Below are 288358 nucleotides of genomic sequence, written 5' to 3' on the forward strand. Positions count from 1 at the left end.
ATCTGATAAGGGAGGCAGAGGGTGAATTCGATTTAGTTCTTCATGGCAGGGTTGGTGGCTGAGAAAAAAAAAAAAAAAAAAGCGCACAGTAACACATACGCGCGCGGGCACACACATACACACAGAAAAGCCAACCCAAAACTCTGCTATCTGTCCAGTGTGCTCCTGCTGCTGAGTGCTTTTGTCCTTGCAGTCTTTTCTGCTGCTGTCGGTTGGTGCTTATGAAGGACATGACAACAGACTTCAAACGTCGAGGATCCAAATGTCACAGGCATCAAAGCTGGTTGGTTGAGTTGGTTGGCCAGTTGACTGATAGCCAAAGCGTCCGATTGGCTGTGCCTCAGCTAGCCAGGGCCATGGTGTCGATCACCTGCTCCAGCTTTCCACGTAGCCGTTGTCTGCGTGACTGTTCATCCTTCTGTAGCGCTGAGAGAATCTGAAAATGAACATCAAGAAATTATTAGACTGTATTATCGATATTACCCAGTGCATGCAACCTTTTATCAAAAAGAGCACTAGAATGCTAATTTCAGTTTCCACGTTGGTCATTACAGTTAAAACTGTGACAGTAACAAACACGTGTTAAAGGAAGTGATATCTCCACAATGACATGTAGTGTGTGTGTGGATGTGTGAGTTTGGTGTGTATGGGTATGAATGGAGGTAAAAAGTGGCATGTATGTTCAAAAATACTGTATTCATGTGCTTATTTCTCAAAAATTGTGCATCAGAAATTGTATGCGAGTTAGTGTGTACATGTGTAAATGCACAAGTTTTTCCAGCACATGAGGTAAGGACACGCGTAAGAGGACGCCAGGATTGTGCAGCTGCCTACATCTGGATAATAGGCTGTCATCAAGGGAAGCGTTTGGTTTAAATGGAGCCACCTGCAACCAGCCAGCGTAACTACTGTAATACTGCTGCTATAGGAGGGATGGAGAGGAAGAAAGAGGGAGGGGAAGAGGATGAGACAACTTATCTTTCATTGCAATAAAGCAGGAAAAAGTTGAGAAAAGCAGAGGTTGAAAAGAACATGTGGCTGTCCAGCAGAAGACAGGCAAGGATGTTACGAGTTGAGAGGCGGGGTATATGACGGGCAGCACGGCGCCTGGGTCCTTTCTGTGCGGAGTTTGCATGTTCTACCCATGTCTGTGTGGGTTTCCTCCGGGTATTCTGGCTTGACTTGCATGTATAGGTCAACTGGCGATTCTAAATTGACCATAGGTGTGAATGCGAGTGTGAGTGGTTGTTTGTCTCTGTATGTCCTTGAGTGTTGGCCCTGCGATGGACTGGCGACCTGTCAGGGGTGTACCCCGCCCCTTGCCCGATGTGAGCTGGGATTGGCTCCAGCAGCCCTGCGACCCGGGTACGGATGAAGCGGAAGAAGATAAGTGAGTGAGTGAGGGGGGATATGATCTGCAGTGACTCATGGAAGGAGAGTGGTGTGGGGGTGTGATTGGCAAAGATTTAAATGTATATTATCGGCCCACTTCAAATAAACATTTAGGACATGCTCACATAAAATAAATTTTGTGTTGCATTCACAAAACACTATTCCTCACACTCCACATGAGCATCGCAATGAAGAGTTTGGCCACATGGAGTAATAGAAAAAGGTAACATATTAACATTTTCTTGTCTTGTCCAAAGATGGATAGTAAGATTGAAATCACTTTGTCCTGAGCTCAGCTGATTACTATTACTAGTACTATTACAAAAAATTTCTAACACAGACTGGAAACAGGTAGTTTGATATCAGCTTTAGGAAAAGGTTTCATCCTCGCCTTGCTGCAAGTTAGCTTAACTGTTCGCTGAATATCATAGCAATTCCTGTTTTATTACCCTGCTGATCTTTGCTAAGACAGTACATTTATTTTCTTGAATTCATAATTTAAAGGTTCTGCCTGGTAAAGCTGCCTTCCGCCTTCCTTGTTAGCTCAGTATAACATAATTGGTCATCAGTAGTCTTCACTGTTTTGGATCGAGTGGCATTTTTAGCATTGCTGAATGAAGAATCAAGGAGAAGATCTCTGAGTAGTGGAGTTCAAATATCATCAGTCTTTCTCCAGCATTTCTTACTCTTTTTAAATCTCAGGGAGATGGTGTATTAACATTATTTCTAAAATGCCAAACTATTCTTTTAACAGATTAACCACAGAAATCCATAAATGCCACATTTTTAATCAAGTTGCTGTGGAACACTACATGCAGGCCTTTGAGAAAAAAAGAAAAATCACATAAATTCAATGAATACCCATAATGTGTTGAGCTCTTGCCTTAATGTTCATCCTAATGGTCATAGTAGCTTCCAGCCTATACTGATGTAGACTGATCATCAATGTATTTGAATTAAAATGACTTTGTAGTATTAGTCAAGGTAAGTGAAGGGGGATGGAGGGGTGCAGGTTGGAAATGACAAACAGCACACTCTGCATTCATACAATATCAGCACTGTATTATGCTTGATTGAGTTCACCTCATCTTTGTACTTGATGATGTAGGAGTAGATCTCGTGAAGAGCAGACATGCTGTTGAACTGGCTGAGGTGTAGGCGGGACTGCTCTGCTAGATAGGCACTCATGTCCTGATCACTGATGGCTGGCATGCGGGAGATATCAGAGTAATACCTGGAGGAGAGAAATCAAGCAGCAATTTGAGAGTCATTTGTATTCCATTCAAAAGTCTCAACTTCCTCTCTGCACTTAATTAATTAGGTAATTAGATATTCTGAACGGGACAGGATGGCAGCATAGTGGTTAGCACTGTTGCAGGTTCAGATCCCAGGCCGGTGGAGTTCTGTGCAGAGTTTGCATGTTCTCCATGTGTCTGCGTGGGTTTCCTCCTACCATTCAAAGACATGCATGTCTAGGTTAACTGGTGACTCTAAATTGTCCGTAGGTCTGATTATGAGTGTGAGCTGTTGTTCGTCTCTGCCTGTCTCTACGTCTTGGTCCTTTGATTGACTAGTGACCTGTCCTGGTTGAACCCCACCCTCGCCCAATGTGAGCTGGGACTGGCTCAAGCACCCTGCGTGACCTGTAAATGGAAACATGGTGGAAGATGAGTGAACCAATGAAAATTCTGAACACAAACCAGAGCAGCTGCTTTTTAGACTGTTTGGCGGATACATTTCTATGCTCAGAATTTAGCTGGTTTCTAAGCCTCTGTGTGGTGGTCTCAGCCTTAAATATTAAGGTACATTTGCATAAAAAAAAAAAAAAAATCAGGAAACGCACTCAAAGTCTCTTCTACTTGAGTCACAGCAATGAATACCAGCCAGAAGTGTTTTTTGCAAATCATTAAGATGTCCCAGTAATTTAACCATTGACTGATCTGATATAAAATCTAATCACTTCATCATTGTAAATTGTGATATAAATCGAGTAAGAATTCTTGAGTTGTAGACAGAAATGTGTTTATTGAAATCAAAGTGACCTGACCACTGACCTTTCTCAAAGTAGACATTTGGGCCACATGTGATGCAAGTCCTTGTAGGCTTTCCTGAGATTTACCGTTCTCATATTATTGTCATTTATGATAATATTAACAGTATTTTATTGTATTTCTTTGTTAACAAATGTTAACAAAGCACTGCACCTGAACCTGTAGAATTCATATCTCAACTATCTAAGTTTACAGTAGCAGGTCAGGCAGGGGTTGAGTGTGAGTTAGGAGGCATAATAAAAATGAGGTTTATCTGCACCCTATTAAACCTCACCAATAAATCCTTATCTCATATTGCTTCCAAATGCACTTTGCAAGCCTGAGGACTTACTGTAGCAGTCAAGTATGTTCTCCTTTAATTGCATGAGTTTGGTTTAACATTCTAGTGCTGAATAAAATATGTTGGATGAAGCAGAAGATGCTTTTCAGTGAGAACTGCATTCACAAAGTTAGTCAACCTTTTCAGCCGTTTGTTGCTGAAGTCACAGATTTCTGCTGAAGTGAAGAAGAAAATGTGAAAGATGGTAGAGAGTTTTAGGATGGCCTCTGGACAGTATAGGACAATTTGAAGCATGTTGGTCTATAATTTTAGGACTTGCCAGCACTCCATGTCAAACTTCGTTTCTGCTGGCTGAGAACTTACCTCTCTACCCAGTTCTTGTAGTTGGGGATGTCTTTAGCGTAGAGTAGCTTATTTGAAGGTGAGTCTTTTCCCAATTTGTGTTCTGACGTTGAACAGGAGTCCATGAAGGTCTGAGCTACCACGGATAGACAGGCGTCCGTGATGCTGTTCTTATGGATATCAAATACAAACTGGGGATTCTTGATCACGTTCACCCAGAACCGAAGAGGAAGGCTGGAGAGAAAATACATGATTTTTACTATTAGATTTTTTTTCCCCGTAATTTATTCAAATATTTGGTATTTAAATGTAACCTGGTAATAGTAGTAAAATAGTAATATTTTATATGTATTTCTTAGCAGAGCTACATCTATTTATTTAATTACTTTGCTATTTTCTCTCCAAACATAAGTAGATTGGCTATAAAAAACAAGCAATATCTGCACATCCTCTTCCATCAATTCCATAATTAATTTCATTTTATCAATTTTCAAGTCCCTAAAAAGACACTGTGATGAGTCACTCCAACCTCCATCAATGATTAGCAATGTTCCAGACACACTGTGACAGTTATCTTCAGGTCAGAGGGTAAAATCAATTGGTTGATAATGTCAATCTTTGAATCATCATACCCATAAATAAATCAGAAAATAGAAGATAATGCCCAATGAAACCTCTTTAAATTGGGTACTTATTTTGTCTAATTTACAGGTTTATATCGAACAAGACAAAGAAAAGCACTGAATCTAAGCACAGTAAAATCATGAACACATTGAAGTCTAAAAAAAAAATCACCAAATGTCTATCCACTAGTTATCCTACATTAAACTGCATCCAATTTGTGTATTAGTATACAGGCTTTGTGGTGGTTAACCCTCCTACTTACCAGTTGCTCTTCCAGGTGTGCCGTACATCATAGTCTGAGATGGAGTGTTTGTCGGCCTGCTCATCCAAAAAATCGAACATGTACTTGATTGCCAGGGGCAGTACGCTGCCTCTGTGGGCTGTGCTGAAAATGGTTTCAAACAGGTCGTCTACAAACTTCTGTAATGTACCCTGGATGGCAGAATGAGGAAAGAAAGAAGACTTGAACTTTATCGTTAAAATTTAAGTTTGATTTTGAACAATTTTGTCATGTAGCATGTTGTAGTAGTTCGGAAATGTCTTTGTTTTTGTGGATGAATAAATAAGCTAATTAACAAACAAGCAAACTCTTAGACCTTAAGGTTTTTAAGGTGTATACAGCAGCATTTTGATGGCAGTTTGGTGTCATTTGACATTTTAATGCCAAAAATATTGACAGCTCACTTTAACCTTTGTTTTTATTGTTTATTGTGTGTGTTTTTACGACTTTCATTGATTTTGGTCATTTATATGTGAAGCATTTTATGCCACTTAATCAATTGATTATTTTCTCTCAGTCACTCACTCATTTGCTACAGCCTATATTTAAGGATCACAGTGGGTGCCAGAGACAATCCCAGCCAATGTTTCAGGAGAGGACAGGGTGCACCCTGGACAGGTCACTGGTCTATCACAGGGTCTATCACAGTGCCAACACGTAGAGACAAACAACCATTCATACTCACATCTACAAGCAATTTTAAAGTCATCAATTAACCTAAACATTCATGTCTTTGGATTCTGGTAGGAAACTGGAGTGCCTGTAGGACCATGTAGGCACAGGGAGAACATCTACATACCCCACAGGGGGGCCCCAGGCCAAGTAGTTGAACCCGTGATCTTCTTGGTGTGAGGCAACAGTGCTAACAGTTATGCTACCGTGCTACCCCAATAATTATTTGGACATGAATTCAGACGATAATTAAGGAACATGCCCTGAAACATGAGAGAGAAGTTGGGTAACAACAATGAACATAATTTCACAGCGATGTGTGACTGTATGAAGTGGTACTTGTGTCCATAGCACCTGAGTGGACCATGCATGTGTACATTTTAGTATGAATAGCCCCACTGGGAATCAGAGAGCTAAATCGGGTTCTGTCTCTGCCTCTCTTAGCCCACTGAGCTCTGCAGAATCACAAATAGCAACACCAGCACTTGAATACAGGATGCTATTTTGATCCAATGACAGCGCTTCAACTTAATTACATCAAATATAACATAAGTGAATTTCCCTAACATGGTTGCTTCCCTGACTTCTCTATCTGTCACAATCTATTACTTGGGAAATATTTGGGGATCATATTTATTCGGCCTTGGTGAAATGGAACAGGAATGCATTCGGTCCAGATCAAAGTACTGAGGTCTGCATAGATGAGATGCCGAGGCAAGCCATCCCGCACAGACAGCCACAGCGAGACGGTGACAAGATGAGCTCCTCAGTTCCATTTGCCTTTCTGCTTTTTCATCATGCATGGCCAAATCTTCAATCCCTCAACAAATTACCTGTCTCCTGTCATCTCCTGTATCAGACTTTCTGTACTCTGCACCAGAAGTGTACATCTTATTAATCATTTTTTTCTTATTACAAGTGGAAATTGAAAACCCAGCTTGCTGCCCATTTTTGTGTTTCCCTCGCCCTTGTACAATTAGGGAAAAGAGACAGTAAGCTGAGAGAAGCTGATGGAGTAAAAGGAAAACAGTTGGATTGGCTTATGTTGCATGTTTTTAAGATGGAGAGATTGTTGATGAGCCTGGTGGTGTGTGTAAATGCATTTGTGTGTGCACATTTATGTCACTCAGGTATTACTAATGTTGAGGGGACGTGTTTACACTGTCAAATTAAGGGGACATGGGTTTGTCTTGGGTACATAAAGCACTCCTCATAATTTACATTATTAGATGTTAAGATTGTCTGACCTTAGTTCCATCTTAACTTCAGAACTGCCTTACCTTGAAATTTGATGGTATTTATCAGTGAAAAAAATGACCTTGCCCCTCTGGATCTCACCTTTGTAGCTAGTAGCCTGGTGAGGTAGATTTCAGAGACCATTTTGCTGCCTCTGTCACCCTCACGCTGGTCTGAGTGGTCGTGGTTCTTCACTAGATGCCACAGTTTGGTGCCACTTTCCAGATCAGGGGTGATCATTGGTGTTCGGGATCGTAGGCTGTCTGGACTACTGGCTGTCCTCAGCATGCTCTCTAAAGTCAGACACATATAAGACATAATTATGTCAGCATCCTGCAGAAACTTTGTGACCCACGTGTTGGAGTGGGTTCTAACCCACTCCAAACAGGTCAAACAATCAACCACGACACTGTATTTCTTTAAAACCTCCCTATCCATTTTTTGTCCATTGTCTATTGCAGCTTTGTTTTCATGATGTGAGCACCAATGTGGATTACCGTGATCTAAATCAGCTATGACATATCCTATGCATATCTTATATTTAGGAAATAGAACCAGGGTGGTAAGGCACAAGATGACTATTTGCTGAGTAGCTATTGCTCATTGGGATGATGCAACAAAAGCTAATGGTCATAAGAGGTGGAGAGATAAAAGAAAGGGACACTGAAGCATGTTGCAATCACTTTATGTTTGAAGAGAGGAAACACAGAGGAGGACAAAGAGTGAATGGTGACAGGAAAAAGGGAGGAGACAAAAGGCTCAGGGGTGAGAGGGGTGAAATGGAGAGTAATGGGAAAATACAGGACAGACAAGCTTTGCAGGGGGAAGCTGACAGTCCCCAAACCTGTCATGGCCAAAACACACACACTTACAATTACAGTGACCCCAAAAACTGAAAATGAACCTGCAATTATTTTTATTGCATTCAGTGTGAAGCTGAGCTGATTTCAGTTACAAGCTTTGGCATCATAAGAATTAATTTACAAGGTGCCACCATATAGATGCCGCATAAATTGATATATTTACTGTTTGCGTCTGTCTTGTTGCATGGAGGTATTAATGATCTGCATTCTACTGTGATGTATTCATCTTATGCACCCTTATGACCATAAGTCAGAGTTGTGTTCTATATAGGTTAAGCATAACCTCTCCGTCTGTCATGAAAACAGACCATGAGCTCTCTATTTGATGAGCAAAAAATCATCGCAATGATTCAAATTTGCCATATAATTTTTTATTTTGTTCACAGGAAAATCCAGTAGCTTTGACAGCAGACAAAGGACAGCTGTGTAAATGTGACGCTTATTACCACTTAGTGTAAGACAAGGGCCTTGCTTTCTACTACACAGTAATTTGTCCTTCACATCGGTTAATTTTCTAATGAAGTATACCACATTGATGCTGGCCCTATCGCTTCATCTGACAGCCAAGTGCCTCTCTTGCTTTTGTACATCCAGCCAGGGATCAAGATGTCAACTTTAATGCCCATCGTTTACGGACTGCTTGTAAATAGCCTTGGCCTTGGAAATGGATTAAAAATGCTGCCACTCACTTGGAGAGAGGTGGAAAAAATAAAACAAACAAATAAAAACAGATCCCCATCCCAATCATGTCAGCAATAAACACAGCAAGAAAGAGAAAGCGCAAAAAAAAAAAAAAAAAAAGGAAGGCAAGTACTAAGAGGAATGGGAATCACTGACAAAATAATTTAAATAAGATCAAGGGAGGAAGAGAACAGACGTCATACCATATCTGCTGAGGCTCTTGGTAAAGGTGGAGGAGTTGGAGATGTTATAAGCAGAGTTCTGCTTTGGCACTAGGGAGATCACTGAGCCATCTGTTACCTGCACAGGAAAACACACCAAAATACTCACAGCATGAAAACAACTAAGCTGTTAGCTGCAGGTCACACCTGTACTGACTCTCAGTGTACCTGATAATGTGCCAGTGTGTTGAGCCTTTTCCAGTCATTGTCAATCTTGGTTGTGACGTCTTCATCTTGCAGAATAACTCTGGCCATCCGACCCTGACGCCATTCTTCAAAAACACACACATTGAAATTTTTTTTTATAATGGTCGTCTAATGATGAATTGAGCTGCATTATTAGCTGAGGTTATGAGCGTCAAAGAATACGTATAGGGGAGTGACAGGGCCCAGGGGTATTGTCCATGTTAAGGCATCAGTTAAGACAGCCAGGTCACCATGACCCATTCTGACATCGAACAGGTCAGAATAACAAGTAAGGAAACACCTGGTGGTTTGGGTAAGAGAAAAGTGCAGCAATACACACACACATAGTGTTGTGTAACTAATATGGCCCAAGTTCAAGATAAGCGAATTTGAGAAATGTATCCCCCATTTCCGTTGAAGATTGCCAAATAGCTCTGGTCAAACAGGATGAAGCCTATCCAACCAATACACACACAGAGCCTGACTTTAGTATAAAAAAGCATGCTACGTTCTGTAAGGAGGGATTTTGTCTCTGACTACATTGTTAGTCGGGCCACTGTAAATGAAGAGATTCCCCATCTGATTCCTCTTTGAGCCACCTTCTTCTGCCACAACATATGCAATGCGCACCATTCATGATTGTATTGTCCATACATTTCTTTATACATTGAATTGTGTATATGTGATGCTGCCTGAAACAGTATTTTTAAATCAACAATGGTTCCTCTGACTAGGCAGTTCTAACCGACAATTGAGTGCTATTATAGTGTAATTCATTTTTTCAGACAAAGAATTTTGCCACTTAAAGCAAATGTCCAAACATTCCCAAGGCTACTGCTTCAGCCATGTTGTGGTGAGCATTTTGTATTTTGATGTTTTTGTTTTAGAGCAGCAAAGAGTCCAGCTGACTGGGAATTTAAAATGATGACAATTGTGTCTTCAACGTTCGCTTCATCATTGCAGAATTTGTACATTAGAAAGCGGAAAACAGCAAGCAGCGCTGTGCAGATGTCATTGAACACACAACACAACACACAAACCACAAGTGTCATTTCTTCCTGTTGTGCCTGTTAATTGACCTTCAGCCTCCATTCAGAGTTGATAAATAAGAAAATCTGCAGTTACAAACTGATGTGAGGATTAACTGATTCTACCTAAAGACACTTTAATTCCTTTAGACCCTTTATTATTTATATAATTCAATAAAAGCAAAAACGAATTAGTATAAAAGGAGAATCACTCCTATTTGCTGTGTCATGAACATGGATGTATGTCTTACCCAGGTCCATATCAGAGGCCTTAGGCCTCTGCGAGTAGGGGCTGCCTTTATACACAGCATCCAGCAGCTTCTCTTTGACCTGAGTGATGGTGTCGCAGTTCAGAGACTTGACTGTCACCTCCGGGGAATTCTCATTGTCTGGGTTGACGCAGTGCAGCGACTGCTCGGAAACCAGGTAGAAACAAAGGCAAACGGAAAAAGATATGAAGGAGAAGGTTTAAGTGGGGACGCATCGAGACCCTTACCATAACCCTAACTGCCAACAACTGATATTTTAGAGGATATTTTAAGTACAAGCACCTGAGAGCATTTTCACACCTAGTTTGTTTTGCAGCTATTTTATTGCCTGGACATTTGCCTAGTCCCAACAGACTGTTTGGGAAAATAATAACTCTGGTTTTATACTTGAGTGCAGACCAAATGACTATAGAAGACCGTGTTGAAACCTAAGTTTGTCTGTGTGTTTCCAATCCAAATCTGAAGTGCTTTGTTTGAAAAGACAGTGTGAATGACGCTAAGCAGGAGTCAACATCCAGGTCAAATTCTCGCTCCAAATACAACTAATGCTGAAGCTTGTGGTCCTTCCCCTCAGCAGATTCCAGATTCATTTAGGAATGGGAGGGCCCAACATCTTTCCCGTTGATTACTCAGTTTGCTTTAAAGTTTCTATCATGATCAAAACTTAACAACTATGCCATGACTCTGACACAAACCCCAAGATACAGATAGCTTACTGACCAGTGTTTTGTAGTCAATCTGTTGCCTGATGAGCTTGTCCTCACTGAGGGAGTAACGGGCTTCTCCTGTAATGGCGTCTATGGGTCCTTTCTCCATCTGCTGCTTGATGGCACAGTAAAGCATGAACAAAGGCTCCCCAGCACACTCCTAATGTGGGAGACAACAGAGGGAGACCAGTTGCCAACAGCACTTCAAACATGAAACGATTTTCCCTTCACAAATTCTTTAATTTCAATAATAGTTGGAGAGGGAAATTCAACAGAAAACATCCTGAAATATGATATATCATCATGATAGTCATTCTGTTGCAGTAATGGCTGTAGAAAATACAGTATTTAGATAATTACAAGGTGACTCCATTTATTAATACAAGGAAACGACAATTCAAAAACATGCCAGCGCAGTTTATTATTATTATTATTATTTTTTTATTCTAGTCATTATTCATTCACAAAAAATGGAGCTTGATTTTGTGTTGGGGTGGGCTGCCTTTTTCCTTAGTCATCTGTTTTCTCCTGTGCTTGTTTGTTAGGGAGGTTACCCTTTGCTGTTTAATTCTTTTTTTCCTTATAGGTCAGTTTCCTCCCCCTCAGATTTCTTTTTGTTTGTTGTTTTGGCCTGGGTCCACCCTGAAGCCTACCTTAGTTTACTTTTGCTTTGTACAAATAAAACATATTTTCTTTAACTTTGCATCCTGGTCGCTTTTTTGATCTTGGGGAAGATGGGGCTCCTTCATGTTAGGTCTCAGTCAGCCCTAGATGAGGTGTAACCATTGTGCGTGTGGATAGAAATGAACCACAAAAGGCAATGTTTTCTGCTACTTAACATGTTTTAGTGTAAAATACTGAATGCGAGAATTAATAATAAAGCCTAATGTCATCTTCAGCATCTGTGTAGCTGCTACATGTAAGGAAAAACAAGCAGAAAGCAGACTGTGGTAAAATCCAGTGGAACAGTTTGTGGCATGCCTGCTGTTCTTTCTCAAATAAACTAACTTCATGCATCTTTACTTTTGAATTTTTCTTTCTGACTTCTGAATTCTGCCTGTCTGCTTCAATGCTTTTTACACCTGCTCCTTCCAGGTGTACAATTTTTAAATCAAATCTTTAAGTCAACATTCAGACCCCATTTTCTCCACTTATCTGTTTTCATTCTACCCTGCTGCATATTTTTTGCATTTGAAAAGTAATATATGTTGCACAAGACCAAGCGTTCAAATTATATCAGCACTGCTTCTTCCATTTTGCTGCCACAAAACATCAGTGTCATCCTGAAAAAAACAAGAAATATTACTGTTGACCAAAGAATTGCCAGAGTAGATTTCAGAGCCCACTGGTAGAATTTTCCTGACTAATGACTAATGACTAATGAAATCATCACTAGTAATGATTTGCATGATTTTGTTTTCAAATAGTCACAAGAAACATACAAGATATAAATATCTATCAAAATGTCTGGCTTGATCTTGATCAGTGTGCTAATTATTTTCTATACCTGATATGCATTTTTGGTGATGTAAACAAAGAAAAAGTAGCCAAAAAAATGTATGACTCTCAAATTTTTAATATTTTTACGACTTTGACATACCTTCAGCTACAGTCTCCATTCAAATTTTAAAACGTTGACAAAAGTCTTTCTTCAAAGGTTTTAATCTATTTCATATCTTTTATACTTTGTCAAAATTGCGTATAATACATGATACAGTTGCTTCTGAAAAATTGTCAATTTATAATGGGTGTGCATGGCACGGAATATTCAGTTATAGTGGTAATTCGTTTTGCTATAGTGGAGAGCTGATCAGAAAATCATCCTTGCGGGCACATAGTTCGAGCTAGATAATTTTTTTTTTTCCAAAGCAGTGGAGATTCTTGTCTTATTTCAGACAATGGGTCTACTTAAACAGTGAGTTGAACTGAATTTGATCTGTGAGCCTCTGAAGGACATATCCACCATTAATTTCTTCCATTCTCTCAATTACTTTAGAAACACCAAAAAACACACACTACTAACTTAGCAATCACCGGCTGGTTTGCATGTTGACATAAGTAGTCCTTCTCTGCTTCTCTGAGCCAAAAATCTGCTTGTTTTTTGGCTCTCGGGGCTTACTCCTCTGACGTGAGAGTAGTTTATCAAATGATATGGACATACACAAATGCACACAAACATAGAAATGTACACATATACAGACATAGACACACAGAAGCAGGTATATACCCAATGACAGATACATATACATGCACGCATTGAGTGGCATACACTAACAGAAACACACAGACACTGATGCACACACAAACACACACACAGTTAAAGTCATACATTACTCTGACATCCCACAAAAGACAGACACATATACACAGATATTCGCAAACACACATTGACTGTCATACACAAAAAACACACTGACAGACACTAAAAACAGAGTTAAAGTCAATGTTGCTCACGTTGCCCCAGAGTCATTTATGAACAGAGGTGACACACACAGACACATACAAACATACAGAGAGAATCACAGAAACATTGAAGTCCATGTTGTTCACTTTGTTAATGCATGACTGTGGGACGGACACATACACCCCCAGGAACAGGTTGATACTGCGAGTCAGATGTAGCCGCTAAGATACAGAATTGGTGCAATACAGCAGAGGAATTTCAGAAATCAGAAAAATCTTATTGATGTTATGTTTGGAGATGGAGGAAGGACACTGTGCACTATGTAAACCTTTCTCCCCTCTCTTTTTGTCTGCAGGGCTGACTGAGTAAAAACAGCGTTACATAAATCTTTTCAGGTTTATCTAATAATTTACATCTAAGCGTTTATGTGACTAGGCACAGCTGTTATAAACATGTCTCCCACTCTCTCTCTATCAGATACACTTGCCAATCAATACTGTCATTAGTCATTGCTTGGGCTCCAAGAAAACACTCCTGACTGAAGTAGCAAATGTTTAGAGGGGTGAGACGACACATCACAGCCAATACTCATCCTGATGAGAGTGACATGCTCAGGGATATACTTCATACTGTGCTTTTGTGTGTTGGAGATGCATGAGGTTCAGAAGAGAAAAGAAAAGAGTACTAATTTCTCTGTCTGACCTTCAAGCACACAACAACTCGCTTTTTCTTTCTAACACGTTCCTTGTTTTATGCTGTTCTCTCTCTGTGAACTCAATGTTCAATGTTTTACTTAGATTTTCCTCCTCTGTTTTTCTTTATCTCCTTCCTTACCCCCTTACATTCACACTGTCATTCCTGCAGCTTCTTTTGATGCTTAGGTTGATGCACATTATTTATAAATCACATAATAACACAACTTTATAACAGTATTGTCAATGTAAAGTTGGTTTCAGTAAATTCATAAAGATCACCTGAACAATGAATTTATAGAGAATGATCATCCTTCACGTTTCCTCTTATTGAGATTATTTTAGCAGCAGTCAGTAGATGAGTTATCATTATCTTTTTTTTTTTGCGCCAGCCTTCCTCCTGACCAGGATATCTTGTGCATCATCACAAATACACTACCCCAATTTTGAGCCTTACACATTCAGTATCTTTGGAAAGTTTTAGAGTTCAGTTGGCAAAATTTTTATTCACTTCTAGTGAACCAGAATATTTCCCTGACATTAACCAAATATTGTCAGTCAACACAGATGTAATGCCTTTACTGACACCTTCAGTATCAGTTATATTCGTGTTGTTCAGCCTTACTTGAATACCTATCTAGTACTTCCTCCCTGCCTCTCTCCCTCTCTTCTTTCCCCTTTTATACTTCCCTACCACTCCCTTCTCTCTCTGTCTTCCCTTCATCATCCTGCTGTTGAATTCCTTAGGACCTTGTTAGCTTCTGGGCCAATTACGTGGGTAGCCACTAACAAGGCGGAGAGAAAATGCATTATACTGTCGTGCTCTGGCTCCAGCTTTCCGCCTTCCCAATGCACACTCTATGAAATTTGTCTTTCCTTCCATCTTCATTATTGAGGCTCCCTAATTGTATGCTTATATTTACATTTTGATGATATAATGATGGCTCCTGCAGCACAGGGAAATGAAGTCTCAGATTCCTACATAGCTAATAAACAGTGGAAATTATATGTATCAGCAATGCTATCTTCAGGTACATGCTTTTATTATTTTGTACGGGTAAAGTAAGAAGTACTTAAATAAAAGTTTAACCCTTTTTTTTCATCTATTGTGTGTACTGCTATAATGACACCCATTGTCATATTTCTACACCCTTCTCTGTACATAATTTCGATAAATATGTGACTATCATTTTAATCAATTTATTAAAATTAAATTAAACACAAAATGTGATTAGGATTATATTCCCATATGAGGACAAATTGATGTCTTAGCGTCATCTGCATGGGCTGTCTTTGTTTAAGAGGTGAGGCCACAGAGGAGAGGGTGAGGATGAAAGGAGCAAAGGATCATGGGAAGACGGCAGTGGTGACACCACACACCCCCAGTGAGAGGAATGACATTACAGCACGGGGAGACCGGCTGTGCAATAACAGAAATGACACAGATGAAAGAGATCAGGAGAAGAGAAGATGTGAGGTAAAAGAATAACAGGAAGATCAGGGGAAGAGGATGCATCAGTCACAGAAGGTGAATTATGAAGATCTGTGGACAGAAGGGAAGGACTGCTGGGAGGCTACAACTAATAAAAACATACAGGCAGCATAAATGTACTGAGAAGAAGACAATTGTTTAGCATTTAAAAGATGGGGTGGAGCATTAAATGGAGATATTGTGATATGTGATTATGGACTGTTGACCTTACCTTCAGGAACTTGTACAGCAGAAATGTAAACCAGTTGGTCAGCATTTTCTCAGCAACTGACTCGGTTCTGATGCATACAAGAGGGAAAGAAGACACAGCAATGCCATATGTGTATTATTGCCAATGTTACTCTCCACTATACACTATATGTTGAATTGCATGCTTTGTTTTTTTATCTGATCTGCTCTGCTTTCAACATTATTTTGAATTTATTTATTATAAATACAACAAAACAGTCTCCAGCATTTCTTATAATGCAGAGCCTAAAAATAAAGGAGCATACTCCTGACATAGAGCCCTTGAATTTGAGCTCCCAAATATTATAAACAATACTTTTTTTTTTTTTATTCAGACAGTATTTGAGAATTCCACATTATGTTTTGCTCGCACATGAGTAAAACTATGGTAGATTTGTCTCATTTGTTTTATGCTAGTTGGACTGTAAATATGATGTGAGATGGAAATGTTTCATTACCAGATTCTTGGGTTTGGTTTGTGGTTCACTTGTTCTTCTAATTGTGATTGTATGTTACAACATATAAATAAACTGTGCTGTTTGTTTTCATCCCCCTTAATTCTTTTTGATTATTCCCATTCATCAATTCTCTACCTGATTATCGTTGTGCTCATCTTGTTGTTCACTTATTTCAGTGGATTCTTATTCTGCATCTTTCATTTCAACAAAATGAAATTTTGAGAAGCTTCAACCTAAAATCTAACTTCCAAATGATGAAATGTTTCACTTAAGAAGGAAACTTTAAATTCAAATTGTCTTAAAAATATGGTCAAATTGAAGATAACAGATAATCCCTGTAGGATGTTTTCTCAGTAAGTTTTCTCAGTCTCTCCATTCTTTTTCACCTGCGCAGCAGCAGTTTAGGATGGTTTTTGCTCTCCAAGTTTCTGTCTATCAGGTCGGACAGCAGTTGTTTGAGGACTCCGGTGGCGTACTCCATCTCCCCCTGCAGTGCTGTCATGATCAGAGACGCCACATTGCCTCTGTCTCGCATCGAAAATGACCTGGAGATGGAACCTCTTCAATAAATGTAAAATCAATATTTCACAGATTCTGTTTCCTTTGGATGAGTCACGTTAAAAGCTGTTTGTCAAATGCATCCCCAACATCCACCTCAGCTCATTCATCATTATTTCACATTTAATCTGTCATCTATTTGTTGCAGTTGGTAGATTTGTTTTGTTGTAAATGATTACATTCCTTTGATAAATGCGTTTGCAGTCACTAACAAGTCACAATATGGATTTGTTTCAGATCATCCCTGCTCTGCAAATATAAAACACCTACGATAAATGATTTTATTTGGTTATGTGAATGCACAAAAACAACAAATAAGATTAAATTCATACATATATATATATATATATATATATATGAATTTGCCAAAAAAGTTAAAACACATTTTTGAGTAGTTTTAGAAGAAAATTCATGTCAGGTATTGGTGTGCTATATGAACCATTTTTAGGAATGAAAAGGGATAGTGTCTGGATTCAGGTTTTTGATCATGTGGCTGTGGATGTTTTTGTTTAGAGATGTCAAATTCCCATTTTCTGCTCAGATAATAGCTGGTACATTTTTGTTTTGCATTTGTGGAAGATGTTTTATATTTATAGATTACTGGTCTGTTCACACAACTAATATTTGAACAAATCTATATATCACAGACTTTTATTTTTAATAAATAAAAATGAGTAGGTGCAAAAAATAGACTTTGTGTTTCTCTTCATTGGGAGTTTTCTCAATTTAAACATATGACTGCTGAGTCATTCATTCATTCATCTGATACTGCTCATTTGTTTCTGGGTCGGAATGCTACAGCAAATCCCAGCTCACATTAGGCGGGGGTGAGGTACACCCTGCACAAGTTGCCAATCCATCACAGGGCCAAAACACAGAGACAGACAGAAACGAATAACCACTCACACTCAGACCTACAATTTAGAGTCACCAATTGACCCAAACATGATGTCTTTGGATGGTAGGAGGAAACTCGTGCAAGCACAGGAAGAACATGCACCCCAGCTGGGAAAGCAAACCCACGACCTTCTCATTGTGTGGCATCAGCGCTAACCACTATGCCACCATGTTGCCCTGCTGAGTTATATTTTTAGTTATTAATTAACTTTATATATTTTTTTTTTTTGAAAGACATTTTTTGGAATTTATTTGTATTAACCTATTTAGAGGTATAATGAAGGCAGAAATATAAACACCTCTGTGCTTCCAGGGTTCGTATGAACGTCAACAGGAAGTGCTTCTTTGTCAGTAGTTGGCCAAACAACGTCAGCGCCTTCTCAACATTTGCCTGGACCTGAAGAAAAACACAAACAGTGGAATTAGAACAGAGGCTGATAAATACAATACAACTTTCTACTTGAACACTTCAGGTTTTTATTGAGGGATCTTATGATTACTTTTTAAAAGCCCTAAATTGTAGTTTAAGATGTGTTTGTACAAGAATGATCCAATTTGAAACTTACACAAATTCAAAATCAAGCCTCCAGTGCACAAACACAATTTACAGATCTAGATTTTCAATTGGGGGAGGGTATGTGATTTCAAAAATTTATAGGTAATTAAACTGATCAACTGATCTGTCAAAAACGACATCACATATTCTTTTTTACTCAAACACTTAAAGCCTTAAAACAGCTTTGGAGGGCATCTTTAAGGTTTTCCTTATTAGCAGGCATTCATGAACTTGAGGGACTTGTAGGAAGTCAGTGTTGTCCATGTGAAACTGGTCTGCATGGAATCAAATACCAAGCCTAAAGCAAAAAAAAAAAAAATTATTGTAATAATAAATCTCCGAGTAAAGATGGATTCTGAGCACTATTATGTGCACTCTTAATCTTGCAGTATAATATTTTATTATTTCAGAGAGTGTGTGTGACCATCACCAGCCCTCCCTGGAAGCTAATTTGTTGAATTTGTAGAGTGAAGGATGCTGTGCTTTTCCTGCCAACTCGCTCTGGATTCTGAGAGTCTAAAGGGTGACTGTGTATATCTTTGGAGAGAAGGGAATCCGGATATGTGAAGGTGTCCCAACAGAGGAGCCGAGTCAAAGATAGAACGAAACCCATTTTTGGCAGGATTCATAAATTCTTCACAATGTGAACCAGCACAAGCTGGCAAATGAAACCGCATATGCATAGACATTCCCTAAATATGAGTAGGACTATTACCATTGCCCAGAGTCAGGTCAGGGGCCAAGGCTCCCATGTTACTCTTCGAGGAGGAGGACAAGTGGGCTCCAAACCCATAGAGCCACTGTAACCACATGGAACGTTGGAGCCCCCAGAGAACCAGGGGAGCAATGGCCAGCACCACGGGCCATTTGTCCGATTTGTCCGTGTGTTGTTTCCACTGGTCTTCAATTTGACATTAAAGCTGAAGTCAAATAAAGTTAGGGTGTGTGAACACTTCCCTATAACTAATAAACATCTCCCTTTGGCAACAAACTACAGAAATCTGTTGACCATAAGTATGAATTTGTTTTCTTCCAAATACCTTAAATATTTGGATTAAATATCTCATGGAAAAGTAACAATTCATTCACACTTCAGCCAGTTTCTGTCATTCCAAACTTTACAATTGTTTAAATTTGTGATAATTGGCATTAAAAACACTTTGATATACGTTTATAGAAGAAGAATAAGGTTAATTTCTTTGGTTTTAAGTAAACACTGCTGTTCCTTCCTTAGCCATAGCCAGATTAAATAACTAGGAATTAACAGAAAAAATGCCATCTCTGTTTCTAGAAAGTATAAATCCCCTCAGGTCAGACAAATTTTTCCTTGACTCCAAAAGTGCTCCAATCAAATCAAAGGAGCAGCACCAAATTCTACATCTTAATAATACAGCTGATTAAAGACTTGGCTTCTGGAGCTAAGATTTGGATGTACGTACTTTCTGTTGAGTCTACTTCCATCAGCAGTAAAATCTCTTTATAAATTCAGCACACTATCTCCATTTAGCTGTGCTGAGAGGTAGTTGCATGCAGTGGTTTAATTAATAAATTAACAGTGATGTATAATGCAAGTAACAATCCCAGTAACCCTGAATCTTTTTCCTCCCTCTCTGCTCTGATCATCTCACCATCTTTGTTTTGCGTTCCCATCTTTTGCCTCATCTTTAGTATCTTTCCTCTTCTCTTTCTTCATCTACCTTTGCTGCTTCTATTAAAATTTCTTTTCAATCAATCTCGCTTTAAAGCTCCACTTCCCCACGTAATGAGAGCATGATGAATAACTGTCCCATGAGTTCGGAGTAATGACTCCTGCTCTTGATAAGTCATTCAAATTCGTTGAGACAGCTGAATAAATTAAGATAAAGTAGGTAAAACAAGGGATACAAGATAGCTTTAAGGTGAAGCCTGTGTCGACTTGCCTTGCATCTTGGAAGCTTGTTCTTGATGAAACCGGTCATGGATTAATGACTACAAAAATGGTAAAGCCAGGACATTTCTGTCATTGCATCTAACTTCTAAAGTACTTCGCAGAAAGTAAACTGCATGCATGTGCACTATGTTCTCATATTCAAGTATAAGGAGCTATTACTGTATGTGTTTATCTTGGTTAGTCAAACAACTGCAATAGATCCAAGTAGGCAGCTGCTAATCTATGGTTAGTTGGTTTCAGTTTCAAGGTTGTTTGGTGGCGTACTGACCCGTACCTCCATCTCCTTAAGCACAGGATGGTCCTCGATCCCAGGGAACAGGACCCTCATTGCATAAGTCCGATAGTCCAAGAAGGGAATCCCAGCTCCGTCCAGCTCCTGAGTCAGCTCATGGATGTCCGTCTGAAGCTCTGCAAAAGCTGTAAGGAAAGGAGGAAGATGGGAAGACAGGGATTGATCAAATAGTCCAACAGATTCACATGCATTCAGTACCTTCCCCAATTCTGGTTTGAATGTGTGGTGGGAGAATCATCATCTGCAGGGGTGAAAGTTATCTGAGCATTTTGAGTGAGACATTGGTTTCATGGGAGAAATTTGCACGATCCCTTTACAAACTTGTACCATAAAAATGCTGCTCTTTTCAGTTGTTCAAGAGTCAATCCAGGATAACTGCATTCTGAATACATCAGAAAATAACTACATAGTAATAATTCAACTCTTTTTGTCTGTTTTTTTTTTGTCTGTCTTTTTTGTCATTCAAACCATAGTAAGCATAAGAATTAGAGTACATTTGTGTACCACGCCTTTGTTTTTGGTACCCCCTCCTATTTTATGCATTACGGTCTGCAGACCACCTAAGCATTATACCCCTTTATAAAAATTATAAAAAAAAATTGCAGGCATGCAGAGAGGAAATGGGGGTTCTCCATGCTAACAATTCATTATGAAATAATTTGTGAACAACTCAAAATTTATAATAATGCAGTCAAACAGGCAGGGATTTCCCATTGCTCAAAACTAATCACAGACCACAACAATAACCCTAAAATCCTTTTATCCACTCTTGATAGATTTATTAACCCCAATTTTAATGAGTCCTCCAGAGTGCCAACAGGATTTTCCAGACCAATTCAGAAGCAAAATAGGTGATATTAGATCCAGTCTTTTACAACAATGAAATATAGCAACAAGCACATCTGAATCACTGTTTTTACCTCAGTTTCATCAGCTAAGAACAATTGTAAAATTTTGGAGAAATATCAGTATGCCTTTAGGACAAACCACAGTACTGAGGCTGCCCTGGTAAGGATCCTTAACAGCATTAGGCGTAACATGGACTGGAAACTTTCAGTCCTGGTTCTGCCAGATGTAAAGGCTGCCTGATACAATACATCACAACATTTTGTTAAATAGATTCAGAAACCCCGTGGGGTTCCTGGCACCGTTTCAAATTGTTTCAGCTCCTATCTCGAATACTGCAATTATGGATACTTGCTCCTCTGCATCCTTAAGTGAAATTAAGTGAAATTAAGTGTGGGGTGCCTCAAGGTTTAAATTTGATCAACTTGATTGAATCTGTCTTATTAAAAATACGGCAAAAATGTGGTTTTGTCATCTTAAAAGCATAGCCAGAGTCCACACGTTTCTCTCTCAGGCAAATACAGAGTTGCTGATGCTATTATGTCCAGTCACATTGATTATTGCAATAATCTTTTGCTTTCTTTCTGGACATTTAAAATGTTCAACTTCTTCAGAATTCAGTGTGCTGACAAAGACCAGAAGGGATGTTCACATCATACTGGTCTTGAAGTCATTGCACTGGCTCTCTGTGTGCTTCAGTATTGATTTTAAGGTTCTTTTATAACTTTTAAATGTCTTAACAGTCTTGGGTCTTCTTATCTAGCTCTACTTCTTTTACCTAAGGAACACTCACAGACCCTCGGATTCTTCAGCACTGGCCTTTTAATCATTCCAAAAACCCACATTGAGACGTTGTTCTATTACTATGGCCCACATCTTTAGAATAGCCTGCCAGAGGGCCTCAGGGCTGCAGAGACTGTCAGCGACAGTGATTTTAGATGCAGGCTGAAAACTCATCTTTTTAGTTTGGCTTTTAACTGAGTTCTTTTCTGTTTTTATCTTTTTTATTTCTTGAGGTTATTAATGGTGTCTTAATTTCAGATTTTATATATATATATATATATATATATATATATATATATAGTACAGATTCCACTGTTTTTAGCTTTAGCTTTCAACTACAGTATTTTCCTCCACCGAGAGTTGAGTCTGGACTGCCTGCAGGGGTGTCATCCTGAGGGTCATTCTGGCCTGGATGGTGGGGAGACATGGCTTCATGGCTGTTGTGTGGGCTCCTTCTTCTTCTCCTTCTCCTGGTGGGGGGGGTCTCTTTGGTGTCACCCCCAGTGGTAGCAGGCTGTGGAACAAGTTGTTGTTTCCTCACATGGATCTTCAGTGCCCAGCCCAAAAACAATGTTTATGAGTGTGTGTGTGTGTGTATGTATGTATGTATGTATGTATGTATGTATGTGTGTCACCAGAATGGATGAATTATAGTGTGACTTAATGTTATCAGTCAATGACACTGCTGATTGCAATTTCATTATGTCATGAAAAGCAAAGTTCAGATGGTAGTTGAGAAATGGCATGATGCTCCAACATTCTGCTCAACTAGAGGATTATAACATTGATTATGTTTAAAATGCATGACCAATGACGTCGATAGCACAGAGAATTAGGACAGACTCAGAGAGGGGAAGACAATGCTAAAAGCCAACACATTGTTTCATCTGTCTGACTGCTTTGATAGGAAAAGCTGAAAAATAAAGACCTGATGAGGAAAGACAAGGCATCATCAGTAACTGATCCAGAAGTGAAGTTAAAGACGCAAAGTTTAAAGACAATATGAATAAAAATAGAATTTTACTAAAAAACACAAAAAAGAAGAAAATATTTAATTTTTGCGGCTCAACCCTGAGATATTCAAAATATATTAGTTCAAAAAGAAAAAGAATAGAATGAAGAAAATGGTAGGGGTATTCAGGGAGAGAAAAAAAAAACAAAAAACAAAATCCAGAAACAGAAAAACAAAGATCCTGGGGAGGAATGAAAAAGAGTTCCATGAGTGGATAATTTTTAAGAAAGCATTGTTTGAGTTTTCATACATAATTTCTCCCAGCTGTTATTGGAGTGCTTGAGCCACAAGAGAAATTGACAGTTAGGGAAAGAAGAAAGTTAAAGGAAAAGTGCAAAGAATGAAAGATCAGGAGGTAGAAAAGAGGATGCGGAAACCTAGAAGAAAGGAAATCCAGGGGGCAGAAGACAGAAGTGATGAGATCTGAGAGTAAGGTGAAGGTCAGACCTGAAAAGAAGTGGGAAGTAGAGAGGAAACATGGAGATAATAGAAAATAAAAGAGGCAGAACAGAAGAGTCAGAATGACATATCAAAATACAGAGGAGCAAGATCAGAATACAGTAGAAAGGGAGAGTTTGAGAATGAAGGAGACACATCAGAAACTGTTATGATTTACTTTTTTTCTATTATCTACTTCACTTCCTATGTCTGCTTATCTCTTCTGTTCAGTCATCAGTCTTACTTCTTTTAGTACTCCAATGGTCATGATTATGCTGTTCTTACGTTTTTTTCCCTGTTTCGGGTCGCTACAGAATGTCAGCATAATGACTTGCATTGTTGCTTGGCTACATTCTTTACGTGGAATGTCCTTCCTGTTGCAATTTCTCTGGCCTTCGTACTGACACAAGCCTATTACTAGTTTGCCTTGTGGCTGTGGTTGAACTCAGGGCTTCTGCATGCAAAGCAGGCAGCTCTCCTACTGAGCTCTGTCCCTGGGCCTAAATGATTCTGCAGTGGAAAGGACAAATGAGTTACACAAAGATAGAAAAATACTGCAATGCATCAGGAGACCTAGAACCTACTAACTTGAAACCACTGTGGTCAGATATATGACATATCCATTGAATTGATATGTACTCATCTTTTTTGGCTCTAACTAACTTTTAATTACAGGTTAAACTCAAAAAAGAAGATTAGCCAGAATTTAATATGGCTCATAGGATGGCATTATGTTGTCTGGTGCAGATGGCTCCTAATTTTATTTAACATGTCTAAAATTACTATCTCTTGTAACAAAAAGAAGGACCAGATACACTGGCTGCTGTATAAATTTGTATCTTGTCCTTCATGGGGAACTCCTCAAGTGTTTCTGATGCAGGCCAAGTATCTAAAAAAAAAAACAACAAAAAAAAAAAATAAAAAAACTCCATCCAGTCTGGTTGGGATGTGATAAACATATTGCTACACGGAGTGCACTTATATTGGCTTTAAATCAAAGCTCCCCCCCCTGAATTTATCTGAAAGGCCTGTATGTATTTTGTTTGCTCATCTTGTTTTTGTTTGACATCTTAAAAACATCTCTGGAACTAAAGAGTCACACTTGTAAGTCAGGCGTTTTCATTCATAATAAATAATTATTTGTGGTTGATGATAATCTGGTGAAGATGGGCTGGTGATGTCTCCTCCTTCCAGATGACTGAACCAAACCTCTGAACACGAAGAGAATGAAGCCAAAATCCCCAACTCATACCCTTCCTCTTGTCATGGTTGTAGTTTTGTTGTGGGTTTCTTTTTCTGTTCTCTCTCCCTGTCCCTCCTCTTTCTGTTTTTCAGGCAGTGTGAGTGTGCTGCGGAGGGCGTGGCTGGTTGTCTGGCTCTGCAGTAAGGCTCACCTGTTGGTTGTGCAGCTCTATGACGAGACTCACCTGTTTCACATCCTGCAATAAAAGCCTGGTCAAGTCTCCACTCCTGTGCCGGATTATTCCCGTTGGTAACACAGAGCTTGGCTCCCAAACTATCTTCTGTGAATCCTGAGGCAGATCTCCTTTTTACTGTACTCCCCTGATTCTCTGTTTTTATGCAGTTCTCCTGTGGGCCTCCAGTACCTCCGTGTCCTCCAGTGCAGCCTCTGTTTGTCAGCCAACTACAGCCTCTACTCCAGCCAGCCGTCTACAGCCACCACCTGCCATGTTTTTCCTTTTTTTGGCTTACAATAAACCAACTTGGACTAAACTCCCTGTCTCTGCACCTTCTTGGAGTCCAATCTAAAACTCACACCTAAGACCTCTTTGCTGCGCCATACGCAGACACTTGGACTGCCATCTGGTGTGACATCTCATCTGTCCATTGTTGAGTTTGTTGTTTTTTTTTTTTTTCTTTTTTTGGGAGGGAGGTGGGAGTGGGTGGCTAATGACCCTATGCTTCATTTCGTGGAAAACGGAATGTTTTATGTTTTTATTGACTGGAATAGTGTTTGGTTTCACTGACGAAAGAGAGGGATGAGTCACTAATAGACCTAGATGTGAATGTTTTTGGACTCTGGGAGGAAATCAACACAGGCATAGAACATGCAGAACAGAAGACATGCAATCTCCACACAGAGAGGCCCTAGGCTGAGGAATCAAACCCCTGACCTTCTGTGAGGCAACAGTGCTACCACTATGCCGTAGCACTACCTGGTTTATATTTTCATTTATACAAAAAGTCAAAGGACAAAACTGTGTATCCAGTGGCTACTTCCTACCTTCTTTACACTCCAGGGCCACTCTGGACTCCAGGTTGTCCATTTGCAGCTGAAGACGTTTCAGGGTGCGGTCGGCGTCCCTAGACTTCCTCTTGTAGGCTATGAGCACGGCAATGATGACCAAAAGCAGCAGCCCGCCGCCTCCTCCAATGCCAATGATGGCTGGAAGTGTCAGCAGGCTGTCAGAGTAGATGTGAAGAGTCCCAGGGGAGTACTCAAACCCCCCAGCATGGATCTGAAAACACAAACATTTTTTTTAAATGATCGAGAGGGAAAACTCACAAGTTCCTGAAGCTCCTGATTTTTTCAAATGGCTACACAATCACGTCAGGCTGGCAGCAACTGAGCAGCTGATTTTGAGGTGCATTGCTCAAAAGCAGCTCCACCACAGTTGTTAAAGGAGCGGAACAACATATTGACAACGTATTTATTTTCCCATTAAGACTTTATTTAGCCGGGCTGAGAACTTGAACTGCCAAAAGATATAAACCCAAGCAGTGGTGACTTTTGGAGCAGATGGTTTGGGAATGGATGAGGTGGTCTGACAAGATCAAAAGTTGGTGGTCTGTTGAAAGAGAAGTTGGTTGACCCAATTTTTCACACACGAATCATTAAAGTTTAATCTGCTCTCAGGGTCCGTGCTGGGTAGAACTTAAATATCTTTGGCTGTGAACATTACTTGTCGGAAAGGTTTCCCTTTGTGCTTGTAGGGATGCAGCTTCAGGGGGCTTTGGTAATGAAGACCTCACAAGTTCACTTGCTCAGTCCTTTTAATGATTTATGCTTCTTTGGAATATCTCTGGCTCAGCATTCAGGTTTATAAGATGGATATTTTGTTTTTAATTTTATTTAATTTTATTCCCATCAACTTTAGTTCAGGAAGTGAATGCCGCTGTGTGTTTAACAAAGGTAACAAAGGTAAAGCAGTGCAGTGGAGTGGAAGAGATACAGACAGCATTCATATACATATATTGACACATGGATCACTCAACACACATAAACACTATACACCCACTCAGACAAACTATAAGTAATCAAACAAAGTAATCACTTCACATTTAATCTCTCCCCAAAAGAGATGCTAATTATGGGAAGTTAAGCATGTGTAATTATACTTTTTTGGGGGGGTTGGGTTTCTTTTTTTTTTTGGTATTTTCCTTTTTTAGACTAACAAAATTCCATTAGTGTCTCAAGAGAAAAAAAAAAAAAAAAACACACACACACAAACATAGCAAAGGAATCCATCGAATCAATCGATCCACCTGGAGGGTTGATAACTGATTTTAATGAGGTGTGATCATGCACACTGAAGTTTGTGTAAGTGCACTTTCATGTTAACATTTGGTAAGGTCTCATTGAAAAAATAAAACAAAGCTGCTATTATAGTATCACTGAAGTCAATACCTACAAATTAAATTTGAAGAGACAATTAAAATGGGTTGAGCAGGTTGGTGGTTTGTGTTGGAGCTCGAGCTGAGTTGTAGTGTGTGAGACCTGCTTCAGACTAGTTTGGAACACTGTGGTCAAAGACATTAAGTTTCTATCTTAGTTGTATTCTCCTAAGTCTGAGTCAACACAAACTAATGCAGCTTTCAGCTTCTTCTTAGCTCAAAATTTATCCTGCATCAGGGCTGTCAACCTACAGAGAACCATTAAGCAGCTTTATACAAGCAGCATGACATGATTGAGGTAACATACAGTGATGAAAGAACAGATAATTAGCTATTTGGGATCACTGCCTTGGCTCTCATCTCTAACTGTGACAACAATCATTCTGAAAAAAAAGGTCCACTAATGGAGCAAAGAAAACAGTGTTGTCAAGTGATGTGAGTCAAGTCAGTGGTGCTGTTTTTCCTTTTTGTTTATTGTGGCCAACTGATCAATTGACTAATTTGATTTGACTTCAAAGCAAATTTGATTTTTACCAGGTGCCTCAGAATTAAGGACAGAAAGAAGGCAGAAGACCTTGGGATCAGTATTAAAATCTACATCTATATTTTTTCCTGGTCCTGATGCTGGTACTGACAGGTGGCTCTTCAACATGTTTCCACAAGAAAATACATTCAAATATAAATGAAAGTCTTGGGAAGAACATGGGAGTGGGGAAAATACAGTATGGAGGTTGTTTTAAGCAATAGGGCAGTTTTTGTGAGGCATAGAGGTAGAGGAGACCTTCAATTCAAGGTCTCAGGAGAAAAAAAGGTTGTTAGCTTTGTGAAGTGGCTCTGTTTGCCCTCATATTTCAAATGAAAACTAAGAATTGCAGCAGAGGTCACTGGGATATCTGGTACAAATAACCAGGGGGAAACAAACCCTTCAATGACATGAGTCCAGCATAAGCATGAAGAATTTTAAGATGGCGGCAAATTTTCTGGGCATTTTTCTATTTTTAATCTTGTGACAAACTGAAGGACTGATGGAGGAACTTATAAAGCTGAAGGCCAAAACAACAAACAAGATTCTTCGAAAAACGCAAGGGAGGCACAGAGCTGCCAACTCACAGCTGAGCATTTGAAAGGACACACAGTGGAACACTAGCATGCACGTTAAACTTTTCTCCTTTCAGTTCACCCACACACACACACACACACACACACACACACACACACACACACACACACACACACACACACATACACATACACATACGTACATGAGCCCTACATGTCTAGACCCTCATTGAGGTCCCCTGTATGTAGGTCATGCTACATGGGGAATATTATGGGACCACAGTTGTGCCCCTCTCTGCAATTCTGCAGACAAAGATGTGCACATAAAAACGGGAATACCCTCAAGACCAAGTTCATGTAATCACACGTGCACATGCACACACACACACAGACACACATAGCAGAAGAGATAAGAACAGACAGCTCTATTTTTTCTTAGGCAATTGTCAGGCGAGGGACTTACTCCACCACCTCCACCAACACATCACATCTCTCCAATATTCAACATGACATTTCATTTAAAAAAAGAGAAAAGTGAGGGTTTTAAAAAAAGAAAAAAAAAAAAAATCAAGAGAGTTGCATCTTGGAGCTGACTGTATCCATTGAGGACTATCATACTGAATTACATGGATGCACCGTCAGTGGCTTTCAAGGTATATTGGCTGTAACTCATGAGGAGTAAATGTCATAATGATATAGTGAAATGACTGTGAAAGGACATTGGTTATGAGTGTAAAGGGGGCAGAAGCAGGGGGAGGGTTGGTGGGATTATGTGGTGTATTGGCAGGAAATTTAGACAAACTGAGGTCTGACCTTCCTTGTTACAGATGCTCCGAGAGTTGTGTGGTATTTTTGAAAGTCTGCTTGAGTCAGAGCTGATTAGAGCTTTCAGTCTGCAAACAGTTGACAGCTCCTCACTCTGGACAAATAAAAGCTGAATGAGCTGCTGCAGGAAGCATCTCTGACTTTTCTTTTGACCCCTGCACCATTCCCTGCTGTGTGTCTTTTAGGAAACGAAACATGAGGACCAAATGCAACACAAACAACTGTTCACGCCAGGACTGGTGCTAATGGTCTTAGAAAAAGGAAATGTGACTCTGTGATGATACAATGGTGTTTGATTTGTTGTAAGTTTGACAAAATTTGCACATCAGAGGGGTTTATTAGGTAAACAAGGTTCCTGGATTAGAGCTTAATGTTTGCATATCAGTGTAATACTGAGAGTCAACTGTACCAACTCTTCATACCTTTAATTTGTATTTCTAATTGTAGGACAGAGCTCATTGACATAAACCAAGCCAAAGTGTACCCTCAAACACTTGAATTGTCTTTTAGCAAATACATAATCCATTCTATTTTAAGCCATTAACAAGAAGTAGATATTTGAACCTCACATTGCAGAAACATAAACATGCTCTCTAAAAGGAAATTTTGGAAAGAATTAAAGTGTGTTCAACTGCGGGTATTTTTAAACTGTTAATGAAACATAAATTGATGGCAGCACAGTCCACTGGATTGACAAACCACAGCATTAAATTCAAGTGCATAACTTTTATCATTAGAAAAAAAAAATATATGATTCACTTTAATCAAAAATTTCATGAGCACTACAGCGGCATAGTAGTGCTGTTGCCTCACAACAAAAAGGTCACGGATTTGGTTCTGGTGTCCGGGCCCAATGGAAATGAATGTATTTTTGATTAAAGCTGAGTTGGGGTTGAAGATTGGCTGGTGCAATTACAAAGGGTTTGACATGTTATAGTTCTAGTAGTTAGTTATTGTACTAGTAAATGTCTGCACCTTATAAGTAGATATATCCGTGAAGGTTCTCAGTCATCCAAGTCATCTTAGTCGTGGAGTGTTTAGTGGGGAGTAACTGAACTTCCTGTTTGAAGACATTGTGCCTCTCATCCAAAAGACTTGTTCAGTTCTGAGCATCAGTGTAGGAACCCGGGTATTTAACCAAGAGTTGCTGGGGGCAATCACCAAAAATTAGGACATGGCATCATGTGAGTCGTTACGGTCACATGAGTCCAGGTGTGAATCACCTGAGAGTATTTTCCCCTCCCTGGTTCTATGTGACACCTTGGGGTTATATGGTGCCAGGTGTGTGTGAGGGTTACACCACCTAGGGAGGGTTCCCAAGACAGGTTGCAGACAAATGGTGTCTTAGAGAAACCTTCTCAGAACAGTCTAAACTGTCTTTTATGTCCAGAACGTGGACATTGGAGTCCTAAAAGAGTGACCTTTCTCCTTTAGATGTAGATGTACAGCTGAGTCCTGTCCAGATGAGGTGGCTCTCCTGTGTTGTGCCATGTGTCGGTGGAGGGGTTGTTTGGTCAGAATACTCCTCTGTGCATTGAACTACATTGTGCCTCTTCTGGGCCCGGTCTTGTAGTGTTCAGATTACCCCCAGTTTGTGCTTCAGTGGGTGGTGGGAGTCAAATGAGAGGTACTCGTCTGTGTGTGTGGGCTTCCAGCAGACCTGATGCTGATCCAGGAAAGGGAAATTGCTATCCACTTTATCCTCCCTGGTGAACTTGATGTTCTTCTCCACTGCATTTATGTGTCGAGTGAAAGCCTCCACTTCTTGAGTTTTAATTTTGACCCATGTGTCATCCACATATCTGAACCAGTGACTGGCAGTTATTCCTGTGAAGGAGTTCAGTGCTCACTCCTCCACCGCCTCTATTTAGAGATTGGCCACAATAGGAGACACTGGAGAACCCATGGGACACTGCAGTTTCTGTCTGTAAAAAACTTCATCGTATTTGAAGTAGGCCGTGGAAAAGCAAAGGTGCAGGAGGGTGCAGATTTGGTCAGGGTTGAAGTTAGTTCTGGTGTGTAGAGAGCTGCCTTGTTTTAGCTGTTTTCTAACAGTCTACTGCCTCACTGATGGGTATGCACATGAAAAGAGACGTGACATCAAAGGAGAGCATAGATTAATCTGATAGTAAGGTGTAAAGAGGTGTAAGTAAATAAAGTTCTCTACCTTTCATGTGTAATCTTTGATGTATTTGATGTGGTGTGGTTGCATTTGGGACAGGGTGTTTGGAGATGTTGATGGTCACTGAGTTGATTGCTGATAATGGGTCAGCAGTCTCCATACAAGATAAGAAGTCCAGTTGCTTCCCATTAAACACTCCAAGACTAAGATGACCTGGATGACTGAGAAACTTCACAGGCATATTGTCCTACACTTTCGGAGGAATACTCTTATATTGGTGTGGGAATGCGAGAAGAGTCAGCAGTTGGTCAGCAGACAAACAAGCTGACCCCCTCTGAAGCCGAACAGATCCGACTTAAGGTGTCAGCCACCCTCGCCAGTGCAAAAATGGCTCCCTCCAACATCACCATAAAAGAAAGGGGAAGCAGTTTCCGCACTACGCAAGGATCCAAGCAACACCATCCTTCCAGCTGACAAAGGGAGATGTGCCATCATCCTCAACACATCAGATTACCATACCAAGATAACCTCACTGCTCAGCGACTGTGAGACTTATGAGGTCTTAAAAAGGGAACCTACCAACAGCTACACGTCTTCATGAACGCCATACAGCATCACTTCGATGACCTCCATGAAGCCTATACCTGCTTTGAATATCCCCTCCTCCTGCTCTCATTCTCTCCCTACCCTGCCCAGCTTTACCCCCCCTCGAGGTTTCTGCCTCTTAAATTAAGTTTTTCCTTGTCACTGTCGCCAAGTGCTTGCTCATGGGGCGATCTGTTGGGTCTCATTATTTAGAGTAAACACGAAATGGACTCAGTGATTAACTCCCTAAAACAACAAACTTCAAACTATCACTGCTCCCTAACAACAAACTTTTGCCCTGCCCTATGTGCCCTACAGATAATATCTAACTAGGCCAGTGAGCAGTGATAGCTAACATGTCTTTGGGGTCATCAGGTGGGAACCTCCTTTCTCCTGTGTTTTGTCTAGTTAGGCCCACGACACCTCCAGGAGGCTAGACAGTGAACGCTGGCATCCCAGAGTCACCCCCCTAATGCCAGCCATCGCCACTCCTCACACAAAGACAACTCTCTCAAACAACTACTACCAACTACTCTGACCTCTCACCAATTGCAGCAGTGAACGTGGGGTGGGGATACAGACTCTGGTTCAGGTAGGGGGGAGAAATAGAAGAGGTGGAGATAAAAGTAGGGATGGGATGCAGACCCTGGTTCGGGTAGGGGGCATGAAAGTGTAGAGGGTGCAGGAGGTGGAGGACAAGCTACACTAGCAGATTCAGCAACCAAACTCACCTGAACAGTCCTATAATCAAACCAAATCAAACCCATACAGGCCATATCACCTGGTCTAACTGCATGGTCTCAAAAAGGCTCAAACAGGCTACACCCTCCACTTAAATACTCTTCCTCTTGCTGGATTTCTTCCTCTGGTCCTCCCTAGAGTCTGTATATTTTAAGAGCTCCCCCTGCCGGGGCTCCAGCTATTGTTAGTTCTTCTAATCCAAATCCACTGACTGGATCTTACTGCCTCATCTGGCATTTCCTTGACTATTTTCCTCACGTTCTGTCCCCTTCCTCCTAACTCCCTCAACAAAGCAACACCAGATCTGGCTACAAACCCTCTACATCCTACTTCCACTGGACAAATCCTAGCCTTCCATCCTCGCTGCTCAGCATCTTTACCTAGCGCTGCATACCTGAGCTTTTTCCTTCCATATGCTTCTTCAACTGAATCCTCCCCCAGCACAGTCAGCTCTATGAAATATACTCTCATTCTACTCCTAGACCACCTCCTTTCAATCATTTTTTAAAGAGTTTGGCATTTTTGGCAAGTGCCTGGATGTAACTTTGTTATGATTTGGTGCTATACAAATAAATCTGATTTGATTTGAACAAAAAGAAAGTGACTGCCTACAGAAACTGGAAAAAAAAAAAACAGCATTGACCATCTGCTCCTTGGAGAGGCCATTCCATGCATCTATGGTCTCCCCAAGATCCAGAAGGGAGGAGCACCACTCCGACCCATTGTCAGCAGCAACAACTCAGTGATCTACAACATTGCCAAACACCTCTCCAGTACCCTGTCCCCTCTGGTGGGGAACACACCACACCACACCCAAAAATTACAAAAGAAAGGTACAGAACCTCACTCTGCCGAGGTGATTGTTTCTCATAAGAAGGCATCAGGTGGTCTATATTTGTCCCTGATCCAGGGATTTTATTTAGAATAAATTAAACAATGAAGTGACCAAATAATCAGTCTGGTCACAAAACTGAAAAGGGAAGTGTGAAATTTGAGCATAGTTAAAGTCACGACAGGTCAAAGAGGGACAGAGATGAAGATGCAGGGGATAGGCGCACTGATCTGACCGTGACTTTGTGCTGTCCGGTGAGGTTGGGCCATTCACACAGGAGCTGGCTCTCCGACAGGGTAAGGACACAGGAAGTTTCTCCAATCAGCACTGTGTAGTTCAGGCGACTGTTTCCTGGAGCGGTTGGGATCAAGTTACGACCCTAAACACAGTGAGAGAGAGACGTGTGAAAGAAGTGAAGCTTTCAGTTCATTTCAAAGAAAGATTTATGCAACTGAGAAGAGGAGTGTGAGTCAGTACAATTCAAAATGGCACAAAGCCATTCCCTGTAATAACAATTTGTTTTCCAGAGGGGGAATACAGAGAAATGAGACATGCACAATAAAACAATTTAGTAAAAAGAAAGAAAAAGAAAAAAAAAAAAAAACAACAACACAACACATCTGTAAAACATGATGGCAGGATTCACTGTTATCTTCTTATCTTAAAAGTCATTTAAAGGGTAATGTAGATTTGAGCAAACAACCCTCAGACAGCAGGGCATATTCTATTCGCTGGGGACTATTTCCAGCTATTGATGAATGCATATTTGGTGTTTTATATATGCAGTACAACAGCGCAACAGCAGGACAAAGTGCATGAGAACTAGTTGATTCACTGATTGTTTCAATAGCTTTTTTCAACTCTGATAGAGCTCAGTGGCACAGAGGGAGAAGATACATCAGGGTTAAGAGGCAAACGCAACACTTGTAACAACATCAATCCACCACTCTTTTTCTGGCAGCTGTGTTGACAACAAGTTGCAGCTTGTTCCTAATCTTTGTGTATCTTATTGCGGTTTCATTTACTCTATTTTGAAGTTTAATTAAATCGAAAAACAGGATGAAAAAAAGGGGCATTAAAGCCTCACCCTAGCAGACCAGAGCTGCTTTACTCTGTCCACAAAAAATGAGCACCATAAATAACGTCTGCACAGTTATGTAAATGCTAAAATTTTTCAACATCAGTTCCAGTTTTTCATTTCAATATGAAGCCCAATTTGACACATACTTTACCTGTAATGAAATGGGAAAGATAGTTTCATGACAAAAAGGAAAAAGTAATATCAAGAAAATAAAAAAAGAAAGAAAGAAAAGAAAAAGCAACAGAGGAAAGGATTAATAAAAAGAAAAAAAAAAATAAATGTGAGGAGCGGAACAGCAGAGAGGTTGTGAAGAGAGTGGAGAAAAGGTAAGATAAGGTGTAAGGCAAACAGAGACGAATGAGAAAGAAACAGAGGAAAGAGCAGGAAACAGAACCACTAAGAGATAGGAGATATAGCTGCAGTGCTTCCCGCTGGCTTAGCAGTAGGACGCAGAGACCAACTTCATTTTCCAATCCCATTGTCTCTGAAGGCTGCCACACAGCCTCAATCTGCAACCCTGCAAACATGCATCCTATTCTATCTCGTAGATGCATGCAAACACACTTGGAAAGTTTAAGGCACACGTATAATTGAGTCACAGCCACACATAGAGATGTTGCTAGACATAAACATAACAGGTGAGAAAGCATCTTGAGGGGATGTGCTCGCAGGAACACACAAAGGAAAGCATTCAAGAAACACAGAGACAAGATAAATATTTCTTCCTTTCTGTAACACACCTGGATAAAAACATGCCAGACATTTCAGAAGGTAAATTAATTGCATGGTGAGTACAGTGCATGCGTCTGAGAGAAACACTACCCCAAAATCCCAACTCGCCAAATTGCATTTTTGTCCATCTCATCAGTGCATCAACCAGGTAGGCAAATCCACCAACAAGCCAAGCAGGAGATTCGGCAATTAACAAGAGACTCTTGACTAATAAATTATCATCTGAGAAATAAATTGTGATGGTTAAACTGCTTTATTTATTTTATTTATTTATTTTTATTTTTTTTTCACAAAAATAAAGGTCAGGTAGTGTATTATATTGTCTCCTTATTGTGTCAATTGCTGTGATGGTCAGGAGAGTCAAGCAAGAAGTATTGAACATAGGAACCAATGTGAAAAGTAACCGATAAATGTGTTATTCATCTGAAAGAAATAAACACACTCCTTGCCCAAAAAGTCACACAATATTTCATTGGACTGCCTTTAGCTTTTATTGCTGCACGCATTTACTGTGACATTGTTTCAATAAGCTTATGCAATGTCAGAACATTTATTTCTGTCCGAAGTTGCATTGATTTTTTGCCAAGATCTTGTAGTGATGATGGTAGGGTCGGACCACTGCGCAAAGTATTCTCCAGCACATCCCAAAGATTCTCAATGGGGTTAAAGTCTGAACTCTGTGGTGGTCAATCCATGTGTGAAAATGATGTCTCATGCTCCCTGAACCACTCTGTTACAATTATAGCCTGCTGAATCCTTGAATTGTCATTTTGGAATTTGCCCATGCCATCAGGGAAGAAAAAAATCCTTTGATGGAATAATCTAGTCATTCAGTATAATCAAGTAGTCAGCTAACCTTATTCTTTGAGCTCATAACATGACTGAACCTAGACTTGACCAACTACAGTAACCCCAGATTATTGCATTTCCCCCTCAGGCTTATACAGTGGGGGATCCCGAGGCGTTCCCAGGCCAGAACAAAGATATAATTTCTCCACCTGGTCCTCGGTCTGCCGTGGGGCCTCCTCCCAGCTGAACGTGTCTGGAACACCTCCCAAGGGAGGCGCCCAGGTGGCATCCTCAACAGATGCCAAAACCACCCAAACTGGCTCCTCTCAATGCAAAGGAGCAGGGGCTCTACTCCAAGCTCCTCTTGGATGACTGAGCTCCTCACACTATCTCTAAGGGGACGCCAGCCACCCTTCAGAGGAAGCTCATTTTGCTCACTTGTACCCATGATCTCGTTCTTCTGGTCATGATACAGTTCTCATGACCATAGGTGAGGGTAGGAATGAAGATTGACCTGAAGATCGAGAGCTTTGCTTTCCGACTCAGCAATCTTTTCGTTATAGTGGTGTGATACATGGTGCCGACAACATTGATGCAATCCTGAGCCCCTTGACCTGGAACCCCTCTCCTCGTTGACTGCACCTAAAAATCCTGTCCACGAAAATCACAACCAGGATCGGTAACATGGCGGAGCCCTAGTGGAAGCCAATCCTCACTTGGAACAAGTCTGACAAGTCTGACACAGCTGTCACTTTGGGAATACAGAGATTGGATGGCACTTAGAAGTGATCTCGTCAGCCCATATTCCCGCAGCACCCCGACAGAAACCCGGTCGTATGCCTTCTCCAGGTCCACAAAGCACATGTAGACCAGATATAATTACTCACAGGCTCCCTCCAGAATCCTCGCAAGGCAGAAGAGCTGGTCTGTTGTTCCATGACCAGGACGGAAACTGCCTTGTTCCTCTTCAATGAAAGGTTTGATCAGCCTGACCCTTTCCAGGGAGGCTGAGTAGTGTGATGCCTCTAGTTGGCACACGCCCTCTGGTCCTCTTTTTGAAAAAGTGGGACAACCACTCCAATCTGCCACTCCTTTGGCACTGCCCCAACCCCCACTCATTGTTGAAGAGACGTGTCATCCATGACAGCCCCTCAACACCCAGAGCCTTCAACATTTCAGGACAATTTCATCTATCTATAGAGCTTTGCCAATGTGGAGTTGTTTGACTACCACAGTGACTTCCCTCAGGGAAATTGCAGATGACCCCTTCATCCTCCAGCTCTGTCTCTGCCCCAGAGGGTGGGTACATCAGGTTCAGGAGTTCCTCAAAGTGTTCCTTTCACCATCCGACTATCTTCTCATTTGAGGTCCCAACCTTGCTGTACACAGCTTGGATGGTTCCCTTCTTTTCCCTCCTGAGGTGCAGGACAGTCATCCCGAACAATTTTTGTGCCAACTGAAAATCCTTCTCCATGTCCTCTCTGAGCATCTCCCACGCCCTCTGCTTTGCCTCCATGACCGCCAAGACCACAGTCCTTTGGGTCCACTGGTAACCTGCAACTGCCTCCGGAGTCCCCTGAGATAACATACCCCGAGTGGCCTCCTTCTTCAGTCAGACGGCTTACCTGACCACTGGTGTCCACCACGGTGTCTGAGGGTTGCCGCACCCAGGACCTTGAGGCCACATCTCTCCACCGCAGCACTGGTGGTGGAAGATTTAAACGTGGACCACTCAAGCTCGATGCCCTAAGCCTCCACAGGGATGTTGGAAAAGCTCTGCCAGAGGTGGGAGTTTAAGGGCTCCCGGACAGGGGGCTCCTCCAAACATTCCCAGTGCACCCGCACTTCACGTTTGATCTCACCAAGTCTGTCCAGATGTTTCCCCACAGCAAGGTGGCCTTCCACATTCCCAGGGCCAGTCTATGCCACCCAGGTCCCGTCCACCGGGTCTCCCTGCTTCCACTGCCATCCATTTGGCACTGCACTCAACCCCATCGGTCTTCCCTACGAATGGAGGGTCCACGGATGGGGGAACATTATCCACGTGCCATGGGAATCTCAGTTTCAGCAGTCTCCTTAATTATTTTCTGTTTGCTAGATGCATGATATTATACAGTAATTATCCAATGAGAGGCGCTTACCTATTTGTTAAATTAAATCCAAATGGTAGGTTTTTTTTTTTGACAGGTAGTGTATTATATTGTCTCCTTATTGTGTCAAGTGTACTCTCGGATGAAGTCACTGTTTAACCATTTGATGTGCTGTGAAACACACATACTCAGCAATTAAATAATTGATGTAGCTGCGCATGTGATATATAGTTTTTATTTTTACTCATATGCCAATTCGCATTTGTAATAGCACAAATATTCCGTCTGTATAATTCCCATTAATGCCTCTCCAATCACAACGACCCTGTAAAACTGATAATTAACTACAGCGGTAGCAACTTGGTGTTTCTTTCATTAATTTGTAATTTTAATGATTTCTCAGTCAGCCATACTATCTGATCCATCCCTTGCTTTCTGGTCTAAATCCCTCTATATGGGCCACCAGATGATAACCTTGTATTGAAGACTTGAAACTTGGAACTGAGACCATAGACTCATTAGAAAACTGAGCTAATACCTTTTCAGACCAAGAGTGCAAGTCCATGTCCAGGTCCAGGTTTATGGAAAGTCTATAATTGCATTCTCCTTTAGCCACGATGCAACAGAAAAAAAAATCTCTCTCTCTATATATATATATATATATATATATATACACACCATATCTCAGGAGTAACTAGCACTTCATGCTACTTGCTGTTGCTTCCTCCTGTGAAATCTATGCATTGATTAGGTTTTTTTTTTGTTTTTTTTTAGCCATATCCTCTGAATTGGGAGCTTGACAGGAACAGCAAGAGTAACTTAAGAGAGGCAGGGCTTGCTGAAAGATCAATTTAGACAATTTCATGTGAAATATGAGTTTTAGATAGTCGGTCAAATGATTGACTGTGATTCCATTACAGTGTAAAAATTGTTAATTATCAAGGTTATATTTACATTCTTACTAGAGCATGTACTCTCATCATGCGAGAATTTGTTAAAGGCAAGTAATTGTGAACATTCTAATTCATGAGTACATGTCAATATTTTCATTCTCACTAAATAAGATTTTGTGTCAGGGCACTTAATCTCACTTCATTACCACATGTCCATTACAGAACAAGTCTCTATATAATACTATATATATAATATATAAAATAAACTGATTTGTAAATATTTTCTTCCAAAACACGATTTGCTTTCTGACCTTCAGAATGAGTGGGGATGTGGGCTTGAGCTCCAGTATTCCAGAGGGACTCAGTGGCTCAAACACGGGGTCGGGGTAGTAGCTGAATGACTCATTGAGCACAACCAGAGCTTTCACGTTATCCATGTAGAACCCAATCTCATCTGGGCTGGTGCCAGTCTCTGAAAAACTCAGGTCTGAATCAGCCACTGAAGGAGCCAGGCACACCATTACTGAGTTGTTATATACTGTGCAGTTCTGAAAATAGAGAGAAACAAGCAGAGGGTGAATGTGGTTTTGTGTTCCAAATCAGTTCTAGGTTCTATATTAATACAGACAAAGTGACAAAGGTCTCAGTCTACAGAAAAATGTTCACAGCCTGTAAAACAAGATGTCAGGAATCTTGTGGCATCACAACAAAACAGTCATTGCTGCTCTGCCATGTCCCTTAACCCTGCCCACCTGGACCAACCATCCAACCTTACAAGATATGGATTCTTTACTTGAAATTGGACACGTTCTAATAGGATCAAGCAGAAAACTGAAGATAAAAGAAACTCCTCTGATTGGCTGGCTCACCTGTTATGTGAGAAGCCTGAGAGAAGAGATGTCAAATGACGCTGAGAACATTTTTGGCTCTTAAAATAACAAATATATCTTATGATGGACATCATCTCTTAAAAAATAAAAGACCGGAGAGGTTAAAATATGGACCTTAAATTGTTTACATCTGCAGCTACCAGGGTAAATATGCCATATTTAAATCAAAAATTAAATTTAAAGTGCTAATAATCTTAATAAGGCTCTAGTTACATAGGGCTAGTGTATTAAACAGGCAGCACAACCTATTGTTCAGATAATGAGAATAAGCAGCTAGTTATAATTTTCTTTTAAATTTGGTTATACCCAAAATCTGTTGGGTATAATATAGTATTGTTTTTGTAAATCAATGCCCTATGAAACAGAAATGCTTCTATACCTAATGAAATTATAAATTGGTTGGAAATTTATGATTAGCTATTAATAATGGGGAGTGTGCCCTCTGCATCTACTGTTGGCTGAGAACATGAATATTAGTTGTCAGGGCCATACAGTGGTGCAACAAGTTCATTAGAAGTAAAACAATATATATATATACATACAGTGAATTTCTTTAATCCAACCTAATGTTGTGTCAAAAAAACTACTGTATTTACTTATCTCTACTGTATTTCAAAAGCAGAAAATCTTTTATGGGCAGCAAGGCAGCATAGTGGTTAGTGCTGTTATTTCACAACAAGAACGTCACAGGTTGAATTCCTGGCCCTGGGGTGTTTCTGTATGGAGTTCGTCTCCCCATGCTTGCATTTGTTTCCTCCAGGTACTCAGGTTTACGTACATATCCACAACCTGCCTGTAGGTATGAATGTGAGTGCCAGTGGTTGTCCAGCTTTGTCTGTCTGTGTGTGTTGGCCCTGCGATGGACTGGTGAGCATGTCCATCACAAGATGTAGTTCAATAGCTATGCCCTTCCATGAAAAAGCAAAAGTCACAATCTTAAACAGAGCTCCCAGAGTTCCAGCAGAGACAAATGCATTGATTTTTAAATTCTGCAGCCTTTTATGGAAAATGGCTGGAAGTTACTTATTGGTAATTTGTAGGAAACTGGCAACGGCATTCAAAAAGACCAGCATGATTCTTTAAGTGCAAAGCAGCCCTGTGATAGAGGGCTGTGTTAGATGCGTTGTGAGGCCTGTTTGCCTCAATAAACAACACCTTTATCTGCAGGCTGTCGAGCTTTGGTGTTGTTTTGAGGTTTTGTTCTCTTACCCTCACAGCTCAAGAGCTTTAACTAACAGTAACAATCATCCAAATACTTTAAATATTTTTCTCTCAAAAAGTGGCTTTAGGTTTATTTTTTAATCACAAGAAGATTCTCTCTTCTGTCTCTCTCACTCATACGTGCAAACAGTCTATCTCATCTTGTCTTTTTGTGACACAAGCGCTCATGTGGTGCAGTGACATTTGAAAAGGTAGCCTGAGGTACCATTAGATGTCCGAAGAGACATGAGCGAAACACAGATACATAGACTGCCTGTAACCTTCTGCAGTATAACAGAGACAGTTGTCTACAGATGAACTTGTATGTTTGTGCAGGAATTTGTCTGAGCTTCTCTGTTTTTTAAATGCATGTAAAGATGAATAAATCTGAATTATGTATACAGTACATAATATGTGCCCTGGTATGCTGCTGGATTCCTATTTGTGTCTGTGAGCTTGCGCATGTGCACTGCCTTCTTGGCAAGGTTAACTATATATTAGCTTTTGTTCTTGTGCAGTTTGTAGGGGGGGTTGTGTCAGTTACAAGGATACTCACATGAAAGGATTCTGCCTGCCCATACTTTGCTCTGATCTTTGGTTCTCGGATGGTTGCTAGGTTGGTTCCGCTCACTGTCAGCAGTGTCCCACCACTGGGGGCAGAAAATAGAAAGGACTAAGTGATAAGTGTCTTCCCATGTCAGCCTAATTCAGAATATTTCTGATTAGTCGAGGTCAAAAACACACATTGAATAGGATAAAAACAGTATAAACCAGAAAAACCAAAGATCCTATAGGCTTTGAATATACAAGCAGGTGACAGGTAGCCCTCTGAATAAGATACTGTGATTGGCTGTGACATCACCCACTGGAGCCAATATGAGTGTCCAATGTAGAGACTTGACTCTAGACTACACTATCAAAGATGAAGGATGAGAATCGAGGGATTAACGCAGAAGTAAAGCAGCAAAGCTCCGTCAAAGACTCAGACTGACTGAAATCTGAACAAAATTTGTTCATCAGTTTATCCATTGAAGTCAATGTCACATACAACAAATCAGGGCTGTTCAAAAGAGCTGATTCACCCCATTTAAGGAGGAAAAACAGGAAGAACCATCAAGCAACTAAACTCCATGGCTTGAGAGAGTAAAGGGTCATTTAAAATAGATATTTTGTTTTATTTTGAATGAAACCAAAAACACAGCCTTTCTCCAACCTTAACCGAGCACTGCGGCTGCCCAAACATAACACTTCAACAATTTTCTCCTTGCTCTGAGCAGTAATGAAACTGAAAGCTGAAAAATTAAAACATTTTAGCAATACATTCAGATATGATAAGTAACAATTATTTAACTAATTCTGATGAAAGAAAACTTAATCCTTACAGCAATAATCATCACCCAAAGCATATTTGTCTTTGCAAATTAGTGTAAAAATGTAAATTCCAGGACTTGGAGAAAGTGAAAAATTATGATAAGGAGCAGAATTAACATGAGCATTTGCAGTGTCACCAGCGAAACAAACTGTGGTTCAGCACTTTGTGTCATTAAAAACCTTTGAAAATAACATCCTGACCACTTTGTAGGAAACAGAATATTTGGCTCCAAGTATGAAGAAGAGAGTTTGTTGCATCAGGTTGCTTTCAATGATGCACTATTTATTATAGAGCTAACAGAGAAAGAATGAGAACACAAGGGAACACATATAAATGAAAGTCAAAGGAGTAGAAGGAGACAAGTGAGCCAAAGGATTTTTTTTTTTTTTTCCACATTCTTCGATCACCACTTCATCCACAGCAAATTGTATGTTCATCCTTGAGCCAGTGAAGGTCACTACCATAAATACAGTAAGCAGTGATGTTAGAACTTGGCTGAAATCCCCAGCAACATTTTGTTGATGAGTGCTGTGTGATGGCTCTCACCCTCCCAATGTTGAAACATATATGTGCTCGGGTGAATTCTTCAACAGGTTGGTGTGTTTTTCTGGTCTTCAGTTGGTCTGACCTATTTTGATTTTTGGACTTTTTGGATTTTTGGTTTCCTTTGATGAGTTCCTCAGGAAGTTACTAGTGCTGAGGGGGTATCGTGAACTAAAATATGTATCATTGAGAACTTCTAACACTTGTAAAGACAATGGAGTCACTCTGTCCTTGTTACTGTTACACTTGAAACAGATGTATAAGGTACTTATGTTTTACCTTCTCTACACCTGCCATGTTTTGCTTTCTTATTTCTTTGTTTTTTCTCACAGATTTCAGTTTTCTGTATGAAGATCACTGCCTTTTACTGCTGTGCCTCTGAGAAATACAGTGTATAGGAATTCCCATTCAATGTCTTTTGGCATGTTCCCTACCACATGAAGGAGGATACTACACCCTCGCTCACCACTGCATGTACTAAAAGGTTGAAATATAATGTATTTTGTGAAAGGTGCAGCCGCCTCACTGGCCAAAGCATTTTTTAAAAACACAGAGTGACCATCCAATGGCTATTTCGGGCCTCAGTGCAGGGCACAGTTCAAATGGCCAACACCCATGGTTATGATATCTCAATAAAAAAGGGTTCTCAATATTCTGCAAACGTCTAGTTGGGGAAGAACATAATACACCTAATGCTCTGCTATGAAATCCCTGACTCTGTCTGCTGAGTCCACTATCTCCATTTGAAAGACAGTGGTTTTTAAGAGTTGCTTCAGAGTTGCAGGGGTGTGTAATTATGAGGATGACTTCTTACCTAAAGAAATATATATTTTCAGAGAGATTTACCCCGTTTCCCACTGTGTTGTTGTTTTGGCCCCTCTATCTTATTATGGAGATTTATGCTTAAGCAGAAGCTAGCCCATTTAAATAGATACATTTTACTCATCCTTCTCCACCAAGGTTCATAATGATTTCAGTAGTTTTGTATAATCCTGTGAGTGGCTTTTTATTCTTTCTATGTGAAGGTGATGGACTTTCTGCCATCGCACTCAAAAAGCATCAAGTAATTTTGCTGCTGTTTTGCAATATCACTCATCGTTTTAAGTTATATCCAAGCAGGTGCTACACACTGCATGTAATCCAGACAACATGAAGGCTGACAAAATGGACAAGGTCACTGAGATAATTTACATCATCATGTCTTTGACTGAGGTATTAAGTAAACATTTATCCCAGACTTGGCTTGCAGATCACAGACTGGACTCTTCGTGTCACCATGTATTATTGCTGATTTACACAGTGATAGGGTAGGACAAGGTGTATGTGATAAAGACACCTGTACCACTTCCTGCATTGTTGATACACCAAAGGATTCATGTTGAATTTTGACCCAGGGAGTTTTTTTCCTTGGACAGTCTGCCCATCACTGGAATGGGAGAATGAGTCTCATTGCTTCTGAGTTACATTGGTGTCTCTGTAATATGACTGTTAAGGGGAGCATCAAGTGGTGTTTTGACAGCTGACAAAGATATAGCAATATTTGCCTCCACTTTCACACATTGTGCTCTTGTGATTTTTGCTTGAGCACTGTACTCTTCAAAAGCCACATTTGGTTCAAGCCACAGAAATTGTGACACCTCAAGTCAGGATGGCTGACTGCTGTGATAATTTGCCACGATGTGGTGTAATTAATTTTGCAACAACCAACCTTGTTCCACAGAGCAGACTGCTGTTAATATTAAAATGTTTCAATATTGTAAAACTTCCATCCCAAATCTAATAATGATTTTTTCTCATTTCAAAATTTACACCCCACTTTGAATATAAATTAGTTTTCAGATCTGTGTCCGACAGTGAGCCTTCTCCTGAAGTGGATGGTTTCCATGCACTAATTAATTTATTTATCCTGGTTATATATTAATTTATTGATCATTAGTACTGCTTAATCAGAAGCTCAGGTTTGTACATGTTGCCAGATAGTAATATAATTTTAATTTGATGTTTATGTCATTGCCACAAATGCATCTTGGGAAAAAGACTGCAGACAGCACTCTGCCCCCCCCCCCCCAACCAACTTGATGTATATTTGTGCTGAGTCTCTCTGTCCCTGTTGCTCTTCTCTTTGTCTAAGAGAGTCAATTTATTTCAGCTACATGCTTCAGGGAACAGACAACAAGACAATCAGGATAAAGTCTAAGGTATAGCTGGGGTAACCCAACCTCGGCTCGGTTTTTGTTTCTTTGTGGATTTTCCCTCTACTAGCCATTTCTTTCCTCTCTTCTTGTTTTCTCTCCTTTGTTCCTCATCTCACCTTCCACTGGCCTAATCCTTCTCCATTTTCCCTCTGTCGCTTATATTTTCTATTTTCTTTTGTTATTTTTTTATTTTTTGTTCTTTGCTTCCTTGTATGATTTCTGCAACACTGTTAGCTCAATTAAAATTTCTTTGCAATTACAGTAGAAGTGGTAATTCCACATTGAGAAGAGCTTCATCATCAGAGCAAACTAGTCACTACCATAATGAGAAGTGGACCAGGCCTAGCTGGTTATCATGTGGAATGGAAGTGATATAAACTGAAGAAAGGTAGCTGTTGATGGGCAAATGAATGAAGTTTGATGTTTGATGTGAAGGGTTCAGTTTATACCAGAGGTATCCAACTCCAGCCCTCCAGGACTGTTGTTGGACACCCCTGGTTTATACTAACATTCGCTATGTAGTGATAGTATAGAAAAAAAAAAAAAAAAAAACAGCTCCTTTTAAGGTTTGAAGCAAAACTAATTCATGCTTTAGAATCACAGGGACCTGTGACTTAGTTCATGGTTTGTATTTGATGTCACTAGATGGGGTGCCTTGCTCAAGGACACCTTGCTGAAGTACCACGCCTTATACTCTGTTGCACCCAGTTAAGGAGAAAAGTTCAATATTTTCTTCCAAAATTGCTCTGCTGAAACCCAAATAGCTCTCCTTACTGTCCCTGGTGAGCACTCCTCATTGATTTATTTCCGAAGTGCCCTGTCCTCTTCCTAAATGGAAAATCATCAACCAACCACAATTATAATGCGCTCCTCTGTCTCCTCGCCCCCCTACACTCTTTCTCTTTTTCTGTTTTCTTTCAGCCACTCTTACTGTCATCACCCAAGCATAAGGATAGTACTTTGGAGGCGAGCATACGTACACACAAATGCAGACAATGTAGCATATACGAGCCAGTATATTATATCAGTTGTTTGTTACACATTATACCTGGGCCAACACATGACACAGAGGCTGAAATGTATCAGCTTAATTAAAGCTTCCTTTAGTTCAGGAGTGGGCAATCTTTTTCAATCAAACACACTCTGTATAATATGGTTAGCCTTGGAAAGCTCTCACCCGTCTGAACAGTTGGCTGATGTAGCCCTCCCCGTTGTAATGATACTGGATAATAAAGAGTTCAGATACACTGCAGGCTGTCTAATAAGAGAAAGAGGCAGTTGAAGTTCACTTGACAAACTTTATATAGAGGCTTCACCGCCATTCACAGTGTATCATCACACAGTCGTACACTACAATTTCCATTGTGCATGGTTCTGAAATGAAAATGATAAACAATTATCAAAACAATATAAACATTTGTAATCACTCATGAATGTACAAAAGAAATTCAACCATGTGCATATTGAAATCAGAGCAATATTAATTATATCACACATGAAGAAAGGGAACATTAGTCTCCATAATATTAAACATAAATGCATATGGATGATAGATAAAGTATTACAACTCTCACACAACCTCAAGAAAGCTAAGGGAAAGGCTCCTCAAACGTTACAAATGAACCAACAGACTCACCACAACAATTAGCATACAACAATTAGCAGTCCCATTCACACATAATGTAAGTAATAGCAGCTGCAATTAACAGACATACACATTACAATAGAGCTAACATCACAATTAAGCTAGCGAAAACGTGACCAGACTTAGTTACTCACAGTTTTCATTAACACACGACATGTTTGGAAACTGTCACTCCTGATGCCTGTCTGGCCGTCTCTATCTCGTTGAGTGAAAGGAGAAAAAACAGTAGCGGTAGTGGGTGGAGACAGGCTGTTAGAAGTGCGACATGATTGGTCAACTGTGGTAACCGACTGACAGTTGGACTGACAAATACAGAACTGCTAACCAGAAATAATAACTTGAATGAAGTAGATTGTTTCTTTTAACAGCCGCCCCCAGATTTCTTGTAAAAATCTGTTCATCATCATAAAGGCCCGGTAACTAGGAAGATCCTAATCAGGTAATGCAGGGAGGGGAGATGTATGATCCAGGCCACTGGACGTGCATAGGTGTGGTACCCAACCTGTACTCTCACAGTCCTGACTCAGTCATCTGATCCAGGGAGGACTTCTGAGACCCGTCCCACTGGCCAGAGTGCTTGGGGTAACTGTGAGTCTACAATCGTGACCGTGGCACCGACCTGGAGATCTAGCGCTTCAGTATGCCATTTCTGACGTGCTTGGAGACCAGGTAAGTAGAACTTTAGAACGTGTCTCCAGAAATGGTCCCCGTCAGCAATGGATTATGCCTCCATCTCCGCCGACTCAACATTTCTGACTCCGGATACATGACCTGTGGGAGTGACGAGTATGGCCTATCAGCCCTATCAGGAGAGAATTTGGGGTTACTGAGTCAGAGTCAGAGATGTCTGGGGAGGTATAACCAAGTGGTTTTGAATTGAGGATCCCCTCAATCTTGATGAGGACTGTCCTTAGCACCTCTTCTGTCACAGACTGAGCACCTAGGGTGAAAAGCAGAGCTTTCTTGAGGGAGCGGATCTCCCTTTCGCAGCAACCACCAAAGTGTGGCGCATTTGTAGGGTTGAAGGAAAAGTGTATTTGTTGGCTGGCAAGTTGAGCTTGGACCTCAGGCTGGAGAGCTGCAAAAGTTTCCTTTAGCTCTCATTCTCCTCCCCTGAAGTTTGTCCCCTGGTCAGACAATATCTGTCTGACATGGTTTCCCGTGCCGAACCACAAAGCGTCGTAGTGCCATCAGGTAAGAGTCAACATCTATGCTGCTGTGGAGATCAATGTGGACTGCACATGTTGTCAAGCATTTAAAGATGATTCCCAATCTCTAGTAAAGTAAAACGCAGGTTTGTGAAGACAAAGTCTCGCTGGGGGAAGATCAGTCATTCTAGGAATCTGGGGGGTTCTGTGCCATTTACTGATGACATCGGATAGCTCCTCTGCCACAGATGAGCCAATACTTCCGACGAACTTCGGTGAATACTTGCTTTGGTGCAGGGTGAAAAAGCTTCTCATCAAAGTCTTTGATGATCTACTTGATGATCCAGTGCTGGGGGTCAAGCACAATTGGGCGTATAGTATCCTGATAAAGCAGAGTTCTGTGCCGGAGGTGACTTCTGACCCTGATCAGTCGAGTGGTACCATCTAACTCAGAAGCAAGAGTGACCAGGCAGCTACTGGCGGGTACTGCCTCTCCTGCTTTCAGGTGTGAATCAATCAAACAATCCCTCTGAACTTGCTGGAGAAGAGCTTGAAGTCACTGGCAGAGGGACTTCCTTCAGCCACCCCATGAATTGAATGTGCCGTTGCCTCCAGAAATTTGTCCAAGGTGTTGAACTGACTAGCTTCTGGGGTGTCTGGGACTGACAGAAGGCACAGACAAGTATTTGTCGGAGCTCGTCTCCCTCTGCAGGTGAGGTGACTGGCTTCTTAGGCCACAGCTTGGGAGTCCCTTGTAGAAAGGATGGGCCCTGGTACCACTGACTCTGTTTGCCTAACTCTGTAAGAGTTTTCCCACAGGTAATTTCATCGGCAGGATTACTTAAGGTCCAACTGACAGCTGGATTGACAAATATAGAACTGCTAACCAGAAATAATAACTTTAATGAAGTAGATTGGCCTTTTTAACACACTCGCACCACACAAGCATTTCAAGATAAAATCAGATTTAGATTATTTTATTTGTATCTTTAGAGCAGTGTCACACCGTGGTGAGGTTGTCTTGTCTGGGCTCACTGTGTCTCGTCATTTCCTGTTTTATTTTGAAATGCCTAACTCTCCTCTCGTTTCAGAACACTTGCCCTTCCTCATGTCTCCAGTGTGTCCTCCTGATTACCGATTGTCTCCACCTGTTCCCCATTTTCCCCCACAGTTCAAATAGCCTGTCTTTCCCTTGTCTTGTGCCAGTGTGTCGTCATTTCATGTCTCACACCAGCGTACGTCCAAGCCACAGTCCTCGTCTCCTTGCGTAAGCCTTTGATCCTCTACGGAGTGAATTTTTGTTTGTAAACTTCTATATCTGAGTTAGCTCATTTCCAACAATAGCCTTTTGTTTTTCCTCTATATGAGCAATTTTTTTTTGTTTGTACAATCTGTTATTTAGATTGATGTTCATAGCTTTTGTGTTTTTCCTCCTTGAGAGTGATTTTGAGTTTTTATACATTTTTTTAGAGTTACCTTGATCCTCCGCTTAATAGCGCGAGTGAGTTTTCTTTTGTTTAGTCAGGTTTTCCTCCCTACGGAGAGTTTTGTGTTGTTCCCCTTTTTCCCTCGTGACTCCCCGCTACAGTTAAGGTTTCATAGCCTGGTTTCCTTTATTCACTCGGTTCTGAGGTCATTGCTACCGAGAATAAAGTCTGTGACTGACAAAACCTCTGCTCCTGAGTCCTGTGTGAGTCCCAGCCTGACAAGCAGACGAGGGCATTGTCTGGCCTGTGCACCAGATCTGACCCGCACAATTGTTCAAGGCTAAAGATTTGCCTTATGAGGCAAATCTTTAGTGTCATAAGTAAAAGGTATTGTTTTTCCTTCAACTCATGGACCAGAAGAAGCGGTCATGTGGGCAGGATCCGGGCCACAGGCCACACAATGCTGAGTCCTGCTCTAGCTTGAAACAACACACACCATTTGTACATGACAGTGTTGTTCTTGTTAGTGAGGGGTGTGTTGTTTAGTGGTTTTCTCAGCCAGATAGAGGAGGGATCTGGGGCGAAACATAAAGGACTCTGGGAATCAGTGGGGTGCGTGTGTGTATTCATGCATGTCTTATGTATGTGGGATCATCAGTCCTTTGTGAGTTTTCTGAGGTTGGTGAGCCCTCCTTTTGAGGGACACAGGCACATACATGTACCCTCACAGTAGGTGTGCTAAGCAGTGATTGGGCCTTGCTGCCTCTTGGCCAGACCTACTGAGCAAAGAGAACAGGGCAACATTCATCACCATCCTTCTCTAACAAGCTCTCCATCTATCTGCTACCGTCTACTGATGAGTCATGCAGAAAAGGAGGCAACACATATTACGTAACACACATTCGTAAGGAGCAAGAGGAAAGGAGTTAAAATGAATGGAAACAGGACTGCAGAGAGCCTTGTATGAAACTGTTGAGGTAAATAAGGAAGGTAGGTAATGAGGAAAAACAGAGAATGTACATAATATACAGTGAATAGTCACTGTCAGATTGAATTTGTTCAGGCAAGTGAGCAATGTTTGAATCCTGTAATCTAGAAAGCAAAGCTTTGCAGTAAAATTCAGACCTGGGAGGTAATAAACATTGATATATAAAAACTGGTTGTGGGTGAAAAATCAACCACATATGTGCCATAGGCAGGATTAAAATCAATGATTAGTCTGATATATATTAAAAATCATGCAATGTTCCGCAGAGAAAAGCTGAGTATTGCAGTGCCAATCCAAGCATCTGTCGTAAAGAGTGAAATGTGTGAGCTTGTGCCCTCCGCTGCCAATAAATTTACTTTAATGAGAAACCTTTGCTTGTGTGTGGTCGTACCCAGTGATGCTGAAGTCAAGTTAGATGCTGACTAGAAGAGGCTGTTAATTTATTTAGCTCGGTATACATTCACACACAGGACAGGGGATGGGAAGCTAAGTAAGAAACCAAGTGTAGGTTTAGTAGAAAGGATAACTCAAGTCTCAGATATTATCAGTTGATATGCATGAGCTGATGGCTGATTGATTTAGCCATCAATTCCATTCTAATACTTAATGGGCTATATAATCTGACAACCTCACATTCCTCATTTTTGGCCCCCCTGTTATGGTGCTGCTGCTGCTGTTGGTGGTCGTTTCCTTGACAAAAAAAGGATTTGCTTGAGCCAGATGAAATATGTCCATACACAGAGTGTCAGTTCATCACAATCTAAACCTGTGGTCAGAAGTCTGTAATTTAAACCACCTCAAAACTGCTTCCTTACATTTGTACCGGGGATGCTGCTCCATCCTGTTCCAGTAAAAGTTAATGTCTCAACCCTCACTTCTTCAAACAGCAAGCCATGACATGGCTGTAAAATATGTACTAACCATCAGGGGGCGACTCCACTGGTTGTAAAAAGAGGTTAAATATTGTCATCTATGGGAAAATATCCCTCTTTCTCCTTTGATTTACTAGCTCAGTACATGTCTTCCTCATGAGTTTATAGTCTAGTTTTAAGTCTTCAATACAACATGATGTGTATTTTACAAATGATGGCCCCATTTTGAGAAGAATAAACCGGAAAGCAGGGGCTTGATCAGTTTGCAGGACTTCTGTGTGATTAACAGATTGTGCCACCCAGTCAAGACAGAGTACAGAGCAGGTCATTCCTAAGCTCCCCCTTCTCCTCCACATGCGGTTTTGACCAAAACTCAATATATTTGGTGCCTTTATTGAATCCCCACAGGAACTCTCCACCACAAATTAATTTCTAGGAACAACAACCATATTTTGCTATAACTGATCAAATATTATCTGTCAACCTACTCGGTAGAGTGAGTTTGTCCTTAAGCCATGTCTTTGCTACTACAATTTCACTTTGAACATACACAGACAAAATACTTGAAATGTTTCCAATGAGTTTGTTGGCATAACAGTTAGTACTGTTGCCTCACCGCAAGAAGGTCATGGCTTCGATTCTCAGGGTGTACACTGACCTTACCTGTAACGTTGGCCAGGATTGGCTCAGCAACCCCCATGACACTGACAGATAAGGCAGAAAATTAGAGAGAAAAATGAGCAGCAATTACCTAGCAATGCTCCAGTTAGGTTCAATCCTCAGGACTGTGGGGTCTTCAGTGTAGTTAAACTTGACTTCAGCATTTCTCAGCTCAGCATCATCAATGTCCACCCAGACTGATAAACTGCCTGGGGCCAATCCTGCTGGGGTGACACACACTATTCCACGGGTGTTCCTCCTGGATGAACAGAGAAAAAGAGGGAAAAGTTGTAGGAGGGTGACTAATAAACATTTCACTGATTAAAGTAGGTGGACAAAAATCACTGTTTACTCAGACAAGTGCTAAATTTAATCAAAGTTAAATGCAGCAGAGTAAAGTTGAAATCTATACAGTAAAATTTGAAGTGAGATTTGAAGTCAAGATTCAATAAAGGTTATGCTTCTCGCAGGAATTTCAAGTCAAGAGAAACATATGAGATCATAATGGGAACAGGTTCAATTAAGAAGCTGAATTTGATATCTCAAATAAAAACTGTTAATATTAAAATAGTTAATTATTGCATTCTTCGGCCAAAACATAACCTCAAATAATAGGGTCCAAGCTGAGGAGGTGACACTTAATGGAACAGTCATTGTGCTTTTAATTACCAATGTCTAGCCTGAGAAGCCAATTCATCTCTTCCCTTAAACTGGAATGCTGCTAATTTGATTAAACATGTCCTTTTATAATAAGTGGACTTCAGGAATTTAAGACAGTTAAGTCCCTTAAACCAGTCTCCTGCCCGATGCTGTCAGAGCTTTGGATGGAAGCAGTCGAAGACATTAGCAACAATGCGTGAGCGCTGCACTCTCATTGGCATTGTTTACACCTGTGATATAAACATATGATTTATATTTGACACAGCATCTGAATATTGATCCTCAGGCCCTAGATTTACATCTGATGTAGATCCAGGGTGATTTGTTGTTGCTCCCTCCATTGAGTTCAGACCTAAATATGTAAAATCAGTAGGACGTTTTTTGACAAACATAGCCGAATCAAGGTCACAGTAAGCAAAGTCATAGAATGATGTTAATTTTAAAATCATTCTTTTTTATATATTGTGGTGAATTGTCAGCTTCAAATATCTTCAAATATAGCCTGGGTTGTGTACCCACCCTATCCACAGCTTGTTGTTCTTTTAGCTATCAGAAGAAATGTGGTGGGTTTACTGCAGGGAGGATTAGGACAACGTCGAGTGAAAATGAGGAAACTGACTTCATGTTTAATTAAGATCGAAGCTCTAAAAAGGATTAGTGCCACCAGCCACAAACACTTTGAGCGCAAAGTGTTTGTGTGTCTATATCTACGTGTCCCTGCTTGCTTGTCCCAGAGGCAGAGTAATATTTTCCACTGCAGTCTTGTGTGCAATCCCCAGTAGCTACGTTGTCCAATATGCATTTAGCACAGTTGAGTAGTGGCTGTGTTTCTGGGCCATGACTTCACAAGAGCATCATATGTTTTGTGTGTGTGTGTGTGTGTGTCTTTTTATCTGTATATGTATATGTTTAAGTACTATTGCACGTTCTAGTGTGCATGAAGGAAGGGAGCGTTAGATTGAGCAAGGGGATAAAAGGAGAGAGCCCGTAACACGGATGTCAAAACATGAGTCTGTGTTTTCTGCTTTTGAGGGTGACTTTGGCTGTACTAACCTCTTTTAAGTAGCATTCCTCTACTTATCAACACATGTCCCCTTCAGACTATGATGCAGTTAAAGCCCACATGCACCAGCTGCTGGAGGGCCAGGTTATTAGAGAGAGTAGTGACCCCTATGCCTCCCCCATTGTCATGGTAAGGAAGAAATATGGCAGCCATGTGTGAGGACTATCAGCATGACTGAGAAATTCAGAGAATGCAGACAATCTGTCAAGGCAACCAATAGCCACAACCTCCCAGATGATGGACCAAACCCTGTCAGACACTGCCATACCTGTGGTCCTACAGCATGCCATTAGAGGATGTAAGATTGAACCTGCTGTATAATCTGCTATGACAGTGTTGCCTTCTCGCAACTCTGCTGATCTGCAGGCACTGTAGCAGGCTGATCTGGCATTAGACACCTTGCCTCACTTATGGCAGGATCAGATGATGCCAAACCAGACTGAGCCCCCAAGTGAGGAGTGGTGCAACAGTGGGGTTGGATGGTCCAGAGCAATGGCCTTTTGTATCGTTGGTTGTTTTATCCAAATAGAGGAAAAGAAACCTCTTAGCTTCTGTTGCCTGAGAGCCTCAAAGAGGAGGTTTTGAACCAGCTCCATTAGCACTATGGCCATCAAGGCATTGAGTGGGCCACTGAGCTTGTGAGGCAGAAGTGCTAGTTGCCAGGGATGAATAAGGACATCCACGAGTGGTGTGAGAATGCGAGCAATGTAGCCTCGCCACCAAACCCCAGATTAGAGTGCTCATAGGTCACCTGCTGGCTGCAAGACCGAATCAAATTGGTATGGGGTGACAGGCCATCTACATACTGAACAGGGGAAAGAAGCCTGAACCAGGAACCCAACGGCTCCATCAGCGATTATTGTGTGCGACTGGATGGAGGAACACAAATGGTGGCTGCAGGTGGTGTTCGACTGCGCCAAGGGGCAAATTACCATTCCCTTCTCCTCTATGCCAACAGCATAAACCTCTGGACTTCCCAAGTGCTGGCATCAGTGAGGATGACTCAGGAGAGGACAGTGACAACTCTGAACTGTTGGTGGTCATGACTGCCCCTAGGCACAACCAAAGCCCCATAGCTCAACCAAGCCTCCCGCTACAGAGCCAGTAAGTCTCCCATTGGCAGAGAGGACTGCTCCTGTTTCCTCATCCCCAGCAGCATGTGCCTCGAGTAGCAGTGTTGCCTCCTTAAAAAGAATCACCAGGATGACAGCACCCTAACATCCACCATCTCTTGGAATCGCATCAGGGGAGTGGGCTACAGTATTTCAAGTAACAGTCTCCAACAGCAGGGCTCCAGCATTTCTTAGACCATGGGATTTATAAGTGTAATAGTTTATCGGTCAGTCACCGATAGAAAATGGGGGGCTAGAGTATAACCAGCAGGTTAGACCCATTCTGAAATTCCTGTTGAGTGCAGCGAGTTAGTAATTAGAGCTATAGCATCTCATCACTTGTGCGACATAAATACAGGTAGTAGCACACCATGAAGGGGTGCTTCATACCTTTGGGTTGAAGTCACTCTCTGTGACTGTAAAATACCATTGTCATTGTAGCAGGGACTGCCACCATCTATAGTGTCTTTCATGTGAGCCTGGTGTGCTAGTTTGATATTTTGTATTTTGCAGTGTTTGGAGTACAACACTTTGCCACCACTTCCTAGTGTTTCAACAGTGTACATTTACTTTTTGAGCAAGACAGGTTTTTATCTGACCAATTTGGAGTATTTTAGTATTTTGCCATTCTTCTTTTGTACCACTACATCTCTCCCTTCAGTTTTGACTTGGGCACTACCATTGTTATTTGTTTATCTGTGTGCATATGTATGGGTACCTCCTGATTTTTTTTAGCAGAGTACTTCTTATCTTGAGACTTAAGTGCATTCTTGGGGTGAAATTCCCAGAGTGTCTTGTTGGTTTTTAATTTTACACTAACTTTAGCCAGGGCCTCATCCAGTTACACATAGCAACCCCATTCACAAAGCGCCCCACCAACCCTCACATAGTGCCACAAAAATATTTACACAGCGAGGGAGCGATAGATGAAGGTCGAACTGAGGTGAGTGAACAGTCACGTTGATGCTGGATTATTGTAAAGGCAGCAGCACACAAATGACACTTGACGTCAAAGCTAGCATACAGTTGATTAGCTGTGAGAAGCTAATCCAAGCATGTGATAAGCAACTGTGGTGATAGTTTGGAGTTTTTACATGTGCTAGATTAAGGAAAGCTACCATGAGTGCAGACAGACATTGAAACACTGAAACAAAATCATTCATGATCCTCACAACAAACTCACTGTTTTTACACATAAACAGATCTTTACAAAGAACAAAAATTAATTCTCACTTTTTGAAGTGGCAAGGCTGCGTTCCGATACTGACAGACAAATAACTCCCTGCGTTGAGGTTGCTGCCCTCTATAGTGACCCGGGTACCACCTGAAATGGGCCCCTGAGACGGCTGGATACGAGTGAAATATGGGGTCTGGACAAAAGAGAAAACAAACACAAGTGTATCTTAATAGTCCAAGATGGATAATGTTGTGCCCTCATGACCGAAAGAATAAGATCACATGTACAAGCGACCGAAATGAGCTCCCTCAGAAGGGTGGCTGGCTTCTTCCTTAGGGATAGGGTGAGGAACTCGGTCGTCTGAGAGGAGCTCAGAGTAGAGCTGCTGTTCCTTTGCTTCGATAGGAGCCAGTTGAGGTCGTTTGGGCGTCTGGTGAGGAGGCCACCTGGGAACCTCCCTTGGGAAGTGTTCCAGGCACGTCCAGCTGGGAGGAGGCCCTGGGACAGACCGAGAACCATATATCTCCACTCTGGCCTGGGAATGCCTGGGATTACCCAGTAAGAGCTGGTTGGTGCGGCCAGGGAAAGGGAAGTCTGGGGCTCCCCGTGACCCGACCCCGCATAAGCAGAAGAAGATGGATGGATCAGCATAAATGAGCTGACATGAAAATTAGTTCATACACTCACAAATATATATGATAATTACTGAGTCATTAAGGCACCAAGAACATGAATTAAAAAATTAAGTTTAAGTTGTAAACAAAAATATTGGTTATCAACAAGAACCTATTCATTTGGGTTAATGGCACAATGATCCTTCTGAGAGTGGAAATAAAAACATGATAGAACAACCAATCAAACAAAAGAGGTATTGTTGTTTGGTCCTTACCACAAAGGTGAATGGCCTTGGTGACAGGGCTCTATAGTCACTGACACAGTCCCTCACACACACCTCCACCTGAGCCTCTTGGACCCTGTAGCCTGTAGCATCGTTCAGAAGACAAACTATTCTGTAGATGGAAAGATGGGGATGAAGTAATGGTTAAAAAAGACGTATTGTAGTTATTCTTTAGTCCTTTGATTTCCTTGCTTTTGTAATTTTGTTTGCAGTTTTGCACACTAGATCCCTTTCTAAAAGATCCAAAAACAAGCAAAAGATCAACATCCATCCATTTGTGTCCCCAATGATGCACATGTGATGTCTTTTCACCTGCTCTTCCTATACTGAGTGAAAGGTCAGTCACATGATCATATAAAGGCCAAAAGACGTGATACACTGGACTTGAATTTGTGTCTTGGATATGGTGAAAGACAGAACAAAGGAAATAAAGGAATGCGGTGAAGAAAGAGGAGGACAATATGAAAAATACAACACATTTGCCAGGAATAATGTGTAAATTAGCCAATGTGTGTCTAATATTTGAATAGGGATGCCCTCTATCTCAACATGCATCATTTCCCAACTAACTGCACAACGGAGAGATTGTGCAATCTGTGTGAACTCAATTCAATTCCCCAGCCAGGTAGGACCAGGTAGGAGGAGATGAGTAAATGTCAGGAAAGAAGGATGAGAAAAATAAAGGAAAGACAATACGTAGGGAGTAATGGAGGGAAACGACTAGAATTAGGACTGACACACAACCCATCACTATTTTGATGTAACTATCTATTCAGCTGCTGAATAATGCCACTCCTATGCAGGAGCTGACTTGTGTTGTGTTTTCAGAATTGGATGGAATGCTTGTGGGTCTGTCCTTATATCTATAGAGCAACAACCCCTGTCTGTGTGTGAGTTGCTGCACTTTGTGAGCCTCTATTCCATTTACAGTCCGTGCATGTACTTGCATCCACTTTCCACTTACCTTTCTGCACTCACATACTCCTCCTCAATAGGCACACAGGGCACCTTGCCCAACCTTACACCCATCTGGATATCTCTGAACTGCAGACCAAGGTTCTCCCCGAGGATGGTCACCCTGGTCCCTCCTTGGCGAGGCCCCGTTTCTGGGAACAACTGAGACAGCAAGAGGACAGAGTAAAAGTTTAACAATAAAGAATAGAGAAAAGGTAAAGGATTCAACATCTTAATTTTTCTACCACTTTGGTCATTGTGTTAACGTGTCCCATGTTAACATAGTATTAAACGCACACATTCTACATGTGTAGCACACAAATTGACACACACAGACACCACCCTCCACACATATTCAAAGAGCCTGCCAAAAGGCCATATAAGATAATTAAAATTTAAGTGAAGAAAAATCACCCTCTTGATTTAGAAACATACTGAAAATGAGATAACGAGTGTGAAAAAACAAGTTATGCTGCCACACAACCAAAGCCGCATCATCCAACGGGGTTTATTAGTGACTTGGGCTCCACATAAAGTCACTATTGTTATCCTGCGTGTTTATTATTCTTCTTTTTTAATATTAACGTTATCATTCCTCTTCTGTAAGAATTTTAATAGCAAACTCGTCTGAGGGCTTTGGATTCACCCCCACAGACCAAACCCCATCATCTGGGGCCTGTTTAGGATCGGTGTGCTATCGTTTTTCTGGGTAGAATACAATACTTTGGCACCATAAACGGCGAAAACACAGCCAAAAAACTCCATTCATTTCTAATGACAGATGGCAAAAATCCCAAAAAAAACCTCAGCTGATCGTAACGTCTGATACTTTGGCATACTTACAGCTACACAGTCCAAGGACTTAACCCTCCTATTATCCTTGGGGTCAATTTGACCCCAATCAATGTTTATCATTCAAAAAACAATAGTTGGCTTTTTTTTTTTTGCTCCATATTTCATGACTTTTCCTAATTTGATGGGGACAACTGATTAAGCGTAAAATTATCATGATAATATTTTTTCAATGTGCTGAACGCATATTCCACGCATCGGTGTTCCTCTGGGGTCAATTTGACCCCAAGCTGTTTTAGCTGTGTAAAACTTGTCTGTGTGTGTGACCTAACATCCCCACACCTGCAGGTGCAGAGTTGATACTTTTGAGTTGATACATAATGGGGGGAAACTTTCCTGCTCTGGGGGGGGGAGACTTTCCCGCTCTGTGGAGGGGGGGGGGGGGGGGGAACTTTCCCGCTCTGTGGAGGGCGGGGTATTCCTGCAAGGACATTGGTAGTTCATGCAAAATAAGGGAGGAGCAAACATATAAAAGCTTGCATTGCAGCCCTCTATCCACATCATTCTTCTTTGTGCTCTGTGTACACTGCAATCTGCACGCTCTCTCATTTGAAAATGTCTTCTGGGAAAAGGTTTACTGTCAATGACGTTTTGGAACAGCTCTTTGACAGTGAAAGTGACATAGAGGAGAATGTTTCTGAGACAGAGGATTATGTTGAGGAGGACCCTGATTTTGAGGCATTCTCATCTGATGAGAATGAGAGTGTTGACCCTCCTGTTGCTTCTCAACCACCAGCAGACACGATCCTTTCCAAAAATGGAAAGATAATATGGTCCCTTTCCCCACTTAGACAGCAAGGTAGACTTAGCGCTACTAATATTATCAAAATGGTTCCAGGCCCCACCAGATATGCAATCAGCCATGTTGAAGACATCAAGTCATCATTAGAGCTCTTCATAACACCATCGATTGAGAATATTGTACTTGGGATGACAAATTTAGAGGGGAAGCGTGTGTATGGGGACAGTTGGAAAGACTTGGATGTAGTCGACTTGGAAGCCTACATTGGCTTGCTCATTTTGGGGGGAGTTTATAAATCAAAAGGTGAAGCAACAGCAAGCCTTTGGAATGCTGAGACTGGAAGGGCAATATTTCCAGCCACCATGTCTCTGAAGACATTCCAAGTTTTGTCCCATGTCATACGCTTTGATGACAAACAAACAAGGCACGGCCGACGCGAACGTGACAAACTTGCGGCAATAAGGGATGTGTGGGACAAGTGGGTGCAGCGTTTACCCCTGCTTTACAATCCAGGCCCCCACGTGACTGTCGATGAGTGCTTGGTTGCGTTTCGTGGGCGCTGTCCATTCCGACAATATATGCCAAGCAAACCTGCCAAATATGGCATCAAAATATGGGCAGCATGTGATGCACAGTCCAGCTTTGCATGGAATATGCAGGTTTACACAGGCAAATCTCCTGGCGAAGCACCGGAAAAAAATCAGGGCACAAGGGTTGTGCTTGATATGGCTGAAGGACTGCATGGGCATAATATTACATGTGATCATTTTTTCACATCTTATGCACTGGGTGAGGAACTGCTGAAAAGGAAGGTAACGATGTTGGGGACAGTGAGAAAAAATAAACCAGAGCTTCCCTCTGAACTTCTTGCTGTCAAGAACAGGAAGGTAACATCTTCAGTGTTTGCCTTCACTGATAAAGCAACTGTGGTCTCCTATTGCCCCAAGAAAGGGAAAAATGTCCTGCTGCTTAGCACCATGCACAAAGATGATGCCCTGAGCAGCAGAGAAGACAAAAAACCACAAATGGTGCTGGACTACAATGAGACAAAGGGAGGGGTGGACAACCTTGTGGTCATTAATGTTGTCAGTAAATTTGAGAAGATTTGTATGAAAAGTTTTCAAGATAAATTAATTTTAATTTAAAAGTTTTGCCTGATGATGGCGCTAGAGGGCAGGTAAACTCACTGATAGGTTTCATTATCAAGGGGTTATTTATGTATTCAACAAATAAACAAAGTGCCTGACACAAAAACTTGGTCAACAATTTTCTGTAAATCATTTTCTGGAGGCAAATATACCTGGGGTCAATTTGACCCCAAGGGTAAAATGTGTTAGTAATATTTGAGGATAATACGAGGGTTAAAACAGAGGAAAATATTTTCTCTACCAAATCATGTTTTCTGATATCTGTTATACTTCGAACAGCAATTGTTCAAGTGTGATGCTTGTTTCACCTCATTTCTGCTGAAAACTTTAGTTTCTCGTGTGTGTATTGCACGGAGTGATGGTGGCTTAGAGTGGAGGACACTTAAGTTAGAGTGCGTCAGTGAGCTGAAGATTCTCTAAAAATTTATATTTAAATCGCCCTCACGGGCACATAGTTTAAGGTACGCACCTCATTTTCTCCAAAGTAGTAGAGATTCTTGTCCTCTCTTGAAAAATGTCTTTACTTTAACAGTCAGACAAACCAAATTTGAACTGTGCCCCTCTGAAGGACATGCTCACCCCTCCTCTCTCCTATTAATCCGCATGTATTTTTCTCTGGCGGGAAGGAGAGGATTTCACATTTTCATAAATTTTTAAATCGCTCCCGTGTCCACATTTTACATCCTAGAAACACCAAAATACACACATAGCTTCAGACACTTGTGGCGCTCAGCCTCAGTCAATGATGTCATCAGACTGCTCTGATATGAGAGCAGCTGATCAACTGTTACCTCTGACTAGACTGCAGGACACACACAGAGACTGAGATATAGACACACACAGAGACTGATATACAGACACACAATGAGACTGAGATACAGACACACACAGAGACTGATATACAGATGCATACACATACATTCAGACACGCATATGCAGACATACACAGGCACACATATAGACAGACAGGCCCACAAAAACACAGCCAGACTAATACGAAGAGAAACATACATACAGACAGACAGCCCAATACATAAGCACATACATACATACAGAAACACATATACAGACATACAAATACATGCGCTAGAATTTCTCATTGTCCGTCATTTTGACAATAAGGTAAAAAAAAAAAAATCTTGGAAAATATTTTTATCTGTCATTTTAATTTCTGTTTTTTAATGTTAGTAAAGATATAGTCAATAGCATTTAATTTTCATTTATTTGTTTTTAATGCAAATTCAATTAGAACAAACTAAGTGATGCACTTAAAACGGCATGAGAGAAAACATTCATCATGTCAACACCACATTTCCCCGGTGGCCACTGAAAACACAAACTGTGGCCATATGAGTAAATGCACAACGCAGTTTTACTAAATTAAATACTTGCAATTAAAATATGAACGAACTTCACAAGAAATCAGCTGAATTTAACTCTGTGGCCTGAACTCAGTCTCATTCACACCTTCCTTCTGCTGCGCATGGAGTGAAACAGGGTGCCAGCTATTGCGTAATCAAATGCGTCAGGTGAAGTTGCTGCAGAGGCGATTGTCATTACATTTTGTACCTTTGCCTCGGACAGACTGCCTCTCATGTCTGTTTTGATATTGTTCTGAAGTGATTGCAACCCGTCAAAATGACAGATGGCCTTTAGATTTGTCCGTCAAATCTTAAAAATAAATTCCTCGGTTAACTCAACTCCCGATACACACACACACACACACACACACACACACACACACACACACACACACACACACACACACACACACACACATAAACACATACAGACACAAAAAACAGATATACAAACACACAGCTCATGAACAGTGACTACGGCCATCAGTTTAACTGATTTCTTCTCCGACTCTGATAAGTCAATGGACTCATCCCTGACTCCTCTGATATGAGAGCAGCTGATCAACTGTTAATGACATTTGTGTTGGACTGCAGAACACGCACAGAGACCCAAATATAGAGACGCACTCACACATGTATACAGACACATACACAGACACAAATATGCAGACGCTGATCACACACATATACAGTCACACACAGACATGCACACAGGGTAAAATATACATACGCACTCACACAGTTTGTATATTTGCACATACGCAAATATACAAACGCACACAGGCGCACAAATTTACACACAGAAACACATGAAGAGACATAAACAGAAACACAGTTGACACACACACACACACACACACTCAACAGATAGATAGCACTTGTCAGTTTTTACAATGGTGTCCCAGGGTGTATGTGTGAAATGGATGTTTAAAATAAAAAGACACCATAGTAATATCCGGCCAACAATTGAATTGAAAGCAACTGAACTCAGGATTTAGGTTTGGTCAAAGACGTTTTGCCTCTTATCCAAAGGGCTTTGTCAATTCCTAACACCTTGGTCACACCAGTCTGGCAGATACACAGGTTTCTGGAATTGCGGCAAGTCAACATCCCCATCCCAGCAGCAGCCCCCTAGAGTCACTCTCAAAATTTTTGCCAAGAAATTTTCTAGTTTGAAACTTATTACATCTGCTTGACTTGGTTTCCTAAATTTTGGCATTGTAGCATACAGTGGTGCTGCAGACCTGTAATGTGATCTATTGAGCCAGATTATTGTACATAACAGGCACAGGTGCAGTGTGACTAATGGACGCTGACTGGTACAAACAAGCACACACATTACAGCACGGACATGCATACGCAAACCTAATCCCACGACAAGCATCATATTATGTATAATCTGTCCGATGTCCTGCTCTTTTGCACGCCTCCATACAACATGAGACATAATTCTTAACTGTCCTACTGACCGAGTCGTGTGAGATGATGTCAGTGTAAGAAATTGCCAGAAAAAAAGACAATACATTTGGCAGCATCATGCAAGTGCAGACACACAGAAAGAGAAAGACTTTGACTGTAATCTAGTCATCATGTCTGAACGTGTGATGTGTTACATGCTGCAATTGGTGCTTTGGACTCATGTGTCAGTGATTTGACACATCACTACTACATCCAGGGGCAAATCCACCCCTCACTTGGGAGACTAAAGTACTACAGCACAAGCTGAAAATAGGTATGGAAAGATTGTAATTTTATACAACAGAATAATGAGTCTTAGGATAAAACTGCAAATATAAAAGTTATAATTGTCCCACCAAACAAGTTGACCAAGGACTCAAATGACAACAAGGACCATCCACCTAACCCTGGAGCTAACTGCCGTGCCAGAGAAGATTTGGCAAATTTTTCATGGGCGCTACCCACATACTCAGCTCTGCTGCTGATCCCACAAATACATGTTCCTTACAAATGTGGCACCATTTAAAAGGGAAATAAACAGGCTTTATTAGATTTATTTCCAAGAAGCATTGTCACAACAAATATGGAAATTTATCACAAAAAGTAAGGAAATTTGTGGTTGGCAGATTATTCCTTTGTTCGACATGGTAATCTAGCTGTGTTTAAGTGGTAACTGCCATGAAAGTAGCCATTAAAAACTAGTGAAGTTTTTGTGGTCTGAATATAGTTTGGGAATGCTGCTGAGGCATTTAAAGAAACAGGGAATACAGGAAATTCAATCTGCTTTGGTTTGTTTTATGGGTTTGTTTACTTTCTTGGGAACACAAACAAATAATCCCTAACTATCATTAAACATTGCAGGGACATGGAGTATCAGGCTGTTCGATGCTTAGAGACTATAATGTAAGATTACAGTATTAATTATTGATTATTCATATTTTTTGATTTTGTATAGATCTGACCATGCCATTATGGAGGCCTCAGCTCATCCATACACATACACTGTTTCCACAGAGACTAATAAACCTGGTTTATTTAAAAAAAAAAAAAAAATGTTCAAAACCAAATCCCTGAACAAACTGACTTAGCCTTCAATGGCCTGGCATGCAGTTGCATTGCAAAAGGGAAGTGACAGCAGCACGTCAGACAACATGAGAAATGCTGGTGAGAAGTTTTGGTTGAATGACCAGAGGTGAAATAAATAATCTACTCCATGACATTATACATGATTTAGCAAAATCTTTTCTTCTTCTTGACTTGATCTGAACCAGGTTTAGGTCTTTCCCACGTGCCAAATTAACATCAGAATTTAAACGTCATCATAGCACAGAAAGAGCACTGGTTAATGTCTCCAATGATATTGGTGGTTAAAATCCTATTTATCAGATTGACATCAGTTTGTTCATTTGAACAATAGCTCCTCCTCATGCACTATAGCCAACTATGGCGTTCCACAGTGCTTGGTTCTTGGTCCTCTTCACCCTATATCTGCTTCCTTTAGGCAACATTATCAGGAAACACAGCATCAATTTCGACTGTTACGCTGATGACACTATTTATCAATGAAGCCAAATTAAGTTAGTCAGGTACTCAAACTGCAGACATGTCTTGAAGACATAAAAGTCTGGATGAGCCATAACTTTTTACTTCTAAATTCAGACAAAACTGAAGTTTTTCTAATCGGCCCTAAGCACCTCAGAGAAACCCTATCTAAACATCTAATCAGTCTGGACAGCATTACTTTGGCTTCCAGCTCCACTGGAAGAAACCTCAAAGTAACTTTTGACCAGGACATGTCCTTTGTCCTTCACATAAAACAAGTCAGTAAGGCAGCTTTCTTCCACCTGATAAACATTAGGAAAATCAGAAACATCCTGTCTCAAGAGGATGCAGAAAATCTAATCCATGCATTCGCATGCATTCTAGGCTGGACTACTGTAACTCGTTATTATCTGGATGTCCAAACAAATCTCTGAAAGGCCTTCAGTTGATTCCGAATGCTGCTGCAGGAATATTAACAGGAACTAGGAAAAGTGATCACATCTCTCCTGTGTTAGCTGCTCTTCATTGGCTGCCTGTAAAATTCAGAATAGAATTTAAAATCCTTCTTTTCACATATAAAGCTCTCAATGGCAGAGCTCCATCATATCTCAGAGAGCTCATAGTTCCTTACTGTCCTAGCAGGCCACTCCGCTCTCTAGATGGAGGTTTACTTGTGGTTCCGAGAGTCTCCAAGAGTAAATGGAGAGGCAGATCTTTCAGTTATCAGGCTCCTTTTCTATGGAACCAACTTCCAGTATCAGCCCGGGAAGGACTCTTTAACGATTTTCAAGACCAGGCTTAAAACATTTCTGTATGACATAGCTAACTGTTAAACAGTCAAAGCTCAGTTACTCCTTAGCTATGCTGCTATAGGCCTAGACTGCTGGGGGAAGCACTGAGCACTTCTCTCCCTCTCTCCCTCCCCCATGCATGGGCCGACATAACACTAACTATATCTCCCCAAAGTCCCTGTCTCTCCCAGTTTATCTCTTCTCTCTCCCTGTCCTCATCCTGCAGGTGCTGAATAATCAGTACCCCATGTTTCTGCAATGCCTGCTGTTCCCACATTTCTATGAACTTCATACAGTATCATATGTTCCTGCCTACACCTGTGTTGAAAATCCCCTCCTCCTGCTCTCATTCTCTTCCTACTCTACCCAACTTCGATGCCCCAATATTACTATGTATGCGTGTCTCTCTCGCTCTCAACCCGACCGGTCAAGGCAGATGGCTGCCTCTCCGACCCTGGTTCTGCCCGAGGTCTCTGCCTCTTAAAGGAAGTTTGTCCTTGCCACTGTCACCAAGTGCTTGCTCATTGGGGGATTTGTTGGGTCTCTTTAAATAATTTTATAAAGAGTTTGGCCCAGACCTGCTCTATATGCAAAGTGCCTTGATGTAACTTATAACTTAAAATATCTTTTTGATCACCCAAATGTTTCAAATCTGCCCTACTTTATGAGGTTATGGGGTAAAAACTTGATTCGTCACAGAAGCAGTGCTTGTGTGACGCGACGACTGCATGCATACCACATCGTGTTTCTCATTCTCACAGTTTCAGGAACATTAAAACAAGTTTTTTTTTTCGCGGGAGCGGAGCGGGAGCAGCTTCAGCATTGCTGACCATCATCTGATCAGACTGATCAGATGTGTCTTCCGGTTGATAGTTTTCATTGTCTTCCTCCTCAGAAATCTGCTGATCTGTATCACTATGGTGCTGTGCGTCCTCTGCCTCACTGTCACCAAAGATATGATCCAGAACTTGGCTTACAGTAAATCTTCTGAATTGGCCTTACATGCCTGGACATGTCCGTCTTTGTTTTGTCAAAAAGGCAAAGAGAGAAGCCCCTAACTTCTATTGTTTTATAACCGTATATACCTGGATCAAAACTGACCAGTTTGACACCACAAAGGTCATACTTTTCACCAGAGCATTTTATAATTTAGTGATGCTTAATTTTTTTTTTACTATATTTTGTTTAAATAGAGGTTCCTGACAAAGTCAAAAAGTCTTGATTAAATAAGCAAATTTATGTACTACTTACATGCATTTATGACCTAAAATGGGTTGGTGCCGACCCAAAACTAGAAGAAGGTTAAGTTCAGAAGAGGATTTGCTTTATTCTTCTTCAAAGTAAAATCAGCATTCAGAAAGTATGATTTTACAAAACATCATCTTGATTTTTAAAAACACTATCTGCTTCAGGGGTGGGAGCAGTACGTTTGTCTCTTGTCAAATGTTGGAGCAATTTTCAGCAAGTTTGGTACATTAGACTGAGATTTTGGATTTTCGTCACAAGGAGGCTTTTTCTATTTTCGTCTTACAAACATATTACTCATCTAATTGTAATGTTTTGTGGTATTTATACTAGTTTATATTTGCACCTGCCTAACAAGTATATAATAAATACAATAACTAGTAAAATCAATAAATAATTTCAATCCAACAGAATCTATGACTGAAACATCATAATTTACTGACCACCTTGACTTGTTTAGGTAATTTACACTTTGACTTGTGGTTTTGTTACTCGTATTATTGTTACATTATTATGGATTGTCCTTCACCATATTTTCTTTAGCTTTTTGAAAATATAACTGTCTTATGATAGAGTTATGATGGGATACATAAAAACACTTGACTTTCAGTTAAAGTCTATATATTTGCTGAGGTGATGATGAATATGCCTTGTGGCCAAGCTTTCAGTTGCTATGTTTTGTTTGACCGCAGCGCAAGAGTTCAAGGTTTCCAGAATCAGCCAAAGTCACAGTTTTTGAGCACTGGCTCATGAAAGATCTTGCCTACATCATGTCAGCTCATGTCAGTTGAACCTTTCTAAGATATTGAAAACACTCAGTTGAGAGTGAAAGGAAGGAAACCAGGTTCAGCACTCTCTTTTTGTGTGTCAGGATACCATTCAATTAACAGCAAAAAAAATAAATTGCAGTTGAGGTGAGTATGTATAGACTGTGAAAGCACATTGTAGTTCTCATATGCACATACAACAACAAAAAGAGTATTTCACATTCAGCCATGGAATGACAATTGTCAAATGTAACTTTCTACACACAGAAAAAATGCAGTGATGTCTGAAAATACTTAACTGTTTAATACACACATTATCTGCAAATCTTACACATAGTCCGCCGTAACAGGATGCACTCACTTACCTTTACAATTTTGGGGTGGGTGCAGCGGCTGTTTCCTGAGATGGCATGCATCCATCCTATTCCAGCCAGCTGCAACGGGAGGTGGGAAATTCCTCCACTGGTGCACTCCTGCCTGAGAGAGCATTTTTTGTCCTGGATGCACCAACCACATTCAAAGCGGGGGTCTGCCTTCAGGCACATTCCACAGCTGGCCCGCAGGGCTCTACACTTATACAGGTGAGCTGGGGGAGAGATGGACAGAGGGACAGAGACAGACAGAGGGAAACTGACACATAATACACCTGAAGGTGTAGCAATCCAAAAATTATTCAGAGTTAAATTCTCACACCGATTGAGGGGATGGATGGCAATTGTCAAAGTGAAAGGTGGTTACTGTCGTTTATGAATGTCATAGGCTTAGCATGTTAACTAACTAGCTGATTTAAAGAGTAATTGGTTTGAATTCTAATCTGTCAGCCTGTAGAAAATTAGCCAAGCTGGTTTAGTATGACTTATTTTAGATGGAGACAATGTTACAGATGAAGTCAGATGATGTCAACCAGAGGATCCTTAATATTTAATACTTAATCATGTTTCAGGAAAGAATCCCTTTTGAGAAAATGCATTAAATCCTTAAAGCTGATGAAAAAGACACTAAACAAGGTAGCTTTTTGCTGTCTCTTACCTCACAGTTTTATCTTATCTAGCTTCATAACAAAACCCAACAAAACAGGTTTATGGTTTTCAGTTTATGGATATGTTTTTCTTTTCCTCCATATTGCCAAGCTCATTGTTTCACCAATTCCATATTCATTTATAAGCCTAATGGCTAGCTTCATGTTAGCATGTTGCTGGATCTCCTAATGTAACAAGGGGTGCATCTGGCTGTTACATCCGTCCAGCCAGATACACCCCTAATTACCTGGGACTCTCCTTATGAGTTTGTGTGTGTGTGTGTGTGTGTGTGTAGGGAGCAGGACTAATTAGCGGAGTGGAGACAGGTGCAGAGCAGAACCTCCCCCAGCTGCAACCCATACAATCAACTCCCTACAAACACCCTGCTTACTCCCTCCTGCCCTGCTCAGCCTGGGCCTTAGATTCTCATCCCTACCTGTCCATATCACTGCCTCACTCCTGCTCTGCTCTGCTCTGCTCTGCTCTGCTCTGCCCTGGACACTGGCTGCTTACTCACTCCTGCCCTGCTCAGCCTTGGCCTCAGCTACTCATCCCTATCTGTCCGTATCACTGCCTCACTGTTAAATAAAACCTTTTCTTACCGTGCCCTGTGTTTGCCTGAGTCCCTCGGCTAGCCCATAGCAACAGCAGAAAGTGTGTCAAATGATTTTAAATGAATTTCACTGAGTGTAGTGTATTTATTTTTTAGTTATTTTTGGACTAAATGTCTGAGGAAAAAAGGCTGGACCAGTTAAATTAATAAACTATAGCAGCTTAATATATTTTTTATGTGGGTGGGGCATTTCTTTTTGATGAACATTCATCTCTTTAAGGTGTTCATTTGAGGATAATAACAATAAAAAGCTACAGTGGCAAGGAAAGGCAATCAGATATTTATGTTTCTGTGAGCTTCAGAGAGCAAAAGAGCAGTGTAAATGTATGTTAATCACTGGAATAACATAAAACCTTGAGCAGGTGATTATTACCACTCTAAGGCAGCAACAATGAATGAACTGTTTCCACAGATACATAGAGGGAGAAAAAATTTAAAAACATGAACAAGGAACCTTGAGGGATATTCCTAAATATTAATTTAACAGGGGTAATGTCTTATAAAAACCAACAAGGAATTGATAATTTGTTGCATATAAATGAATTCCCCCAACTCTGCATAGTGGAAAAAGTAATTAAAAATAAAAAAGTTATAAATAAATAAAAAGATAAACAAGTAATTAAAACCTCAAACACCTGAGAAGTTAGGAGATTAAAGAAAACAGGGACGAAGGGGGAGGATGAATTTTGTCTGTGCTTGTTAACAAATCCAACAACAAGAATTGTTTTGAATTTAAAGATATTGAGGCCTTGTGAGGCCAAGAAAATCCTTAAAGCATAGAAATAGTGAAAAACAAAGGGGAGGAGGGGAGGTCACATGCAAACAAGGCAGGGAAGTATCAGTGGATAAGATCTTTTGATAGTTTATTGTCACCTAATTTCTACCATAATTATCTGCTGATTCTCTCTTGCCAAAACTCTTAGGCAGATTTGTTTCATGATATGCCCATTAAAATGGCCCAAGGGAAAAAATACAGAAGGAACGAAAATAAGAAAAACAGCAATGCAAGACCCTCCATTCACCTCCTCGGCTGACACATGGCGGCCGGCCAGACTTGAATGCCAGCATCTTTTGGATTAATCTGCCTTCCTTGGCCCTTCACTTACTCTAATCTGATTATCCATGATTTATCTTAATAGTAGTGTGAGACTAATTAATCTGAACCAAATGAATGATTTAATTAACATTACAATCTCTACGTTACACCAGGGTAAAACTGGGTCAGTGAAAAGCAACCCTGCCACAGATGGGCAACACAGCTCCACTTCAGAAAAAAAGACAGGGGTGGAGCTGAAAAGGGATTAATAAAGGTTTGGAAGAAAAAGGGAGGATCAAAAGAAAAAGGTCTTTTTGAGAATTGTATGAGTAAGAAAGGTTTTTAAATATCTCTTTTTAACGAAGACCTTCAACACTAAGCACTAAGCAACAGTGCTAACCACTATGCCACCGTGCTGTCCTCCACACTATCCACCACACATGCAAAGTATGACTCCAGTCATGTGCACAAAATATATATATATATATATAAAATCGATAAAGTATTTCTGATTCCACTTCATGGTACGGAAGAGTGCCTTGCAAATCCTCACAGCTAATTGTTTTCACTAACACTTAATTTTCAGAATTATATTGTCAGCAAATTTTGGGATTGTAAGGGACTGTTGGGAGCGACAAGACAAGCATAAGTGTTGTGTTACAATAGAGGATTATCTCTATCCTGTTTCCTGGTTGAACTAAAACAACTTTAGACCTTTAAACTTTCCTTCTACCTAATGACCCCTAGGATATGACTCCACAACTTGTAAAAAAAGTTAATTGTCTTGAAGTCTATGGGAATATATCCCTCACCTTCATTCAATAGCCTAGTAAACATTTTCCTCATGAGTCTCAGTTTCTAGTTTCAAGTTTTCAATACAATAATTAAGTTAATTTTTAAAATGATGGCCCCATTTAGTGGAAAATACATCAGAAAGGGGATGGATTGCGGAGCATTACCTACTATGTGACTGACTGACTTTTAAATACCAACATTATGTTATATGGACAGACAAGTAACGTCATTGCAGAGTCTAGAGTTGTCAATATGTGCCAGATACAATTACTTTCCTCAGAGTTGGCTTGAAGAAACACAACGTAATTTCTTGTTCGACATTTGAGTCAACTGTCACACTGGTTTAAGTGAAACAGAACAAATGGGAAACATGTACATGTACTGAATAGTTAAGTCACTATATGTAGCTTGTGTGGCTTAGGTCAATACTTGTCTTACTAGGAACGATCATCAAATCTACAGTTGAACACTCCAGAATTCGATCCATCTACTGTATTGACTAGAAGGGATTATTTTTTTTTCTTGTGAGAGCTAAAACACTTTTCAGCACATATGGAGATAATCTCTCATCAGAAACACACAGAAGAACTTAAAGGAGTACATTTTAACCAAAATAACACTGGAAGAATAATTAGGTGATGACCGATAAGCAACTAATTTCCAAACAATCTGCAAAATGAACTGTGTGTGACATTTATCAAAATGAGGTCAGATACAACACAAATGATGTAAAATTAAAATGTGCAAGTGTGTCCTTTTAAGACTGAAATGAACAGTGAATGAAAGAGTAGGGAGAGTTAGTTAATCTGACTGTAGACATACAAATTCAGAGCAAAAGACTTGATGACATGCTCGAGATCAAGACAAGCATTATCTTGTGTAATGGGACATCTAAAATCATTAGTCTCCACCACCCAATATATTACAGTTGATAAAGAATGCAGAATTGGCAATTGTTTTCCACTTCATGCACAAATAACGATTAAAAATAATAAATGGCACTTTCTGTTTTTCTTTATCATTCCCTTCTACTCTCATCTACCCCTTGCCATTACATGGTGCAATTACCAACTTGTCATCCACCCATCTTTCTTGCTCTTCATACTTTCTTCTGCCTATCGCGTCCTCCCTTTGTTTTATCTTCCTCTTGAACATCCATCCCTATTCATTTGTGTTTTGGATGTTTTGTTTGTTAACATTGCCATCCATCAATCACTCCCTCTGCCCCTCTATTATCCCCCAGAGAAGAGCAGTGTTTTTCCAAACTAATCATACACTTTCACCTTTCTCCCTGGTGGCTGTCAAAAATTAAATCACAGATTACATATAAAGGGGATAACACTGCACATAGAATTGTTGCTTCCTAGAAAATCATTACCGAGAATTTAACAATCAGTGTCTCAAATATATGAGACAGGACTCTAAATTGTCAATGACATTAAAGGCCAAAACAAACAGACTAAGAAACATTTTCTATGCAAGAGCCATAATTGCACTAAACAGGGTTTGACTGGCGCTGTGTTTTTCCTGAGTGTTCTTTTACACTGGCTGTTGTTTGAATGTTATGTTGTACGTATGGTGTGTTTAGGTATTTATTTGTTATTTATTTGTTTATTTTTTTTTTTTCTTTTCCTCTTATTTTTTATGGCACCTAAGGAGGACCTGCACCTTACAATTTTGTTGTACCTGTTACAATGACAATGTTTTCTTTTGCTCGGCAACAAATAAACAATCTACCTTGAATGTTGAACGGGTTGTCAATGACAAATTTTCCATTCCACACCACAGAGAGGTCAACTGGCAGGTCACTGATATCACCGCCTTCATAGTCGTACTGGAAAAGACACAGAGACAGGAGAAATGTGCAGGAAAGTGTTCGATTTATAATGGATTCTATGCAATTTGGGAATTTTATGAGATATTGTTTCATTTGCATAGTGATTCATCCCAGGTTGTTCATTGCAGACAGTGATACAGCTCAAGCATGAACACATGCATAAATCCATATTCACCAAAACAGGCATATTTTATAAATACACACAGAGAAATCACGAATGGGTCACAGTTGAATAGACTTGACTGGATGGAGGCAGGGGCTGAAAAGAAGAGCAGTTGATGGGACAGCTGACGAGAGTAAAGTGGGGGAAAGGATGGAAAGGAAGAAGAAGAGGGGTGAGCAGACAGGAATTGGGCATCATCGGAGGTGTGAGAGGACCTTATTCATTTACGCATAAACTAAATTGTGGGATGAGGGTGAGGGAGAGATAAGATATGGAGCAGTGCAAAGTGAAATTGCATTTCCTATTTGCTCCCTGATGGAAAACACGGTATGACTAGCTCATATGGGCAGCTAGGCCAGACACACACACACACACACTGTTACATTCAAAACTTTCTCTTTACTTTCCTCTGATTCAGTCCCATGACTGAAATACACTGAAACACTTTGTTTTGTGGTAATATATATTTTTAATATTTTATGCGTCTTGTAATTTGAATTGCATTAACTAAGGGACTAAAGGGATCAGCATCACAGTTTGTATACCAGCGAAGTATATGAGTTCCTGAAATACATGTAAAAAGTGTATGTTATTTTCAGATTGTTAATGGTTTTGATTCAACCTGGGGGAAAAGCAACAATTCAAAATACAATAGAGGGAAGACCATGAACAAGAAAGAAAACAAGGGGGACTTTGTAAGCAGCCACATAAGGTGGAAAGTGGGAAGTCTGGATCTCAACAGACAGAAGGAAGCTGAAAAGAGCACAGGCCAGAGAAACCACAGGATTCTGGGACGTCAGCAGCTCCAAAGGAGGGGGAGTCTGATTAGTTTTATTCTCTACCCACTAGGTCAGTGCAATGCTAATCTATCAAGCACAAGATAGGCTGTTGGCTTTATTAGCCTCACTATTACATCCTGATGGATAAAGACCTGTGTATGGCCGTGTAGCCACAGGCTCCACGCACACAGTCATGCCAACAGCCAACTCTTCTCTGTGGCAAGGTCCCCATTAACCCTCCTATTATCCTTGGGGTCAATTTGACCCCAATCAATGTTTATCATTCAAAAAACAATAGTTGGCTTTTTTTTTTTTGCTCCATATTTCATGACTTTTCCTAATTTGATGGGGACAACTGATTAAGCGTAAAATTATCATGATAATATTTTTTCAATGTGCTGAACGCATATTCCACGCATCGGTGTTCCTCTGGGGTCAATTTGACCCCAAGCTGTTTTAGCTGTGTAAAACTTGTCTGTCTGTGTGTGTGACCTAACATCCCCACACCTGCAGGTGCAGAGTTGATACTTTTGAGTTGATACATAATGGGGGGAAACTTTCCCGCTCTGGGGGGGGGAGACTTTCCCGCTCTGTGGAGGGGGGGGGGGGGGGGACTTTCCCGCTCTGTGGAGGGCGGGGTATTCCTGCAAGGACATTGGTAGTTCATGCAAAATAAGGGAGCAGCAAACATATAAAAGCTTGCATTGCAGCCCTCTATCCACATCATTCTTCTTTGTGCTCTGTGTACACTGCAATCTGCACGCTCTCTCATTTGAAAATGTCTTCTGGGAAAAGGTTTACTGTCAATGACGTTTTGGAACAGCTCTTTGACAGTGAAAGTGACATAGAGGAGAATGTTTCTGAGACAGAGGATTGTGTTGAGGAGGACCCTGATTTTGAGGCATTCTCATCTGATGAGAATGAGAGTGTTGACCCTCCTGTTGCTTCTCAACCACCAGCAGACACGATCCTTTCCAAAAATGGAAAGATAATATGGTCCCTTTCCCCACTTAGACAGCAAGGTAGACTTAGCGCTACTAATATTATCAAAATGGTTCCAGGCCCCACCAGATATGCAATCAGCCATGTTGAAGGCATCAAGTCATCATTAGAGCTCTTCATAACACCATCGATTGAGAATATTGTACTTGGGATGACAAATTTAGAGGGGAAGCGTGTGTATGGGGACAGTTGGAAAGACTTGGATGTAGTCGACTTGGAAGCCTACATTGGCTTGCTCATTTTGGGGGGAGTTTATAAATCAAAAGGTGAAGCAACAGCAAGCCTTTGGAATGCTGAGACTGGAAGGGCAATATTTCCAGCCACCATGTCTCTGAAGACATTCCAAGTTTTGTCCCGTGTCATACGCTTTGATGACAAACAAACAAGGCACGGCCGACGCGAACGTGACAAACTTGCGGCAATAAGGGATGTGTGGGACAAGTGGGTGCAGCGTTTACCCCTGCTTTACAATCCAGGCCCCCACGTGACTGTCGATGAGTGCTTGGTTGCGTTTCGTGGGCGCTGTCCATTCCGACAATATATGCCAAGCAAACCTGCCAAATATGGCATCAAAATATGGGCAGCATGTGATGCACAGTCCAGCTTTGCATGTAATATGCAGGTTTACTCAGGCAAATCTCCTGGCGAAGCACCGGAAAAAAATCAGGGCACAAGGGTTGTGCTTGATATGGCTGAAGGACTGCATGGGCATAATATTACATGTGATAATTTTTTCACATCTTATGCCCTGGGTGAGGAACTGCTGAAAAGGAAGGTAACGATGTTGGGGACAGTGAGAAAAAATAAACCAGAGCTTCCCTCTGAACTTCTTGCTGTCAAGAACAGGAAGGTAACATCTTCAGTGTTTGCCTTCACTGATAAAGCAACTGTGGTCTCATATTGCCCCAAGAAAGGGAAAAATGTCCTGCTGCTTAGCACCATGCACAAAGATGATGCCCTGAGCAGCAGAGAAGACAAAAAACCACAAATGGTGCTGGACTACAATGAGACAAAGGGAGGGGTGGACAACCTGGACAAGGTCACAGCCACATACAGCTGTCGACGCATGACTGCCCGTTGGCCCCTTGTCATCTTATGCTTATCAACATCAGTCAATATGGTTCATTCTGTGAGAGTCATGAATGTGCACCCCAAATTAGAAAAGATTTGGATGAAAGATTTTCAAGATACACTAACTCTAAAACTGAAAGTTTGACCTGATGGTGGCGCTACAGGGAAGGTCATATCATCACCAAAACCAATAGGATTCATACTCTTGTGGTCATTAATGTTGTCAGTAAATTTGAGAAGATTTGTATGAAAAGTTTTCAAGATAAATTAATTCTAATTTAAAAGTTTTGCCTGATGGTGGCGCTAGAGGGCAGTAAACTCACTGATAGGTTTCATTATCAAGGGGTTATTTATGTATTCAACAAATAAACAAAGTGCCTGACACAAAAACTTGGTCAACAATTTTCTGTAAATCATTTTCTGGAGGCAAATATACCTGGGGTCAAATTGACCCCAAGGGTAAAATGTGTTAGTAATATTTGAGGATAATACGAGGGTTAAACTTTAAGGGGTATGACTTGTTTGCCATCACCAAAACACTATGTGAGCTTGTTCTCTTGTCTGTCTCTGCCCACCACAGCATGCTTTATTCATGCTGTCATGTGGCTTCAAATGCCAACACAAACCGCATGGTGCCACCATGACACTGTGCCACCAGTGACACCAAGTATCACGACCATCTAACCCTGCTTTCTGAGGATCACTTTGGGCTAATATATGACATTCAGGCAATGCCACTGCAATACTGTGTGGGAAAAAAAGAAAAATGGACAAAGAAGAGAAAGCCACATTAGCAGCTACAGTCTATGTGCTCATACCACCATGCACAATTGCTATATTAACATCCTGATGTTTATTATGTAATGTTCCCCACTCTCGTCATCTTAGTTTATTGTTTGGCAAAGAATATTTGCTAAATGAGCATTAAAGAAAACACCTTCAGTGACTTTAACCACATGAAGAAGTTCAAAGATAAATCAGTTCTGTGGTTTTTTTCAGGTGATTATTTCAATTTCAAAATTTCAAAAAAACAAAAAACAAAAAAAAACCTTTCACCCTCCATCCTAAATTTCTTGAGCTATTTCACTTAAAAGGTACAATGTGAACCCCCATTGTGGAATAATCAATGTCAAAACTGTAGGATTCAATTTCTCTGCAGTTAAACAAAAAAAATTATTAATGTTGCTTTAAAAATTTCCAGAGATCCTCTTTCATATATTGGCAAGACATGCTGGGGCAAATTTGAAAAAAGAAGTTTGATGGTGAACTCACAGATTCTTCTACACTGTTCATTTATCCATCCATCTTCTACCACTTTTCCATTTCCGGATCGCAAGGATGCTGGACTCAATCCCATTCACTCTGGGCGAGGGCGGTGTACACCCAGGTCAGGTCTCCAGCAGTTGTCTTTAGATACGCTGGTATATATTGTATACCCACTAGAAGATGTCAGTTATTTCCCCATATCCTAAAATATCATTTTGTGACTGCACTTTTACTCTTTGCCCCCTTCTGTTTTACTCACTTTTGGATGTCTGGGGCATCCGTCGCCTATGGCCGGTGGCCAAGCTACTAAGCAACAGCAACAAACTTTTTTTGGCTCTGACAAACGTCACAAAATTATTTGAATAATCATTCTATCAGTATTTGATTAGTCTACCATGCAAGTTAGCAAGCATTAAATACAAAGGAGACGTCAAACAAAAACAGACCACAATATTTCATTTTTTCGGAAGCTTTCCCCTACTACCATTACGACAGAAGAAGAGTCAGGTGAGGCGGCTGTCCAAAATAAGGTGACAGAGAACGAGCCCGAGCTACCGCAAAGTTACTGCAAAGTAAGTTAAATTAGGATTGTTATCTGTAGCAGGGGATAGTTGGTTAGAACTAGCTCACTTGTCCAACGTTTGTGTGGTTGATCAATGGAAGAGAAAGGGAGTGAGAAACTGTCTGTGTGCAGTTATAAACAGAGCACAATATTTATATTATGTCCTTGTTTCAGATGATGACACAGATGAGAAATGGCCCGCCTTGTGTACTGAAAGTCAGGCCAGGGAATTTAAGAACAGGCATACTTGATCAGAGTGGAGGGACAAGAAGTTATTTTATTTAAAGTTTATTGTTAATGTCACTGGCAGTTAAAAATTATGTCACATAAAAATGCTTGGAATACATTGACATGTTGATAACGCATAACCGGAGTCAAGATGCATTAATGAGTGTGATGGTGTCCATGAGATTTTGCTTCGAGACAGGTGTCACTCTGCGAGGCATTGCTCTAGGATGGATGAGTACAAGTGTAACAGTATACTACACACGACAACAATGTAGTAAACTACACCACTGGTCTCCAATCTATCGCAGGGCCAACACACAGAGATACACAACCACTCACACTCAGAACTACAGATAATTTAGCCAGTTAACGTAGACATGCATGTCTTTGGACGGTGAGAGGAAACCGGAGTACCCGGATGAGATACAGGCACGGGGAGAACATGCAAACTCCACACAGAGAAGCCCCAGGCTGGAAACTTATCTTGCAACCTTCTTAGTGTGTAGCGACAGCGCCGTACGCCGCTGTGCTGCCCCAACATAAAACAAATTTTAATAAAAACATTCAAAAGTTTCCTTTACTTCCTCTGCAATCTGAGGAAAGGGAAAGAGCCTTGGTTCCCTTTCTACAGAGGCACCATCGAGAGCATCCTGTAAAGCTCCATCACAGTGTGGTATGGCGCCTGCGTCCTAACGCAAGATCTTCCAGCGAGAGCAGCTGAAAAGATCGTCAATGCCTCTCTCCCCTCCCAGATTGACATTTACTGCACTTGCCTCACTCGTAAAGCCATCTGCATTGCTGGGGATCACACCCAATCATCACATAGCCTCTTTAGCCTTCTACCATTGGTGGAGGCTGCAGAGTCAGCACAATGAGTCAGCTTCTTCCTTCCATTGGGCTGTCAGGATGTTAAACTCTCTCCCTGCTCTGCCCCCCTTCTCCCTCTGGCTCCTGCCCAAATAATCTCTGGACTATGACCCCCCCCAAGACTGAACTCCAACCTGCAATGCACACAATAACTTTACCCAGTCTATAATTTTTTCAACTCAAATGCCTGGACTTCACATTGTGTTGCTGCTATTGTTGCTTTCTTGTTGTTTTCTCTTTATTTTTTTTTTAAGTTTTTGTTCTTTCTCTGTGCAAATGTTTAGACTTGTGCAAATTTTGGTGCCTCAGGAGAAGTGAAGTAGCACCATGGCTCTGTCCATACATCAACAAGAAGTTTTTTTCCAATAGAACTGCAGCAAATGATCCTGTATTTCCTCGGATAAAGTCAAAAGCTAGACCAATGAAAAAGTCATTTAAGAAATCAATTCCAGCTTCGATTCACTCTTTGCTTTGTCTCACAGACAGCAAGTTATTGAATGTTTTACCTAAAAAAAAAGTTTCCACTCTGGGTTACCTCTTCGGCCTTTCTTCAATACTAGACATTCCCTGGTCTGCTTGAAAATACATATTTGTCTGCAACTTCCTGGAATAACTGATTATTGCAGCACACATACCTATAGTTATTGTCTTCGTACTTAATAAACAGAGAACTTCAAACTGAAATGCTTCACTTATTGAATGAAACAGCTGTTGATTCTCATTGAGTAAATAATTCCTGGTGAAACTATGATCCTACAGTGGCTCATTTGAGACAGCTCTGAAGGTAGAATTTGCCCTCTTTCGCCATAGAGAGGACTCTGCTGGCTTGCTGGCCTGCTGTCCTGACTTTCCTCTCCTGGGTGTCCAGAGCTAATCAGACTCATTACTGAAGCCTTTGGCGAGCTCCTCCATGTCACTGCATGTAATTAATCTACCTGAGCCAATTCATAGCATCTCCTCCCCAGAGGAGAAGAGAGGAGGAGGAGGAGAGGAGAAAATGATGAGGGTGCAGCAGAAAAAAAGTTGGATGGATATAGATGGAGGACATAAGAGGGAAATAAAAGTAGTGGAATCCAGTCAGGAGGTGAGATTAGGACCGTAACTGAAGGCAAAGTGGGAAATGAAGAGAGGCAATGAGAGGCAGCTGGGGATGACAGAGATAAGAAGACGTAAAGGAGGGATGGAGAGAAGGAAAAACAAGTAGGAAATAAATGAGAAGAGGGCCATGAAGTGGGGACAAGGAACAGAGGGGAGGTGACAACAGGGGAAAAATAGAGGCAGGGGAGGAAGTGTAAAAAGTACAAGGTGAGCACAAAACAGCTCCTGGCCTCATTACAGTAACACAGAAACCTAGCTCGGGGTTCATTTGTTATCTGCTCCTACACCAGCTACAAGAGTCATCTGCATGGATTACATGTCTCCATGGAATGTATGAATAGATGTGGCTGGTGTGTTCATCTGTGCAGGTGTGATGTAATGGAGGATACAATGAAGGATAGCTTGTGTTAAAAATACACCACTAACACACACAACCCTTTTCCCCCTCCGTGATCCCTGCAATTCAGTCCAAATGAGCTTCTTTTTTTTGTGCACTTTGTCTAATCATTCTTCAAACTTCCCCTTATACTTTTATTACTGTGTGTTGTTTGGATGTAATGTATTCATTAGTGATTCCTGAAATAAGCTGACAGAGGAACGCGTGCAGCTAATGAGCACAATTACGTTCTGTAAGAAACATAAAGACCTTGCAATCTACTTTAACATGGTGAAAACCAAATTTTTATGTTCCACCCATTAACATGGCACCAAAGCACAATAGAGAGAAATATTCCCAAGTTAATGTCCTGAAATCTGTTCTTACCATCAGCCAAATAACACTTGGAATATCAAAAGTAATTTTACGCCACCTTCAAAAGGACACAGGACAAATCTGAGTCAAGAAAAATTCACAAAATCCAAAAATATATTTGTTTTCATTTATTTAAAATACTACTTTTCTATGTTTTCTCTTTGCAGTGATTGATGGCAAAATCTTACAGCTTCACACAATTAATTAAATGTAGTTTTGCACATCATTTAACTTGACCTCTCCTCCACAATGTACTGGGCAAAGCAAATTGCTTTGGTTTCAAATGAAATTTGTTGGAGATAGTAGGAGCAGACAAATGTAATAATAAAGGTGTGTATAATATTGGAAAAGTGTATATAATATCATAATATCTGACGCATAGCAACTGTGGTATGATACTGTTTTATAACTAGATAAAAAAAATACAGGGTAGGATTAAAAAAAGTTTTTTAGCTTCTTCCTACTCCTTTTCCAGCTATCCTAATTGTTTGTTATTCATTGTATGTTTATTCTGGATTTAGGTATGCATATGTTCTTTTTCACTGTCACTATCTGTTTTTAAGCTTGAAATAAAAGATTAAATCCAATCAAATCCAAAGTGTGTGTGTGTGTGTGTGTGTGTGTAGTGTTACTCTATAATCATACTATGTGTGTTATATGAAGCATGAGTGTGAGTGTAAGGAACTGTCTAAACTGCCATCCTACAAAAATCTACCGGGCTGCTCACAACCATGCCTGATGCATGGTCTTGCAATGGGAATACCACACACACACAGACACACACAGTGCCTGATAGTCTATGTGTGTCAGTGCAATAACTCATGTAAAGCAGGTTGCTGGTTGTTGCGGATGCTATAGTCTGTCTACTCCACATGATTAGGAAGAGGATCATGTGAAGAATATCCATATCTCTGGTACACATTGGGCTTTCAAATCCCTGGGGAGGGTGTGTGTGTGTGTGTGTGTGTGTGTTTGTCCATGAACAAAACCACTTGGTGTCATCTCAGCTAACACACATCCTATCTGTGTACTGCGAGTCTGCATGTTAGTGTGTGCGTACCAGCGTGTGTTTTCATCACAGCATCCCATGTCCAACCATACTTTCAGCCACTTTGAGTCTATTTCAGGATGGAAGTTCAATGTTTCAGTGTTTGGTGAAGGGCTAAATTATGCACAAAAAGACAGTATGATTAAATGGATGAGGGTACATCTACTGCAGGGTCATTTTCTCTGTGATTTATTACACCCTACTGTCCCAAAACAGCCAACCGGAGACACACACTTGCCTATAGAGAATACTGAACATAATGTTAGCTGGTGTGCAGGTTCTCAATCATGGAGGGATCTTTTTGCTGGTAGTTTGGAGCTTCTGAATGAACTATTTCACAGACACACTGATTCTTAGGTGTGAAAGAGGAAAAAAAAAGGGGGTTGGGGTTGTGGATGGGGGCGCAGAAAAAGTAGAATAACAAAAAAAAAAAAAAAAAACACCATCAATGTTTTAATATTAAAAAGTGTAATATCAGTTCTATGTGTTCTAAATGTTATTTTGGAAACCAGCTTGACATTTGTGGTGCACTTTTGTTTTGCTTTGTATACTTTGTATTATTTTCCAAATACAAGTGTTTTCAGCAGAAACATCATTCAATGCTATAGCGATCACATCGATAGCGATGTAGGAGCTGTATGTGTTGAAGCAGCATGATATGAGCATATGGATGAATGTGTGTGTGAATTCACAAACCAAAATTACTAATGCACCTTTAAAGAACGGCCTCACTCTCCAAACCTCACCTCCAGCTTGAATGGCCTGTTTGGGGTTTGGGGGGCTGTTTTCTGAGTGGATAGGGTGGCTAACATCCATCCATCTGTGCAAGGTAACCAGACTGCCCTTCCTTCAGCTGTTCCATTTCCTGTCTGTCTTCCATGTTTGAGGTAACCAAGGTAATTCAATCATTAAATCCAAATTTGTTTGGCAAAGGAATTGTGCTGCTCAATTCTGACTAATTTATTGAAAGACCCTACTGACAAATATCAATTATTATTTATGCAGCTCACTCAGTGTTTGGCTTTTAAGTTGTCAGGGCACTGAGAAAAGATCTGAGAAAAACCTTTAATAACAAATCCAACAGAACATCTGCTTGGATGTTGCAATTGCAGTCATAAGCAACTTGATATGCACAAATTAATTGAAAAACACAAAAGAGCCGAAGGGGCCATCATTGTGATCTGAAAAATCCACTTCAGTGATATGCCCCATTCCCGTTTTCAGTGTCACCCTCTGATGTCAGAGGTGGAAAGTACTTCCAGTATCTCAAAGCTGAAGGGCAATCCTTCCTTCGGTGGAGAGAAAATTTGTGACAGGTTAGGGTTCAGAAACAACAAGTAGCCAAAAATCAGGGTTCTTGGTCCCAGTGGCAATGTAGCAGACAGCTAAATTACCCTGAGGCCTGGACAGATGTGTGAAAGACTGGAGAAAAGGCAGAAGGCGAGGCTGCCAAAACCAAAGCCACAAGCCTCTTGCTCCTGCATTTCAACTGCGAGGACTCGCTGGTAGACCGATCAGTGTCACTATGCAGCTTGCAGGTTAATCATATTTCTCCTTCAGTAAGTCAAAATTGGTGTTTTTAAAAAGCGTCCCTTCCATCTCATGGCCTGATTGGAGATGGTGATATTCACTGCTTTTAGCGTCTAATAAGAAAACCGACAAAACAGCTGGGGCTGGTCAGTGTACTGAGATGGCAGATTAGGATTTTCTGAGATAGTAATCAGTCAAAAATGAGCTCCTTATCCTGCGTAAAACTCACATTTATCAGGTCAGCAGACATAGCAGGGAACGTCATCTGCAGTAATTGAACTGCAAAGCTTGTGTGCAAATGATGAGGATGCTTTGGGCTCACCATAGTTTTCTGGCACTGTATGGTACTGCTGTTGAACCTCAGAGCCGGGACACTTTGTGTGCTGCCCTGGATGTGGAAGATGCACTCATAGTTCCTTTGTCCGGACTGCGGCTGGGGCAGGTTCTGAGCCAGGAGGGTGATGGGCCTCGTAACTCCAGCAGGGATATAGATCTGGGTTGAGGGAAGGATCTGAGGACACTCCTGGAAATGAGAAAAAAAGTTTAGAATGAAGAGATTGCGACATGAAAAAGAGGAAGGCCTCAGATTGATGAACATGGGAGGGACAGTGTTCTTGACAGACAGGTCCTCCACTCAGAGGAAAATCCAAATCTATACATCCAAAGGTTGCTTCATTTTAATTGTGAATTTGTTTGATACTAGTTTGCTATTATGACTTTTTGGGTTTGATAATCATTCATTCATTACATTCATTAATCTTTATTCTTTCATTCTTTCAATTAGCATTAAACCTCCACTTAGAAATTATCATCATCCCAGAGGATTAATTTAATATTGAAAATATTGAATGTGGCAGTTACTTTTCAAAACAAGTGCATATACCTTTGGAGTCAAACACTCCAATATTAATTAGTCTGTTATGGATTTTATTTATTTTTTTATTTTTTTTTTTACAAAAAAATAGACAGAAGGATATACTAATTCTTTCAGCGTGGAAGGGAAAAAAAAAATGAGAGACAGAGCCACATCCATCCATCTTCTACTGTTTTTCCATTTCCGGATTGTGGGGGTGCTGGAGCCAATTCCAGCCAATGTTCTCGGTGAGGGCAGGGTGCACCCTGGACAGTTCCATTACAAGGCCAACTCAAACAGAAACTACTCACACTTGCATTCAGACCTATGGACAATTTCACACTACATATGTGGAAAAGAGAGGAAACACACACAAATAAACACACAGAAAAGCACAAAAACCGGAGTGAACAAAAGAACTGGGGGCAGAGGATTGTTGGAGCTGTTTCATGAGGACTGGTGAGAGGTGTCAGAGCCAAGTCTGCATCAGATAGTGGAGCAGCATTTGTCATTAGTCATGGCATGGCTCAAGGGCCAGGTCCTCCATAGTTGGGTGGTGCATGGGACCAGCGGCCTGCTTTGTCTCCTGGCGCAGTATGGTGTTGGATCCATGGCGGCTCCCTGGTTGGCCTCTGTCTGTTGCTGTGTTGCTGTGTGATGGCTTGCCGATTCCTCTTCCTTCTGTGGGAGGTCAAGCGCTGCTCCCTGTGGAAGGTTTGCTCATCCTACGGTCTTCTTGGTTCATGTGTGTCGGGGTGTGGGTCCAGCACCATGGCCCCCCCACGTTGTAGCCCTTCCCCCTTTGGGCGCTTCGCCAGTAGGGTTTTGGGTGTGAGATGTCGTTGGCAGATGTGGATGTCTGGATGGTGGATGGGGGATGCTACGAGACGTGGGGCTGTCCTGTCTGCGGCGTGCCATGTGGCTGAGTTGGCTCTCTGTACTCTGTACCTCACGTGCTCCCGCACACAGGTTGGTGGGCATGGGGAATCTGGGGCCCCTGACCTGACTCTCAGCCCTGGTGATGGTCTAAATCATATTTAGGGAATGCCCACGTGTGTGTGGTGTCGCTTGCTATTGATGAATCCTGCCGAAAAATGGGCTGAGCTGCTCTTTCACTCCATCACTATGTTCCCTATCTTTGACTCTGCTCCTCATTTGGGACACCTTCATCTACTTGGACTCCCATCTCTCCAGAGATCTACACAGAAACCCTCTGGACTCTCTTAATCCTGAGTGAGGTAACAGGAAAAGCATAGATCCTTCACTCCACCAGTTCCTACAAGCACCAGCTGCCTCCCTTTCCCGGTCCATCTTTCCACATCTCCCCTGTCCCTTAATCCCCTCTCTATTCAGAGGTTTAGCACTGCCCTCCTTACCACACAAAGGTCATTCCACTCAATAATGATCCACAAACTACCTTCCAGGGAGGGCTGGTGATGGTCACAAGCAAGCACTTAAATAATAAAATATTTAGCTGCAAGACTATGCTATACCACAACAATCGAATATGATGTTGACACCCTGTGGTGTTAAACTATGAGAAGAAATGCAGACAAAAAAAGGGTGGAGCAGTTCCATGTAATGTGTCACAACAGTCTCTTGACCCCTTCCTCTAATCTGTCACTTTCACTCCACTCTTTTCTTCCTTCAACTCATTTATACTACTTTTTGATGTTCTCCATCCGTTTCACCTCTTTTCTTCTACCATTACTTTTATTTTCTCAAGGCCCAAAAGTTGACAGAGAATGCTTCCTATTTTCCACATCACATGAGCACACCAGCATCCCTCCACCATTATAACCTTTCTGCTTCAAATTAGCTGCTGGGAAACATGCCACATACAAAGAGGAGCCTTCTCAGGACATAAATCTAATGCAACATGAGGATGAACAGTGATGCAGAGGATTAGCTGAGATAAACTGCCAGGTAAGAAAGGGGTAAAGAGAGGTAAAGCGAGAAAGAAGGAGAGGAGGTGACAAGGAGGCAAAGGAAGGTGTACAGAGAAATACACTCCTTTATTAAAGTCAGGTATGGACTAAAGTGGCATTGATCAAGTCAAGAGACTCAACAGAGCAAGGCAGGGGTAGAGCACTGTATCATGGTAGTCATTGACACCACTTTTATATCCAAATTACTGCCCATATAGGGTTGCCAAACTGTCCCTTGAAAATGTTAATTGTTGTGTATTTAGAAACAAAAACATGCGTCCTATATTCAACTTAAAAGGGATACACTTTTGCCGTATTTCCATGAGGATCAAAAATAGTTTGTAAAATTCAATGGAATCAATAAATGACAGGACACTTTATATGACAATTTATGATAATATTTTTGCCAGCCCTGCTCTGTGACATATGCACTGAGAGCACATGCAGAATCCAGCTCATGTCATTGGTTGGCTGCTTGTGAAGAAGATAGTGGAAGAGACAGCTGGGACAACAAAGCAGGAAGGGTGCGACCGGCTTGGATTTGCAGCTCCTTCCATGTGCAGTTAAAAAAAGGGGAAAAGGAAAAGAAAAGGCTGCAAAGATACTGAGTAGAATGGGAAAATTAGATCATGTGGTTGGAAAAAGTGCACAAAAATCTCTACAGGGCACACTGCAATGGCATGTTTGTAGTGCTGTACACATTAAAAACATGAAGGGCAAAACCTGGGGAACCTTTAGCCTGTTTGTTGTCCACCAGGCAATGCCAGAGGCAAATGTGGTATGTAAAAACAACGTGAACACAACGCAACATACGAACTGCGTTACCCAAAGCTAACAAAGTACATCGTCTTCTCTCGTGATCTTCCCCCTCCCGTCAAGGTACTAATCACACCAACTTTGTCTGAGGAGCAACACGGACCGCTCAACCGAGCCGAAGAACACGTTGCGGACACACGGAGCAGATCTCTCTCTCTCACTCCGGAGGAGCGGAGCAACCAAAGTAAGAGGCTTATGTCTGGGCAGAGACAATTAGAATAGCATGCATTTTGTTTTACAATGTCTTTTGTTTATTTGGGATTCAGTTTTGTTTGTTTGCTTTGCTTTGTTTCTCTTAGATCCCATAAGTTATAAAATTGATTGATGCTAAAGATCTCATGTTGGCCGTCACTGTGATTAGTGACTGAGCACTATCACTAGTTAAAGGACCAATACCCAATCTGGGAACTCCGTTTGCCGGCTAGGCTATTGTATAGTGATATTGTAATTATCAACTGTAGTGACATTGTCTGTGATCTCTTACTCCTTCTCTTTTCTTCCCCTCCCACACATTCACACGCGGCGATCAGTAGCCATATTGGCTCCTACAGGTGTGTAGTCGACGTCACTATGTTGCCATCTTGGCCATTGAAGACGTCACTCATGTGACTCTCTGGCCATCTTTACTGCTCACACAGACACACATTCACACTCCTCTCTCCTCCCCACACGTACATACACACACACTCAAGACCCATAGATAGACTGGTGCGATTGTGGTTGCTGTTGCTGAGCTATTGTGAGTGTCATTACTATCACTATTTTTGTTAGTGTTGCTGCGTATCATATTACTACGGTTACCGCTATAGCCATCACCATCGCTAAGACTATCGATGTTGCTAATCCATTCTTATTACATGTGTGTTACCTGTTGTAGATTAGTAGCTGTGTGTGTCATTGGATAGTCAAATGATAACACCCATTTATCTAGAGTGATGTTATTTTGAATAATTATCGCTGGAATAAATTCTGTTATAATTTATATAATTTTTTGTGATTATTGTGGCTAAAATTGTGACAATTGCTGGAATCATAAGAGTCAGTGTCTGAGTTCACTCCTTTTTTTTACCCTTCTGAGACTGCATATTGATTTCGCTAATTTAGACATTGGTCCCTGGTAACAGGGTGGTGCCCCGAAATTTACTACTTATAGTAAATATTCTCAGATATCAATAATCAGTTTCATAATCATTGACATTAATTGCCAACCTCCAAATTGCTCCTACTGGTGCACAACATACAATACAAAGCTCTCTTGAAAAGATGGCTCTGTCCTTGGATCATGTTTCTGCATTCAGTGCTGACAAAACAAATGTCAATTATGGCATCCACAATTGAATCTTCACAAAATTGAAAGGGTCCAACAGTAAGATCCTTCATAGCCACTGCCTTTCATATATTGTCCATAACACAGTGAAAAAAAGGAGTTGTGTGAATTTTGTGACATTAAATTCCATGAAGTCCTGTGCCACATGGTGACAAGATGGCTGTCACTCAAACTTGCAATCACCCTGCAGAAATGGGTTCCACTGAAGTCATATCTCATCAGCATTGGCGAGGAATGTCCAAGGCGCCTGAAAGTTTTGATGAGATTGACAGAACATGCTGCTGGATTTGAGGAAGACAGGTGGTGAGGAGGTGTATCTCCTCTCCTGTAATAATGTCATGGACCTTTTCGAAGAGGTGGGGGAAAAGGTGGAGAAGACTGTAACCACATCTGTTGATCTCTCTTCCATCATTAACTCCTTTCTTAGAAGATTAATTTAGAATTAATTCTCCTGCAGTCCCTCTCTCTAGCATCTGGGAAGATCTCCTTTGATTACATGGACAAGATCACAAAGTGGCTTCATGTTAAGAATTAAACATTTGCCAGTGCAGTGATGAACCATGTTTCATATTATTGATGCTTAGAGACAAATAAATATATAATCATAAACTTTATTTACAGTGTGATACACATGCACAACTTTTTACACAACAGCTACAAATTCAAACTGTTCATATACTTGATGGATGGATAAATAAATAATGTAATTGATACAGGTAGTTAAAATATGGTACAAAATTATAAATATATGGAATTATTTTTTCTCCATTTATTTAACACTCTAAATGACCTCTGTGCCATTTATGATTTAGGTCATTCAACTTTTCATCTATTGTCAGGCTTAACATCTGCAAACAGCTTTCTGGAGTGCCTCACCACAATACCTCAGGAGAAGGAAATTTGGCAGTCCAAAGGAACAGCAGAGAGGTAGATGCAAGTCCTCCAGGTAGCTGACCTCCCCATCATCCAGGCTGTTGCATCTTTTGTCCTCATGGTCCGCTCTCCCACTGAGTTTGTGGAGAGGATTTTCTTTTTCATGAGAAATAAATGGATAGATGTGCAGAACAAATCTTCTGCTGCATTAATTGAGTGAGTGAGCTGTCAGACTTAATTATGACGTCTCCTCAGAGTTTTACTATGTAGAACTGAAAAACAAACAACTCCTTATCGCAGCAAGAGCTAAAAAGAAACACAAATGGAAAAAATAGGCTGTGTCGACATGATTTAGCTTTCAGTTCATGATTTCTTTTTTTTTTTTTTTTACTACAACTGTAAAATGTAATTTGAGGTACAAAGTGTTTATGTTTAAAAATGTTCCACAGACTTCCTGTTTGTACTTTTCTTATTGCATTAAATTTGCACTATGATGTGAATTTTCAGTTTTCTACTATTTTATACTGTGAAGTTAGGTTGGACAGAGCTCTGTTAAAGAAATGTATTTAACCCTCCAGTCGTGTTCACCTCCCGCCCCTTACTTTAATGTTCCCGCTCAAAATTGACCGGTCTGTTTTAACAGCTTAAATGAGCACAAAAACCATTTTTCACCACCAAATTTTTATTTAACATTCTTTAGCTGTGAACAATGTCTCAAAGTAGTGTTTAACATGAATTCATAGAATTTGATATAAAATAACTGCCGTGAAAATACAAATAGGCTCTGAAAATGTATTACAAAATGAACATGTAATGTAAAAACTAAATGGAAAACCAAAAACCAAACTCAACATGAAGTTGTGTGTGTGTGTGTGTGTGTGAATTCATGCACATGAGTGGCATGTGACACTCAGGCATAGGCATCACACTTGCAGCATCTCAGGCTTGTTTTCTTGTCTCTAGGGGTACAGCGCTTCCTTTTCTGCCCATGTCCTTGTTGGGGGAGAGCAGCCAGGGCAGTGGCTGGGGCTGGGGCCCCATATTTCCCTGGTTTGCTTGGATTGTCCACCTTGAAGGAACAGCGACCTCTGAAAGGAACCAGGCGCTCATCAACTTATGGCAACCAGTTTGTCATTTCGCCAGCGGATGGGTCGTGTATCTCTGTTATCAAATTGAATAATTCTTGAAAGGACATGAAACTGTTGTAAGGACATAGTTGGACTGTTAGACTGGAATATTGGCCTCCCAGACTCTGCATCCCACAGACTTTTCGTAGCCTCATTGTTTGAGCGATATACTCCTGCTAAAATCAACAGACTTATGTAGGCTTGGAGGTCTACCAGGTCAATTTCTCTCCAGGTGTCCCCAAACACACAGTTCCCCTCCAGGTTTGTCATCTCGAGTATAATTCCCTCAATGGACTCTGGTAAAAAGAGTTGGAAGCTGGACTTGATGTCATCCACACAAGATGTCGCATACCGTGTTGGCCCTGGCGTCATCTTTATGATGTTTCCACTCTTGCTCTACTTCCTCTGTCCTGGGGGGATGAAGACCAGAGCAAGTGTCCACTCTTGAAGTGGAATGTCTCCTCAGGTGCCTGTTCTTCAGGTGCCTCTTACTCTGTTGACTGGTCAGTCTCCTCAAAGTCTGGATCAAAATCTAGGTTGTCTTCCACTTCCGAGACATCCTCCTCTATCTCTGGTTCAATTTCAGTGCCCTATTCATCATGTCCAAAAAGCTGGACCAGAACCTCTTTGACAGAGAACTGCTTGGCCAATTGCGTACTCATTGTGCTCAGAGTAAAAGGAGTGCAAGCCAAACATCATTCTATATATATGGGGTCTGTGTGAAGATGATGCATTGATTAGTCTGGAAAGTGTGGTTCACGTGGGGGATAGGCACAAAAGCGTGGGAAAGACATGGGCTCACACAACAGACACCTGTCTAGTCTGTGTGAAGATATGATACATTGTTTCATCGGGAAGTTGGTTCACATGGGAGGATTGGCACATAAGCGCGGGAAAGAGATGTGTACCCACAAAAGACATTGTTCAGTCTGAAATGTGTGTGTGAGTGAGTGAGTGAGTTGGGGTGGTGTGTATGGGGATGTTTTCTGTCTGATGGATGAATATAGTATAGTATAGTATGGCGGTCACTTTTGACTGGGAACACCACAGGTGTAACAAGGTTGATTAAAACACTCAAAATTCAATGAAAGAGGTGATCATCACTTTTATATGTTCAAGTGCATAGTGTGGAGGATATCATAAGGTCTTGAGGTAATCAGATGAGTGTTTTAAGTTGTAAATCAGTCAGATTTGACCTGAACACGACAGGAGGGTTAATTCTGTTAAGTTAAGCAGCACAGAGCACTGTTAAATAGATTTTTTTTTGCACAAAAAAATTAATTGTTCAATAATTTGTGTCCCATTTCTCGTATTACTCAGAAACATGCATCCAATTAAATTCAGGTTCTAGTCAAATAGTTGAAAAATTGTTTCACACACACCAAAAAGACAAACACTCTTTAACATACTGGGAGGGGTGAAGGGAATCGGGTCAGCCGTCCCTACCCCTTATTTATTTTTCAGTGAGTCGGCAACCCTATCCCCAAATACGCTTCATAGGCGCAACCCATCCTATATCCATATAACCAAACTGCACACTGGCTCTGTCCAGTTATGACTTAGGTATTATAGTCGCCTTGGGGGTAAATAAATAAAGAGATGAACAACCACTCACAGTCACACTCAGAATACAGGCAATTTAGATCCAGCCAATTAACCTATCTTTGGATGGTGGGAGGAAACCAGAGTACCCGGAGGAAGCCCACGCAGGCACGGGGAGAACATGTAAACTCCACACAGAAAGGCCCCAGGCCCAGGAACAAGACCGGCAACCTGCTTGCAGGGCACTTTGCTAACAACTATGCTTCCATGCTGCCCCTTCTTTTGATTTACTGCTGGCTTAAACAAACCCTTAAAGGTTTCAATTATTAAGCTTCATTTAATAATTGCACAAAACTTCTATTCAAGCCATTTCTTTTTCTTTTTTTTTTTCTTTTTTTTTTGATTGAAGGGCAGTGAGGAACTACTCAATGGAAGCGCTGAGCCCTCTGCCATTTCCCTGTCTAATCCTGACAATGGGACTGTTTTACAGTACAAGCGCAGTAGAATTAACACTGTCAAAGTATTAAAAAAGATTTTCAAAGAGATGCTACCTGTGGCTCTGTCTCTCTATTTTAAATTTTTAATCTTTTCATCCATGCCACCGTGCTGCCCAGGTAGCAAGGCAATAAGTTTCACTTCACTTTCCATTCTGCAATTACAGAATGGTCAGATGGTCTGTCAGTGACTGCTGGCCTGTTCACACTGTGGCCTTGTTGAGCTACACGTTGGCATGTGGGGCTCATTAAGGCATGGCCGCTGTGAAGGTCAAACCAAAATGAAACGGAGGCTTTTCACCAATTTTCAACCCTGACAGCATGTAATCTTTTCTATTCATTATTAGGGCCAGGTTGTACTATTAACTGAAGTCCAATGCTTGCATTTCAAAGTGTAATTCTCAGGCTCTCTATCTGTGTTAGCTGAAGCTGAGCTTTTCCTTTAACCTTTGTTGCAGTGTTCAGTTTGTGTAACATGGAGGATGCGATTGCAGCTCAGCCCTCTTTCAAAATGACAAGCCCCCAGAGTCTACACAGTTCAAGGATTTTTTTCAGAAAAACAAAAAAAATAAATAAATAAATAAAAAAAAATGAAGATTCGGCAGAGCTGAGATCAGTGACTGTCTGTAACTTGTTGTCTTCCCGCGTGTCACAATTCTCAGTGACAGCATCCTCACCAAGTGTGGAGGGTGCATACTCGAAAATACAATATGAAAATAGACACTCAACAAACTGTGCAGATAGATACAAATCCATGCAGTTATTGAATGTAATACCAGAAGGACCTTGGACTTTTTCCACTCTAAAGTCAGACTAACATTAAATTTTGATTGGAAATTAAAATCTTTGCTGACAAAACCTGAGAGCAAATGATCAGCCGATGATTTGCACATAACTCAAGCTGTATTTCATTTTTCAAGATGGTGTCAGTTTGTGGTTACACAGCATAACATGAAATCCAAAAAATATCATCATAACGTCAGCTACTGTCAGTGTTAGGGTTGAGCCGGATACTCGGCTGAAACGAGTATCTGGTACAGGTATAGAAATTTTGACGAGTACGAATACAATACGAGTAATATGTCAATATTTGTGCTTAGGCTGAAGGGGCATCCTGTGATAGAGACAAAATAATAGATGGAAATAACAGATTGGTGTGTTCAAGATACCCTAGGCTCTTTTTTGTATTCTGAGTATTGGATCTAATGAACTTTATTATGTGTTGCCCCACATCAGGTGAAACCAAGGAACAGTACCATGTGTGTACCATGTGTCACATCATTGATGTAAGTGATGAATAATTTAGGACCCAACACTAATCCCTGTGGAACTCCACACACTTCACAAATTGCTTCCTGTTTCTTAAATAACTACTCTCGCACTCTAGTGGTAGTCACATAATACCGTATTGTTCCAATTTATTGATGAATATTTGATGACTTATTGTATCAAATGCTTTGTTTGGGTGAATGAATACCCTAATACCATATTTCTTTTTATCTATAGAATTTGTGGTTCCTTCAAGCAATTCAATTAAAGCTTGTGCTGCTGATCAGTTATGTTTAAATCCGTACTGCTTATCAGTGAGTAATATATGCCTCTCTATGAAATTGTCTAACTTGTTAATAAAAACTGTTTCCAGAAATTTTGAGAACTACGGACGAAGAGAAATAGGTCTATAATTTGTGAAAAGGTGTTTGTCTCCAGTTTTGAATAATGGGATAACTTGCTATTTTCATATTATTGGGAAACTGATCGGTTTGTAGTGATAAATTAAAGATATATGTTCATGGTTTGGAAATCCCATGAATTACCTTGTTTACTATTTTGTATAATTTTTTTTTATAATCAGTGAGTGTCTTGGATCTGCACTCATTGACAATATCTATAATCTCCTTTTCTTAAACAGGCTGAAGAAACATTGTTATTGGCTTTCTATTTATTAGATTTTTTGTTCGGTTTTGTTGTATCTTGAGTGCCTTCCACTATTAACTATGTGTTAACTATGTGATCCATGTTCTATACTCCTATCATTTTCTATAAAAGACTGTGGATAAACAATCTGTGTAGACATATTTCCTGTCTATAATTATACTGTTCAATGTGTTCCATTTGCCCTTTATGTTAAGTTTGTTACTCTACAATAATTTACAATAATTATAACCTTTCTTACAGTTCCTCATGATATTAATTAACTTGTTTTATATATTTCTTATATTTATTTTCTCCTTTCATTCTATGTTTTGTAAATTCTCTGCATAATGCTGTATAATGACATTCACCACAGTATACATATTTTCCATCCCCTTATAACTAATTCAAATCCACATACATGGCTAAACCACCACCATTTTTGTTTCTCCTATTCATACATATCGGCTCATAACCTTCAAGCTCAAAATGCATGCCTCTTTCATTGCGAATCCACGTTTCTGATACTCGAAGTATATTAAAAGGTTGTGTGAATTGATTTAAATAGTCCTTGATATTATGAAAATTAGCATACAGTCTTCTACTGTTGAAGTGGATTATAAAACTTTTGTTGTGAGTTTTGAAAGTGCTGTAATACTGCTAATCTGAGTAGTAGTGGCAGTCATTGCTGATGTTCCTGTGAGGCTCAGAAAGTCAAACTGGGACCTACAGCGCAGACCAGAGACAGCAAGTAGCGGGAAGTAGTTTATTATCAGTCCAGGTTTGGTACACAGGCAAACAGTCAGAATAAGCAGCAGGTCAAAAACAGGGGATCAGAGACGCTAGACAAAAAGGCAGGAGAGAGACAAATAACTGGTGGAACACAAGTAAAAAAACTACTCACAAGTGATGCAGACAATCTGACAAGGACATGGGGGAAGACACCGGGTATATATACACAAGGGAAACAAGACACAGGTGAATGACATTAGGGTGGGGACACTAATCAGGGGACAACAAAAACAGGTAAAAAGTAAAACGAGTAAAACAAACAAAGACAGCACCCAAAACAATCCTAGGACCGGACAGTTGCAGTTCCAGAAGAAGTTGCTTTCTGGATCAGTATCATTTTTCTTGTCCTGTGGATTATGTGTAGTGTATTTAGTGAAATTTAATTTCTGATGATCACGTTCCACATTTCTTGTTAATTTATGATCTGTTTCATGGTGTGTAAGAGATGGGACAAGGGTCATATGCAGTGTTGTGGTTCACATGCCTGTTATTCAGTGGATGTTTTACTGATGTTTTAGTGTGCTGGTGGTACGTGGGTGCACAACCAATTTATTGTGACGTGAGTAGACAATGTCTCCTCTTGCTCTTGCAGCTCTCACTTCAGGCATCAGGTCCTTTTCTTTTCTGTCTGATGGCATTTGTCATGTCCTCGTTAAGGGAGATCTTTGATCCTTTGAGAGATTTTGCTCATTGTAGAATGCCTTCTCTGTCCTTGTACCTGTCCTTGTCCCTGTACCTGTGCAGAGCATCCTCCACCTCCACCTTGTGCTGCACTTGTAGTTTCTCCACCAGGGTTTTCTGGATTTTCTCCTACGTCTCGGTCCAGGTTTCTCCAGGTTGACTCAGCTCCTCCCTCAAATACTAGGTTGTTCCGTCTGGTCTGTACTTCCAGGTAGTCCATCATGGTCAGCAGGCTATTACAGAACTTCTAGATATCTGCCTGCATTGTATTGCAGTGCTCTGTTTGTTTGCTGCTGCCTGCATTCAAATCATCTTCTTCTTTTTGAGTGAATTGCAGACTCACTTTGATTTCTTGTATATCCTGTGTTATCGGGTCTGGTATTTGTGGAGTCACAAGGATTTGGATGAAGCTTTTGCTGTTTTCTTGTTTGTGATGTAAGGGAGTCATGAACGTGTCCTTCTATTGTTGCATTAAGTCAGTTACCTGACGGAGTGACATGTACTCTTCATCTGACCTTTTCTCCACTTTTGACACTTTTGGAATGTCTTTTGGCCTACTGCTGACTCAAATTTAAATTAAATTAGTCGTGTCTGTGCGGTTGTCAGGCATTATATCAAATTGCTGAGTTAACATTTACCGAGCACCGACAGATTCTTGGCTGGTCTTATTATCGCTGATATATCGTCTTGCTAACATTACCACTTAGCTAGCCAGGATCTGAGCAGCTTTGGAGGTACAAAGTTAGCTGCGTGTCTGCTTCCTCTGTTATGTTCTGGAAATAAAAATATATTGAGGCTTACAATAAATAATGCCATTGATAGTGCCTGCAGGGTATGCCCTGCAGGGTTGTATAACTCGCAGCCACAAACTCCATCAGTCTAAGAAGTGTTACATATCTGCCGTCAACAGCCTCCTTTTTCTCACGCCTTATCCCCTTGCCTCCTCACTAGCTGAAGGAATGTAAGATTTTCGATGTTGGAGACAACCTCGTGTCCATCAAAACAGAGATGGAAGCAGAAAAAGAATCATCCATTACAGGATGATGATGTTTATGAAGTTTAATTTTCCTGATGTGATGGAGGTATTATTTGTGACATGACATTTTCTTCATTTGTATCTTGCTCTGTGGGACATACAGACATACAGTCCCTATATAATCAGTTTACTTTCTTTCCCTTCCCTTGTAATTACTTTCTATTAGACAGTGATGTCACAGATTAGGTGCCAGTCCTGATTGGCTGCTGGCTGTTACTCATGAGTCCGTCTCACTGAGGTGCTGACACCCTCTGTGTATGATGAAAAAGGGAGTCTGTCTGTGTTTGTCTATGTGTGAGTGTCAAGGGCGTCAGCACAGTGTAGATAGCCCCAGGGATTAGTGTCACAGTCCAATGAACCAGAAAGGAGGGGGCAAGACCCCACTGACTACTTCTATTACACACACACAGACACACAAGGATGGAAAGAAACAAAAGGATCCGACATGATGACCACATTGCCCCGGAGACAGAGGAAGAGTCATCTGTTGAGCAGTGCCTCTGTTTTAGACATTAATATAGTAAAGTATAAATGTAAATGAAATTAAGAGTAATACACACATACGCATATCAGATAATAGCACAATAACGTGCAATGGTTTTTGCTAGTGATTAAAATAGATCTCTGCCTTCAAGCAATAGAGATACGTCATACGGCTGAATCTCTATTGGCCTTCTGACGTGTTTCCTCAGTGTTTTCCCTGTCTGTCTCTCGTGAAGCTGCGGTGAAAACAGAGAAATCTTCCTCAACCTATACATCACAGCATCCAGCTATTTCTGCCACATTCAGGGCACACTAATTCCTTGAAGGTCGCCTGTAGTAACAGCTGTAATTTTGGCTGTAAAAACCTGGGAGAAGTCAGACAAAGGCCAGACATAAACTGGCAAACATCAATGCAGCCGCTCAATGCACTGTGATTTTCCCAGAAATGGTTGGACTACTGGGTGCCCTGCAGTAGATTTGGATTTAAAAAAAACTTGTCTACTTCAATTCCCCAAAACACAGACTTAACACTCATCTGGTCACGTCTCATTATTATCACCACTTAACTACAGGTCAGGTGGAGGTGTCCAAACAAGAGGAAGTCAGATCTTGTAGTGACAGACTGAATGAACAGCTGAGATCATTTTTGGAAGGATTCATCAATTCTTCATGATGTGACCCAAGCTGAGCTGGCAAGTGAAACTGAACAAGCATGTGGGCATTCCCTAAATATGAGTGAGACTATCACCAGGGCCCAGGCTCCCAGAACAGATTGGGATAATTGGTTAAGGTAAGGTAACTTACCTTACCTTACTTCTCTTCTTTTATCTTCAGAAGCAAATATTAAAAGTTATAAAAGACATTTTAACAGTGAATTCAGCAAAAGCATGAAAACATCCACTCACATCCAGGGGCTGGAGCCAATCCCAGCTCACATCAGGCAAGGGGTGGGGTATACCCTAGACAGGTTGCAAGTCCATCACACAAAGACAAACAGAGACAAACAACCACTCATGCTCGCTTTCACACCTATGGTCAATTTAGAGCCTCCAGTTAACCTATACATGCATGCAAACCCTACGCAGACACAGTGAGAACATGCAAACTCCACACAGAAAGGACCCAGACCAGGATCCGAAACCTTAACCTCCTTATTGTGAGGCAACAGCGCTAACCACTACGCCGCTGTGCTGCCCTGAAAACCTTCCCATAAGGTAAAATTTCAGTAGAGTGCAGACCAGTAGCACAGTGCTGACTCTGCTAACTGGTAACCTTTGGCCAAGAAACAACAACCAACAGTGTCTTCACTGCTTTATATTTCTAAATGATGAGTGTGGTCTCAAACTCTCACTTCTCATTTAATTGTTGTGAGTTAACAAGTCATGTTTCTTTCTCCTTGGGCATCAGTCATCAGCAGGTGTCATTAATTGGTACCTAGAGGTAGTTTTCTCAGCTTGAAGCCTCATTTCTGTCATATTTAAGGAATGCAACAAATACAGATACAGCTCTACTGAGAGCAGCCCTCTGATGTGGGCACCCAATGAACTGCTGTTTGTTGGCGTCACTATTCCTGTTTAAGTTCTCTGGTGCTGCTGCTGCAGAGGAATAAATCTCAGCTGCTTCTGCCTCTTACCAAAGCTTATCTGGAGCTGTGCTTTTCAGATTAACCACACAAAATAGCCCCTTCATCAAATCAATTCAGATGTATTTGTATAGCGCCAAATCATAACAAAGTTGCAGTAAGGCACTACATATAGAGCAGGTCTAGACCAAACTCTTCATAAAATGATTTAAAGAGACCCAACAAATCCCCCGATGAGCAAGCACATGGCAACAGTGGCAAGGAAAAAACTTCCTCTAAGAGGCAGAAACCTCAGGCAGAACCAGGCTCAGGGGGGGCAGCCATCTGCCTCGACCGGTCTGGTGTATATAAATATATATATATATAGAGAGAGAGAGAGACGCCGGGGAGGGGGGTGGTTTGAGTCGAGAGGAGAGAATGAGAGCAGGAGGAGGGGATACTCAATGCAGATGCAAGCAGGAACATATGAGACTGTATGAAGTACATAGAAATATCGCAGCAGCAGGTGTTGCAGTGATGATTCACCACCTGCAAGATGAGGACAGGGAGAGAGAGGAGAGGAACTCTATCTAGAGAGCGGAGTGCCCTACTCAGACAGTAACGAACTATGAGCTCTCTGAGATGTGATGGAGCTTGATCATTAAGAGCTTTATATATTAACAGAAGGATTTTAAATTTTATTGTGAATTTTACCAGCAGCCAACGAAGAGTAGCTAACACAGGAGAGATGTGATTTATTTTCCTAGTTCCTGTTAATAGCAGCATTCTGAATCATCTGAAGGCCTTTCAGAGATTTGTTTGGACATCATAATAATGAGTTACAGTAGTCCAGTCTAGAAATCCACACATTAGTGAGGGCCGGAGGAGTCTTCTCAAGTCAAAGCTGACAGAAACCTGCAAAAACTGCCAAAACTTACATCACCAAATAATGGGTGTCCACATGTCCCGCTTCTATTGCCTTTTGAGTCATTATTTTTGTTCAATGAAGAAGCTATAGAAAAAAGATAGTATGATTACATGGGAAAGGCCTATGATTACATGGGAAAATTATGAAGATGACTTATGTCAGAACAAACCAAAGCAGAGTCACAACCCATTTTAGACCATGACCCAGTCAATAACAACAAATTTCTTTTACCAACCTAAGACTCAGCCAACCATTCAAAGACAGTATAAAAATCCATGATGAATGCACTGACCTCAATGCACCCCATCATCCGCCTTCATGTATCTGAGTTCATATCCACTTTTTGCATTTGGGATAAAAAAAAAAAAAATACCTTTCAGTCCCAAACTTTAGGCAACACACAACACAGTCAAATTTACACCAAACGATTGAGCATCTACCATGCAAATTCACAAGGCTCAAAAATTTTGACAGATATTGCGTCTCTTTCTTCTCTCTCAACAAGAAACCTTTTCATCTCTTTTGCTCAAATGAACCTTAGTCATAGTCTCAGGTGGAAAGAGGTTATGCATCCCATCGTGCCACACAAAGAATTCTTCTGTTAAATAAAAGACTCTTTGAACTGAGTAAGAACTCTTTTGGAGTGTCCACCCACACAGAGCCCTTTACTGTGGGGGATACAGAGTGAGGTAGGTGAAGTAGGAAAGATGAAACACATTAAGTGTGTGTGCTGCTGAGAAGCTGATACTTAAATGTAAGAACATAAGTAGCACTTACACTTCATCACAGCTTCATCAGAATTCAGGTTTTACACTGTCACCTGAAAAGATCAACTTTTGTGCTGAACTTTATTAACTCTAAGGATAATACAGACATTTAGCAGTCAGTGATTTGACTCAGGCCTTTGCAATGAATCAACCAATCATTTTGTGTAAAGGCAGATGAAGAGTCTCCATGTTCTGATGGCGAAGCAAGAAAATGGTCCACTGCGAGGATGAGAGTGATATATAGAATTTATAAATTACAAAAACCCGAAGATCCAACTCAGTTAGAAACAAGGGTCCAATCTCTGATTGAATGTATATCATCTTAAAAGTTTTAGCTATTTCCCTTGAAAAAACATAGAGAATATAAAGAATCATACAACAGAATAGAAAAATTTTAAATTAAAATGTGTAATTAAAATGTGTAAAACAAAAAGAAAAATGCAGCATCCAGGGTAACAGTTTTGTTAGTCTTTAGTGAAGAATGGCATAAAGAATAACCAAGTGCCTCAGCTTTGAGAGTTTGATCCTGTTTCATCTCTCTCTGAATATCTGCCCTATTTTGAAGAAGATTAGTTTTAACGGGGTGGATGTTGCTACAATGCACACATCTTGACCAATCACAAATGGCTTTAAAAAGAAGAAAGAGATGGGAAAATGAATTGAATTGGCTCCCAATCAAGATTCGGCTCCTGTTCACTTCAAAGAGCTGGATCATTAGCGAATAACACATCACTACAATCTGGTGCAGCATCTGCAGGATGTTCAGGATGTTCATCCTGCAGATGCTGCACCGGATTGCCGGAGATGCCCACTCAAACTTCCAACTTCCTTAAAAGATTTGCTTCTAGCATCTTGTTTACAGATCACACAGCTCAACTTAAAAGGTGTAGACCAACACATTATCAGGCAGGCGGTCACATTGTTATGGCTGATTGCTATTAAAAACAATTATAATTATATTTAACAATTGTTACAACAAATGCAAAACAAATATATTCATTTTTATATTAATTATCATTTATTTAATAAAAAACAAACAAATTTGTTTGCTTTTTTGCAGGTAGAAGCATCTGCTACCAGGAACAACAGGACTTTCCTAGCAACCAACCACTCTGGTCATTGTCTGATGGGAAACATAGGAATCCGTCACCACCAAAATATTGACAGATTCCCTCGCTTGATATTTTAGAAGTAATTGGGAAGTTCTTCTCATTGGCCTAGCATACGGGGAGGAAGAAACTAGGACAGATAGCATTAGCTAAATGAAATGGAATTATTGAGTAGATGTTAAGAGGACACAAGGCACCAGTGTTGTCACAACCCCCAAGTATCCTTTCATCTCCTGAATGGTTAAACATCCTCAGCATACACCTCCCACCCTCGCATCCTTCTCCACCTTTCATCAACTCCCTCTCTCCTTCCTCTCCGTCTGTTCAGGTGCCTGTTAATGTAGCGCCAACAAACACTTGTATCTTCCTATTTTATCAGCACCATTATGCCCCCATCCCCAGGCTATATTAATTGCCGGAAACATTACCAGAGTTAGACTCGGCGTATTTTATTTTATTTTTAGTTATATTTTACATGTATACATTTATACAGCATTTATGTGGGATGTGAGTAGGAGTTGCAGTCATAGTTTTTTAAATAATTTTTTACAGATGGCATTTCATTTGTTCTAATTTTTCATGTGAAGTTTGCATGTAGTTTCAGAATGAGGCCCATCGCTGCTTTAGTAAGCTTGTTTTTTTCTCGAATAAATAGGCTGCACCACATTCCTCCCCTTATGTTTATTGTGGATGCTCCACCTTTTGCTTCTCATCTCATCTGTCTCTCTCTATTAAACATGTCAACGATCATAGAAGCATCTAGAGATGCATCTTTAAGCTTTAATACACTTTGAATAATTAATACTCATACACATATGCTCGCAGAAAACGCACACACATACACACACACACACACACACACACACACGCACATAGCTGAGCTTATCTGTGGCACACAGCTTCCCCAGCCAAAGAGACGCTGAGGGAGAGGGGAAGCTTGGTCTGTGCCAGCCCCAGCCTGAAAGTGTATTGGCTGTGCAACTCAACTCCATGTATTATTTCGAGCTCCAGAGAAACAGCAACAAAGGAACAACAGCTGTAAGTCACTTGCAGCTAAAGGCACAAAGACAGGTCATCCTGCTACAGCTAATTGCCTTGTTGAGGGAATAAGGAGTGGGTCAACCAGAGGGAAGAGATCAAAAACTAAAAACCATGAGGAGAAAACTGTGGAGATGCAAGGTATCTTTTGAGCAGTGATACCAGAGGAGCATGCGTAGAAAAAGGGTGGCGTGTGGGTATGTCCAAGTACCTGCATGAAGTACATGCATGTCTGCACGTGGTTTTGGCTTTACAGAAATGTACAAGCACCTAACAAACTCACTCATCATGGTGGTTCATCTTCTAATTAGCAGCATGAAGACTAACCCTCATCCACATATCTATTGGAGCCCAACACAGCCTGCTAATGATTATCAATGAGGCCAGGCTACAAAGCCAGGGGTTCAATCCCCTCCGCTGCAACAATATCATGGACCCTTTTTATATTACTGAATGTAAGGAGGTCCGTTTATCAGTAGAAAAAAGGGGGGGGGGGGGGATTTGGGGTGATTGAGGTAAATAGAAGAATAGAAAAAGGAAAAGGAAAAGGAAGAAAGGTGAAAGGGAAGGAAGAGCCGGCAGATCTGCTGAGTTCTGGTATCACTCACTGAAAAGGTCACATCTTCGATTGGTTAACTGTTTCTGAGTGGCTGATGCAGAACAAGCACTGGTTCATAATGAGCATTTATTTCATTAATAAATCTGGCCTGAAAAAACACCAAATATAAGCTACACTTGTCTAAAATACAAACAAATAAATGGGAAAAGATATTTCTAAAAATCAACATCTCAACAGCAAAAGTGTTCTTGAGACACAGGGAATATTGTCACAGGAATATTGTCACAGGAAGTGATGTAAGGAAGTGTTTCTTGTCAAAGCTCCAAACTGAGCCTGGTACTTGACAGACATTTTAAAACTCCACTGTCAATCTTTGTGCTGCATTAATTTATTTGTGGGACGTGAAATATTCAGAGAAAAAGGTAGCTCTGTGCAAAATGAATGAACAGCTTAATTAACAAGCAGACAAATTGGAATCAATAAATGCCTAAAGAGACAGGAAACTAAGTTGTATTTTTTTTTTCTTGTGGCTTGTTTTGTTCTTTTTCTATTATCTTATTTTCCCATTCCCTTTGAATCTGAATGACATTATTTGAACCAGCCCCATGGACCAGCCTGACTCTGGGACTCGCTGGAGCAGACCAAATTTGTTTGTCTCTATGTTTGTTTCTCTCATTGTTTGTCTTTATACATATTTCTGTTGATGACCTTCTCAAGTGTTTCTCTGACTCTGGCAATTTTCTGCCTGGTCACCCCTCATGTGTCTCTCTGTTTATCTGCTGTCATAACACAACTGATTTACATACATTTACAGAGCCAGGAAGTGAAAGCAGAGGCTTCACTTTACTTTGAGGGGAAAATAGTTTGTGTTTCTGTTTACACACACAAAGAAAGTGTGTTTCTGTCTTTTCACCTGTGACAGATTCATAGATGCCTTGAATTTCAACAGATATTAAATGAAGTCAGGTTTCAGAAACATGACAAATGACTCTCAGAAGCTAACCAATGACACAAAGGCAACTTTTTCAGTCAGTGGAGATGCGCAGTATTCCTTTGAACAGGGCCTACTCATTCATTCATTCATTTTCTACCGCTCAAACTCAGGCCTACAGACAATTTAGAGTCAACATTTAAACTAATCATGATGTCTTTGGATATTGGGTGGAAACCCATGCATGGATGGAGAGAAAATGCAAATTCCTAAAGGCCTCAGGCCTGGGAATCAAGCCCGCAACCTTCTTATTGTAAAGACTGGCAAATTGAAACAAAGTCAAGGCAATAGGAGGTAAATGTTAGAAGACACAACTGCTGCTGTGTAAAAGTATATGTATGTGCACAACTCCAAAATGTTTTATATCCAATGACAGAGCAAGAGAGACATCTGAACATCCATCTTTCACAAAGCTCAAAGCTCCTGTCCTGTCCATGTCAGCGGGGTAATGCAAAATTTTGATACACATACAAAGTATCCAGGTAACTATGATAGCATGTGCAACAAAACGAGCATAGTGCATGAGAAGAAAATAATAGAGGAGAAAAGAAACATTTATAGCCAAATACCTCTCAAAACAGAATGGGGATTACGTTAACATGTTACCCCCATTTATACAATTACACACACATGCATGCGGAAACACACACAAAATGAAAAAAATGCTGGCATATATGTGCACTTGGATGTTCTTTGATAATTACATACAGTCTTCAACAGAGATGGTGGATTTGAAGGCACACACACAAAGCTGATGTGAGGTTGGTTGGGTGAAACAATAGTTAATTTGTGTTCAGTTGTTTGTTTTGTCTTTGGTTGTGTGAAAGCATGAGAAACACAGACTTTGATGTTTACTGGTGAAGTGTGAAAGCTTGTCATCTCATAGATGGATGTGGGTTCTCATGCAATACAACTTTTGGGACAGTAGCTGCTATTAGCATACTCATTCCTCTGGCGTCATTTAAGTGAATTGTCCCAGTCTTCATCTGTTCCTCAGCATGGACTCTTCACCTACCTCCTCATTCAGCCTGCCATGCCACACCCCTCACCAGCTTACTCCTCACATCTGTCTTCACCCACCTGCAGCCCATCTCCATTGATCAAGCCCTGTTTAAAGACTCCAAGCTCAAATTCCCCCTGTTGCCAGAATGTTCTTTGCCATGCAAGACTTTCCAGCACTCTTCTGTCTAACTTCCCGGTACCCACTCAGCCTGTCGCCAACTCTCCAGGTTTGTCTGCTTCCTGGTAAATCATCTCTGCCTTCTGTCCTTGACCACAAGTTCTGCCTGTGCCTCTTTGATCCCTGGTTGTCTGTTGTGACCAGTTGTGTAGTTTACTTTATTGTAGTGGGTATACTGTTACACTTGTACTCATCCCTCCTAGATCAACGCCTCGCAGAGTGGCACCTGTCTCCAAGCAACACCTCATGGACACCATCACACTCACTAATGCACAGAGCAAGGAACCTTGACTCTGGTTATGTTATCAACATGTCAATGTATTCTAAGCATTTTTATGTGACTTACCTTTTAACTGCCAGTGACATTAACAATACACTTTAAATGAACTATAAAATAACTTCTTGTCCCTCCACTCTAATCAAGGATGCCTATTCTTAAATTCCCTGGCCTAATTTTCAGTCCACAAGGCTGGCCAGCTCTCATCTGTGTTATCATCTGAAAGAAGGAGATAATATAAACATCGTGTTTTGTTTATGACTGCACGCACACACACGCACAGAAAATATCTTGCTCCCTTTCTCTTCCATTGATCCACCACACCAACGTTGGTCAAGTTAGCTAGTTCTAGAGACTGATCCAATATTGATAGAACAAATAATTTTGCTGGGTTTGTCAAAGCCGAACAATTTTGTTGCTGTTGCTTAGCAACAGATCACCGGCCACAGCGACGGATGCCCCAAAAGTGAGTAACACAGAAGGGACCAAAGAGTTAAAGTGCAGTCACAAAATGATACTGTTGCGTATCATTGCGCAATTTTAAGAGGGTATGCGGAAATAACACATTTAAATGGTATAATGGTGCGAGTCATTAGCATCGCTATGCGACAATATGCCTTACTCTGAGTGTGTATGCATTAATAATAGTACATCTAATCATGTGTTGTACTAGATTTTGTTGCTGCTGAAGATTCATTTCTTTGTGTGTCTGTGAAAACATGTTATGCCGCATTTTTTTCCAATGGGTCTTTTGTTGGTCTTGTGTGTGTGTGTGTGTGTGTGTGTGTGTGTGCACCCTTGCACACTCGCCTGTGAAGTGTTGACTCGTCTCTCCTGGAAGGAGCAGTCACTGGCATCCTGTGTGCAGACATGTTGATATTTGCACCAATAACAGGGGAAGTTTCCATTCACACATGTCAGGCACCTGCAGTGAGGAGAAGATGGAGTACATTCATGCATTATTCTGAGAGTAAACCATTTTGGTTTAGCTTGAAATTCTCTGAGCTCAGCACCATCAACAGTCATTTCTACTACTATGGCTAATAAAACACAAAATCCTATTTCAACCTTAAAATAACATCTCAATCATAATCTTGTATTTGTAGCTCCGATCTTTTTGGGCATCGAGAATAATGTTTATTTCAACAGCAGAAGAATTTAGTTGCAGAATTGACAATATTGAACATCAACCACATCCACTATGACAAAAGCAAAATGTGCAGAATTATTTGAAAGACAAACACAGCCATCTACAAGAACTTCTTGAATTTTAAGTTGCTCACTAAAATACATACACCTGAATTGATCATAGATTAGGAACAATATCGTTGGGAAGAAGGTTGATGATTGTTTTTATTATCGTATCATCGGATCTTAGGCTGCACGTTTTGGAAACTCAAGTGAAGAGAGGGGCTGAGCTATCAACTGGTCACCATTTGATGGTGAATTAAGTTAAGTGGTGGGGGAAACCTTTGGACAGACTTGGTGAGCTCAGACGTGCAGTGCGGGTGGACTGGGAATGTTTGGAGGAGCCCCCTGTCCGGAGGCATTAACCTCCCACCTCTGGCAGAGCTTTTCTGACATCCCTGTGGAGGCTTGGGACATTGAGCTCGAGTGGCCGATATTCAAATCCTCCATTGCCAAAGCTGCAGTAGAGAACTGTGGTCTGAAGGTCCTGGGGCGGGACCTCGGATCCTCAGACACCATGGTGGACACTGGTGGTCAGGGAAGCAGTCCAACTGAAGAAGAAGGCGCTCTGGGGTATGTTATCTCGGGGGACTCCGGAGGCAGGTGGAGGGTACCAGTGGGACATGAGAAGAATTTTTGTTTGGCACCTGGAGAAGGCATATGACCAGGTCCCTCAGGAGTTTATGTGCGGGGTGCTGCAGGAGCACAGGGTGAGGGGTCACTATAAGGGCCATCAAATCTCCGTATGCCCGAAGCAAGAAATGTGCGCGGGCATTCAGCGGTAAGTCAGACCTGTTTCAAGTCAGGGTTGGCCTCCACCAGGGCTGTGCCATGTCATCAATCCTGTTTGTGATTTTCCTGGACAGGATTGCTAGGGGCTGCCGAGGAGAAGAGGGGTTGCAGTTTTGGGGGCTCAGGATCACATTGCTGGTTTTTGCAGACAATGTGATCCTCTTTGGCACCATCAGTCTGTGACCTTCAGGTCAGTCTTCATTCCTATCCTTACCTATGGTCATGAGAACTGGATCATGACCGAAAGAACGCGATCACGGGTACAAGCAACTTTACATTGAGAGGATCCAGTGTTTTTTTTGCTCATCTTCAGAGTAAATATATGCACATTCAAACTGACACTTCCACACGAAATCAAGGTTCAAGGCAACCAGAAAAATGTAAAATTGCAAAGGTTAGTTTGAGTTACTTTTGGTGGGAACTTAATTTGAGTGTGAATAACCAAAGTATTATTGAGAAACAGTCATTCATCTCTCTCCATGTGTTCTCTACAAACCTTTTAAATGCATGGTTCAAAATTCCTGAAGTGTTTTGACATCAGTGTGTTGTATTAAGCTTTCATTGTCAAGGTCTTCACTTGAATCCATACTATTGATATTTTAATTTCTGAAATGCAGTTATTGTCTTTCGTGACAGTGTGAGCTCAGCAGACAAATATCATTTGGCTGTTTGTTTACTTTAGCATGTGTGGAAGCCGAGGACAAGCAGTTGATGAAAATACATTTATATACTGTATATGTATTTTAAACTGACAGATGATGTATTATATACATCGGATAAAATAAGCATTGAACACGTCACCATTTTGCTCAGTAAATATATTCCTACAGATGCTACCCACCCCTGTCACAGTCCGGGCAACAAAAAGTGAAAGTGATTCAATGCCGCTCAAAACCACCACTAGTGGAGGACTGACATGTCAGCTGTTTCAAAACAGAGGTAATTTTCCAAGTTGTTGAATGACGTGCTTCAAGTAAATCTCTGTTTTCTTACAACATTGCAGCACTTGAAACTATGATGAACCATGATCCTGCAGTTTTTCAAAACTGGTAGAAATCATGTGTAAAACTTTGGGAAAGATTAAAAAAAAAAAAAAATACTTGGAATTGTTTAAGTGATATTTATTTTCATGGCATTTCAATACAGCAGGGTCCTACTGATAGGAGAGAAAAAGTTAGACACAGAGCCTCAGGTGGAAACTACACAAAAGAATAGACAGACAAACTTGGAAAAAAACAAAAGCAAAAACTAAAAACTAAACATTATCTACAGCAGGTAAAATAAGTATTGAACATGTCACCATTTTTCTCAGTAAATATATTTCTCAAGGTGCCGCTGACATGAAATTTACACCAGTTGTTGGTAACAACCCATGCAACCCACACATGCAAGGAAATCAAACCCAGATGTCCATAAATTATGTGTAATAAAATGGAATAACAATTAAGATCTGGATCCAAGATGTTGAACAAAGACTCAGGTTGCGATAAAGAGAAAACAGGATTTACTGCAGGCACAGAGGTCAGGCAGAAGTGAATCCAGTGCAGGGGAAGCCAGGTAAAGGGGGGTGTGCAGAGAGTCCAAACCGGAGTCTAGAGCAAAGGTTTGGAGAGTACAAGGGGGCAGTTGAGAGCAGGGGACAGACACTTGAGAGCTGGGGCGGTGTGGAGTAGACAGGCAGGTGAGCTAAAAAAACGGAAGGCAAAAGACAAAAACTTTCTTCCAGCCTGCGTGAGCCACAGGTCTATATTGCATAGGTAAACTGACGATCTAGCAAGGAGTGGTGTGCAAGACCAGTCCTAAAATACTGTGAGTGCAGGCTCGAAGGTTGATTGCTGACAGGTGTGCAGATGGCTGATGATGGTGTGTAGACTGCTGAGGAGACACTCCGACTCCGCCTGGCTTGAAGCCAACCTCCAATGGGGATGAAGGAAACTAAAAGACAACACAAAAAATCTACTACCACAAAAGGGGAGTGACAAAAAGAGGGGGAAAAAAAACACAGGGACCATGACAGTAACCCTCCCCTAATGGGTCGCTCCTGGCAACCCCCAGGCTTATCTGGACGAGCTGCATGAAAATCCCTCAAAAAGGTCTGGTCCAAAATGAAGGAGTGAGGTACCCAGGCCCTGTTCGCAGGCCCATAACCCTCCCAGTCGACAAAATACTGAAGACCTGGTCCAATGCCTGGTTAGCTCTCTCTATCTGTACATTAGTCTGTGGTTGAAAACCAGATGTTGATGGCAGTTTTGGCAGGGCAATGAAGTGTGCAGCTTTATAGAAACGATCAATGATGGTGAGAGTGACAGTGTTCCCTTGGGAAGGGGGCAGGCCAGAGACAAAATCAAGAGCAATGTGAGACCAGGGTCTTCCAAGCATGGGCAGCAGACGAAGGAGGTCAGAGGGGACAGAGTTGGAGGCCTTTGCACGGCGCACACCTCACAGGCTTGAACAAAGGACTTTGTGTCTTTATCCATGTGGTCCACCAAAAATGGCGTTTGAGCAGGGATAAAGTGTGGTTTATTCCAGGGTGACAAGCAAGTTTATTAGCATGTACCCATTGCAAAACCTAGGACCGGGCAGTGTCTGGAACAAACTGACAATCTGGGGGTCCATCTCCACGGTTGGTTACGGAGACCTTCCTGGATATGAGACTCTCTCCCAGGAGATGGGGCCAACCACACAGGATGGAGGAAGACTGGACTCAGGGTTTGTGGGTATCTCATTTGTGGAAAACTGTTGAGAGAGGGCATCAGGTTTGATGTTCCAGAAGAAGTTTTTAAGGTCAGTCCAAACCAAAAAAAGGAACCTGCACCCCCTCCAACCAATGCTGCCATTCCCACAGAGCCAGCTTAACAGCCAACAATTCTCGGTTTCCAACATTATAGTTCCTTTCTGCAGGGGACAGGCACAGAGGTCAGGCAGAAGTGAATGCAGTGCAGGGGAAGCCAGGTAAAGGGGGGTGTGCTGAGAGTCAAAACCAGAGTGTAGAGCAGAGGTTCAGAGAGTCCAAAGTGACAGTTGAGAGCAGGGGGGAGACGCTGGAGAACTGGGACGGCGTGGAGTTGCTGAGGATGGTTGTTGGAGACTGGGATTCTGTGTGCAGACAGGCAGGTGAGCAAAAAAAAACGGAAGGCAAAAGACAAAAATGTTCTCATACTCTGCATGTGTCGCAGGTCTATAACACATAGGTAAACTGACAATTTGGCAAAGAGTGGAGTGCAAGACCAGTCCTAAAATACTGTGAGCGCAGGCTTGAAGGTTGATTGGTGGCAGCTGTGTAGACTGCTGAGGAGACTCTCCGACTCCACCTGGCTTGAGGCCAACCCCCAATGGGGAAGAGGGAAAATAAAAGACAACACATAATATCTACTCCCACAAAAGGGGAGTGAGACAAAGAGGAAAACCAAAAAAAAAAAAAGGAAAACAGGAACCCTGACAAAACTGGCCCAACCAGGTGATCCTTGCAAGATCTGTGACAGAGGAGTCAAAAGAATTATCAGAGGAGTTATCCAAGAGCCAAGGACCACTTGTGGAGAGCTCCAGGAAGAACTGAAATTAGCAGGTACAATTATTTCAAGGAACACAATAGTAATGCACCCAAAAGTCATGGCCTGTTTGTACACTCACCACGCAAGACTCAAGTACTGAAGAAAAAACACACTGAAACTCGTTTAAACTTTGCTGCGCAACATTCAGACTAACCTATCAAATACTGGGATATACTGGTCAGATGAGAGCAAAATTGATATCTTTGAATGCCATAATTCACACCATGTTTGGAGGTCAAATGGCACAGCACATCACCTCAAAAACACCATACCAACAGTGAAGTTTGGAAGTGGGAACATCATGGTGTAAAAGTGCCACAAAATGTCAGATGGATTCATAAAGAGGGCCAAATTAGGTTTGAATTCAGGATTTAAATTTAGGAATTTGTAAAATGATGTTTCGAAGCTGCTAAATGTATTTGTGTTTCTCATGGTAAATTTTCCTTCATTTGAAGGCAGCTTGTTACACAGCAGTGATTCAGTCTACTTTCAGTGCAGGGAAACTTTCCAGCTGTCAGGGAAAAGAAAAATTACTTGTTTGGCCGGAGAGGATTTTTTAAGAGTGATTTGAAAGGAAAAATAAATCACAATGGGAGTGTCACTGACAAATAAGCTCTGCCAAGTCTGGTCCAAAAACAGCCTACTAATGAACCACCATGGGGTTTGAGACAAGGTCCTGCAAACCAGATGGACAACTGCTTGGATTCCAGGGCATGATGCTGCTGGAGAAACTGGCTTTAAATTGGATTTCATTCTCACCCTTAAATTGTCTTTCTTCCTCTGTCCTTGGCTCATTCAAATTTTGGAGGGTCAGCTCCTAAATCTTCTGTACTGGAACAACATCTTACTGTTAGCATGGACTAAGCTTGTCAGGAAGGGCAAAATTTCAAACTCGGCAGAGACTTTAATTAAAATTTCTTTCATGAATGTTTGTGAAACAAAGGTATATGGAAGGTGTGAAGTAGCTCCATTGTCAACTTCAAATTGGACTGAGGTTGTTGTTATTATTGTTGTTAATCGAGCTGGTAAGCCAGTTTCTCCTCACTTTTGTGTTTATTGATTTCTTGTTGCATGGATCGGTTATTGGACATTCAGAGGGTGTTCCTACACATACTCATGTCTGCAATGCAATGATACACTGACTGTGAGCCCCTTTAACACAGCAGGGTTCATTTGGGTCACCTGGGCAGCAATGACTCAAGGTGACAATGCCTGGGACAACTGGCTTGGGTAAGTAACTGCTCAAATCAAATCAAATCATGAAATATATTTCTATAGCGCCAAATCACAAGTTACATTAAGGCACTTTACATCTAGAGCAGGTGTAGGGGAAGGACAGGGTCTAGCGGCCTTGTCTCTGTTCAATATGGGAGTCAGTTCATTTTGTCTATTACATTGTTAGTAGGGATTTGGATGATAGTGATCTAATATTCAATTGTTCACTTGAAACTTTTAGATCCGAATTGGTGGCAGTTTTAATTTCAATTAGATTTTCATTTTTGGCTAGTCTTCTGTGTACTTGTGGTTTAATCGGGGATCGGGGGACAGACTCAGTTTCTGTGGACATAGTTTTTATTCCATTCTGGGCAGGCAACCACTCTGACTGAGCTGCAGAGAAGAGTGTTAAACTGCATCTCTGCTTCCTGGTCTGGAATTTCATGGTTTCAACTAGTAACTAGTAACTCTCCACGGTGGGATGGATGCCCATCTCCCCTAATCAGACCAGGTCTCCCTGACAAAGTCTTCCAGTTATCTTTGTACAGTAGTGCACGTTGTGTTCTGGACACCATCTCAACAACCAGCAGTGAAATGACAACATGCATTTACTAGCAATTTCAGATAAGACTGGATGTCTCACGCTTTGGTCCCAGGGATGCACTGAACTATTCCCGCTATTGTTGCTATTTTCGAATCGACTCGACTCGAGTCTGTTTCTCAGCTGAGTGCTGAGTAGAGAGAACCTTTTGGAAACAGGAAATGGATGGTGGTGACCGTGGACCGCTGCCTCATGTCATCCTGCAGGTGGTGACTTATCGCCATCCCATGTACCTGCAACGCCTGCTGCTCCCTTATCCTCATGCATTCCATACTGCAGCTCATCTCCATGAACTTTGTGCAGCATCATGTTTCTGCCTACGCCTGTTTTGAATAACCTCCTCTCCCGCTCTCATTCTCACCCTACGCCACCCTCCCACCGTGCATCTCTCGCTCTCGTTCTTGCTCTCTCTCTTTTTCTCCTACTCTCAACCCAACCCGTCGAGGCAGCTGGCCGCACCCCCCGAGCCTGGTTCTGCCTGAGGTTTGTGCCTCTTAAAGAAAGTTTTTCCTTGCCACTGTCACCAAGTGCTTGTTCATTAGGGGATCTGTTGGATCTCCTTAAATCATTTGTTTGGTCTAGACCTGCTCTATATGTAAAGTGCCTTGATGTAACTTTGTTATGATTTGACACTAAATAAATCTGATTTGATTTGATGTCAGTCAGTTGACAGTCACTCGGTCACCCTGACTAGGGCCCAGCTGCTCACTAACTGCTGGGGGGTAAGTTAGCTGCTGCAGGAGCTCCAGGTTGGCCTGGACAGGGGTCCGACTAGCTACACTAGCATAAGTTGGACTTGCTAGGTGCAGAACCACACCACGCCTCCAACTCATTATGTCTTCATTTCTTTGAACAACTTTCATTGAAGACATTTTCCACTATGACTAAAATAGGTAGCAAAGTGACTAAACAGGAAACTCTCAGAGCAGTAGAAAGTGAGAGCAGAAGCAGAAACAGGAGAAGGAGAATGAAGAGAGAGAGATGGACAGCGAGAGGCCATTGCTATTTGTTAAGTTTGCAGAGATGATTCAGAAATCAATTAAAACTAATTGCTTTACTAACTGTGAGTTCAGTGAAAATTAACTGTCAGTAAGTTTGAGTGAATGGCCAATTTAAACCACAGAACCCACAGAGATAGGTGACATGAAGTCAAACAGCACCACCAGTGTTCGGAAAAGACATAACACACTTATCACCAAAGAATTTACTCTGCTGCAATGTGGTTAATCAATTCCCCTGCAATTTAACAAGACCCAGGTACTGAAACCAGTCAAATTTCTTTCATCTTTTCAAACCATGCGAGGCTGGATCAATGGAACAAAGCTGTTCATATGTTAACAACAGACCTCCCCAAACATAATTGAGAGAAATGAACGATCATATGCCTGTGTAATTCTTTCCATTGTGGAAAAAGTCACAGATAATGCTGCAATTATTTCCTAATTAAGAGATTTATCATTTATCTGTTGTTCACTAAAACATGTTGTTATGGTCTCCGGGGTGACAGTTCTTTTCATTTTCTTGTTTTATTGTGGTGCAATCACTTATTTGTGCAGCAATCAAGGCCGATTGGGTTAGGGTTAGGGTTATGTACCCATCCGGGGGGAGTCTCCTCCCTGGGCCACACCTCCACACCACCCATCCGTGTGGCGCCCAATCATTCCCGTTTGTGGCTGGCCTTCCACTTCTGCCATTACAGGTCCCACCCGCCAATCGCAAGCTTGCCCAAGCTTGCCGTTGTGTGGTGGGCCAATGACTGGTGGCCTTACTGGGCCTGGGTGAAGGGCCCGGTCCAGGCGTGGGGTGTGGGCAGGCGTCAGCCTCACCGGTGCATGGCGGGGCCCTTGCTGGGGGTCAGGCCGGGGATGCTCTTTGCCCCTTGGCTTAGCCTGTTCTATGTGGGATGTGTAGGATGTGCCCGACAGGCCTGGGGTCCTTTGGTTCCTTTGTCTCTGGACTGCCTGTGCTCTGGGGGTTGCTGGGGGCCCTGGTGGCTGGGTCCTGGCATGCCTGCTATCCCAGGCAGGGGATTGTGTTGTTATAGTCTCCTGCATCCACTAGTCATCTACTCACAGCATTCACTGACAAACTGTAGCATGCATTTTTACACACGTACACACATATATACAATACGAGATGCACATATTGTATGGAAAACCCTGCTCTCACGGTTTATGTTGATATTGTTCTTGCTGTTGTTGTCGTTTCTGTGTGCCCATCTTCCCCATGTTAGCAGTGTTGCTGCTGTTTTTGTACCCCCCCTCCTGTCCTGCCTCGGTGTGTGTCTCTCTGTGATTCATTACCATGTGTGATAGTTAACTGGAGGTTATCTTAGTTTTGGTGAGTAATCAGATTGATTTATGTTAACTTGTATGAGGCACTAGATCTGGGTAAACATTAGGTTTAGTTTATGGTTGATTTTCAAACTCCTGGCCCGCCACCACACACAGGTAACTTGAATGTCTGGATCACACTAGCATTTATGGGTGGCTGTTAGAATGTGTTTAAAGAAAGCAGGGTCTTGTTTTGTTGGTTTTATGATTTGGCACCACCTGCAGCCCTTCTCCTTTGTTCTCTGCCTCACATGATTTTTCTGTGTATTGTTTGTGTATTTGGTATTCCAGTTTCAGACCAGCTTCAGGCTGGTGAGGGACAATCTTACCATTCCATTTGGTTATACGGAAGATGTCCCTCGACATCTATGGGGTGGAACACATGTCCAGCCGTGTACCATTCAAAAGCATTAAGCTTATATACCTAATCTGCACTTGAAGCAGCTGTAATATATAATTCTGATTCAGACCTCTCCTCTATCTCCCACAAATCTTTCTTTGGTTAGATGACAGATAAGACCGACTGTCCTATGTAATCTATAACTCCCCACCCTTTGTGTTTTAATCAGCAAGGTAGCAACAAAAAGATACATATATCATTAAAGTCTGCTCCTGATAAGTCAGATAAGAATTTTAGACTCTCATCAAGGGACTGAGTCATGAGTGCATTTCAACACTGAGTTTAATCAGAGCAGATCACATAAACTGAAAATAGGGCCAACAACTATTGCTACAAAATCTACTAATGGATGCATCTCTAAGAAGAGGATGGCTGGTCTCTGAAACAGTAAAGGGGCAGCTTGAGCTGAGAGCTATTTGTAGGGTCTGGAACGTGGGCTGCTCCCCCCAATGAGTGCTTCTTTTCACTGTATAGATTTCCGTTCTTTCATATTGTAATGGTCATGGTGGCCTGCGGTTGGATGCAAACCATTTAGCTGTGTGGGACACATTATTCCTAACAGGCACAATCTCTCTCTTGTTCAGTAACACTCTGCTTTTCCCTCTTCATGCCTCCTTCACTGTTTCCTTTTCCATGTCTGACTCTCATGGAATGTAACTTTTCCCCTTGTTCCACTCTTCCCTCCAGTGCTCTTCCTCCTGTTTGTTTCTCTTCCTCTCTTTAAAGATGAATCATTCCTCCATCTGCATGCTCAATTAAACTATTCCAAACCTCTTTCTTAATGCAAATTTCTAATATTGTGACAGTGAATGTAAATAGCAACCAATAGCGATGGCAACTCTGTCTCAGTGATGCTCCTCTTCACTTTGTGTGCACCTGTTTGTGTTTGTTATGGCCGAATGCTGCACCCATGAGGCGTGTTACATGACACTGTCTGGGCACTCTTGCAGGCTGCTCTTCTCATTCATCTGTGCCGATGATGTATGTCTGTGCATCCACTGTTGGGGCCAAGCATGCCTATGAGAACGCCCTTATCTGATGCTGAACACTGAAACTCCTGTGCCTTGGCTTCCCGCATGTTGGTTCAAAGATTTGGTGGTGAAAGTCAACTGCAGAAGAGAGGGGAGGGAATAATATTTGAGTTTATGTTACCGCTGCTGCTATAATAACTGCACTTTAGTTGTACAGTCCTGCAGAGTCCCGAGGGTGCAAGCAAAGCCAACGTCAAAGGCTTAACAGCATTTGCCTCTTTATGCAACCACAGGAGGATGGCAAGATGGCTGGGGCGCAGAGCATAAACACACAAACACACATAGAATGAGAGACCACTTAGGTGTTCACACATATCCATGAAAATCCCGGTTCTAACGTGTGAACCAAAAAGTCCACAAGCATGTCCACATACACACATTCATAAAATTAATCAGAGCCATTGATCTAGGCCTGAAGGCCCTGAGAAGTGGCTCAGGTGAGCACTCTCTCTCCAAGCCTCTCCATTATGGTCTTCTCCACACAGGCAGATCGGCTTCAGCTAATTAACAGCCTATTACAATTTAGATATATGCAGGGTCAAGCACAGAGTACAGGCAAAATTAGCTTCTTTAAAAGCCAAGAAAGGGGAGGAAAAGTGGGGAAAGGCAAAGGAATTAAGGGGCTAAGAGTAGTCAAGTGGTGAGGGGAATAGGTAATGTGAGGAATAGGAGTAGAGAAAGGTAAGATGAGGTGGGAAGGTACAAAAGGAAACAAAGGCCAAGGGAGGGAGGATAGTTGCCTGAAAGACAGCAACAACAGGACAAGTGCACTTCACACTGCTAATTCCAAATTTCTTCTCACTCTGGTTTTTCACTCCTGTTAGTGTTACAGGAACTTTACCAGCCCTTGTCCATAAAAACTGATGGGTGCTTTCTGTTCGCAGAACAGAGGAAACCTTTGGTTCTTCAGATGTATTTCAATGCATTTATTTAAAAGAAAACACAAACAAAATGTCCAGTTAGCCTTCGGTGTGTGTGACAAAAAAGAAAAAGAAAAACATTCTGTAGATGTATTTATTAGTATTCAAGATACCCTTATTCTTATCTTAGGATGTTTGCAATGACATGAACATTACAGGAAGAAGAAACAATGTCATTCATCTAAACTTGACAAAAAGAAAAGAAATCCACTTTCACTGCGGCATGGACTTTTTTTTGTTTTTTGTTTTTTTTTTCTTTCCTTTTCCTTTCTTTTCTTTTTGGCCTGTATCAACTTGGTGGCCAAAACTGAGATGAGTCTGCGGCAGGTTGAACAGACCAGAGAGAGAGAGATTTCAGCTGAGCAGCCAAGAGTCATTTAGGGAATGACATTTTATTTTATTTGTTTTCATTTAACCTTCACTTAACAAGGCAGGTCACTTAAAGAATAACAGTCTTCCTCCATTGCAGCATGGCCTATCACTCGGCTTCCTCCCTGCTCTGTGTGGAAAAGTTCAGTCAATGGAATTACAAAACCAAACCGACATTTAGGCTGAACACATTGACGGAAATAGATAATTGCTGAGAGGAACCCAATTACAATTGCACTGTCTGTTAAAGTCCTGCCAGCAGCAATTTTTCTACTTGACAGTCTACTAAATATGTACTTTTGTCACTGTAATGTATGATTATGTCCTGGCTTTACATTGATGTCTGACTGACAGCCGCTATCAATGCAGTTGGCAACTTGGCGAGCAAGCACTAGAGTCAGTTTATCAAATTATCTTTCTGGATTTTGCCACTTTCAATGTACCTTAAGGAGACTTGCAAAGAAGCTTGTGCTGACACAAGCTTCTCTCCTCAAATTAAACTGAAACTTGTCGGTTTACCTCAACTCTCCCTCCAATCCCTCCCTCTTCCTGTCTTTGAAGTTGGATTATTGCTCTTCCTGCAGACTCTTTTAAACTGTTCAAAACCTCTTTTAAATGCAAAATTCTGATATTGTAGCTGAGCATGTAAATGGTTATGTAATTTGCGTTGCCATTCATTCTCGGTCATGAAAAAAGTCAGTAATGCTTTGATTTCATTTTCCAAAGATCCTTTAAATCTTTCACACATTTACTCTAAAATTGAACACAAATTACATGCACACCAAGAGCTTCCTGTGAGTGGGGGTCTGTAATTTTCTGCTAATGGGAAAAGATCCTGACAAAATTAACTTTTATGAGTTTCAGCTGAGAGTTGTTCGTACAGCCAGGAACATACCTTCCACATTCTTTAACATACAGTATCATACTGTAAGAATAACCTGCAGCACAGCAGATGTTTAAAAAATAGCTATGTCTATGATTAAGGACAATTTAAAGTAACCCCTCTTCCCAACAAACTTAAAAATGCATTCCTGTGTAAGTAAAAATAAACAACATTATGTGAAAACCAGCACCGAAAACTCCATCAGCCCTGCATTACTTATATTAGGAATAATTTGTTTCCAAGGAACATGACTGTAGTATTCCTCGAAAGCTCAGCTACCCCTCTCAGTCTTGCATGGTTGGAAGTCAGTTTATTGTTTCAGTCATCAATGATCTATTCTTTGCTTGAGGTTTAATCAAGTAATAGAAATAATAGAAATAATTGAAAGAGTTTGATTGTGTTGAATAATGAATTAGTACCGGTTGAACACTCTCAGAAGATATTTTCAGACCAATATTTTACCACTATTGGTTTGGGGAAAGAACTACAGTCACAACTTTCCACCTGCAACTTGCTGAGTGTGACTGAAAGAGCACTCAGGATGTTGTGGTATTGCACAATGTTTTCATTTGAAGATATTCTTTAAAACAGACAACTGGGTTCAAGACACAAGAATTAATCAGTCACTTAATCAGCCCAGTATAAAAAAAACTTTGATTTCTTCTCTCTATGTGTTATACTCCTGAGTGTGAGTGGTTGTGTGTCATTGTCTGTCTGTGTTGGCCTTGCGATGGACTGGTGACCTGTCCAGGGTGTACCCTGCCCTCACCTGGTGTGCGCTGGGATGGGATTCATAAGAAGTTGAAGATGAGTGAATGAATTAATTAATGTCTTACACTCTCTACACACTTAGATTTTCAATCACTGGTAGTGCTGTTTAACTTTGTGTCACCTATCACTGTGTGTTTATCATCTATGGGTATCTGTGGTTTAAATTGGCCATTCACTCAAGCTTAGTGACAGTTAACTTTCATTCAGCTCACAGTCGGTTAAACATTTAGTTTTCACTAATTACTAAATCACTCAGGTGATTTCTTAGCTCTGCTAACTTAGCTTAGCAATTAGCAATGACCTCACACTCTCCATCTCTCACCTATTTCTCATTATCTCACGTCTGCTCTCACTTTCCTCTGCTCTGCGTGCTTCATGTTCATTTACTCCTCTGCCTCCCTAATGCAGGTTGTTGATATGGAGGAGAGAGTTCATGAGTTGGAGGCGCTGCTCTGTACCATAGTCCAACTTATGCTAGTGTAGCTAGCCAGACCCTTGTAGTTGGTGCGGGCTGACTTGGAGCAGCTACTGCAGCAGCTCAGAGAATTACTTACCCCGCAGCAGTTCCTGAGCAGGGGTCTAGTCAGGGCAGCTGGGTGACTGTCCAAGACAAGATGTATAGCTGTAGGCAGCAGCCCCTGGTTCACCATCGACCAGTTCACGTTTCTAACAGGTTTTCTCTACTCAGCGACACACCTGCTGAGAAACCAACTCTAGTTATAGGCGATTCTACTCTGAGGAACGTGAAATCAGTGACATACAGCAGTTAAGTGGATCCCGGGGGCCAGAGCAGGTGACATTCAGTCTCTGGCTAAGAAAATGCGTAAATATGGTTAAGTGGTAATTCACGTCGGCAGTATGCCATTCGGAATTCACAAAGATAAAAGTGGAGTCGATGTGTAATTTCGCCTAAACGATTTGGACATCACAGTTTTCTCTGGACCCCTGCCCAATCTGATGGGCGGAGGTCTAGAGAAGATGGGGTGATGACATGTATGAACGCATGTCGTCATTTTATCGCTGGATGGAAAGACTGGAAGACTTTCTGGAGGGGCTGGTCTGATTAGGAGAGATGACATTCATCCCACCATGAAAGGGGCCCTTTGGCATAATCAAGAATCTGACTGAATTTACTAGTAAAATTAAAACCATGACATTCCCAAGTCCAGAAGGCACACTCTAACACTCTTTTCTCCGCCTTAGTCAGAGCAGTAGCCTCCCAAGAATAGAATAGAATCGATGTCTATAGAAACTGTGTCTGTCCCCCAAACTCCTAAATTTAGTAGATCTATTAAACCAAAAGTAAACAGAAGAGGAGTTAAAAATAAGAACTTAACTGAAATATAAACTAACACCAATTCGGATCTAAATATAATTTACATGTGGAGTATTGAATATTAGATCACCATCATTCAAAGCTGGTAATTAATGATTTGATCACTGTTCATATTATGGATTTATTCTGTATTACTGACCTGGCTTAAACATAAATATGTAAATGTAAATATATGTACTATAATAGTAGAGGCGGCTGCAATATTTCATTCTATCTTATAAATCAATCCTAGACCAAAATCTGGTTACAGATCTTTTGAAAGCTTTACCCTCTGTTTCTCACATTCAAACTGGAAAACTGAAAAACCAGTTCTGGTAGTTACAGTATATCTTCCACCTGGCCCTTACTCTGAGCTTCTATCAGAGTTAGTACTGATAAATGATAATTAACTGAAAATTTACACATAATTGCTAAACTGCCATGTCTACAGTCAAGTCAACAGAGGACTCCTCCCCTACAGAAATTGATTACTTTGTGAATAGCATTGTGGCCTCACTATGTTCGAATTTTGATTCTGTTACTCCTCTGAAAAAGAAAGTAATGAAACAGAGGAGGCTTGTACATTGGTATAGCCCGCAAATTCACGCATTAAAACAAACATGAACATTGGAACGGAAGTGGTTTAAACACATATAAAAAAGTTCTAGACAGTGCAAGACGCTCCTACTATTCAGCATTGATATAACAAAAACAAGAACAATCCCATGCTTCTCTTCAGTACTGTAGCCAGGCCGACAGAGAGTCATAGCTAAGTGGAACCACTGATTGCTTTAGCTCTCAGCAGCAGCTGATTTTATGGGCTTTTTTAGTAATGAAACTGTAACAATCAGAGCCAAAATTCAACAGCTTTTACCTTCAATTGGCAGTAGTCCACTATAAAATGCAACAGCTTCTCAATCAACTGTACAACCAGCTTTGTATTTGGAATCTTTTTCACATTTAAATCTCTTTGAGCTAGTTTCTACAGTCTCATTAGCTTTAAAATCAACTCTTCTTTTAGACCTGATACATACCAGGCTATTTAAAGATTTTTTTCCACTATTTACCATGTATATTCTCGATCTGATCAATGTCAGTTTATCTCTTGGTTATGTAACACAGCCTTTAAAAATTGCTGTTATTAAACCTTTCCTCAAAAGACTTACACTTAATCCAGATTTTTTGGCTAAAGGGAAAAAATTTAAATAAAATCAAACCTCAGAAAAAAAGCAGTTGCAAGCCAATTATTTGAACATCTGCATAGTAACGGTTTATTTGAAGACCTTCAGTCAGGTTTTCGAGTATATCATAGCACAAAAAAAGCAATGATATAAGTTACCAACAACATTCTAAAGCAGAGGTGTCCAACTCCGGTCCTGGAGGGCCACTGTCCTGCATGTTTTAAATGTTTCCTGTTTCCCTTAAACACATCATCAATACACCTTCAACAAACGTTCAAATGGTCAGCTCGTCTTCAAGCTCTGCTGAGGTCTAATAAGGAGCCACTTATTTCAATCAAATGTGCTGGAGCAGGAAACATCTAAAACATGCAGGACAGTAGCCCTCAAGGACCGGAGTAGGACGCCTAACTTGTTCTGAAGACTTCAGACAATGAATTGGCCTCCATACTTGTCCTGTTGGATATTAGTGCTGCTTTTGACACCATTGACCATAATTGTTACTGTCCACTCCTAATTTTCCCCTCAACCACCCCACTATACCTGTCTGTCTACCTCTCCTAATCAAGATCATCAGAGTCCTGGCAGACGAAAAGACAATGTCAACAAAATGGCTGAGGTGAGATGAGGCAAAACCTACCATTTTCACACTGAATGGGAGGAAGAGTATTTTTTTGGTTATTCTCATTCAAAGCCTTTTTGTCTGATATACAATGTAATGGTGGCATTGGCTAAGAAAGGGAATCTGGAGCACCATTCTTCTGTTTGGTTCATATTAAAGTCAGTAATGGCAATGGCTCCCAATGCAGATTGGCAACTCTGTGTGTGTGTGTGTGTGTGTGTGGGAGAGAGAGAGAAGCAGAGATAGTGGGTTTGTGCTACAGTGCCCAATGCAGACTGGCAACTGTGTGAGATGATTTCTGTGTGTGTGCGCTAGAGAGAGGAGGGAGGGTTGGCAGTGATAATGTCAAGTGGTTATGGGACAGTGTTGGGAAGTTAGTTACTGCAGGCTGTAAACGATGTGTGTGGGCTTGCGAAGTTGAAATTGGACTAGTAGATCTTGGGAGGCTGGGTACTTGAAAAGTAGATCTTGGATCAAAAAAGTTTGGCCACCCCTGCCTTAGGCAATATTATCTAGATGCATAGCATCCAGTTATACTTGTCAATGAAGCTGACTGAAACTAATCAGACTTCAGGCATACAGACATAAAGATCTGGATGACCTGCAACTTTTTACTTCTGAATTCAGACAAAACCGCAGTCACTATACTTGACCCTTAGCAACATAGAGAAGCATTATCTGATCATGGAACAACTCTCCATAACATTAGTTTGGCCTCCAGTTCCACTGTTAGGAATCTTGGAGTCATTCTTGATCATGACATGTACTTTCTCCATATAAAACCAGTCTTTAGACTACTGTAATTCATGACTATCAGGATCGCTGAGAGGCCTTCAGTTTATTCAGAATGCTGCTGCACGAATATTAACAGGAAATTCGAAAAAGAGATCACATCTCTCCTGTCTTCTTTGGCTCCCATTGAAATTCAGAATAGAATTTAAAATCCTTCTTATGTACAAAGCTCTTAATGATCAAACCCCATATCTCAGAGAGCTCATAGTTCCTTACTGTCCTAGTAGGCCACTCCGCTCTCTAGATGGAGGTTTACTTCTGGTTCCTAGAGTCTCCAAGAGTAAATTGGGAGGCAGAGCTTTCAGTTATCAGGCTGCTCTTCTATGGAACCAACTTCCAGTATCAGTCCAGCTTTCAAGATCAGGCTTAGAAACTTCCTTTATGACCAAAACTACAGTTAAAATTAACGGTTTAATTACTCTTTTTCCTTTAGCTGTGCTGCTATAGGCCTAGATCACTAGGGGTTCCACTGAAAACCTCCCTCCTCCTCCCTCTTCCTCTCTCCTTCTCTGTCTGTGACTTCCTCTCTGTCTTTCTCATTCCCCCATGTATGTATGTACATTACGTGTCTCTAATTTTCTTTTCCTGTCCCGGTCCTCCAGATACTGAATCATCTCTGCTCCATGTTCCTGCTCAGTACCTGCTGCTGCAAGAGATAACTTTTAGTTATCATTGCACTACAACTCACTTCCCATTTGAACCTCTACCTCTCCCTTACTGCTAATATTTACTAGTACACATTTAGAACTACCAGGTTACAACCAATGTATATTTTGTTTGTATTTTCCATGGCATCTTATCTCCTGATCTTGTTCTCTCTCCATCCCTCTACCCAGTCCCCCATCCTCTCCTTCATGCTTGCTTTCACTGCATCTGCTTCTCTATCTCTCTTTGTTCTGTTCAAGGTCTGTTCATGGTTTTTCCTTGCCACTGTCATCAAGTGCTTGCTCATCAGGGGATCTGTTAGGTCTCCTTAAATCATTTGTTTGGTCTAGACCTGCTCTATATGTAAAGTGCCTTGATGTAACTTTGTTATGATTTGGGGCTATACAAATAAATCAGATTTGATTTCATGTCAGTCAGTTGACAGTCACTCAGTCACACTGACTAAGACCCAGCTGTTCACTAACTGCTTGGGGGTAAGTTAGCTGCTGCAGGAGCTGCTCTAGGTCGGCCTGGACCAATTTGTTGTCCTTGCCACTGTTGTGAAGTGCTTGCTCTTGGAGGGATATGTTGGGTCTCTTTAACAACTCTTTACAAAAGACTTTTGGTCTAGATCTGCGCTGTCTAAAATGCTATATAAATAAATTTGATTAGATATTTAAATTTGACTTCATAGAAACACAAACAGCACAATGATGGCTTAAGGGATTTATGAACCACGTAACTATTTCTACTATTTACAAAAGTAATTTCCTTTGACTAGAAGATTAATGGCGATGAAGACATTCTGTCATGTATGTGTCAAAGTATGATTGCATGAAAGACTAGACTCACAAAGATCAAGTTACCCAATATTTAGTTTTTGTTTTTGTTTTTTTTTTTTTTTGTATTTTTAGTCCTGTGAAGAGAAGAGAGATGCTGGTAATAATTTAAAGTATCAACAGTTTGAGACTGATAACAGGCCAAGTACATCAACTACATTTCAATGAAAATGAAATGAAATGTTTTCTCAAGTTTTTTCATCTGAAATGGGAAGAAGAAAGACATCTTACGATTGATGAACGCTGCAGTTGTAGAATACAAAGTCCACGCTAGCAAACTTCTTTCCTGTCTCTTTAGACATCAGATACAGTTGTATGACACGTTGATCACCTGGAAGCAGACAAACACATCAACACTGAATTCATTTATATAAAAAAAATTTTAAATGAGCCCAGGATCAGATATTAAGAGGTGGATTAATTTGAAGTTTCAGCAGTTAGAAACTCATAAATGTACCTGTTTTAAGTGAAAACTGTAATTTTCACAAAGAACTGGGTGCAGTTAAAGTGAATAGTTTTGTGTTTTACACAGTTGAATGAGTTGGTTGAAAGAGAAAATACGAGAACAAATTAAACAGATACACTGAAACACTAAAGTCAGATATTTTTGTTCCGTTTTTTACATATAGTGCAAATTCCAGACCAAAATAATTATAAGGCTAGGCCATTCCCACATTAACTATAACAAGCACAGCACTTTTTTTTACCCTGGTAGCGTGTGATAGGGGCAACATCTTTGGTAGCTGGAGATAGGCAGAAGATGCGTCCACCATAGACGCGTCCTTCTGTTGTTACATAGTCCTCAAAGGAGCAGTTGACTCCAGCAGACAGACTAGGCACATTCTGAGTCTGGAGCACCAACTGCGAGGAGGAGAAGAAAGAAGAGGGCCAACATACACATTTAAATTTATACTCATTAGTAAATGGGATTTGTCATATCAGAGCATAAAATGCTACTCAGAAATTTGGCTCCAAACTCAGCTTTGAGCTCCCTCTCTAAATGATGTACACATAGCCAGCAATGACGAAAGCACACTTTATTTAATCTCATTTCACATCTTTCTTACGTCAACCATCCATCTTTCTTTTCCGCAATTCTTCTCATGGAAGAAACACACATACAATACGCACTTTCTGGCAATACAACACACTGTACCTGTACTTCTGACATGGTGACAGAGACAGCGTTGGGTTGGACAGATATTCTGACACATTGCTCCACTCTGGTGGTGAAGCGCTGAGGTTCCTCTGGCCTCTCACAGTGATCCTTCCTCAAACATCTGCAACAGGAGAAGGCACCACAGACCAACCAAACTTTTATATATTAAACTTGCATATTTCTGTGAATTAGTCACATCTTGCAACGGTAGTTGCATGTTATGTTATTTTAATGGTGGAATTCAGAATAACCAAACGCTGGGAACAGTTGTATCACAGAGCAAAGACAGTTCCAATGTCTTTATTTACCTTTAGCTTTCAGTCTCAATAAGCATGTAATAAAATTAACTAATCCAATAGGAAATGCAGCAGCAAGGTGAGGGGAGGGTCAGAATGAACATGTACAGTACAGAAGTTTTATAAATCAGGATTAATCTGTGGTTTATCGATTGTGGTAAATAATTCAAAATGTTATGGGGCTGTTAAGTGAATAGTTAATTGCACTAGTTCAGATGAAGCACATAAGAATACTATAGGCTGCCTATTTACACTTTACATTTATCAGCAGCTACTTGTAATGACACAATGATAATGTACAATCAACATTAACAGTTGTCACTGACAACTCTGCTAATCCCTAACTCCCCTTTCAAAAACAAGATGGCTCATCCCCTCAATGAATATATTTCTCTAATTTATAGGATTTCCTCTGAGGTTTCTGACAATAAGGTTCCAGTTAATTACTGTAAAGATTCCACGAGGTGATGAGTACATGCACTTACACATTATGCAGCACACACCAGCCACAGTGAGGGTCTCCTGATCCTAGGCAAGTTCCACATGAGGTGTACTGCTCACAGTTCTCTATTGGCAAGCGTGTAACCTGGCAACACACACACACACACACACCTGGTGAATGTTGCACACAAATCCAGGGAAGGAGCTGAATCATAGCTGATGAAAACGACTTCCAGAAAAATAAATATTTGACCTTTTTTTCCCATTGTCAAAAAAATCTGGTAATAGGCTAAATTCAATTTGTATTTTGATTTATTAATGGCTCAAGTGAGGCTTGCCTGTTGCACTGTGATTCTGAAACATTTTTTTTTTTCTAATTTGAAAGTTAGGGTAGTGGGCTCTGGGCATTGGCCATATAGGCGGTTACCTAGGGTGCCACCTGTGAAGGGGGCGCTGCTGCACGCCCTCATAAAAAGAAAAAAATAAAATAAAACAATAAATACATTAAAAGATTTAATTGCAATAATTTGCTCCCACTGACACCTTTCCTCATGCTTTGTCTTAAAAATAAAAAATGAACAAATACAGAAAACATAAAAGAACAACAACCTGCCCGCCCTGAACTTGTCCTGCATTGTGCACTGATGAGTTAGTGCACATCTCAGGTGGCAGTTCCTACTGACGGACGTTGTTTTTGTCTTTGTATGTCTCTGTATGTTCATCCTGCAATGGACTGGTGACCTGTCCAGGGTGTACCCCGCCCTTGCCCAATGACAGCTGGGGTTGATTCCAGCATCCAGCGTGACCCAGAAAGGGATAATCAGCAGAAGATGAATGAAGGATTGAACAATCACAGTTAGTAATATGCTGAACACATTAAATAGGAATCTGTCTGCTACAGCAACATGTTTTGCTTGTACTGTGCACTAATAGGTAAATCTCCTATATATGTGTGCTGTAGAGATGCAGAGAAGGAATTAAGCATTTAATTATTTATTTATTTTATTTATTTTATTGTCTTTTTTTTTTTTTTTTGTTAGTGTGTGTGATCAACAGCCTGTTGTCCATTGATTTGGGGTGGTGTTTGTGTGTGCGTGAGTTGGGGGCAGGGCATACCATAATCTCGGTAAGGCACCAAACTAGCTAGAGCCAGCGCTGTCTCTCTGTGTTCCTTAGACATTGTGTGAAGTAAGTCTTAAAACAACTTTAACACTACAAAAAATTTGCTTGGTTTATTCTTATCACTAAAGGTGATAAACTACACGTTGATTTGGGTTTTTATATAACAATGTTCTAGTTTAATATATGAAAAAATATAACAATTATCTGATAGCATGGAACCCAGTGCCTTAAGATGAATGCCCTCATTTTAGTGATGTGCCATGCGCGAACAATCTGGCTCTGAGAGCAAGTTTCTGTGAAGTGAACAAGTGAAGTGAGTGGGAGCAATTTTTTTTTTTTTTTTTTTTAACCTCTTTTAACTGTCAAAGCCATGCAAGATTTGTATTGGTATGTGTGTATCCATGCTGAGCAGAGGGGAGGGGTGACAGACACACACACAGCACATGAGAAGCACATGAACAGGAGGGAGGCATGAGAGGGAAAGAAAGTTTGTGCACTAAAGAAAGTGGCAACATGATGGAAAGGTGATGAGCCCCTTGCCAGAGAAATGCAGACCCACTGCACTGGTGGGAGATCAACAGTTCAGTCCTCATCCTACACGTGATGGTACAGACACTGTGTATTGTAGCAACATCCATCCCCTCAGAGAGAATCTTCTGTATCTTCCCTATAGATTAGCTAAATCTGTTGCCTGGATGCTGCATTTTTTATTTTTTTACACAATTAGATTTATAATCTGTTGTATGATTATTTATACTTGACTATGCTGTTTCAATGTAAATAGTTAAAAGTTCATATACATTAAATCAAAGTTTGGACATTCATTTGTACTTAATTTATTTGTGCTCCAAGTTCAGTTTGTGAAATATGTAAATAAAGCGAAGTAAATACTAAAGATTTAATGTAATGTATGTGTTTTTTTTTTTTTTTTACATTAGTAATTGATTTGACAAATACTTTTACATTATTTTGTCAGAAATCAATTTAAGCAACAAGAAATCTAAGGGGACAAAAGAGTCATCTCTTTTTTGTGAGTCAAGCCAAAAGAGCCAGCTTTCTAAAAAGAGCTGAAATTCCCATCTCTGCTTCCTTCAGCTACCTGTACATCAAGACAAGTGTTTTGTTATTATTTCAACAGCATCTTCCCCAGTTATACCCCGAATTGTTCTTATATAGCTTAAATTTCCATACATGGCCTGTTACAAGGAATTGTTTATGTAAACAAAAATGATGCATGCATGCATTCAAATGATCTGTATTTAACTCTCAGTTAGGATCATCATAGACCCAAGTGTTTATGTAAATGTGAAAAAACCAGTCCACAAGAAAGTATTCAATTCCAAATGTTATAATTTCCTTTTTTTATTACAGAAAAACCAGAATGTAATTTCCATACTAGTGGAATTTTTCTTTTGATTATTAGTCTTTCATGTGTCAGTTAATTGTTGCCAGAGGTGTAGTTTAAACACTTAGTAGAGGACATAGATTAAACTGCACAGTTTATAAATTGTGGTCTATTTTTGTATCTTTACAGTGGTGGGGGGGTACTTCTATGTTTGAGTGTGAAAAGATAAAAGACCAAGTTGCATAATGAGAACTGTAGGATCCAAGATTTTCAGAGCTCCTCTGGCCTACAGTAGCACCAACTTATGGATTTTCAATCTTTTTGAGGTCCTCTATGAAGCAAAACATACCTCTATTCTTCCATGTTGTTTTACTTTCACTTTACTAATATACTCTAAGATACACTATTTCCTAACAGATGTTAGCTTTAGTTTTAAATTTTCATCAATAAGAACATATGTTCTCATTATCACCTTACAGCTGTCGAGCACTTAATTCTAAATCTAACTCTAAAAAGTCTTTAGCATAATAGATTTGTAATGGTAACCATCGGCATCAGCCATCACAAGAACATGAAAGGAATGCCTGTGATTTTTTTGCAAATAATATGCTGTTCTACTTAACACCCTTCAAATAAACATCAAGGAATATTCCTTTTAGTTTGATAAATCTTTACTCACCGCCATCTGTGTGTCTGCATGACTAAGATAAGATTCATTCATCTTCTACCACTTATATGCTTCCAGTTTGCCGGGGGGGGGTGGTTGCTGAAGCCAATCCTAGCTCACATTAGGCTATGGCAGGGTACACCCTGGACAGGTCAGGGCCAACATAAGAGAGAGGCAAAAAACCACTCTCACTTACAGGAAATTTAGAGTCCCCAAAAAACCTAAGCATGCATGCCTTTGGATTGTGGGAGGAAACCGGAGTATCCACACAAGCATAGGGAGAATATGAAAACTGTACAGAAAGGCTCCGGTCCCAGAACCGAACCTGCGACAGCACTAACCAGTATGCTGTCATCCTGCCAAACTAAGATGAAGCTTTAATGGCTCTGTTAATGCCCAAATTCTGCAGATTCCCCAAAAATATTATCACAAACATTTATCTATTTGTTCAATTGCAACAAAGAAAATTGTGAATACAATTGGGATACAATGAAGCAGACAGCAGTCACCGCTTAAGGAGTCAATTTCCGGAGATAGTTGGCTTGCAGTTATCATTACACACACATGGTTTGTGCTGCTGTCTGCAGCTTCACTATCTGCCATCTGTCTGCCCAATTACCAGGAAGTACAAGTTTAAATTGTACATTACACTAAATTTACAGAGTCATCTTCAAAATCTCCAGTGTAAATTATATGCACCTGTATGTTTAGCTCAACTTTATTAACTTTATTGCTACAGGAATACTGGCAGACTGCCAGACAGGAAACTGCAGCATGTAGGGCATTGTTGGGCCTCCATCACTATGTCAGACAAAGAAAGGCCTACATGTAAACTAGGGCTGAACGATTAATTGCATTTGAAATATTATCCCAAATGCAATTCATCTTATGATAAAAAACGATTTTCTAATGACAATGTGCGTGATTACAATATGGCCACGTAAATTAAAATTAAAAAAAAAAAAAAAAAGTTGTAATGTGACGCGAGAGAGAGAGAGAGAGAGTGGACCCCTCGACTGCATCAACTTTTTATGCTGCACCTTAGCCTGTAACGCAATGGTCTCCGGTTCGATGGAACCATCAGAAACTGGCTAGACTGAGACTTTAATCTCGATAAGGAACAGCACATCAGCAGTGTGGAATTATAATTCAGCTTTAAAAAGGAAGATGCTGCGCGGTGTCAGGTGTTGCGCATAACATGCTGTGCTACAGTTGTTACTTCATGGGCAACACAACAAACCTCTTCCAGCACTTAAAAAAACACCACAAAGCTATTTACGACAGCCGAGCACCTGTGACCCAAAACGTTAAACCCAAGACAGGCAACATCGCCCAAAAGAGTCGTTGAAAGAGTCGCTCTGTATGACCGTAGTCCTAAATGGCACGGGGATGTCATTCAAGCAAAAACCGAGTTCATTGCTAAAGATATGGTGCCGCTCAGCACGGTGACCAGCTAACATGTTTAGCTGTCAACGAGAGCGCTAGCTGAAGGCTAACTACAAGCTAGCTGCCTATGTCTACCACAAAATAGCCTGAAAAACTTAAAGCCACCCCCAGGTTCTATTCTCACAGCCAACTAACAAGGCATTGCTTCGCTTCAGTTAATTGATTGACAGAGATGATTAGGAATTATAGCTGGTAACCAAACTTTTCTCAAACCCAACAATACACACCAGCCCACACATCAATCCAACATATTATTTGAGTCACATTAGGAGTTTGGGACAGGTTTTCTGTGGCAGTTGTTAAATACTTAAATAGGCCGCTAACAACCAAAAGATGGTTTGTGTACATGAGCACATGCCAGTGTACACACACAGCTATACTTGCCTTCGGTCAGCTGAAGTGCGACATCAATACCTCTACAGACAAAGGTGAATTCCTGATGGCAGCAAGAAATCTTCAAAGAGGAAACTCTACCTTTTTTTTTACTTTAATCTTCAAAAGGTAAATCACTCTGTTCATGGAACAGACCACTGCTGCATGATCAATTATAAGAAAAAAGAAAAAGAAAAGTGCCCACTTTGTTAAAGGTGCAACAAAGTGCACCGCCTTCCACTCGTGATCCTCCCCGCTGCCGCCGAGGAACTCTACCCTAACCCGGCAGAGGATCTAAAATTGGAAGCTAAATAAATAATCAATTAGAGGTGATGATAACCATTCAGGAAAGGAGAGCAGCCTCCTACCACTCTGGCGGTGAATTGCACCACAACGAAAATCAACACCGCTGTTTCCGTGTAGTTACAGTGTTGATTTAACCCAGGACCATAAACCATGCTTAACGCTCAAAGGCCTCGTACCTTTCCCTTTTGCTCCTAAAGGCACGTCACTCGCAGCTTCTTCACTCTTTCCCTCTAACTACCCCGTACACACAAACACACACACAACACTATTGTGACTGTTGTTGCTGTTGTATTTGCCTTTGCTATTGCTAGTGCTACTGCTGTAGCTACTGCTGATGCTATTTCTATTGCTATTGCTATTGTTACTGCTACTGCAAACACAAGTGCCATTACATGTATGTTGCCTGTCATAGTTAGTAACCGGTGTTTTGCTTTTGATGATTGAATTACAATGTAATCTTGTTTTAAATAATTATTGCTGTGAATAAATCCTGTTATAATTTAATTTGTCGCTGTTTGTCATTATTGTGGTTATGCAATTGTGATAGCTGCTGGATTCATAACAGTCAGTGCTCGAGTTCATCCTTTAGGAACCTTCTGAGAGTGTATTCCTGGTTGTCAATATTCTGGTTTAGTGAACATCATGGATAAAACTATCCCTTCCTCTTCTTACAGCTCCCTCCACTTTCTTCATCCAATCACTGTGACCGGTCAAGCTTCAAAGGGAAAGATCCAGGCAACCATTAAATATATTATCATAATGTTATGTACAAACATTCATGGTCCCCAAAGGATGAATTCTAATCCTAATTTGCCCCAGAGAATGAATCCCAATGACTGATGATGTTTGAGTTAGTGAACACGTCACTTCATCTTCAGGCAATCACACAGTCTAAAAATCTCCAGGAGACTCTCTACAATATTTAATCCATTCATGGCTGGCAGAAGATGCATCCTGAATGACTTTCTCTTTAGCCCCAATACAAGACTGACATTTGTGGTTTTCTGTGAAATTATCCTTATTTTTCATTCAGCACCGTCATCAGGTCAAAATGGGATCATTTATGAATGCTAGCATTGTCATTGTGTGCATGCTGACAATAGCAGCTAGCTCAAATCAGAGCTGTGGAACAACAAACAAGGAGCCTTCACATTCCTCCACTGTTATATTAAAGACATTCAAATTCGGGTAAAAATGAACAGTAACAGATGTGAATTATTTATATTGAATCATCAGTGAATGATACTGATGTTATGATATTGCAGTAAGTTTATTAACATTGGGCATTTTTCACAAAATATTCCAGCTCTTTTGTCCTTTTATGGTTCTAATATGATACTATTTTAAAATCCAACTTTCATGCAAACAACCAGCCCCCATTTCATCCGCTGACTGTACGTCTCATCTTATGGCAATTTCATAGCTTGATAATAGTAAGTTGTGTCTCATAACTTTTATAATGCTACAATTACCAGGCACAAGCCTCTTTTAGGACAACAAATAGCAGCAAATTGTAGTCATTACTTGCACCTGGGCAAATACAGCGCTAGTAATACAGCCTATCTGATAGAGGCAGAAGGAAAAACAATAAAACATGTTCCGCTCAAGCACAATGGCAGGGAGAAGGATTTTTTTCAATGGGATTTTCTAATAATGGGGTATATGATGTATTCCAATCGAAGAGTTCAATTATTGCGTTTTCAAAAACAGATAATAGGACGGAAAACAAGAAATGCTCAGCCCAAGATCTTTCGACTTACTGAGGTGAGGGATGGCGTGTCTGTGTTTGTTTGTGTTTGTTGATGTGTATGTGTGTGAGAAAGACAGTAAGTCATTGAGAATCACCTACTTATATTAAATATGGGATTTTCATTCCTGGTCTATTTGTTGCTATAGAGCAAAACACACTCATCTGCAGACAGTGGAAGGCAGAAGGGAGTAAAGGACAAGAGAAAAAGAGATGAGAGGCGGAGGAAGGAAAGAGATCAGAGTAGAAAAATGCTAATTTTGAGTCCTTGTTTTTATCATTGAGGCTAATGATGGACATTGTTTGTGGATAAGACAAATCCTTCTCAAATGCTTTTTCTGTCATGCTAACAGAGTGGCGTAGCAGAGAGCATGGTGGGTGGATGCGAGGAGGGGTTTACAATGAAATCAAATCAAATCAGATTTATTCATATAGTGCCAAATCATAACAAAATTACATCAAGGCACTTTACATACAGAGCAGGTATAGAACAAACTCTTTATAAAACAATAAATAACAACTATAAATGATCCTCTCTCTTTTGGGTCATGATAGAGCGGCTCTTAAATTGCAGAGTGGCAGATGACAGGAAAGACTGGGGATGTGGGAGGAAGGAAGGGTGTTAGAGTGATAGACCATAACATTTTACTACAGAGACTGGAACATGAAATTGGTATTAGCAACTGCACTGAGGTGGTCCCAATCCTAATGATAGACATCAGTGTGTTCATGTTAACAATAGCTCCTCCTCATGCACTGTCGTCAGTTATGGAGTCCCGCAGGTTTCGGTCCTTGGACCAATCCTCTTTATTCTTTATCTGCTTCCTCTAGGCAACATTATGAGGAAACACAGCATCAACTTTCACTGTTATGCAGACGACACTCAGCTGTACTTACCAATGAAGCCAAATTAAGTCAGATAGTCAAACTGCAGACATGTCTGGATGACCCAATATATATATATATATATATATATTTTTTTTTTTTTTTTCTCAACACTGACAAAACTGAAGTTATTGTAATCAGCTCTAAGCACCTCAGAGAAATGCTATCTAATCATCTAATCAGTCTGGACGGCATCAGTTTGGCTTCCAGCTCCACTGTACGAAACCTTGGAGTTGTGGGATTGAGCTTTCTGTTTGTGTTGTTCACATCCTGTTTTATTTTGAAAGTCGTGTCTTCCTCCCGTGTGATTGCCTTCCCTACCCTAATGTGGTTCACCTTTGTCTTGTTTAGTTCACTGTGTATTTAAGTCTTGTTTTCGTTCTAGTTTTTGTCAGATCCTCAAAGAAACCTTACACCACAAATACAGAATACATGTATTTTCATCAAAAACGTAAGAAAATATGACACTAGTTGTTTTGATTGTTTTGAAGACAGTTTTTCAAGTGACTACTACTGACCACAGTTGTGCATCAGGTCTCACACAATGCAGTCAATGGACTGTTAATGAGTGGAGAATCAACAATAGTTATTAACACTTCCCATTCTCTTATTGAAATTAAAAAACAGCTTCCCTGTCTCAGAAATGCAAAGAAAAAAAGACATAGCACCTTTTTTCCCAAAATAAGGGTTTACGTTTAATTTGTGGGGAACACCACTTATTTTGTTTTAGGCAAAGAAAGTCTTTTGTGGTAAGGGTTTAACATTATCTTCAGAGAAATTTCAGAAATTATATTCACCATTGCTTTCCGCTCTGTCACAATCATGTCTCATAAATGTTCAGCTTGCCCACACAAAACAATCTCTAAGGCACACCATTCCAAAACACAATTCTGCAACTGGCTGAGAAGGCCAGGGACATTTCTATTAGATTTCTGTTTCCTCTCCTGACTATTCTCCCTCTGGTGTCTTCACTAGAATTTTTTAGAAACTTAAAAAGTTGGAAAGACACCAAAGAAACAGTTTCAAAAAGGACCACATAGCATTCTTCTCCCTTACCTTCAAGGACAGTAAATGCTGAGTGAATTGAATATGAACCCTCTCTGATATGGTGCCAGGGATAGGGTTTCTCTTCCATGAAGCACGGTGCAGTTCAGTACACTTCTGTACTGTAGCTAAATCGATACTAAGAGATACATCATCAGACCATTATGCCACTGCCTTAGTGGCCTTGTGAAGGTGGGGGTAAAGTCTTTTGAGTGCCAGCAGGTCACCTTACGAAGCTATTTTACGAGCAGACAAGCTTGACCTTGCCCTGTATGTGCGGTCATTGAAATCTGGTGGTTACGCTAAGGCAAGGAAAAGATCAGAAGCTGGTCTTGACTTAAAATCTGAACAACAAAATCAGGTAGATGAAGAAAATTAGAAATAGAAAAAAGCCAAACATTATTCACAAAGCTAAATTAAGTTTAAGAGAAACTCATTATAATGGGAATTAGATAAATATAAAGTGCCAACTCACAGCTCCATTTTAGAAGCAGTGGAAGGTGATTAGATAAATAGATTATCCTAAAACGTACAGGAAGAATCTATATATTATGAGCTGTAATCTACCAAGTCATTTACTTTATAAGCAATTAGGTAATATCAACCACAGCAACAGAAAAGTAACATGACATATCTGTCTCTGTGACATCAACAATAGAGGGTGAAGATGAGAAATCTCTCCTCATCAACACTTTTTATTAAGTCAGCATAATTTGAACACAAAAGGAGGAAAAGTTGGCAGGGAGAGCCACAGAACAAAGAGCCGAAGGGAGAAAGACAGAGCTGCATTTAGCAAGACTATGCGTGTGCGTGTGTGTGTGTGTGTGTGTGAAAAGCAGAGACGCAAAGTGAGCAATGTATATATCCATTGCTTGCTAATCTAAAACTCTCGTCTCGTTGTGAAGGGAACAGTTTAAGTTGTGTAGATGCACAGTCTATGTGCCGCAGTCCAATCCAGCAATTTTAATTATGTGTGTGAGTGAATATGGGAAAAGGTAAATTGCTCTGTCAAGCTGGGAAATTGGCTTTTTGATGTTTGAGCTTCATCACTTGGCATTTCTATTATTCAACAAGGAGAGATCGGGGGGACAAACAGGGTGAAGGCAGTGCTCATCACACACTCTGTGTACATGATGAGATTTCAAGTGTGTCCTACTGCCCTAATCCCTCCAACTCAAACTTTCATAAATTAACTTTTAGAGAGTAGTCAATAATCACACATTATTACAGGTCTACATGTGCTCATTTAAATAATCAGATTTTCTCATTGCTTCGGCCAATCCAAAACATCAGTGCATGCTAACCCCTTTCCAGCACTAAACAGCAGAAACAACAACAAGAACAACACCAACAAAAAAAAAAAAAAAACAACATCTGAGAAGCTGATTAGGATAGAGGGGCAATTAGCATCTTAAGAACCAGATATTAGCTTGAGGATACTCATGAAGCAGAGGGAGCAAATATTCATTGGCCTGAAAATGATTTCAGATTAATGCTGGTATTACTCTTTGTCTGCATGTAGTATAAATAGGAAACAGTTTGCTAACATGTTAATAAAACTTAGCTGGTTCGGCATAACCATGTAAGATCGAGTGACATCACCTGATATTTGGTCTTGTATTTATTTAACTTATACGTCTAACAATGGGCAATTGTAAACTAGTCAAACTAATTTTGTTCTTGTTGTTATTTATCAACATTGAAGCACAGATTAAAGATCACCAGATTCAGATCCAGATTTTAAACACAATAACAATTGTTGCACATTATGTGCATAAGTCTGGGAACATTAGTAACATACTTTCTATTATGTACAGTAGCTGTGAAGTTTAATAACATGGAGACAAATTTCCTCTTTCTATTTAACTGCAAATTAAATCTTTTGGGCAAAAACTACTGAAACTGATATTTCAACATTGTATAATAAGTTTTATCTTGTATTATATCATTAGATCTCATTGAACCCTTAATATAAATAGACCTCTGTTCACAGGCTAGGAGAATCAGGTGCAGTTTTAATAGCCCCCACCCCAGGTTTGGCCAGCAACCTTAAACCACAATATGTTATCTGGAGTCCAGACAGCCTCTGGCTCCCCCATCTGCAGACTGGGGAAGGCTGTACGCACCCTCCAGTTCTGTATTGTGTGGAAAATAAGTTCATATTCAGCAGCAGTGCAAAGATCCTTCCTTTATACTACCCTACACTATCTGAGGCCATTGCTGGGACAGCACTTACTCCACAAATTGAACTGGAAGTGAGGACCCCAAGGAATATTGAAAAGACAAGGAAGGAAGTATCTGATAAAGTAACAAAGCACATCCTACAAACCAATTATATTCTCTCACTCTCTTATATTCTTATATTCTGTTTCATTTTCTGAGTGAACTGTGAATTTTGTTCAAGTTTAAGTAAAAGGCCATCATTTCTGTTGTCCAAATTTGCTTTTGTTATGTTTGCTATGTCTCATCTACTAATGATGTGCGATTCCTGAACCAACCAAGTCTTATAATTGACCTATGAATCATGATTCCTCATATCTGTAAACTCATTTACTGACTCATCCCTGCTACTGTTAGCCAACTGCAAAGATGACCCCAGACACATGTCACGATTGCGCGACTGTGACTGAAGTTAACCCTTATAAACCAGACATATCAGAAAGCCTTTTGGTAAGGAGCGGATCAATTTTGACCCGTCCCAGGAATTCCGTCATTTTAAGTGTCTAAAACAAATTTTTAACCACAGACGTATTTAGAATGATTAAATAGCCTATCTGACATTCATAAATGAAGCATTAATCTTCCAGAGAGCAAGAAGAGTGTATTTTTTTAGGTTTTGCTAAATATGTTTTTTTGTTTTTTTTTTTGGTTTTGTTTGGAGTAAACATCTATTACACAATATCATGTCTTGTTTTACATAAGAAATGAAAACATAACTGCCATAGCCATATCTCCCTCTCCTCTCCTCTCCTGTTCTGTGCACCTCATGTGTAGTTATTCTTCTGCCTCCTTTTATGATAGCATCTCTTGTCATAGATGCAGGATGATGGTAGAAATGGAGGCGAAAATATGCAAGTTAGAGTCGCAGCTCCTCACCTTAGGTAGCCCAGCTTATGCTAGTATAGCTAGCTGCCCTGTTTAGCCGGTGAGGGCTGACCTAGACCAGCTCCTACAGCAGCCGAGAGAGTTTCATCCAGTCTGAAACTGCTGGCTAAAGGTAAATGTAAATATGCTAATATTGATATTCATGTCATGTCGACAGTAACGACACCTGACTTCACCAGTCGGAAGTCATAAAAATTAATGTGGAAACACTGTGTACTTTTGCCAAAACGATGTTGGACACTATAGTTTTCTCCGGCCCCCTCCCCAATCGGACCAGTGATGACATGTACAGCCACTTGTCGTCATTTAACCACTGCCTGTTGAGGTGGTGTCCCGAAAACAATGTGGGCTACATAGATAACTGGGAGGCTTTCTGGGGGAGTCCTGGTCTTATTAGGAGAGATGGTGTCCATCCCACTGTGAACAGGGCCGCTCTCATTTCTAGCAATATGGCTGATTTTATCAGAAATCCAAAACCCTGACAATTCTGAGTCAAGACCAGGAGGCAGAGCTGGAGCTTAAGACGCTCCTCTGCACCTCAGTCAGAGCGGTCAACTGCAGAGAATAGAATAGAGTCTCTGTCTATGTTTAGGTCTATAAAAACTGTGTCAGTCCCCCGACCACCTAAATTAGAAAAGTTAATCAACCCAAATTAAACGGAATAAGAGCTAAAATCCAAAACTTAACTGAAACCAAAACAGCCACAAATTCGATTTCAAATAACACTGCAATTAAATGTGGACTGTTGAATATTCGATCACTTTGATCAAAGTTAGTTTAGTTAAGTTAGTACTAGTTAATGATCTCATAGCTGATCATCGTATTGATTTATTTTGTATAGCAGAAACCTGGCTGCTGCAGGATGATTATGATCTCTAAGCTCTCAGCAGCGGTGATTTTATGGACTTTTTTACAGATAAAATTAAATAATCATCTACTGAATAGAGCAACTTCTGAATCAACTGCAACGCCTCTATTACATCTGAAGTCATTCTCACCTCTGAATCTCTCAGAGCTAGTTTCTATAGTTTCATCATCCAGACCGTCAACCTGTCTATTAGACCCAGTACCAACTAGCCTCTTTAAAGATATTCTTTATTTAATTGAGCCGTCCATTCTAATTCTTTATCTTTGGGTTATGTACCTCAGGCTCTTGAGACCGCGGTCATCAAACCCCAGCTTAAAAAGCCAAATATTGATTCAGATGTGTTGGCAAACTATAGACCCATATCGAACCTTCCATTTATTTCTAAAATCATTGAGAAAGCAGAAGCAAGACAATTACATGACTACCTGTATGGGAACGTTTTGTTTGAAGAGTTTCAGTCAGGATTTAGTGCCAATCATAGCACAGAAACAGCACTGGTTAAAGTCTCCAATGATATTCTAATGGCTTCAGACAATGGATCAGCCTCCACACTTCTCCTCTAGATCTCAGTGCTGCAATCGACACCATAGATCATAATGTTTTACTACAGAGACTGGAACATTAAATTGGGATTAAAGGAACTGCACTAAGGTGGTTCAAATCCTATTTATCAGATAGACATCAGTTTGCTCATGTTAACAACAGCTCCTCACACACTGCATTCAGTTATGTCCCAAAGGGTTCGGTACTTGGAGCAATCCTCTTTATGTTTTATCTGCTTCCTATAGGCAACATTGTGAGGAAACAAAGCATCAGTTTCACTGTTACGCAGACGACACTCCGCTGTACTTATCAATGAAGCCAAATGAAGTCAGTGAGATAGTTAGACTGGAGACATGTCTTGAACACATAAAAGTTTGGATGACTGAATTTTTTTTACTTCTGACAAAACAGAAGTTATTGTACTCGGCCCTAAGCACCTCAGAGAAATGCTATCTAATTATCTAATAAGTCTGGACTGCATTACTTTGGTTCCAGCTCCACTGTAAGAAACCTTGGAGTAACCTTTGACCAGGACATGTCCTTTGTCTCTCACATAAAACAAGTCAGTAGGGCGGCTTTCTTCCACCTGGTTAGGAAGATTAGGAAAATCAGAAACATCCTCTCTCAGGATGATGCAGAAAAACTAGTCCATGCATTCGTAACTTCTAGGCTGGACTACTGTAACTCATTACTATCTGGATGTCCAAACAAATCTCTAAAAGGCCTTCAGTTAATTCAGAACGCTGCTGCACGAATATTAACAGGAACTAGGAAAAGAGATCACATCTCTCCCATGTTAGCTGCTCTTCATTGGCTGCCAGTAAAATATAGAGTAGAATTCAAAATCCTTCTGTTAACATATAAACTCCTAATGGCCAAGCTCCATCGTATCTCAGAGAGCTCATAGTTCCTTACTGTCCTAGTAGGCCACTCTGCTCTCTAGATGGAGGTTTACTTGTGGTCCCTAGAGTCTCCAACCCTAAATCTGGAGGCAGATGTTTCGGTTATCAGGCTCCTTTTCTATGGAACCAACTTCCAGTATCAGTCCGGGGGGCAGATGCTTTAAAAATTTTCAAGATCAGGCTTAAAACATTTTTGTATGACAGAGCTTATAGTTGACTCTTTAGATATGCTGCTATAGGCCTCGGCTACTGGGGGAAGGACTGAGCATCTCTCTCTCTCCCTCCCTCCCCCCTGCATGCGCTGATAAGTACCAAGCTTCTTAAAAATCACTGTTTCTCCCAGTTCTAAGCATTTGTACCGCAATTGCTAATCATGTTTTCCCGAAGTCTCTGTCTCTCCCAGCTCCTGCCCTCTCTCTCCCTGTCCTCATCCTGCTGCTGGTGACTCATCTTCATCCCATGTTCCTGCAACGCCTGCTGGTCCCATATCTTCGTGAATTCTGTACAACAGCTCATCTCCATGAACTTCATGTTCAAAGCAGTGTTAGGAAACTGTCCTTGTGTGAAACATGCACATGTGTTTCCCACAAATGCAGCAGGTTGTCCCTGTTTTGCAGTCCTTTTGTCATGGCTGTAGTTTTGTTCTGGGCTTCTTTTTCTCTTCTCTCTCCCTACCTTTCCCCTTTCTGTTTTTTTCAGTCAAAGTGAGTGTGCTGTGGGGGGTGTGGCTGGTTGTGTGGCTCTGCAATGAGCCTCACCTGTTTCACATCCACAAATCATTCCTGCCATAAAAGTCTGGTCAAGTCTTCACTCCTGTGCCGAATTATTTCCGTTGTTGTTGGGAGCACAGTACTTAGCTCTTAGACTAGTGTTTGTGAATCCTGAGGCAGACCTCCTTTTTCCTTTACCCCCCTGATTCTCTGTTTTATGCAGTTCTCCTGTGAGCCTCCAGTACCTCTGTGTCCTCCGGTGTTTGCCAGCCACCTATAGAATTTACTCCAGCCAGCCGTCTACAGCCACCACCAGCCCTGTTTTTGTTTTTTTTTGGTTTACAATAAACTAACTTTTCATTAATCTCCATGTCTCCGCACCTTTTGGGGTCCAATTTAAAACTCCAACTTAATACTTTTTTTGCCGGGCAGAAGTTGCATAACTTTATTATCTGTCCCCTGGAGTTGGCTTCTTGTGGGACATGTGGGAGAATATGCAAACTCCACCCAAAAAGACCTCCGGCCCAGGAATCGAACTCGCAATCCTATTGTTGTGGGGTAACAGTGCTAACCACTTACCACTATGCTGCCCTGCTAACCCACACATAGATGCTGAGATTAAAAAAGGACATTAGTGGTTTTAACAGTGTGGAATTGAGGGGACTGGAAATGGGTGGAGCTTGTGCGCCTTAATGACTCAATTGACTCAAATGTCTGATTCACTTTGGTGAGTGATTCATATCAACTCAAGTCAGTGAAACAATAGTGTGGCTCACATTTTCAACAAAACAAAATTGCACAAGTTCAAAAGACAAAATGTAAAAGGAAAAATTGGCATTATGCACACACAAAACAAGCATTTCACAGGAACTGTAAATGATTAAATTTATAGACCAGAATGCTATCAGAAAGAAGGAATAGGAATGGAAAAGATATTTTGGGAACAATGCTTTTTTGGTTTCTTAAAATGAGACTACTGATAGCACATTCATCTAACCATCCATCCTCAACCTCAACCAACAGGAAATTAGTTTAGTATAAAATCGTCTTGTCAGCAACTTTCAAAGGTGCATTACACTTTAGTGACCACAATGATTTAAACTTAAAATCACCATCACATGAACTCCCTGTGCAGTTTAACTTTGTGTCTGCATAGATTAAAGAAACAAAACACAATACAATATTTATTAATACTGAATTAATCTGCTAGTCAGATTCATTTCGGTCGGTTCATAGTTTATGCTAAACTAAACTAAAATAATCCAATTTCCAATTTCCAATTCAATTTTTTTTTTCAAACAAGAAAGTAAATAAGGTTTTTTCCACAAATGTGTAATTAAAAAGAGGGAAAATAAAATTAAATAAAAGTCTTGTGTTTTCTACCAGAGGCCTCACTGTTAACGGATTTCCTATTGTCACTGCATGAACATGTACAGACATGCAGCGAGTGTATCAGCGTTCATTAAAATAAATAAATAAATAATAATACTGGCTTCAATTGATAGAGACATTCTGGTTGTATTTGCATTCATTTTTAATGGAGATGACAGGAGTTAAAAAGGGAAATATGCAAACATGCCAATCATGGATTTTCTGTGCAGCTTTCTTCACCCTGCTGAGCAGCTGCTGAACACTGCCTAGTAAATCGGACATACTCGGGCGATGTAGGCCCAATGCTGGTATAGTATTATCATTACAAATGATAGTGTCTGTATTAGAATAAATGTACATAAAGTGATTATCAGTGCTGCTCCACTTTTACTGACCCTGCAAGAATGCAGAAACCTGTGTTTTTACTAGCAGGAGCAGAGGTCATACCTCCGAAGAAGAAGCAACGACCTTCGAAGAAGATTTATGAAGAAAGGGAGGATGTCGAAGCGAGATTACTTCGTTCATAAACTAACCCTCAATGTGTTTGTGTTTCTTGTGACTTATAACTTGAATATAAATCATATAACAAGCGTCTATTCATTCACTGATTGCAGCTGTGTATTCTCACCTTTAGAGCTGCAAGATTTTGTAACTAGGGACCACCCTAAGGAAATAAAAAGGGGGAGAGCAGAACGGGTAGAGAGTGTCACTGAGCACATCTCTGTCTGCTCTCCTTGCAAGTAAAATGAGCGCTGTTGTCCTTTGTCTTTCTTCCCTGTGTGTTTCATAATGTTTTAGGCGGTTTAAACCTGACAGTCTGTTAAGTCTTACAGTCTCACAATGTTTTTTTGTTGTGATTCTGATGGGTTTCCGAAGCTCTAGTTTCTCTTTAAGAAACTTTCACCTTCTCTAGCTTGGCTCAGAATTGACCATGAAATTGCTGATCTGGTATCACAATGCAATAATGTATCTTTATTTCACTATTTGCAGTGTAATTGCTTTCAGCACTCACATATATTCTACTGTGTCTAATAATGTTGGAAAGGTTGGTCTGATTCAAATCCAATTATTTATTTACATAGTCTTTGTTTCACTGTGTGTATTTCTTAAATCAGTGTGTTTGTGTTGTTGGAGTCCTATATTCATGTATTCTTCTTTGCAGCATCCAAGACTGCTTTCCATCAATGAAGGGCCTTATTTCCCTCATCCAATCAACACACACAATGTCCATTTTTATCAATTACACTCCACTTCATCTTTGGACTCATTCAGACACACTGAAGTCAATTATGCCAAAGCACTGGTAAATTGTACAGCACTCACATGGCAGTTACTGTATATGCAGCAGGGAGTCTCACTGAAGGTTATCACATGGTGTTCATTAGGAGATAAGAGGATTGCAGGACAAGGAAAAAGTTGAGTGTGGAGGAGCCCCTGAAGCCAAGCTCTGAGAACCGCAGCATCAAACTTTCACAGCATCAAAACTGATGAATGTATAAAGTTTAAGAAGACGACATGTGAAACGTTAGGGCTGCAGCATTTCTTTTAATGCACTTGCTATCAAATTGTTAAATGTATTTCAGTTGATGGTTCTTATTCTTAAGAAGGAAGTTGAGCACAGAAGAATACCGTGGAACAAAGTTGTTTTCATGAAAGAGAAATTATCTAAAATATACACATATAAAATATACATATATGTGTGACTAACAGCTGAAGTCCAGAAACTTTTGCGTTCCATGTAAATTATATGAAAACACCCACATTTACCCCATGACCTGCAAACTTATCTCTGCACAAAAGAAATACAAAATGTTTTGGAAAGATGTATTTGAATCATTAACTCACTAACCATGTGAAAAGTGAATTGGGTTTTCGTCAGTTACAGTCAACTGCAGTTGTGACGGCTATATATAGCTAATATATATATATATATATATATTAACTATACACTAATATATATATATATGCATACATCTTGTTTGTGTGTTAGTTGTAGACCATCTCTGGTAGAAGGAGAATGACAGGCTTCACCTACTTACAATACTTTTGATATTATGAATATTAATTAGAACTTGCACATGGAAATGCACATGTGATGTTGCTTGATTTGAAAAGGTATGCATGTACTGTGTGCTTGTAATTAGAGTGACCGCTTCTCTCCTCGTGTATGATTTAAAAACATCTTTCTTCCTTGGCTGTAGTCTTTTCTTGTTCCTTTGCCTCTCTCTTTCCAATCTTCTCTCCATCTGTATGCTCTGTCATGAGGATTTTTTTGTGCCACAAGCTACATGATAATTACAGATAATGACTATTATATAGTTTGTCATCATACCCTCACTGCTGCCAATGGCAACTGTAGGATACATTGTGTGGTGCTCTTCAGAGATTGTCGGTACTTTGTCTGTGTGTTTGCTGTACCTGCCGTTCAGTGAGGACGTATAAGTGCTGATGATCCGGGCTGAACAGAAGATCTCTTAGGATGGGGCTCCCATCATTCACCACCACATTTTCATACAGCAAGGCAGGCTGGGTAATGGAGTTCACTAGGATCTAGGGAGAGACACATGAGAATGTTTATTGGCTAACAACAGCTGAAATGACGAAAAAGAGCTATTTCCTATTTCACTTCTGCTGTGGGTGCTCTTCATTCATTCATCTTCTAGTGCTTATCTCTTTCCAGGTCATGGGAGTGATGAAGCCAATCCCAGCTCACATTGGGTGAGGGCGGGGTACACCTTGGACAATTCACCAGTCCATCACTGGGCCAAGACAGAGACGAACAACTACTCACTCTCACACTCAGACCTACGGACAACCTACCTGACTACCTGGCAATTACCTGGAGGAAACCAACAAAGGGAAAAGAATAAAATGCCAATTCTGCACAGAAAGGCCCCAGGCCTGGCAACAGAACCCCTGACCTTTATTGTATGTGAACTCATACCCTATCTGTGCACATGAAGAAAAGATGATGCACAAGGTCACTGAAGACTTTTATTTGTCTTCAAATATACAGCATATTCATCAGGTTCAGTAAAATGAGGTGTTAACTTTGGCCTCATGTAAAAAACAAAAACAAAACAAAAAAAAAAACATCCAGTTCCCATGTAATCTGCTCATGCACATCAAAAGTATAATCAAAGTGTGGCTGTCGGTTGGAAAACACTTATTTAAGGGGCAGATTACACTTTCAGCACTTTCACGTGGTTCTCAATTTGTGCCAAAAGCCAAAATCATAGCACCACATTGGAGGTGTAAATATAACACAACTCACTGGAAAGTGATGGTCCTTTGTTGTTGCTTACCAGTGTTCCGTCGACTCACAAAATGAGAGTCAAAAGGGTCACTCCTCTTCTACCAGGAAGTACATTTTTCATCTGGATCTTTTGCTTTCTAATTTCCCAGCCTCTATCTTCTCATCCCTCACATGACAGCAGCTTAGACTTCTAAAACTTTCTGGTGCCAAGACTCATGATAGTCTCAGCAGTTTATCTGGTTATTAATCACTTCCAGAATTCCCTTATTGTATTTATTTATTCATTTATTTATTTATTTATTTATTTTGTGTGTGTGTGAGCAGTAGGTTCACTAACAGACAAGATCTCATCACACAGTCCCATTTGTGATGAGTGAAGGACTGCAGTGGTACAAACAGGAGGTGGGGCTGTGCTCTGCCCAGAGCATAGAGAAATTGGAGTAGGATTCAGGTCAGCTGGCACAAAGAAGGGGCGATGGTGGGGGTTGGTCTTTGGACAGGCTGGGCGGGTAACCATTCACTCCATTTACTGTGCTAGCCTGCAGCTCTCTACTATCCCTCTGCGACCCTTGCCCTCTGGAAGTTACCAGGTGAATCACCTTTTTCATGTGTCTTTCTTTGAATTGATGAAATGATGCATGTAGTGCAATCCCTTGTATGGGAAAACTGTGTTACATTTTAATAGCGTCAAATCAAGCATTTCAAAGAATGTCATCTGTTTACCTGAGTGATATACCTGCAGGAACCAGCTTATTAAATACACATTTTCTCTCTGTGTAGTCTGTCCTCACTAACATCACTTTCTGGAACTTGTTAGCAAAGAGTCCAGAGTATAAGATGAAAAAGATGAGTCCAAAAGCAGCGTCAAACTGTTTAAAAAGTTGCTTAAGTGCTTCTCTAACTGTTTCCAGGATCATTATTATAGCAAAAAAAATCCTTGTAAAGGTTCTCATGGTTCTCTTTGATGTCACTGAAAGCTTGTGAGTTATATTGAAGCAGACTTTTTTAATGATTAGTTTATCTCTCTGGAGCTACTCCATCATATGTATTGTACTCTAATGACTACACTGAACAATAATCGGTCCTATTTGCTTTCAATTTATCCACCAATCAATTAGTTTGTTAGGAAATATATCTAGACTAAAATGAAGCTCAGTTACCTTGGAGGAGGGACACTGCTGTGTCTGATTATTGAACTTTCCATTAATATTACAAGTATTTAGCCCATGCTCTTCTCCAAGCTGGGCGGAAGTGGGAGAACATTGTTTCCTACAGTGAGATAAGAAACATATCATGGCCTCAACCTCAACCATTTAAAGGACAGTTTCTTTCTCTTGTCCACTTTAAGTAAAACATGGTATTAATTTCATTACCAAACCAACGCTGATATTACCAAGGACACTGTAATCCTTACACACACGCTTAGGTTCACAGGTGTGCAGAAAAATGCTTCCTGATGTACCCATAGTTACAATTACAGTCATAATGTATCAACAAACCTCCAGACACAATGCATCCTTCAATGCATCCTATCATTACATTGCATTCAACAAGAGCCCTTGTACCAGTTTTTCAGCTCCAAAGACAAGAGGAGTCAAAGTGCATCCTAAGACCATTGACTGATCTGTCTTCTCTACAGCTAATTAATGTTTGGGTGTGTGTCATGGTCATCAGCTTAACGAGGTTGAGATGCCTAACTTGCTCTCTACTCTGATGCTTTATTTATTTATTTACTTTACTATGTATTTTCTTCATTGTTGCTCAAATAAAAGGAATGCTAATCAACAGAAATTTCATTGTACAGGAATGTGTAATGGCAACAAAGAATAGAGAAATCTATCTACAAAGATGACAGTGACGACTGGTGGAGACAGATGAGAGTGGCGGTACTAGTACAACACAAAGGTGGACGTGTGTGTGAAGGCAAGTGTGTTGCGATTGTGTAGAGGAGGATGAGGTGATAATGGTGAAAGAAGCAGAGTTATGAGGTCTGGTGGTACAGTGATGAACATCATGTGGGATTCAAATATTTGTCACACCTTTGGGTCAGGTAGGAAAGCACAAATCCCTGGCTATCAATTTTTCCTTCTTCCCCCTTTGCTAAACCTTCTTTCATTTCATAAAACTCCCGGCAGCTTTTTTCATTTTATTCTTTTAACTGACTCACCTCCTTCCTGCCTTCTTCATTCACATCTTCACTGTGTTTCCTGAATTTACTACCTTCCTGTTCTTCGCTTCATTTTATCCCCAATTTCCCTTCTCTTCCCTTCTCTCTTTTCCTCATTTCTTGGCCTCAACCTTTCCTCCTGTCTTGCAAGACACATACCTCTTTCTCACTGTGTTTGTGTGTGTCCAGCACAGCGGTGCCCTGTCCAACATCAGCTGTTGAACATCTAATTAATTACATGGCTGGACAAAGGGTGGGGGGAGAACGAGGGAAGGATGCAGATAGGAAGATGAGGGGGCAACTGGAACCACTTTTTAATCTTGTTAGCATTTCTCACTGAAACTGATATTAAAAATGTCCAGTGAGGCTGGGTAATGAACTGATGTCCTCAATGTTGAAGCGGCTCTTTGATGATGAAGGGAACAGAGGTAGAGAAAAAGGCATTTCCTTAATGAAAGCTACAGACAAGTCTGTGTGTGTGTATATGTGTGTGGGAAGAAGTGTGTTAACAGCTCCTCATTGCATTCATGATCCCTAATACAATTGATTTTGGTCTCATTTGCTGAGAAAGCTTGCACATGCATTTGAATTCACAGGCACACACACACACACACACACACACACACACACACACACAAACTGCTAATAACTGACAGCAGGATTCTGTTTCAAAGACAATTTTCAATTTAATATTAAAAGTGAAAAAGTACATAATATTAGGTATGCAACCAATCATTTATTTGAGAAATGATATGTGTGTGTGTGTGTGTGTGTGTGTGTGTGTGTGTGTTTGTGAGAAAGAGCAAGTAGGTGACTGAATGGTGTCAAGATCGGTTAGTAGGGCAGGATTTATGATACTGAATGTGTGTGTGTGTGTGTGTGTGTTTATGTCTGACCCTGAGTGGAGGTCATCCAAAGTATCACAGCACACCTGCTGACTACATAGTCTATGACTCAGACTCTCTCTCACATAGAGGCACACACAGTATTGTAGAACCACTTTGGCAGGACAGGTTAGTTGGAGTGAAATTAATCATTGTTCTTTTGTCACATCGGTGCTTTCACAACAGGAAGCCAGCCCCAGGTGACGTGAACACCCACACACAGAATGACACACAAACACACGCTGACACAGGCACAGAGTTACAGGCAAACAGCTGCCCAGTGACAGCATGCTACTATGAAGCTGTTTTCAGCTAACAACAGCTAACAATACTTGGCTCTGGTGGACGGGAACAATCAGTGAGTTTACATGGTCTTTAGTATTATGGTTTTGACGCTTATCCCAGCTTTGAGCGTAACTCAGATACAATGTTTATATGGAACACAGAGAAACCTGATTATTCATATCCCTGTATACATAATGAATACCAATAACCAATTTTCTGATCACTGCAACCTATCTGCACAGGTGTGTACTACGTCTTATACGCCTTTTGTTTAGAACAGATTGAGTGCGAAGTGTAAAATGAAATAAAATAAAAATTAGACCTTTGTGGCATCTAGCGAGTTTACCCTTATTAAATACTCCCATTGCAGTACAGCTTTGGCTCATCCACTTCATCTACAGGAATGGGAGGAGAGAGCAACAACAAATATTGAAAACATAATTTACCTTTCTAGGTATCAAGCTGTCACTGCCACCACACAGCACAAGGCAACAGATGAAAGTACGTGGCCATGACTGGTGGGATTGGATTGTTCTCATGGAGTGAAAACTTCCAAATGAGTAGAGCATCCTTCAGCTGACTGTGTGACCTAGTTGACCCATTAATTAAACCAGAGGAAGCTGTATTACACACACCATTCCCACTACCTATGAAAGAAGCGACAGTTTTGTACAAACTGGGTAGTTGCAGGGAGTATTTCCTAGTAGCCAACCAGTTTGGAGTTCACAAGAGCACAGTGAAAAAGTTTGTCATTATGTTCTGTTGCGGGACGGTGGACAGAGTCATAGGCCAGTTCATTTAAGTCCACAGCCGAGAGGAAGCCTTCCAAACAGCTGAGCGCTTTCAAAGAGCCTACGGGCTTCCCCAGGTGATTGGCTGTGTTGATGGAAGGCACATCCCCATCCTGCACCCTAATGACGAAAAAATTAATTAAATAAAATCATGAAGCTAAGTCTGGAAAGGGTATCACTGGGTTTCAGAATCAGGATACAGTGTTTACATGCACAAACACAAAAACGGGATACTTCAAAAACCCAACCAAAACTGGAATACTAAAGACCATCAATCAATCAATCAATCAATCAATCGCTTTTATTGTCATTATATATATATATATATATATACAACGAGATTGGGGCCACCACTATCAATGCAGAGAAGATTAGAAAATAAAATAAATAAATAAATAAAACGAAACTTGAAAAATATCATCATCTGAAACATCTGAATATCAGAAATGTAAAATATCTGAAACTATACAAAATATCAGAATGTAGGATATTCTACAATATATACAGTGTACAGGGAAAACCCAGTGACTGCCTGAGTTGAGAAGAGTTACAACTTTTGGAAAAAAGCTGTTCTTGAGTCTCTTTGTCTTAGTCTTAATAGTTCTGTCGTGCCTCCCTGAGGGCAACAGGTTGAACAGAATGGAGCCAGGATGAGAGCTGTCTTTAGCTATGTCTCTAGCCCTGTTGAGGTAGCGGGTGGTGTATATGTCCATCAGGCAGCCGATGATCCTCTGTGCTGCCTTGACAACTCTCTGCAGCCTCTCCCTGTCGGCAGCGGCCGAGCTGCCGTACATACTGTGATGCAGTATGTCAGCAGGCTCTCGATGGATGAACGGTAGAAGGTCAGCAGCAGGTCGGAGTTGAGGTTGGGCTTCCTGAGGACTCTCAGGAAGTGTAGCTGCTGCTGAGCCTTCTTGGTGATGGAGGTGATGTTCTCTGACCAGGAGATGTTGTCAGAGATGAGAACGCCGAGATATCTGAAAGTGTGGGCCCTTTCCACCCACTCGCCGTTGATGAGAAGGGGGGCTGGGTCAGTGCTGTGCCTCCTGAAGTCAATGATGACCTCTCTGGTTTTTTTGGTGTTCAGAGCAAGGTTGTTCTCGGAGCACCAGACTGCCAGCTTCAGGACCTCGTCTCTGTAGGCAGCCTCATCGCCGGGTGGATGAGAGGTGGGGGTCGTGTCTGCGGACGGTTGGAGAGAAAGTCCTTAATCCAGGCGCATGTGAGAGGGTGGAGGCCGAGGATGTGTAGTTTTGTGGTGAGTCTGTCTGGGATTATTGTGTTGAAAGCAGAACTGTAATCCACAAAGTGCATCCGGACGTAACTCTGCCGCTGCTCCAGGTGGTGCAGGGCTGAGTGGAGTCTCTCAAAGCAGATCATGATTACCGGAGTGAGGGCAACTGGGCGGTAATCATTCAGGCTGGCAATGGAAGGTTTCTTTGGCACTTTGATTATTGTGCAGGTCTTCAGGCAGGATGGGATGACTGTCTGGGCCACGGAGAGGTTGAAGATCCTGGTGAAGGTGAGGGCGAGTTGGTCAGCACATGCCCTGAGTACTTTGCCAGGCACTCTGTCTGGGCCGGTGGCTTTCCTGGGGTTCACTGCAAGGAGCACCCGTCTGACGTTGGGCTCCTGTACAGTGAGTGGAGTGGTGCAGGAGCCCAGAGGGGATGGGGTGGGGGCAGGGTGGGAACAGATGAGTGCTACTGGGATGAACCAAACCGAGCAAAGAAGTTGTTAAGCTCCTCTGCCAGTGGCGCACTCGGGTCTGCTGTTGACGCATGACAACCTCTGAAGATGTCATGTATTCCCTGCCATACCTCCCGTGCGTTATTGCTGGACAGATGTGACTCCAACTGCATCCTGTGGTCTGCCTTAGCCCTTCTCACTCCCCTTCTCAGGTCCGCTCTGGCAGCGCTGTAAAGAGCTCTGTCTCCTGACCTGAAGGCAGCATCACGGGCCCTGAGGAGTGAGCAGCAGGATGTAACAGTCCTTGTGGTGGGCCTGGCTCTGCGTCTGAGGGGGGGGGTAGGCTGGGGGGAGCAGGAGGGAAAGATGGTCTGACTGTCCGAGGTGGGGGAGGGGTATGGCTCTGTATGCATGCTTGATGTTGGTGTAGACATGATCCAGAGTGTTCTCTCCTCTTTTTGCACATTTCACAATCTGGTGGAAGTTTGGTAGTACAGTCTTTAAGTTGGCCTTAAAATCCCCCACAATAATGTGAACACCATCGAGGTGGGCCCGCAGCTGTTCGTTCACGGTGTTCAGCAGGAGAGAGAGCGCTGTGTTTACACTGGCGTTGGGTGGAATGTACACAGCAGGGATGATCACAACAGTTAGCTCCCTCGGGAGGAAAAAAGGCTGGCACTTTACAGACATGTACTCGACATCAGGGGGACAGTGTCTCTGTGATTGTCGCGTTGTTGCACCGGTTATCATGCACATAGATACATAGCACCCCCGCCTTTGTTTTTCCCAGAGTCCTCGGTTCTGTCGCTCCGTAGCAGAGTGCGGCCTCCTAGCTGCCAGATCTCTCTCTGTAATAATGAGCACACAGCAGTCTCGAAAATAGCTGTTTCCAGCGAGTTGTAGATCCAGGGCTTCCGCTTTATGTACCAGGGATCTGGCGTTGGAAAGATACAGTCTCTGGAGGGGTGGCTTGTGCATTTGTTTACGTAGCCTTAGCATAACACCGGACCTGTGGCCTCGCTTTCTCTGCCTTCTCCGTCTGCGTCGCCCGCCAGATCCGACAACAATCCACGGAGAGCCTGGCGGTCTCGCTATGTCGTTCGGAATGTTGTGCCTGTGGTGATAGTCGCTCGAAACCGACAACTGATGCAAGTAACCGATTGGCGATTGGCGAGTGTACTGTAAGTTTGCAGTACAGAAACGGCAGAAAAATAAAAACAAGAACAGGAAAATAGAAAGAAAAGTGCACTGGAATGGAGAGCCGTAAGCCGCTGCAACAATGCGCGCCACCATCTTGAAACTGTAAAACATGTAAACTCAATTAATGATGCACAGGTGTGGTAAAGAGGATGAGGAGAACACTCACTCACTCATCGTCATCCGTTTCCGGGTCGCGGGGCTGCTGGAGCCAATCCTAGCTCACATTGTGCGAGGGGCATCAGTACATCAGTACATTTCGACAAGAAAACATGTAAAACAAATCTTTCTACAAAATTTATCATCTAATTAGTATTTACCATATCAGCACTGTTGACACTGGTTCCTGTGACATTTTACAACAGGTTATATGTATTTCTTTCCACATAGGATTCAGGGGTGAGAGTGACAAGGAGTAAGGGGGCCTGTCTACACACCAGAACAAGTAAGAGCAATCATAAACATGGTTCTGGCCAATAATGCAATAAGGCTCAGAGAAATTCAAGTCAACATCATTGCTGACAATGCCATTTTCAGAAACATTCATAGGGTCTCTCTATCAACACTGACATGCATCCTGAAAAAAAACAAAAACTTCAAATGAAACAACTGTATCGAGTGCCTTTTGAGTGGAATTCAGAGAGGGTTAAAGAGCTGCAGCACGACTATGTGAAGGTTTGTATAATCTATAATCAGTGTCCCAGGGCAGTGTGGGGGTAATATCACCCTTTGCCTTGCCATCACACAGAATGGTGTCCTCCTCTATCATGCCAATATGTGCCCTTACAACACACGTCACATTCTGACATTTCTGGACCACCTGCACAACATCATCACAGTGAACCAAATGTAACGGATGCAATACTTTGTCATCTGGGAAAATGTATCATTCTACCGCTCTGCACAGGTCCAGAACTGGTTTCAGCAGCATCCTTAATTTACTCTGCTATACCTTCCACTATGCTCTCTATTTCTGAATCCAATCGAGGAGTTCTTCTCAACATGTCAGTGGAAAGTTTATGATCTGCAGCCCCAGGTTCAGGTGTCCCTTATATAGGCCATGGAGGAGGCCTGAATAAGGGGCACCTGATGGATTCAACATTCACGGCGGTTCTTCCCTCGTTGTTGAAGATATCGCCTGTTATGTTGATGAAAGTCTCTGGACTGGTCCAGCTTGGGGAAGACATAATCTCTAATATTTCCCAATATTAATTTTATTTTTTAGTGTTGTGCACATTACTGTAGGAGCATAGATATGGAGATGTTTTGTTGAGATATTGACTGATTTGGGTATGTAGAGAGAAATAAATTATGTACGATAAGATGGCAAGAAAAGTCCATAGATCGGACTCCAGCCTGGGCACTATTGATTAGGCCAAGTCTTAATTTTAAGTGCTCAACCTGCTGAGTCACCAGAACGTTGCACTCCCCACCTCTTCCCCTCCACTGTTCTGTGTTCATCTTTGAATGTGCAAATATGTCCAGTTGGAACCACAGGCTGTATTCAGCCTGACCACGCTGGGAGGAGAAGGAAGTGAAGATGGCCCTTTATATTCATGAAGATTATGACATTGTTAAAATCGCCACAGACAAGCAGGAGCTTTTTAATTCACATCAGGGTACATATTATGAACAAATATTAGTATTAAAGATGTGATAGTGAGGTTTCATGACAGCATTGACCCACAAACAGAACAAAAGAGTGAGTTTTCTGACAAAGTAAAAAAAAAAGATGCACCTTATTAAGCAAAGTGCTTGCAACACTAATAAAACAGGCAGTCACGGGCATGTCCAGAGATATTTAATTGGATTATATTATAACCTGCAGTATCCAGCCCCAAAGACCTGAATAAGGACACTGAAGAAATTAATATACAACAAATAAAATAAATATTTAACTTGTCACAATTTTTCTCAGTAAGTATATTTCTGAAGGTCCAACTGACATGAAATTTGCCCCAGACGTCGGTAACACCCCATGCAGCCCACACATGCAAGGAAATCAAACCTTAGATGTCCATAAATTAAGTTATGTGTAATAAAATTGCATGACACAGGGAGCACTTAAACTTATTTAAATGTATTCAATACTTCATAAAAAGGGTTTGTTGGTAATAACAGCTTCAAGATGCCTCCTGGATGGAGAAACTAGTTGCATTCATTGCTCAGGTGTGATTTTGGCCCGTTCTTCTGCATAAACAGTCTTCAAATATTGAAGGTTCATTGGGCTTCTTCTATGAACTCCAATCTGAGAGTACATACAGGCCATGGCTGCATTACTATTGTTTTCTTTGAAGCAATTGCACGTGCTAATTCCAGGTCTTGCTGAAGCTCTTCACAAGTGGTCCTTGGCTCTTGGATAACTCTTCTGATAATTCTTTTGACTGCTCAGAAATCAGAAATCTTCCAAGGAGCACCTGGTCAGGCTGGTTTATGGTGAAATGATGTTTCCATTTCCAGATTATGGCCCAAACAGTGCTCACTGCAACATTCAGAAATCTTTCTGTAACCAATGCCACCAGTATGCTTTGCAACAATAAGGTTGTGAAGGTTCTGAGAGAGTTCTTTACTTTTACCCATCTTTTTTGTGTGGCACCTTGGCAATAAGACACCTTTTTATAGGTCATGAGTTGGGACTGAAACAGCTCATATTAATTTGCACTGACAAGGGGCAGGATTGCTTTACTTACTATGGATTACTATAGATTTCAAATGCTGTCTTGGCTTTTGGTGCCTTTTTTCACCTCCATTTTGTCATGTGCTTAATACCCTGTGTCATTCCATTTTAACACATTTTAAACAGGGGTGGCTAAAGCAATAAGAGCAATTAGACACACTTACAGTGAGAATTCTCAAAGCTATAACTTACAGTTTGAATAATACTGATGAAATTTTCATCAGGCTCCTGGCATGCGTTATTAGCATTGTTATTGCTGTTAGGGATATTGAGATTGCATGGCACAGAGTGTCCATAATCATTATATGCCTTTGACTTACATCTCCACTGGGAAAATAAAATGACACAACCAGAAGACAACAGCAGGAGTGTTTTTGGGAAAACTCCCTTCACTGGAGTGCCATCCACACACCCCCTTGTCACACAGCATGTTACGTAAGGAACAGAGTCTGGACCCAAGAGCAGACACAGAAAGCTCAGGAGATTGTGAAAAAAATGTATTGACAAAGTAACAAACAAATGAGGAAACAAACTATAATAAACAAAGTGGCAAACAAACCGGAGGACTGAGCCTTTAAGAAAGTAGACAACAGGAAAATAAGGCAAAACAAAAAGCGCTGGAAGCTCCAGGGGCAAAACAGTATGAGAAACTTTTAATGAAAAGTTACAAGCAATACTAGGAGAGATACAAAAAGTTATAAACAGAAAATCACTAACAACGTTAGGAGGAATGCTGAAAGTGATCAGCAGAAAATCTCTGGAAATACTAGGCAATCCAGGAACAAAGTAGCAATGGAAAATCCCTAGTTCAAAACTAGGAACATGAGTAGACACGGTAACTCTGGAGGTTATAGAATAAAATACAAGGAGCTGCCAAAGAGGTACAGGGTGTGGAATAAAACATTCTGGCAACAAGGAGAGTAAAGACTGGGACTTAAATACCAGGGTAATTAGGCTCAGCACACCTGCACCGCATCCAGCCTAGAACCAGAAATGACAAGATGAAAACACAACACTGCCAACAGAATGGAACAGAACTTCAAAATAAAAGCTAGAACCGGAGCCATGACACAGCCAGACAGGGCACTGGGCTTTTCCCTCTGTCAGCTGAGCAGTGCTGCCTGGTCATGTGTGTTTTAAATATTATATTTGCAAGAGAAAGGTCTTAATCTTTCTAAGGCCCCCCTGTGCCTGGTTCTGCCTGAGGTTTCTGCCTCTTAAAGCAAGTTTTTCCTTGCCACTGTCACCAACTGCTTGCTCATCGAGGGATCTGTTATGTCTCTTTAAATAATTTTATAAAGAGTTTGTTCTAGACCTGCGCTATATATAAAGTGCGTCAGAATAGCCCCTTTTAAAGCAGTTGCCCCTCCCACTGGGCTGAATATCCACAAATTTGGCCTATACTGTATATTACTTAAAGACTTCTAAACATCAAATAGATGTAAGAAAAAAAATCCACATTTTCATGGATGTTCCCCTTTAACCTACATAAGGCATTTACATCAAAGTTGATTTTAAAAATGAGAATCGGAATAACACAAGTCACATGGGCATGCGCAACAGACTATTTAACGGAGCACAAGATTACACCCCTGTTTTGCCAATCAAACCCAAACGATGGGTGACAGCGGGATGACAGTGCAACAAACTTTCACGTGGTGAGTGCTATAATGATGGTGTGAGCTTATGCTTAAATGGAGGTAGAACTACTAAGTGTGCACCCTTGGTTGCGCTACAAAAATGGGAAAGGGAAGAGGGATAACTGTACATCTTATATGAGTGCAACAGGAGGAGAGTGTGAATGTAGTGGGAGCTGGGAAGCGTGTGTGTGTGTCTGTGCGTGAACTGCCCACAATCATAGCCAGAGCCGCTTATTACATTCTATTTTCTCTTTGGAGTCTCCCCTGTCTTTCTTGGCCATCCTCCATCTTTATTCTTCCATCACTGTATTACAAAAATGTAATTTTAGTCATTTAGTCTAATATCAAGTCCTTTTTCTTTTAGTGAGGGCCTACCAGTGGGGGACCATTAAAGAGCGTCAAACAGTGTATTTACCCACAATGTTGAAGTCAGTTGATTGCATTGAAATCAAATTATCATTGGCATTTTTAATTAGCTCAATGGTTTTTCAAGGTAGTTTTTCTTAAGTCATCGTCCCTTCTTCCTCTTCCTCCTCCTCCTCCTTCAGTTCCAGTGTGCCATGCCGCCCCTGAGTATGCTGCAGCCATAACTAGGTCTGCCTTTGTGCTAAAACAGCAGGTCCACATTCTTCCCTGAGGAAGATCCTACAAGTTGAGGCCAATGTGAAGCTTATGGTGCTGTTTGGAAATCTAGGGACAAGGCCAAGGTAATGTGGGTTAAGGGGACTGCAACTGTGAGCAGCTTAAGCAGGTATGTGTGCATTTGAAATCATGAAGTGCTTGTAAGAGCATATCTGCCCTGAAGTTTTGTAAGATTATTACCGGCTAAAATACATCTTTAGTTGGAAAAATAATCAAAGATAGCAGCATCCACAGGCACCTCAGTTTGGTCACCAGCCTGCCTGAATAAATGGTTATGAGCAATAAAAGTGCAATCACAAGATATCAGAGCACACCGGACTTCTCCATGGAGGAGGACGATGGAAAAAGAGCATTTAAACGCTTGGAGTTCCCCTAGTAACAGGAGTGTGTGTTACTCAGTGTCCATTACACACAGTGAAATGTTTATGAGCAGTGAGAAGCTCCAGTGCCTCAGCCTGCTGCCTTTTGAATGTACCTGTTGCTGCTCCACAAATGTTCAAATCTGAGGCATGAGACATGTGGGTATGGAAACTGAAGGCTTGTTGGAAGCTTTTCTTCAGTAGAGCTAATGGAGTGAGAGGCAAAAACTGTCCAGTAAATAGTAAATTGTTTGATCTGGCGTTATTGTTCATGTCATGATTAAATCAGTTAAAGAGTTGCCTGAAAGCTGAAATGTACCTCAACTCTGTCCATATCTGGAATTATGTTTTTAGACCAGGGTCAACAATAGCCTAGCATGGCAGTTAGGAAACAGCTCAGGATAAAATCAGAATAACATCATCAGATCCATCTCCAGGACAGGGTGCAAAGCCGATCCTCCTTTGTAAAGAATAAACGGTTGAAAGTTCAGGAAGAGGCCAGTAAGTGAACCTTAATTTGTATGTTCCACCCACAGCAATAGACTACAGGTAAGGTGCAGTTTTGCAGTGATATTTCTGCTACTCACTTTTTTTTCTTTTTTTCTTTTTTTTTTTTCAAATGGGCTGTGCTCTGTAGATGCTATATTGGATGTAAACTGTAATATGTAGTACTTCTGTTCTGTGAGTGACTCCCCAGTTTCTCTACATCTTCATGGCTGAACTGAACAGCATGTTAAGCTAAGGATTTCAAGGTGAAACAGAAAGCTGAAGTCAATGGGGAGAGAGCAATCAGGACAGAAGATACATTCTGGTTCCCAAATTATAACTGCTGGCCCTGAGCTATTGTTTTCGCACTCCAACCATAATAGTTTTAACTTGAACGCTCTAAAATGAGATTAAGTGAGGACAAATCTTCATCTCTCCAGCACCGATATGTGTGCATTTGTGAGTCTGTATTTGCATCTACACAACTTCCCTCACATTATCTGATTAATTGCCATCATTCTCTCCCTCATTCCCCAGAGCCTTTTCTCTTTCCCTCTCTCCTTCCATCTGTCCCTCTCTCATCCAACTCTCTCTTCAACTTGTCACACTGTCTCTTTTTGTTCCCTTGATGTTGCAACTCAGCTGACACACAAAACAGAGCACACTCGTGTTATGTAAGTCCAACCATGTGTGTAGGTATGAGTGTATATGTGTATTTCGCCCTGAGGCTTATACACACTGAAACACAACCGAAATGAGACAAGGCTACGAGCCTCCTACCAATCACGCACACAGACACACAACCACACACTTTGTGTAAGTGAAGAGTTCATGTGATAGACCCCTGAGATTGTGAGTGTTGGTCTTTTAGTTTAATTCAGGTTGTTTGGGAGCTGATAATACATTAAGAAAATGCCATTAAAAGCAGATTGGGAGTTTTTCCATGAAGTACACTTGTGTAGTTCATACACTTAGATGGAAAAACTAACTACACTTTTGTAGTTCATGGAAGAATTGGTTTAATGAGAGTTCAAGGACTGGTCAGCATCAGTACTGATTCACTGATATTCTGTGGATTTTTCTTTTCGGCACAAACATTCCTCAGATGCTGAACTGCGGCCAACTGCAGCAATTTTTAAAAATTTCACCATGTCCCAACATATTCAGAATCAGCTCAACCTCAGCTAATTCTATCTGTGCCTCAATAAAGACTCTGCTCATTGTAACAGGGGAAAGCAGCTTCAAAAAAAACTTGAATATTTTCTTATTTTCAAAATAAAACTGTACATCAGAATAACCAAATAAAAGTATTCCCTATCCTGTCTCTGTTCTCTCTTTTTATCCACTCCTGAGCCTCAGCCCGGTAGTGTTAACAGCAAACCAATATCATTACCAATAAAGTTACGGAAATGGCAACAGGAGTGTGTCAGACTCAGGAACATTCATACCGCCTGCCCCAGCTGATTAACAGGACAAATTAAAAAAAAAAGTTGATTCCTTTATCTGATAAGGGGTTCAGTAATGATGTAAAATCTGCTCCAAAGACTCGAATGCACTAAATATGTTATTGTACAACATACAATAAACAACAATAAATGCAGACTGATATGGTTTATTGCACTTAATTTATGTGAAGTGATGACTTGCATGACAAAACAATGACAAAATGTCATTGTTGTCCCACAATGGGCATGTCTTAAAAGAGGCTGCTGCAGGATGTACAGTATTATTGGTCAGACCTTACTGGCTTTTAGCTCTCAGTATAACCAGCCCAAATGTGAAAACACACACATTTCCTACAATATCACTTGACTGCTGGAAAGAAACATTAATAAAGGTTTGGTCTCTCTTGGTTTGGACATAGACAGACATACCTGATGAGGGCATGAGAGATTTTTTTTTTTTTACAATTTCAGAACTACGAACTTCATAATGACAGTACGCTTTCATTCGCAACATTTTCACAAGCTGAGTAAAGTCATGTTGGGTAAACTGATCTCTACAGGTGAAAATGGTGGGATGAACTGTTAAACTGCAGCCCTCGTCCAGGCTAACATCAATAATGCTGATTCAACTAATCTAAACCAAGATTGCATTAAGCTGCTCAAATATTTATATATTTATGCATATATGTCCAACTTTTGTGCACATGAACTTAACAAGAATGCACCATTTCATTTATCAACAGATAGCAAATAGCTAACATTCTGTTGTGCTGTTATGTCAGAGGCAGCTAGTTTTCGTGACGGTTATAAAATGTCATTTTATTTTTATTTTTATTACTTTTATTATTTTTTATATCATTTTATTTCTGCATTTTTAGTTCTGCATATCGTCTCTCATTGCCTCTTTCATGATTTTGTCTCGGGAGCTGAGACAGCAGCATATCAATGACCTTGTTCTCTAAAACACTGTCTTCCTCAAGTCTATCTGCTGCTGTGTCGCACAATGCTTAGGTGACACACACACACACACACATACGGGGAGTGCTCATATGTTTGGACTGTCTGTTCTCCTGCTGCACTGTCATTCATTTCCACCTTGGCGTATTTTTCACAGCTGTTGACACAGTGACTTTTAGCAAGCAGGCAGCAAGACAGACTAATGGGGCGTCTTTGGCATGTGAGCAAGCGTGGTACTTTGGACGTGCATCTACATGCTGATGCATGCGCACCTCTCATGTCTGTGTGAGTATGTTGCCCCACTCAGATGTATAATTACAAAGGAGAGACGATAAGCCAGCTTTTTTACCCTCTCCTGTGGGAGCTTGCAGCTAATTATAGAGCCAACAGAGCTTCAAATTGCCATTTAAAACAGCCATAAGGTAGAGACAATAAAAAACTCCCACTGGTTGTGTCACTGCTGTGTAGTATGTGTATCTCCATGGAAGTATCACTGTAGAAGACATAGAAATAGAAGTGGCAGTGCTGGGAAGGAAAAGATTTGAGTATCCAACAGAGTACTTTTTGACCTTTTAGATAATAAGAAAAAAGAAAACAACTACAGAGAAAAAAAAGAGGATGATGCGAGTTGCGATGGGATGACAGAGATAGATGGAGTGAGAGATAACAGTGAATAAACAGAGAAAAAAGGGAGGAATGCTACAGAAAGGAAAGGACAAGAAGCATATTGTGGTCTGCAGTGGAATGTGCTTTCAGGGCACAATCACTGCCAACACACACACATAATGGAAAAATGGAAGTCTTTCGTTGCCTCTAGCCTTCATCTATACACACAGGAAACACATCACACTCTTTCTAATTCGCTAGTTCTCTTCTTCTTTTACGGAGACATCCAAGCCATACTGAAACAATAAAGTAAAAGAAACTCTACAAAGATGTCCACATTTCATCAGGATTGATACACACTCCTGCACATCAACCTAACTGCCTCCACACACATACGCATGCATAGCCACACACGTACTCACAGACACCCACACACACAGGCACATAGATGGAAAAACTAACAGCAGGATGAAATATGATGATGCAAGATATGATCAGAAACTCATAATAAGCCATCAATTTATTATAATCTGGAACAGCTTTGTGTTTGTGTGTGTGTTTGATATGCAAAGGTGAACATGCACCATTATAGACCAGTGTGTGCAATTTATGTGTGTGTGTGATGAGTGCAGTCCATCAAAGTGTAAAAGAAGGTGTAACCAGACACTGATCTTATCTGTATTACATCAGGTTAGATAGAACAGGATGAATGTCACCAAAGCTCCGAATATTTTGAATCAGCACAATTCCCAACTCATTGGAGAGACACTAATTAGATACATTATATTGGCTATGACACTGGAGCCAATGGCCAGTTTCTGATGTAGAGACAAGGGTTAGAGAGTGTGTTCTGTCAGACATGGGTCTAGATCCATGATTATCAACCATGGGGCTCATTCTTGGGGGCCCATTCTGCTGCTGCAAACCTTTGGCTGAAGTTATGGAGTTTTGAAAGTTTGAGTTTTTAAAACTTCCAGTAACTTCTAGTTCTGCCATGCAAAAAATTAAGACTTCTAAATTTTCAAATTCATCAGCAGGTTATAAGACAAAATTTTCATTTGCACTTTATTATAAACTGTTTAAATTTGCACTTTATTTAAACAGTTTATTTATTTCTTTACCACGGAATTTAATTTATCAGAATTTCTCACCTGCTTTTTGAGGGTCTTTCTAAATATTTTTGAATTTCTGATTTTGTGTTCAAGCTTGACTTGAGCTCTTATATTTGTTTTTGTAGCCACTTGATTTTTTATACTTGCTAGCCTCTTCAGTGTTGTATGTGCAGGTTTACATAAAGAATGTAAATAAATGTCTTTGGGATGATAACAGTGTATCATTTCTCATTTTCCACATGGTTTTAGCTTGTTAAACTGTAAGTGGACTTGATTTAGTTATTGAATACAAATCAAAGCAAGACTCAGATCAGTTAAACTGAAAGTTGTTGTCAAGGTTAAGCCAGCATTTTAAGCCACAGAGGTATGTCTCGACAGGAAACTTATTTGACACACCTGCTTTTCCTGATGCCATGTACCTAATAAATAACGTACACGTCATTGTTCTTTGTGATGCACAAGATCCATTCATTTGTGTTCACATTATCACACTTAAATCTCACAAAACACCAGCTTTGCATTCCATAGCATGCGGTCAAAACAGTTTCCTCCTTCCCCTCGGAAACACACCTGCTAAACCAACAAAGGTTCCTCGACTAAATAGGCTACAGCATCACTCAAGTGAAACCAAATAACACTTAACATCCATCACCCCACAATCTACTCCTACAAGCGTTAATATTTGGCCCCGGGCCACTTTGTAGTGGGAAAATTGGGCCCAAAGGTCAAAAAGGCTGAGAACCCCTGCCCGTCACTATCAAAGATGGAGGATGAGAATTGATGGATGAACACAGGTAAGTAAATCAGCAAAGCCCCATTCAAAGAGTTAGACCAATCCAAACTAACTTGGTTCATTGGTATCCATTGAAGTCAGCATCACGCATGACAAATCAGGGCTGTTAGAAGCTGATTCTCCAGTTTGAGTGGGAAAACAGGAAGTGATATCAGGAAGAAAAAATTATTAACCCACATGCTAGTTGTCATGGTAATGCCTGTGACCATAGACATATATACATAGACATCGCACTGAGCGCTGAGCTGTATGTCAACACTGTATCGCCATATTGGACGTGGCAAGCATTGGAGCAAAAAAGATGCCTCACATCTCCTGTGCTATGTGGAATTGTAGCAAATGCTGCACACCCCGAACCAATCTAGGGGAATTACCTTTCACATGTAAGACTTAATAATTACATTTGATAGTATTTGGCCCATAGACTGCATTATTTGGCCATTTTAACATAGTTTTGAGAGAGTTCTGTCAATGTTGTGGAAAACACGATGTACTCTTGTGCATTCATTCATTCTTTTCATTCATTTATTTTGATTTATTCTGCTCATGATAGCATATATTTACACCAAAATATATACAGTTAATAATTTAACAACTTAGTTGACACATCCATAGTAGGAAAGGAACAGGAGGAAAAACAATCTTGTATGTTAGCTCTTATTCAGAACATAAACAATGAGTCAAATCTGCCTTCAAATATTATTAAGTCTTTATTTTTGTTTTATTATTTTGCCCCAAACATTTTAGTGAGCTTGTTGTTAATGGCTTGGATAACGTTTATCATACTACACAGGTTTCCAAAAGATAGCAACATGAGGAAAGAGTGGGAAGTAGCTCTCACTATAATGTATAGTGTGTGTATAGTGTACATTACCTGTGTATTATGTGTGTGCATATAGTGTACATAGCCTGTGTATTGTGTGTGTTTGTAATTTGTTGTCTGAAAAATGGCAAAAGGTTTGTTGTCTGAAAATGGCAAAAATATGTGATTCTCTTGCTCGGAAAAATGACTAAAATGTGTTATTTTGGTGACCAAAAAGAAAATAAATAAAAGTCAGAAGATGTATTTCTTCTTTTTCTTTATTTTTTAAGACTCAACTCCAACTCTCTTCCAATATATACTCTATATATGTGTGTGTGATCAATAAAGTTTTTCTTATAGAAGATTAAATACATTGTTTCTGGTCCCTAACTGCTTGTCAAATATAGTAGTGCATGTGTGAATGAATAAATGAGAGACATTAACACAAGTTTCTTTGCAGAAAGGTGCTTTATGAAATTAAGCCCATTTAGTTGTATTAGTTTACGGCGTAGGTTTGCCACATCCAATATGATGCTGAGGTATCACAGCAGCTGCCAAATCATGCAGTGTCTATGTATATATGTCTATGCCTGTGACAGTCGACACGAGAGATACATGACAATGAAAACCATAGATCTCGGCCTCATGACAGTGTCAAAGGGGAAGCTTTGGCGTCAGCTGTGATGCTGGTGACCATCACTGGACAAAAATGTAAGCCAGTGGGCAATTGCTGTCTGCACAAAGACCTACACATAGCTGCTGATATGGTTTTCACTTAATATTCCACACACACACACAAGCACACAGTCATCACAGTTCACATGCAGAGCTTTTCTCATGACAGATAATCTTTTTTAATCTGCTCCCATAGCTGGGTTATTTAGCAGTTTTGAAGCTTAAGCCTTACATTCCATAAACAGCTGACCAGCCAGCCAGCACAGTACCATTATAGAATACTCCTCAAGGCACAGATTTGGATATGTTTCAATTCTCTTTTCCAGCAAATTCGTCTTAGCTTTCTTGTAATCACCTTTTCTCCTGCAGTGACTTTTCTTAATGGCAATTCTGCCAATTGTCTTTTACACACAGTGCTACTTGGTTATCGCTTTTCATTGTCCCCTCTAAGCTCCAAATTCATTTAAATGGAAGACAAACAACAGCTGAAAGGAGAGGGGACGAGGTGGAGGGAGATGTAGGTGAGACAGACAATTAGCATTAATGGAAAGACAGGCAGATGGAAATGACCTGGGTGTGAGGAGCGTGTAATTAAGATGTCATGTGGTCGCTTTTAATTACCGACTGGCAATCAGCCAATCTGTGAAATGGACCGTGAGCATGAAAGCATAATGACTATTACTCAGCAGAATGCTCTTCATGTTCACCTGGTTCAATGCAATGAAATTTAATCACAGCCCCATTCATGGGCTGCAATTCCATGAAAGCACAATGTGTAGCAACTGAGAAAGAATAGGAGCCCAGTAATGATCCTTGTGGACCCATCTGAGGGCATTGAAAGAGGGCCCAGTGACATAGGATTCAAACCAAAGGAGTACTTTTCCCTGAATGCCAAGATTGGTCCAGCAAGGTAAGAAGTGTTTGCAGTGGCACATGTACAGGATGCATGAGGAGAACTTCATCTGTAACAGTCAAGAGAAGATCAAAAGGAAATACTGGGGGTAAAAAAAGATAGTGAATGATTTTAAAAGTATGATAAGTGAGTCCAGGAAGTAGAATAAATACAGACAAGATTTTTCTGAATGCTTAAAATTTTCCAACACCTCCAACATGCTGGAGCTGGTCCTCGGGCAGACTCAAGTTTGATCTCCCATCAAACCCCCAAACCTCCAGTTCCTTTGCAGCTCTGGGGTTGTGAATAAAAAGGCTTCAACACAAATGCTGGCTGCTGTAGAAATGGCGGCGTCATCATTTCAATGTGACCTAAGGGACCCAACAGGCTGTACCAGAGAGCTCAGATGTGAGGGGTCACAAGGAAGAGAACTGTCAGCTTAAAGTGTAGAGTTTCCAATAGTCATTTATAGGGTTGAGCTGGATACTCGGCTGAAACGAGTATCACAGAGGCAGTGTTTGTGTGACGGACAGGGCTGCATGCAGCCCACATCCGGTTTCTCATTCTCAGTTTCTTCTTACCTTGGTATTATACAAATTAAGCTGTCAATAAAAATATATTGAGGCTTACAATAAATATAGCAACTTCTGATCAACTCATATCAATTTCAGGCTTAAAAATACAACTTTTGTACAACCCACCTCTGGTTTAAGTCCCACCCCTTCCAAGTAGGAAACATATAAAACATTTTGGACAGTGGCCCTCCACGACTGGATTTGGAGACCTCTGATGTAGATAGTTGAACAGATATGGATACAGACAGATGTGTACTCGCTCATCACTAGTCATTTGTGTGTTTGTGGGAATATGTTTGCATGTTCAGGGTGACAGTTTTCCTTATCTTTGTGTAAACTCTTGCCAGGGCTAATACAATAAAATAAAATAAAATAAGAATCTGACAGGTTTGACAGGTTTTCAATCAATCATGTCAAATCCATTTATCAGTCTCCTATTTCAAAACAACAGCATGTTAACTTGGTGGCAGATTGGAGGGATAATGCTGTGGCCAAAAAAGAAAAGAGACCCTGTTTCCAGGTTCACATAAATTCACATATCTTACATATTCATTGTAAATCCACTGCATCATTTTAATCATGGAGCCTGACAGGAAGGGACTGTGAGGAAGCACCTCCAGCTGGAAGTTATTGGCCTTATAAAACATACATCTGTCTTTATTTTGTAGTATTTCCCTTACAAGGAAGGAGGAGGAAGGAGGACAGAGAGATAAAACAGGATTAAAAACCCTCTGCAAACTACTTTGTGATTTTTCCAGTTAACAGATAAATTAGAGAGCATCAAGACATTTGCATCTTCAGCATTTGCCAGACACAGTGGGAACAAATCACAGCTCAGCATGGCACCTTGTTATTGGTGCTGCTGATGTTTGGAAGTATCCATCCTAAATCTTACGGTAATGGTTAGGGTTGGCTTGGTTTAACAGCTGTCAGAGACCTGGTTGTGAGGGAGCAAAGTTTGTGGTTTAAAATAAATTGAGCACTTGGTCAAGGGGAAGCATGAATTGTGGTCACAGTTAAAATAAAACAGATGTTGTGTGTCTGAAAGGGGAATTCAACTGATCCTTCAAGAATCAAAATCTGTTGTTGAGTTTACCCAGTTCAACTCTATAACAGCTTCCTTTACTCCAGATAGACAAATGTCAAAACTAGGTACTGAACATTCGCTGGACACTTTTTCCCCCTCTCCAGTTAAACATGAACATATGCTATTTATGATATAACTGTTCTTGCAGTTAAGACAATTTTCTGTTTTTCCAACGTGTGGAATGTGCACATTTGATGATAGAAGGTGTGTCTCCTGCTATTCCTCCATGTGTTCAAGTGTGGGTTGTAGCGACTTCAGGCTACACAGGGAATCTGCAGCAGCAGACCTGTTCCCAGGGAAGATGGGATATGCTGTCCCTCCAGCGAGTTCTGGTCTCCACCATAAGGTCAGTAAACAGGTCATGGATCAAACCAGCATGCTCATGAACAATGGCCAGTAGGAATTGAGACAGGGGGTTCAGTCTGGAGAAACACACTGAAGCAGAATGGCAATAAATAGTTCCATGCATAAGAAGAATAGCCGGTGGGTGATTCCCGCTGCGTACGTTAGCGCAAAAGGAAATGAGGGAAGAAGGTCATTTATTCATCTTCTACAGCTTATCCGTTTCCGGTTCGCAGAAAGTACTGTAGCCAGTCCCAGCTCTCATTGGGTGAGGGCAGGGTGCACCCTGGACAGGTAGCCAGTCCAACAACCACTCACACACACAGTCAGATCTACAGAAAATTTAGTCACCTGTCAACATAAACATGCATGTTTTTTGACGGTGCAAGGAATGCAGAGAACCAAGCGCAGGGAGAACATACATATTCCACACAGAAACGCCTCAAGTCCAGGAACCGAATCATGCTGCCCGATGAGAGGAGAAGTGACTGTATATAGATAGAAATAATATTGAGTTTTTGTATATTATGAATGCAAATTGTTTATTTGTCACATTCTGTGTCTGCATTGTCTGGAGACTCAGCATCACACAAATAAGGCAGCTAGTGAATTAATGTGAACTGTGTGATGGAGGGGAAAGACAATCTTTGTATTTTCTATTATTGTGAAGATCAAAAAACTGCAGTGGAGAGCCAGCTGTCCAGCTCCATTGGCACACCTCACAGGAACACGCTCATTAAAACAGAATTTTGGAAAAGCTGAAACCTCTTGCTACTTCCTGCTAACAAACAGGAGAATCAGTCCAACACCTGCCTCATATTCTTCAGTAATAAGAAGCGCTCACACCCACACACTTTGAACACTGTATCCCGGGTTGATTTGATTCAATCAGTGTGCTGAGAGAGACAGATGAGATCAGAGCTTTGACCGCTACTCATGAGCAGTCACCTCACAAACCAAACACGCACACACGAACACCTCAAGACAAGGCCCAAGTTTAGGAAATGACATCATCACCAGCCATGGTGTCACCCCGAGGCCACAGCTGGTTGGAACCTGTCTCATTACAGTCGAGGTTACCCCAGCAAATGGTTATTACACATTTTATGAAGGATTTCTATGATGGGTGTGACTACACACACAACACACGCGCACATTCACACTCTTCTCTTCTCTTCCCCTAACACACACACTCCATCTGATCTAGATTGATTTATAGAGCAGCCCATTACTGATAGATGGATGGAGCAGATTATAGAATGCTCCATTAGTGCCACTCCATATAGCTACCTGAAGTGTGTGCATGTGTGTGTGAGTCTGCATGGGAGACAGTTGAACCAGAGAAGGAGAAAGGTGTATGGAACAACCTGGCACTTGATTACATTGATGATTTAGCTATACTGGAATGACAGTAATCGAAACAGGAAGTTGAAGTGAGATTGTTCTTAGGGAAAAGAAAGGCTAAACTTCTTTAAATGTAAATTTCAGCTAATCTGCAAAACACCAAGTGTCAAACTGCACTACCTCTTGCTGCAACATATGGCTGCACTTGTAATTACAAACTTACAGAGAAAATCTTTGACCGTATTTGACCACAGACAGGACCACATGCGTGAACACAGACAACATCACATGGACAAGCTGAAATGTTGCATTCATGAATGCACAGCGCTCCCGGGAGAGGGTGACCGTGAACCCAGTGTGTCGGCATTCTTCATTACAAGCTGCCACCACTCTCACACACCTTGACATTAGACTCTGCACTGCCGAAGGTCGCACTCTTTTCATTCTCTCCCTTCTCAACACCCCATTCCCAAGATGAAAGCATGATTAACCCCTATGGGGCCAGTGGGAGGAAATTCACCTCCATTAAGATTATGTCTCCTGTCCTCACTTCATCTCTTGGCTAATGGAGCCTGGAGGGCTGGCTGATGTAGGGTTTTTAAACTTGGGACAAAAATTGCTCCATATTCTCAGATGGATAAAAGCTGATTTTGAAAAGGCTCCAGAAAGACTTGGGATGTGATGGTGTTTAGGAAAGAAAACTCCTTTCTCATTGTTCTGCTAATGTTTCTCTTGATTAAATAAGTTTGAGGAAAATAATTTCAAACATTTGAGCACAGACATGTAATTTATACATTATCTGTACTTAAATATAATCTTTAAGTTTGTTAAGCAACTTGGGGCTTCTGTCATTGGGTGAGGCATTAAATGGATTGTGGGAATTGAAGTTTGTTTGCATGGTGAGCTGTCATTCCTCTAAACCTATGGTAAATTTACTGCAATTCAACTTCGCTATTGCTCTCTCTCTTTTCTACTCCCTCAATAATTTTCCTCTCCTTTTTTCCCCTCTTGCCTTCCCTTTGCCACAATTCTCTCCCTCCCCTACCTTGACCAAAATCTGTTTCGTTCTTGGTCTTCCCTCCCTAGCCTTCGGTTTCTCACTCCGTATCATCCATCTCTCGCATTTAATCTCTCACTCTATCCCTGTCTCTTTCGCTCTGCTACCTTTTCACCTTTATCCTTTGCTCTTGTTCAGTACAGCTGAGTTACAATACAATTAAACTGTTATTGGCTTCTGCAGAGGTAAACAAAGCAGCAGCACCTTCACTTCACGCAAACTGAAGAATGTGTGTGTCTGTGAGCAGTGACGGACTGGCTCCAAAAAGAGGCCCTGGGAATTTTAACAGAGAAATTACACATTTAATTCTCTGGTCATCTGCAACCAACAGAAACAAACATTACGCAGCCACAGAACATAATATAATAGCTTAACCAGAACATGAAAAATAAGTATGTTTTACCTTTATGTAGTTACAGTAGCAGGTTGCGCCGACAGGCCCATCGGCAGGCACAAGCTTTATGGAGAATAACTCCACTATATTTGCGCTTTTCCCACTTTCAGCCAGTAAAGCCTTATGCTTCTTCTCCCTTTTCTACTCGCTCACTCCTCGATCCATTTTATTTCATTCCGTGTTGTTGACCTGCTCTTACTACCCATGATTCAATTGCCATTTGACCTCATCTCATCAGATCAACAATCGTGAGACAACTCACTGATGACCAAAAAACATTGAAAAAAAACCTTATAGGAGATTAGAGAGTCAATATGTTTAGGCTATTTGTCCTTTATAGGAAACAAACTTCTCGTCCTTTTTATGATTTAGTTTAGTATTATTGAACAGGTCGTTTTGTTTGTTTTGTTTGTTTGCTTTTTCACCTCTTTTTGTGGCCACCTGATGATGCTCTGCTTTATTTTTTATTAGTTTTATTTATTCATTTATTTATGTGAGGCCGTTGGCTGGGGCTGGCTATTGACGGCCGGTCCGCTGTAAACAGCTTTTAACAGCTGCTGCGGCAACACCTGATGATGCAACCGCATCAGCCTGTCTGTGAGTGTGTGTCTCTGTGTGTGTACAGTCAAATACAAAAGCATATGATTCGAGTTGAGTATTTCAATAGGTTTGGTGTTGGTATTGGGGAAGGGGGGGTGAAATGTAACATGACAGTTACATGGTAAACATGTATCAATGATATTTCAAGCCAATCCAGTGATAATACACTTCTCACAAATACACTTCCTGATTTTCGTTGCTATCCAGAAAGATTAAGTTACCAAACCTGGGTCGTAGAGTGAGTCTTTCATGGCTTTTACACTCAGTTTTCCCCTCCTTCATAATACAATGGAACTGGGTGGATTTGGTGCCAAGAAGTGATATGCTCTTTGAGCACGTTTGCTTGTAAAGTATGTGCTAACCTGTGGGTGAGGGTTTAATCCAATCAGGTTTTGTGAGATGTTGCTTTGACTGCTATACGTTACATATTGAATGTCTGTCAAACCCGAAATATTTCATTTGTCCTTTTTATTAATAACTGTTAAACATGGTAACTATAACTTTCTCTCATTTTGTCTCCTTACTTTCAGAAGACTGTTTCTGTTCTCTTTGGCTGTCATGATGATCACAAAGAATCGTCAAAGATTTGACTTCCCAGCAATATCATCACAGTCAGGCAGCTGGAAAAATTACCAATGAGAAGATAGCATTACAGTTGTCACTGCTGATCTATCTGTCTGTGAAGTCACAGCTCCTGTAGCTGTTCCTGAATCAATAAAGTTGATGAGAAAAAGCTGCTGCTCAAACCTGGAAATCAGCTTCCTTGGTGAGCATGCACAAATCTCATTCATCAACAGAATGATGCTCCAAAAACCCCTTGTTTAAATGTGTTAGCTTTGTTAGCTTCTTGCATGCTAGCATGGGTGTCTTTTGTTTCTCAATTTCTTCTCCATATTTTTTATGAAAAAAAAAAAATATATATATATATATATATTTCACCAGGACTGTTCATGGTCGTTGAGCTGCAAGACAGTTATTTGGCACTCACATGCCAAGTAATTTTTACTTTGTCTCTTTCTGGAGTAACCAACCAGAACCTCTGAACCTCTGACTGAAAAATAAAGCGTCAAACTGGCCACTTGAGGCCGGACTAGGCATCGGTTCTGTCCCACCGCCACTTATTATTAAAAATTCCAACTTTACAGCAGAAATTAAAGCAACATTTGCCTCTCTCTTCGCTTCCAATTACATTTCTGGAAGGACAACTCCAGCATGAGAACAGAGGGAAACATAAAAAAGTTTTGTGAATTAAGAAAATTCATATTTTCAAGCCACAGTTTTTCTGATTATTTCATATTTCTTTCCAAAATTGCAAGATAATCACTGATTTCTGGTAATGCTGTGACAGAGTATGGTTTTTGTTGTCATAGTTTCTGCTGCAGCAGTACAGTAGTAAATTACTGTCTCATGCTGTTGGAGGACCTTCTCAATCTGCTCCAGTAAACTCAGAAGTGGTGGATTGGGATTGGATTGGATTGGATTGCTGGGTCCATAATGGCCAGATTGCACTGTCAAGAATTTAGACAGGATCCAAAAGCAGCACAACAGCAGCAGCGTAGATATAAAAAGCTTTTACTCAAATCCTTGCAGAAACTGAGTAACAACCCAAAAGAATTTTCTTAAAGTTCTTAGAGTTCAGTTAGTGTCCATGCCAGGATGTAAACCCAGTTGCCTGGAGTGACAGCAAACAATAATACTGCTCAGCCAGAGAGCAGGCTAGCTAAGGTGGTAGTAGGTGCAGAGTTTTGAAAAAGGTAGCTGGCTGAAGAGTAGTGCACAAGGTGACAATAATCTATCGGTGTCTGTGAGGATCTGGGGTCTGTATCAACTTAGCCTGGTAACGCCCGGGTTAACCCTGGATTTTTGGTATCACAAAGCTGGTCTACTTTAAGAGACAGCTCTGGGGGGAGAGATTGGACCTATTATTTCACTGTTTCCATTTATTTTGTCCAGTTCCTGTAAAATTTTATTTTAGCTTCATTGTTTGCAATGCCTGAGAAAGCAAATGACTGAATTAACTTTTCTTTTGCTTTAGTTTTTCCACCTCAAGTTTAATTTTCAATTTTTCATACTCTCTATCAAAGTCAATTTTTTTTCATGTGCTCTCCCACCTGAAACAAATTAAATGCATAATACAGTGGCTTTAGTGGCATAAGTATTTAGTCTTTTGTATGGTACACATTAAAAGAATGCCAATGTTACACTGATTATCGTCAAACAATAAATTTACATCTTATGACTGTCTCTCTCTTTTTTTTTATTCCAAATTACAATTAGCAGATTGTGTGTAAATGTATATGAACGGTTGAATTTACTGTTAATTTTCTGGAGAACAGTATTTTAGTGAATGGGGGTAGCAGGCTCACTGTGAGGGTCTTTCTATCTACTGTGCAAAAAATACATCTTAGTTTCACAGTCAATGGATAATTGTGTTTCTGCAGCCCAGTGTTTTAACACTGACTCATTGAAACATACCATGTACAGATGTGGTGCTTTGTGAGCTGTCACCTCTGCCAGACTGTGCTGTGACCGTCTCTATAGCCTTAAAGTACAAGCTCCTCTACTGAGTTCAAATTGTTAAATACGTGACAAAAAAAAATCAGAGACATGTAAAGAAAATGGTAAAATCACTGGCAGCAAAGTTTTTAAAGGAATACCATAAAATTACAGTAAATAACTGTATTTCAGAACTATATACTATATACAATAACCGTAAAAATGCAGAGGAGATTTTTGTATATATACAGTATATTACAGTTGATAAATTCCTATTACACTGTAAAATGACACATATTATGTCAAAACGCATTAAAATCAGATACCTTTCAGATTAATCTCTGTAATTTCATGGTATCAATTTATTTTAGGAAACAACCAAGTCTGTTATAATTGGCTTTGTTTTAAGACATCATGTATCCTTACTCTGCACTTTTCCACTGAACTCATGATACACAGCGTATGTCCTTGAAGGTCCGAAATTATCAGATAACAATTATAGAACTGGTCCTCATATTAGGAGGTAGATGAGACTTTTCTATCTATTCAGCCAGGTCTGCTGCAGTAGATACACGCCCACAACAACACTCGCACACATTTTTTTAACATATCTTAAGAATAACGCATGGACTGTGGTTGTCCTGTCCATGACCCTGGCAACTGGCTTATATTCGGTTGCATGAAAGGCCAACCTCTGTATTGGGCAGGCCCAGCCCAAGAAGATAAATGTGAAACTAGGTATCAGATATCGGGGCTCTTACTGGCTGAGATCCTAGGGGAACTCTGTCACTTCAAGTTCAGCACCGCCTTACTTTACCTGTGACCATAATAAATGTTTCAGCTGTGAACTGAAGATTTCTCCAACTCTTTCTTGGCCTTCCAATAAAAGAATTGAGCCAACAAATCTATCTACAGTAATTTCATGTTAAAATACTATTTTTCCCATGCATAATAATAACGTTATAGCATATAAAAACAAACTAGGTTAATAAAATTAAAGATAAATGTCTGCAAATTTACAGTATGTATCTATCATTTTAGAGAATTAGTAGGTTAAAAAGCAACCAATGGACAGTGGAAAAACAAGCCAAATATATTGTGAATACATAAAAAATAGCTACATTTAAGGACCATCCCTGTTAATTAAGGGTATTTAGTAGTCATTGCTTGTCCATCTACGCTGATTTGCATAATTGTGGTTTCCCCAAGTAAAAAAAAAAACAAAACAAAACAAAACAAACAAACAAACAATGACATAATGTATAAACAAAATATGTACCTTTAATCACCTAGGAATTTCTGCAAATATTACAGTATTACAGTATTACAGTAGTCATTTTAGAGAATTGGAAAATATAAAATTAAACACTATACATCAAAATACATTAATAGGTATATTTAAAGATACTATCTGTAAATTTAGGGTATTTAACAATCATTTTACTAAACTGAGCAAATATTCACTAAGAGAAACACACAGAAATTATAAGTTGTGTGTGAGCCATATGAAATGTTAGTGTAATAAAATAATACATTTTGCAAAGTAAAATTAAATTACAAAAAAATAATACACATTGGTCCTTTAAACAGGTTAGTTTCTGCTTCAACAGGAAAGCCGAAAATAAATTATATCAGCAATTCTGCTTTTTTAATGCTAGAATGAAACTAATTTAAGAACTTAAATAAACAATCTAGTCCCTGCAGGAATCATGCAGGACGAGAGGGACATTACACTGAGCAGCATACAGCAGTTTGACCCATTCAAACCATGAACATTCAGCAGCAGAGAGCAACACAATTACACTAACCTCTGGCCATGTTATGAAAGGCTCTGACCGAAAGCATAAGTCCATGAGGGCACATCTGTCCCTGGCATGACTGACAGGACGGACACTAACTGTCATTCTTCAGACTCAGCCGGTTGGTCATTATGGGCAGGCCCAAACTGGAAACTACTTTGAAATTTGAATCTTTTCTGTAATTTTGTATGTCTTTGTTATCATGGACAGCAATCGCTATATTAATCACTCACATTTAATGTAAAATTGCATTTGAATATGAAAAAATATGTTAAATTACTTAGTTTTGAATTGAATTAGTTACTTGTAATTCTAAAGGTAAATCTTGAAATTACTGCTATTATCTGTAAATTTACAGTTACTATATTGTCTTCTGGAAAATGGTAATTAACCTGTAAAAAAACTTGCATATAAAATTAGAGTTAAAGATGCACAAATACAATAAATTATCATTAGAAAGCATAATTTTAATTGAATCTTAAATTATGGTTTATTGACTGTAATTTTAAACACAAAACACAATACACAATACACTGGCATTTAATTTAACATTTCCTGTAATTTGACTTAGTTTTTTTTAAATGTACATTAATCTTGCCAATGTGGTGGAGAATTAATATTATAATCCCGGTAATTTATATATTGACAGAGTTGCCAATTTTTTTCAAGCTAATTTTTTGTTGAATATTGGATTTGTGCTCCTGATATTTTCTGCATATCACACCTCCATCGTGAAATACGCTGCTCTTTACATCTGTTTCATGGTGATTGGTTGAATACAGCAAACCCTGTGCCTTTATGACAACACGCACTGATCTGGATAGGAATATGTCTTGGTTCGCTTAACAAGTTCATAAACGACTTCATGATACCAATTATCGGGACTGCGGATGTCTGGGTAAATGAAACCAGGTAACGAAAAGAGATTCAGGATATGTTAACCCAGCTTTGTCATACAGGCTCCCAGGGCTGTAAAATACTGGCTGGCTGATGAGTGGAGATGCGCTTCACCAGGGAGACCTGATGCAGGAGACTGTGATTGATGAGGTGGCAAGGCAGGAGTGAGTGTGGGCTGAGTATGACAGTGTTTGTTAAGAAGCTGAGGGCTATAGGAGGCCCGTGTGAAAGCCTGTGTGGAACAGCTTATGTGGCTGATCTGCATGTGAAAAACAGGAGGGCTGCATGCATGCATTATACAAGACCTTGACCCTCTCAAATAAATGGACATACACAAAAGAAGAGGGGGAGAGCGACGGCACTAAAAAAGACTGACAGAAGTTTGAGGACTTGGCAACAGTGCATTCCCAATTCCAGATAGTTTTAATTTCACATAAATACCAAACCAAAACAATAAATCACAAACCAGATAAATCAGATTAATGTGCTCAGAATCCCAACTTCTTTCTTTATAGGAGGTTTAAAAAAAAAAAAAAAAAAAAAGGAAAAACAACAACCCTTGTCAACAAGGCCACAACAGGCATAGAGGGAGACTTGTGTGACTGTGGAATCAAGATTTGTCCCCAGTTGTTGCACCAGTCAGAGCACCATTTACTGGGACTAACTTTGCTGATACTGTTTTTTTTTTTGTTTCTTTGTTTGTTTTTTACAGAATGTTGATGGTCCTTTCTGTCATTTTTACATCTTTGAATTCTAACTCATCAATATTTGCTGAGCATCATTCACCAATAAATCCTGCCTCTCTCGCGCTCGCTCCCTCCCTCCCTCTTTCTCTCTCTCCCACTCTCAGCCCAGTCGGTCGAGGCAGATGACCGCCCCCCTGAGCCTGGTTCTGCTCGAGGTTTCTGCCTCTTAAAGAAAGTTTTTCTTTGCCACTGTCACCAAGTGCTTGCTCATTGGGGGATTTGTTGGGTCTCTTTAAATTATTTTATAAAGAGTTTGGTCTAGACCTGCTCTATATGTAATTGATGTAATTTTGTTATAATTTGGCGCGATACAAATAAATCTGATTTGATTTGATTTTATTGGATTTTCTTATGGCGTTCCTCATGACACCCGCTTGCTCTCCCCCCCACCCCCCCACCCCCTAAAAAAAAAAAAAACACCTCCCTTTTTACTACTTTTGTGGGTTTAAGTATAACACAAAGCAACTTTGCATGTATTTTTGTAGCAACATGAGCATCTGAATCTTCGTGCCTTTTGTGTGTGCGTTTCATAAAGTTAAAGGCAGACATAAATGACACACCTCATCTTCCTTCCCATAGGCCTCTGTTTTAATCAGCGAAATAGTCTGTGCGTGTAATGACCTTTGGAAAGGGTGAGATAAGTAGATAAGGGTGACTGTGACAAGTGTTGAGTTTCTGTACATTGGCGCTGGTGGTGAAATAAGGGGGTGAATGACAGAGGGAGGAAGATTAACAGAGAGGGAATGTGATAAAGAGGAGTATTTAAGGAGATATATGCAGACAGAGGGCTGAAAGACATATAGAATGACATTGAAATTTAAACTAAAGAAAAGCACATTTTCAGGTGGTCATCCTCATGTTTTCCTGGGAGGAAATATGTTTTTCGTGATCTGTTTATTTCCCCTGAGGAACTGACTGATGGAGCACTTAAGCCCAAAAGTCAATACTTTTCAAAGGAATAAGTCACAATGTGGGGACGTCAGACAGACAGTCCATGCCATTTGTTTGTTCCTCAGGCTCTGGGCTTCAGCAGATTTGCAATAAAACAATGAATACAACATCTGCTTTCATTTTCGAGAATTAATTTTAGAAAGACTTGATCACATTGACAGTTGTGAAATGTAGAAATATAGTTTTTTTTTAATGCATAACACCTGATTTGCAAGCAATACAAGCAGAATGAGCATCTGTGTCATCCTACCATCACACATCTTACTGCTTATGTATCGTCTTTAGCACACTGGTAGTTACTGATGATTTCACTGCTGACAGAAGAACATACAGATTAATATACAGATGGATACAGAAGTTTTTAAACGGGAACACGGTGTGTGTTAAGACCAAAAGTCAATGGAGAGGTCATCAAGACCTAAACACATGACCAGGCACTTGACTCTCATGTTCTTTGGATTTTACAAAATAGTTTGGATGTCTAAACTTCAATGTCTCAGAGCTGCTGTAATTCCAAGCTGCTGAACCAAATGCAAGCAATTCAGAATGTGATGATAAGGATGAGTGTAAGAGGAAGATGATGAATGGGTGAGAACAGGGACCTGAGGGAAGGATAGAGGGATGAGGGGAGGGAGGGAGAGTCAGAGGTTGAATGGATAAGGAGGTGGATGGGGGGCCTGGCAGCAGAGGGATGATTGGATAAGGGGGCTGGGGCAAGGTCCTCACAAGCTGATTATACAAATCCTGGTCTTCATAGAAGATTAGCTCCTGTACACATGCACGCACACACACACACGCACACGCGCGCGCGCGCACACACACACACACACACACACACACACACATACACAAAAAAAACACAGAAGCTTGCTGCAACCTTCTGTTGCCCAAGCGAATGTTGATTTGCTCTACCTCTTCCTACTCTCTGGCAAACCTGTCGCTGCATCCAAATCCCTCCCAGGCTGGGTTTAAAAGCAACCAAGACCCTGAAACTTACATTCATTTAAACTCAGTTTCCCATCAACCCAACATTTTTTTTAAGACTTCATTAAGCTAATTCTTTTCCATCTAATATGGCAGAGACATTATTAGTGTCCATGGTGAATTTCTATAGCATATACATTAATATGAAGTTCTTACAACTGCAGTAATTCAGCTTGGGATTTTTCATTGCTGAGCCATGAACGAATGCCTGAAACAAAGAGTTATTTGACCACCTGCATCAAAGCAGATTCACAAATCTCACATTAAAGTTTATTTTTAATCAATGGAAAATTAATTCACTCTCTAAAACATGAAAGTGTTAACATTGACACTGCAATCATCCATAACATTATGACTGCGGCAGGTGAAGTGTATGGTTCAATGTGAGGATGAGAGGAGTATTGATGTGATAGAGAGCAGCTCAGTAGAATCTTTCATTTTTATTAAGGGATTGGCTGCTTAACAGCTGGAGAATTTCTTTAACTAAAAACGTGGCCTTCAGCCAGCCGTTGAGGCCTCACTGCTGCTCAGTGGCCTTCTGAATAAACTATGGTGATGGCAAGTGCAAAAGTACAAAGAGGAGAATTTGAGAGATGTTCTAACGCAGTATCTGTGCTCAGCATTTCCTCCATGACTAGCTTTGAAACAAGAAGGAATGAGACAGATTGTGTCACAGTAAGATACTTATCATGGAGGTAAAGAAGGGGACTGAATGGCAGGATATGCTTAAAGTCAGCCAGATTTCACAGTGCAGCACTTCTCACTGCAAATGACAGTAAATTATGAGAAGGGATTAGAGTACACAGCGTACATTTGCAGCGAATGGAGCCTTTAAACACCACCATCCACAAATCATGCTCTTTGTCAGGCATGCTTTCCCTGAAAATGTCATAGTGGATGAATAACAGTTGAACCAGTTTCCCTTTGTGTGAATATATCTGTGAGCATTTTGCACTCATCCCACATCTGCAGGTGTGGCAAAGCTACAGAGACAAATACCATCATGCAGTGTTGTCAGTCTGAGTATCACAGATTACCACCTGTGTTTCTCTTCCACAGGTCATCCAACACTCCCTTTGCAAATATAAGCTTTGCTTTACATTCCACTGGTGTTATTCACTGCTTTGACAATTGCAGATTCACCTTTTAGCGGAGTGCAAGAAAAATGTGCATATTTGTCATTGTATTTTGTCTTCACAAGGTGCCAACAGCTTATTCACCACATATTAACCAGCCTGCTTTTTTATTTATTCAGGAACCAAGCATCACTTCAGGCACACAGACTTAAAAAGCCTCCAAAAGCCTCACTGAGATGAAATAGAACATCCCTTGCCAGGTAAGTTTTGGTTGTGGAAAGGATAAACCACTGCACACAGTCAGCTACCGAATGCTGAGACTGATGTGCATTAATAGTTTAATGTATTGTCCATTCATCCATCTTCTACTGCTTTTTTGTTTCTAAGTCACGGGGGGTGCTGGAGCCAATCCCAGCCAACGTTCCAGGTGAGGGGCAGGGTATACTGGACAGGTCGTCAGTCCATCACAGGGCCAACACACAAAGTCAAACAGAGACAAACAACCACCCACACTCACACTCAGACCTATGGACAATTTAGAATCACCACTTTACCTAGACATGCATCTCTTTGGATGGTGGGAAGAAATCGGAATGTGAGCTGGGATTGGCTCCAGCACAGCTGGGAAGCAACCTGGACCCATTCAACCATGACCAAAGGAGCTATCCAAATTCATATAAATAAAAATTAAATAATAACAGTTAGTGAGAGACTGACTACACACTTTGTCTGAGATCTGTTTGTTCTTCTGCTGTTGTCATTTCTGTTGGATCAGACAGAGAAACAAACAAACTGAAATGGGATTTTCAGAAATCGTAAGACCTGCTGAATAAAAAAAGGAGAATAAATAATAATGACAAAAAGTCTTTCTCACATTTTGTGTAAGTTTTACCAATGGGAATCATCTTTTACAAAGTCAATATCTTCTTTCTTGGTTGGCAAAGTAGATCTTAAAGTCTCTGATGAAAAGATATGAACAGTCCCCTTTCACAACCAATCAACCAATGGAAATTTACCAAAATCAGCATATTTTTATCATGCTCTGAAAAGATCACCCCAGTTATTTACGCTTACTCTATGATTTACTTCCTTCTCTCACCTAATTCCTCTCTCTATATTACTGACCAATCCTGTTAACAGCTATTGTGAAGACAACAGGTACCGAAGCCTGTTTCAACAAAGTAAACCGTTGCAGTTGAGGGGAAAGTACAGACTTGACGTGCATGTGTACAAGAGCTGTATGGACAAAAAGCCAACCAGCATTGATTAGCTGTGATTAGCTCATGCTGCTAACAGACTCCCTGTGGTCCTCACTGAATGACAATGAAGTTCACTGCAAGGTCAGAAGTTCAGAATGTGGCTGCAGAAGCACAGAAGCATATACACCCAACACATTGATAATACTTATATGCGAGCGAACACACACACACACACACACACACACACTAAAGGCATCTGGTTTGTGTCACTGTGGCACAAACACTGACAGCTTTGTGAGCTGCTTGGCTCGCTTCAGCCTCAAGCACAACAGACATAATACCAGCACACAAACACACACACTGGACACACACAGCATGCAGACAATAAGAATAATTTCACTGCACAAGATTTGGACAACATGCATTTGCTAAAATTAAAAAAAACAAAAATATAATTTATATTTCTCCATGAATTTGTCATGTTCAAATTCAGCCTTGACACTGAAAAATTTATGAAAAATATTAATTTTGGGTAATGTTGCTGGTAGAATGTCTATATGACCATCTGCAGGTGTCCTCTTGGTATATTTGCTGCTGGGAAGTGAGTGCTACACTTGCGAAAAATAGGCAAGATGCCGCACAACAAGGTGTTTTGTGGGCTGAAATTTCAAATTAAATTAAAATTCAAACTTATTTATATAGTGCCAAATGATGGTACAAAGGTACATCAACACACTTAAAACATAGAGTAGGTCTAGACCCAAGATTCTTCCAAAAAGGTCTAGACTCTTTATGGAGTTTCTAAAGACACCCAACATATCCCTCCAAGAGCAAGCAATTACTGCAAACAGTGGCGAGGAAAAACTTCCTTCAAGAAGCAGAACTAGGTTCAGGGAAGGCAGCCATCTGCATCGACTGGTTGGGTTGAGAGAGGGTGAGATGGGGGTGGAAAGGATCCAAAAAACAGAGGAAAGGATCCATCCCCTCTGCGGCCATCACTTCTTACCATCTCTTTAAACATTATGCAATTGCTTGTGCTTCCGTGTAGTGTGCCATAATGAGATTTCGGTGGTAACAGGAAGCAGTCATCACGTTTAAGGAGTATGGGTGGAGAAATCAAAGGGTATTAATTATCCAGTGATCCTTAATCTGATAAACTGTCACTTCACTCTGCACCAAAGGCTTTAAAAAAGGAAACCTCCCCACTGCAAAGGAATTACAGAAAGGAAAGACCAGCTTCTCCGTCTCTCTATCTGCAGCAAAGACAAATCTGGATTTAGCATTATTATTGTGTCTGTCTCTTTGTGGGTAATTAAATGGAGCTGAATAATTTTATCTTTATCTTATGTCTTTTTGTTCTTTTCTCACAGCCTCTCACAGATAGACTAAACTGTGTGTGCGCGCATGTGTGTGTGTGTGTGTGTATGTGCGTGTGTATGATCAGAGTTGTGATACCATAAAAGACTGTGTGGTCCTGCGAGATGTCTTCCAAATAGGAGGTTAAACAAAGGAATGTGCTGAATAGATGTTTCACCTTGGGGGAAACAATAGGTGAAAATGAAGAGGATGACTTTGGTTGACCCAAAAAACAGCGCACACACACACGCACGCAGATGCAATCCAATTTGTTCCCCTGTGTTTAGAATGAGTTTAGTCTCTGTTTTCTGACTTTTATCAACATAATAGATATTTGCAGTGATAAATTCCCATGCAAACAAAGTTTTAGAAAGCTGGAGCAGTGTGACTGTTACAGACAGTGATACATTGAACAACAGCAGCCTACCTCCCGAACCACTGAAGACACCGTAGTCAGCCGATTGTTCAGGGTGGGAAGCAGCATGAATAGACTTGGCACAGATAGGAAACAATCAATCAAACGTCCTCCTCGTCTTGCCCTGAGTGATGCTTTAGCAATGTTGCAAACTGCTCCTTGTTTTCCCCTTTTTGCAGAAGAAATCAACTCAACAATGTCCAACCTGGGAGCAACACAGCAAACTGTTGTTCACATCAAGTAAACAATAAAGTCAGGAGAACAAAACACACACACACACACACTAACACACACACACAAAATGCTGTTCCAAAAGGGGCTCCAATCCTGCCTGATGCCAAAGTACAAGCTAGAGTGGGATTTAGAGCCCATCATAGCACAGAAACAGCGCTGGTTAAAGTCTCCAATGACATTCTAATGGCCTCAGACAATGGATCAGCCTCCATACTTCTCCTTCTAGATCTTAGTGCTGCATTCGACACCATAGATCATAATATTTTACTACAGAGACTGGAACATGAAATTGGAATGAAAGGAACTGCACTAAAGTGGTTCAAATCCTACTTATCAGATAGACATCAGTTTGTTCATGTAAACAAAAGCTCCTCCTCATGTACTGTAGTCAGTCATGGAGTCCCGCAGGGTTCGGTACTTGGACCAATCCTCTTTACGCTTTATCTGCTTCCTCTAGGCAACATTATCAGGAAACACAGCATCAATTTCCACTGCTACGCAGACGATACTCAGCTGTACCTATCAATGAAGCCAAATGAAGTCAGTCAGATAGTCAGACTGCAGGCATGTCTTGAAGACATAAAAGTCTGGATGACTGGAAATGTTTTAATTCTCAACTCTGACAAAACAGAAGTTATTGTACTCGGTCCTAAGCACCTCAGAAAAATAATATCTAATCATCTCATCAGTTTGGACGGCATTACTTTGGCCTCCAGCTCCACTGTAAGAAACCTTGGAGTAATTTTTGACCAGGACATGTCCTTTGTCCCTCACATAAAACAAGTTAGTCGGGCAGCTTTCTTCCACCTGATTAGGAAAATCAGAAACATCCTTTCTCAGGATGATGCAGAAAAACTAGTCCATGCATTTGTAACTTCTAGGCTGGACTACTGTAACTCATTACTATCTGGATGTCCAAACAAATCTCTAAAAGGCCTTCAGTTAATTCAGAACGCTGCTGCACGAATATTAACAGGAACTAGGAAAAGAGATCACATCTCTCCCGTGCTCTTCATTGGCTGCCAGTAAAATATAGAGTAGAATTCAAAATCCTTCTTTTAACGTATAAAGCTCTTAATGGCCAAGCTCCATCGTATCTCAGAGAGCTCATAGTTCCTTACTGTCCTAGCAGGCCACTCCGCTCTCTAGATGGAGGTTTACTTGTGGTTCCTAGAGTCTCCAAGAGTAAATCTGGAGGCAGATCGTTCAGTTATCAGGCTCCTCTTCTATGGAACCAACTCCCAGCATCGGTCCGGGGGGCGGACTCTTTAGTAACTTTCAAGACCAGGCTTTCCTGGTCTTTCCTGTATGACAGAGCGTACAGTTAAAAAGTCCTCTACTCTTTAGGTATGCTGCTATAGGCCTAGGCTGCTGGGGGAAGGACTGAGCTTCTCTCTTCTCTCTCTCTCTGCCAAAGTCTCTGTCTCTCCCAGTTCCTCTCCTCTCTCTCCCTGTCCTCATCCTGCAGGTGGTGACTCATCTCCATCCCATGTTCCTGCAACACCTGCTGGTCCCATATAGCATGAATTCTGTATTACAGCTCAACTCCATGAACTTCATGCAACAACATGTTCCTGCCTACACCCCCCCCCCCCCCCCCCCCCTCCAATGCCTGCCTGCCTGTCTCTCTCTCTCTCTCTCTCTCTCTCTCCCCCACTCTCAACCCAACCGGTCGAGGCAGATGGCCGCCCCCCCTGAGCCTGGTTCTGCTCGAGGTTTCTGCCTCTTAAAGGAAGTTTTTCCTTGCCACTGTTGCCAAGTGCTTGCTCATCGGGGGATCTGTTGGGTCTCTTTAAATAAATTTATAAAGAGTTTGGTCTAGACCTGCTCTATATGTAAAGTGCCTTGATGTAACTTTGTTATGATTTGGCGCTATACAAATAAATCTGATTTGATTTGATTTGAGGTCAGCAATGTGAGACACCAGAGCAAAATCTTAACAGCTTGCTCTCGTCAGGGAGGTCTGGGAGAGATTGGTGCAGCTCCTTCCACTGACGTTCAAGCCAGGGCCAGAGGTGGTAGCAGATGTACATTTTGTCCATTTCCATGAAAAATGCCTCTTCCGGCAATACATGCCCAGTAAGCCAGGCAAATATGTCACAAAAATCAGCCATAGATGGAATCTACAGATTTACACAGGCAAATCTGCAAGAAGCATCCCTTTAAAAAAAAATTAATAAATAAATAAAATACAAAAAAAATACACAAGGAAATGCGCAGTCCTTGACATGACTACTGGACTGCAAGGTCACAGCATCACTTGTGAAAATTTCATTACCAGCTGTGATTTTGGACAAGAACTTGAAAGTTGCAAAAACCTGAGCTGCCCGCTGAAATGTTGCAGGTGAAGGACAGGACTCCACTTTCCTCAAAGTTTGTTTTTACAAACACCACTGTTTCATACTGCCCAAAAAAATGCCAGAATGTGACATCGATGTCCACACTTAAGTAAGTGACAAGAAGCCCATAATCATCCTTGAGTATGACAAAAATGCCACCTAAAGTTTTCCAACGAATGGAGATGGCCAATGGTTGTGTTTTACAACATCCCAGATGTGTCTGCATACATACACAGTATTTGTGTTATGGACCCACATTCACCAATGGTGGAACTCAACCAAACAAACAAAAAAAACTAAAACATAGAGAATATTTCTTGACTAGCTAGGAAGTTCCCTTGTCAAGGTTCACACATTGCGCAAAGGGAAGGTGCTCTGAGACACTCATTTTATTTCTGGTTCTGGCTATTTATGGAGCCAATCCCAGCTTACATTGAGCGATAGCTGAGTACACCCTGACAGGCTGCCAGTCCATTGCAGGGCCAACACAGAGACAAATAACCACTCACACTCAGATAATTTACAGTCACCAATTAATCCAAACATGATGTCTTTGGATGGTGGGAGGAAACTGGAGTACCTGGAGAAAACCCATGCAGGGAGAACAAACTAATGCCGCACAGAAAGGCCCTAGGCTGGGAACCGAACTAACGACTTTCTTATTGTGGGGCAACAGCGCTAACCACTATGCCACCGTGCTGCCCATAGTTACTAAGACTAAAAATTATATATTTTTCTTTACATTTAAGAAATGAGACAATATATTAAAACCAATCTTTTCATGGATAAGCAAGCCTAACAAGGTACAAAACAAATTGGATGATCATGTGTTTTAGGGTACTTTAGGGCTGATTTAAGACATAAGAGATAGTAAAAGAAAGCTAACACAAGAGGAAGGTTAAGTTTGTTAGAGATGTATTTGCAGTCTAAGCTCAGGGATATGGGAGTGTTTGAGTAGTACCCACTTTAACCTACAGGAACAGTGTTTTACATTTCAGCAGTGTAACAGGCATCTCTGAATCTGTTTCGTTAAGATTTTGGCCAGGTCTTTTCTCATCATACAACTGACTTGTAAGTTTGTTTATTTCCAAGGCATAAACATTTTTGTCTTATGCAGGGACCCTTTTTTTTTCCCTCTTTAGTTTTTGTATTTGTTTCAGTACAGCACCTCCTATATTTAGCAGAATTTCAGGGGGTTGTGTGTAACAGGTTGAAAATAAATAGTTTGTTCCGAAATTCCTGCCAAAATGTGAAAGTATCATACATTGGTAATTTGTAGTACAAGTACTAAAAGAATGTGTTCAAACAGCAACGCCTACTGGTGGTCTATATAGTAAGCTGCAACTGGAAGTTTGCCACAGGCTATGGAGATCTTTGCAGCGATATCCGAGTACCCAGTGGATGACGCCAACTATTTGAACGTGTATGCTTAACATATACTCAGCAAAGCCTCACCATCCACAAACCTCTTGTACACTGTAATAAGTGATTTTGGAGAGTGGTAAATATAATCTATGCAAACGATATAAAATTTACTAGATTATTGCAGTTAGCCAAGAAATTATAAAGAAATGGGTAAATTATACATCTGCTACCTATCCATTAACAGTAACAACCGTTACATAGGTAAACGCGGTAAGATATACCCCAAAGCCATAAGTCCTGTGCTCCAAAGTGCTCATGCGTCAGGCCGCGTATTTGAGTGAGCGGGACAAGGAACTCTGTCATCTTCCTCTCTCCTCCGGCTGCCATCCGCAGAAGCAAAGGTAAGCTATTTACATATGGCCTCTGTGTAATAGCGCAAATGCAAATGGTAATTTATGAAATAATGAGTTATTACACTTCACTTGTATTCGGCGTGCGTCTGTGTAACGTGCCATTACTTGAAACGAAAGTTTGAATCTGTCGCTGGCGCCACCATGGCTATTAACCGTCCGGACAAATCGCTGCAATGAAAAACAAACATAACTGACCCGTATAAACGTATACGCTTAACTGAGTGTCTGTCCGTTTATTACACTCTGCATGTGGCTTGTCTCTCCCGCTCCGCTCGAGTGCGACTGAATCCGGCCTGGGCCCGCTTCACGGGCGCGAGGTAACACATAGCATTAGCACATTATAGCATTATACTGTAACTTAAACGGGATACTTCAGCTATAGAAGTGTGGTTGTATTGGTACTAGTGGTGGGCCGTTATCAGCGTTAACGTGCTGCTTTAACGTGAGACTCTTATGGGGCGATAAAAAAATATCGCCGTTAATCTAAACGTTAATCTGGGTTGTCCCATATATATTTGTCTTCCCCAGTACATGATCGTTTCTTTTGTGTAATTTTTTGTTTTGTTCTTATTTCTGTTGCAGGCAGTTGCAGGCAGAAAAGTTCTGGGGCTGACACACCCATCCACGCCCAGTGTATCCTGTACAGGTATCTAAGTTTTCTAAATAAAATAAATCACATTGACCTTAAAGATGTAGTTACCTTAACCAAAGTCCTCAGTTTAGGGAAAATGAACTGGAAGTGCAAGTTGTGCAACTTCACAACATCAAAAAGATTAGACCTGCTGAAACACAGCAGGCTAATACATTGGCATTTTGGTCGTGTCCACTACATACCCTGCCTCTATGAAGATTGTCCTTGCACCTTAAAGACATGGGGTGCATTAAGGCACCATTCTCAGTCTACCCAGCCAGGCAACATCCTTTCGTTCACATGCATTGTCTGTAATTCATGCTCTTTTGACAATGAGAGGAAATTCTTTGAACATCTTGGTAGCCATCTAAAAAAGTTTGAAACTGTGCCATGTGTTTTTGAGGGCTGTGGTTACAAGACCAACAAATACACAACATTCCACAGCCACAAGAGGAGAAAACACAACCCACATTCATTGGAAGATTTCAAGACCAATGTTCTCCATCAACACCAAAACAACCCGGACGAAGAAAGTGATTTTGTTGAGGATGAAAACGACTGTGGCTCTGTCCTTGAGGAGGATGAAGACTTGCACAAAATTATTACTAAAAGAGTGGGGTTGCTCATCCTGAAAATGGAGAGCATTTTCAATGTATCCAATTCATGCATTGACGAACTGGTAGAGGAACTTCATTTCCTTACAGCTACTGCAAGATTTGAAGTCATTTGAAGATGATGGTATTTTTATTCCAAGTCTGGGCAAAGTGGTCAAGGGCACTGTATTTACTGTAGTCGCTGACAATCTTGGCGCTAACTCAATAGGTGGGTTTGTTGAAAGCTTTTAAGCTTCACATTTCTGTCGCTTTTGCATTGGAAAACGGTCACAGATCCAGGAGCATGAAGTTGGAAAAGGACTGTTTCCTCTACGGACTAAGTCCAACTATGCCAAGCATGTCAAAGCAGCACTGTCTGATCTTGCAGAAGCTCACCACTGTGGAGTTAAAAGACAGTGTCCCATCTCAGACAAACTCAGTCACTTTCATGCTACATCAGGTTATCCCCCTGATGCTTTGCATGATTTGCTTGAAGGGATTGTACCTGTGGAAATATCACTCATCTCTCTTCAGGAGCTCAACCATACCATCTGTTGCTTTCCTTACAAATGGAGTGACAAAACAAATTGTCCACAACCTATTGCCCCAAATTTCAAGTCACGAAAAGGAGGTAATGCACATGAAAACTGGTGTTTGTTGAGAATGATACCACTCATGATTGGTGACAAAGTCCCAGAACATGAGCCTGCTTGGGAGGTTTTGATGACCCTAAAAGATATTGTTGAACTTGTCATGGCTCCTCTCCACACAGATGACACAATAGGGTACTTGCAAAGTCAGATCTCAGAACACCGTTACAGATATTGTGAAGTATTCCCAGAGGAGAAAGTGAGACCAAAACATCACTTTCTCGAGCATTACCCTTTGCTTACAACTGTTTACGGGCCACTTGTACATTTCTGGACTATGCGGTTTGAAGCCAAACATCGATTCTTTAAAAGGATTGTGAGGCAGACTGGGTATTTTAGAAACATACTTATGACAATGGCAAGAAAACACCAGTCGATGATTGCGTATCATACCCACATTTGCAACAACCAAAGGCCAGCACTGTCAGTGTCCCAGAAGACTCAAGTGGCAGTCGATGTACTAAAGGACAGCATTAAGGAGTCCTGAGGAGTTTCAAAGTAGAGCCAAGAGGAGAGACAGAAATCCTTAAACATTCTGAATTGAAAGAAACATACCCCTTAGCTGCTTACAATACAGCAGAAGGCCGTATGGTGTCCCTGAAACACTTAATTTGCACATCAGAGTAAGTGTAATGGGTTGATTATTTCTGTTATCATATCAAATGTGTGTGCACTTTTCAAGTACAGTTATTGAAAAAAGAATTACTTCACCAAAAACTATTTGACCAGACATCCTGTCTTATTTATTTATTGTAATGTTTATGTTTATTATCAAAGATTATTAATTCAAACTTCCACTGAACTAAATCTCCAACTATTTCTTTGGCAGAAAAATATTGAAGCAAACCTATGAAAGTAAGCTCATCAACTATTAACAACATGTCTCAATTTATTTTCTTTGTCTCTCTCTCTCTCTACAGCTGAGGAAACACACAACAAACAACAATGGCAGTCCAGTTAAGAGTCATTTTAGAAGAACACAGCATTCAAAAGTTGACACTTCCAACAGGAATTCCCAATACGGTGGAAGTTTCCATAGTTACTGAAACTTTCCAATTGCATGGGGAAGTTGGACTACTCTACCAAGACAAAGACTTTGACAATCAGTTTTTTAGTCTCACCTCAACCGCTGACTTGTACAACAAGTGATCACTGTTAAAGTGATCCTAAAAGAGTCGATCATCACCCTTGACCTACACCCAGTATATGAATCATCTACATTGAGCTCTCCGAGTTCAGTGAGCACCTATCCTGCAAGTACTACTGAAACGGACATCCGCCCTGCAGATGATGATGCATCCTCACAGGTGTCCGACTGCGCATCATCAAGTTCCAGGGACACCATTATTTACCCTGATTCATGTCGCACTGCTACATGGCCAGTGACATTTCAAGTACCGGAGTTTTCCCAAGACATCGAACTAATCCTTGCAGAGGCAAACAAATCGTACCAAGCCACTGGAAGACACTTCATGGATGCCAGTGTTAAATCTGCAATAATGCAAGACCTTGCTAAAGTAATTTTTTCTTACACTGCCTACCCAACCAGTCAGCAGGTCCTATCAGTGGCTGAAGCCTTAGTTTCCAAGTTTCCGTGTCTTAAGAAGCAGGGATCATTTGCGGGTTTATATGGCTGGCAGCAGCGAATAAAAAACAAGATGCACAATCACCGTGCCAAGCTACGATCTCGAAAATATTCATTCCCAGAAATTGAAATCAACACCTTAAAAAGGAAGCATCCAGCTGACACAGTGCCATCAAAAAATTTAAAAAAGCCCAAAAAAGCAGAAGTCAATTTCCTCCCTCCGCACCCTGCTGGCCAAAGCCAAGAGGCCCTGGAAAAAGAGAGGCTTGAATTATTGAGTGAAATAACAAAGAAAAACAATGCCAAGATAATTGCAGATAAAATGAATAAAACCTTCTCAAGCAGAAGAGCTGAAGTGGTCAACCTCAGTCCCTCTGTGGGAATGCTTACAGAAAGATGGCCTGCATTATTCACTGAGGCTCAGGTGACAATATCTGATAATTTTTCCTTCCCACTGGGAAACATTCATGTGATTACTTTTAGATGTAGTCTGATCTAAAATTTAATTTTTTGTCCTTTTACTGACTAGATCAAGGAAGAGTTCAGACGTATCACAACAGTTTCCTTGGAGGAGACATTCCAGCTGAAGCTTGACGAGTATACACCACGTCTTTTACATCTTATGCGGGCCAGAGGAGGAGCTGTTGGCTCTAAAATACGCCCTCTGCTGGACACTGTAAATGACGTATGTTATTTTACTTTTTTCAAAAATATGTAATTATTGATATAAGTTAATTTAAAGTGAGATAATTTGTAAACAATTGCTTTGCACAAAGTTAAGCTCCTCGTCAACTTAACAAACTACAGTTTAACATCAATCTGTGAAATGTTAAAAAATTTTTATGTTTTTAAAGAATTTGATAGAATTTGATTAGTGTATGTAAATCACTCACCACTCCACTAAAAAAAAATGTTTTCACTAAATTGTATCTCCCTACAGACACAGAGCATTGAGAAAAAAAGAGATGCAGTTGTCTGCTGCCTCATTGACTACCTCGGTGAAAAAAAGGAAGATCTTTTCCAAGACTGCCAGGTATGTCATATTGATAAGAGATGATTGATTAACTCAAGGGATCCGCATGTCTTCCTCTCCTCGCCTCTCCTCTCCTCTCTCTCCTCTCTTCTCCTCTCTCCCCTCTCTACTCTCTTCTCTTTTTCTCCTCTCTCCCGTCTCTTCTCTTCTCCTCTCCTATCCCCTCTTCTCCCCTTCTCCTTTCATCTTCTGTCAACTTCCCTCTGCTCTCCTTTACTCTGCAAGATAAACTGAAATGTTTTGAAATAGAATCTTAAATAAAATAAAAAACGTGTATGCTCTTTGATTTTGTTTTTTTATCATGTAGGAATGTGAGGACTACACTAACAAAACAATGAAGGTGATCGTCTCGCACAACATCATGGCTGAGGAGGACCCATCAGAAGTATCCATTGTAATTGATGGACACCAAGTGATAAAAGGATGTGGAAGCCGGACAAAGGTATGTGTACTGCTGATGGGACTGATATATGCCCTCAACCTGGAATATCCAAAGCAGCTGAAGTACACATTTGAGGCTTTTCAAAAACTTTTTCTGGAACTGGATGGGGCAAAACTGCAAAAGAAGGTCCACAGCCTCAAAAATAAGCTCATGCAATACACCTAGATCTCTCCTTTTATCTTCCCCTCTCTTCTCCAGGTGCACGCGCACACACACACACACACACACACACACACACACACACACACACACACACACACACAGTCACACTAAAGACAGTTGGATTCAGTTATAATAGTTCTGGTCTGTTTGCCGAATTTGTTGAGACAGGAACCACAGAGTTTGTTTCCTTGTTTATCTTTCAACACTCTGTTAGAGGCATTCATTACAGATACTGTTAAGAAAAAAAAGAAATGACAAAAAGGTGGCGAGTTTGCTCAGCACCATTCTGAATGATTTTGCACGCGCACACTTTTTTTCAGGTTTTCTTTTTCTTTTTTGTGCTAACAGCAACTGACACAGGACAGACACTGCTGGATCATTTTAAGAATCACTTATAGTTTCCTATTGTTTACCATAGATGTGTCTTACTGAGCTGTGTGTTATATTTTTAGATTGTATCTCCATACAAGCATTTCTAAAGTGCAGATCCCAGCTTCTCCTCTCTGCTCTGCTCTTCTCTCTTCTCTCTGCTCTTCTCTCCTCTCTGCTCTTCTCTTCACTTCTCCTCTCTGTTCTTCTCTTCTCTCCTCACTTCTCCTCTCTGTTCTTCTCTTCTCTCCTCACTTCTCCTCTCTGTTCTTCTCTTCTCTCTTCTCCTCACTTCTCCTCTCTTCTCCTCTCTGCTGGATGTCCTAAAACATTGATATGTTTTAAGAAAGAGTTCTAAAACAGGTTCACTTTTAATTACTAAAATGTTGTTGCACTTTGCACTTTTTTGTTGATTTTATGCATTAAAAACGCTGAAATGACGAACCATCTGAAAGTCTTTTTTTGGGGGGGTACATCTTACTTTCTCTGAATAAGTAATGGTTACTGATATTAATTAACTTTGATTAGTAATTATCAGGTATTACATACTAGCAAGCAAGAGATAATTTTACCCAATTTCAATGAGTAAGTGACTGCTGAATAGATCCATAAATGTGAGGTAAATTTCACCCAATTTTAATGAGTAAGTGACTGTTGAATAGATACGTAAATGTGAGGTACATTTTACCCAATTTATTTAAGCATTTCATAGCTTTTTATTTAAGTTATTTTATACTCAATATATGGAATTGAATCTACCCCAGCAAAGTCGATGCAAATTGTTACCTCCGATATATTGGGTAAATTCTATAGATTGCTTTTTACAGTGTATGTGTGCATCTTTGGCGGAATGGGTTGAAAACCTGAGTTACATGTGTCATACGATCTGGTTTCAGTTTCATGCATCGACCTACAAAAAAATAATCTGAAAATTTGAATGCATTTCAGAATTAACCAATTCTGGATTCCATTAGGAATGCAACAGAGATATTATATTTGTTACCCCAATGCTGGTGTGACGGATGTGTATGGAACCCAAATGCAGCACTCAGCTCAGGAACAGTTGGTAATGACTTATTTTCACAGCAGTTAAGCAGGAGTCTTAGCAGGTGAATTAGCTTAGCGTTCAGTTCACACTTCAGGCTGGTAGCCCAAAAATAGTCTCTGGATATCTGGCTTGTTAACAGAGATGAGTTCAACCCGGCCGCGGGACCAAGGAGGGGGGCGTGCACCTTCGAACCCGTAAGACTCTGTCCTTCGGTGGCCAGGAGAAACGGGAAAAGGCTTTCTTTGAATGAAGTCGTTGACATTTGATGTCCGGAGCCAGACGGATCAGCCGAAGGTGAATTGACGAGCCGCAGAGGAGTGGTGGCCAGGCAGAAGAGCTGAAACCAGGAGAGCAGGTAGACAAGGCAGAGGTACCAGTGAGGAGCGAGCTGCGGAGGAGTCGAGGCTAGGCGGGGGAGTCGAAACCAGGAGAGCAGGCAGACGCTGTAGACGCCAAGGCTGAACCCGTGGTCAGAGACAAGAGGCAGGTCGGTACACTGGGAGGCAGACGAGAAGAGCAGGTCGGGGACAGGCAGGGTCGGCACCAGGAGGTCAGGCGAAGAAGGAACGCTGGAGAGTCTCTCATAGTAGAACAATCTGGCGAGGAGTGAGAGTACTGGACGAGTTTATATGCAGGCTGATGAGACAAGCTGAGCAACCAGGTGAGCAGAGTTGAGCTGATGAGGGGGCGTGGCTGAGAGGTGGAGTGAAGCAGAGGCAGGGAGATTGATAGAATACAGAGGGCAGAGGGGAACCCGGAGAACAGAGCTGTGACAGCTGGTGTATGTGTAGGAACCTTTTGCAAGCATTGGTTTCTCATAGCACCATTTGGAGTGGGGTCAGAGTGGAGACTATATTGACCTAAACTACAAGTGAAAAGCTTGAGCTCTGTTTTACATTGGATTATAATAGTGTTGTGGCATCAATAATATTCTCTGAATACCTGAGACGGGAAAATGTTTTACCATTATTGGCTGTTGTTTCTAATGGGCATCATACCTAAATTCATATTCATTGTGCTATTGTCAAATTAACAATCTCCAGTTAATTTAGCATTTGCTGGAAAACAACAACAAAAAATTAAGTTTTTTTTTATACAATTTTTTATGATTTGTTTTTATAAATAAAGTTTTTTTATAAATTCAAGGGTCAAGGGGTTAAGAGGGTAAAGTCCAGTGAGGGATATGAATGCCACAGTGTGAGACTGACATACAACTAATCTCTAAAAGTTCTAAAACTCTTTAGGTATCAATGTGTGTGTGTGTGTGAAGGGTCATTGTACTTCATTACAGTGGCCACTCTAGACATCAGTGTCCAAATAAGAAAGCAGGAAGTGTACGAAAGAACAACAATCAATATCACATTCATTGTGACAAATGATGCTCTGGCTCTCTAACACACACACACACACACACACACACACACACACACACACACATCGTCCTTCACTCTCGACCTTTCGATTTTCTATTTCATTATTATCTCCTTGACCCACAACACTCCACAGTGTCTCTCTTGCTATCTCTCCCTCTCTCTCTCCTTTACATATGGGTGACGAGCCATGGCCTAATTTCCTTGTGTCTGGCAGACAAGTTGGTTCTAAATTGGACAGAGAAACCAAGAATAGGGCAGTGACTGAGCAAAACCAACAGCAAATTAAACAACTGCAACTTGGGGGGAGTAGGCTGAGCAAAATCAAATCAGATTTATTTGTATACCACCAAATCATAACAGCTTTACATAAAGGCGCTTTACATATAGAGCAGGTCTAGACCAAACTCTTTATAAAATTAAAGAGACCCAACAAATCCCCCATTGAGCAAGCACTTGGCAACAGTGGCAGGGAAAAACTTCCTTGCAACCGTATGTGTGTGTAGGTGTTCGGTGTAGACAGATGGGGCAGCCTAAGGAACAGTTGAGAAAGGCTTTATATTGCAGCTGCCCATTTTTGTTCCCTTATTAAGCAAACACACAATCAGAGATACATATTACAGCTGTCCTCATGTAGAACTGGCTGCCAACCTGACGCCAGAGCAGCTGCCACACAAACAGCCCACTTCACAGACACACACATACTGTATATGTGGTGCCAATATACTGTAAGCGCACATGAATTGCCATATCAACACAACACACACTGATTGAAGATGAACTCACACACACATACAGGAGCATGTGTTTCTGTATAATCAAATAGTAACTTTTAGAGATACACACACCTTTGCAAATGTACACACAAATAAACAGAAAACGCACCCTCTATAGTCCTACATACAAACACACAGTCTCTATCCTTTCCTGTGTGCACTCTCAAATCAATCAGTGCAAATGCACACACACATATTGTATCTTTCCCTTGATGTGAGAGAGATGAATATCACAGACAGAAATACACACACATACATGCTATGTAATCATTCTTCTTCTAATCACAGAAGCAGCAGCTTTTCCTTGATGTTCACACTGAAATTGTCAAATGCACACACATACACACACTCACACACACTTGCACAGAGAGCTGCATCTTCATCTAGATCTGAGCAGAATGTACAAGCAGCAGTGTGTTCAACAAACCTCCACAGATACACACACACACACACACACACACAGATTGATATACATATGCCCCTATCACCAGGTGCATCTCCAGATGCAGAAACACATGTCAACTTCCTTCCTGTATGTGTGCAGACACATGTTGTGAAGCGAACAGAGCGAACAGAGTGAACAGAGTAGCCAGCTCAAATCAGACCAGTTGCACCTGACACTGTTCATCAACAGCCCTGCAATCTGCTGTGTTGATCAAAGGGCTGTCTGTGAATATAAACGAAAGAAAAAATGTAAAATGTTCACAATCCATGTAATAGAAGTCTTTTTATATACTTGCCAGGATTAACATCTTCTGCAAATCTAGGTTGAAAACTTAATTTAAAGCTGCACTAATACAGATTTTTATGTTGATAAAAGGTCACTCACGTCAAGAGTCCAACAGGGAAACTAAGCAGTTCCCTTCAGCTCTGTGGCGTGTTTTCGTGTCTTTAAATTCAGTAATTTCATATTATGGTTTCTATCTCCTCTCAAGCTGCAGGCAGGTAACAGTTTTGAGAAAAAAAAAAGAATGGCTGTGCAGCACCAAACAACTGACAGAGTAGCTAGTAAATACTAACACCTGCATGTGTGAAGGTGGAAAGCTGGATATTTCCCTAAGGTAGTGGTTGAACTCCACTGAAGTCCATTCATCGAACTGCAACATAGCTGGAGTTCAATGAATGGACAGAGTGGACATCAAACCTCAGCTGAAACCTAACGCTCCTTTCCTATGTGAAATAAATATCTGACAGTTGGTAGATGCAGCTCTGATCTTTCCTCTCCTGCTTTCCCACTTATCAAAGATTCATTAGCTCAATCATATAACCGCCAAGCTCTCCATGCACATCCTCAGTCCATTAACACAAAGGGATATTCCTCCAGTGGGAATGCTGCAATAACGCTCTGCTCAAGGACACGGCGGTAAAACATATGAAATGATAGCCCCCGTGGCAATTGAACCCACAACCACAATGGCATATTTGCAGCTGCTGCCTTTAACAAGTGATCCACAATGCTTTTATATCAGTGCCCATTCTGGAGGAAATAAAAAACTTTATTCTTCTTTCTACATTGATACTTTCCGCTTGTCTCCTTCTATGGTACAGAACAGCCAGGTAATTGAAACACAGAAGAGTATCGGAGGGATGCTTTAACAGGTGGAGGGCACTTTTACAGTACAGTGCCAATATGCATCTGTATCATTTTCACAGCAAAAATAGGAAGTGCTACAAATTTTCCAAAAGCAACAAAAAAAAAAAAAAAGTTTCTGTTCATGTTTATGTTGACACCATGCTTTAAAATCTGTATTCAATGTCAGGATAAGGCAAACATTTAGTGCTTTTTGATTAACTATATCACAGTTATCTACAGCCAAGTCCATTATGGATTCTTTGTTTGCACCAGATAGGCAAACTGTCAGAAGGATCATTGAACTCCATTAAACTGTGATCTAACAAGTGGTGTTGAGTGCACACAGCAGTCAGGGGCTGCAGTGGCTTGTGTTGAAAATGAATAATTGGTTTGGTCAGTTGGTTTGCACTGACTTCAGCTGCTGTCATTGTGAAGATAAACTCTTCAAGGCTGACATTCCCTGGATTTGGCAAGCGCTGTATTTATAGCCTTTTAGTGACTTTCATTCACTGTGAGCTGTGTCTCAGGTGCTGGTTTGAGCATCAAGAGCAGTTTATGGTTGTTTGGTGGCTCAAGAATAACCAGTGATTAATCGAGAACTTGTGCCGCTGCATTCAGTGAGTTATTTGCAACTGTGTTATGTAAAATAACATAATAATATGTTCAAGGTGTATCTGGATCAGGACTGGACCCAAAACACAAAACTGTCTACTCCAGAGAAAGTGAAACCCCTTGTGTCTGCTGCTATTAATTTGTGTTATTCTTAGAAATTATTCAAAAGTTGTATTTAGATGCACACTATGTCTATTTACAAAAGGATTTATTATTTCTATTTTGACTTTTGGACCTCCCTGACAAGTCTTTGTCTCAGTCTCTCTCTCTGTCCTTTTAGGTTTCTCATTGATAAAAAGTTTGATGGGTACAGTGCTTTTTCTGGAGGCTTTAATGTATTAATGAGTAGAGGAAATGTGGAGAATTGGAGAGGGGAGAGAAGAAATGAGGAGTAGAGGAGAGAAAAACAGTTAATCTCTCTCACACACACACACCTGCATGCGTGCGCAGATGAGGTGGGAGATTCTCAAAGGAAGCATATTTGTGGGCTTTGAGCCCACCACATATCAGTGAGAGAGAGCGCTTAAGGTGACATATTGGTGAGAGAGAGTGGATGGGTGAAAGTAGGTGAGAGGTGGATGAGAGTGGTTAGTAGATAGGAAACTATAATACCAGAGTGGAAGAAAGCAGAGAAGTATGGAGAAGTGGAGAGACACACACAGTTAGTGTTGAAAGTTAAAAATTTTGAGCATATGTAGACACTGAATGTGCAGGAATGTAAAGTTGTGTTTTCGTGGTCATTCCTGATTGGGCTCTCAATAAAGATGCACACACATAAAACATTCGAAAAGCCTTTTTTGTATACTTGGAAACTAATAGGACATTATTTCCCTCACCTGTAGTTAAGGGGATAAAAATTCATTTATTGTTTTCAAATGTTGTGCCCCATCTGCTTGTTATGAATTTGCATCAGAGACCACAATCTACAGTTCTCATACACTTGCACACAATCAGGGAAACAGACAGCATCCTGGCCCAACATTATCAATCAACTCTACCATCCTGATTTTTATGCCATTTAACCAGGCTGAGCAACCGATATGCCACTTCAATCATCATCTGCCAGTATAAAAGCTAGTGCTAATTAGCATCCACATGCTAAATTACCTCCCATCCCATGTTTCCTGATTGGGCTTGATGATTTTGACAGCCAGTTTTACTGTGAAGCATGCAGAGCTAGTACATGCACAACTATCTGAAACCTAAGGGGAACAGGTGCATAGTGAATTGTAGGACAATGGATGGTGCTATGATGGCGTCTGAGTGTGAGTGGTTGGTTGTCTCAGTCTGTCTCTGTGTGTTGGCCCTGCAATAGACTGGTGACCTGTCCAGGGTGCACCCCGCCCTCATCCAGTGTGAGTTGGGATTGGTTCCAGCAACCCATGTGACCCGGAAATGGATACGCAGATGAAATGAATGAATAAATTAATTAACTCATCAGTTCATATTCTCCAGCCAATTTACATTATCCTTGAACCTCACATGTAGCTCAGCAGTGCCAGTATACTGTCACAGGTGTCATCTTTAACTTTATCTCAGCAGAAAACTCTGCTATTAAATCATGATAAGACCCCTTACTTTGAGATGGGACTCTTAATCACATGTGTTATATAGAACCAATAAAGATGGTCTGAAGATTTTACCAACACAGTGCCGATTTTATCCAACTCATACGTCAGAAGTGATCTTGTACAGCAGTAGAAATGTTGGCTGGGTATTTTACACATAGATGCTGTGGTCAGTCAGCTGGGGTAGTTTGATTAGTCATGATTAGCCATCACCACACATCCCAAAGCCGAGCCACAAGTCCCCAGAAGAACCAAAGCACTCAACTGGACCATCTGCTGTTGGGCCCCCAGACTGCCAGCCTCACGGGCCACGCAACTGTTGAGAACTGGGCCCTAGACCCATGCCATCACTAGCTGCAAGTGAGAGTGTCCCCTTTCCTGTGCTTCCTCAATCCCTGTCAAGGAATTATTGCCCTGCGCCATGAATAAGTGATCCTGGATATGGTATAGTACATTAAGATTGGGGGAAAGGAGAGGATGGTGGGGGCACGTCTGAGGGGTACAGCACAGTGCTCTCCTGCCAAGGCTTATCCAATGGACTGCCCAGTGTAAGATTTACACTCATGATTATATATTCATAGATCAATCAATAGAGGGAGTCTAGCAGCCCAGACTTTCAATGCAGGCAAACACACAATTAGCAACAGTAGGAATTCTAATAAATGAGTGTGTGAGTGTGTGTGTTTGTATGCACGCACAGACTTCATTAAGCTTTACATTTCATTAGGCCAAGCAGCACAGTTTGGCTCCCTGTGAATAGTAATAAAAAACAGACAGCCTACACCCCATCTCTCTCCATTTGCCCCAGCCTAACTCTTTTTTCTCCCCTTTCTTCTAGAATCTGTTTCAAAGCTCATCCCCTCGTATCTCAGATGATAGACTGTAGCTGGAGCGGCTGCTGATTTACACTGATTGTTACATCCCGTTACAACTTCTCTCTTCGCGCAGATGGCTACATGTTACTGTACCATCTACACTGATCTGTGTGAGGACACTGGCAGCCTGCACCTCCACCTTTATCTCCTTCATCTCCTCAACCCTGAGAACAGGAAGAAACGACTGAAAAGAAATGGGATCCTGATCAGCGGGATGTCATCAGGGATCTGCTGATCCCACACCCGCAGTCCAGGGGTCAGGTGCAAAGACAAGTGAGCTAAGTTTCAGTTGACGTAGCAAAAACAGCAATGACAGCAAGCTGTGCAAGGAGGCTTGTGTTTGTCTGTGTGAGCGCATGTGTGGTGTGTGATATCGCAGCCAATAAGAAATCAGTTGACAGCAGCATTACTGTTATAGAAACACACAGAACTGAAATTGAACCTGTCCAACTACAGCAGCTGGAATTTTTAATATGTTTCAATACAACGTGACAGAAAATCTTGCATATGTGAATTTTTCACACCTGCAACAGCAACAGTCCCATGAGCGCAAAAACAAATACACAAACCAAGAAGCCTACCTTCTTAATGTGTCCACTGCGTGTGCCGGTGAAGGCCACAGTGTGTCCCTGGTAGTCGTAGGCTGCTACGGAGGTCATGCCATCATCTTTGTCCACGTAGAGCGGGACGCCCTCGATGACCATGGTGCCCCCTAGAGGCTGGTTGAAGTCTTGGCCGCAGAAGTTATCATCTATCTGCAGTGGCTGGTGGGGGCAGGGGTTGGGGTGGGGGGAACCAGACATTAACTCCAAGCATGGACATTGCTTCTTTATCTTTTTAAACTATCATTAATTCTTTTGATCTCAGCAGCACAAGTCGCTGAGTGGGAATCGTTGTGAAATTCATGGACTTCACTGGGAAAATTAACTTCATTTTCCTAATGCTCCTTTTCTGGAAATCTTTAGACCAGGTTGTCTTTCATTCAATCAGGATAAACAGTCAGACTTTTGTGAAGGCGATCAAGCATCTCAGGCTGTTTTAAAATAGCAAACAGTTGTTTGATATCATTTTACAGATTGATGTCTGATGGAGCCTCTGACCAAAGATGAGTCAAGTTCAATACACATGGAATAAACCCAAACGGCAGGCAAGCACATGAGCAGGACACTGGTTGTGACCACAGGGGACAAATTATAGGTGCGTGCGTGTCAGATTAGCATATCATAATCAAAGTATCTCATCTAGTTATCATGGCCCGATATGCTGATATCTCACGCCTGATTTATGAACAAACTGTGTGTATGTGTGTGTAATAGGGATGTCATTAAAAGAGTAAAATCTGTGCCTCAGGAGAATCATGTTCCTCTTACATGCAAAACGGAAATAATCAACTGCATATCTGCATTAACAGTTTAATGTCCTCACAAAAAAAAAACAATGGAAAAATTATTTATTAGGATTTTTTATTTTCTTAGGGCAATAATAACATGAAAATTATAAAAAAATATATGTTTTTAAAGTATAGGCCTCTACCAGACGGTTGAGATGACACTTCATGGTAAACATACATACAAATACCAAAATGTGCTCTACCAAACGGTTGAGCAGGACATTAAAGCGTGAAGTGTGAAACATTTACACACCTACTCACTAACACTCACACACAGACAAGAAAAAACACTGGTATAACCTGACTTCTACAGTATTCTGACAAATGCCTAGTATTTGTTGCTAGGTGACAGTAACCATGATATGAGTGGAGGGAAAAGTGTGACGATACAGTTTTAGGTCAGGTGGATAGATGAGCCAATGACAGTGGTATATCACACAGGATAGCTGTGTTCGATTTCCTGGTAAAAACAGTAGTTAGTGTTTATTTTATTTGTTATTGTGATGGACTTTCAACTGAACCAACAATCATCTACTAAACAAAAGAAAAGTTGTTTTTTGTGTCTAAACCTAATGAAGCCTTGAGTGTTTATTTTTCTAACCATGACAGCAAAGGTTTACAGTTACCATGGCAATGCAAAACTCTGGTTCACAAGTTTACAAATGGGCATTATTTAAGGAGACACGCTTACGGTGTATAATAAAATGACATATATTCTATTTCAGGTCAGACTTCAGTTTGGAGTATGACAGGTAGTACTGTAAAAAAGTTGTGACATATTAATAATTTATTGCACATGCACAAACAAGCAAGCAAGCACACACAGACAGACACACACACGCTCACAGTAGTCATGTATGTATAGAGCAGGGGTGTCAAACTCATTTTGGGCCGGGGGCCACATACAACCTACTTTGATCCCAAGGGGGCTGGATCAGAATAGTGTATTCTCTAAAATTAGTAGTAAGTTAAAAATCTCGAGAAGAGAGACACAAATTTGTCATAGAAATAGTTTTATTTAATAAACAGCATCTTCAACAAATGTGTTTATATTATGAACTTGAGAAAAGTACAGTATCAAGTACAGTATATTTGTGCATTTCAATATATTTTAGTCATGCTTTGTTTTTGCTCCTGAAACTTGGGATCTTTTAGCCTGGACGAGTGCATCAGGTACCATGTCCTGAGTAGCTGCCACCTTCAGAATGTCATCCAAGTGCTTGTGTGTTAGCTTTGAGCGCAGCTTTGTTTTATTAATATTCATTACTGAAAAAACTTGCTCACAAAGGTATGTAGTCCCGAACATGCACAGCATTTTTGCAGCCAGAGCTGTACTGTGGCAGGAGAAACTGATAAAATGTGTCCAAGCCCACAGACACAAATTTTTCCTTCAATGCTACATCACACTGCAAATCTATTATTTCAAGCTGCAAGTCGGCAGGCACATCAGAAGGTCTGACTGTGAATGGCATACAAAAAACTGCAAATTCTGTCTTGAGTTCGCTGAAGACCTGAAATTGTCTCTCAAACTCCCTCAACAACCCTGTAATCTCTTTGGACAGCATCATGTCAGCAGCAGGGTTGGATTCACATGTATGTCTCAGACTGGGAAAATGAGCAGGGTTACCATTGGCAAGCTGCATCTCCCACAACGTCAGCTTGGATTTGAACGCACGTATATTATCATGATATTGTGTGACTATTTTTTTGCGTCCTTGCAAGTTTTTGTTAAGATTATTCAGGTGCTCTGTAATGTCGACCATAAACGCAAGATCCTGAAGCCATTGGTTGCATTGTAATTCTTTGACATGTTTTCCTTTAATCATCACATAGCTTGAAGAAGCGCTTTAGTACAGCACCTCGGCTTAACCACTTCACTTCAGTGTGGTATGGCAGTCCATGGGTAATGTTAGTGTCGCTGAGAAAGCAGTCAAATTGACGATGATTTAGATCTCTGGCTCGGGTGAAATTAACAGTACGGACAACAACCTCCATGACGTGATCCATTTTCAGTGACTTGCAGCACAATGCTTCCTGATGCAAAATACAATGAAATGTAAAAAAATCACCACCTCCCTTTGCGACTCTAACCTTCTCTCTGAACTTGCCACAACACCTGCCTTTTTCCCGACCATTGAGGGCGCACCATCAGTAGCCAGACTGGTGGCTCGAGACACATGCCATTCACATTCCACACCTTCCCTGTCCAGCGCACCCACGACAGCGCAGAAAATGTCTTCAGCTGTGGTTGTACTTAACATGGGCACCAACTCCAGAAACTCCTCCGTAATAGTCAAAGTCTCGTCAACGCCACGAATGAATATGGCCAGTTGAGCGACATCTGTAATATCAGTGTTCTCATCAATGGCGACAGAAAATGCCACAAATGACTGTACTTTGCGTTTTAGCTGGCTGTCCAAATCTGTCGCTAGTTCTGAAATTATTTCTGCCACACAATTTCTTGACAGGCTGATGTTGGCAAAAGTTTGTCGTTTTTCCGGACACACAATTTCTGCAGCCTTCAACATGCAAGTTTTGACGAACTCGCCCTAACAAAACGGCTTCGATGATAATGCGATTTTGCTAACAATTAGGTAGCTTGCTTTGACGGCGGCATCACTAACATCTTGACTCCGGGTGAAAGCAGATTGTTGTTTCTTCAGTCCCAGCAATAATTCGTTTATCTCATCACTCAAATCATTGTATTTTTCGCCATGCCTTGTCTCATAGTGGCGTTTCAGATTAAACTCATTGAGCACCGCAACTTGCTGCATACAATCCAAGCACACAGGTTTCCCATTCACCTCCGTGAACAAATAGGAATTAGTCATTTTTTCTTGGGAAATCCTGCACTCGACGTCCACTTTTCTCCTTTTTGACAGAGACATTTTCTCGATGAGGGTGTCACAGCCAGCAGTCAAAACGATAAGAGCATTTGATAGCGCCAAATCTTAATGCATCTGCTCTGGCGGGAGGCAGGGAAAAAGGCGCTGGAGACGTTGCTATGCTAGCGCCGCAAATGAACGCAGCGCAGAAAATGACAGGTTATCGATATTTATTTTTTATAAACTTAAACGCGGGCCGTATGTCTGACATGCCTGGTATAGAGATAATTCACCTCTACATACAAAACATTTAGAATGTTACTGCACGTGCACAAACAAGCACACACACTCATACGCATATGCACACACAGACTCACACACACAGAACACTCAGACAGAGACAAGCCTCCCACACTACACAAATTAACATACTATCCTTCTCTTGTTCCTTATGAGATGTGTTGTCTCCATAGAGACTAATCACAACACTCCTCTGAGACAGTGAAGCTGTCAGGGGATATGTGTTTGCATTTGTATGTTATTATATTTACCTTATTTTTATTACTTATAATTTTACGTAATAATTTTTATTACTTATTTTTTACTTATTAGTATATTACTGTTCTACCGACCATGGTAGCACTTCGGTCAACTTCACTAAGTGCTTTACAAATAAAGTCATAAATAAACCATAAGCCTGTGTGTCTTTCTGTTTATGTGTGCGTGTGTGTGTGTGTGTATGTGCGCATATGTTGCAGTCTTATAAAATTTGAGAAAATGCATTACAGACAGTTTTCTTTCTACCAGACTCTGAAAGGTAAAAACATTGCAATGTTTAACAATGTCATTCGCGCTCATAGCAAAAAGGTTGTGGGTTTGATTCCTTTCTTTGTGGAGCTTGTTTTCCCGTGTTTGCTTGGGTCCAGTTTCTTTTCGCCATCCAAAAACATGCATGTCTCGGTTGATCACTTGATCAACCGAGACATGAGACAACCGAGACATGCGTGACTGTGAGAGTGAGTTTGAGTTTGAGCGGTTGTTCCTCTCTGTCTGTCTCTATGTATTGGACCTGCAATGGACTGGCAATTTGTGAGCTGGGATTGGCTCCTGCACCCCCGCCACCCCTACATCCCCACTGCCCCCAACCTGGAAACGGTAAGCGGTACTTCTACCACTTGTGATTCACATAACATTACACGAAAACAATTTTGCAGAACATGTTAACCAATGAAAGGAGGACACAGGGTGAAGAGTGCAAGTGAAGTGATTCAGAGAGGATGGAGACAGATATGAGAATGGAATACAATAGAGGGAAAGGAAAGTAGGAGGAAAGAAAGAGGAAAAAGGGTTCATAGAGAGAATTGCCCTTGTTTCATTGACAGTATTAACCCTTGGCTTGGATCCCTGCCACACAGCCCCCTTTATTTCCTCTCCCCTCAAACCTCTTCTTCTCTGTCTGCTTTCACAAATTTCCCTCATTATTTATTTTTCCTTTCATTTTCACATAGACTGGACGATGGGAAATTGTGTTCTGTCCAGTGGATGACATTTTTTTGTATTTTCACATGCCTACAGCTCTACAAGAGTCTGTTTTTCCTTCCTCCTTCTATGAGGAAAATTATCCTTGTCTGAGAGTGTTTACAGGTTACATGATGTGAGCGTTTAACAGTGAATACTGTAGCTGAGGTCTCACCACTTGGATGCGAATAAATTTTGGAGCCAAAAAAAGTGTCATAATGGTTTAAAACCATGCTACTGAATATCTGTGCCACACCCATGATTGTTTTCCAGTTTCTTTCCATAACTAAAAGTTTCAACAAATGCAACAGGACTGAAATGGTTTATAATAGAAGCTTCAAACAGCATCATATGGCCCAGATGTATTTACACTTGGACTCTGGTTCATGTAAACTAATTCCTGATGTTTGTTGAGCTCACACACACATAAATACGATCACAATCTTCGCAGCACTGTAGCCACCATGCTGAGGATACTAATGTTTTGTTATGTTTAGCATGACTTGCATCATTACCATAGAGTCAACAGCTTGGATTGAGGCACAGTAGAGCGTTCAGATGACACATTTCCACTGCAGACAAATGACGTCTCACACCGACTTGACATCTGCTTGCTGTTGTGTGCCTTGAAGTCATGTAATTCCTGCAGTCTATGGTGACTCAGTGAGGAGCGAAAGCGTTTTCAGCCATTCATGTGGAAGTGACTGAAGGGCTGAGGTTTAAAATCCTGCTCATCCTGCTCTTGTTTTATAAGAATTTATGATTTATGATTACAAATCATTTTAATTTGTATCGAAACATTTTTAAGGATGTGAAGCGTTACGGTGTGTCCTGAGAAAACAGTCCATGTTGCATGCAGGTGCAAATTATGAGCCTGTACATTACAGTGCTTGTGTAAAAGCAAGACGGATTAGACATCAAAGACACCTCTTGTCAAACAGGTGTATATGTATCTTTTTTCTACCAGACACATGTGTAAACGTTCCTCCTCCCATGGAACATCAGCCTGTACGTTCAGAGGGTGGCTGGCAGAAACAGACAGTCAAGTTGTCTGTTTGCTGTGACAATGGTGGCCAAAGTGATGGTGACATTAGCTCCTGCTACACAGAAAATGGTGTGGTGTGTCGCAGCTCTCACCTGATCCCTAATGAGCTTAACCAGACGCTGAGGTCTGAGTGTGATGAACACACAGCCCATTACTGTTTAGGTTTGTTTGTTTGTTTGTTTGTTTGTTTGTTTGTTTGTTTTTGGTTGCTTAAACACTAAAATCAAACGTATTATACAATTATCAAAACCTTACACTCAAGGAGCAAAAACTAGGCCAGGAGTGAGAATGAGAGAAGGAATGCAAAGAGAAGGAGCAGAAGGTAGAGGAAGAGGTGGAGGCAGAGGCTGTGCCAGAAGAAGAGGAAGACGAAGAGCTGAAGCAGCAATACATGCTCTAAGAAGGAGAGGACTGAATTTGTCAAATGAACTTTGGGCAACATAGGTTGACCATGTGGTGAACCACAGACTGATGCTGAGGGAGGCTGGACTGAGAGCTTAGCCAAATCTTCTTAGCAGATACACAGTGGCATCTGTGATCAGTACATTTCGACAAGAAAACATGTAAAAACAAATCTTTCTATAAAATTAATCATCTAATTAGTATTTACCATATCAGCACTGTTGACACTGGTTCCTGTGACATTTTACAACAGGTTACATGTATTTCTTTCCACATAGGATCCAGGGGCGAGAGTGACAAGGAGTAAGGGGGCCTGTCTTCACACCAGAACAAGAAAGAGCAATCATAAACATGGTTCTGGCCAATAATGCAATAAAGCTCAGAGAAATTCAAGTCAACATCATCGCTGATAATGTCATTTTCAAAAATGTTCATAGGGTCTCTCTATCAACGCTGGCATGCATCCTGAAAAAAAAAAAAAACAACTTCAAATGAAACAACTGTATTGAGTGCCTTTTGAGTGGAATTCAGAGAAGGTTAAACAGCTGCGGCATGACTATGTGGAGGTATGTATTGTTCACTTTAGCATTGTGATGTTGCACACTGCACACATAACCTAAATTCACTGTGTATTAGAGCCATGCTGAACTACACAATCTTGTCTTTAACTGTATTACAGAGAGTTTCACAGATGGATGCTGACGAAATGCCACATGAGTTCATCTACATTGCTGAGGCAGGGTTTAACCTCACAAAATCAAGGAGAGGCCCAGGGCAGTATGGGGGTAATATCGCCCTTTGACTTGCCATTACACAGAATGGCGAACTCCTCCATCATGCCAATATGTGCCCTTACAACACACCTTGCATGCTGACATTTCTGGACCAACTGCACAACAGCATCACAGTGAACCAAATGCAACAGATGCATTACTTTGTCATTGTCAATAAAGTGTACCAGAGCCTATTATAGTGTGAGTATGAATAAAAGTGTGTTTAAAAAAAACACTATTATGTCCATTTCAGTGCAGATCCAGTTCAAGAGGAAAAGCTTAAAAAATTCTTAATGTTTTCTCAATGAAAACAGGTTTGAAAGAACAAAAAGCTCTGCTTTTCATGTTTGGTGTAAATCAGTGTAATAACCCATTATTTTGCCGCAAACATAGGGTGACCTGCGCCAGTCTTTCATTAGACCTTGTATGAGGACCTGCTATTATCGTTACTAGCTATAGCTCATACTCAGAACACTGTCCATAGCATCATACACACACACACCTTTGTTCTATTTTCAGGGGGTTGGACAAGGACAGAGTGGTTGTCCTTGTTGAAATCCTCTGCTGTACACAGTCACAGGCTGGCCCCTGGCAGCACGCACACACAAACACACACACACCACACATACCACACACATACATACGATCCCTGCCAAACCCTTGCTGGGTGAATGATGATGCAGCGTTGAGGGAAGTTGAATGAGGGGAAAACGAGGCGAGAAGGAAAGACTAAAAAAGTAGAATAAAGAAAGACAGGAGAAGGCTAAGGGTAAACACTACTCTTGTCACCACTAATAAGCCTCTAGCTGGGAAGAGAGAGGGAGGAAGAAAGAGGGGGAGACAGAGAGCTTTATGAATTGTCCATTAAACATGTGCACAGGAGCCACTGTAACCGGACTTTGGTTTCAGGAGCTGCAGCACTGGGAAGAGCATGTTCCTAACATTACCACAAACACACAAAGCCCCATCAGGCTCACGCACATGCACACACACTGTAAGACCTTCTATCTTTTTGTTTCTTTGTTGTTGTTCTGACACACTTGACCTGTTGAATGACCATCATCTATTTAAGCACCTTTAAACACAATGAAAAGCTCAAAATGTCAATTAAATGTAAGCTTACTGAGCACTCTTCCAAAGAGAGTCAAGAGTTGGTTTCATATGTTTGAAGACTTTTCACCTTTCATCCAAGAGTCTTTATCAGTTTGTGCTGTTGACTAGGTGAAGCTAGAGACTAGCTGATGATGAAACTCAGGTATATAGCCTCAGTGGAGTTGTTATCCACGTTATTAAATATCAATGGCTTGTTAGAGCTCAGCTGTAGGGAATGAATGTTGTTGGAGTAGTGGTTTTAGTTTTACAGAGAGTCGTTGGACCCATTCACGGAAGACTGTTGTTTTTGGCGGCTAAGCTTTTGAGGCTCCTTGGTATAGCTGAAAAGAAGGCATTGTAAGTGGGAGATTGGCAGTGTCACAGACCTCCTTCTCTGTTGAGAGATGGGTTCCTTAACCCCTGTTTCAAACCATCTATCTTCCCTGTCCAAGTATGTACACCACACAGGAGTGTGACTTTTCCTTTAAATGTAGATGGACTGCTGAGTCTGGTTCGGCCTTCGCATTGTGCCATTTGTTTGGGAGGGGGCTGTTTTGTTTCTCTTATGTATAGGTTATTGCAGTCTTCTTTGCATTGAAAGGCATACACCAGATTGCTTTTCTGGCTGTGGGGTAGAGGGTCTTTGAGATAAACACGTTTCTGTAATACTGTGGTGCTGGGTGTGAAGCATGCTGTGAAGTGATGTTTGTTGAAAATCCTCCTGAGTATCTCAGAGACCCTAGAAACATAGGGGATGACTATATGGTTCCTTCTTATTCTCTTCTCCTCCTCACTAACCTGGTTGGTCTTTCTGGAACATGTGTTCTCACTTTGACCCAACTTTATGAGGAAAAACACAAAGGGAGGAAAAAACAGAGAAGTAGTTGTGGCTCTAAAAAGGTAAAAGATTTGATTAGTCCTTAACAGTCCTCAAAGGTAACGGATCCTAGTGCGAGTGTTTCCAACCTAACCCAGATTATATAAGACCAAATTGGATCTTGAGACATTATGTTGTATAATCATCACAGTGAGTCCCTTTCTGTCTGATGCATTGAGTTTATTCTGGTGCCATGCACTAAGTCTCTTTGTGTTGCTGCACTTTGACTTGATCTAAGAATAAGATGTGATGATTTCCCTTAGAGAGGAAGAGAGGGAGAGATGAAGCTGCTGAAACATAACATTGTTCTTTGAGGCATTAAAAATAAATTGTTTTCTAAACTGTTCTCTTTGACATTAAATGATCCTCAGGATATGAACTGCTGCTCGTTTTGATCATGGCTGTATTTATATTGGTCTCACATCAAACTGCTGCTGCTTTACAGGTGTTTATGGAGGTGGCTGCATGTTGGATTTAGACTACAGGTTAATGGAGATCCCAGGAATCAAAGAGTCAGCCACAGCTTATTAAACAGGAAGCATTGTCCCTTTACTGCTGTTATATTCACTTCAGTGTGTTTTCTTGGGAATGAAAGCGGCTACATCTGTCTAATTAGCTCAAGCTGTCAGCAGATTTTTTTTTTCTCTCTGATGGCTACTCATTTGTAAGAAAGAACTGAAAAATTACAGCAGAAGGAAAAACAGAGAGAGAGAGATAGAGAGAGATGTTATCAACATGGTCTCCTGAGAACATCTGAAGCATCTCATCATGGTGAATGAATGCATTTGTGTGTGTGTGTGTGTGTGTGTGTGTGTGCGTGTGCGTTAAACAGAACTTGTGCCTCGTTCACATCTAATGAAGACAATGTTGAAGTGAGAGTTGTTCTACTCGGACATGTTGGCTGTTGCAATGAACAAATTTTCAGTCGAAAAATGCATTTAAGCATGTAAGTGTCTATTTTTTAATAGAGTAAGAGCAGGGAAGAGATGAGACTGCCAAACTTGGGAAGAAGTCATGAACACACACACGCAAGTGCATCTACACTCCCCTGGCCTGAATCCAAGTCATTTTTGTGACTTGGCATAGGAAGCAAAGAGCAACACTTGTTGGCCTTTAGTTTCCCTGAGTGGGCCAATATCTGCTCTCTAATTGAGTGTGTGTGTGTCAGGGTATATGAAAACAAGAGGAAGAGTATATATGTTTGTTTGTGTGTGACGGGTGGTTTGCGGGGGGGGGGATGGCAGGGAGGATCTTAAACATCTGTCTAAAAGACTGAAAGACTGGGCCACTCAAAGCCTTGACCTCCTTCAATATAGATATATAGATATATATATAGACATGCACATGCAAACACACACACTCACACTGTGTCCAGACATCTGGCAGTGCACTCAAATGCCAACATAACAACTGCTCTCTGCCTCTGCAGCCCTTCCCTGGGTGGGCATTCTGATGCTTGGCCTGTGCTTACCCACCAGGACATTGCTTTGCCCCCCCAGGCTTGTCACTTGGGTGTTGGGGTTGCATCTGGTCTATGGGTGGGTGGAGGGGTTTGGGGTGTCCATTGGAGGTGGTGGGTGGGTGGGCAATGGATGGGGCTCCTACATGCATTGGCTCTATCAGTTTGGTGGTGGGTGGAGAGAGTCTGGGCTCCAGACATGACTCTGAGTCCTGGTGATGGCCTCACACAAATGTAGGGAATGCCTTCATGCTTGCTTACTTATCTCAAAGAATTGGTTCCTCCGCTGGGACACTTTCCCACATTTGGACTCCCATCTCTCCAAGAATCTACACACAAATTCTCTGGACTTTCACAATCCTGAGGAAAGTGGCAGGAAAAGTCCACTCTGTTTCTACCAGTACTGCCTGTCTCCCTTCCCCTGTTCATCCTGCCGGATTTGTCCTTATATTCTTCCTAAATTCACTGTGAATTGAAAGTAAAGATCAACAAACTAACTTCTAGGAGGACTGGTGATCGTCACATACACACACTGAACTGACATAATAAAAACGTTTAGCTACCAGACTAAAAGTGCATCCATCTCATAAAATGTATATAATCAATACAATTAAATTAAAATGCCAGCAGAATGAGAGGCATCAACATCCCATACACACACACACACACACCACCCATCACTTAGTGGCACAATGGTATGATGGTATTCTTCAGGAAAAAGTGTGGCACTTGGATATTTAGCATGATGGTTCTCTAGTGGAGTGTCAGAGCTCCCCCCAGTTATATTAGGGCAGGCTGCAGCCCTCACTTGACAGCACCTTGTGGAATTTTTGGCCTCTACAATGCAGCCATGTTTCAACTTCCCTGTTTTGTTTGTGGTCATGTGGCACATTAACAAAGAAACACACTGGCATAAATAGATAAACTGATAAATTATTTCAGATTTGGCTCAATCTGACTGTCTGACTGTGGCTTTGCTGCTTTACTTCTGTTTGCTGCTCCACCGATTCAAATCCTCCATCTTTTATTGTGATGTCTAGAGTCTCTACATCAGATGCTCCTATGGGCTCCAGTGGGTGATGTCACAGTGAGTCAGTGTCTCATTCAGCGCCCTAGCTGTTATATTATTGTATAGCCAAAGTCGTTTGAGTCAATCCTGTCTTGTTCTGATCTCAGAGTGAAATGAAGGTTGTCTGGGATTTTTGTATAGACAGAATAAAGACAGAGAGACATAGACAAGAAAATATTTTGAGCATTTGAGGCTTGAGAGCTGAGTTTTCATCATTAAAGCTCAAAAGAATGAAGAGTACTTCTCAGTAGATAGAAACTTCAAAACAGCTCTAGAATGCCCCAAAACATTGAAATTTCTGTGTTCAACTGTTCTTTGGTTATTCTACTTTACAGTTTCAATCCAGAAAATAAGAAAAAAAATATGGTTCTTTTTCTTGTTTCCTGTGCTACCATTCTTTATTACAGTGACTAGAGTTTTTATGGAGTTAGCTGCGGCTGAGCTGATTCTCCATATGAGGAGACTTGGGGACATTTTGAAAAATTTAAACTGAACATGAAAAAACAAAAACAAAAAAAAAAAAAAAAACAAAAACAAAACTGAAATATCTTAATGTGGCTCTAAAAGGCTTAGCAAATTGATGGCAAGAAGGAGCCAATAGAGGACGAAGAAGAGAAGAGGACAACTGTGTGTTGCCAGTATTACAAAAAAATGAATTATGCAGATTTAGAAAAACAAGAAAATGCTCAATGAACATTCTATCGAGTAAGTTTCATAAGGAAGTAACACTTTTCTATATAAAATGTTTCCCTTTGAGGTTTGTTTCATGAGAATTAGACATTACAAAACTTGTCAAGTACAATTGTGCCATTTCATTGTAGAATGTATTGTACAAGAAACAAATAATAAACAATAAACAATGAAAACCAATGAAATATGAAAAAAAAAAATAAATCTTCCAAAAAGTGTGTTTGGATGTTCTCTCCATGCTTTCATGGATCCTGTGCAATATTTCTGACTGTCAAAGGTTGAGGTAGAGGTAGAGGTTTTGTATTAAAACCTATAAAAGGCCAACCAGAGCACTGGTCACTGATCATTTGGGTTATCAAAATGTGTCGTTATGACCCCTGAATACCAAGCTAACTGGCCTAATGCTTTGTTTTGCTATTTGTATTTGTTTTATTTTGTTTTGTTATTGGCGATTTTCTTAGTTTAGTTACGTTTTTTTTTTCTCCACTTTTCAGTGAGTTCACAACAGGGGAGGAAAGGCTCTTCGACATTTCGGCATCTGTTGGTTTGGCTTGGGTGAAATGAGGAGTATTAAGTTGTAGATGGAGGAGGGCTTGGCAGCAAGGAGAAGTGCTCTGGTGGTTCAGAAAGCTGCAGGCGAAAGACAGGGAAAAAGAGAGAGAGAGAAAGAGTTCAGCCCCATAGGTCAGAGTTAGAGGAATAGCTGAGATGCCAGGAGATCACCATTTATTTTGCATCTAGAAGTATTCCACCGTGGTGGTTAAATCATTCCCTGCTCACACTCACAGCTTGTTTTTCCCCGCTGAGATATTGTTTTCCTTTTTTTCTTTGTGTGTACATCTTAACTCTTAGACAATAGACATAAATGTGAGATGATCTGTCCAGGCCTGGGGATAATCACTGTATTTCTCAGCTGTCTCACTTCCTACTTCCATAATTCATGAACCAAGCTTCATCAGCCGCAATCTGTCACACTAAATAATATATTTTCCAACGCTGTTTTTGGAATAACTGATTTAATTACAGAGGTTAAGCAAAGAGGAAGCATCAGGGACTTCAGTCTGTTGGTTAAAAAGTGCCGCACTGGTGCTTCAAATCCCATCAGTGTTGTTTTGTTTGACTGAGTCTCATTGACAAAACCTTCCTGGGTCATAATTTCATTAGGGTGTGGGGGGAAAAAAAGGAAAATCTACAAAGTGGAGGAATTCCAATTGAATAGAGAGATGGATCTGTAGGAAGAGAAAGCCAAGCTCTGGCACTCTGGTGTCAGTTGGCCACATAGGTTAAATGTGCCGCAGTGGGATAGCGGCTCACTTTACTCCAGAGTCAGCTATTTCAACCAGGAAAGTTCCGGGCCGGTGAGTCACTGTTTATGGTGCAGTAAATATTTGTTAACAGCATGATGTAAATATCAAGCCCCCTGGCTGCTGTAGATGTGCATCTTTATGTTCGTGTTGTTTGCAATGTTTTAATGATGAGGCTCTCATTGACTTAGATGTCAGCAACCTTTAAATGTCATGTTTTGTGGTTTAAGAGACTGTTCGGGTTAAGAGTTACAGCATCTCTGAGTTAAAGGAAGACATTTGGTGCTAAACTCATGTTCCTTCTCTGATATGTAAACTACTGGTAATACTAACACTGCAGTAATGTCTTACCATTTCAGCCAGATATTATTATTATTGTTTTGCCCTTTAATATCACTTTTGCTATCGTTGTCAAGACAGATACAATTATGTGCAAATATATAGGTTTACTGGGGCAGCACGGCGGTGTCGTGGGTAGCACTGTCACCCCCCAGTAAGGAGGTTGTGGGCTCGGTTCCTGGGCCTGGGGCCTTTCTGTGCGGAATTTGCATGTTCTCCCCGTGTCTATAAGGGTTTACTCCGGTTTCCTCACTCTGTCCAAAGACATGCAGGTCTAAGTTAAATGGTGACTCTAAATTGTCCGTAGGTCTGAATGCAAGTATGAGTGGTTGTCTGTCTCTGTGTGTTGGCCTTGTGATGACTGGTGACCTGTCCAGGGTGTACACTGCCCTCACCTGTGATAGGCTCCAGTACCCCCACCCCGACCCAGAAATGGAAAAAGTGGTAGAAGATGGATTGATATAGTTCTACTCTTTTTACTTGACAGTGTTTGGTTCCATTCAGCATGTTAAACAACAATCACATTCTACATTCTACATTCATTCTACATTCAATGTCATGAGTGACTTTGAGTTGTTACACCTGGCCTGGCACAGCAAACTTCAGATCAAGTCACGAACAAGTGTGCTGTTCAAATCTTTTGTGTCAAGTAAAGAGTGGCAGAGCATGAATCAGTCCCTGACAACGACAGATCTGTTGCTAATTAACAATAATTCTGTGAGTGACTTCATGACACAACAAAACGAAATAACTGTTTCTGTAGTTTCACCAATCCCAATAAACGATTTGAGGAGTCAAACCTCCTCCAGTTCATTTTACATCCTAATCATATCAATTATTCTAAACTTTCCAGTGTGACAGTTTGGACCTCCAGTAACTAGATCATATTTAGTCAAAATACCTTAAGAAATGGCAAGATCATATTGTGTATCAACCCAGGAATTTAAACTCTCAGATAAATCGACTGTTCTCTCTGATTTTATTTTCTTTCTTGCTCCCTCTCTTTGCCATGTGTTTCAATTTCCATAGTTTCAAATTAAAGGCCTTTTACTGACCTTGGGAAATGGGGAAATTGGTCATTAAGTCTGGATACGCACAGATAGATTTGGGTAGGGAACAGATGCATCTGCTGCTTTTGGGCGACATTTACCAAATGTAGGCAAACAGCACAGTTTTGAGTCGGAAAAAAGTCTTTCTTTGTCATGAGAGGTGGATGATGCTTTTAAAACCGTAGTGTCCCTTTGAGCAAAGACTATAATCTGTGTAATCTCAACTAAAGCCTTAACTGACAGCGCAAATCCAATTATTAAAGGAGCATGTAAAATACAGTAATTCTGTGGCAGGCAGAGGAATCTCTGTTGTTCATGCAGGTGCAAAATTCTAGATTTATGCATTTGGACACATGACAGTACACACAGTCGTGAGACTGTATGCTACATTTACCAGAGTGATGAATGACTGCAAGCCTTTTGCTTTTGCCTGGTTCCCAAAATCAATATATACATTACATTAATACACATTGTGCTGAAAAACAACAGTATGACAACTGAAATGAAAGCAACACGAGTGGAGTAATATCATGTTTGAGAGAAAGAAAAATACTAATAAATTGAGGCAAACCTAATTTCTGTTTGAGGAGCTCAGCGAACGTATACTCTTTTGTAATATGAAGCCAAGACACGTCTGTAAGCTTTATCTCATCTCCCAGAGCAGCAAGCAGAAACCCAAAAACAACTGAGAGAGACTGCTTCTCTCTCACACACACACACGCACATGTGCATCACTGCAATCACACATTTAAATAATTAAAGAAGCATATACACATTCGTGAACAAATGTGTTTGTACTGTACAAACACACATGAATACATTTATGACTGTCATAAACCCAGACAAATGCACCTTAATGCAGACATACAACCATAGCATGAACACATAATAACACTCCTCATTAAATGCTGCAGGGTCTACAGTTTGTCCGTGTGATACAAAGCTTCATATCCCAAACCACCAGCATATTGGTCGAAGGGGAGGAGGAGAGAAGCTGTTGGCCTTTGGATCCAGTTCAGCAGCTACACGACAGATGTTCTGGACTTTCAGAGAGTTTGGGTCCTCCTGAGCAGCTCTGAATTATATCTGACGTGGAAAAATTTGGTGTTTCAATCAAACATCTAATTCCTACCTTTAAAATGACTACTGGTGATCTTAAAATGTGACTGTTCTTAAACTGTATCCTTGTTAATGAGTCAGTTTGGAGATGTCATTCAGACATGGTGGGAGTTTCTGTGGAAAAGGTCATACATCTTCAACACCAAAAAACCACAGATTCTCTAATGACTCTACAGCAGCTGTTAATCAGCTCCATCCAGCCAGTCTATGCTAGAGTTAACAATGGAAACCAGTGTGCGATAAATTTAGTCCACAGGCACCATCTGATCTGAGATCTGAGAAAATCCCCTGCTGAGAATTTGCTATAAATTAGGAAAATTTCTCAGCGTGATCGGCACCCTTTGATTCAGCTCAAGTTAGAAAATATCACAGGATAAAGAAATGTATGGGGAAGTTAAAGACATCAAAATGCCACGAGGTAAGTAACATTTTACAGTGTTCAATCTATCTCAACAGGCACGAGAGGAAACTTCACCTCATCAAAAAGTATTTTTCCCAGTGGACTGCATCTTACAACACATTTGACAGCAATTCACTGTGGAACTGCATGTATTTATTACTGGGCTGCCTGAGATATTCATCTTTACAATGCTTTAAAATTCTTTAAAACAAGGTAGAAATTCCACATCCAGAGCCAGAGATAAGACCATCTGTTTCAAGTGCAATTTCACCTGCTCTCCAAGAAAAAAAATGTCCATATTGTGCCAAAATAATGACACAGTTTGGCTTCCAGATGGCAGCTTGTGGGCTTTTATGTTATAGGTTTCTCAGGGGTCCTCTCATTGAGATTTATACAAATGACTAAGAAAAACAGAGGCTTATAAACCCTCTCCTACTTCTGCATCAATTTACATTTTCATAAGTATCAGCATTCATTTGCAAATCAGTTAGACAAAAATGTGAAGAAGTTTTGTTAGTTTATTTCAGCTCATTGTTTAAATTTAAATGAATTTCCATCTCTGGATTCACAGCTGGGTTTTTTTAGACACCTAAGGCATCATCATAAATGGCAGCGCTGTGGAATAAGTGAAAAGCAAGTTCCTGGGGGTGCAAATCACAGTCGACCAGACATGGTCCACCAACGTCACCTGCCTCGTTATGAATACAGCAAAGCCTACACTTCCTGAGACAGATGACAAGAGCTGACCTTCCCGCTTTTGCCCTCACCACTTTCTACAGGGGTGCCATTGAGAGCATCCTTACCAGCCTTTCAGTCTCAGTCTGGTATGGCAATTGCTCTGTTGCTGAGCAGAAGGCCATACAGCAAGTGGTGAGGATCGCTGAGACGATCATCCGAGGGGCCCAAACACCTATCCAGGACTTATACAGAGCCACCAATATCATCAAGGACCTCACTCACCATTCTCACAAACTGTTCACCCTCCTACTGTACCATCTGGCAAGCGCTACCGCAGAATGTAGTGCAGGACAGCCAGACTCAGCAGGAGCTTTTTCCCACAGGCCATTAGACTACTCAACTCAACCTAGGAACAACAACCCATAACGACAGTCTGAACTGTTTCAGCACTCTTGCACTTTATGTCAGTAATGTTTACACTGGCACACTGTGAAAAACAAACAAATTAAAAAACAATATTCTCTTGATGATACATTGTCCTGTCTGTCCGTTTCTGTTTGTGTCATGCAGCTATACATAGTGTATGTCTATCTGTTCTGTTTTTAGGGGAATTATTTTCTTTTTTTCTAAAAGAAACAGCACATTGGAGTGTGGAGAAAGGCGATCTCATTCTGCTGTGCAATTGCTTGTATGGTCTGATTGACAATAAAGTTTACTTTGACTTTGACAAGTAAATGTGACAGCAACTAGCTGGTGATTAGAATGAATAATTTATCTCCAAAAGAGCCAGATATAACCCTCAGCATTTGGTGGAGACTAAATCAGAGCAATTTTTAGCCAATGTGGCCTGAGGCATAATATATAGACAATCACAATCATATTAATCTCTGTGTTGCTCTGTATCTGCACTATGAGAAGGTCATTATGAGATTATATATAGATATAGTCTGATGAGACAATCTAAACTTAAGAAATATTATGCTGAATATTAAGCAATATTAATACAGACTATTAAACTTGGACGTGGGCTGACTCTAGACCTGGACCTGGGCTCTTGGTCTGTGAAGCTAAGATAATACTGAAGCACCTTAAACCTTCATACTATCTAATGGCCATCAGGGGGCGACTCCACTGGTTAGATTGCATTGAAGTCTATGGGAAAATGTCCCTCATTCGCTCTTGATTTATTAGTTCAGAAAATGTTTTACTAATAGATTTATGGTCTCAGTCTCTAGTTTCAAGTCTTCAATCCAACATGATGTTAATTTTTGAAATGGTCCTCCCATTTAGAGGAAAATTGAGCAGAAAGCGTGGGATTGATTAGAAAGCATGGCTACTGTGTGAGTGACAGATTGTACCACCCAAAAAGGATAGATAGACTACAGAGCAGCTAAACCTTATTCTCTGCATCTTATCAGGTTTCTGCTTTAGCTCCCGTTTACTGTGAATGGTGCACACATAAGAATTTGAGTGACTGGAGGTTATATTTAGGGTATATCTCTCTTCTCATAATGTTATTGGGCTTGGACTAAGTTTTGATCTTTACAAAGAACCAGCAATTTATTAACATAATTTCTCATCTTTGCCCCGATAATTAACTAAGGACAGTTTTATGCTCACCTAAGGCAACTGGAAATGCTGCAGTTGCAAAGACAAAGCTCTGTGTTCCCCAAAATCCAACGTGTCTTGAAAACAACACCATTGCCAGTACCTTTATTCACACAATACCAAACATGATGTTAAATCGATCCCCTCATGAACACACACTTTATTAAAATATTAGTGAGTATGATGTCAGAGCAGCCATTAGAGCCGTGACATTCTCAACACAGGAGGTAGAAAGAGGGAGGCGACATGGATGATCCTCAGTGGATCCATCCACTGAGGCAAAAGCTAACTGTGATGACACTAAAAATACAAAAGAAATAGAGAGAGAATAAAGCAAATGGACACACACACACACAGACACACACACAAACTTGTGAAAATGCCAGAGAAAAAGACTATAATCCTGACCAGCAGTGATCAACACTGATCAATATTAATGCACACTCTTATTATTACTATACACTATTATGCTCTGAGAAAAACAGAGACAGAGTACGCGAGAGAAGGAGAGCCAAGGTAGAGAGAGGGGTGAGATAGCTTCGGACAAAGAGAAAGAGAGACACAGGGCAATAACAATAGAAATTTTCTCTTGCACTCTGTTACTGGAAGCAATTTTCCCCTCGCTCACCCAACTGTTTGTTTTGTTGAAAATGTGGACTCAGAAACACACACGTACACACTCCCTCCACTTTTCTTCCTCTTCCTCTTATCACCCCAGTTTTTTTGTTTGTTTTCACCATTTTTTCTCCCTCTTCTCTGGAGACCAGAATAAGATGTGGACACAACACACACGTAGACACAAAAGAGCACCCAGTGGGAGAGGTATTTGGAGAGGGAGAGAAGGAATAACTGAGTTTGAACATATGTAGTTGAGCATATCTGTTTCTATGTTCCAAAGAACATTACATCTGTTGATGTAAAATGTAGTTCAGTCTCTGGGCATTAATCCAAGACACTAACAGGAGTGAGAGCAAGGGAAGGAGATGTGCTTGCTGTTAATTTTTAATTACTGAATCAGCAGAAGTTTTGTAAAAGTTTCATGTTGGCATTGAATATGGAAACCTGATTGAATTTTGAATTTGGCTGTAACTCAGATAAATACATATAAGTATTTAAGATAAGTATGCTTATTCTACCAAGTGACTCTGACACATTTGTCAATCCTTTCACTTACTCCCCTCAGTCAGTATAAAAAGCCACTTTCAGTCAGGTCTGTGTGTCACACAGTCCTGTCATTCTGTCACCTCTCCTTGTATTGTCCTTTTCTTTACTCGCATAATATGGGGGGGGTATCAGCAGCTCATAACATTGATGACATGGCGAAAAACCAAAAAGAATCACAAAGTGCAAATTTAGCCATAGAATAAAATTGTAACTGAACTGATTTTAAACTGACCAAAAAGTCCCTTCTGTGTTAATGAATTCCTAATACATCAAGGAAATTGATAGATATGTATGATATCAGTATTAAAACTCTTGTACCAAGCTTCACAGTGCAGCTTTCAGAAAATTATTTTCTCAAATGGCGTGCAGCATGATGAAGTTTCATAGCTTGCAGGTAGAGAGGAGTGCTTGCGTGTTAACTGACTGACCCAATCTTGTCTCCTGAAATGAGCGGCTATGAAAGTTTCCAGCTGATTCCAGCACAGAGGCAACAAGCTGTCATAGCTCACACTGAATATGTCTGTAACAGGTGATGATAAATTCATCACAGCTGTGTCGCAGAGCAAGTGCTGCTGACACAACCTTGATCGATTGCAGGCAGAAACGACAGATGACCATAAAGGACAATCATCTGTACGCTCATTAGAATAATCGCATGCATATACACTACACATCGGACTACAAGGCCACATGCTACTCATGGGGCGCCAGCAGGTTGTGACAGAGGGGTAATGCTATTGTTGTTATGTGCCATGACATTTTTAAGGAAAAATTGAATTACACAAAGTGGTTAGCGCTGTTGCCTCACACCAAGAAGGTCACGAGTTTGGTTCCCAGGCTTGGGGAATTTCTGTGTGGCGTTTGCATGCTTTTCCTCCCACTGTCCAAAAACATACATGTTTAGGTTAACTGGTGACTCCAAATTTCTCGTAGGCATGAGTGTGAGTGTGAGTAGGTCTCCCTCTCTCTCTCTGTGTCTATGTGTTTGCCCTGCGAAGGACAGGCAAACTGTTCAGAGTGTACACTGCCCTCGCCCAATGTGAGCTGTGATTGACTCCAGCTCCCCCTGCAACCTGGAAACAGATAAGTGGTAGAAGATGAATGAATGAATGAAAACTGAATTACAAACTAACTAACTAAAAATATGCTTCTATAGTTTAAAAAGAAATGTTGTGGTATTCATGATAAAGGCAGACATAAACTGTAACTTATTTTAATTTAGCAAAAAATAAATAAATACATATATATATATATGTATATGTGTGTGTGTGTGTGTGTGTGTGTGTGTATATATAAAAATATACTTTTCCTGTGAATGCATGATAAACATGATATTTTGAATGCCATTTCAATTGACCATGTTAGAGAAATTGCCGGGGTGAACAACCCTCAAAAGAACAGCCACAGGCCTGATCTCTGCAACTACAGTGTGATCCCTCTAAGTACAAGAAACAAACCTGTCAACTCTTCCAAAGTTTTGTTAGAGCTAGCCAGGACCAGCAGTGACTAAAAAATCACAGGTGACTAGCAAATGGGCAAACTGACAGACTGATCCATTTCCCATCATGAAATGATGATCAAACTGAGCTTCTAATGACACCGTGCCTTTCAGTGCTGTTCTTTTTCATTCTGATAGATGAAAAGTATTATGGGCACAACAATGCTTTGAGCTAAATGCTAAATTTATACTGACAATACTAATGTTTGTTATTTGGCTGGAAACACAATGTTCAGTTGCGGCTGTTAAGGATGCCATTAACTGTGCAGATATTCTTCAGATCTACAAGACAGGGCTGTCCAGTCTCACCAGCCATTTTTATTTAAGCACTAGAGCCACTGGCCTGTGCCATACAAGCAAATAAAAATATAACTGGTATTAACTTGAGTGAATATGATTTTAAAGCAAACCTTTATGCTGATAACATTATCTAATCCAACATACTAAATAGCACATCTGTTAAAACTTATAGAAAAATTTGATCAACTATTAAGATATAAAATTAATTGTAATAAGAGTGAGGCTGTTCCTCTTAATCACCATACCTTTGCTGCACACCTTGGCTCTGCACATTTTGTGCGGAAACCTCAAGATATGTATTTTGGAAGAAACATCAGATTGCCGATCAGTAAGATATTTGATTTAAATGACCCTAGTATGTTGAAAGCAATTAAAGATGATATTAAGAGATGGGTGGTCTGCCTTTATCACTATGGGGTAATGAGGTAATGCCCAGACTTTCCTTTCTTATATCAGCCTTACCATTAAAGTCTCCCCAGCAATGGGCAAATTATTTACAAGCTTTCTATGGAGTGATAAAAAGCCTAGAATCAACCGTAAAAAGTTGGGTAAGTCTAGTGGATGGAGGGAGGAGAGGGCCATATCTGTATAATATAATAATATAATATAATAAAATAGTAATATAATAAATCAATTTCTATGAAGTTATTATGGAAACATCCAAAGTATGATTCTAAACTTAATAACATGTTCAGTGAACTCTCTTGTGAAATTGTAAAGGCAATTCATAAAAGACTGCTTATAAATTAGTGTCTCTACAATCCTGCCCAATATGGAATAATCCCCTGCTAACTGCTGGTGGTAAAATACTGACAGAGAGCAGTTGGCAACATCACAATGTCTTCCATCTAGAGCAGATTGCATCCCTGTGTCATTCCATTTTATCACACAATTTATGGACATCTAAGATTTGATTTCTAGTAAAAATGTCAGTAGGACCTTTAGAAATGTATTTACTGAGGAAAATGGTGACGTGCAATATTTATTTTACCTGCTGTATATAGGATATTAAGTTTATCCCTCCCTGATAGCACTATTTTCACCAAACTGCAATGGGAAGGTGACATTGGCTCGTCCCTCACTTCAGATCAATGGGACTTAGTATAGAAACATTCAACATGTCCAACTGTGCCAGATATAAAATTATCACACCACACCACTTTGGAAAAAAAAGAGCCAAATGCATCTGAACTGTGCTGGCATTGCTGTGGAAGGCTTGGTACTCTTGTGCACTTATTGCGGTCCTGCCCAGTGGTTAAACATTTTTGGACTGAGGTAGTAAATGTTTTATAGACTGTATTGAACATCCATATTCCACAATGCCCTGCTCTGTGTATATTGGGAAATAGATTAGAAAATGCACACAGTCGAACGTATTGTAGCATTAGCCTTTCTCTCTGTAAAGAGGACAATACTCATGAACTGGAAAACCTGTAAACTAGACTGTTATAATACACAGAACTGGTTAAAGGACTTCCTGGATTTACTTTCAATTGAGAGCGCAGCCTCAACCCTCAAAGACTATGATAGTGGTCTAGGTACCCCATGAACTATTTGACAATACATGAGAAACAGAATAATAATCTCACAGTCCCAGCATCTTCATCCTCAAATGTTCATTTGCACCAAATCTGTACATTTGTAATCATTTGTTATTTGTTTTTGTTTGTAGGTATGTGTGACATTGTAACATGTTGCTCAGGATGCCTTGTAGATTTAGTTGTTATTGTCTATTGTCTGTTTTGTTTTCTAGAAAATATAAAATTATGGATATAAAAAAAAAAGAAAATCCAGATATTCAGTCATAAACCAAAGCATTGAACAAATTTAAATTGTGACTTGATGATGGTGCTGTATTAAAAGTCAGAGGATCAGCAAAGTCAGGTTAATTTATCCTGGGGGGAACATGTACCAAATGTCATGGCAAACTATGAAATACTTCTTTAGATATTTCCGTGAAAGACACAAATGTCAACCTCAATGAAGTGCTTGCAGAAATTCGAATATGTTTTCTGGGAACTGCATGTCTGTGAAGTAGTTTGCTCCCACTCATCAAAGAAATTCACTGTGTTGTCAGTTTCATCCTCAGGGTACCATGAATATGTGGACAAAACAAGGATGTGATAACAGATCCTGTAGAAAGATATTTCTTTGCTGTTGCTGAGCCAGAGTAGCAAGCTGACTGACCGTCATTGGCATCCACACAGCAACAAAACCAGCTTAAAGGATTTCAGTCAATCATTCCTCCACCCCTTTCCATCGTCTGTGTTTTGTCTTTCCTTCTCTGTGTTCTCCTGTTCAATCCTCCTGCTTCTTCCCAGTAAATCTCCATCCATCTCACTCTTCCTCAATCTTCTTTTCATTCTACCCTCCTCCTATAAAATCTGCCATTCCCTCTTTCTTTTATTTCCCATCATTTTTATTTCCCTGTTTCACTAGACTGCCTGTTCCCTCCATATTGTATTGTCAGATCACATCTGGACCCTGTCAGTCCTGTCTGTTAAGTCAGTCCATACCTCATCAATCAGAATCAAGGAAAGAGCAGAGGGATGGTCAAAGGGCAAAGGTATGAGAGAAAAGGACTGAAAAGGAAACAAGCTGAGGAGGAACAATACAGGTAAGAGTTAAAAGTGAAGGATTTGTAAAGATACTCAAGTACAGTCAGAGGGGGAGCCAGGAGTTGAACCGCTAACACTGCATTCTGGAGTTAGAATAGACTAAGCCACAGGTCAGGGAAATAAAGGGAAGCTGAGCAAGTAAAGCAAAGATAAATGAAGGAGCACAGGGACAATGGGGCCAAAAAAAACAAAAGCTAAATGTTTATGCTAATGAAAGACAAGGGAAAAAAAGAGGACAGAATAGCAGAGGGAGGAGAACAGCAGTCCAGAGATTTATGGCAGGTTGTTATGGAGGACTGACCGAATAGCAGAAGGTAAGACCAGTTAAATTACTCATGAATATTCATGGTTTGTGCGTGTGTGTTTGTGTGTCTGGGTTTGTGCATGTGTGTGCATGTATTTATGTTTGGATGAAGGGAGCAGGTGAAACAAAAGTGCAGAATCAATGCCTTAATGCTCATCTACAAGGACATGTTAAGCCTAAATTGGATAAAGTTAACATAAAATCTAATGCATGATGGGAAACATGGTTTCATTACTCTAGCTCTCCCCAGTGTCTGATTACCCTTCCTCCCACAAAGCCTGACAATCTGAAGTCAATCAATTCAATTCTTTTAGTATCCCATCTGGCAGTTTCACATAAATACACATCACATTGTACATAAGGATCCATTCTGACTATCAAAGAAAATGAAAAGAGGCTGCAAAAGTTGGAGCATGATCGATTGAACAAGAGAATAAAGGCTGCTGTGCTGCAGGTAGATGCTATAAATTAATCATGCAATTATATACTATGCAACTGATGCATCTTTTCACTAAATATAGCTTCTCTCTTCTCTTAAGATTATCACGGTAAATATACTGCACTTGCTGCCCACATTCTACCATAGTTCCATAAAGTTAGTCTCAAAAGCCACAGAGACAGCATTTTTTTCATGTAGCATTAAATGTGAAATCCCAACTACACTTTGGCCCAAACCAGAGCGGAAAATAGTACACTGCTGCATTTAAGGATTTTTTGAGACTCATACTTATTCATACTTCATTTATAGAGCAACCAGGGAAAAGGATGCACAGGCAGCTTTTAATGACTTGGCATCCTGTTAGATGGAGATTCTGTGGGGTAGCAGAATGACTGGAAATTTCAATTTCCAACCTTGCAGGGCTAAGGTTGGCCTTTAGGTGGTTTGTTATTTTGTGCTTCTTTTTAAATAAAGTTTGGTTTAGTTTTAACTATGTTATAACTATTAAGTAATTATCAGGCAGGTGACTAAGAAGCAAAATTCTGTTTCTGAATACTGAAAAGGCCTCTTTACAGTTCTGAATAATCTCATTGGCATCGCCCTGGAATGAACAATAGAGCAAGGGATGATCAGAAAATCCAAATTGCTCCTGAGCTCCTGTCTTAAACACTCACTGAATTGATGCAGGCCAGCTCCTTGTTGAGCAACCACGGCAGCGAGAGCTTCCCCTCTCCTCTGTAGCATGACTGAATCCTCTCTTTAATCTTCTCCTTTATCCGCCTCATTGTGAACAGACACAAAGCTGACTCCTTTGGCGGCTTGACTCTGTTCTTCTGACCCTGGGCGAACACAGTGAACAAAACCTCCTCATGCTCTTGAATACCGAGTGAACGTGCCAAACGGATCCCAGGACAGGCCAAGTAAGCATCCTGAACCAAGCGGTATTCCACTCCATCCTTGGTGCAGCCAATGGGGAACTCCACATAAGAGTAGAACTTGGGATCGTTGACACATAGGCGGACAATTTTCGAGGTGAAGAATTGCTCACTGCTTGCGTCTGGCGAGGTGAGCTGGGTGTCAAGCTGTAAGGTGAGATAATACACAAACTGCTCACTGTTGAAGCCATAGATGTAGTAGATGTCAAATGCTGGAAACTTGGAGAGTGTGTCTGAGGGAATCTTTAGCTGCGAGGAAACAAACTCATCCTGGTAGATGAAGCTGAACATGTCTGCATTCTCCTCGTTAGACATCAACTTGCGGCTGGACAGTGTTGGGAAGTACTCAGATTTCCCATCAATGGGAGTGCCCACAAATATTTTTCCACCTTCGCCAAAAATATCTGGGGAGATCACAACACCTGACATGGTACCTGCTTCAGCAACACTGGATAGATAATGCTCTTTACGATGGTGTGGCTCACCTAGCTTAAACAAATCATCCAGACGTAGGAACTGGCATATTCCCTGGGAAGTGCTCCCACAAGCAATTAGGCGATTGTGGGCAGCATCAAGCAGCAGGAGTTTATTAACATTGGAGGTCTGCACCAGTTCATGGGGGCAGGACTGAACGCTAGGTGGGGGGTAACAGCGAGGGTTGTCTGTCACAGGGCCAGTCACATGGCTTCGCAGCTTGGTGAGGTTGCTGGACAGCTTGTAGATCCAGTTGATGGCACCCAGGTAGACCTCGCCAGTTTTGTTGTGGACCACCAAATGTGTGAGACCTCCTTCAGGTGGGGAGAAGAAAAGGAGGGACCGGGAGTGGGGAGTGGAGGTGGTGGATATGGTAAGGGATAGGAGCAGAAAAAAACCCTGAAGCATGAGAAGGGGTGGGTTGAGGTGGGAGGACATGGCAGTGAGGGAAGTGGAAGGGTTGACGTGGATGTGTATTTTTGACCGTGTAATCTGCTGCAGGGACGCTCAATGCCTTTCAGGGCTGCAGGCTACAATGTTAGAAAAGAAGAGTGTCCGTGCGATCGACTTCCTCTTCCTTTTTCCCCTCCTTTATCCACTGTTGTTTTTATCCACTCATCTCCTGATCCTTAGTCTTGTCTGCTGCCAGCCCTGAGAAAGAGAAACAACAAACACAGATGTCAATATATACTTGGATTTGTATTTTGCACTTCCACATCTGGCAAAAAGGATCAATTTATTTCCATCGAAATGACAAGACACTTCGCCCACAGACTAAGACTGAGAGGTTTCAAAGTCGAAGTCCACAAAAACAAATGAGGGCACTATCGGTTTTGTTTTATTGACTTCTCAACTCTTGGCTTGCACTACTCTGTGAAGTACATCTTTTAAAAGAAGACACGGCCAAACATTAATGCTCTGCGTATTCATTGTTTGGAAGAATTAAACATGTGGCAGACAAAGTGCACACGCACACACATAATTACATACGAACAGCAGACACAGGAGTACATAGTGTGACAAGTAGGAGAATATGCGTATGCAATCAGTATTTTTAAAAAGTGTATGTGGATACATACATACATACATATATATTTGGCACTATAGAAATAAATTTGATTTAATTTCATTTGACATAACACACATGAAGCAGGAGACCAACAAACAACCCAATGTAAGGCTGAGCACTGATGGACAGCACTGGGATAGCAGGTATACATCCGTCAATTACAGCAGAGACTGAAATACATCCATCCATTTTCTAAAAAAAAAAAAAAAAATGGTGAGATAAAGGGAGAGAACTGGTTCAACTCAGTAAAACAAGAGAGGCAGTGTAGGGCAGAAAAGTGAAAGTTGCTCAGAGCAATTCAATATAAAGTGAAGTAGATGGAGGGAAAGATTGGAGTAAAGGAAAACTGAGGAAACAGAATAAACCCCTCGCGTTTGCATCTTCCTTCTCATATCCATAAATGATGATGCACATCATACTTAGTGAAGGAATTATGACTTTGACCTTATACCCCCGAAATTCTAATCAGTCCATCCAGAAGTTCAAGTGGATGCTTTTTGCCTAACAGGCAAAGGTGAAGAGAAAAGAACAATCTATCTATTTGACATTCTGTTCATTGACCTGTTTTCATAACTATTCATCCATGTCTTAGGTCTTTGGTTGATGGAGCGCATTTCAGGATGTTCTGTAGTGCGCGATAAGTAACGTCTTAAAAGTTCCTGTCTAAAAAGCAGAAGTGAAGTTAGAAAGCAAAATGTAACAGAAGTTTTTCAGTGATCCATTTCAAGATTAATATCTTCTATACATCTTCTGAGCTCACACACAGTTCAATCACAAAATATTCTTGTCTCCTGTTTTACCTGCTGGGTGTCATTCCTCTCTTTCACTCCATCCCCCCATCTTGCTCTCTGTCTCTACTAATTCTGTGTTTCTCTCCATCTGTCAGACACTTCATTTTTCTGGTAGTAGCTTCTTTCATCTTCAGCCTGGCCATGATTACAGTGACCCAGATGACGATGCTGCTGCTGTCTGTCCCATCAGAACAATACAACCACTGTTAGTGTGACACACACACATGCACGCACAAACACGGGTCAAAAGCAAACTCTGTCTCACATCCAGTTGATTTCACTGCATCTCAGCGAACTCATTTACCCGTCTCAGCACTCTCACCCCCCCACATACACACACATTCACACACCACAACCAAAATACACTAATATTATCATCCATATATACACCAGAAGTTAATGGCGATCAGCATCAAAATAAATAGCATAAAGAGAATGGGTATTTAGCAGCATTTTGCGCTAACCTTGACTGATGTCTTTTCTAAACCCTAAGTGAATTAGATCAAACAGGTTGAATTATTGGTTTAAAAGTGACTGTGGATACACACACACAACACAAAGGAAGGGAGAAAAAAAAATAAATGACAGACTATTCAGACAGCTTTCATTGTGATATTGTCTGTTCAGATCAATATTATGAGTTTGTATCACAAAAATTTCAGATAGGAATTCATGTATATTCCTCTGTTTAAATTATGTTTGGTAATGTCATTTAACTACATACATTCACACATGCTGCTCTACTCATGATACATATCAACACAAGATGTTGAAAGTAAAATTGTAATATAATATATAATCCTGTCATGGTTCTAGTTCTAACTTTCATTTTGAGTTCTGTTCCATTCTGTTTCCTTTGTTGTGTTTTCATCTTTTCGTTTCTGGTTCCAAGCTGGATGCGGTGCAGGTGTGCTGAGCCTAATTATCCCAGTATTTGAGTTCCAGTCTCTACTCTTCTTTTTGCCAGAACATATATAACCTATAGCCTAAATAGTAGGTCAAAGGAGATGCTGGAACTGATTCCAGTTCACATTGGGCGAGGGTGGGGTACACCCTGGACAGGTCGCCATTCCATCACAAGGCCAAGACATAAAGACAGACAGAGACAAAGAACAACTGACAATCAAATTTAGACCTACGGGCAATTTAGAGTCACCAATTAACTAAGACATGCACGTGTTTGGACGGTGGGTGGACGCCAGAGTACCCAGAGGAAACCCATGCAAGCACAAAGAGGAAATGCAAACTCCATGCAGAAAGGTCTTGGCCTGGGAGACATACCTGCAACCTTATTGTTGTGAGGAAACAGCGCTAACAACTGTATCCCAGCTTTACTCACCCCGACACATTATCAACATTTTATTTACATTCTATAAATTTTGAGCAGACTTTTGCTGGCGGACAAGCTAAGAGAACACACGCACACACACACACTGCTGTTACCAGCCCAAATTTTAGATATAATCTTTAGCATTGAGGCTTTTTCTTTTTTTTTTTCTTTCTTGCATTTATTTATACTAAGTTTGGCATTCAGTTGAAAGTCTATTTGAAAAGTTCTGCAGCAGGTATCTGCACAGGAATCCGATCTAGTCCAACCATGAAACTCCTTAAGGCACTTATCTAAATGATTTGTTCAGATGCAGCAAAGTAGACACGTCGAGCCATGCATACAGAATGTGATCTGATCATATCACTTTATGACTTTGAGCTTCTTCAATAGATAGTGGCAAAGTTAAATTCACAGTGCAGGTCAGATGAGGACAGTAGAGGAGATATGAGAATGGGGACAGTAGGCAGACACATTCATGAGTATGAGTAAATATATATTTGTAATCCATTTTCCAAAAGTCGTGATATTGACAAGTGCTAATACTGCAAACTGTAGTCGACTCACATCCTTATCTCCCGGCTGTTAGGAGATAAACAGAGATAAGAAAAAGATGAGCAGGAAGGAAGACAGATGATGGGAACTTGATTAAATAGATACAAAAACAGTTCTCCATCCTGCAGAAAGTGCAGTAAGTGTAGATGTAATTCAATGAGCTATGTATTTACAGATGGTTTTTGGTAAGTTGGTGAAATGGGCCTTTCGCTGTACCAATCACGACCAAACTAATTTTGAATGTTCCATGACAAGTTACATCAAATTTCTTCTTTCTATTATGATGTAGCTATATCTTTACAATATCACATAGCAGTAGTAGAGGGAGCAGAAGAGCTAAATTTATATCACAAGGTGTCATTTCACAAACGTAGTTTGGTCATTGTCACTTCGCTGGTGTATGTTGGTGTGTATGTAACAAAGTCAACTCCTGATGTCATAATGAAACTAGTTCTGACTTAACTTTGTTGATTTTTTCCCAATAAAAATGGAGTCTCTTAAACAGAGTAAATACATATTTTCTTCCTTACACTACCTGAGTTAATGCAAATCTTTGTTTCACTTTGAATCACTTCAACAGGCTGCTGAAGCATTCATTTGACTTTCTTGTACTTTTGAGACAAGACCGCAACAGGTTTTCGTGACTCACTTGGCTAAGGATGATCTCCTTTAATTGCATTTTGTCATATTTTTGTTTTATGTAAATATAATTTGATGACACTGACAACAATGTGCCATGAAATCCAAACTAATTAGACCTCCTTGTGTGTGAATCAAATAATCAAATAAGTGTTTGTCTGAGACTTAATGAATAAAGAGAATGTGGGTTGGACTGCGTGTGTGTGCGTGTTTGTGCGCACATGTGAGCCTGACACACTGATCCCACAAACAGCTGCATCCACACACAAACATACATAGTGGTAGGCAAAGCGGTGAAGCATATACTATGCAGGCATACACACATACACACTGCTCATTTATATGACCATCATTTAGCATGATATTCCTTAGGGTGCTCTGTTCAGAAAAATATTTAGACACGCACACACAAGCATACAGCTATATTCAGACAAACCCACCCAATTACAGACCCAACAACACTCCCTGACACACAGCACTGACAGGTGCAGCTATGCCATCAGTGATTACAATGCAGCGATGAAGATCTACTCTGAGCTAAACTGAAGAGTGTAGAAATAATCACAATTAATGTAACTGAGTCTCTGCCACAATACACTCACTTTGCTTTCCAGCTATGCAGAGGGAAGGAATTTAAGGACAAATAAGATCCATCTGTCATTTCTCCATAAAACGTATTAGCTACTGGAAACTTCTTGAACTGCCAAACCTGGTTTATAAAAGCAAAGCCCAATCAGTCCTGGTTTTAGGGAGATCTGTTCATGACTGGATACTTCTAAGTTCAGGTTTTACCACACCCAGGACAAGTTGATATCCGCCCCTCGCCCTATGTGACCTGGGATTGGCTCCAGCAGCCCTGCGACCCGGATACGGATAAAGCAGATGAAGATGAGAGAGTGAGTGAGTGAGGAGGTGAGCAGGATAATCACCTGAGCTGCAACATAGTGAGAGTTTTCCCAACTTAGCATAAAAAAGGTTAGTTGTGCACCACAATTAAAATGTTTCCAACAAATCTACTACACAGTACATCTGTAAGAGGCTAAATTGATATCTTTGCCTTTTCTGAGCAACCTAATGAAAAGAAGACTGGTTGTGTGTGGAACGAACACTTTTGATTGATTATGTGCTCTGATATTAACTTGTAGACCATATAAGACCTGTAAAGCTATTTCCTGTCAATGAATCTCAGAGCTGCTCTGAAATGCTGCTCAAATATGCTGTAGGATGAAAAAGATAAATGGACCAGAGTTATTTACTCAGAAATGCAATGCTCTTGTGATTATCAAAGAAAAGTAATACTCAGCTCTGTTTGGGTATCCTTTGTTTATTCATCCTGTCACACATCAGAAGACTCAAAAAGCTTCTACAGTTTACTCCAGTCCAACTAGTCTAACATCTCATTCAGCTTTACCAAACTCGTTGAAGAGTTGATGCTTTTATTTGAATTTGCCTCATCAAAAACAACTGTTGTCCGTGGTTGTTATATGTGTGTGTGTGTATAGCTAAATATTTAAATACTGTTAACCGGATCCTGGAATGTGGTTGTGCATGTGTGTGTGTGTTTGTGTATGGTTGTGTTGTCTCCAAAGAGAACACTGACACAATGACAAAAGAAGTGAGGGACAGTTCCCTCTGTTACTGATAGGTCCGTCTGGAGATGGGAAAACTAAGTGCATACTGTAATTTCAAAGCAAAATTGCAGGCTATCTTGGTTGAGAGACTTTATACCCAAGCTCCAATAAAAAACTGTTTTATTGTTTATTGTCACAGTGCTGCGGAAACACTGACCGTAAACTGGGGATGTTAATACAAATGTTCAGTTGGTATTAGGAGGGTGGGGAGAAAAATACACTGATTCAGCAGCATCTGCTCTGTATAGGCCTGATTACAGATTTTTTTTTTTTTTTTTTTCATTGTACTGAACTGGTACAACTGGGTGGAGACATACAGATGTTGAATAAACATAAATAAAAAACGGTAATGTCATTGGAAATCATTCTGAAGAAAATGGAAACGTTAACGTGTTCCAATTATCGCTTATAAATCGTTTATAAATTCCAACCTCACTGTCAGTGGTTTAATTTTGCATTTCTATAAAATTGTTGGATTTGAAAGAGACAGGCTAAAAGCATTCTACAGTAAAAGTCTATTGGCTCTGCTGGCCTTTAGACATGGAAAACCCCATAGTCAGCATGCTCAACACTGAACGCAAAGCTGAGGATGATAGGAATGGAATTTGTTTTGCAAGATTAGGTCAAATGTACTATATTTTTTATTTTGTTTCTTTTATGTATTGTATTTTCTTTTTTAACTCTTTCACTTTATTTTATTCCTTTAATGGTAAAATATTATTTAGCTATATAATTATTTTAAAATCAGAACACCAAAACACTGATCCTTCCTGCCCAGAAAAAAGCTCACATTGTTAACCTGTCTCTGAGTCAAAGCCCAGCTGACCCAGGATAAACTTCCTTCAAAAGAGACCTGAATGATGCAGGAAGACGTGTTTAAGACAGTTTTCTGGACACTTTAATTTCCTCCTCAGGGTGTTGGAAGATCGTGTAGCACGATGCAGCACAGATATGAAAGCACTCAATAGAGGCCCCATGAACTAAAGCTCACACACACACAAACTAATTTTTGATATGTGCTGTCTGGGCAAGCCTGTTTACCAAAGAATGAAATTCACACTGTGCTGCCTCAATATTTACTGCTGGCCTTTTGGGGAGAGTAGCGTTATTGACGGCTCTTTTGGTTTGCATTTGAAGCCAACTCTGCAGATACAGAACTGAAGACTCCAAGTTAATGAGCCTTCACTGGCTGTAGCATCATGAGCCCTGTAATGTTGTACATGCATTCAGTTGTGCTGAATTCCCAGTGTGTTTGGTCATTGACTGCTTTGCACATGAGAAGAAGCTGTTTACTCTTATAATGTTTTGAGTGCAAGTACAAATTCAACATGGTAAGCACACAGTTGCAAACCATTTCATTTTCATCAGTGAGGCTCCAGGCAGGGGTGGGAATACTCACAAGCCCCCGGGTGAGTGCCGCTGTGTTGGAGTTTACCCTGGTGGACGAGAGGGTCACCTTCCCGCGCCTTAGGGTGGCAAGGGGAAAACTGACTGTTGTCTGTGCATATACACTGAACAGTAACTCAGAGTGTTCAGCATTCTTTGAGAACCTGAAGGGGGTCTGAACTGGGAGACTTCAATGCACATGTGGGCAATGATGAAGAAACCTGGAGAGGCGTGGTTGGGAGGAACGGCCTCCCTGATCTGAACCCGAGTGTTGTCTTGTTGTTGGACTTCTGTGCTAGTCATGTACTGGCCATAACAAACACCATGTTTGAGCATAAGGAGGTTCATAAGTGTACTTGATACCAGAGCACCACAAGTCGAAGGTCGATGATCAACTTTATGATCGTATCATCAGATCTTAGACCGCATGTTCTGGACACTTGGGTGAAGAGAGGGGCTGAGCTGTCAACTGATCATCATCTGGTGGTGAGTGGGTAAAGTGGCGGGGTAAACCTACGGATGTACTTAGTAAGCCCAAACGTGTAGTTCAGGTTAACTGGGAATGTTTGGAGGAGCCCCCTGTCCGCGAGGCCTCCAACTCCCTCCTCCACCAGAGCTTTTCTGATATTCCTATGGAGGCTGGGGGCATCAAGCTCGAGTGGTCAATGTTCAATTCCTCCATTGCCAAAGCTGCAGTGGAGAGCCGTGGCCTCAAGGTCCTCGGTGCCTCAAGGGGCAGCACCTCGGACCCTCGGACACCATGGTGGACACCGGTGGTCAGCTAAGCCGTCCAAATGAAGAAGGAGGTGTTCTGGGGTATGTTATCTTGGGGGACTCTGGAGGCCGGAGGCAGGACTGACGAGATCCGTTCTAAAATGTTGAAGCCTCTGGGTGTTGAAGGGCTGTCATGGATGACACGCCTCTTCAACATTGTGTGGGGGTCAGGGACAGTGCTGAAGGAGTGGCAGACTGGGGTGGTGGTCCCACTCTTTAAAAAGGGGGACCATAGCGTGTTTGCCAGCTACAGAGGTATAACACTACTCAACCTCCCTGGAAAATTTTACTTCAAGATGCTGGAAAGGTCAGACCGATTGTTGAACCTCTGATTGAAGAGGAACAATGCGGGTTCTGTCCTGGTCATGGAACAATAGGCCAGCTCTTCACCCTTGCAAAGATCCAGGGTGCCTGGGAGTATGCCCATCTGGTCTATATGTGCTTTGTGGAATTGGAGAAGGCATTCTACCGGGTCCTCCGGGAGCTTCTGTGAGGGGTACTGTGGAAATATAGAGTGAGGGGGTCACTTTTAGGGGCCATCCAATCTTTCTATGCCCAAAGCGAGAGATTTGTGAGGGTTTTCGGCAGTAAGTCGGATTTGTGCTAAATAAGGGTTGGCCTCATTTTCATCGACAGGATTTCTAAGAGCAGTCAGGTGGCTCAGGATGCATCACTGCTTTTTCCGGATGATATGGTGCTGTTGGCACCGTCGCTCTATGACGTTCAGCTCTCGGTGGGCAGGTTCGCAGCTGAGTGTGAAGCGGCTAGTATGAGGATCAGCACCTCCAAATCAGAGGCCACGGTTCTCAGCAGGAAACCGATGTACTGTCTACTCTTGGTTGAGTCTTTACCCCAAGTGAAGGAGTTCAAGTACCTCGGTTTCTTGTTCACGAGTGGGGGAACCTTGGAGCATCAGATTGGCCGTAGAATCAAACCAGCAGGAGCGGTATTGCAGTCGCTATATCACACCGCTTTAACAAAAAGAGAGCTGAGCTGGAAAGTGAAGCTCTCGATCTTCAGGTCAATCTTCGTTCCTACCCTCACCTATGGTCATGAGAACTGGATCATGACCCAAAGAACAAGAATGCGGATACAAGCGACTGAAATGAGCTTCCTCAGAAGGATGGCTGGCTTCTCCCTTAGGGATAGGGTGAGGAGCGCAGACATCCGAGAGGAGCTCAGCTAAGAGCCGCTGCTCCTTTTTATTGAGAGGAGCCGTTTGAGGTGGTTCAAACATCTGGTTAGGATGCCTCCTGGGCGCCTTCCTTGGGAGGTGTTCCAGGCACGACCAGCCGGCGCAGACCGAGGACCAGGTAGAGAGATTACATGTTCACTCTGGCCTGGGAATGCCTTGGGATCCCCCAGTCAGAGCTGGTCAATGTGGCTGGGGAAAGTCTGGCTCCCTGGTGACATTGCTACCCCCGTGACCCAACTTCGGCTAATTGGACAAAGATTGACAGATCCTTTACAGACCTTGTGAAGTTTAAATTGTATAATTGCCCACACTTCAATTAAAATATACAACACAGAGGAATATACAAATAAAACAAGACAGATTCCATGGGAACATACTACACTGTCTATACTACAATGGTAAATGAAATTTCCCCTTTCTCACTTTTGTAGTCTGAATATTCCAATTGAACCATTTAGTATTTAACAACCTTTTTGTCCATTAGTGGTTCACTTTGACCTCGAACTTTCCTATTGGTGGCATAATGAAGGTTTGTGGAAAGTTTAAAATAACTCCCGCTGCAGATTTGGCTATAACATTAACAGTAGCCACAAACCAAATGCTGGTAAATTTTAGTCATTGCCTCATCCATCAGCCACTCTGGAAAGGTCACTGAATGCCATTTGAAGGTCCTTTATGGATCAACAAAATTAGTGCATGGTAAAATTGGTTGGTGGATTCTGGATGTTTACGGCCTGCTGCATTCCTGGAGACTGAAGAAGAAATTTTCATATCCAATACATTCATAGGGGTTTTCGGGTGCCTCCAATTCTTGTGTGTCATAATTCCACCCCTCCAGCTTTTTCCTTATAAACCTTAATGTTGCCAAAGACTCAATGGATTTATGGTCTTGGCTACTTTACACCCATTTTGCAAACTACAATTATTCCCATATTAATCGTGTGACAAACGAGGCATTACCAGCTCCTTTTTAGCCACAAAGCCATCAATGTACCAATTTGTTGCCCCGCCAAACATGTTTGTGTGTCTACAACAATACAGTGCTTCTTTTCTGTTATGTTGTGTCCATTTAACAGAAACCTTGCAGCTACTGTCATTTCAATACTGCTTTTGACCATGTAAAAATGTTTGTTTTGACTATTTTTATGATTTTTGAAGCAGGTATTATAAAAAAAAATATATATCTATTGCACAGATACACACTCAAGGTCTTTATTCCAGCTTTTGGGCACATTAAAGAAGTGAGAAATATGCAAACTTTGTATTCTACATGACCTGTTTACACTGATCTGATAATAATAATGTTATTAATGTTAAAAAATCACATTTGATTCAGTACTGCCACTTGAATCAGCCACACACACACACCCACGCCGACATGGATCATCTCACACACATGTACCTTTGGGCAAGAGGAGGCATCCAAGCTCCAAACACACTCTTGAAAGCACAGACAAAGTTGTCTTTATGTCTGTGTGAGTGTGAACCAGCATGTGTATGTGTGTATTCCAGGATGTCTGTGAATGTTGTGTGTATGTGTCATCTGTTCGTATGTCATCTCTCCTCTGAGTTGTGTGTGACCTTTACACACAGATATTTTCTTCCCTTCCTGTCAGCAACACTGCTAACACAATTACAGTGGGCTAATGAACAGTGGGCCCTGATAAAGTGGTGCACACACACATACGACTCCTCCATGCATATCAATTACCTGTAAAGGCTACATTTGCATCTTTAATATAAATGAAAGTGCTTATTAAAGTGCATGCAGCAGTTCAGATCAGATGGAGGGAGAACACGTCTGACTCCACAGCATTTAACCCATCACTCTCCTTCTGCACTTCTATTAAAACCAGTCCTTCTTTTATCCCTGTCTGTTGATGGGGTTACAGTGACTAAAACTGATTTAAACTGAATCTCAGGTTATAACTTGTCCAAAATTATTTTAATAACCATCATATAAAACAGAGAACGAATATTTTTGATCAAAAAAAGCCACTGAAAGTTTCCCTTCTTACTTCAGTTAGTTACTCATTGACATTGCTGTTTGACAGCAAAGTCAACCAGCACTTATTCTCATGCATGCCAGCTGAATGTGTTAATTTCCTGTGATATTTCTTTTAAGTGAAAAACCTCAAATGAAGACCGTGCTTATGATCAATTACTTTTTTGGGACAAAGTCATTTATTTATTCTTTCATTCTAAACAGCTCTATATTAATACAGTTAAAGTATCCAATGCTTGAATCCTGGATTCGGAAACTGAGCTTTAAGGATTTCTTGGAATTTCTTTGGATTTCACAACAAAGGAGCCATTGATGTTGGCCATACCTCCTTCGAAAGTGCCCCCCATTCATTGATCTTTCACCTGAAATCTGCTCTACTGTTTTTTAACCCTAACCCTAACCCTGTTTTTTGGTTTTTTTTTTTGATACCCCTGAAAACAGCCAATCAGGAGAGAGGACAACAGTTTTAGTTCTAACCTCTTTGGGACCTTTAAAGACCCAAACTGACATTTCATAGAATCAGTTAAAACCTTAGACATCTGCACGCATCTCAAGAGATTTTGCAGCAGCTGGTCTCACATTCTTGTTTTTTCAATGAGTTTGAGAAGATTTGACCTGAAATGATTCCACCATAACATTTTGTTATATTTCAGATTTCTGCATTAGAAAGTGAAAAAAAAAAAAAATAAAACTTTTACTATACTTAAATTAGAACTTTTTTAGAAAATGTATGATGCTATTTTCATCAGTCGCAGCACCACCATCCTCATTTTAATATTTTGGACAGATACACAATTCACTTCAGTCCCAATTAATGCTATATCAACAATAGACCCCTTTTCTGTGCCCAATCTTGCAAGAACTTGACTAATGGGGTTATGTGGCCTAGCATGTTCTTTGGGGGCCTTGACGTAAGAACATTGGAGAAAACTCTGCTCTCAATCAAATCAAATCTGGATCTACATTTTGACATGAGGCTACATTTGTAGAGGAAGATGGTAAATTCTTTAAGCGTCCCACTGGCCTGACTGCACTTGAATAAGATCCTGGTCTACAGAATCTATTTCTGATTATCTCGTCTAAGAATTGAAAGAATCTCAGCATTGCAGGATGGCCACAGGCTCACAGGGTGAAGGATTTAACTGACATGCATGTTTTCTTTATCATCTTATACTACTCCTGTCAAAGAAGAGGACCTGATGGTGGGGTGCAGATGGATACTTGTTTGAATAGATGGAAATTAATCTAAAGACACCAGAGCTTTCTCTATGAAGGAGCCTCTGAATGTCTGGCAGCTCCAAATCCACTGTTCTGAAGCTGAACCTAATGTCTGACCCCTCCGTGGGCGAGTGAAAAGAGAATTTCCCTATGAGGAATAAAGGATAAAAAATCACAGTGGTGTTATTACAGTCATTTTGGTCATGAGCATTTTATGATATATAATTCCTTATCTGCTGAAAAAAATCAATCACTGACAAGGCTTCAGACCTGTGTGGGTCAGTTCAAACTAGCCCTGCTGTATTTGCACCATCTGTGCTGCTCCGAGATTTGTCAGTGAAACTTAAGTCAGATCAGATGACTTGAATATGAGTCAGTCATCAGTCCCTGTCGACTCTGGAGAACTTTGTCCGTGCTCTGGGGGCAAATGGATCCTGAATATAAGTGATTGGATTTTAACATGATTTCAAATTGAATAAATCCAGGTGTGATGCAGTTGTTTGCAACTAGCTCAGGGATCCTGTGTCAATGATGCATTGATAATCATGGTGACATTCATGTTCCCTCATATTTGTTGCTTTGCAAAAAGTTTAACATCTTTACATTTATGAGTACGTCTAATGGTGAGATTCTCGTCTATCACGCAGCATCAAATCACATCATTAGTCCACAACTGAACATAAAACCACAAAGAAACATCTTCAGTAACAACTAGTCCTCCCCACACCCCCACCACCACCTCGGACAGTCAGACCATCTCTCCCTGCTGCTTACCTCAGCCTACACCCCCCTCAGACACAGGACCAGACCCACCACAAAGACTGTTACAACCTGGCCTGACGATGCACTCTCCAAACTTCAGGACTGCTTCAAACAGAACTTATTTGAACACCAGGAGACACACACTGGAACAGTACTAGACTACATTCAGTAAAGCATCAGGAATGTGACTGTGGACAAAACCATCCAGGTTCTCCCTAACCAGAAACCCTGGATGACCAACCATGTCCGCAAACTCCTCAGGCCCTGCAACGCTGCCTTCAAGTTAGGGGACAGAGCACTGTACAGTGCTGCTTGAGCTGACCTGAAGAGAGGAATCAAGAGAGCCAAGCGGACCACAGGTTGTGTATGTAGTCCCACCTGTCCAGTAAGAACACACAGGAGGTATGGCGGGGCATACAGGACATCACTAACTTCAGAAGCTGTGATGCGCCAACAGCAGACATGAGTGCAACATAGGCAGAGGAGCTTAACAGCTTCTTTGCTTGGTTTGAAACATCTCAGCAGCACTCATCTGCTCCAGCCCGGCCTCCACCCCCACCTGCCTCCTGCACCACTCCATTCACCGTACAGGAGCACAATGTCAGGCGGGTGCTTCTGGCAGTAAACACCAGGAAGGCTGCTGGCCCAGACGGAGTCTCACGCAAGGTGCTCAGAGCGTGTGCCAACCAGCTCGCCCCCACCTTCACCAAGATCTTTAACCTCTCCCTGGTCCAGGCAGTCATCCCATCCTGCCTGAAATCCTCAACTATAATCCCGGTGCCAAAGAAATCTCCTACCACCAGCCCGAATGATCCGGTGGCCCTCACCCCGGTAATCATGAAACTCTTTGAGAGACTAGTTCTGCAATACATTAAGGACTTTCTCCTCCCAGACTTTGACCCCTACAAGTTCACATACTGTGAGAACAGATTCACAGAGGACACCATTGCCGTAGCTCTCCACTCTGCACTGAACCACCTGGAGCAGTCCAGAATCTCTTTGTGGATTACAGTTCTGCTTTCCCCCAATCACACCATTTCCAGGGTCACAGGATCACGGTGCAGGGCAATGCTTCCTTGACGGAGATTGAAGAAGCACAGTAAAAGGGACATTTACACTAATCATAGCATGGCTTTGGGGAGCCTGGTCCTCCTGCCCTGCACTTGTTTGGGTGGACCAGTGGTGCTTGCTGTTGCCCCCCTGGATCACTGGTGACCGTATTGCGCCATGTGGCTGTGGTAGCTCTCTGGGGCTGGTACCTCACATGCTCCTGCATCAGGGTGGTGGGCATGGTGAGCCAGGACCTCTGACCTGACTCTTGTTGGGTGACATCACAAAGAATTGATCAATCCTTCCTAAAATGGGCTGAGCTGTTCTTTCATTCCATCACTATGTACCCTATCTCTGACTCGGCTCCTCTTTTGGAACACCTTCATCTACCTGGACTCCCATCAAATATAAAATATTAAGCTGCTAGACTATTGCTGAATCAATCTCATGATGACGTCATTATGACAATGCAGACAAAAGAAAAAAAAAACTCCCTGAATTGTGCCGATCAGCCCATTATAACAATATTCTCATATCAAATATGATATCAGAGGTTGAGCGCTTTGGTTTTAAGGTGATTATTTCAAGATTTAATTAGTGGAACTACATTGACAGAAGGACAGAAAATTCTGTTACTTGACTAGAAGTACTCCTCTGCACCAAAGCAACCATGCATGAACACACACAGACACACGATCACACCTCAAACAAGTCTTTCTTTCCTATTATAGCTCACTATCAAAAGCTCAAACACCAAAAAACGTGTGTATTCTTTCAAATCAGATTTATTTATATTGTGCCAAATCATAACAAAGTTACATCAAGGCACTTTACAAATAGAGCAGGTCTAGACCAAACTCTTCATAAATGTAAATATAAATATATATATATATATATATATATATATATATATATATATATATATATATATATATAGATATTCATGATGTGCTCTTGTTAACCTTAAAGCAATATTTCAGCATGGTGCAGCCATGCATTGTAAATTTTGGAAGGAATAAAGTCACAGGGGTTCATAAATAATGAGCTGTGTATGTTAGCTGTCCTGATTGAGAGTGGCAATGTACTGGAACTTGTCTTTGTTTTACTTTTCTTTATACATATCAAATGTTTAACAAAACATGTCCAGCCCAATAATGTTTTGCTGGCTGTTATGTTGCATGGTCTCTATAGCTCTCTAGGTCTCTAAGATAATAATGCCCTTTCTTGATTTATTAAAAAACTTTAAGCTTTATAGAAGAGACAAAAAAAACAAAACTGCAGCAATTTAAATAAACTGAAATTACCACTAATCAGCAGAGCTGCAGAAAACGATCACAATTTCCCCAGTCGCACCGCCAACTTAGCAGCGTTCAGGCCAGGACAGTGCTGGAAAAGGAAAACAGCTCCACAGCCACAGACCTGCTGCTGCTGAATGTTACAGCCAGTGCCCTCCTGATACTGCTTGTCACGGGGTAGCCCGTGCCCTATAAAAGAAAAATTTAAAGGTTGTGGGGTAACCTGCTCAGTGGTGTCGGTCCTGCATTCCCCTGGTAAGACTGGGAACTGACAAATCATGCTTGAGGCTACCACAGTTTAGTGTTCAAGAAAATGCAGAAATAATACAGTTCGTGGGAGACGGAGAGTGTGACCAGCCTAAGAAGTGAAGCAGCAGTTATGTGAGGCCTTCTGCCCCATCAAATTTTATTTTGGCCATTTTCTGTCTTTATTATGAGATAGGCTGGTGTAAAAAGACAGGAAATGTAACAGAGAGAAGATGGAGTCACGTAGGGAATTAGGCTGCTGGGTTAGAAAACAAATACATTCCTAAAAATTAGAGGATGAGACACATAGGTGGAGTTTGACTTTTGCGCTGGAGGGGCAAAAATTTGAATGTCAGGGAAATTCTGATAGAGCAAGTTGTTTGGGACAGCAGTGCTTTTTGCCAAGATCATTGCTGTTACTCAGTAGTAGATCAGTTGTGGGCAAGTTGGCTAACTGGCCCGTTGGCGAAATCTGGTGATGTGGAGTTAGCTGGGCTTGCAATTCCAGAGCTGGTGTTTCCAGGTCCGGATTATATTTAGACCCTGGCGGCTCTTTTCCAACTGCTGTTGAAATTGAAGGACGTTTTAAAAATCGCTGAATATCCATTTAGTCTTCACCATAGAGGTCTTCACTGAATGACAGCTAGCTATGCTATGAATGAATGCTAAAATGAGAAGGAAACAGTCTCTAATGTTGCAATGCATGTCATATGACTGCTCAAAAATGAATTTATTACAAAAAAAAAAAAAATACAATAGGATTCATATTTATTTCATACAAACTTCTTGTTTTATTGAAATACTTAAAATATCAATACATTTGTTAAATATAAATATTTGTACTGGCCATATTATAGACTCAATGTCATGACATGTTTCAGCCACTAGGGGAGGCAATGCCCCTCCGCCTCCCTACAAACTCCGTCTATGATGAGACATGTAAAAGATCTTCATCAATAATTACCATTTTCCTTGAGAGATTGGAGGTATGATTGGCAGACAAGCTTCATCAAGGTAGTGATAAAAATCAAATTGACAACAGGTGAAAAGAAGCAGGAACTCTCCACAAAAAGAATTTCACTTAAATACTGAGAGGCTGCAAAGAAACACAAGCATCAGGATTCTTTGTGTGATGCATACTAATCATGTCTTCATGACCGTGTGTTTTTGTGCCCAAAAGTGGGAGCTCCAAAGATTGTGAAAACAAATTCCATTGACAGTGATAAAATCTGTTAAGCTGGCTGTTCTGGCCCCCTTTCAGTATATCAGCCCCATTCATTTCCCTGGAGGACCTCTGGAGTAGGGAAACACTCAGATCCAGGACTTGCAGAAAGAACCAGATGTTGAAACAGAAGTGATATGCATGTTGGTATATCATGCAAACTCCGCACAGAAAGGCCCGAGGCTTGGGAACTGAACGCCTGACCTTCTTATTTAGGGGCAGCATGGCTAACCACTATGCCGCTGTGCTGCCCCTAATTGAAACAAAATTATTAAACTGAAAATGATTCTGGTGTATGTGCAGTCACACACAACTGTGATAGTTGACACTGTAACTATGTGAAGAGTGGATCTAATCAGAAATGAAGGAATGAAACCTCTCACCGAAAGCCATGAACCGTCTGCAGCTGCTGTGGCAGCTTTATCTGATTGGTCTGTCTGGCACAGTAATCATTTCCACAGCCGAAACATGGCCACCAAAAAAAAAAAAAAAGCTGGAGGAATGTGGTTGGGGGTGAAATGGATGAAAGCTGTAAGAATTCTGCTTGTTGCTTGTGTTGAATAATCTCCCTCAAAAACAACAACACAGATCATAGTTCTGAATGATCATTTTTGCTGAGTCTGAATGGTAACTGGAGCAATTTTGTAGGATTGTTTGGATGAGTAAAATCACAAGGGAAGACGTAATCATGAGCTGCAATTGAGGATTATTCATACTACCCATTAAACAGCCAATTATTCTTGATTATTAATTTTTGTTTTGTTTCATAAAATGTCCAAAAATCAAGAAACAGTTCAAAGAGTCAGGCATTTTTAATATGTTACCTTGGAGAGTACAGTATTTAAAAAAGAAAAGAAAACAATTTTCACTTGAAATATTTAGACCTGCAACCTGTAACGTCCATACATATGAAATGTTTATGGACAAACATTGATGATATAATTAAAATAAACATTGAAACACTCTCAGGAGCCAAAACCTTAATTCACAGCTGTACACCTGAAAAAGGAAGTGTAATTATAATCTGGAAAGTGTCAGGTCAAACTGCAGGAGACAGAGGCAAACATCTGTTTCTTCTGTTTGCTGTTGTCAAAACGAGGAATAACTGCTAATTCGACGATGCTCTGCTTATGCATTAAAACAGCAACTCAAAGTAGGATGCAAGAAAATCTTTCATCTTTTATCAAGATTGAGGGAGAGAGAAGAGAATAAACTAGAAAATTCCAAGGAAATTTTGAGTGCCACAGGGGCTGTTGCCGGGATGATTAGATGATTCATTTTCCAGTCTTCAAAAGTCACTCTGATCATATTCTGCTTTGGAGAAATTACTTGTTATATTGTTACTGTAGTGCCCCCAGTTTTCACAAAGGGCTCAAATACGACGCACTTTTGTATTGTAAATGTATGTCTATTTTGTCTTGTATTGTTTAATGTTAGACTATATCGCAATCAAGTCTTTTCATGGGTTAACTTTGCATTTACATCCGTGGAATCAGCTTTGATTCATTTGCAGTCTGGATGCTAATGGAAGGGTGAGGATCTCCTCTCTTTGGAAGAGGCTGCTGTGAAAGCTTTGTAACAGGGCTCACGCAGCACCCGCTGCTGCTGCTGCTGCTGCTTGTTGAGAGCTGCAGAGCGATGTGAGCTTTCACGTCAGTCTACACCAGAAACAGTCGCTAAATCTAGCGACAAAGACACAATGTTGGCAACACTAGTGACGATAGCATCAGTTAAATAGCTCATGTTACGGATTCAGCTGGTGTCTTCACTACGGCAAAGGTTGCAGATGATCATATGCATTCATTTCTCAGAATCGGAGAAGAAGCAATAAAAATTGGTTTGGGAGGTGTGCAGCGTCATCTTAAATAGGCTGCTGGAATTACTAGTACATTTATCATAGAGCCCTACTAGCCCACATATTTGGGACAGACGTGTGACCATAATGCCAATCAAATAGTTTATGTTACGGCTTCAGCTGGCGTCTTTACTATGAAACGGTCACTGAGGATCATGGGTATTGTAGGCTAATGGAGCCCACACACACACACACATCATGACATCATTTTAAAATCTAAGAAGGGCTGACATTTTCACACAACATGAACTGTGATTGTGTAATAACCATAGTAGCTATCAAAAAGCCTGTTTCCACCAACAGAGTTCAAGTCTTGTGATCCGTTTAAACTTTTAACCACGTTTATGTGACTAAGTATGAAAAAGTAGTGTGGCTCCAAAGGGTGGGTTTGAGCCATGTTGGTTCCAATACAGCTGAGTGCTGCAGTTGCCACGGTGATTTGAGAATTTGCTTGGTTCACAAGTCAAAATCTCCCAAGAATGTGGCTTCTGACAAGGTCCTGCTCTACTGCAAATTGTGAGAAAACTGTAATTCCTGTGTAAAAAGCGAAAACACCGTAAAAGATAGAAAAGCTGGCAGATTCTTACAATCTTTATTTGAATCAGGTACTCCTTAAAATGAGCAAGTAAGCTCAGTGCAAAGACAGAGTGAGATTCTTTTGAATAAAACGTTGGATTACATTACGTTCAATTGGGACTGACACAGGTGTTGCTGGCAATCTGGGCCCCCCTGTTTAAATTTTGTGCAGAGGTTGCCTGTCAAAGAAACCCAACACCTCTGTCACCATTCTGACAAAAAACAAAAAGTATTTCCTTCTTGCGGTTTGGTTGTGAGCTCGAGTTAAAAATAGAAATGATGGTTATTTTTTCATGCTTCTAACTGTTGCGCTCAACTCTTGTTTGTGACTAAAAAGTGATTTGGACTCCTCCTTTGAGCGCTCGTAGTTTGAAAAGCTTCCTTTTTTATGGAAAAAATTGTTTGGTGTTTTGGAAAAAGCACAATTTTTATCCGTTTTAAAGTTTGAATGACATTTCTACATGCAGGTATGAGAGAGCTAGCTGACTAGCTGAGTTTTATGTTTTTTTTTTCTTAGTTCCCATTCATTTCAAATTGGAAATTTTGGCTGTTTTTTGGGAATAACTTTGGGAAAATTTGGAATTGCGACTAAAATGGATAGCCCCTCGGAGCTTCAGCCCATGGCACTAAATTATTCATCTGGAATACCAATCTTGGGACAATGGAGGAGGTTAAATGCAAAAAGCCAGCTTTCAAAAACAAAAAAAATAGGTGTATATTACTTAAAATTAGCAAAATTATTCGCCAAGAGAACAAGGAAATTTGGCGTGTCAACACTTTCTAAACCAAGCAAAAATATCTAACCTCAATGAACGCAAAAATATCTCAAAATTAGTGTATTCTCACTAATAAGAAGTTGATTTTTCTTGATTTAAATTAAATATGAGACCTATTTTCTCAATGTTTTAAAGTATTCTTAAATTAAGAAAATGCTAGTGCCATCAGCTTGCAATAATCTTGCACTAGGCTTTGCATTTCTTCTAACCCTAACCCTAACCCAGCAATTACTAATATACTAAACTACTAAAACTAATATACGAAAAACAATTGTGCTATTCTTGATGCAATTATTTTTCTCATTATGTAGAATAATTTTCTTAAAATTCTTTAAATAAGGCGAAAGCTCTGGAATTTATATATCACATTAACGCTTAATAATCAGTGATCCTGACAGTACCAGAACAAGAAATGTCAGACTTGGTTAAATGAAATGCTTCTTTATTATATTTTAGATGCACATGACCACAACAATGCATGACAGTCACTGCTCAAGGTTGAAAGGCTGATAAACTGAAAGGTTAACTGTACAATACTATACATTACAATATATAAACATTTCACACAGTGCCACATTCCTGTTACAACTCAACAAACATCCAAAGCAAACATTACTGGAACAGGGCATTAACTTTACTACTAATGTTCCACTCAGCCATAGCTTTTTTATATGAAGAAGTCATGTCTCAGTTGTGGATGCCGTCCATGAGGACCTCTGTCTGCGGCACAGAGAGGGGTGTGGCTATGCACTTGGGATATGTAAGGTGAAATATGTAGTAACGTGTCATTGGGAAGATCAGCACAGGCATGGTTCCAATGGCCACTATGTAGTTGGTTTCGTAGACAATGACCACAGGGCTGTAGAGTGCATAAATGCATAAATGTCTTACTTCAGGGGTGTGAAGCATGCCCTCACTTGCATGTTCTAACTCCTTGGGTGGAGCAATAGGTGATGGGAACATGTCAGGCAAAGCCTTCATCGTGGCAGTGGTTTGCTTTACTGTGAAAAACAAAACAGTCTCATTTTATTTACGGAAGTCAGTTATTAAAAACAACAAAAACTTTACAATTACATGGGATTTAGGGATGCCACAGAAAACATATTTTGCCACCAAATAAGGACTCTCTATTAACTCTGTAATTACCTTTGTTAGCCAACAGAGGCCTCATGACTAATAATTGTCATGAGTCATATAATCGATATAAGCTCGCCTTGCTTGGTATTCAAAGTCCAAAAGCTGGATAACATCATTGTTGTTGGGTGTGGGCCTGGATTTGTATAGCTCCCAGAGAACTTTTAAGTGTCTTGCCTGGGTCTGTGGGTTGTCAAGTGTTTCAGGCTTTCTTTTTGAAATGAATTTAAAATCACTGTTTCTACCATTACAGTTTGAAGAAACATGAGAAATACCCACAGTTACTTACTTTTAGATGAATAATTAGTAATTAATGATGACTGGCAATCATGTCAATAATGGCTGTAGACCAGTAGACCAGTAGTCTACCAGACTACCAGTAGTAGTTTAAACACCAAAACACAGGCTCAGTACATGCTTTTACCATCCACCTGTTTAGCCTCAGTGGAATTGCCTATCAACTGTGGTGATTTTTCCAAGATTAAAGCATTCTTGAAGCATTCAACCATCAGCAGATGCCTCCTGGCTGTTGCTGCTCTCAAAGCTAATGCCCTGTCGCCTCTTTCTTGAAGACGTTGTTCCTTGATTCTTTTATGGGGCTGTCACAATCTGGACCAAAAGCTGCTTTTTTCGCAGATTCCTGACAAAAAAACACAAAACAGACTGTGTAAAAAAAAAAAATATATATATATAAATTAAATTAAGCCATACTAGCATTGATTGTAAATAAAGGATATCCTACCACTCAGCTCCACTGGGTGCAGACCTGCCCGCAGCATTGGGTAGTGCTCAATGAGACACTAAGCGATCACAGTTATCTCAAGGCTGTATGGATATTAGAAGTCATCCCCTTCAGCTCTCTTGATGGCAGTCATGCTTTTTACTGTACTTCTTATTAAGCCACAGCAAAATTCTTTGGAGAATGTAAAAAAAAAAAAAAAAGGTGGTTCTTGACTCCTCCGGCTCTGTGTAGGCAACATATTGTGGACTTACAAGCTGTACAGTCAGTACAGTTCTGTTGGTAATGTATTGGTCTCCTGGGTTTGAAGGGGTGGGGAAAAGGGTTGGGGTAATGGGGCAGTGGAAGCTGGCTTGACGAGTTACAAGCTCCTCACAAGTTCCAGAGGAGGTGCCTCATTGAAGCTGGCGTGACTCTTCACTCTGAAAAAGGCAAACATTTATCTTTTAGTAAAAGTCAATAGCAGTGCACTAGAAACAACACCAAAAAGACAATGCCTTACTGACATTATGAATCACAGTATGATTAAAACTCCACAATGTTAAAATTTATTAATATCATCTAATTTTCTCCATTTTTCATCCTCCAAATGGCTTTCCTTCTTAAAAAGTACACAGGCCACGTTAGAAAATCCTGCAAGTTCTCCATACAAAGACTTAGGAGCATGTCTGTGCTAATTTTAGCAGCTGAAAAACACATAGCCACGCTGTTAATATAAAGTATAATGCAATAAACTGGTTGTTAAGTCACAAACTGTATTTCAAATGGTGAAAATGTGCTGATGGTAGCAACAGAGAAGCACACATCCAAGCAGAAATAGGTATCTACATTAAGGTCAAGTCTGCCTGCCATTTCCACTAAAGGCAGAAATTATTTTAACACATCATTTTAATTAAGGAGACTTTGGCGGCCGTCATCTCTCATCTCCTTCCGTCAGCCCCTTCCCCAGCTGGACTAGGTCTCATTTGCACACACACATAGGCATCCACAGATCATGGTGAAACATTAATAAATGTTAAGTGCGGTAAAAAGCTAATTGTACAGTGTTCCAATTGCCCCGTGAGTATGTGGGTCGAGACCTTCCCGTCATGTTTCTTGACTCAACGTGAACGAGTCATGCTAACATCAGCCAACAATTAAGCCACAGCTTAATTAAGCTAACTGCCTATACTCTCTACCTTAAAACGATTTCTGGCAATATTATCAGAGTAAACACAAGAAACTTGTGCTACAAAAAAACAACTGAAAATCAACAATACAAAACACTACCATCAACTACTCTGACCTCTCACCAACTGCCCCAGTGAAAGCGGGGTGGGGATACACACCCTGGTTTGGGTAGGGGGCATGAAAGTATAGAGGGTGCAGGAGGTGGAGGACAAAGTCAAATCAAACCAATACAGACCAACTCACCTGGACTAACCGCTCTCAAATGGTCTCAAAGAGGTTCAAACAGGCCACACCCTCCATTTAGATACACTTCCTCTTCCTGGATTTCTTCCTCTGCTTCTCCCAAGAGTTTGTCTATCTTATGAGCTCCCCCTGCTTGGCCCCCAGCTACTATTACTTTTTCTAATCCAAATCCACTGACTGTATCTTACTGCCTCATCCAACATTTCCTTGACTATTTTCCTCACGTTCTGTCCCCTTCCTAACTCCCTCAACAAAGCAACAACAGATCTTGCTACAAACCCTCTACATCCTACTTCCACTAGACAAATACTAACCTTCCATCCTCGCTGCTCAGCATGCTTGCCTCGCTCTGCATACCTGAGCTTTTTCCTTTCATATGCTTTTTCAACTGAATCCTCCCACGGCACTGTCAGCTCTATGAAATATACTCTCATTCTACTCCTAGATCAGACAATTATGTCAGGCCTTAGCTTTGTACAGGCTATTTCCTGGGTAATAACAATCCTTTTTCCTGAATCCACATGTATCTCCCAGTCACTCGTCTAAGCTGCCTTGCATCCTTGTTATCTTATTTACTTTCCCTCCTTCTTGAACATACTGAATTGCAACTCTCAATGAAATATTATCAATAAATTTTTAGGGGTTGACTACTAATTGTTCTTTGCCCACATGTAATAGCTATGTGTAGCTCATCAAATTAACCATTTCTTTTTTAAAATTAGCATGCCACATATTAGCCAACTTCACAATTAGCTTAACTTGCAAAGGCAGGCAAAAGCAATTTAACATTACCTTTCAATACAGCGACTGTTGTAGGATCCATAAGTGAAAAAGCCCTTCCGTCTTCATCCATGGCGACTTTAGAGGACTTGCAATGTCTTAAACTTGTCCTCAGAACTGAAGACAGCCAAAGCGCTAGGCAGCTGCTGCATCTGAACTGACATTGACTGATCCCTGTTGGTGCGTTCCCATTAGGAAGGTGCCATGTAATAATTGGGGATGACATACAAGTTATAAATATTAAGGAGAACATGACTAACAGACAGTCATAATTTGAAATTCTTGCAGTATATTAAAAACGTGTCACTGCAACCTGTCATAGAGGCCATTATAAATACTAAGTTAAAAAATATTAATCTCCCCTATTTTTCTATATAATGTAGTGAAGTACATCTGCGATATATCGTTTCACTACTTTCCCTGAATCTTTTTCAGAGACTGCAGAAGAAATTCTACTTGTGCATAAGTTTTGAATACAATTTTATTAACTTCAAAATGATTTGGCGGTGCGTTATCTGTCTCGATTTCATCACTTTTTCGCGGAGCCACATCAATCGAATGCATAGCGGCAGTCCTCACTTCAGGCTGCTGTGTGGTATTGACGGATACACTGAGGGATATTGAGGGTATAACTCATTCTATCATCATGTAAAGAGAAGACATGCCAAACATTTTCTTGGAAGCACCAGACCAGGACATGGCAACCATGCAAATGAACGGCCAGAAGAGGAAAGTCAAGAACCGCTGCAGGCACAGGTGAGTAACTTTGCTACGGTTACAACAATTTTTTTTATGTATCTAGTGCTAGTTCCAGTGGGTGAAACTAATGTTGGCAAGGTGATGATTTATGATCGGAAATTTGTCCGTTATATTTTACTTTGGAATTTCACCTATTCCCTTTGCGCTTCACTTCCTATGCTGGGCAGTCTAATCAACGTGAATTGGCATGTGAAGGCTGCGCGATCGAGCGTGACCCATGACTTGATGTAGCCACAATACACCCTACAGGAAGTCAAACCCACAGAGCCTCCTGTCAATTTCTAAATACAATACAACAGACAGCCTCCCAATCGTATATCACTTTGTAAATATCAGTTTCACAATCTGGCACAAACTAACATCGTCAATCAGTCAGAGGGTCCTTCAGGTAACAGGATGTCATGAACAAAGAACATTTTATTATGAATATGCTTGACTTTAATGAACATGTGCTGCTTGGTTTGTGTGAAAATATTTAAATATAAAAAGGAATGAAATGCACTTGGGAAATTAAGCAAAATGCCAAGTCATTTGTTTCTTTTTCTGTGACACAGCACAACATTCAACATTCATGCACAACATTCATGCTGATTCCAGCATCACCAGTGCTCAACTGCTTTGTACAACTGACACAAATGAAGGGCAAACGGACATTAGCCAAGACAGAGTTGCCATATTACAACCTGCAAGTTTTTCTCCTACAGTCTACTGAAATTGACCATCAAAGAATCACAATGACTATTGAGTCCAGTAAATTCCCTATTTACTGGCCTCATTTATTCTTCAATTAAAATTGTGCTTGACATGTAACCATGAATGTCAGATCACATTACATCAGGATACTTAATACAATTTAAACTTTTTTAGGACCTGACCACACAGGCCCCTGTCTTTGTGATAAATTCATGGGCGAAGCACCAGTATGGTAAGATTTATTATTTTTATTTTTTTTTTCCAAAGCAGACTACAGTTTATATGCTCATTTACAGTTACACAAAGGTTGTTGAAAAGGTCCCGTTATAGTTTATGGTCAATCTGCCTGCTGTGTTTTCCAATTCACTACAGTCACCCGCCTATGATAATGTCTATGTCAACTGTTTGTTACAAGTATCATGAAGTTGTGTTACTCTTCTCATTTTCAGAGAGGCATGAATGACATTGTTGCTGGACTGCAGCACTACCAATCATCACTGGTGACCAACCTCAGGAGCCACAAAGAACAGGTGCTAAAGAAGCATTCAGAAAATACATCAGGACACCTTCAAAAAGAAGTCATGGATTGACAGTTTTGTTGACCCCTTCATGAATTTTGCAACAACATTTTGACAGAACAGTGTTATGAAGAAGCAATTAAGTATTTTAGATGAAGAGGAAATTCCAATTTCTCTGATTATATGCAAGAGGAAACATGGGAGCATCAAAATATATATATATATATATTTTTTTTTTTTTTTTATTAAAGACAAAGTATTTCATTACATGCCATTAACGAAAAGACTAGAGCAATTCTTATCACACCCAAAGATATTCTCTATGATTGACAAGGGACCACAAAGGTGCAAGGAGGGTTTTTTTCAGGACATTGTTGATGGCTGCCTTTTATCACATTCCTTATTTTCAGAGAAACCAAATGCATTGCAAATTGCTCTGTACACAGATGAAATAGAGATCTGTAATCTACTAGGATCCTCTGCATCAAAAAATAAGATGATGGTGTATTACACCCTAACAAACATAAATAAAAATTATAGGTCTAAACTTGCTGCTATTAGGCTACTTGCCATGGCTAGATCCATAGACCTCCTTCTATTTGGTGTAAATGTAATATTGAACAGAATCAAAGAAGACATGGATGTATTGTACAGTGGTGTTCAAATGCAAACAATGAATGGACAGAAAATTATTTATGGTGCCATGGTCTCCGTCTGAGACACTCCGGCACAGCATGAACTGGCAGGGTTCAAGGAGGGTGTTGGCCTTGCCTACAGCAAATGCAGACACTGTGAGTGCTCTTTTGAGGACATGCAGTTACACTTTAATGACAATGCCTAAAGGAATCTTATAGAGGCGTATCAGACAGACCCAGGAAAGAGAAAAGGCAGATAAAGACTTCCTTCCCAACAATATGAAAACAACATATGGGATAGATCGAAGGAACAAATTACTCGAATTCCCTGCCTTTGACATTGTACAAGACATTGTGCACGTAATTCTGGAGGGTACAGCTCCTTGGGAAATCAAGAGTGTGTTGCACCATTTTGTTCAGTCAGGAGTGATGGAACTGGACTCTAAATTCTGCTATTCTGGGTTTCCCTTATTCCCCTCTGGATGTGAGAGGTTGACCATCCCCAATTTTACTGAGTACATTATGGCAAGTGATTGGAAATTAAAACAGTTGTCTGGGCAAATTCTTGTCCCACTAAGGGTATTGCCATTTGTTTTGGTAAGTTTGGAGGACAAGGCTTATGTGCATCTGATAAATGAGCAAATAGAGATTGTGCCAATAGTGTTTGCAGGTATTCTTACCATTACAACTGTTTTTCTACATTGAAGTCACCAATTGAAAATCATATAAAGCACTGGAAGGAGCTTTTCCCAGAACGTAATATTACACCTAAACAGCATTATATGATTCATTTGCCATCACAGATTAAATCATTGGGTCAAATGGTTAGGCATATGTCTATGTGGTGTGAATCTAAGCATTGTCTCTTTAAAAAATTGGCTTCGAAGCTCAATTTTTCTCAACCTAATCGATCGAGGCAGATGGCCACCCCCCGAGCCTGGTTCTGCCTGAGGTTTCTGCCTCTTAAAGGAAGTTTTTCCTTGCCACTGTTGCCAAGTGCTTGCTCATCGGGGGACCTGTTGGGTCTCTTTAAATCATTTTATAAAGAGTTTGGTCTAGACCTACTTTAGTGCTATATAAATAAATCTGATTTGATTAGATTTCAAACTTTACACTTCGATAGAAATGTCATGGCATATCAAGTTGACGTCCCACACCTTGCGCAGGCTACTGAATTAGTTGATGCTGAAAAGCTGGTGGAGATGTAATAGAATTTTACAACAGTTAAAAGTAACTAATGGTATGTTCCCCAGATACGGTATGACTAGCTTTAGTAGCCTTGTAATATGGGAAAGGTCTGTAACAGATGAAAACATTTACAACATATACAATTGTCTGAATGTATAATGACTATTTCTGTTTGAAATTATTTAAAATGATACACGTTAAATGGTTAAATATCAAGTGTCAGTTAACAGTACTGTGCCAACTGTTAGTATATGACTACATATTTTCTATTGTTGCATTGATAATAAAGCAATTGATACCAATTTGCTGCATCTGTTTTAATGTGAAGAGATAAAATAATGTCACAGTCATGATTTGTTATTTCATGCTTGACATAAGAAACTACTTCTTGGAAAAAGCAGGTTTATGCCTCTATGTGCTGATGAAACAGCTTTACTACTGATGATTTTCCAGTTCCAAGCATGTACTTACTCAGAATAGGTCATACAATCACCAACAAGTAGTAATATCTAATTGCAATAATTAAGGATTATCATAATTTCTGGACTATAAACCGCTACGTTTTTCACACATTTTGAACCCTGCGGCCTAAACAATGATGCAGCTTATCTATAAAGTCATTCTTTATAGATGGCGAAGAAGATGACGTCACTGGTTTTAGTGCGCAGGAGGAAGATGAAGATAGCGATCAATGACTTTTCTGGTAGGCTGGTTATTTTTTTAACCAGCCGTGTTACTGCCGTGTTACAGGCTAAATTCGGAAAAAAAACATTTATTTAAAGAAGTGAGTCTGAGTCAAAGTTGGATACTGTGGATCCAGATGTTCTGTTCACAGCTGACGTAGGCCTGCCAGATGAGTTCCCCTGTCCTGTCTTTATCTCCTGCTGCACCACTATAACCCTATGTCCCGCGCTGCCTTTTTCTCCGCAACCCTTTTACTATTACTATTATAATTAGCCGATTCTTCTAATTCTTCTTATTATTATTATTACTATTATTGTTGTTATAGGCCCTCCCAAACCAGGGCATGCCCCTAAGCCAACTGTGTCCAATGCGCCCTCGGAGTCATCTCAGCCTGAGGCAGCTGTGGAGAAGGGGAAGGATGAAACCGTACGGACAGTCCTTCATCTGAGCATCCAGGGAGAAGGCAGAGTCAGAATATCCTGAGTGAAGCTGCGGGCCCCACAGCGCACACAAAGCACAATATTCAGGATGCGCTCACAGCCTTTTTGTGTGTGTTTGATTATGGCATATAGAAGAATGCTATAAATGTATAATTAAACTTGTTAAAATATACATCTTGGTGTTATTTTGTTTTTAAAGATATTATAACACAATTAATGAATTAATGTTTTAACTGGATATTAATCATGAGAGATTATTGAGTTTGGAATCAAGAGGTCATTTTGACCATTTAAGGAAGTTCTAGTAGTTAAGGAATTCTGGCACTTCTAGGGTTAATTAAAAATTTAAAAAATCTTTCTGTGTAAATATCCCATGTTACAACATGGACACCTGCGGCTTATAGACAAGTGCGGCCTATATATGTACATTTTTTTTCTCTTTAAATTTTTCGGTGCGCTACATAGTCCGGAAATTACAGTAAAACACACAAACAAGTTAAAAAGTCTATGATGAAAAATGCTTACTGAGAAGAACTATCTTATTAGACAAAAAATAAGCATATATCACCTTGATCTAAGATATTTCATCTTACTAGAATTTCAGTTTTTGCAGTGTGAATATGCCTGACACTGGAAAATACTGATCCAAGGCTTTAATTTATGATAAGAGACAGTTATTTGATCTTTTCTTCTTCACTGTCACAAGACTAGTTTAGGTTCTGAAGATGACTTAAGGTTTTGTACATACAAACAACCACTGTCTGTCTTAAACAGCACCAAGAGCGACAATTTCTCACTCTGTCCTGCCAGCTTTCCCCTCTCTCTCTCTCGCGCTCACACACACACACACACACAAACTAACTCTCCTCCTACTCAAACTTCGTTCTACTCTGTATTTCTCCCGTTGCAACATTTTTTCCCAGTTCTGAGCATCAGCATGCAGAGAAAAAAAACCATCAGTAATCCCGTGCTGTTCAGCTCTGGAAATGCCTGCCTGCCCCATGGTAGTTATAGGTCACTCTTTCACACACAAGCACACATACAGGCACAAACACACACACACACACACTCACATGGACAGTAGCAGCAGCAGTCTAAGTGTGTGACATATAAAATAGCAGTGTTTATCTCACCCTGCAGTTTAACCCCTTCTAATCACACTCTTTCATGTTTTTTTCTCCAGCTCTCTGTAGCCTCAGGAGTAATCCGCAGTTGCTGTGGCAAAACATCACACTTGTGCAATAGACTCATCACATGCACTATTTGGATATGACGTTCATTAAGAGTACTCTGATACACAACTTAAGAGCTAAAACATCCAGTGGGCCAGGGCCTTACTCTTTGCAAACCTCAGCTAATTCTATCTTGGTTCAATAAAGATTCTGTTCACTATAATAGGAGATAATAGCTCAGAAAACCAGAACAAACTAAAAACACATATTCAATTTGTCATTTTCTGGATAAATACACTGCCAACATAACCAAAGAAAAGTTGAACACAAAGGTCCATGCTTGTTTTAGGTTATTTTTGAGCTGATTTGAAGGTTTGAATCCTTTTTCTGATCAAGGGTTCTTCTTATTCTGTTGATTAATAAAACAGCTCCAAAGCCTCTAAAACTCTATTGTCCATGTCTCTGTCTTTATTCTGTCTCTGCAATAAATTATTCTCCTCCAAATCCAACTTCTTCTCTCATTGAGATCAGAAAAATCAGAACAGCACCAGCAGCAGCCATTTTATACGAGCTTCACCAATCTCCATTCACCAATCAGCAGCCAGCACCTGGAGTGACACTGAGGGTGGTAGCACAGCACCACCCTCAGGCAGGGAGGAACAACAGGACAGCAGAGTCACAAATACCTTATGACCCAGGGTCACAACAGTCACTATCAAAAGCGACGGCTGAGAACTGATACACAGAAATAAAGCTGCAAAGCTCCAGTCAGCGTCAGGCTGATCAAAATCTGAACTAACTTCATCACTTTATCCAATGAGTCAGTCTCACATACAAATCATGACTGTTGGAAAGAAGTGATTCTCCAGTTTAAGGAGAAAAAAGATGAAGAACCATCACAGAACAACAGAAACTCTAAAGATCAGCTGTTGTTCTGAAGCCTTTATGTCATACAATTTTGTTAAAATACCTTATTAATCTCCTGCCTGTTAACAAAGTCACAGATACTTTAATAACTCTTCAGGTCAAGTTTAGCTGCCCTAAAGTGAGACAGGACACTGGCTTTTAAGGAACTGTAGTAAATATCACTGTCAGCAGTGGCCAGCCATAATGAGTGAACAAAACAGTTTACTGTGGACCACAGAGCCAGACACAATTTACTTTTCTTTCTCTTTCATCTATATGTGGTACGAAAACCACAGATTATACAATCAAATTGCAAACACATTTTATAATAAATGAATCTTCATCGATTAATTACATTCATATATATATATATATTTATATGACTGTTGGAAAGAACTGATTCTCTCTCTCTCTCTCTCTCTCTCTCTCTCTCTATATATATATATATAGCTGCAATTACAGGGTCCAAACCTATATAAGTGAATTGTTTAGGGATCTTTATTTTATGCTCAACACATCATTAATGAATATTTTAGTGTATAGAACAAGTTAATGAAAAAGATTTGGTTACTGGGGGATTTATAGGGTTACAATTAATAACATTGTTAATATCATTTGCTGTAGTAGCATTGTTTTTTTGAGTAACAACTTTTCATTCATAAATTAGACAGAGGTCAGTGTAAGGGTTTTCCATACCAAGTTTTGTGTTAATCAGGCCAGTGGTTCAGAAGCAGACAACTATTTAATAAGAAAAAAAATATTATATCACCATTGCAATTTCATTGACACATAGCTCTGACATTATATGATGTAGTGACTATTCCTTCAGGCCCCAGAGGCCCTACAAGTACATTTTTTCATCATTTGTGTTCATAAATAGATATTTTTTAAGTATTTCTTTTTTACTTATTAAAAATTATCTTAAAAATGGGCGTGTTCAAGTGCTTCTGGAGACTGAATTTTTTGCTGTATTGCTTTCAATTTTTGGAATATCCTGTCAGTGAGGCCTTGCCATTGTACACAAGAAATTTCAGAACGATTGATTCAATGGTGCATGATATTGGCTCATTTTCATATTAATGAGTAAAGGAAGCAAATTGATTGGCTTGTGGCGTCCATGTTTTTTGATGTACCAACTTCTGCTTTGCAATTTAGTTTGGTATTTGGCTCAAAATGATGTGTTTCAAATTTCATGGTGATTGGCCCAACTGTTCTGGAGAAGATGTCATTTTTTGTTTAAATCATCATTATGCAAATTAGCTCTATACCCAATATGGCGGATTTGACTGGTGCAGGAGGCAAATTTGTTCCTTGTAATAAGGGGAACCTGTATACCAAGTTTGGTAATGATTCGTCAAAGGGGCCATGGGGCATGACCTTTTGAAAAAGGCGACTTTAAGCCAAAATAGCTGCCAGGTCATGTGACCTATGGATACCAGCTTGTACACAATTGTTCAGGACATGACCCTCTACAATCCTACCCAATTTGATGATTTTTCGCTGTATGGTCTGAGTTTGATGGGCAGGAAAATAAAAGCATTGTAATAATAATAATAAATCTATATTATTATTATTATTATTGTTGTTGTTGTTAATAATAATAATAATAATAATTATTATTATTATTATTATAATAACAATAATAATAATAATAATAATAATAATAATCTGAGCAATCAGTAGCTTGCTTGGACCCCTAAATATAAAGCCAAGTTTGGAGGACATTTAAATTAGGATACTGACAATTTATTGTGATGAATTCTGGTCAGTTCTAAATTAGAACTTAAGCTGTGATTTTATAATGCAGTTCTACAGAGGAGGAAACATAGAGCTGAATTCCTGGTACACAGAAACAAGTCAAGTACATTAGCACAGTGGAAAAATGTAATGTTGCCTTCAACTGCCCCATAAAATGTTCAGTTTCCTCAACTTCACAAAAGGAAAGAATTTGAAACAGGGTGTCTGCACCCTGTTCAGACATTAAAGGCACACACACACACAAAGAAAGAAATGCTCAAAAACTAACCTCACAGCTACATACAAGAACACACTAACTCACACACACGCATTACATTTTACACCAGCAATTCCACAAAACCACATGATTAAAAACTCAAACACTGCAACCAGGTACACATGCTGTCATGAAAAAACACACAACAGAAACAGACAAAGAGAGTACAAGTATACTTTTGCAGCAAATGGCTCCATTTCTGTCATTAGGCAGAAAGAGCTGCCGGCAGCAAAGTCTGCTCTAGTCAGTCTGCTGAGATTTCCAAAACCAACAGTGCTCGTCAGACAGAGAAGGAGGGAGCAAAATAGTACCTATGCTGCAAAAACAGATAAAGACACTGAATGGAGGAGAATAGGGAGCCCTGGAGAGGGAAAAATACTATAAAATATGAAGAGAATTTCTGCTAATCTTCAGGGTAATGTCACATTTACTATGTGGCTGCTTAACCTGAAGTCCATTGTGGGGTGAAACTCAGAGACTGAGGATGCGAATGAATAAAATACATTAGAAAATGAGAACCATGAATGAGAAGCCATGCTTTTATTTGACGCCCCTGCCAAGAGAGGCAAAGTAGTTGGAAGGTTCCAGACAGATATGACTGTTGATGCTGTTAAAAAAAAAAAAAATCATCTGTAGTCATCAACAACCTATTGCTCACCAACAATGTTGCCATCAGTACAGTGATATATTCCAACATAGATCGATGGATCTTCTTTGACCCACAAATTGGGTGATTTTCGACATTTTCTTGTCAATTCAAATTGAGCTGAATTACATTGTCAGTTTTTTAGAAATGGAAACATGGCACATTTCTTGATGAAATCTAGTCCTATAAGGTTCAGGAATTTTCTTCTGTTCTTTATGTTGTCTCATGTCAGGCTTATTCAACCTCATCCATTGTTTAATCATCACCATGTGAAATTTTCAGTTGCTGCTCACTCTGTGTGTCTTTGATATTATAAGTGATCTGATTTACACATGATGTGAAGAAAAAGACTCAGATGAGCTGGCACAGAAACATCCAGACTCACTTTATGTCATCACTAATCAGTGCTAAACACAGTTTTGTGGGTGTTTGATCGATGGACCTTCACATCTAAAAAAGAAACTCCCAAAACGCAACACTACTATATGGATTGAATACAGCCTAATGTGTCCAACGCAGACCACACTGTGTTACCTTTAAATATGTAATTCATTTCCAAAGCTCTGTGAATGAAGGGCAGAGCAAGTAAATAAGAGACCACAGCAGACAGAGAATGGAAAAAGAGTGATAAATAGAGACAGGCATAAAAACAGAAAATAATGGAGAGTCGCATTAGGCAGAGGTTATTGAATAAATATATTTCATTCAACAAAAGCTTCTCCTGTGCTTGTACCATTGCCGCTTCCAATGAACTAAACATATACTCTTAAATTTTCACCCCATGTTGGGTTACCATGTGTTGTCCTCAAATGGTTTCCCATGCATCGCCACGCTTTAAAGGTAGTGATACGAGAGGAAATTTTAGTAGCCAAGGAGTTGCCTAATCTCTGTTGCTTTCAAACAGGCAGCCTCAAGCTGCTTTAAATGGATTTCAACATGTTTTTGACCGGCAGTATGGCCTTTTTGGTCGAGTTTGCATGTTGTCTGAGTGGGTTTCCTCCCACCATCCAAAAACATGCATGTTTGGGTTAACTGGCAACTCTAAACTGTCCGGTCAGAACATGAGTGTGAGTGGTTGTTTGCCTCTGTCTGTCTCTGTATGTTGGCCCTGTGATGGACTGGAAAACTGTCCAGGGTGTACCCCGCCCTCACGCAGAGTGAGCTGGGATGGGCTTCAGCACGACCCACAACCCGGAAATGGGAAAGTGGTAGAAGATGAAAATGTTTTTGACCCCATGGCTTACTTTGCTGTGTGGGAGTGTAAGAGCTTACTGCTGACCCTACACGATTACTATGTCTTATCAGCTGGATCCTTCTTTCAGTCAGAATGCAAGGGGATTTAAGCTGTTGGAATCACACAAAGGAGAAAAAAAGGCAGCGGGGAAACAGAGCTAGATTGGCAGAACCTCACTATTGGAGGCTGAAATTCGACAGAAAGTTCATTTCTCAACTAAGGCAAGAAATGCACCAATCACAATAAAAAGCAAAAATCCAGTTGCTTTCAAGCTGCATGTTTTTAATGCACTTGAACATTTCATTGAATGTCCTATGCTGGACCGGTGGCACTGGACTGTGTTAATGCTGACGGTCCTGTTCAAATCAAATCAAATTTTATTTGTATGGCATTTTTCATACATAAAAGTAGCACAAAGTGCCTCACAGAGGCTAAAAACAACAAGGGGGAAAAAAACAAACAAAAACCAACCCTCCCATCCCCACAAATACACACACACACAGTTTACACCCACATGCACTAGCTGTCATTGGAGAGACATGGACAGGCACCAAGACCTGAGGTGAGAAGAAAGCCACCTTTGGGGGCCAACCACCCTAGGAGGGCTCCCAGCCCATGACTAGGGAGCGCTACCACAGAACCAACCCCAACCCGGGAAGACAGGAGGCCCCAGACCAAGTTGCAGAACCTGGCGGCCCCAGCTGGAGCCATCCACAGGACAGCCCCCCCTTCGATAGGCCAAAGGCAACTCCCAGTGTGGTAGGCCCCCATGCGGATTCACTGGGGATAAAAACTAACAAACTGGTGCAGTTTGGAGCAAAATCGACAAAACTATCAAATTTCAAAGGAAAAGAAATGTGTGCTTGCAGAGGCTGGGAGAGGATGCTGCTTGAGTAAACACCTGCAGGGGCATCCTTGAGTGAAACGCTGAACGAGGATGACACACACCTCATGGTAAGAGCCAAGAGAGACATTAGAGGATGCAGCACATATGCTTCTCTAATCCTATTTCTCTAACCATGCACAGATAAAACTTTCTGGTTCCACCACCAGCCCCCCACCTTCCCTGACAGATGCTGGTTTGTGATGGACTAAGCACTCAGCGAAATGAGATGAGCCTTGGTGTGTGATCGGCTCTGCGTGAGATATGATTGGGGGTGTGTCATTGCAACACTCTCACTCAGCATCTCTGGTTGTCACTCCTTTCATTCCACCGCCATTTAGTCACACTGAGGCCAAGTGGGACCTGCAAGGATCCTGCTCAAAATTTTCAAACACATGAACAGAATCTGTTTATGTTATATAATTTTGGTCTTTTTGCGCTAATTTGTTGTGTCTTTTTACAGTTGCTTTTTCTTCAGGGTTGGAATGGAGGAATATTGATATCGACTTTATTCCCAGTGAGCTTTGTTTAGCCCCACAATGGAGATTGGGGGAAACTGAACTCAAGATTGTTCTGTTTTTCACAGTGAGAGAAACAAGAAGTTGCAAAAGCCAAAGCTTGGCATTGTGACAAAATGGATGTTACAGTTGATTCCTGACTTGTTTTTTAGGAGACCTCAGACTTCATATAATTCGGCTGATAGGCTTCCCTCACATAATAGTTGACATTAGAGTATAAGAATGGTACACTTTTTTCAAGTCCATGGATTGATTATTGTCATTTCCTCTTGAAGTGAAAATGTCGCCATCTTGTCCAAATTATATCCTGCAACAATGCATCAAGCTGCTGACAAAGTGTGATGCATATGAAAAGCATTCACCACAATTGGATGCTTCCTTTGATTGCTTTTATTAATTAAATGTCCAGGGGTGTAGGACAGCAGTAGAGCATGCATGCTTTGAGTGCAGAGGCCCTAGATTCAAACCCCAGCCACAACATAAACCACCGGTATTCTTGTTCTGGTCCCAAGCCTGGATAAATTGGGAGGGTTGTGATGGCAAGGGCATCTGGTATAAAAATTGTGGCCAAATCAATCATGCAATACATGAAGCTGACTTGCTGTGGTTATTTTTCTCATAAATGAAATCAGTCAATGTATTTTAGCTTTTTTGAACAAGAATTTGAAAAAAAAAAAAAAATTATAAACAAAAAGAAAACTGATTTTAAAAAAAATAATGCCAATTTATTACTCCTGGCCCATGACTAGGGAATGCTACCACAGAACCAACCCCAACCCAGGCAGACAGGAGGCCCCAGACCAAGTTGCAGAACCTGGCAGCCCCAGCCGGAGCCATCCACAGGACAGCACCCTCTTCGGTAGGCCAAAAGCAACTCCCAGTGTGGTAGGCCCCCATGCAGGTAGGCCCCCCGCATAGGGGCCTACCACCCGGTATATTCAGTGTAGAAAACTGATTTTTAGAAAATAATGCTAATTTATTACAATTAAATAAGATAAATGATTGCGTAACTATAGATGCACCTTTGGTTGTAATCATAGCACTGAGTCTGTGTGAATATGTCTCAATTTCACTCAATAACATTCACCTTGTTGTTTTTGACCTATTTCTGTCTAGCTTTTGCTGAATGCTTGGAGTCATTGTCTTGCTGGAAAATAAACATTCTCCAAAGTTGTAGTTTTCTTGCACACTGAATCAAATTTTCTCCCAGGTGATAGGGCAGCATGGCGGCATAGTGGTTATGCTGTTGCCCCACAACAAAAAGGCCGCAGGTTTAGTTCCTGGGCCAAGGGCCTTTTTGTGTGGACTTGGCATGTTCTCCCCCTCCTTGCTTTGGTTTCCTCCGGGTACTCCATTTTCCTCCAACAGTCCAAAGACATACATGTTTAGGTTAATTGGTGACTCTAAATTGCCCGTAGGTCTGAGTGAAAGTGACTGCTTGTCTTTGTCTCTGTGTTTTGGTCCTAAGATGGGCTGGTGAACTCTCTAGGATGTCCCGCCCTCATTCAATCTGAGTTGGAATTGGCTTCAGAACCCCCACAACCCAGAAATAGATAACCGGGAGAAGATGAATGAATGGATGACTGAATCTTAACAGGCCTCATCACTGAACTGGTTCCCATCTTCACTCCTGCTGGTCCTCTCAGCTGTCACTTTGCTCCCCAAACCAACTGACAGCTCAGAAGTGAAAATGGCCCATAAACATAGAGGGAGCCAGAGGACAGTCTCAATAAAACAGATCTGAGTATAGGGATGATGTGGGAGATGTGTGTCTTTGAGTCTGTGAGTATATGTTGTGTTTTTTGTGTGTGTGTGTGTGTGTGTGTGTGTGAAATTCAGGAATGTGCTGATTGGTTTAATATTGCTGAAGAACAGGAAATGCAGTCCAGCATTCACTTACATATCAAGATTATTGGTCCAGCATGCACATGTAAATGATGCATACTATTACACAAACACACACACACATATTAAGAATGTTTCTACCTGAACTGCTCAGACAGCACAGAACATCTAGGACGAATTTGGGCATTTTGGAAATCATGCACTGCACAACAGCAGAATAATTCTTTCTCACACTAGGAGAGGAAATAACTTTTCCCCACCAATCCACATAGAACTTTTCTCTCCTGACAAATCCTGTCTATGGTTGATAACAACAATGAACCCTCTTGTTTTCCTCAAAATATCAACACATTTGATCTTTTAAACCCCAGTGATATGTGCCACCAGAAGATTTAGATTTGAATTATTAGTTATTGTATTGTCTATTATAAGTATTTGTACCAGGCACTTTGCTTATTCATTGAATATATAAATAATCCCTTGATAATGACACTTGTTAGTACATTTCCTCTATTGGCACCATCAGGTAGGCAAAACTCCACCATCAGTAGAAAGAATGTATGTTGAAAAGTTGTCATTCGCATCTTTTCAAATTTACCGTCCACATTAATGACCACAAAACAATGAACCCTATTGGGGTGGTGACACTACAACCTTTCATTTAGTTTGTATTGTTTTTATTTACTTTTTCAGGACCATATTCGTCATCAGTCATCATAGTCTCACTCACCCCTCTTCTTTTCTTATCTGGGTTTTGGACTCTCAGTGGTAGAGTTAAAGACTTTTACTTATTTAACTTAATTTTACTTTCTCTTTTTAGTTTTTTTGGGGGTTTTTAGGTGGTATGGAGGGGGGGTTGAAACATGTTCAGAGTAGGCATTTTAGAGTCGCCAATCAACCTAAACTTGCATTTCTTTGGACTGTGTACCGGAATACCATATGCTGGCATGGGTAGAACATGCAAACTCCACACAGAAAGGCCCCAAGCCTGGGAATCAAATCCACAGCAGATAGATATGGGAAAAAATGTCACATGTAATGTTATGCTGTCACATGCTGTCCTTCAGCCATGGCAAGCACAACCCTCGTGTCCTGATTTTTTTCCAGGTGCTTCCTCAGGGGATTTTCTTTTATAAACCTGCATATTCCTAGCACAACTAGATTGTGCATCACATGTTGCTCAAATTGTGATGCTGCCTTTGGCAGGTTTTCTCAGGATATGTTGTCGGAATGGACACCGCCTACAAAAAGCAAGCAAGCATTCAGTGAAAGTCAGCATGAGAAGTATCAAAGTTCTCTTGGAAATTATGCTTTCCCTGTCCCCTTGTCAAGCATGAAATCAAAAGTATAGGTAAGTAAGTGTAGGGATGTGAGGTCACACACACAGACAGACATGTTTGACACAACTTAAACAGTTTGGGGTCAAATTGAACCCAGAAGAAGACCGATACATACAAAATGTGTACAGCACATTGAAAAGGTATCATCATGATTATTTTATGCTTAATCAGTTGTCCCTCTCAAAGTAGGGAAAGTCATGAAAGATGAGCCCAAAGGTAAAGTCAACAACTGTACAATTTTTTTTTAAATGATAAACAATGAATGGGATCAAGATCGATAAGAAGGTTAAGCTTCTCACAAGTCCTGTGTTAAAGTTTTTGGGAAGCATTGGATGGTGTGTTGGGGGAATGGAGGGATCTGGCGCCTTCAAATGGCTCTTAGCACTGTCTGTGCGCCATCGGATTGTCTCTTCCCTCCACAACAGAAACTATTTCAATCTGCCTGCACTGTTTGCTTTTCTGTGGCTTTTCACTGTAGCTGCTGCATCAAAAATATGTTGGGAACTTAAAATCTCTCCCTATCTCTCTTCATTCTTCTTTTTCTCAATTTCTTCCTCACCACGTTTTGCTTTTCTGATTAGAGCAAGAAGAAAAAAAACAAATGAGTTCATGTCATATAGTCTCACTATATGTGAAGGTCAAGAGGATGTATTTTATTTGAGACGAAGATGCACAATATAGTGCAATTAAAACAGGGTAGAAAGGTAGCATGGGGGTTAACACTGTTGCCTCATAACAAGAAGGTCACAGGTTCAGTTTCTGGCCTGGGGCCCTTCTGTGCGGAGCTTGCATGTTCTCCCCCTACTTGCGTCGGTTTCCTCCCACAGTTCAAAGACGTGTGTTTATCTCTTTAGGTTGTATGAATGATTATACAAAACAGTGCAATTACAACAAGTTCCTCTATCTAAACGGACTTTCCTGTTGCCACCATGTATGTATCAAAACAGGCCAATTGTCTTCTACTGACTGTAAAACATAAAAATTCCATATTATCATATTTATCACTTAACTTCGTTCCACGAGGCCTCTGCTTCCGCAAGCCTTGCATCATATAATCAGCTTCCAATCAGTATTCTTTCATAAGGAATCATCTCCTATTTACACATGTGATGACACTTTTTTAGATACATTAATGTTAAAAAAAAGCCTGAAAGATAAACAGTAAAACTACAAACATCACAAACTTCGCATTTTATTCTTGACCCAGAGAAAGTTTTTCACCACTGAATCATACTTGATGCTATCATTATTATTATTATTATTATTATTATTATTATTATGACACCTGCCACATATTCACCTGAAGAGGAATGCTAACCCAGCTAAATGCTGGTCACATTGTCTTCCAAAATGATTAAAATGGTTTATGTTGGAGGGTCTGTAGCATCCAAACTGGTTTTTTGCCATTAATTCCAGTTTACTTAGCATACTTAGCTTAATAGGGTGGTGCTTTGGCTCCCACTGGGATTGCCCATACACCACTTACATGTGACCTCTGAGGGCATAGCAAGTGAAAAAGACCTCTAAATGCCACAGTTGTCATGTCCTATACACGTGTCATGATAGCATGTCTCTGCTCTGGCTGTTTCTTAAACTGAATGGGTTAAAACAGCCTCAGCAAACAGCTGTATTATCTTTCTATTTACACCCCTCCTCCCTGAATGAATTACAAGAACTTGAGATATGTGTTGGTCCAGCAGACGGACCATGGGGTGCAGTGCTGATTATCTGCAGCTCTCATCCCAGCAGGGGTGTCAGCCACTGAGGGCTGAGAGAGCAGCTCCCCACACACATGTACAGACACTCCCTGTGGCAGTTTGGACCAAACTGGCCAAGGGGGAAAGCCTGCTAGGTCCACTTTTATTTATTATTTGGCTCATAAAACTCAATGTAAAAGAAGATCCACACAGACCAGACACAGTCAACAGGAAATGAAGCTGCTTCCATGAGTCTGTTCATCCAAATAATCCAAGAGAATACATATCATGCATATCGTGCATATCATGAAATCAACTTGGTTTTAATAATACATGAATACCATGCATTATTAATTGAGTACTATAAACACAGAATCACTGGCCTCAAAAATGAGTAGCCACCTTGAAGAGATTTAAAAATCAAAGAAAGCATGACAATATGATTGAAAATCACACATTTCATACTATACAGAGAAGGGTTAATACATAGAGCAAAGAGAAGGGATGATCTCCTCTAAGAACATATTAATAATAAGAGACTCCAAGAATAAAATAGGCAATTAGTCCACAGGCAGCTCAAAGCACATGCTGCGCCCCCATCATCTGTGTCTGATCCTGACTGGCTCAAACCTCTAAAAACACTGAGTCTGTGGGGCAACAGGAATTGATGCATCCTGTTCATTTCTGCTGTCATTATGTTACGAAAACCTGCGCACAGTCTGTTTGGATGTAAAGGTGTCTGGCTCATCAATGCATCCCAGCACAACCACATAAGGGCAAACACACTTAGAGAGGAGAAGAAGAAAAAGAGGACGAGGAAGTTTCTCTTCCCCACACATCTCTGTGCATCCCCTCCACATAGCTATATGTCATCTCTCTCAAACAAACGTTCTCACAAGTTCACCCCCAAGTAGGATAAGATGGGAGAAAAAGGAGAATGAGAGGGCGCTCACAAAAGACACACTACCAAAGAGATTATTTTTTTCAATAAGCTGGCAGCCAAAGTGGTGGCTTAGCGCCCATCGTCTCTGAAACGCAGCCTGTCGACCTCACCTACGCATTTCCAGTGAAAAATCCATTAGGTGACACAAAACTGTCAAAGCACGTTGATGCCACTCCAAATCACGATGCTGTGTGTGGGGACACACACAACTGAAGGCACAAACAAAAATACACTATCGCGCATGATCACGTGCAAGCTTTTCGAGGACGCAAAGTGTGTTTCCAAGTTGATTGCGCGTCTTGTGCGCAGATGCAACGATCCTGACATTCACACAGGGCTCAATTCTCTGCACGGACTAACAACAAACCACTAAAACCACACACACACACACACGGCGAATACAAGAGACTGGAAATTCCAGTGGCATCCCTGTTAAAATGTGTCAACAAACAGAGGTTTGGGCGAGTGGAACATCGAACCCCCGCGGAGCATGAAGGAGGGTAAGGAGAGGAGAGCGGAAAGGCTTGGAAACCGGGGGGATGCCACGAACATTTTTGATTGAGGAAAACAAAAAAGCTCTAAGACGAGAAGAGAACAGCCATACAAAGTTTGGCCGTACTTACTGGTCAAACCGTCTTGCGCGTCCGTCCTGTTCGACATGTCTCCCGGTTTCGAAGTGACACAGCGGGAGTCATTTCTATTCACGACGAGCAGAGGCAACAGCAGCAGCAGCAGCAGCAGCAGCAGCAGCAGCACCGCCTCCAACGCTCAATTCAGCAGATCCGTGCGCACGGAAAGCAGCGCTCAGCATGAATGAAAGCTGAGCTGCGGTCAGACTCCAGCTTCCCCTAGTCAAGCAAGGGGGAGAGAAAGAGAGAGAGAGAGAGAAAGAGAAGGTGGGTTGGTGACAGGACTGCGCCACCTGGCTGCGTAATTGTGCCACAGCGGTGCGCCAGACGCACCACTCCATGCGGCGCATAGGGGACAGCATTCAACCCGGATTGGTCCCCGCTCTCGTTCCCCGGGCTGAGCCGAGCAAAAGACAAGATAAAGGTCTGTTTTGGAGCCAGATGCTTTGATACAGTCGTCATGAAAGGCTGCTTATATTCAGCTTGATCAGTTGCTCTTGTCATCATGTAATGCATCCAGAGTGGCACTGCTTTGTTTTCATGTCACCCCAGGTGGTTTACAATGTGTGTGTGTTTTCTATGGACATATTGTGATTGTGTATATCTTATTGTGTATCCTTGAGCTGTTTGTTGGATATATCTAACAATATGCATGTGTAGGTTTTCTGTATGTTTCTGTATGTGCATTTTTGTTCTCTGTGTGTGTCTGTTAAAACGTCCACTGCTCCTCAGACACATGACAAATAATTTTTATGAGTGACATTTACATTGCATTACTCATTCACTGACTGCTGGATGCCGGAACCAAGTTGGAGCGAATTTCTTCTCAAAACATCCTAACTTGACCATCCTAGAACATCCTAAACCTGATTAATCTGATGTTATCCTTGGGTTATGTACCACAGACTCTTAGACCGCAGTCATCAAACCCCAATTTAAAAAGCAGGATCTTGATCCAGATGTTTTGGCCAGCTATAGACCCATATCGAACGTTCACTTAATTTCTAAAGAGAAATTGAGAGAAATTGAGAAAGGAGTAGAAAACCAATTATATGACCATCTGCATAGGAATGGATTTCTGAGCTCACCACAGCACAGAAACATCGCTGGTTAAAACCTCCAATGATATTCTGCTGGCTTCAGACAATGGATCAGCCTCCATACTTCTCCTTTTAGATCTCAGTGCTGCATTTGACACCATAGATCATAACATTTTACTACAGAGACAGGAACATTAAATTGGCATTAAAGGAACTGCACTAGGGTGGTTCCAATCCTATTTACCTTATCCAATAAACACCAGTTTGTTCATGTAAATAATAGCGCACTATAGCCAACTATGGAGTTCCACAGGAGTTGGTATTTGGACAAATCCTCTTCACTCTTTATCTGCTTCCTTTAGGCAACATCACCAGAAAAGACAGGATCAGTTTTCACTGTGATGCAGACCCAATTTAATTATCTAATCAGTCTGGATGGCATTACTTTGGCTTCCAGCTCCAGTCTAAGAAATCTTGGAATAACTTTTGACCAGGTGACCTTTGTCCCTCACATAAAACAAGTCAGTAGGGCAGCTTTCTTCCACCTGAGAAATATTAGTGAAATCTGAAATATCCTGTCTCAAGAGGATGCAGAAAAAGTAGTCCATGCATTTGTTACTTCTAGGCTGGACTACTGTAACACATTACTATCTAGATAGTAGCTCAGCAGCTGCTGTATGGACATCCCCCCTGCTGGTTGGCGTTGGCCAGCCTGCTTCTTCGGAAAGCCGGCTGGTTTGGACTGGATAAGCATTTTTTCCTTTTAAAACCAGCTGGATGCGACCCGGCGGGGCTCACACCCTTCTACAGGTCAATGGTTGATGCCTGGAGGACATTGACTGTCGCCCACACCCAGAACCCTCGGCCAGGGTTTTGGCTCTTCGAGGAACCCATGGTTTTTAACCACCTCCTGCCTGTCGCTGGACTCTCCTCGCCATCACTGAGGGAGATACTTATCAGGACGGGAGTGGTGAAGCTAGGCCACCTCACCAGGAGGACTCCCGAGGAGCTGGCTGAGGTATCGAGGATCCGGTCCCTCAGGATGCTACAGACTCTCTTGGAGGAGGTGTGGAGTTTGCTGCCCGCTGCTCTGAGGGATTTGCTGACCAATGGAGAGACAGCCAGGAATACATCTTCCCCTCGGTAAGTGTGAGCCCTGCTGTGGGAGAGTGGACCGAGGAGAGTGGCCAGCTCCTCTCCCTGAGGTCACCAGTGCTGGACACCTTGAGCAAATGCAACAAAAAAACTCTTGTACCTCAGCTGCATCAAGGTGCTGAATCTCGGCTCGCTGGCTGGAGCCCAGGAGTCGAGGTGGACCGGGGTGTTGGAATCAGACATCCCCTAAAGGCTGCTGGCGTCTCCTGTATAAGCGTCTCATTGAAAAACGGATGGCCGACCTCCAGTGGAGGATTATACACGGAGCCACAACAGCCATTGAGGAAAACTGCCCCTTCTGCCCTGAACCCGAAACCCTCCAACACCTGGTGCTGTCCTGCCCCCGTCTGGCAGGACTGTTGGACCTCCTGAAGGAGTGGATTGAGAGGCTGGGAGAAACCTTCTCTCTATCCCTCTTTGTGTTTGGACCCAGATATACCCCCAGGAAGAGACAGTCCTTGGTTTTAATTAATTTTATCTTTGCAGCTGCTAAGTTCGCGAACTGGAAAACCAGGAAAAACCAGATGAGGGACGAAGGCTGGACTGACCCGGTCCGCTGTTTGAAGTTTTCATGTTTTGTTTTGTCCTTTTTATTTATTTATTAATTTTCTGGATTTTCTTTCTTGATTTTTTTATGACTTTTGACTTATTTGAAAAAGTTATTGAGAATGAGCTATCAATAAGGTTTAAAATAAAGTTTTTCAAGTCAAAGTCTCTCTCTTTCTCTCTCTCACCCACTCTCAAACAACCGGTCGAGGCAGATGCCCGCCCCCCCTGAGCCTGGTTCTGCCCGAGGTTTCAGTCTCTTAAAGGAAGTTTTTCCCTGCTACTGTCGCCAAGTGCTTGCTCATCAGGGGATCTGTTGGGTCTCTTTAAATAATTTTATAAAGAGTTTGGTCAAGACCTGCTCTTCCTGTAAAGTGCCTTGATGTAACTTTGTTATGATTTGACGGTATACAAATAAATTTGATTTGATTTGATCATATCTCAGAGAGCTCATAGTTCCTTACTCTCCTAGTAGGCCACTCTGCTCTCTAGATGGAGGTTTACTTGTGGTTCCTAGAGTCTCCAAGAATAAATCAGGCAGATCTTCCAGTTATCATGATCCTCTTCTATGGAACCAACTTCCAGTATAATTTTAGCAAGTTTCAAGACCAGGCTTAAAACTTTTCTGTATGACAGAGCTTGTAGTTAAAAAGTCACAGCTCAGTCCCCCCCCCACCAAGTGCTTGCTCATAATTTTATAAAGAGTTTGGTCTAGACCTGCTCTATATGTAAAGTGCCTTGATGTAACTTTGTTATCATTTGGCGCTATATAAATACGTCTAATTTAATTTGATTTGACTGGATACAACGCAACATACTCTGAAAGCCACACCCACTAGAGGGGAAAACAATCGGTGGCATCATTTAAAAACCTGCTAGCTGTGCTGTCATTTTCATGGAGAAATGCCAGAGGTGACATCCATCAATATTTAGTGTGCAAGTGAGGGCCTGGTCCCCAGCTGGAGGGCAACAGGTGCAGGGGCCCAGGGAAGCCACAGGTGGGGTCGGGGGCACAAGGAAATCTGAAACTCCCCCTGATGTTCAACCACTGGGAGATGTTTAGAGAGTGTTTTTTGTTTTTTTTGTTTTTTTTATTTGCTGCAGTTCCCCTTTTACATGAATGCAACATTATATTGATGCAATGTGCAAAACTGTTTTTGCTTCTCTTTGACATCTAATATAAACGAGAAATAAATAGACATTCTAGCAAATTATTGTTTGAGCTCTTATTGGGTTGGCCAGCTTCAGACCCACATTACAATCTTGATTGCCTGTTTATTAGTTAATAAATTCTGAAACTCTAAAGATAACACTGTACCAATAGTGAATTACTTACTACTGTAATGCAAGCAGTAAAAGGTAATTTAATTATACACTCTGGTTATTATACAGTTTGAAATCTTACACATCTCAAATGGGGATCTGCATTTAACGGATTGGACAATACTGTAGAAGATGATATATAGGTACTTTTACATAGACCTGTTTTTTGTCGACTCACAACCCCATACATTCATGTGAAATGTCTGTAGATTTAATAGGGAGTTTCTTGCAATTTCTGTCTGTCATGCCCTCTACCTCGGCCTCCTCCTCCCAATTAGCGTTCTCTATACTTTCCCCTTGACTGTGCCTTATTGCAGGAGGGGAAACAGGTGCGGGAGTCAGGCGACCAGCTGCCCATCATCACAATCAAATTTTCTATCAAGACCAGTTCAACCTCCACCATGCTGCCAAATCGTAGACTGTTACCCACTGCACGTTGCGCTTTGAGCCTCACAGTTATACTGCTGTTCTTTTTAAAGCTTGTCTAATCCCTGTCTCTGTGCCCACAGTTTTGCCATAGCCTGTCTCCAGCCCCTTTCTCCTCTTCTACTCCTCACTCCGTCACTCTGCCTGGTTACCCTCAGCACTCCTTCAGCCAAGTCTCACATCCTGACCCTGCTCGTCCCCCTGCCTGGCTCTCCTCAGCATTTCCCCAACCTCAGCTTCATGCCCAGACCCTGGATAAGCCTCCCAGCCACCACTTGGCTAAGAAAAATAAATTCTTTGCTCACACTGTCCGTTGCCTCCTGCCTCAGTGTACTGCATTTGGGCTCACTCGTCTAGCTTCCCTAACACTGTCAAGTGATATTTTTATGATCTTAACAAAATACATTAAATTTGACTAATTAAACTACTATATTAAATTATCCTCCACCAGCATTTTTCTCTTCCTTTCAGAATTTTTTCATATTTTTCTGTGGATCAGTCACATTTTCTATCTTTTTACAAACTGAGTCATGAAATGGACCATTAAGACTAAATTTTGCAGTTGATCTGTCCTTCAGAGTGAAAGTGAAGGGGATATTTACCCATTTCCTTAATCTGTAGTCTGAATGTGGTTTTTAAATTATGAACAAAAAGTCTCCACATTAGTGTTCTTCTGTGTCCCAGTCTCTCCTGGATGTGACAGATAGCGCTAATGGATGTCGAAGTCTGCAACTACACAGCAGTTTATGTAATCAGTCAACGTTCATAATTCCAATGCAAATTGCTTTCCATTGCATTTTCTGCTGAACAAAGTTGACGAGGAGAGGTGAGAGGGTAACCTCATCTCTAGTGGCAGCTTTTAATGGACATCCATTTATTTGTTTTTTTTTTTTTTTGTTGTTGTTTTGTTTTTTGTTTTTTTCACCCTCTCAGAAAACAAATCCTTTTGTCAGTTTCACCCTGACTTTCTTGTCTATGCTGAGAGCTCTTGCTCTGTTTGGGCACATACACACACACATATAAACATGGAGCTTACAAATCATTTGAATGACTTCCCTTGAGTAAGGGCTGCTACTATGAGCAAAGCCACATCATCGCAAACATCTGTAGTCAGATGAGTGAAAAGGGTCTGAAAGGACAGCAGAACATATAAAACGTGTATAAAACCTAAGGTCTGAGCTCTGTCTACATAATCATGGCCTTAATATTCAGAAAAACTCCTGCTATGAGACCTTTAGAATCTGACTCCAAGTAAAATTCGCAATAGCATTCAAAATCTTTCTTCTAAATTACAAAGCTCTTAATGATCAAACTCCATCACATATCTAAGAGTTCATAGTTCCTTATCATCCCAGTAGGTCACCTTGCTCTGTGGATCGATACTGGTGCTTCCTAGAGTATCCAAGAGTAAATTGGGAGGCATATCTGTCAACTATCAGGCTCCTCTTTGATGGAACCAATTCCCAGTATCGCAGCTCTCAAGATCAGGCTTAAAACCCTCCTTTATGACAAAGCCAACAGTGAAAAATTTAAGGTTAAATTATTGTTTTTCTTTTAGTTATGCTGCTATAGGCCTAGACTGCTCGGGGTTGCACTGATCACCTTTCTTTCTTCTCTCTGCTCCCCCCTCAACCCATCCAGTCGAGGCAGACTGAGCACAGAAAACGCTGCCCTCCCTGAGTGTGATTCTGCCCAATGTCTCTACCTCTGTCACCAACAGCTTGCTCTTGGAGGGATATGTTGGGTCACTTTGACGCCTTCATAAAAAGTTTGGTCTAGACCCGCTATGTTAGTGCTTTGATATAATTTTGTTAAAATTTGGTGATATATAAATACATTTTATTAGATTTTTGCGTATATGGTTAAAAGGCTGTGGAACACTATTGACTACATTAGCTTGGAACAGTGTGAAAGATTTGTTACTCTTCAAATGTAGTAATTCTTCTCCTGCACATTGCTCATTATTATTGTAACCCTTGCATGGAATGTGACCTCAAAGGGAAGTGTGCTCTGCATCATGGCCTTTTACAATAGGTATCAGCAGAGAGTGACCTTCTTTGTACATCGTATATATATCTGCTGAGTGCTTTAGGAAGGCGTCACTCTTCACTCCCTGCAACAGAGTTCTGAGCTTGGTGTGAATGAGTGTCCCTTGCTAACAGAAGATCAAGACAGCAATGTTTCCTAGTGTTATTCCCACAGAAGAGTTTTGTGGTTTTGCCTCCACCACAATTTGGTGTCAGAAGTGGGATACCTCATTGGATTGGACAACAGCGGCATTGATGAGTAAAGGCCGTCAACCTCCAAACCTCTGTAGGCTTTTCTGAGTAACAGGGGACTGTTGTTTCCATCCAGCGACAGAACGCCACCACAACAGCAGCAGATCCAGCACATGTTCAAGACAAGAGTCCCAATTAATATTAAACTACATTTCAGCTTCATACTCCATCAACACTACTGTTTCCATTGTCACACCAATTAATAATCAAAATAATAAATCCATCCAAAATTATGTTCCATCTTGTGGCATACCAGTCTCAAGGCATCAGATAGGAAATATTAATGAGTATCATTGATTACTGTTGGCTTGGAATTCTTTTAACTTAATTTTTGTTTTCATAAAAAATTTCGATCTCAATCCATGCTTTCAAAGAAATATCAATACAGATAACAAGTACAGTGTTTCCTGTGGGATTTTTTTCAGCAGCAGCGGAGTAAACAAACGGCACTTGACTGCAGATTTTATTTTCGCAACCTATGTATTGGCTGGCCAGTTGAAAATGGCATTTTCCCCTACAACCACTACAACCTATACATCTCAGCCATATACAATGTCAGATAAAGGCTGAATGCAAAAAGCAAAATAATGAATGTCGCTTTCATGGTTGTAGAATGAATGTTATAGAGCACAGTTCCCCTCGCATTGAGAGCATCAAAAAGTGTTTTGTTTTCTCTTGTATGTGTTTCCCCATTGCCCACTGGAGGAAATCAATACCTGCACCTCCAGTGCAGCAGGACACTGTGCTTAATATCTCTGTCTCAAAATGCGACTGAAAATTCTTTGCCCATTTGTAAGTGGAGCCGAATTGTCAGACATTCCTTGATGTCCACAATCATTAAAAAATAAAAACGGATGGGTGTGTCTGTGTCTGAATAGTTCCATGTTTTCCCCCTGTGTGGAAGACATGCTCTTACAGATAAAAGACAGGCGTCCTGTTCTATTATAATCACAGTGACCGAGGACATAACACGGTGAACTAAATGCTGACACTTTGGCCGTAACACAGAAAGACAAACTGGTCTCTGGTGTTGCGTCCTCTACTCCAGCGGTCATGTTTTATTTATTAATTGAATCTGAACTATGTTTTACTTTGAAAAATGACCAGATTCTCTCCGTTACATCCGTCAATTACTCACTCTTGACGCATGCCAAGACGCTTGTCTCAGTCACCTGATATGTTACCACTAAAATTAAACACACAAGCTAACGGAATTATTAAAAGAGGACAGTTTCTTTGTGAAGGGGAAAAGGCACAGTGAGGTGACTTCCATGAAAAAGAAAGCTGCATTTAAGGTAGGGGGGTTAGGGGGCAGAGAGGATGTTACAACTGTTATGTTGGCGCGATGTTACCAGGACACTGATTGATGTGATGTTTTGCCACATACATATACACATTAGTCTTCAAAGACACACACATGCACACGCACACACACAAATACACAGGCACAACATGATTTTATGTTATTTTCTCTTCTATCCCAGCCCACTTTTACTTTCATCATCCCTGCAATTCCTTCTTCCTCTCACTTTTTGCGTCATGACATCGAAATGAAACCCTATTCCTGCTCCTATTGTCATTGTTTTCTCTTTATTTTATTTCATTTTACATCAATTTAGAAACTGGCATCAGAGCGAAAGATTGCGATACTGATGGAAATGGGAAAATATGACAAACATATATTCAGTATCAGTAGACAATTGTTAATAAAATCAAACCTCTTTAGTGCTTCTCAGAAAAAACCTTCTCTTTGTGTGCTTCCTTCTTCCAACAGTTTTCTTTTCTTCTTCTTCTCCTTCTTCCTCATCCTCCCTTCCTCTCTCAAGACTAATATGGAGTTCATATTGACAGATGTGAAAGTGAACAAAAAATGTTTTCTGATCCAACCACAACCACAATGATGGTTCCTGATGATTTATTCACATTGCACAGTAACACTATTTGTCTATTTGTGACATCATTTCAGACAATCAATTCATGAAACTGACATAAGGTGCAACTTCTGTATATGGTTGTCTCTTTCATGTAACCTCCACTTAAAAGGAAAGTCTATGAGATTGGTGCTTTGAATTCAGGGAGAGATCAAAGTATTCCACAGCCTCAGTCACTGCTCTGAGGGATGTCAACGTCCCCGTCTTTATACAGCATGTTTGCAGTTATATTTCTCTCTAAACCAGCACTGACTACAACTATTAGTGTTTCTGGTATTTTGACTTGATCCCTCATCAAGAATCAAAAAATTTTAGCGTTCATCCTCTGGGGAGCACGGATATGTTTTTTCATTTTCATTTTTCTTGTGATCAGACAAAAAAAGTAGGGATGCTTTTACCTGCTTGACAGTATTGACTGTGACTAGTCTTCCTCAGAAGTGTCATCCAATGTGTTGCTGACGTGTCATTTATCGGCTGGCTGACCAACAAACTCAACGTGTCCCTGTTGATGTCTGAACACAAAAGAACACAAGAAACAAATATCATAACAGAAGACAAATGAAATAATTAGTCGGAGCATGAATATGTCAGAGAATCACGAAATGACCAATGACTCAAAGTCTGTAAGAAAAAAACTCTAGACCAAGTGAAGGCAGTGCATCAAAAAGGTTGATGGTGGTCGTGTCCTGTCTGAAACAACACTGGAAGGGATATGTCAAATGTACAGCTGCAACCAAAAGTCAGTTCACCTATATTAAAACTTCATGATCACAGAGAAAACACCAGCAGCCAAAACTGCTGCAGCAGACATAAATAGTATTGGGTAAAAACACAGTCATACAAGCAGGTTTTTACATTATTACGGTGCTGCTCTGTAAAAATTATCATTTGCCTCTTCTTGAGCTTCTGAGAGTCAGCATGATCATCAAATCAAATTTATTTATATAGCACCAACTCATAACAAAGTTACACCAAGGCACTTTACACATAGAGCAGGTCTAGACCTAACTCTTTATGGCCTCAAAGCAGCTGATTAAATTTAATTTCTAAATATTTTCATCGCTCAATAGGAAAGAAATATTTTGAAGGAAAACAGTTGCTGTCTAACGTTGAAGCCAGATCTCCACAGGGAGCATAGTTCTGGGCCCATGCTGATAAGTCCCACTTCCAGACGCCCTGCTCTGTCCTTTCTGTGACTCACCGCAGTAACTCCACTTCAATGCTGTAGGCTCCGTTTGGTGCCCATGCATGTTAGCGGCCGCCACACTAAATTGCTATCCTAAAAGAGTACTCTTTTACCCCTGTACTAGCCTCCTTTCCATCTTCCTCCCACAGGTATCACTCACACAACATGGCTCCTCATACCTCTCCCTCCGGCTGTGACAGCTGCTCTTGCTTCGCCGAGAAGTTCACCAAGCTGAAGGACAGATATCCTCACTGTACCAGATCCATGGACACTATCACCTTCGGCCCTGCACATCCTGGCTCCCTCTGTGCTTCCGTTACTACTCCGTGTGCCTCCGGTCCTGTTATGACTCCTAAGCTCGCTGAAACTACAACTCCTCTGGTGTTAATTGCCACCACTGCTGCTGCTCCTTCTCCAGACTCCGGCCTCCTCTGACTCCTGGATACGGCATGGGGCTGAGCCTAAGGCCCTGGTCAGTTCCACTCCTTCGGACCCAGAGCCCTGGTCCCTGGCCCACATTTGCTGCAGTAGAGGAAGGTGCTCTTCTCACACATCTCACCGTACCATCCAGTTGGAGAATAATTTTGTGCCCCTTGCTTTTTCCTCCCATCAACAAGGCACCCAAGAGCTCTCCTCCTCCATTGCCGCCGCAGGGATCCCACTGTTCTGCCCAGTTCTTCCACCGCCATACCTCAGCGCCCCTCTCTCTGTAAGAGAGAGGGCCCCTCCACTCCTTACCGATGTTCACACCGGCTCCGCAGCACACTAACCCTCCTCTCTCTGTCAATTCCTCACCACTTTGTCACCTCTGGTGGACTCTCCTCCTACGAAAAATTCTCCCACCACAAGTCCCCTCACCCAGCATCCCCTTGTCTCCTTTTGCCTCCAACTACTTTAATTGTTGGGGACTCAATAATCCGGCACATCCGCTTCTTTAATACCATAAGGCATTGTTTCCCCATAGCCACAGTTCCAGTCATCCTGCAGAAACTGCCGTCCACGATACACAGAACTCTAACTCCAGAGATTGTGCCATCGTCATTCTCCTCAACCTCAGTGCTGCTTTCGATACAGTGGACCATAACATATTAACAGACCATCGCCACCATGCAGTTGGAATTAATAGCACTACTCTGAACTGGTTCATATCCTACCTCAACAATTAAACCCCCATAAACACCGGCACACTCTCCTCTCCCCCAGCTACTCTCTCCTGCAGGGTTCCACAAGGTTCAGTCCTAGGTCCTATTCTGTTCTCCATTTACATCCTTCCCCTCGGTCAAATCATCCAAAAAATATTATATTTCTTTCCACTGCTACGCTGATGACACCAAGTGTTATGCCCCAGTCTAGGGGTGCCTACAGCACAACATGATAAGGCCCTATCTTCCCAAGTAGGTCCCAAGTAGCCACCGATAAAATACTTGTTGTAACAATGGATGGGATTTTATTTACAAAGTACACCATGCACAATACATACACAAAGATAAACTGAAGGTGAGCACTAGGCTTCAGGGTGAACCGAGGCCAAAACAACAAATAAAAGATTCCTAACTATAAAACAAAGGGATTCCCTATCCAAAACTACTCAAACAAAAGACAGAGGATTTACCTCCCTACCTAACAAAAACAGGAGAAAAACACTACAAACCAAAACTAGCAGTCAACCCCTGCTGCTCACAAATTCATATTGCTAAGCCAAGCAGTCTAGTGTGTCCGGTTGGGAGAGGGGAAAGATGAACGAATTCCAGCTGCCACCTGACGTCCGCCACCTTGCCTCCTTTTATCTCAGGTGGCTCTTGTCATCAGCCTATCACAGGCCAGGCTGGAACTCATCCACGGCTACCATCGGCTACCGGCTATGGCACAGACCTATTTACATATGCGATAGAACACAGACACAGGGCACACACACACACACAACAAGTCCAACCAACACTACCATGCACCTTTAACAAACATAATGACCCCAGTCATAACACCAAGCTCTATCTGCCCCTCAAACAAACAACCAATCTAAAATCACCAACATCTTCAACTGCATCAATTAAATAAAGTCCTGGATGTCAAAAAACATCCTTCAACTAAACAAAGCTAAATCCCAAATAATTCTCTTCTCAGTTTTGGCATCCTGTCCACTCTCATTAACCGTTGTGTTGTCCTGCGGATCAAAAATGACCCACCACTATGTTTAGCTGCAAAAAAAACCCCTGGAAACTCTGGTTTTGTTTACATTTCCATATGGGCTGTCCACCACTAGGGTCAAAATATTGTCTTATGGGTCATTTTTGACCCGTGTGTTATATGCATTTACATGATAGAAAAAAGTTCAAAGGCCACATACACAAACTCTTTCTAACACACACACACACACACACACACACACACACACACACACAAACACACACACACACACACACATAACAAAGACACTGGATTCCTATTGTATGGAATATGCAAGTCTACACCAGGAAGCTGCCCAGTGGAGCACCAGAGAAGAACCAGGTGATGCATGTTGTATTTGATTTGATGGTGTGGACTGAGGGGGCACAACGTCACATGTGACAACTTTTTCATCTCCTATGAACTTGGCCAGCAGCTCCTGAAAAGGAAAATGACCATGGTTGGCACTGTTCAGAAAAACAAGCCTGAACTCCCCCTTACACTCCTCCCAACAAGAGGGAGAGTGGTCTTCTCAACCAAGTTTGCCTTCACCCCCAACACCACTCTTGTTTCTTACCTCCCAAAAAAGAACAAGAACGTGGTCCAGCTGAGTGCACTGCACAAAGCAGCTGAAATCACTGATAGGAAGCCAGCCATCATCCTGGACTAAAACCACACTAAAGGGGGTGTGGACAACCTTGACAAGGGTATTGGAACATACAGCTGCAGAAGGATGACTGCACACTGGCCCCTGGTCATCTTCCACAACATCCTTGATGTCTCATCATACAATGCCTTTGTGAAATGGCAGACGGTCCACCCAACCTGGATAGCTGAGAGGAAGAACAGGAGGAGAATCTTCCTGGATCAGTTGGGAAAGGCTCTTGCCATCCCATGCATCGCAGGAAGGGAGCACCTCCCCTGTACAGAAGCCTCTGCAGCAATTGTGAGAGCTGCCCAGGGAGCTGAATCTTGTCATGAGCCACTTGACACTTCAGCTGGGTCAGGCAAGGGGCAAAAGATGCAAATCTGCCCCTGGAGGAAAGACTGCGAGTTATGTGACAAAGGTTTTGTGCTGCACATGTGAGAAATACGTCTGTAAAGTCCACGCTCACGTTTGCACATACTGTCTCACATGTGCCAATGTTCAATGTTAAGCAACCTTTTCCTGTTTTTTTATTAGACAAGAGAAGAGACGTATTTGATAATTTACTTCCAAAAGAATATTAACAAAGAATAAACTGTTGGAAAAGTTCCATACTGTTGACTGTTGTTTTCCTTTCAATAAAATTAACTCAATAGTAATTTCTTCAAATTGATATAATAGTAATAAAAAACATTTACTGTATAAAAGAAAACTATTATGACAGTTGGATTGTGGTAAAATAAAAAAAAATAAAAAAAGAAAGAAAGAACCATAACAAGAGTGAATAAAATTGAGTTGATTTGATAAATAACAGGATGTTTCATCATACAAAAGTAAAATTCATAAATAGATATACAGAATATGCAAAATCTAAAACTATAAAAGAGACAATGGATAGCCTAGAGAATTAAACATATTTATGGCTATGGCAGTAAAAGAAACACTGGGACATCTTGTTCTACTAGTTTTGGCTTTCTGTAATGGCGGCCAGAAGGAAGGAGAGATCAAACTCTTTATTAAGCAGATGATCAGAACAAAGGCATATCCCTTGGGCCTTGCTAGTGACCCGCTTTCTATTGATGTCCTTTAGCAAGGATGGCTGTACCCTGATTACCTTACTTGCCACCTTGAGAGAGCCTGTTTTTACTGGACATTGTAAAACCACCATACCACACTGCAATACAAAATGTAAGAACAGATTTGATGAAGCACTGGAAGAATAGGGTCATCAAAACATTACACACATTAAACGACTTAATCTTTCTTAAAAAGAAAAGCCGCTGCTGTACCCTTTTGTAAACAGCATAAGCATTTGGTTCAAAGTCAAGTGTTGATTATGGTTCCCAAGTATGTGTATTGACACATAATCTCAACATTTCCTGTATGACAGTGTGAGTAACACTGGGCTGAGCCCTGTGAAAAGACTAAATGTCTTGGACACATTTATCAACAGATAAAAATCTTTGCACCAATGGATAAAATAAACCCTAACCCTAACGCATCAACAGGCCCGTGCACAATTTCATCATTATTCAAGAGGCTCACAATGACTGTGTCATCAGCACATTTAAGAAGATGCCTATTTTCAAAAGTACTCCTGCAGTCATTTCGGTATAAAATAAACAACAGTGACAAAAGGACACAGCCCTGTGGGGAACCAGTAGAAGAAAACAACTTTGAGGATAAGGCCCCGTTGACCCTGATACACTGTGACCTGTCTGACAAGAAATTCACAAACTAGGCCACAAGGTTGAAATTCAGATGAAAATGAGAGAGGACTTTCTCAGCAAATAGGTAAGGCTGGATGGTGTTAAATATGGATGAGAAGTCGATAAACAGAAGCCTGGCATGCTTCCAGGTTTTGGAAAAGAAAATTTGACAAATTTAATTTGGCTCTGCCTCTGTCTCTGCTATAAGCAAATTGACATGGGTCTAATTGGTCCTCGACCTGCTTCAATATCTTGTACTTAGCCAGTTTCATCAGCAACTGGTCTGAAGTCATTTTGGCTTATAGGAATTTTACATTTAGCAACAGGAAAAACAGTGGCATGTTGCCATACTTTGGTAACTGTTTGCACACAGACAGATTGTCTGAAGATTTCTTGAAAAATTCCACTGAGCTGTAAAGAGCAGGCTTTAAGCACCCGACCACTAATATTGTCTGGACCCCGACTCTCACTACACTTTTTCTTTTTTTTTGCAACCATGACAACTTCAATATTAAAAGCAGAGGAATCCCTGACAATTTCGCACATGTGGCTAGCTTTATCTCAGAAAACGTCTGAATCAAATCTCAAATAAAAAGTCTTCAGTTCATTACCCAGGTGCACATTTGAAGAATAACCACTTAAAGAGAACGTATTGCTTCCTTTCTGTAGACCCGTCAACAGTTTCATGCCATTCCAGACTGATTTAATGTCAGAGTCATAAAATTAAAGCCAGTCATCTGACAGGTATTTGAAAGAGGGATCACATCACACCTGTCCTAGCCTCTCTCCACTGGCTGCCAGTGAAATATCGTGTTAATTTTAAACTTTTTTTATTTGTATACAAATCTCTGAATGGAGTGGCCCCTTCCTGCATGACAAAGCTTTAATTCCTTTCTCCCCCTCCAGGTTGGCTGAACTAGGGATTTTAACTATTACACTGACAAATTTTAAACTCAGGGGTTACCGTGTTTTCACAGTCGCTGCCCCGAGACTCTGGGACAGCATCCCCCCTCCATCGACTCTTAAATCCAAGTTAAAAACGTATCTTTTTACTAAAGCTTTTGATACTGCCTTTGTATGCCTTGATCTTTGTTGGTTGCTGTTTCAGTTTTGATTATTCAAATCGAATTCAATCAGATTTATTTGTATAGCAGCCATTTGCCTCGACTGATTGGTTTGAGAGTGAGAGAGAGAGAGAGAGAGAGAGAGCAAGGGGGGGGGGGGGGTAGCGTAGGGTGAGAATGAGAACAGGAGAGGGAGATGTTTATCAAATCAAATCAAATCAGATTTATTTGTATAGCGCCAAATCATCAGTTACATCGAGGCACTTTACATATAGAGCAGGTCTAGACCAAACTCTTTATAAATTTATTTAAAGAGACCCAACAGATCCCCCGATGAGCAAGCACTTGGCAACAGTGGCAAGGAAAAACTTCCTTTAAGAGGCAGAAACCTCGAGCAGAACCAGGCTCGAGGTTTATAACAAGTGTAGGCAGGAACATGATGCTGCATGAAGTTCGTGGAGATAATTATTGTTATTTCTTCACGTACTTGCATTTGTTTCAGGGTTGAGCCGGATACTCGACTAAAGCGAGTATCCTGTACAGATATAGCAATTTTGACAAGTACGAGTACCATATGAGTAATATGAGTCAATATACATGCTCGGGCTGAAGGAAAATCTGCCTCAGGGCGTCTTACTCTGAAAGCCATGCTCCATGCCATCCTCCACTGGAAGTCTGCTGTCCTCATCTCAATGGGCAGCTTGTACAGGGACTGCCAGCTGCCTTTTGGGGAAAAATCTGGACAAATCTGGAAAAAAAAAATGGTCCACCTCGACTCATTCACCCCTGCCAAAGAGCACAGG

At 40.8% G+C, this 288358-nt stretch overlaps 1 protein-coding gene across 1 annotated transcript; it reads right to left on the bottom strand.

Moving 5' to 3' along the window:
* Positions 1 to 259: 259 nt before the first annotated feature.
* LOC115045717 (plexin-A1-like) lies at positions 260 to 229343 on the bottom strand. Its single transcript, XM_029505519.1, has 32 exons — positions 228171 to 229343; positions 202118 to 202300; positions 145644 to 145775; positions 126837 to 126937; positions 126053 to 126176; positions 125604 to 125757; positions 125128 to 125227; positions 106262 to 106376; positions 83501 to 83701; positions 72714 to 72810; positions 67879 to 68099; positions 57618 to 57769; positions 56645 to 56765; positions 55812 to 55948; positions 51835 to 52002; positions 41450 to 41543; positions 39115 to 39351; positions 33454 to 33597; positions 25664 to 25898; positions 20322 to 20464; positions 17861 to 17958; positions 16493 to 16651; positions 15632 to 15698; positions 10846 to 10992; positions 10108 to 10267; positions 8811 to 8914; positions 8625 to 8721; positions 6980 to 7170; positions 4952 to 5121; positions 4087 to 4299; positions 2476 to 2626; positions 260 to 436 (listed from the first exon to the last, which is right to left on the bottom strand). The coding sequence occupies exons 1-32, from the start codon at positions 229341 to 229343 to the stop codon at positions 341 to 343; spliced, it is 5685 nt and encodes a 1894-aa protein (XP_029361379.1). The 3' UTR covers positions 260 to 340.
* Positions 229344 to 288358: the final 59015 nt, after the last annotated feature.

This window comes from Echeneis naucrates, chromosome 7 (genome assembly GCF_900963305.1).
Source record: "Echeneis naucrates chromosome 7, fEcheNa1.1, whole genome shotgun sequence".
Taxonomy (NCBI): domain Eukaryota; kingdom Metazoa; phylum Chordata; class Actinopteri; order Carangiformes; family Echeneidae; genus Echeneis; species Echeneis naucrates.

Bases quoted from the DNA above. Each gene is read 5' to 3' on its own strand.
- LOC115045717 (XM_029505519.1), bottom strand. From the start codon at position 229,343: ATGTCCTCCCACCTCAACCCACCCCTTCTCATGCTTCAGGGTTTTTTT. The intron at 106,377-125,127 runs GTAAGATGTCTT...TCCTCACTGCAG, and splicing joins AACTGCAGCGTTCATCAATC to GTGCCTGACATGTGTGAATG. The intron at 55,949-56,644 runs GTAAGGACCAAA...TCTTTTGTCCAG, and splicing joins CAAGGCCATTCACCTTTGTG to ACCCCATATTTCACTCGTAT.